This window comes from Furipterus horrens, unplaced genomic scaffold, assembly GCF_987537825.1.
Source record: "Furipterus horrens unplaced genomic scaffold, mFurHor1.1.pri manual_scaffold_2, whole genome shotgun sequence".
NCBI classification, from domain to species: domain Eukaryota; kingdom Metazoa; phylum Chordata; class Mammalia; order Chiroptera; family Furipteridae; genus Furipterus; species Furipterus horrens.
This window is the reverse complement of record NW_028327172.1, coordinates 119213356-119501713: the sequence shown is the minus strand read 5'-3', so window position 1 is coordinate 119501713 and position 288358 is coordinate 119213356. Positions and strand designations below refer to the sequence as shown.

Below are 288358 nucleotides of genomic sequence, written 5' to 3'. Positions count from 1 at the left end.
CTGCCAAACCTCACTCTCTGAGCATGTGTGGCCAGATCTCCTCTGACCTTTCATATCAGTCATGAATACCTTTCCTGGCATTTATCCTAATCTCCCATGAGTTCTAACCTGGCACTCAATAGTGATCTAAGAAAATGGTCTTGTTTCCCCTTTTAAATCTTCTTTGGTCATAAAATAAGGAGTTTCCTTAAATTGTAACCCTTTTCCACACAGAGCTGTATTATTTGGGAAGCACTATTTACTAGTTGAAGGATTTTAGAAAAAAAATATTAAAGCTCACCAAAATGTTTCGACTGATCCATGAACTTGGGATCTCTTATACCTATATGCCCCCTCTGAAGTAAGAATTGTAGCTGAAGCTGATATTTGACAATAGAGAAACTGAGGATTGGAGAGTACAGCTTCTCAGGAATGCAACACACAAGTACCCCTGTGTAGTTGAAAGTAACATTTCCTTTTCTCTTTCTTATATAGTATTTGATACATGGAAAGTTATATGCACATGTGTGTTTATGAATTTCAAGGATAACTTAAATGAGTACTCATGAACCCTTTACCCAGTTTATGAGCCTGCACATTCCCAGTATCACTGCAGTGATCTTGCGCCTCCCAGTCCCATAGTCTGCCTCTCCCCAAGGTAACCACTGTCCTGAATTAGCATTTCCTTGCTTTTTACAAATTAAGGTTTTAGCAAATATCTGTGAATCTTAATTAACATATTGTTTAGTTTTGCTTGTCTCTGCAGAAATGTTTTCTTAAGCTTTATTTATTTATTTATTTTTGTCTAGTGTCCAAGAACACAGTATCTGTAAATGAAATAGTTATAAACTCTTTCTTTTCTCCATTTAACTCCATTTGAAGTAATTATGTCTGGGATAGAATTAGTCATTGGACTGAAGCAGAACTGGAGAGTAGAAGAGATAGACCTGGTTAAGGAGTCTAAGGGTCTGTACGAGGTCTGTCTGGAAAAAGTCCAGTCATTGTTAATATAATGAGAACGGTTTGCATGATATCAATGTGAACTGGCAGCCAAGGAAAGTGGGCTGGAATGAGCACACATGAACAATGACAACTTCACTGTGCTAGTCAGTGAGGGTGGTAGATGCTGTTGAGTGAGCATGTGTACTGTGTGGCCATCGCATTCGCAATGACTGAGTGAGTAGAGCAATGAATCTGCATCAGATTTTGCATTAAGCTTGAACATTGCTCCATAGAAACTATCTGGATGACTCAGAAGGCTGCAGCTACGGGAAACTGGTGATTGGCAGCTTCATCACGACAGTGAACCCACTCACGCATCACATCTCATGCAGAGTTTTTGGTGAAACATCAAATCACCCAGGTGGCTCAGCTCCCTTGCAGCCCAGATTTGGCACCTTTGACTTCTGGCTTTTCCCAAAATTTAAGTCACCTTGGAAAGGGAAGAGATTTCAGATTGTCGATGGGAGTCAGGAAAATACGATGGGGCAGCTAATGGTGATTGGGAGAACTGTGTGAGGTCCCAAGGTGCCTACTCTGAAGGGGACTGAGGCGTCATTGTCTTGTGTACAATGTTTCTTCAATAAATGCCTCTCTTTTTCATATTACATGGCTGGATACTTTCTAGCTAGACCTCCTAAGCAGATATAAAGAGAGGAAGTTCAGAAGCTTATAGAGAAAATGAGACACAGTGTTATTCACATGGTTGGATGACACAGTTTCTTGATATACAGTAAGTGTGGCAGATATCAATTATAAATAACTAGCTCAGGCCCCGCATAACATGTTTATCTCATTTCCCACTTGGTAGGTAGCACTGACAGTGTAATTATTGACAGCATTTGTGACATTCATGGCAGTGTTAGGTAATGATGGAACATGGGACTCTGGAGCCACGTTTCCTGGGTTTGAATCAGTGCTTCACCACTTAAATAGTCATTTGACTTAGGGCCTTGGAGTCTTAGCAAGAGGAGTGATAATAATACCTGCTCCACAGGGTCCCAGGCAGTACCTGTCAGTTGTTGCTGCTGCAGTGATCATATGGTATAAAAGTGTAAGTTTCCGTGGTGAGAGGTACTGTAGTGTAGCTGAAAGAATGCAGACCTTGATGTTAGGCTGAGATGGTTTCATTCCTGGATGTACTTCTGCTTAGTTGTGGGACCTCAGGAACGTCACTGCACCTTTCGGAGCTTTAGTTTCTTCCTCTATAAAATGGCATTTATTACACATGCTTGTTATGAAAATAAGAGTGAGTGCTTATCTTGGAGGCTGATATATAGTAAACAGTCAACAAGTGATACTTATTTTGTTTTGGGTTCATGGGTTTGCTTAATAACTCAGTGACTTACATGGATCCTTAGCCATCAGTTTTAATGCTGAGCCACTGTTTGCTTTAAATAGGACTCAGAATTTTAATATGAACAAAGGGGGTCTGGAACCAAATTAAGCTGGTTGCTTATCATTTGGGATAGTTATTATATATCTAATCTAAGTCTCTGCAAGTTTATTTTAGGGACAATAAGGTATTTTCCCTTAGTAAGAGAACTTTTTTTTGAAGACTTCAGTTTTTGGAGCAATTTTAGGTTCACAGCAAAACTGAATAGAAAATAAAGACAGTTTCCTTATACTCCCATACATGCACAGTCTCCCCATTATCAACGTCTCCCACAAGAGTCAGTACGTTTATCACTGTCAGTGAACCTACAGTGACACACATCATTATGACCCCAAATCTGCAGCTTACAGTAGCATTCACTCTTGGTGTGGTACATTCTGTGGGTTTTGACAGTTGTATAATGATATGAACCCACCACTATAGTATTATTCAGAGTAATTTCACTGTCCCCTGTGCTCTGCCTACTCATCTCTCTCTCTCCCCTTTAATCCCTGGCAGCCACTGACCCTTTTACTATCTTCATAATTTTGCCTTTTCCAAAACGTCATGTAGTTGGTATCAAACAGTATGTAGCCTTTTCAGATCAGCTCCTTTTAAGTAAGAAAAAAAAGTTTAACATCTCAATTCTGTTTGTCCAGAAAAAATATACCTGAGAAGATGGCCCTCTTGAACTCAGCAAGCAACTTCCTTCCAGGATCTGGGAGACAGGAAGGGGACTTGTGCCCTGAAAGCCAGGTCATCAGCAGCCCCAGTGCTTAGCAGGTGGACGTGTTGCAACTGCCTTAGCCTTTATACTTTCCTTCTCTTGATATTTTTAACTGTATTGGACACAGTCCACAGTGTAGAGTTATAAATAGGGCTGGGTGGAGACACATGGGAAGGCTAATAATTATGTGCCTCTTCAAGCCTGTGTCTTTAAGTATTTACTCCATGTTTATTTATTGGAGGGGCTCAGTCCTGTGTGGGGAAGAGCAGAAAAGAAAGCAAGTTGGCGGGCTCAGAACACCTTTTTTAGCAGAACAAAACCAGACCTTAAAAGTCAGTTGGGTGATTACTGGTTGTTATTAAATCTCCTCAACCACTTTCTGCCCTATTAGCTTAGAAAAATATATTTTCCAGTCAGCACTCTGTGGCATGTACCTTTCTTTCCATCTTGATACACACTCAGTGATATAGAGTCTCTTACAGGTTTATGCTCTGAGCAAGTGCCCAGCTGGCCTTTGGAAACCTAACTTGGTCGCTTGGCCCTTACCTCTGTGGAACTTAGACAAAGTCGGCTTTTCCTTCTCCATCTGGAGTTGCAGTCACTGAGGAAATCCCCCTGGGTCTGTCCCAGTCTCAGGGGGAGAAGCCCTCTGGGTTGGTACCTTTCCCTCCTGTAGCTGTGGGCATGTTCACAGAAGATAAACCAAAAAGCTCTGCTTACCACTTTCTGTTCTACCTCCTGCCTGGGAGCCCTCATCTGGGAGGTAAAGGTGGAAAAAGAGTAGGAGAAAACCTAAGGATGATGAAATAGGGGACGTGGGGCTGCACACTCAGGTGGAATAGCTTCGTGAACATCCAGCAAGCTAGTCACCTGGGGTAGAGGTTGGCAGCCATTTTCTGTAATGGGCTAGAGACTATTTTAGGCTTCGTGGGTCATGTGGTCTCTGTCATGTCATGAAAGCTGCCATGTATAATTTCTAAAGGGATGGGCACAACTGTTCTGCATTAAATTGTATTGATTGACACATGTCTGTTCTTAGTTTGCTGGCCACACAAAAACAGGTAGTGAGCTGCATTTGGTAATGAGTGTAAGTTCTATGACCTGGTCTGGGACAATACAGTACAGACAACCTGAGGTTTATGTTTCATGGTATCTGTGCTTCCTGTGTATTCTGTAGATATCCTTTTAGTGCTCACTTAGTAAAGCTGAATAAAAAATAACTGGAAATGCCAAATAAATCCAGAGACTGGTAGTTTTGCTGACCCGTGGGCAGTAGAGGAGAAGCATTTCCTCCAGAGGCCAGCTGAGATAGTAGCAGCAATAAGCAGTGAGAACCGTGGGGCAATGAGGGAGTGATGGCTACACGTCAGAAGTTCTGTCTTTCAGTCAAAGCTAATGCCTTGGAGGCGAGTTTGGTTTTAACAAGGGAAGCCAATCTTAATTTCCACACATGTTCTTTGACAATGAAACTATATTATTTACATTTCAGAGCTCTTTCATTTCAGATATTTTGTTGGACTTTAAAAGAAAACAACAACATATTGTAGTATTTTTTGTATGCAAATGCCATGTCACCTTTGTTTGAAAGGTAATGGTCTCTTAAACGGATGGAGCTTTAGCCTTGGGAATGAGATGTGCTGGCATGTGAAATGCATGTCCTCCTAAGGCAAGAGTTCATAAATTTTTAGGTGATAAGTAGCTATCATTAATAATTTACTTAATGTTTATTTTATTTATATTTGCATATTTAATTACCATAATTTCTATCAACAGGACCCTTACTACAGATTTAATGACCTTGACTACAGATGGATCTCCTTGGATAACTGGACTTATAGCAAGCAATTTCAAATCCCCTTTGACATTAGGTATGTGTGTGTGTATATCTATCCTTATTTATTTTTATTATTTTTTTTCTGTCTCTGCAATAATCTTTGCATATCAGAGAGTTTTTCAACTAAAGCCTTATATTATAAAAGTGAATATATGGCCCTGCCCAGGTAGCACAGTTGGTTAAAGCATTGTCCGAATGTGCCACGGTTGCAGGTTCGATCCCTGGTCAGGGCACATATAAGAATCAACCAATGAATGCATAAATAAGTGGAACAACAAATCAATATTTCTCTGTTTCTCTCTCTTCCTCTCGCTCTCTAAAATCAATAAGTAAAAAAAAAATTTTTTTAAATAAAAGTGAATGCATGATTCAGGTTTTGATTTGTATATGAGGATGGTGCCACTGATCATCAGTCATGAAATTATGTCTTAGTCATTTTCCTGTGATTATAATGGAGTCATCTAGACGTGGTCAGTTCTCTTATCTACATGTCCTTCTCCCTGCTCACAGCAATCAATGGAGCATATAGAGTTATGATATTGTCAAGTAGGATCAAAGATATGTCATTTTTTCAGTGTAATATTAACCAGCCATTGAGACTATGGCATTGGTCTTATTTTATGTCGTGAGGCCCTGAGAAAATCATGTTATAATTTTCAGTAATGTTCCATAAAGCAGAATGTAATCCATTATTATTGCTAAAGAAAAAAATTCTTCTGGCCCTTTTATAGGTCTTCTTTGGTTAATTATTTACTAGCCTTTTAAAAGAGAAATAAAGCCACAATATGGTGCTCAATATCACAATGTTACTGCGGTCCAGGCTCTTCCTTTCCCTGTTAAGGGTCTTCTTTCATCTTGAACTCAACATATCAAAATTAAACCAAGTGACTTTCCTACTTAAAGTTACTTTATATTCCAACAGCCTCATTGTTTCTCTTAACATAACACCATTTTCCCAATATTCTCTGCCTCAGATATTTTTGTCTCATCATATCTTTTCATTGCCCTGTATTCAGTCTGTTTCTGAGTCCTGTTAAGCTTTGCCTAGCATTTTTCTTGATTCAGCCCTTTCTTTCTCATTTCCAAGTTTTCACTTTCCCCTCCACCTTTATTAGTGAAGGCCAGGAATTAGGCCAAAACTGCCCAACTAATTTCTTGCTTGGTCTTTTTGTTTTCTGGTCCACTCATCTTTCCAAAATATTGATTTTACTATGACATTCTTGTTCAGTAATGACAGTCTCTTCCTTTTAATTGGCAAATCAAATTTAATCTCCCTGCTTGTTTGAAAATACTGCTTAATGTTTCCCATCCCTGTACCACTTCCTGCATCCCCTGCTGCCCTGCTGACTTGCCTAGCTTTTTCCCCTTAGTTCCCAGCAGGACTTCTGCACCTGGATCAAGCCTGTTACCTTAATGTTAGTGATGCTCTTAGCACTTCCACCTTTGGGTTTTGTGAAAACATTTTGTGTCTATTATTTAACTTGGTTTTCGTAAGACCTTTGTGAAGTTGTAGAAAAAGAGTCAATGAATTTGAAAATTATAAGTTGTGATCATGTATTTTATGATAATGGAAATATTATGAAGAAAGATAAGGGTCACTCAATATAAAAATATATTAAACTTCTGGAAATTTCATTAGAAACTGATCTTTAATGATATATATTTTTTGTGAAATATATTTATGCCTTTATTTTTAAAGTATATTTTATTGACTATGCTGTTACATTTTCCCGATATTTCCCTTTGCCCCCCTCCACCTAGTACCCCTCTTCCCTCCAGCAATCCCCCAACCCTTAGTTCATGTCCATGGGTCATGCATGTAAGTTCTTTGGCTTCTCCCTTTCCTATACTATTTATTTTATTTTATTTTTAAGTATATTTTATTGATTATGTTGTAACAGTAGTTTCAATTGTTTTCCCTTTTGCTCCTCTCTGCCCAGTACCTGCCTTTCCTCCAGCAATCCCACCCCACTTAGTTCATGTCCATGGGTCATACATATACGTTCTTTGGCTTCACCCTTTCCTATATTATTCTTAACTTCCCCGTCTAGTTTGTATTTACCAACTTAATCCCCGCACGATTTTCCCACTTTTCCCCCTTTCCCCCTCCCAGCTGATAACCCTCCAAATGATCCCCATACCTATGATTCTGTTCCTATTCTGGTTTGCTTAATTGGATTTTATTCTTAATTTTTGGATTAAGTTATCAGTTTGTTGTCATTTTAATGTTCATAAATTTTTTTTTTTTTTCTTAAGTAACTCCCTTTGACATTTCATATAATAATAGCTTGGTGATGATGAGCTCCTTTAGCTTTACCTTTCTGGGAAGCACTTCATCTGCCCTTCTATTCCAAATGATAGCTTTGCTGGATAGAGTAATCTTGGTTGTAGGTCCTTACTTTTCATCACTTTGAATACTTCTTGCCAGTCCCTTCTTGCCTTCAGAGTTTCTTTTGAGAAATCAGCTGACAGTCTTAGAGGCACCCCTTTGTAGGTAACTCTCTGCTTTTCTCTTGCTGCTTTTAAGATTCTCTCTTTATCTTGAACCTTTGGCATTTTAATTATGATGTGTCTTGGTGTGGTCCTCCTTGGGTCTAGCTTGTTTGGGACTCTCTGTGCTTCCTGGACTTGTTTGCCTATTTCCTTCACCAAGTTTGGTAAGTTTTCCTTCATTATTTTCTTACATAAGTTTTCAATTTCTTGCTCTTCTTCTTCTCCTTCTGGCACCCCCATGATTTGGATGTTGGCACGTTTAAAGTTGTCCCAGAGGTTCCTAAGCCTCTCTTCATTTTTTTCAGTTCTTGTTTCCTCATTCTCTACTGGTTGACTGTTGTTTTCCTCTTTATGTTTCAAATCATTTATTTGAACCCTAGTTTCCTTCCCTTCACTATTAGTTTTGTATGTGTTTTCCTTCATTTCATTTAGCATAACCTTCGCTTCTTCCCTTATGTGTTTGCTGTACTTAAGCATATCTATCAAGCCTGTGAGCATCTTTATCACCAGTGTTTTGAACTCTGCATCTGTTAAGTTGGCTATCTTCTCATTTGTTAGGTTGGCTGTCTCCTTGTCATTTAGTTCTCCCACTGGAACCTTGATCTGTTCCTTCTTTTGGCCCATACTTCTCTGTCTCCTCATCTTGACAGGCTCCTGTGTTTCTTTGCCTTTGTGTCTTAGGTAGAACTGTCTCTCCTGTTACATTTAAGGGGTGGAGCCTTAGGGTTTTCTTGTCAGTAGAGGGTGATCTTTTCACCACGTTGTGGGGGAAGGGTCTGAGAGGGAACAATGTCACTTGCTCAGAACTCCCACCTTTTCCAGGCATTTCCCCCACTCTGTATGGGACTGGTGTCCCTCTAGTTGTTGCCCTGGCTGTTGTTCCCAGAGTGGGTGGGTGGATCTGTAGATGTTCTGGGACTGTGGCGGCCCTTTAAACAAGCGGACTCTGCTGAGAGACCAGCAGTTTCTTCCTCCACACCAACCCCGACTGGTTTGCACAGTCAGAAGCAATGAGGCTTCATTTTCCCCGGCGCTGTGACCATGAGCTGCATGGTCTGGTCTGGTGCTGGGAACGCTCCCCAGGTGTCCTTCCCAACTTTTTAAAATGTGTGACTGGAACTCCTCGTTGTTTCTAGTTTTGAGGTAGTTGTATTCCTTCCTAGTGGTAGAGGGAAATGCAGCGTGTCTGTCTAGGTCTCCATCTTGCTCAGAAGTGCCTCTTTTTATTATTTTTAAAAAGATTCTATTTGTTTACTTTTAGAGAGAGGAGAAGGGAAGGAGAAAGAGAAGGAAAGAAACTACAGTGTGTGGTTGCCTCTTGTGTGCCCCCAGCTAGGGACATGGCCTGCAACCCAGGCATGTGCTGTGACTGGGGATTGAACTGGCGACCCTTTGGTTCGAAAGCCGGTACTCAATCCACTGAGCCAAACCAGCCAGGGCCCTGTACTAATCTTAACATCCTCCTGTCTATTTTGTTCCTACCAATTATTCTTCTTAATCCCTGTACCATTTCCCCATTTTTCCCCATTCCCCCTCCCAGTTGTGAATCCTCTAAATCAGTGGTTCTCAACCTGTGGGTCGCGACCCCTTTTGGGGTCGAACAACCCTTTCACAGGGGTCGCCTAAGACCATCGGAAAACACATATATAATTACATATTATTTTTGTGATTAATCACTATGCTTTAATTATGTTCAATTTGTAACAATGAAAATACATCTTGCATATCAGATATTTACATTACGATTCATAACAGTAGCAAAATTACAGTTCTGAATTAGCAACGAAAATAATTTTATGGTTGGGGGTCACTACAACATGGAACTGTATTAAAGGGTTGCAGCATTAGGAAGGTTGAGAACCACTGCTCTAAATGATCTCCATACCTATGATTCTGTTCTTGTTCTGATTGTTTGCTTAGTTTGGTTTTATTTTATTTTACTTCTTTTATTTTTATTTTTTTTTAGATTCAGTTGTTGATAGTTGTGAGTTTATTGTCATTTTAATGTTCATAGTTTTGATTTTATGTTCCTTTAACATTTCTTGTGGTAATGACTTGGTGATGGTGAACTCCTTTAGCTTTACCTTGTCTGGGAAGCACTTTATCTGCCCTTCCATTTTAAATGATAGCTTTGCTGGATAGAGTAATTTGGTTGTAGGTCCTTACTTTTCATCCCTTTGAATACTTCTTGCCAGTCCCGTCTTGCCTGCATAGTTTCTTTTGAGAAACCAGCTGATAGTCTTATGGGAATCCCTTTGTGGGTAACTCTGCTTTTCTCTTGCTGCTTTTAAGATTCTCTCTTAATCTTTAACCTTCGGCATTTTAACTATATTCTATCTCTGTGTGGTCCTCTTTGGGTCTAGCTTCTTTGGGACCCTCTTTGCTTCCTGGACTTGTATGTTTATTTCCTTTACCAAATTTGGGAAGTATTCTTCCATTGTTTTTTCAAGTAAGTTTTCAATTTCTTGCTCTTCCTCTTCTCCTTCAGGTACCCCTATGATTCGGATGTTGGCATGTTTAAAGTTGTCCCAGAGGTTTGTTCCTCAGCCTTTCATTGTTTTTTGAATTCTCATTTTTTCTTTCTATTCTGGTTTACTGTTTATTTCTTCTTATGTCCCAAATTATTCTTATTCTTATTTTAAATTTCTTTCTTTATTTTTTGACAAAAATTTAATTTTTTTGTTTTTTCGATTACAGTTGTCCCATTTTCCCCCATTGCTCCCCCCACCCAGCCCACCACTTCTCTCTCAATCATACCCCCCCATGACATGACATGAGTCATTTCTACATGTTCTTTAACTAAACCCTTCCCTTACTTATCTCCCTTCTCTCCGTCCCCCCACCCCCCTAATAATTGTTATTCTGTTTCTTGTTCTATTTAGTTCATTTGTTTGTGTTGTTCCTTAGTCTTCTGTATTAGGTGTTATCATATGGTATCATTGCCTGGCTTATTTCACTAAGCATAATTCTCTCTAGTTCCATCCATGCTGTCGCAAATGGTAGAAGTTCCTTCTTTCTTTCTGCTGCATAGTATTCCATTGTGTAAATGTACCACAGTTTTTTAATCCATTCATCTACAGATGGGCACTTAGGCTGTTTCCAGCACTTAGCTATTGTAAACAGTGCTGCTATGAACATAGGGGTGCATAAGTTCTTTTGAATTAGGGTTTTAGGATTTTTTGGGTATAATCCTAGCAGTGGAATCGCTGGTTCAAAAGGCAGTTCCATTTTTAGTTCTTTGAGGTAATTCCATACTGTTTTCCATAGTGGCTGCACCAGTCTGCATTCCCACCAACAGTGTAGTAGGGTTCCCGTTTCTCCACATCCTCTCCAGCACTTGTTGTTTGTTGATTTGTTGATGATGGCCATTCTGACTGGTGTAAAGTGGTATCTCATTGTGGTTTTAATTTGCATTTCTTTGATGGTTAGTGATGTTGAGCATTCTTTCATGTGTCTATGGACCCTCTGTGTATCCTCCTCGGAGAAGTGTTTGTTCAGGTCTTTTGCCCATTTTTTAATTGGGCTGTCTGTCTTCTTGGTGTTGAGATGTGCAAGTTCTTTATATATTTTGGAGATCAAAGCCTTGACTGAGATATCATTGGCAAATATGTTTTCCCATATGGTTGGTTTCCTTTTCATCTTGCTAATGTTTTCTTTTGCTGAGCAGAAACTGTTTAGTTTGTTGTAGTCCCATTTGTTTATTTTTCCCTTTATTTCTCTTATCTTAGGAGATGTATTGGTGAAAATATTGCTACGTGGGATATCTGAAATTTTCCTGCTTATGTTTTCCTCTAGGACTTTTATGGTGTCACAGCTTACATTTAAGTCCTTGATCCATCTTGAGTTTGTTCTGGTGTGTGATGTAAGTTGGTGGTCTAGTTTCATTTTTTTGCACGTCCCTGTCCAGTGCTCTCAGCACCATTTGTTAAAGAGGCTCTTCTCACTCCATTTTATGCTTCTTCCCCCTTTGTCAAATATTAGTTGAACACATAGTCCTGGGTTTATTTCTGGACTCTGTTCTGTTCCATTGATCTATATGTCTGTTCTTATGCCAGTACCAGACTGTTTTGATCACAGTGGCTTTGTAATATAGTTTGATGTCTGGTATTGTGATTCCTCCTGCTGTGTTCTTCTGTCTCAAGATTGCTTTGGCTATTGGGGGTCTTTTTTGGTTCCATATGAATTTTTGAAGTATTTGTTCAAGATCTGTGAAATATGTCATTGGTATTTTAATAGGGATTGCATTGAATCTATAAATTGCTTTGGGTAGTATGGCCATTTTAATGATGTTGATTCTTCCCATCCAAGAACATGGTATTTGCTTCCATGTATTTGTATCTTCCTTAATTTCTTTCTTCAATGTTACATAGTTTTCAGAGTACAGGATTTTATCTCTTTGGTTAAGTTTATTCCCAGTTACTTTATTTTTCTTGTTGCTATAGTAAATGGAATTTTTTTTTTAAGTTTCTATCTCTGATATTTTATTATTGGTGTACAGAAATGCCTTAGATTTCTATATATTTATTTTGTACCCTGCTATTTTGCCAAATTCCCTTATTATATCGAGTAGTTTTTTAGTGGAGTCTGCGGCGTTTTCTATGTATATTATCATGTCATCTGCAAATAATGATACTTTTACCTCCTGTTTCCCTATTTGGATGCCTTTTATTTCTTTGTCTTGTCTGATTGCTGTGGCTAGATCTTCCAACACTATGTTGAATAGGAGTGGAGGTAGTGGACATTTTTGTCTTGTTCCTGATCTCAGGGGGAATGCTTTCAGTTTTTGTCCATTGAGTATGATGTTGGTTTCAGGTTTCTTGTATATAGCCTTGATTATGTTAGGGTATGCTCCCTCTATTCCCATTTTGCTGAGTGTTTTCATCATAAATGGGTGTTGAATTTTATCAAATGCTTTTTCTGCATCTATTGATATGATCATGTGATTTTTGTCTTTCATTTTGTTTAGGTGGTGTATTATATTTATTGATTTGCGAATATTAAACCATCCTTGCATCCCTGGGATGAATCCCACTTGATCGTGGTGTATGATCTTTTTAATGTGTTGCTGGATCCTGTTTGCCAATATTTTATTGAGGATTTTAGCATCTATGTTCATCAGTGATATTGGCCTGTAGTTTTCTTTCTTTGTTGTGTCTTGAACTGGTTTTGGAATTAAGGTAATACTGGCTTCATAGAACGAGTTTGGGATTTTTCCCTCTTCTTGGATTTTTTGGAATAGTTTTAGAAGGGTAGGTGTTAGTTCTTCCCTATATGTTTTGTAAAATTCACCCACGAAGCCATCTGGTCCAGGGCTTTTGTGTGCCAGGAGATTTTTAATTACTGTTTCAATTTCCTTCTTTGTTATTGGTCTGTTGAGACTTTTTACTTCTTCTTGATTCAGTTTTGGAAGATTATATGTTTCTAGAAATTTGTCCATTTCATCTAGGTTTTCAAATTTCTTGCCATACAGTTGTTTGTATTAATTTCTTACAATCCTTTGTATTTCTGTGATATCTGCCATGATTTCTCCTCTTTCATTTTTGATTTTGTTTATTTGGGTCTTCTCTCTTTTTTTCTTGATGAGCCTGGCTAAAGGCTTATCGATTTTGTTTATTTTTTCAAAGAACCAGCTCCTAGTTTCGTTGATCTTTTGAATTGTTTGTTTAGTCTCTATCTCATTTAATTCTGCTTTGATCTTGATGATTTCCTTCCTTCTACTCGCCCTGGGCTTTGTTTGTTGTTGTTGTTCTAGTTCTTGTAGCTGTAGGGTTGGATTTTTTATTTGAGATTCTTCTGTCCTTTTCAGGTAGGCCTGTATTGCTATGAACTTCCCTCTCAGGACTGCTTTTGCTGTGTCCCATAGGTTTTGGGCTGTTGTGTGTTCAGTATCAGTTTCCAGAGATTTCTTGATTTCTTATTTGATGTCTTTGTTAACCCATTCATTATTTAATAGCATGTTATTCATTCTCCATGAGTTTGGGTGTCTTTGATTTTTTTTTCTTTGAGGTTGATTTCTAATTTCAAGGCATTGTGGCCTGAAAATATGCTTGATATAATTTCAGTTTTCTTGAATTTGTTGAGGCTTGTTTTGTGTTCTATCATGTGTTCTATCTTTGAAAATGTCCCATGTGCATTTGAAAAGAATGTATATTTTGCTTCTTTGGGGTGAAAAGTTCTATATATATCAGTTAAGTCCATTTGATTTAGTGTGTTGTTCAATGCCTGTATATCCTTGGTGTTTCTTTGCTTCGAAGATCTGTCTATTGTTGATAATGGAGTGTTAAAATCCCCTACTATGAGTGTGTTGCTGTTAATATCCTTCTTGTGGTCTTCTAGTATTTTCATTATATAATTGGGTGCTCCTATGTTTGGTGCGTATGTTTACCAGAGTTATATCTTCTTGATGGATTGTTCCCTTAAGTATTATGAAATGTCCTTCTTTGTCTCTTTTTATGGCCCTTGCTTTGAAATCTGTTTTGTCTGATATGAGTATTCCTACCCCAGCTTTTTTTCATATCCGTTTGCTTGAAATACTCTTTTCCATCCGTTCACTTTCAGTCTGTGTAAATCTTTTGTTTTGAGGTGTGTCTCTTGTCGACAGTATATATGTGGGTCATGTTTTTGTATCCATTCTGCTACCATATGTCTTTTAATTGGAGCATTTAATCCATTTACATTTAATGTTATTATTGACAGGTATTTATTCATTTCCCTTTGTACCTGTGTTCCTCTCCCTCTCTTCTTTTTTTCTTCTTTTTTTTTAAAGCATTCCTTTTAGCATCTTTTGCAATGCTGGTTTGATGGAGATGCATTCTTTTAGTCTTCTTTTGTCTGAGAAACTCCTTATTTCACCTTCTATTTTGAATGAGAGCCTTGCTTGGTAGAGTGTTCTTGGTTGTAGGCCTTTGTTTTTAATTGCTTGAAATATTTTTGACCATCTTCTTCTGGCTTGTAGTGTTTCTGTTGAGAAATCGGTTGATAGCCTTATCGGAGGTCCCTTGTATGTTATTTGCTGTTTTTCTCTTGCTACTTTTAGGATTCTCATTTTGTCTTTGAATGTTTCCATTTTAATTATGATGTGCCTTGGAGTGGGCCTTTGGAGGTTCCTTTTTATTGGAACTCTCTCTCCTTCCTGGACTTGCATGACTTTTCCTCTCATCAGGTTAGGAAAATTTTCTGTCATTACTCTTCCTATCAGGTTTTCTACCCCTTGCTCTTCTTCTCCTTCTTGTATCCCTATGATTCAAATATTGTTTTGTCTCATGTTGTCTTACAATTCTCTTAAACCCTCTTCATACCTTTTCAGTCTTTTTTCATTTTGTTGTATTGTCTGAGAATTTTTTTCTACATTGTCCTCTAAGTCACTGATCCAATCCTCTGCTTCTTTTAGCCTGCTTTTGATTGATTCTACTGTGTTCTTCAGGTCAGAAATTGTATTCTTCATTTCTTCCTGGTTCTTATTAATAGTTTCTATGTCCTTTTTTATGCTGGTGTAGTTCTCCGTAAGTTCCCTTTAGTTTTCTTGGAGCTGTTGGTAATTACCTTGGAGTTTGTCATAGTTATCTTTGAGGTGTCAAGTACATTGAGCTTCTTCATCAACATTATTTTGAATTCCATGTCTGATAGTTGGCTTATGTATATTCCATCTACCTCTCTTTCTGGGGATTCCTCTTTTCATTTCATTAGGAGGTTGTTTCTGTGTCTTCCCATGTTGTATTCTTGTTTGTTTTTGTTTATTAGATTTGTCTGTTTTGATTTCCCACCTTTGTGGTATGAGATTCTTTATAGGAGACCTGGGCATTTCAGTGGTGCAGTCTCTTTTGATCTCCTGAGCCTGACGTTCTTGGGATACCCTTTATGTCGTTTGTTTATGCTGTCTGGTTATATTTCAGTTACTCTTTGGTGGGACCTTCCCTCTGGCTCGTTGATTGAGAGTCACTCTGCCCACCTTGTGTTGAGTTCTTTTGTGGAGATGCTGTTAAAACATAAACACACAGCCCAGGCAAGAAACCCACACCCTCAAAAATATCCCTCACCCTCTATCCCTCTATCGGCAGCAAATGAGCCAGTATTAATATAAATGTAGTGAGGTTAAGACTATTATACTATAGGAGAAATAGATAAGAGTTGTTTTTAATGAAAAAAAAGATTATTTTTGAGCAGGGGGTGATAGAATAATAATAGTAGGAAGTAGGATCAAGGCTATGCAAAACAGTAAGTAATATTTACATTGTATGTTAAAAAAGAAAAAAGGGAGGGAAGAACGCAGAATAAAGTGAAAAAGTGGAAGTGTATAGTATTAGGTTTATATAGCAGTAATATGCTATATATTTAGTGTGAAAGGGAGGCTAAACAGAATAGACAAACAAACAAAAATTGAAGAAGGATGGGAGAGAGAGAAGGTATGAAACAAATTAAAGAGATAGTTTAAAAAAATAGGATAAAATAAAAAAATAAAACTTAAATTTAAAAAAATAATAAAATAAAAAAATATAAAAAACATTAAAAAACAATAACGATATATAAAATATATATATATAAAAGAAAGAAAGTTTTTACTCAGTTCAGCCTTTGTGTGCAGTCTTCTTTTTCTGGATCCACAGCTGGTCAAAATTCCATGAATTTCAAATTTTTTCTGGCTCGCTGGCTGTGAGGAGATCTGGCTGGTTTCTGTGGCTACTTGTTCTCTCACTTGTAGGCCTGCTGTAACTTTCTGCTGTGAGCCCCGCTGAATTGGGTCTCTCCCAACTTGTTCTACTGCACCCTCCAGCAGTCCTCAGGCAAGCAGCAGTTTCCAGGAAGATCCTGGCTCTGCAGCTGCCCCTCTGGGGTGTGGTGCAGCAGCGGCTCTGGGCTCAGTGGGCACAGCAACTGGGCTGAGGGGGCCCAGAGACTCCCCTTGAGGGCATGGGCGAGCCGTTTGCCCTTTTCCACTCCGCTCTCACTCTCCCTTCCCTGCTCGCTCTGTCCAAAATTCGCACTCACTCACTCATCTCTGTGTTTGTACTTTAAGCCTTTCCTCAATAGGAGCAAGCAGACAACACTGCTACCTACTCCGCCGCAATCTTCCCATTCTGTTCCAAATTATTGATTTGAATCCTGGCTTCCTTCCCATGTATATTTTTCTTTATTGCACTTTGTGTAACATTTATTACTTCCTTTATCTTTTGGCTGTAGTCTATGATTTCTCTGAGCACTCTTATCAGCAGTGTTTTGAACTCTGCATCTGATAAGTTGACTATCTCTGTTTCATTTAGTTCTTTTTCTGGGGTTTTATTCTGTTCTTTCATTTGGGCCATATTTTTTATGCCTTCTCAATTTGGCACCCCCCCCTCCCCGTGTTTATTTCTGTGTATTAGGTAGAGATGTTTTTACTCCCTGTCTTAGTAGCATGGCCTGTGTAGCAAGGGCACCTTTAAGTTGTGTGGGGCAGAGCCTTAGGTAATTGCCAGGGCAGGGCCATCTGCTTCATCGCTTTATGGTTCTCTTTGTGGGGGGCTTGGGGAGGAGACAGTCCTGCTGCCTAGCTTATGGTGATTTGCCTAATATGTGCCCCGTTTCCAGTTACTTTACCCACTTCCTGTATGGGATTGGTGCCCTTCCATTTGGTTCTTTGGGGTTTGTGTAAGTTCTAAGACCATGTGAACACTTTGTGAAAATCTGGCAGTTCCTTCCACTGCCCCAATCACCACTGGTTTTTATAGCCAGAGGTAATGGGGGTTTATCTTCCCAGTGCTGGACCCTGGGCTGTGCAGTCTGGCCTGAGGCTGGGATTGCTCCCTAGCTCCCAGGGTACCCCTCCTGATTTTTATCCACCAGATGTGAATGAGGGACCATTCATCCCACCGCTCCTGCGTGTCTGAGCCACACCGCCTCTCTGCCCCATCTTTGCAACTCCGCCCCTCCTTCCCATCTGGATGAATGTGCCTTTTTAAAATTCTTGGTTGTAAGACTTCCATATAGCTCGATTTTCTGACAGTTCTGGTTGTTATTTGTTTTTGAGATCTGATTGTAATTCTATGGTTGCACGATGAGGCAAATCATGCCTACTTACACCTCCATCTTGACCAGAAGTCCAATATTTAGTCCTTTAGTTCTTAACTAATACAAAAGACAGCTAAATTAATGCTTTATACTTCTTGTTTTAATTTTTTTTTTTTTTTTTAGCAAATGGCAAAAAATAAAATTGGTTTTTGAGGGCGTTGATACAGTTGCAAAAATCCTGCTCAATAATGTTCTTGTTGGGAAAACAAACAACATGTTCAAAAGATATGTAAGTACATAATATCAGATTTAAAAAATCCAATTATATGTGTTTGTGTTGTTATTGTGAGTAGATAAAGCTAAGTGCATATTTGCCCGTGCAAGCTGGTCCAAGCTCTTTGAAGTGCTACATAAGTTACTTTATTTCTCTGTTGTCACATTTGTAGGTTGATAAAAATACTATGTATCCTATGGAGTTATTTTGAGAATTTAGTAAACTAATTGTGTAAAATGACTGGCACATTTATTGACACATGGGAAGTACTCAACAAATGCTGTTCCTTTCTCTGTTATTTGGTGATCCAGAGTTTCATGGGAAATGACAACTGGCATACCATTTTAAAAGAAAATGTTCCTTCCTTTCTAGAATAATTACATTGTGGGATCATATTCTGATGTCTCTTCCTTTTCAAGGGTAGATTTTCCAAAACCAAAATAATTTATCACTACATGCTATTTATACCAAAGAGTCATGAAGTGTCTAGGAAATCCTTGGCAGTTCATGGCCATATGTAAATAGCCAGAGCAGACATTACAGAGCTAAATATATTTTCTGCTTGCTCTGTTTACTAGGAGCATCATCTGTCACTACAAACAAGAGGAGAAACCTAGAAATCTAGGTTGGGTAGGAGACTGTACTCAGTTATAATTAAAAGTCGGCAACTTAGTTACACTATTTCAGAAAAGTGTTTTCTCCTGCAAAAAGGCTCAACCTAAACGTTTCAACTATTTTATGCATCTCTTCTTCCATCTCGTATATGCCTATATCTAAACTTTTACGCACAAGGCCATGTCAACATTTGTTCTTTCCTTTCATTCAGAGCTTTGATATTACCCATGTGGTTAAAGCCCTAAACTCCATTGAGCTGCGTTTCCAGTCACCAGTGTTGTATGCAGCCCAGCAGAGCAGAGCCCACACTCGCTACCAGGTGCCCCCAAACTGCCCCCCAAGTGTGCAGAAGGGAGAATGCCATGTCAACTTTATTCGAAAGGTAAATGTCTCATAAATGGATCGGGCTTTAACCTTGAGGGTGGGATGTGCTGGTGTATGAAATGCTTGTTTGAAGACTCCAGTGGAAGTTGGACATCTCTTTCTTGCCCCCTTAATAGGATTTGAAGACATTTAAAAATAAGAGCCAAAAGATTATATGAACTTTTTTTTTTTTTTTTTTAAGTATATTTTATTGATTATATTGTTACAATAGTTCCAATGATTATATGAACTTTTGTGGAGAATTTTTGTCTTTCTAGATTTTTTTCCTTGAAGCATGCTTTAGAACTTACGTAACATCAGGAAAAGGAGACAAAGGGGTGACTAGTAATGTAACTTTACAAATAATTTTTCAATATTGAGGTTTATCAAACTTTACTCCAGGCTGTAGGGTTCATATTTACTAGTGATACTTGTTACTAGGAAGCCTTCTGTAAATAATATGTCTGTTGACATGTTCTTATATTTTACTGGTAGGTTCTAGTAAATTCTAAGATAAGATAACAAAAGCCACAGAGGGATATTTTTCTTTGAGTCTAATATAGTCTAGATGATTTGGATTTATTCTAATTCATGGTTGAATTAGTTTTCTATGTGATATTTAGTTTTTTATTTTTATTTAAAATTATTTTAATTGTGGTAAAATACACATAACACAAAATTTACCATCTTAACCATTTTAAGTGTACAGTTCAGTATTACTAAGCATACTTACATTGCTGTGAAACCAATCTCCAGAACATTTTTCATGCAGCAAAACTGAAACTCTCTACTTATTAAAAGATATGTCCTCATTTACCCTTTCTCCCAGCCGCTGACTACTACCAGTCTTTGTGTTTCTATGAGTTTGACTTCTCTAGATACGTCACATAAGTGGACTCACACAATATTTGTCTTTTTGTGACTGCCTTATTACACTTACTATAATGTTCTCAAGGTTCATCCATGTTGTAGTATGTGTCAGAATTTTCTTCCTTTTCAAAGCTTAATAATATTCCATTGTTTGTATATCGCAGTTCACTTATTGCGGCCTCATTGTATTGTGGGATTTAAAAAAAAATTATATTAAATTATTTATCGTGGATTTTTTGCTATATCGCAGGATTTTGTGGTACTGTGTATTTGTTAAAGTTACGTAGGTTTAAGAGTGTAGAATAAATGTAAGGTTCCTACTTTGCAGGGGCGTCTAGAACGTAATACCTGCGATAAGTGAGGGAATACTGTATACCATGTTTTCTTTATTCATTCATCTGTTAATGGACATTTGAATTGCTTCCACCTTTGGCTATTTTGAGTAATGTTGTTATGTATGGATATACAAATATCTCTTTGAGATCCTGCTTTCAATTATTTTAAAATATATCTCAGAAGTGGAATTACTGCATTACATAATTCTATTTTAAATGTTTTGAGAAATTAGTATTTAATTTTAACAACAAATGTAATCATTGGTTTCATTGTGAAGATACTAAGTGTACTTTTTCAGCACTCATTGACCAGAACACAGTTGATAAGTTCTGATTATTTAAGTTAAGCAGCTCTCTCTTTTTAAAAAAAGTATATTTTATTGATTATGTTGTTACAGTAGTTCCAATATTTTACCCCTTTGCTCCCCTCTGCCCAGTACTCCCCTTCCCTCCAGCAATCCCCCCTGCCCCCTTAGTTCATGTCCATGGGTCATGTATATAAGTTCTTTGGCTTCACCCTTTCCTATATTCTTAACTTCCCCCTATTTCATACCTATCAATTATGCTTTTTAGTCCCTGCACCATATCCCCATTTCTCCCCCTCCCCCCTCCCAGCTGATAACCCTCCAAATGAACCCCATACCTATGATTTTGTTTCTATTCTGGTTTGTTTAGTTGGATTTTATTTTTATTTTTTAGATTCAGTTGATAGTTGTGAGTTTGTTGTCATTTTAATGTTCATAATTTTGATCTTCTTTTTCTTAAGTAAGTCCCTTTGACATTTCATATAATAATGGCTTGGTGATGATGAACTCCTTTAGCTTCACCTTGTCTGGGAAGCACTTCATCTGCCCTTCCATTCCAAATGATAGCTTTGCTGGATAGAGTAATCTTGGTTGTAGGTTGCCTTTCATTACATTGAATACTGCTTGCCAGTTCTTTCTTGCCTGAAAAGTGTCCTCTGAGAAATCAGCTGATAGTCCTATAAGCATCCCCCTGTAGGCAACTGTCCTCCACTATCTTGGTGCCCCCTGTAGACAACTGTCCTCCACTATCTTGCTGCCCCCAGGACTCTGTCTTTATCTTTCACCTTTGGCATTTCAATCATGATGTGTCCTGGTGTGGTCCCCTCTGGGTCCAGCTTGCCTGGGACCCTCTGTACTTCCTGGACCTGTATGTCCATCTCCTTCCCAAAATTTGGGAAGTTTTCTTCATATTTTTTCAATTCTTGCTTCCTCATTTTGCACTGGTTGACTGTTTTTTTTTCTTCCTTATGTTCCAAATCATTGATTTGATCCCCCGTTTCCTTCCCTTCACCATCAGTTTTGTGTGGATTTTCCTTTGTTTCACTTAGCATAGCCTTCACTTCTCTTATGCGTTCGCTGTGCTCAAGCATATCTGTCAAGTCTGTGAGCATCTTTATCACCAGTGTTTTGAATTCTGAGTCTGTTAGGTTGTCTATCTCCTCATCCGTTAGGTTGGCTATCTCCTTGTCGCTTAGTTCTCCCACTGGAACCTTGATCCATTCCCCCTTTAGGGCCATACTTCTCTGGCTCCTCATTCTGACAGGCTCCTGTGTTTGTTTGCCTTTGCGTCCCAGGTAGAGCTGTCGCTCCTGTTACATTGTAAGGGGTGGAGCCTTAGGGATTCGTCAGTACAGGGCGACCTGTTTCACCATGTTGTGGTGCTGTATGTAGGGGAGGGGTCCGAGAGGGAGCAATGCTGCCTGCCCAGCACTTGCCCCTTTTCCAGGCACCTCTCCCACTTCCGTACCAGACTGGTGCCCCTCTAGCTGCTGCCCTGGCTGTTGTTCCCAGAGTGGGTGGGTCTGAGAACGTTCTAGGACCATGGGGGCCCTTTAAACAAGTGGACTCTGCTGAGAGACCGGCAGTTTCTGCCTCCACCCCAAGCCCCACTGGTCTGCACAGTCAGTGGCAATGAGGCTTGATTTTCCCCTGTTCTGTGAGGTCCGGTGAGAAGCTGGGAATGCCCCCCAGGTGTCCCTCCTGACTTTTTAAAACATGTGACTGCGCTTTCTGCCAGCCTGCCGCTGCTGCTGTCGCCTCCACCATGCTGTGTCCTCTCCACCCTAGCTCCGCCCCTCCTACCTGTCTGGATGAGTATTTCTTCTTTATATCTTAGTTTGCTGGATTTCCGTGCAATTTGATTTTCTGGAACTTCTGGTTGTTTCTAGTTTTGAGGTAGTTGTATTCCTTCTTAGTTGTGGAGGGAGACGCAGCATGCCTGTCTACGCCTCCATCTTGCAAGCAGCTCTCTTTAGGCTGGGTAGACTCACCATTAAATCATGTTTCCTTAAAGTAAGTACTAAGGTCAAAATTATACTTTCGCCTGTTTGACTTAGTGTACCCAGATTTGTGTCAGTGGGTGGGTAACCATGTGTTCACGTGGCTGTAACTGAACAGTATGTGCCTAAGCAGTCAGGAGTTTCATGGAATATTTGCGTACTTACACTTCTGTTCAAACTTCAATTTTTGTTTTTTGCCTTTGGCTTCAAATGGCACAGTGGTTTTAATACTAGAGGTTGCACTTTCCCCCTTTCTTCCATCTTTAACCTATTGTTACAGAATGTGGGTCTCCAAAAGTCCCCAGAGCCTGCCGGTTGGGAGATGGGAAAAGGAAACAGCTTTTAAGATGCCTTCACGTTGCCTGTGGCTAGTGTCTTTGTTACACAAATGGCTTTGATATTTCCAAGGCCCCAGCCAGATGGGAGGGGTTTTTGGACCATGGAATGGTATGGAAAGAGCATACAGAACGTGCGCAAGGCTCTATGGATGGTCAGAACTGGTTAACACACCCACCGTGTCAGAGGACGCAGTTAGGGGTTTAAAAATAGGTGGCAGACATTTTATCGAATTTCTCCATGCAGTTTTGAGAAGGGAGAATACCATGTGGCTTTGAAAGGGCAAAGGAAAAACAATGCGTGATCCACTGCAACATGGCACATGTTTTCCTGGACTGTTATATGGAGGCTGATGACATCGTACCCCAGATCCTGGAGGAGACAGCTGACAGATAAGGGATGGGGAACTTCTGGGCATGTTTTTGGCTTCTAGCCTTTTGGGGAGCAAGGGAAGTGCTGGGTCCTGTGGGAGAACAGGGCTCTGAGCTGAAGTGCTCACTGTCCTCCCCAGGTTGGAATATTGCAAATATAGACCTATGTTCCTCAACACTAGTTGTTGGGTTTTACACCAAGGCGCCACGTGAACGAACCCCCTTTCACTCTGTAACACATTCAGAATGAGGATTTCTGGATCCTAATGTGAAAATTGACTTTTCAGGTCGTCTGTACGGGTATGTATATGTTATACATATATCCATGTAGTAGCTTCCCTATACCTCCTCGTCACTTCGTGGCATTTAAAACACACTTTTAGTTTATTTAGATAAACAAACTCCTTTGTCACTAGTATCAGGAATCAGACCCAGGTTTCTTCCCTTGCAGTTAAGTGGAAGGCTATACCTGGGGTTTGTTTCTGACTAGATTGACCTGATCCAGTGGGAAGAGGCCTGAATTGGAGACCGAATCAGGAATTTCGGATCTGAATTCTGGCTTTACAAACTCAGAGGGATCTTAGGCAAAGCCTATCATTTGTGTATGGAGCTAATCTCTTCCCTTCCTTCCTTATTGTTAATATGAAGATACAGTGAAATATTAATGTAAATGCACTTTCCATAATTAAGTGCTAGACAGCTATTTTAAATGTAGGGTGGTGATAGTATTTATTTTGGAGACTTAGTTCTATAATTACAGATCTCTAAGTGTACAATTGCCAAAATACCTCAGCTTAGCTTCTGTGAACTTAGTGGGATGGAAGTGTAGAGTGGATATAATGAGGAAATGTTACTCTCCATTTATTCTTTGACCCCTCTTCTTTCTCCACCTCTTACCACTGCTTCTTTCTCTATCTAGCTTGAATGGTGGAACCCATCACCTCCCCTGCCGTCTCTGGAATATTCCACACCATGCTTCTTGCTTTCCATTGACATCCCTGGCTATTCCTCCTCAGTCTCTTTATCCAGACCAACCTCCTCTTAAAAGCCTTACTGTTCAGTCCTCTCTCTGTTCTAGACACTTAACTGTCACAGTTTCTGTCAGGAAGGTGTGGCTTAGCTGGGTGTCTCTGGCTCAAGGTCATTCATGAAGTTACAGTGGAGCTGTGGACCAGGACTGCAGTCATCTCCAGGCTGACTAGGCCTGAAGTGTTTGTGTCTAAGTTCCCTCATGTGGTGATTGGCAGGCCTCAGGCTAGCTTTCATGCCCACTGCTATGGACCTCTCTCTACAGAACTGCCTCACAACATGGCAGCTGGCTTCCCCCTTGGCCAAGAGAGTAGGAGAGAGCTCCCCAAGCAGAAGGTGCAGTGTTTTATAACCTAATTTTGGACGTTATCACCTCTGCTGTATTCTGCTAGTTAGAAGTGATTTGCTAGGCCTAATCCATACTTAAGGGGAGGGAATTCCACAGGGGCATGAATACTAGGAGGGGATCATTGTAGGCCATTTTATTTTTATTTATTATTATTATTTTTTAATCCTCATTCGAGGATATATTTATTGAATTTAGAGAGAGACAAAGCGAGGGGAGAGAGATGTGAGCAAGAAATATCCTGTAGGCACCCCGACCAGGGATGGAACCAGCAACCTAGGTCTAAGCCCTGACCAGGAATCGAATTTGCAACCTTTTGGTGTATGAGACAATGCTCCAACTAACTGAGCCACCCTGACAGGGCATTGTGAGCCATTTTAGATCCTGAGTATAGGACACACACGCATACACATACAGTATTATGGACTTAATTCTGTGCTCCTTCCCTTCTAATTTGTATGTTGAAGTCCTAACCCCTTCGGCTCAAAATGTAATCCTATCTGGAAATAAGGTCTTTAAAGAGATGACTAAATTAAATAGACTCTTAGGGTGGGTTCCAATCCAATAAAAACGATGTCCTTACAAGAAGAGGAAATTTGGACAGCAGAGAGAGACGCTAGGGATGTGTGCATGTGCACAGAAAAAAAGATTATGTGAGGGCCCAGCGAGAAGGCACCGGCTGCAAGCCTCGGGGAGAGGCTTCAGAGGAAACCATCCCTCCCAACACCAACATGTTGGAGTTCCCAGCATCTAGAACTGTGAGAAACTAAATTTCTGTTTAAGCCACCGAATCTGTGGTATTTTGTTATGGCAGCCCTAGCAAGCTGATATATACTTTTACAATATTTTAAAAGGAAAGGTTTTTTAAAAATAATGTTTACATTTCATGGTAACCAGTATCTATGTTCTTTTTTTCCCTTGAAATTTCAGGAGCAGTGTTCCTTTAGTTGGGACTGGGGGCCTTCCTTTCCTACCCAGGGCATCTGGAAAGATGTCAGAATTGAAGCCTATAATATTTGTCAGCTGAACTACCTCACGTTTTCCCCTGTATATGGTAAGCTAAGACATGTGATTTCTTTTTTTACTTTTTTGAGCCTCTTCTGTGTTGCAAGAATTGGGTTTATAATTTGAATATATAGATTTACTTTCCAGGGCCTTATTTAAAAAAATTTTGTGACACATTAAACTAAAAAAAGTGAAAAATGTACAAACTGTGATTTGTAATAAAAATTTGCAATGTAAAGCAGATAAGTAGACAGGTAGATCACTTTTAACATATTTTGAAAAGAATGAAAGTGCGAGTAGCTCTAGTTTTCCTGAGCTAAGTGTTCTTTCTCTTCTCTTCTTTTCTTTCTTTTTCCTTTCCTTTCCTTTCTTTTCTTTTCCTTCCTTCCTTTCAGATTTTACTTTTCTAAAATTCTCTTTTTGCATTCTGCACACTGACACAGAAGTAAAAGAACAAGACTGAAACTTAAACATGAAAGAATTCTCCACAGTTTCACAATTTTATACATTTACTTACATGTCAGTGAAAAATCACCATTACAAAATACAACAAATTATATTTAAAAAATATATTCAAGTATGAAAAGTACTGTACTCTTGATGTCTTCACCTCCTTCTCTTTTGTGTACTTATGTATAACACATTGTTTTCTTGGATAAATGCATCCCCATACTCATGTGTATTCTTCAGCTGTCCATTTACATATTTTTCTGTCTGCTCCAAGGCTATATTCATGTAGCCATCCAGGCAAACCAGGATAATCCACTCCAGAATTTAATTTTACCACAACTGGTCACTAGGGGTTTGCTTCTGCAGACTCATTTTAACAATCCTGATCAGAAATTTGGGAGGTGGGACAGCTGAGTTCTAATCTCAGCTCAGCTACTTAATTAGCTATGTGAGTCAGATAACTCATTTCACCTCTCATGGCCTCAGGTTCCCCCTTTTGAGGCTGGGACCCAGAGATCCTTCTCCAGGCACCCCACAAGCCAGCCTCTGCAGATGGCGGGATGGGATAAGACTGAAACTCAAGTGTTCTTTCCTAAAAGAATTGGGCCTGCTGGTTTGTATTCCTTTTCGCTGCCTGTGTGGTCGCTTTTGCTGCCCTGAGATCTTGATTTGGTCAAAGATCAAAGATCTTGATTTGGCTGACTTTCTGTCACCTCACATTTTCTCCGCGGAAGGCCAGGACACACCAGCATTTTTAAGAGTTAAAAATAAACTGGGAGGCAAATAAGGCATAAAGAAAGTTTTGTAAGGTAAAGTATACTTGTTTTTCATTTGAAGGAACTATTCACAAGAAAGGAGCATTGAATGAAAGCTCAGAAATATCACAGGTGTCAGTGAATCAGTTAAAAGTTCATCAAATATTTGTTGAGTTCTTGGCCCAGCACTGTGTTTGTTTGGCGTAGGAGGGAAATATGTTTCTCATTCCTGCATGTTGATGGGGCAGGGAGGGGAGATATAAGGGAATACCAAACCAAACATATTGTGTAATGGCCTTCTGAGAGGGGACCCCAGTAGTTCAGAAAATCGATGATAGTGAGGATTTGAGAAGTTAAGAATATCAGGGTGAATGAGAGTGGATCTTCTTTTCTTTTTTAATTGAATTTACTGGGGTGGCATTGGTTAATAAAATTATATAAGTTTCAAGTGTACAATTCTATAATACATCATCTGTATATTGTATGGTGTGTTCACTACCCCAAATCAAGACTCCTTCCATCACCATTTACTTCCTCCTGTATCCTCTTCTACCTCCTCCACCTGTTGAAGGTGGATCTTCAGTATTGGCTCATGATGCGCAGTCCAGTTTCATGCAGATCTAACTCGGTGAAATCAGTAAGCAAGAATGTGATATGTCCGTACAAGAGTTCTGCTATCTTTAGGGCACTGACGACGCTAGACAGCTATTTAATCAAACCAAATCTGTTTTTGAAGACGGAAGACAAAAACAAATCAGAGATAGTTGATAGCTGAGATCATTTGGTGCTGCTGGTATTTTTAAATGTTAAAAAGGCATTAAGAGATCTAATTTAATTTGTATCTAAAAATATGGCTGTTTTAGCTCTCTAGTTTAGTGCTTCTCAAACTATTTCTTAGAGGTATAACTTGAACTGAGTTGTGCTACTAAAATCAAATAATGGCTGTGGTTCATTCTCCCCTATCCACACACCTAGTTTTTCTCAGGTGTATATATAGTGAAGTCTAGTTTCAGAAGGAGTCTCATTTTTCAAAAAGTTATTTATTTAATAGTTTTGAAGCTTAATCAGTATTTTAGGTGGTTAGCAAAAAATACTGAGTTTCTGAGGCCTGAAAAAATTTGAATAACACTGCTCTAGTTTATTTAAAAATTTTGACTTTGAGGCTAAACATTTCTTCTTGAATGTGAGTCATTAGAATTCAGTTTATTAGTCACTAACGTGTGTGAATGAATGGTATCTGAATTAAATCAATTAATTTAAATGATGCTTAAAATTTAATTATATTCTGTGTAATCAGTTCTTCATGTGGTCTACATTTTAAATGTTTTATGACTGCACTTTATTTTGTGCTTAACATAGAGAAAAATATGTTTCCTGTTCAAAAGATGTGCCCTATGCAGAGTAAGCAGTAATCCTTATATTTCTGATTATTTTTATAGATTTCACTTTGTTTATTTGATGTAACAAAGAAAATTGAAGCATGAATTTATGAAAGCATTAGAAGGGGAACTTCCTTTAGGAGTGTTTTCAGAATTTTTCTCATCATTGAAATCAATAGGAATTTTTATTTTATTTTATTTTATTTCATTTTATTATTGTTTATGCTGTTACAGTTGTCCTAATTTTTCCCCCTTCATCCACCTCTGCCCAGCCTATCCCCCAGCAAAAGAAATTTTTAAAAGTTGAAAAATAATAAAGAGAATAAGCTAATATATTCTAGATAGTTTTATGTATTTATTTGGTATATACTACAAAGTTGGCATTGTGAGTTACTAAAAAGTTTATAATATATAAAATTTTTATTTAAAACAATATATTAATTTTTAGTATTTAGTGCACACAGTGACTGAATATTAATATTATAGATAATTTGTATTTTATTCTTCTGCTCAGCTGTGTTTTCTAAATTTTGACATTGAGCCTATAGTGGTGTTTCTATAGTATGGGAAAAAAGTAGCTAAAACAAACTAATCTATTGTGTAATTTCAGCCAACTCATTATGAAGGGCTAAACTAATTTGACTGTGTGACACTTTCTACTTTCTCCTGTTGAGACTATAAAAGGATAACATTTTTTGCTTTTCCAAATGTTCAATTTATTTCTTAATTTAAAATTAGTAAATTTATCCCTGAAGATCAAATGACAATAATTTCCCAATATAATTGTGTATAGTATGACAGAAAAAAGGCTGATAGACTTTTAAAAAATTAGCTTGAAATTCTTGTGAATAAATTTACTTTATACACACGCACACACACACAGAAAGTAAATCATATATATATAAATATATTTTTCTGTATTCTCAGTCCTTATAGTAGTTGTTACTAAACTTTAGCACCTTTCAATATCCTATGGTCATTTGATTTTGTCCTAACCTCAGCTTCCTAAATGATTTTTATATCTTCTTAATATTCAAAATAATGAAAACACATTTGTATTTGACAAAAATACTGAGGTCAAAGGAAAACAAGAATTTTTCCCATTATCTCTTAGGCTCTTGTCATTTTTCTAGGTATTAAAGCACACCAGTGCATTGATGTGACTTTCTTTGAAACCTCATTAGAAAATATTTGAATGATTCATCCTTAGCCATGAAATATTCTAAGCAGGTTTTAAATAGCAATAGCTGTTTTAGGATACCCATATTTTCAGTATTTTAAACAGTGAAGGATTGACCCCAGTATTGAAAGGGGAAGCTCAGATGCTTGTTACCAGGTGTGGAAACCCAGCAACATTCCACTGTTCTTTGCCTTTGGGGTGGGGAAGGAAGACTAACCCTGTCTGCTGGGGAAGGGGGAGTAAAGTCTGGGCTGGACTTGGGTTTCCAAGGTGTGGTGGGAAGGGATCTGGGGAGAAGACTACTGGTGTGTGGGGCGTGATACCCCACTTCCAGAAATTTGGACTTTTACAAGCAAATAATCTAGCCAAAAACACAGGCCCTGTGTGGTAGCGGTGGTGGTGGTGGTGGAGTTAGGGTGTGTGTGGGTGGCTGGGGATTCATTTATTACTTTCTCTATGCTAGGTCTTTCGTATTTGTAATCTGATGTGAAGTGTTCACATTAGGCCGTAAGATTAATCATGGAGGGATGATTGTCTAGTTTCTTGAGCTTTTCACAAGTTTACATAAACATATTAAGTCTAAATATATAGTATGTTCTGATGAAATCCTTCATTGTTTAATCTTCTGTTACCTCAGTTATAGAAAACATAGTGTAGAGATGTTTATCAGCGTGTGAATTCTTCTTGAGCTCAGGTGAGCTGTGGATCTGAGCTGTTCTGGAGCATCTCACAGATGCTGCCTCCCCCGACCCTCTTCAAATTAACGTGCTCCCCGCTTCTCCCCCCGACCAGAGCACCTCCTCCTCCATTCTCCAAGACTTAGCCTTGAGCTGGAGGCTGAGTCTGGCTCTCAGCTGCGCCCTGGCCTATCCAATAGAAGTCTCTATGGAAGGTCAGTGCTGACCTTTGCTTACAGCTTAATACAATAGAACGAAAGATTTGTCAATCTTGCTTAATGCCTTGTTTGATGTATTTATTTTCTTTGTGGCATTCATTTTGAATCACTTTCATTTATCATTGAATTATTTATTCATGAAAATGACAGTATTCACCTTTGAAAATATCTTTATGGGTAGCTAGCTACATTGCTTGAATAATCTCTTCTCTGATTAGCTCCCTTGTTGCATAAATAGTTTTTTCCCCTCTGGAATTTACCAATTTATCCTTGTTTTTTGGGGGGGACTGGCGGGGGGAAGGGGAGGCGGTTTGCATCTGTATTGCCTGGATTTTTTCTCTGAGGGTTTTGTCCTGCTGAGTAGGCAAGGAGATCTTTACTGCTCAGTGAAGGGGAAACAGCTGTTGGAATTAACAGTGAACCTGCTTCTCTGGCTAATGCAAGCTGTTAGTTTTCTGAAAAGCAGCTGCTGAAATCTGTGCTATGATTCCAGCAGGAGCACAGGAAAACCTCCTACGTTTCAGTTTCAGCATTTTGTGGCTCGGTCGTTTCAGCTTGTTGTCATTACTGTTTCTTCCAATGTGCGGGACTACCTTTTCACTGTAGCTTTTCATCCCCTGTTAAAGATGCAAGAAGAGCGCAGGCAAGAGGAAGAACTGTGAGCAGCTCAGCAGGGTGAAGCTAATCAAGGCAGCTGTCTCTGAATAGCTACCCCCCCCCCCCCCCAAGATAGATGAAGCATCTTTTTTATCTTGCATAAGCAGTCTACCAATGTTTGCAGATCTGTCCCAGGCTGACCTTAATGTTCTTCCATTTCTTTGCCAATTCTTAACCCTCCAAATGTTATCTGGATTCTTAATTGTGACCTTGGAGTATATTTTATTTCTCTAAGTAGATTTAACACCTTTGCTTTTTTGAGTTGGGGTGTAACTTATAGTGCTTGTCAAGGTTTACAGGCAGTAATTATTCAAGAAATATATTTTGAGTGTTTGACAGAAATTCTCACATAACTGTTGCCATGACCTCAGCAGGTAGTTTAGGTTACAAAGATGGTGTTTTGACAAATGGAGGAACTGTGGCACCATATAATTATGCATTAGTGGAGGTGAGGGCCTAAGTGTGGAAGAACCTACTTTTTCTTAAAGCTAGGCATATGACTAAAAGAAGACATTGATACATGAGGCTTCATTGCAATCAGTTCTGCAATTGCTGTTAGTAATGGACACCCTTGAATGAATGTAAATCAGCCAACTTCTTATTTTCTATTTTCATATCTTCTTACACATTTTTTTCCTCTTAGACAACAGAACAGAGCTGTTTTTTCCTTCCCAACCACATCTTGACAAAGAAGTAGTCTGTATAGGAATATAAAAGGAGCTGCTGTGTTTTAGAGGATTCTAAAGGTTAGTTTATTGGCCACATATACACAAATTGGAGCTGTCTTGAAGACTGCATGGAGAAGCAGCACACAGTAATCTGGGCTGTGGAGTTGCTTATTCTTTCTACAAATTCCCATTCAAGTCAGACTCTTGGTGGTTTCTTTGTTTGTTCTTGTTTTTATTTTGAAAGAAACCTCACTGAATCAGCTTTGGAAAAACCTGAAAATGAGTCAGTGGCAGAACCACATCATCTATCATCCGCTGGTTGCCACCTGGTTGGTTGAGGTTACATGGAACAAATGTCGATTGTCAGGGAGTAGGACAGCAGCTAGGACATCATTGAGTTGTCAGGCCAGGGAAGAGCTCAAGCTGTATAGAGAGCAGGTCAGCCTGGCCTGTCTACCCTGTTTTGTTAAAGAGTTCCTGTCCTGTTTGGGCCCAGTGTTGATTAGTCAGGGTGAGGAGAGATGTAAAACTTGGTGTAGTTGGGAGCGAGTCATGGGAGGGAATTTTGAGTCATTTAAGAGTCTTTCTTCTTTCCTCCACCCCTTCTCAGTACTCTGTGGATTTTTGAGATGATCTTGCATTCCACTTCAGGAGAGCTGGGTGGGGTGGTGAGAGGTAATTTTTAGGAGAGAGAGGATAGGAAACTGTATTCAAGAAATGGGTCTTAATTTATGAGGGAACTCTTCTTAACTAGGAAATAGGGTTATATATTTTAAAATTAGCAAGTGAAAAGAAGTGAACAGATAATACCAGGAAAATTATTGATTATTGAAGACTCTAAATGTGCTTTGTGAACTTAAACTACTGAAGACTTAATTTCTCCATGGCTTCTGGAAGAAAGGGCTGAACTATCTGGAAGAAGAGGAGAGGGCAAAATATGTTGGTATAGTGACTCAAGTGATGACACCATAGGCTTGTGAATCTTTGTATTGAGTTTTTAATTCCACAGCCTTAATTTTTCCATTTAGTGGCACCGAAGGGAGCCAACAGGATGAGCTCCAGAGGAGTGCCAATTTACTTTAGAACTTCCCATCTTCTAAAAGTAACAGAGACTGGGGAATTTTGCCAGCTCTTTGGGAATTGCACTGTTTGACCAGAGACCTGTATAGGCAGTGAATTCGCCCCTGCTGAAGAAGTGATAGGCAGCAGCAAAGGAACTGGCTTGAACTCGGTGGTTACAGGTTGGTAGGAGATGCCTAGAGGACAGAACTTACATGTTTAGGTGGAAATTAAAGAAAAGTGGATTTCAAATCAGTGTAAAGAATGACTTGACAATAGTTAAGGCTAGCAAAAAAAGGAAGCCTGTTTTGTGAGGGCAGAGGTTTTTGTCATAGATATTAAAGAAAGATTAGGATGATCTCTTGGAAATAGTCTAGCAGAGGGGTCAGCAAACTTTTTCTGTAAAGGGTCAGGTAATAAATATTTTAGGCTCTTAAGGTCACATGGCCTTTACTGCAATTACTCAACTATGCTGTTGGTGTGTGAATACCACCAAAGACAACATGTAAACAAACGAGCATGGCTGTTGTCTTAGCTTGCTTGGGTGGCCATAACAAAGGACCATGGACTGGGGGATTTCAGCAACAGAAATTGAATTGAAGTTGGGAAGTCCAAGATGAAGGTGCTAGCTGATTCAGTTTGTGGTACGCGCTGTCATCCTGGCTTGCAGATGGCTGCCTTTCTGCAAGTGGGTGGGGTGCAGGTGGGGAAAGAAAGAAAGATCTCTTCCACTTCATTAAAGCCATAGTTCTATCAGATTTGGGTGTGACCTTTATGACCATATTAAACTTAATTACCAGCTAAAAAACCCTGTCTCCAGATACAATCACATTGCAGAGTTAGGGCTTTAACATATAATTTTTTGGAGGGTAGAGGCACATGATTCAGTGTTTCAGTAACATTTTATTTATGAAACAAGAGGTGGGTCAGATTTGGCCCAAGGACCATAGTTTACCAGCCTGGAAACCAAACACTCATCGTAAAGTAGAGTATGTGATCTAGCAGCATGTTTCTAGTTCAAAGCTTTTATGAATCTGTGCTGTTGTGGTTAAAGACTTAGGCAAAAGACATATTTGATACCTAGCATAGCTTGATATCATGAAAACAAAGTGTCCCCTGTATAATAAGACCCCCTCCTCACTATAAATGTCCTGAGCACCACTGAGACATGGTTTAGGGGACATTATTTGGGTCAGAATGGCATAAAGCTGAGGCTAACTGTACAGTCTCTTATTTCAGACTGTCTTGGTTCACATCCAAGCTCTTAGGCAAGTTACTTTTTTTCTGCCTCAGTTTTCTCATCTATATGATAATGATAATAATAATAGGATTTACCTTATAGCAATGTTGTGATGTTTCAGTGAGTTAATACGTGTTGAGAGCATTAAACAATGCCTAGCTCATAGTAAATTCTTTGCAGCTGTGATCTATTACTTTTTCTTAAGAGCATTCAGAGGAAATATGATAGGCATCTAAAGATTATGCAGCTGTCAAATATTTAGGGATATTTTAGAAAATAAACAACATGTATTGGATTGGAGTACGTGCTACTGTTTAAAAAACAATAAAAATGTCATAAAAGGAAAACTGAGAGACTTAGTATATACTTAGTAGGAAAAAAGCATCTTTAACTAAAAGTGTGGCTATCTTGATATATTTTTCTGTGTCTTAGAAAAACATGGGGACTATGGGTAGGTAACCTGAAAAATTGGCTGGATCAAAGCAAACCTAATTCAGGACTCATTGACTTGTGTTCCTAAGAATGAATCAATTAATAAATAGAAATAGTTCTTAAGTTCAGGATTAGGTTTTCTTCAGTGCGCACAAATCCATCTACACTTTTGGCCGATGAAAGAGGCAAGTGATGGGAGGTGGCATGATCTTCCTTAGAACAGGTCTGGTGTGGAAGGAATGCCAATTATAAAGTCGTTGGTCATTGATCAACACACAAATTTGTGTTGATGAAATTGGAAAGTTTTCATTCCCCTCCTTATTTGGAGAGAAGGTTCCCTAAGCTATTTCTCAGCCAATAGCCTTCTCTCATCTCTTCTTCAGAGGGAAAAACAGAAGCCACTTAGTAGGCACTCCCTCAATTTCTTGCCAGGAATCATACAAACTGAAGTGCATCATCACTGCCTTTTGTGGCAGTCAAGAATGTGAACCGTCGTTGGCAGCTGTGACACCTTGCCCATCCAGGCTTTTTGGGCACTTTATCTCTGATTTCTCCTGTGTAACCTAAAAAAACATGGGTCTGCTTTTCTGCCTTGCTCTTGCCCAAGGCTTGCTTTGGCATAGTGTCTTGTTTAAAAACTGAAACTCAAGCACAAATCCAAACCTGGAGATATTAAATGGATGATAGAAGAAGGGATTATATTGTACATACATAATTTAAAATGCTACTTCAAAACCCTCTTGAAACTTTCTACCCCACCCCCAAACTCCACTCCCAGATTCCCACTGTTAAGGCAGCAGTCTCACCTTTCTTTTCCCCCCATAATCTTCCTCTTCAGCGTTGCTCCCTCTTTCTTTTGTTCTCCTCCTCTCCATTCCTAGATTTTCCAAGTGACACTTTCCTTCCCTTTTTACACAGGTAGAGATTTCATTTCTCTCTGCTTCTTCCATCTGTATCCTGGTATATCACTGTGATAGGTCCCTAGTGATTTTTTTAAATACCAATTTGATGCTGTTATCTTCTCTGATGAAATACCTGCTATGGCTCCCCATTGATCTAGCGTGAAGTCGCCACACTCCTCACATGATCCAGCATGAGCTGGACCTTGCATACTTCCTCAGTCATGCTGGTCTCCCTCACCAGTTTCATCAATGCCTAAGTCCCTATTAGGTATGGCATTGCTCATTCTTACTCATGGCTCTTCGTACTTGCTTTTGCTGTGCCCAGAGTACTTGTTTTCCTCTGAACTTAGCTATAGCAGCCTTCTGGGCTCAGCTAGATACTTCTTTTTCATAAAGGCCTTCCCTTACCCTCTGTAATTAGGTGTCAGAGACTTACTTAGTTTGTGAGGGTAGGGCCAAGTTCATCCCGGTCAACCATTTCATTCCCATACTTAGCAAAGTACACAGCACATGGAAGTTTCTTAGTAAATATTTCTTGGATAGACAATCTATATTAAAATATAATTCTATTATTTTATGTTTGACTAATTCAAATACATCTGAGTTTATACCTTATTATATGGCTTAAAATCCTCAGTATTTTTTACTTTATAGAAAGGAACAAGCATTTATCAATCTTGAAAAATTTGTTATCTTTTCACTTGCAGTTTTCTATTTGTGCCCTATTTATAAAGTTTTTATGGCTTATGATTGTAATACTTTTTAGAGTAGAGTATGTGTAAAGTATATAATTTTAATTATTCTTCTCCAGGATAAAGGCATAAACTGAAGATGAAAAGAAATTTCCGCTGAACTTTTTACTATGGCAGCTTTTGTGAAGGACTTACTAGAGGCTTCTTTGGTCTTTTCTTTGGTGACTCCTAAGGAGTTCAGTGAAAATGTTGATATATTTTTAATATATATATTTTTCTTTTCTTTTTCTCTTTATGCCTTAGATAACCATGCCCAGCAGTGGAATCTTGAAATAGAGTCTTCTTTTGATGTTGTCAACTCAAAGCCAGTCTCTGGTCAAGTGATTGTAGAAATCCCTAACTTGCAAACACTGTGGACATATAGCATTGAACTTCAGCCTGGGGAAAGGATTCTTAAGTTCTTTGTGAAAATTAACAAGGTGAGTGATGGTACTTCCTGAGAAGTAAAAGCAATATGAGATGAAAAGCACTACTGATCAAAAGAAATGGTTAGAATGAACAGTCTGAGTTTGAAAGAAAATGCACTTTTTTCATTTTCTCCTTCACTTTTAGCTTCTCACATCTTTGTGTCTGTATGTGCAAATTAAGGAATGATTTTCCCAGGTCTTAAGATTTAGAAAATGGAATGTATATGTTAAATTTGGCATCATTTTCTCTCAAGAACCAGATGTATTATATTTTAATTTTCTGCAGTATTTGTAGTATTCTAAATCCAAAATACATCCTAAGCATTATATTTAAATACAGTGATTATTTTTGGTACTTGTAAATTAGTTTGAATATTGGTGCTTATTCTACATGCAGAATTCTAATTCCATGATCTTTCATGGGTAGAAGCAGGCTAGATTTTACCTTTTTTCTTTTTAAAATTTCTCTTTCCTTATTAAAATTGATCTAATTGATAATTGTGAATGGAAAAGGATGGAGCAAATCAACATTCAGTAACTGCTTATAGTATAAAAGCTCTAATCTCTTTACATTTATATTAATACAGGCTCGTTGGCTGACGATAGCGTGATAGAGAGTGGGGGATACTTTTTGAGGGTGTGGGTCTCCTGCCTGGGCTGTGTGTTTATGTTTTTAACAGCATATCCACAAAAGAACTCAAGACAAAGTGGATAGAGTGACTCTCAACCAACAAGCCAGAAGGAAGATCCTAACAAAGAACATCTGAAATATAACCAAACAGCATAAACAAACGACATAAAGGGTAGCTCAAGAACATCAGGCTCAGGATATCAAAGAGACTGCACCACTGAACCCCCAGATCTCCGATAAAGAATCTCACACCACAAAGGAGGGAAGTCAAAGCAGACCACCCCCCCAAAAAAACAAATAAATAAATAAATAAAAACAAACAAAAAGAATCCAACATGGTAAGACGCAAAAATAACCCCTCAATGAAGAGAAAAGAGGAATCCTCAGAAAGAGAGATAGATGAAATAGACATAGCCCAAATGTCAGACATGGAATTCAGAACAATGGTGGTAAAGAAGCTCAATATACTCGACATCCTTAAAATCAACTCTGACAACCTCCAAGGAAGTTACCAGCAGCTCCAAGAAAATTACAGGGAACTTGCAGAGAACTACACCAGCATAAAAAAAGACATAGAAACTGTTAACAAGAACCAGGAAGAACTTAAGAATGCAATCTCTGAACTGAAAAACACAGTAGAATCAGTCAAAAGCAGACTAAACGAAGCAGAGGATCGGATTAGTGAGTTAGAAGATAATGTAGAGAAAAACTCCCAGACAATACAGCAAAATGAAAAACGATTGAAAAAATATGAACAAGATGTAAGGGAATTACAGGATAGCATTAGGAAAAATAATTTAAGGATCATCGGAATACGAGAAGAAGAAGAAAAGGAACATGGAATTGAAAAACTGATAGGAGAAATAGTGACAGAAAATTTTCCGAACCTGATGAGAGAAAAAGTTATACAAGTTCAGGAAGCACAGAGAGTTCCAATGAAGAGGACCCTCCCAAAACCCACTCCAAGGCACATCATAATTAAAATGGCAACATTTCAAGGCAAAGAGAGAATCCTAAAAGCAGCAAGAGAAAAAGAGCAAATAACATACAAGGGACCTCCGATAAGGCTATCAACTGATTTCTCAACAGAAACATTACAAGCCAGAAGAAGATGGTCAAAAATATTTCAAGCAATGGAAACAAAGGCCTACAACCAAGAATACTCTACCCAGCAAGGCTCTTGTTCAAAATAGAAGGTGAAATAAGGAGTTTCTCAGACAAAGGAAGACTGAAAGAATACATCTCCACCAAACCAGCATTGCAAGAGATGCTAAAGGGAGTGTTCTAAGCAAAAAGAAGAAAAGAACAAGAGAGGAGAGGAACAGAGGTACAAAGGGCAATGAATAAGTACACGTCAATAATAACCTTAAATGTAAATGGATTAAATGCTCCAATTAAAAGACATAGGGTAACGGAATGGATAAGAAAACAGGACCCACATATTTGCTGTCTACAAGAAACACACCTGAAAACAAAAGATTTACACAGACTGAAAGTAAAGGGATATAAAAAAATATTCCAAGCAAACGGACCGGAAAAAAAAGCCGACGTAGCAGTCCTCATATCAGACAAAACGGATTTCAAAGCAAGGACAATAAAAAGAGACAAAGAAGGACATTTCATAATACTTAAAGGAACAATCCATCAAGAAGATATGACTTTGATAAACATATATGCACCCAACATAGGAGCACCCAAATACATAAAGCAAATACTAGAAGACCACAAAAAGGATATCAACAACAGCACACTCATAGTAGGGGACTTCAACACTCCATTATCAACAATAGACAGATCATCAAAGCAAAGAAACACCAAGGATATACAGGCATTGAACAACACACTAAACCACATGGATCTAACTGATATATATAGAACTTTCCACCCCAAAGAAGCAAAATATACATTCTTTTCAAATGCACATGGGACATTTTCAAAGATAGACCACATGATAGAACACAAAACAAGCCTCAACAAATTCAAGAAAATTGAAATCATATCAAGCATCTTTTCAGATCACAATGCCTTGAAACTAGAAATCAACCTCAGAGGAAAAAATCAAAGACACCCAAACTCATGGAGATTGAATAACATGCTATTAAATAATGAATGGGTTAACAATGACATCAAAGAAGAAATCAAGAAATTTCTAGAAACTAATGATAATGAGCACACAACAGCCCCAAACCTGTGGGACACAGCAAAAGCAGTCCTGAGAGGGAAGTTTATAGAAATACAGGCATATCTGAAAAGGATAGAAGAATCTCAAATAAAAAAACTAACCATAAAGCTACAAGAACTAGAACAACAACAACAAACAAAGCCTAGGGCAAGAAGAAGGAACGAAATCATCAAGATCAGAGCAGAACTAAGTGACATAGAGACTAAGCAAACAATCCAAAAGATCAACAAAACTAGGAGCTGGTTCTTCGAAAAAATAAACAAAATCGACAAGCCTCTAGCCAGTCTAATCAAGAAAAAAAGAGGGAAGACCCAAATAAACAAAATCAGAAATGAAAGAGGAGAAATCACGACTGATACCACAGAAATACAAATGATAGTTAGAAATTACTACAGACAACTGTATGACAAGAAATTTGACAATCTAGAAGAAATGGACAAATTTCTAGAAACATACAACCTTCCAAAACTGAATCAAGAAGAAGTGGAAAGTCTCAATAGACCAATAACAAAGAAGGAAATTGAAACAGTAATCCAAAATCTCCCTGAACACAAAAGCCCTGGACTGGATGGCTTCACAGGCGAATTCTACAAAACATTCAGGGAAGAACTAACTTCTATCCTCCTCAAACTGTTCCAAAAAATCCAAGAAGAGGGGAAAATCCCAAACTCTTTCTATGAAGCCAGTATTATCCTAATCCCCAAACCAGGGCAAGACACAACAAAGAAAGAAAACTACAGGCCAATATCACTGATGAACATAGATGCTAAAATCCTCAATAAAATATTGGCAAACAGGATCCAGCAAAACATCAAAAAGATCATACATCATGATCAAGTGGGCTTCATTCCAGGGATGCAAGGATGGTTTAATATTTGCAAATCAATAAATATAATACATCACCTAAACAAAATGAAAGACAAAAATCACATGATCATATCAATAGATGCAGAAAAAGCATTTGATTAAGTACAACACCCATTTATGTTGAAAACACTCAGCAAAATGGGAATAGAGGGAGCATACCTTAACATAATTAAGGCTATATATGAGAAGCCTGAGGCCAACATCATACTCAATGGACAAAAACTGAAAGCATTCCCCCTGAACTCAGGAACTAGACAAGGTTGTCCACTCTCTCCACTCCTTTTCAACATAGTATTGGAAGTCCTAGCCACAGCAATCAGACAAGAAAAAGAAATAAAAGGCATCCAAATTGGGAAAGAGGAAGTAAAACTTTCATTATATGCTGATGACATGATAGTATACCTAGAAAATCCTATAAACTCCACTAAAAGACTACTCGATATAATAAGTGAATTTGGCAAAATCGCAGGGTACAAAATAAATATACAGAAATCTAAGGCATTTCTGTACACCAACAATAAAATAGCAGAGACAGAAACAAAAAAGAAAATACCATTTACTATAGCAACACGAAAAATAAAGTACCTAGGAGTAAACTTAACCAAAGAGATAAAAGACCTGTACTCTGAAAATTACATAACATTGAAGAAAGAAATTAAGGAAGATACAAATAAATGGAAGCAAATACCATGTTCTTGGATGGGAAGAATCAACATCATCAAAATGGCCATACTACCCAAAGCAATTTACAGATTCAATGCAATCCCTATTAAAATACCAATGACATATTTCACAGACCTAGAACAAATACTCCATAAATTCATATGGAACCAAAAAAGACCCCGAATAGCAAAAGCAATCTTGAGACAGAAGAACACAGCAGGAGGAATCACAACACCAGATATCAAACAATACTACAAAGCCACTGTAATCAAAACAGTCTGGTACTGGCATAAGAACAGACATATAGATCAGTGGAACAGAATAGAGAGTCCAGAAATAAATTCAGGACTATACGGTCAACTAATATTTGATAAAGGAGGAAGGAACATAAAATGGAGTGAGAAGAGTGTCTTTAACAAATGGTGCTGGGAGAACTGGATAGGGACCCGCAAAAAAATGAAACTAGACCACCAACTTACACCACACATGAGAATAAACTCAAGAGGGATCAAAGACTTAAATGTAAGCCGTGACACCATAAAAGTCCTAGAGGAAAACATAGGCAAGAAAATATCAGATATCTCACGTAACAATTTCTTCACGGATACATCTCCTAAAGCAAGAGAAATAAAAGAAAAAATAAATAAATGGGAGTACATCAAACTAAAGAGTTTCTGCTCAGCAAAAGAAAACATCAGCAAGATGAAAAGGAAACCAACCATGTGGGAAAACATATTTGCCAATGACATCACAGACAGGGGACTGATTTCCAAAATATATAAAGAGCTGATACGACTCAACATCAAGAAAACAAACAACCCAGTTAAAAAATGGGCAAAGGACCTGAACAAACACTTCTCCGAAGAGGACATACAGAAGGTCCATAAACACATGAAAAAATGCTCAACATCATTAGCCATCAGGGAGATGCAAATAAAAACTACAATGAGATACCATTTTACACCAGTCAGAATGGCCATCATCAACAAATCAATAAACAACAAGTGCTGGCGAGGATGTGGAGAAACGGGAACCCTACTGCACTGTTGGTGGGAATGTAGACTGGTGCAGCCACTATGGAGAACAGTATGGAATTACCTCAAAAGATTAAAAATGGAACTGCCTTTTGAACCAGCGACTCCACTACTAGGATTATACCCGAAGAATCTTGAAACACCAATTCAAAAGAACTTATGCACCCCTATGTTCATTGCAGCACTGTTGACAATAGCTAAGTGCTGGAAACAACCTAAGTGCCCATCTATAGATGAGTGGATCAAAAAACTGTGGTACATTTACACAATTGAATACTATGCAGCAGAGAGAAAGAAGGAACTCCTGCCATTTGCGACAACATGGATGGAACTGGAGAGAATTATGCTTAGTGAAATAAGCCAGGCAAAGAAAGGAAAATACCATATGATATCACCTAATACAGGAAACTAAAGAACAACACAAACAAAGGAACTAAATAGAACAAAGAGTAGAATAGCAATCAATAGGGGGGAGGGGGGAGGCAGAGAAGGGGGATAAGTAAGGGAAGGGTTTAGTCAAAGAACCCGTATAAATGACTCATGGACATGGACAACGGGGAGGGATATGATTGCGGGAGAGGGGGTGTGTTGGGTGGGGAAGAGAAATTGGGGGAAAAGGGGACAACTGTAATTGAAAAACCAAAAAAAAAAAAAAAAAAGAAAAAGAAAAAGAAAATTCAGTAACTGTTCAGATAAAGTAATAACTTAAAACAATTTCTAGTTCTGGGCTTAAAAGAAGAGTTAACTTCAAAGTCCAATTCTAAATGTTAAGACTGTAGAATAAATATAAGCTTGAGTGATAGAAATAGGAAGAGTTGTTTTTCTGAACATTCATGTGATTTTGTTTTTTTCCCCTTTTGATATATTAATCCATGCTAAACTCCTAGCATGTTGAATTTTAAATATTATTTATGGATTGGTATAATTTGGCATACTATAGGGAGAGAGATTTATATTGTTTTAAAACCTAGAATTTCTCTGAGAATTTAATATAGTGCTCTGAATCAGTATATTATTTTGCTGAAAATATGCCACAGTTCACTTAGAATAACTTTTATTATTTCTTAAAAGAATATTACTGTAGAAACTTGGTGGCCTCATGGACATGGAAACCAGACCGGGTATAGCATGACTATTCTTTTTAAACTGGATAAAGGCTTAAACATTCAAAAATCAATGAAGGTAAGCAAATACTTTAAAATATTTTATGAAAAAGGTTTATTTTTTGTTAAAATAACAATACAGATCTTTGCGTAAAAAAAAGAAACCAACAAAATTCCTGTAACCCCACCACTCAGAGATAATCACTAATAATAGTTATGGGCTGTTACTAAATGTGTATGTGTGTATACAGTAAGACCTCACTAACATTGTTGATAGGTTATGTGACTTAAGTGAAACAATGTATAATGAATTCAGTTTTATAAGAGGCTAATTGATAAAAACAAGAGTTACCGGTAAGTTCCTATGGCAGCTCATCAAGTATTACAGTGAAATGGTGTTGAACAAAATGTTATTTGAGGTCTTGCTATATTTACATTTTTATTTATTTTTCTTTCTTATTTTTTCTTTTATGTTATTTTTTTCCATCACAGTTTATCCCCTCATACCTTCTTCTACCTCCACCACCCCACTATATTTATATTTTTAAATGGATAAGACTTTACATATTATTTTTGTTTTTAATATAATTTAAAATTGTAAATTTATATAATTTAATTAAAAAAAAATTAAAACCTTTTTCAACTACAGTTGACATACAATATTGCATTAGTTTCAGGTATACAACATAGTGAATAGAAATTTATATAATTTATAAAGTGATCACCTCGATAGTCTAGAATTATTTTTATTTATAAATATTTTTCTGCTGTTTTAAAATTCTACTTTACATCAAAGTAATACATATGTATAATTTTATTTTATTTTTTATTGATTATGTTATTATAGTTGTCCCAATTTTCCCCCTTTGCCCCCCTCCCCCAGCAACCTCCACTCCCTCAGGTAATTCCTCCTCGTTTGTTCATGTCCATGGGTCAAGCATATAAGTTATTTGACTTCTCCATTTCCTATAATTGCTCTTAACATCCCCCTGCCTATTCCGTAACTACCAATTTGTACTTCTTAATCCCTTCACCTTTTCCCCCATTACCCCTGGACTCCCTTTCCCACTGGCCACTATCACAATGTTCTCAATATCTATGATTCTGTTTCTGTTCTGCTTGTTTGCTCAGTTTGTTTTTTAAATTCAATTGTTAATAGTTATGTATTTATTGCCATTTCGATGTTCATAGCTTTGATCTTGTTTTTCCTAAATAAGTCCCTTTAACATTTCATATAATAATGGCTTAGTGAAAATGAACTCTTTTAGTTTTTTTTACCTTGTCTGGATAGCTCTTTATCTGCCCTTTGATTCTAAATGATAGCTTTGCTGGATAGAGCAATCTAGGTTATAATCCCTGCTTTTCATCACTTTGCATACTTCTTTTCTTTTTTTAAAAGATTTTATTTATTTATTTTTAGAGAGCGGGGAAGGGAGGGAGAAAGAGAGGGAGAGAAACATCAATGTGTGGCTGCCTCTTGCATGCCCTCAACTGGGGACCTGGCCCGCAACCCAGGAATGTGCCCTGACTGGGAATTGCACCAGCGACCCTTTGGTTCTCAGGCTGGCACTCAATTCACTGAGCCACACCAGCCAGGGTGGAATACTTCTTGCTAATCCCTTCTAGCCTGCAAAGTTTCTTTTGAGAAATCAGCTGACAGTCTCCTGGGAATTCCTCTGTAGGTAACAAACTGCTTTTCTCTTGCTCCTTTTAAGATTCTCTCTTTATCTTTAACCTTTGGCATTTTAATTATGATGTGTCTTGCTGTGATTGTTTTTATATACATCTTGTTTGGGACTCTGCGCTTCCTGGACTTGTATGTCTATTTCCTTCACCAAATTAGGGAAGTTTTCTTTCATTATATTTTCAAATAGGTTTCCAATTTCTTGTTCTTTATCTTCTCCATTTGGCACCCTATAATGTGAATGTTGGAAAATTGGAAGTTGTCTCAGAGGCTCCTTACACTATCCGCAATTTTTTGGATTATTTTTTCTTCTTGTTGTACTAATTGGATGTTGTTTTATTCCTTATGTTCCAAATCATTGATTTGATTCTTGGCTTCATCTACTCCATTGTTGATTCCCTGTAAATTGTTTTTTATTTCAATTAGTATATTTTTCATTTCTGCCTTGGTCTTTTTTATGCTGTTGAAGTACCCAGCTGAGTTCCTTGAGCATCCTTATAACCAGTGTTTTGAACTCTGCATCTGATAGATTGCTTATCTCCATTTTGTTTAGTTATTTTTCTGGAGTTCTGTTCTTTCATTTGGGCCATGTCTCTTTGTCTCCTCATTTTGTGTTTGTTTGTATGTATTAGGTTGAACTGCTTTGATTTATGTCTTGGTAGTGTGGCCTAATGTAGTAGGTGTCCTTCAAGGTCCAGTGGCACACCCTCCCCTATCTCACACAATGTGTATTCAAGGTGAGGCCTTTATGTGGGCTAAGTACTCTTTCCTCTTGTAGATGAGTCTTTATTGCTGGCAGCAGGTCAGTGGAAGATATTTACCTAATCCAGACAGCTGGTAGGACTGGTTGTGAATCCTGGCCAGCAACCACTTCCCTCTGTGGCTTGCGGAGGTGTTTGGGTTGTGCTCTAATGAAATATGTTTAAATATAGCCATAGTCATTAGGTAATCTCTCCATTGTTTATTATTAGTGTTATTATTCTTTTAATTTTTGTTATTTCTTGAAACTCTCCTAGGGCCATCTTTTCATTTCCCTGATCTTGTTTGGTTACTCTCTATACCTTCTATTAATACTTAACTGTTGTCTTGGAACTTTTAAAAATTATCGTTATAAGAATTGCCTTCATCAGTTTTCTAGGAATTTTAGGCATGTCCTTCATCTTTCTCCTAGTTTAAACATGGAACCCTGCTTTATGGACCCATGTTTCTCTTTTTCTTTCTTGACTTTACACTTTTGGTGAACACTTTTTTCAATCGATTTCTGAGGATGGGTATGTAGCAAATGACATTTTGAAAACTTGTAAATATGCAAATATATAAAGTTTTTCTTCACAGTTACTCTGTAGTTGGCTATGTTTAGAAGTCTAGGCTGGAATTTATTTCCTTCAGAATTTTGAAGTCATCACTTCATTATCTTTTAGTTTGTAGTATTTTTGTTTTGAAATATGCTTACATACTGACTTCTGCTTTCTTGTATAGAACTGTTTTTGTTTGCGTCTGGAAACCTTTAGGATTTCTTTATCTCTGATAATCTAAAATTTGAAACTTGGGTAATGAGTAGATTTTTGTTGTTTTGCTCATCATCTTGTGAACTCTTCTGATGTAGAAACTCAATCTGGAAATTTGTTGTATTTTTTAAAGTAATTTTTCATTATCTTTTTTTTTTTCTTGTACAACTATTAACCAGTCTGGGTCATCTGGACTGAACAATATTCTTAGATTTTCTTTTCTATTGTGCATCTTATTTTTTTGTTTTATTCTCTGAGAGATTTATTTGATTGTATATTCAGTTTTTAAAATTAAGTATTTTATTTTTATCCCTTAAAATTTTTCTAAAAAGTTTTTATTTTATTTAAAAAATTGTATCCTGTTTGTATTTTATGATTATAATATCTTCTGTTTTTCTTAGAATGTTATTAATAAAAATATTTTCTTCTCTGCATTGTTTTTGTTTTCCACATTCCTTTATTACTTTTATTTGTTTTGGTCTCTGTTTCTCCCATTAGAGACTTTCCTTGAATGTCCATTTATTCTTGGTGTGCATTCATGCTGAAGATTAAGGCACAGACATGCAGATGAGAAGCCCCATATGAGCTTCAGAGTCGGTATTCAGTTGAAAACCAACTTCGTCATGGGGTGATGCCCACATGTCAGTTGCTATAGATGTTGTGTGTGTGGTGTGCATGTGTGTATTTGTTTGGCTTTGCCAGTGAGGACATTGCCTCTTGCCTGGGGAGTGTAAGACTGGTCATTACCATTCAGGGAGTCTAGTGGAAGCAGGGGATTAAAGTTCTTAGCATTGAGCATAGTTTCCTCAGTTCCCTCTCTCATTGTGGGCTTTGTATCCTCAGCCTTTCTGATTGGGAAGGGCAAAATGATAGCCAAGCTTCAGAATCCCTTCTTCTAAACAATGTACTTGAGTTCTGCTTTTAGAATAATACATCTTGTAGGTCATTGTACGTAAAATTGCCTCTCCATGTCACTTTAAAAATCGTAAAATTGAGCCAGAATTGGAATGGAGCTATCTAGAGAGGACAGTGGGGGAAAGTAGCCCCTGTCCTCCAAAGTAATGCTGTCCAAGTACCTGCAGAGAACGACCAGTCTTCCCTCCTCTCCACCATCCACCAGGACTGATGTTTTTAAAAAAACAGTAAAAGTGTTTCCCCCTGAAGGCACAACCAGCTGTTTTGCCTCTAAATCCACAAATAAGCTATATGGTAACAGCTAGAGGATATTGAAAATTTTGACTTTAGTCTAAAGAAATAACCGGCTTCTGCCTGGTTTGGGATACAGCATTAAAGATTGGGAAGAACAACATTTTGGTATTTATTAGCTGTAGGTTACTTCTTTAGTCCTTCACACACCATTTCCTTATGTGTAAAATTAGACTGTAAAGATGTGGTAACTTGGGTCTGACTTATAATTGTATATAATAAGTAGTAGTGATATTCATCTCCTTCATAGATTTCCTTCTTCCTTGAACATCAAACTTTGGTGTGTGTATAGTTGGCTGGGGTTGTACTCCGGTGTTCCCTCTCACATTTCATATTGCCTCTGTTGTGCGTCAGACATACCCTTCAGGGATTCATTTTCTATTTTTCCTTTTTAAATCATGTTCTATATTTTCTGGGACATTGTGAGTATGTGTGTGTCCATATCATATATAGGGAGAATATTCCGGAGCTGCCTAAAGAGCCTACACATTTACTCTTAGTCTAAACCTTTTGGCTCTCTCACATGATGAATTGTGTGTAACCTTCATAAAAGTGTAAAAAATAATGAGTCATTCCAACTTACTACAGAGAAAGAAGGGGAACTTCTATGCTTGTTTGTGGGAAATGGTTTTTTTTCATTCAGGTTATTTGGGTGCATCCTATTCAAATGCCATTATTTGACCAGCAACAGGAGTGAAGAAAGACATATTGCCCCATGCCTTGTGTTAATGCATGTTTGTGAAATGTGCCCCTTGGCTGTGGTTGCTGTAGAGTTTGTTATTTTTGAGGCTCACTTGTTCCCTAAATACTTAGGGAGATCTAATGTGTTTTAGCTCCTGTGCTAGGCTTTGGTGATAGAGCAGTGCATAAGACACTACTTCTAGTTCTCTCTGAGATCACAAAAAAGCTAATAATTTGGTTGGGAAATTAAATATTAAACAAGCAGTTGCAATAAAGTGTGACAAGCACTTTATTCTAGAGAAATATAGAGTACTGTGGAAACACAGAGCAGAGGCATTCTTGGAAGATTCCCAGAGAAGGTGATGTCTGTGTCCTGAGGGATATGTAGAATTTGACCAAGCAATGTAGCAAAGTCAGAGGGACAAGAATATGTCAAGGCCCAGAGACTCAAAGAAGTATTGAAGTATTGTGCGTTTGTGAAGGTGAAAGAAATGGCAATGACCAGTTTGAGTTTGAACAAGGAATGATGTTGTAAAGGTAGGCTAGGGCAGGATCATGCAGGGCCTTGTAAGCCACATGAAGGAACTAGGCTGTCCTGAGGACAATGGGAATTCTTTGAAGGGTTATAGGGAGTGAGCAATGATTATATTTGTTTTACAAAGTTGTGTAGTTAAGATTGGAGAAATGACAATAGTGGGAGGCCAGTTAGAAGCTGATGGTGGTAATTCAGACACAAGATGATAATTGCTTGGTCTATAGAATTGCTAAGGACAGATACTGGAGGATTAGAAGGTAATACCATCAGGCTTGGTGCTGTGGGGATGGAAGAGGAGAATGAGTTAAGAATGGTTCTTAAATGGTTTGAGCCACTGAACAGTTGGCAATCCTGTTCTTTCAGTTCAAGTACTCAGAAAGAAGAGCAGGTTAGAGGAGTGTGATAGGGTGGAAATTATTTCCGTGTTAGATGTGTTTTATGTGGAGTGACTGAGAGATCCCCAAGGAATAATATTTGATGGCATTTCATTATATAGGTTTGGAGCTCAGGAATTACATATAGGTTGAAGCTATAGATGTGTTAAGTCAACAGAATATAGATAATTTCAGACATGGGAAGGGATGAGCTAGCTCTGGGAATCATAATAATTAATCATGGGAGGAGAAAATAAGCACATAAAGGAATCTAAGAAGGAATGGCCAACGAGAAAGAAAACCAGCTTGAGTAGAGGTTGCAGAAGCCAGAAGAAGAGAGTATTTTAAAATAGGGAATGTTCAAAGAGTGTAAAATGGTGCAGGAAGCTCAAGTTAGAAAAGGAGTGAGAAAGATCTGTTAGATTTGGCAACAGGGAGTTGACTGGAGACCTTGACCAGAATGGAGATCAGCACAGGCAACTCCTGAAGAATGTTTGATGAGAACCACACCTGAACCAGGTGGTGATGATGGCTGGTTGGCGTCAGGAGATCTGCTACGATATAGGGGACTGTGCAAGTATATTAAAGTACTGAGAGCCAGTTTTTTCTTAAATGGAGAAAGGTGGTATACAGATAAGATAGGGAGAATGCTAGAATGGATTGGAATTTGATCTAATAGAGTGAACTCATGATTTTTAATATATGTAGATAGATATAGAAATAAATATAGATGTAAATGTATAGCCCTTTCCAGGCCTTTCCACAGGGCCTGGAACAGTGGCACTCAGTAGCAATGCTCAGAGATAGTGTTCAAATCTTGGTTTTTAAAGACCACTCTCTACTAAGAGGAATTCTTTGTACTATCATTTGCATATTTTCTTTGGGGAAATGACTGATTTGGCGGCTGAGCCTAGAGTATCTTGGTGCCTAGAAAGTTAAGAAGGTTCTCAAGAATGATGGACCAGGTCAAAAGGACACAGGAGTCAGTTTAATGTGCTTCCAATGGCCAAATATGAGAGAATTTCAGCACTAAAATAAACAGTGGTAGTAAAGGATTATAACCCATTTAACATAATAACCCTTGGGTGCACACTGATAACAAATAAATCCATAAGTAAATGAGAAAAAGGAAAGTTACTCCTTAAAGTGGAATGCCAATTAATAAATGTAGAAGAAACAATATAACTAGAATAAAAATTATTTGATAACTACCATAGTTACAAGTAATTCAGGCAAGAAATACGAATGGATGCTATAAAGTGGCATAAAATATGGGACATTTATATAGATTAAGACATCTCTCAACAAAATAGTTATTAATTATAATGGAGAAAAAATACAGGGGAGAAACCCAGCAGACACCATCCTGATTAAGTGATTAAGCTTATCACCACCAACAAGACAAAATGACATGGTGTCCACCTGTCAAGCTGCGACAGAAAGAATCCAGCATCCCATCTGTGCTGGTCCTGCCAAAACAGATAACCTGGATCTAATCACGAGGAAGCATCAGACAATCCCAAACTGAGCTCCATTAGTGAAAATCTTCAAATCTAATTCAATCTGCTGTGATCTTTAAAAATGTTAAGGAAAAACTGAGGAATGTTCTACAGCGAAAGAGACTAGAGAGATGTAACAGCTGGGTGCAGTGCCTATTTTTTTTTTTTTTTTTGGCCATAAACAATGTCATTGAGCAACTGACAAAACTTGGATGTGATCTCTGCATGAAAGGCATTCGGGAATTCTTTGTACTATAATTGCATATTTTCTATAAGTTTGCAATTATTTCAACACAAAATAGGACAGCGTTAAGAAATGAAAAGCAATGCAACAAAATCCTGACGGGAAAGGGACAGTAGACAGGGAAAGACTGAACACAGCTCAAAATAGATTGTAGAGAGGGCAAGGTCCCTGATAAGGCAGGGGAGGATGGGTTCCCTATGAGATGATGAGCTCTGTTTTTGTTGTCACAGGGACAAAAGGACAGAGCTGGTGCATGGTGGTGATTCTGAAGATCTCTAGGACCACTTAAGGTATATTTTCTTTCTGTGGGAATTGGCAAACTTCTTTCAATGGAGTTGAGGCGGAAAAAGCGAACCTGAGAAAGTTTAGGGAGTTCTGGTCAGATCACTTTTTTCTTTCCTGGGAATGAGGATGTAATGTTGCCTGCTGAGAGTAATGGGGTGTAGGGCAAGTTTAGACATTTGAGGAAAACGAAGCCTTGACATGGCCACTGGGAAACAAGTGCTAGCAAGGACTCAGGCAACAGGATAGGCCTGGGAGGCAGCTCTGAGGGCCCAGTCGAGATGGAAAACTGTTTCTTTATGTGAAGTCAGCATGAGAGAACTATTGATTTGTGATTGTGATATGATTGGCTAGTTTGATGGTGTTTTGCAAGATGTCATAGGGATGTGGCTCATTTTGAAATTGTTTTCTGGGCTTTCTGCCTACCCTGCTTGTATACATCCTAAGTAAATCCCTTGGATGATAAAGGCTTGAGTTTAACACTACCTAGTATCCTTCTCTATTATAGTTTTTGAAATGATCTTTTTATTTCTGAAATGTTATGGGAGCAATAATTGTATATCATGTAAAAATTTTAAGGTACTATTTTATTTAGCCTGTTTAGTCAGCTTTGCATTCTGCTCCTTAGAAGGTTCAGAGGAGAGCCATGGCCATGAATAAAGGAAGTGAAGACAAAGGAATAAGATAACTTAGCTTCAAGGAGAGCTGAGGGCATGTTTGCTAATCCTTTAAGTTGTTATTTATGACATTTTTTCATTCATCCGTAGTAGGATGGGCGTGGAGGAGGAAGTGAGCTGAAAGTGGAGCATATGAGACTGAGGTTACTCCTGGGAGAGGCTGTGAGGTGAGAGAGTCAAGGTTGTTTATACCAGTGTGGGTAACAGGTGTCTCACAATTCATGTGCAGTGGAATTTTTAATAGATTTTATATCCATCTGATTGGGGTGGTAGAAGTTGGACTGAATGATCTCTTGCCTCCCCAGAAGACACCAGAATGATGTAAAATTCTAAACTTGTTTGCAAGTTTCAGGAATTAGTGTTTGCTTTGATATTTAGATAAAAAGTATAGATTAATGCCTAATTTGGTGAGAGAGAGAATATCTAATTCACCCTTTCAGGGAATTCATTTTCTTACCAGTCCTCAATTTCTTCGTGTTCCAAGATGATTTCAGATATGCCAGTGTTTCAGCAAGCAAGAAATTTGCTGCTTGCCATCATTATCTGTGTCTTGGCAGGAGACTTTTAGTTTTATTTCTTTCCAGCCTTTATTTGGTGGGAATGTGTCAGACTGGGATTTCTTTTTATTCTTTATTTATTGTGAAGTATAACACATAGAAAAGTACACAGAGCATAGCAGACACGCTTAACGAATGATCACAAAATGAGCACTCATGTAACTGTCATCCTGATCAAGAAAGAGAGCATTGCTACAATAGAACCTCAGTAGCCCCCGCTCCTCGTGAGGCTCCCCAGTCACTATTCATTTCTCCTAGGAATGTTTTTGACTGTTTTTAAACTTTACATGCATGAAACCGTGTAGTATATATTCTTTTGTGGCTAATTTGGCTCAACATTAAATTTGTGACACTTAAATATGTCATTATGTATAACTCTACTATGTTTATTTACATTGCTGTTTAATATTTCCTTGTATTACACACACTGCTGTTGCAATTTGGGTAGTTTCCAGTCTTTGCTATTCAGAATAATGTTGCTATGAGAATTATTGGTGTGACTTTTGGAGTACATACAATATTTATGCTGGAAGTGGAATTGGTGGCTCACAGGGTGTGCATAGGTTCAGCTTTTAGAGAGGATGCTAAACTGCCTTCCAGAGTGGCTCTATTTCCCCTTCACTCCACACGCTCACAGTGTTGTGTCAGAGGGAACTTGATTTTCTCATCAGTGGTCCCTCCTTATCTCACCTCTACGGCTCTTGTATCCTGATGGTTTCCTTGTTATCCTGGGCTTGCTTTATGCAAAAATATCCCTATTTTTAAAATATCTCATTGAAATCCATTTTGCTTTAGTTTTATATCTTTCTTGTCTCTCTCTCTCATTGAAATTTTAATGTTTTGTTTTCTGAGGATGTCCCAAGACAGTAGCATAGTTGCCTTAAACAAAAGGCCTTGGGGAAGTTATAGATTTGGGATGTAGTCCATGTAGCAGAGATGTACTGGATCAGAAAAAGGATGTGGGCACTGTGGGGAGGGGCAGTTGCTGATTACGCTTCCTTGTGAACATGGAAGAATGGCTTGATGACTGAATTTTTGTTTTGTTGTTGAAAGCAGTGACTGTGGAACAAATAGTTTAAGTAGGAGGGGAGGTACTTGAGAAATCAACAGGCACTTAAAAATGTAATTAAAAAATAAAAGATAAGTATTGGGATATAAATTCTCTCACACAAAAGTTATTTCAAGAGGGACCTTAGAGTATGAGTCTGGGAAAGTCAGCATTATCAGTTTGGGAAACAACTTGATTTTTAAACAAAAGAAAAAGTCTTGTGTGTAAGTGGTAGTAGCAAAAGTTGCTCTGTGTAAATGGAATTGTTTAATAACATGTAATTTAGCTTCCATGTGTTGGTATGCTTTTTAGTTTTCTTCTTGTAATTGATTTTTAGTTTCACACCATTGTGGTCAGAAGATACCTGTTGTGATTTCAGTCTTCTTAAATTTATTTAGACTTGTTTTGTGGTCTAACATGTGGTCTATACTGGAAAATGTGTGCATTTTAAAAGAATGTATATTTTGCTGCTTTGGGGGAGGGGGGAAAATGCTCTCTAAATATCTCTAAATACCCATCTGATCTTTTGCTTTATCTTAGTGTGTCATTTAAGACTGTTTTTTGTTGTTGTTGTTGTTGTTGATTTTCTGTCTGAAAGATCTATTCATTGATGTCAATAGGGTGTTAAAGTCTTCTACTCTGAGTGCATTTACTGTCAATCTCCCTATGGACATTAAGATTTGCTATATATATATATATATATATATATATACATATATATATATATATATATATTTAGGTGCTTCTATGTTGGGTGCATAAAGGTTCACAAGAGTTATATCCTTTTGTTACATTGATCCCTTTATCATTATGTAATGTAGCTCTTTACTCTAAGGGAGTAAACCCCGACAGAAAATCCGGAGCCGGAGTCCCTAAGGCGGTTTGACGTTGTAGTCAACACCGGCAACTCCTGCGGCGCACCTGAAGCCAAGCTGTATTGACTCCGTCTTTCCCTTGGACCCTTCAGCTGCGAAGAGAGGGTGGGTCTGCTGCATGGGCAACAGCAGACCCTCCATATCACCCTGCCCAGGCTCTGTAGCTTCAGCTTCACTGGAGAGGACACTCCAGCGTCATCGCAAGATGTCGATTCAACACGAGAGGAGACAGATACCATGTCACTCCCGAGTCGAACTGCACAGCCATTCTCGGCAGTGCAGATAGACTCTTAAGAAGCTACACCATCGTCTCTCGAGACGGACGGCTGCCGACGACGACGAATGTAGCTCTTTGTCTCTTATTATATAGCCTTTGCTTTAGAGCCTGTTTTGTCTAATATTAGTGTTGCTACCCCAGAACTTATTTTTTCCATTTGCATGAAATATCTTTTTTCATCCCTTTAGGAAATATCTAGTCTGTGTATGTCTTTCAATTTGAAGTGGGTCTCTTGTAGACAGAATATACATATGGGTCTTATTTTCTTATCCATTCAGCAATCCTATGTCTTTAGATGGGAGTATTTAATATTTTTTACATTTGAAGTGATTATTGATAGGTATGTATTTATTGCCATTTTGCTATACATATTTATGTACCTCCTTTTTTCTTTTTTTCTTAAAGAATTTTCTTCAACATTTCTTGTAATACTGGTTTGGTGGTGACAAAACTCTTCCAGCTTTTTCTTGTCTGGGAAGCTCTTTATCTTTCCTTCAATTTTATTTTATTTTATTTATTTATTTTTAACCAATGCAGGTTAATGCACATTTTATTTCAGCCATATTATTAGTTTTAAAATACTCTGTTCTGCTGCTAAAATTTTAAATGGTAGCCTTGTTGGGTATAGTAATCTTGGTTGTAGGTCCTTGCTCCCTCTTACTTTGAATATTTCATGCCAATACCTCTAGCCTGAAATGTTTCTGTTGAGAAATCAGCTGACAGCTTATGGGATCTCCCTTGTAGGTAACTCTCTGCATTTCTCTTGCTGCTTTTAAGATTTTCTTTATCTCTAACCTTTGGCTTTTCAATGATGATATGTGTTTGTGTGGGCCTCTTTGGGTTTATCTTGTTTGGGACTCTCTGGGCTTCCTGAACTTTTGTGTCTTTTTACCCCCACCAGGTTAGGGTAGTTTTCAGTCATCATTTCTTCAGATAGGTTTTTAATCCCTTGTGCTCTCTCTTCTCCTTCTGGTACCCCAATGATATAGATATTGTTATGCTTGATGTTGTCTTAGATGTCCCTTAAGCTATTCTCTCTCTCTTTTTTTTTTTTTTTTGATTTTTTTTTTTCCTTTTTGCTGTTCTGATTGTGTATTTTCCACTACCTTATCTTCCAAATTGCTGATTCAGTCCTCTGTTTGGTCTAATCTGTTTATTCCTTCCAGTGTATTCTTCATTTCAGGCATTATATTCTTCATTTCTGTCTGGTTCCTTTTTATGGTTACTATGTCCCTTTTTATGCTTGCTATTTAGGTTCTCACTGAGTTCATCCATTCTTCTTAGTTTGTTGAGCATTCTCATAACCATTGTTTTGAACTCTGAATATGGTAGATTGCTTGTCTGCATTTTATTTAGTTCTCTCTCTGGGGCTTTCTTCTGTTCTTTCATTTGGGGGTTGTTTTTTTGTCTCTTTATTCTGGCTGACTCTATGTATTTGTTTCTGTATATTAGGTAGATCTGCTATGTCTTCCACTTGGTATGGTGGCCTTATGGAGTAGGTGTCCTGTGGGGTCAGTGGCACAGTCTCCATGATCACCTGTGGTTGGTCCTCCAGCATGTTCCTGGCGTGCATTATTGTGAGCCCTCCTGTTGTAGTTGTGTCTTGATTGCTGTTGGCTTATTGTGGGTGGCTTGATCTACAGGCTGGATGATTGTGAGGATTGATCTTGACTGCAGTGTGTGAGCTGCTTTTTGGGTGTTGACCCCACAAAGCAGAATTTGCCCCAGCAGTTTCTCATGTCTGCCAAGATCTCGCTTTGGCTGTGTTGCTTGTGGAGTTAACTGGGTTGTGCTCTGATGTGGTGTGAAGCCCACCACTGGGTATGTTGCTTTTGGAGCTTCATGGGAAAACTCTGGTGCACGTCAATGTCAGATGGCGTCTTTGACTAACCCTGGGCTACCTATTAGGAGCTACAGAGTGATCCGTAGTTGATGGCTGCCCCTGTTGGGCCTTGTTACATGTGGGAGGGCCAGGCTGTGTCATAAGGCCGGCTTCCACCAATACTGAGCCTTATACAGGACAGCAAAAGCCTGAAAGGATCCCTGAGGTCTGCCTCTGCCTGCCAGCTGCCTGTTAGGCTCATTCAGTGAAAGAGACTGCGGTACATGAGTTGCATGAGGTAGTTTCACAGTGAGTTGCCAGGACGGAGAGTGGTGTTCACCAGGTTGATACAGATTCAAACTTGGTGCTAGTGCTTGGTCTGAGGCCAGTCAGCAGAAGTCTCAGTGTACATCTAGGCCAGCCACCACCTGCCTGGGTCAGTGGACATTTGTGGTGGGGCAGGGTCTCAGGGAGTCAATAGGGTGAGGCCAGTAGAGTTCATGAGCCTAAAAGAGATTAAGATTTGGCTGTGTGGAGGGAGGGCTTTGCATAGGAATGGTGGTGGTGGTTGGGTACACAGTGAAAAAATGGCTCTTGTTCCAGTGCCACCCGACTCTGTCTCTCCCAGTTTCTGACACCCTCTGAGTCTTCCCAGACCTCCTTGAGAGCCTTCCCTGTGGCTGTGGGGCCAGCCCTTCTCATGTTTCCGCCCTTCCTGCCAGTCTTGATGTGGTTTCTTCCATAAATCTTCGGTTGTAAGGCATCTGCTTAGCTACTCTTCAGTTGGTTATTCATGTTGATTGTTCTATAATTTGGTTGTAATTTCAAAGTGTAACTTCTACCTACTTTGCTTCCTTCTTGGATCTCCCTGGAATTCTTTTTAATAGCACTCCAGATGTTTCCTACAGAGATCAAATATGTGAGTTATTTAGAGATGTTCATGTAGAAGGTGGTAGTTATTCTCATAGTTTTGAAAGGACTGCTGGCAAACTCATAGGCGATATCCTGAAACAAACGGATCATTGCTTCGTAAATCTCTGTTGTGGTCAGTGCTACCAGAGCTGCATATAAGGCCTATTCACAGAGGAGTGCGTACAAAAATCAGAGATTAATCCCAAGTGTTACTTTTGCCTCCTGAAAATCATTCTTTGAAACTTGTGGAATTTGGTATTTTGGAAACATTTGTTCATCTGTGACGTTTTCTAGACTTTTGGAAAAATGTTATTCATTCTTTTTAATCTTATCTCATTATTTGAAAAACGTGCACAAGATGGAATGTTCATTATAAAGCTAGGGCAGAATAAAGCTAAATTTCAAAAAGGTAATCTCAACTTTGAAATATGTGTGATCCAAAGAAAATGTGGACACGTGAATCAGCTCAGGTTTTGTCCTCTATGTTAGTGCAGATTTTTTCCTTGTGTAGAATTTTAGATGAGGTAATTTGATACAAACATATTTGCAGATAGCCAGAACCTGCCCTGAAAATGTACTGTACAGTGAAATACCAAGCTTTAAAGCTCTGAAGATAAGTGGACAGAAATTTTTATGAAGTCTATTTACTGTGCAACAACAAAATGTAAGGAAATGGACATTTATGTAGGAAAAAAGAACCAAATTTTGAAGCAGAGTGACAAGAGAAACAACAAAAAATGCTGCTCTCACATTGCCCAGAGAAATTAAAATAGCAATGTTCAGTACCCTAGTCATGTTCATGAAGAACTGGATGCTTGTTCTAATGCAGTGGCTCAAATGATGTCTTGTTCACTATCATTCAGCCATTTTTTTTCCCCTGATTTTTCAGAAGAAATGATTGAGTCGTGGAAAATTTTCAACCCTAGAGGCATTGTAAGCAGTTTGAATGGATCTCAAAGAAACAAAGGCATGGCTACTATTGCATTTTGGGGAATTGAATGTGAAATGGGATTTTTATGAATCTCTGCCAAACTTATCTTTGTGTCTAATACTAGTATATTAGTATATTTTTGGCTTCATTTTAAAGAACATTTCTAAATTAAAATTGATAAAAAGGTGTTTTCCATTGACTGTGCAAGGATAAATTGACAAAGCTGACTATCTTCTTTATAGAACATATACATGTAAAGATCAGTTTTGACAAAGTTTTTGACTTTTTTACATATACATGTAAAGATCAGTTTTGACAAAGTTTTTGACTTTTTTAGAAGTTAGGGCTCAAAATAGCAAATATTATTATTCATTACTATAATAAACTAATATGTAGGTATGTGTTTTTCTTTTTTCAAAAATACCCTAAATACAGGTATTAGTTACTTTTTTTGGATAGTCTAATATTTATTTTATTTTTTCTTAAAAATGACATGATTATTCATATAAAGTTAAACATAAGAAAGCTTTTGGTGTCTGCATCTTTTTTCTGGTCATTATTATTATTCATATAATTTATTACTACTGAAATTATCATACTTTTGTCATATAGAAGAGGACGTGTTAAAAAGTGGTTCTGCATAGTGTCAGACACACTAAATATGTATCTGGCTACAGAGCTATTGGGTAATGTGCTGATGTAAACACTAATCTGTTCAACTCTCTGCTGTCTGCGAACTTCTAGGACACAATCGTGAGCCTCTCTCACATCATCCTGTATAGACCTGTTTGAGGAGAGCTCTTTGGGGAGACTTCTGCCTGTTCGAGCCCTTTCAGAGAAGGCAGAAATGTGGTGTTTGGTTGTCTCTAAAAATGCATGATAGTAGATGTGAAATGATTTTAGAAGGGGTGTTTTTCAAATCCATGAAAATTATTTGAGAAGTATTTCAGGTTACATTTGGCAGTGTTTAGAAGTAGGTGGGTTTTTTTTTTTAAAGAAAAAAAATTACTCTTCTGAAAATCCAGTGATTTTGTGACAGCTTTTTAAGTATTTGATTACAAACAACTTAGAAATAATATTCAGTTTGTAAATTCATGATCCACTACATCATCATCTGTTTGGTCTGCCAGGAGAAAAAAAAATTTGAGATGTACACTATTTACTTATCAGTCACACACCTCTTAAGCCCTTCAGTTAAGGAACTCCTAATCCTAACTCTTGCCTAAAAAATCCATCCAGCTGTCCTGTTCTTTTTAAGTTAATCTTTCTATTTTAAAAATGAAATCATGAAGCTAATTAAAAAACTCATCTAGTGAATTCTTAATAGAATCTTCAATTTAGAAAATTTTGGAAATGAAAATATTTAAAATTCAAACTACTTAACTTACATATTTAGGTTCTTTTTAAAAACATTTTCTTTTTTTTTTTTAGAGAGAGAGAGGGGAAGGGAGGGAGAAACAGAGGGAGAGGAACATTGCAACCCAGGCATGTGCCCTGACTGGGAATCGAACTGGGAACACTTCATTTCAAAGGCCAACGCTCAATCCCCTGAGCCAGAGGAGCCAGGGCCATATTCAGATTCTTAGATACATTTTTATTCCCTTTCAGACAGTAATTTACTTTGTTGGGCTGTTTAAAATATTTTTGCTCTTGCAAGAAGACAATATATTCAGTCTGGATGTAAATATGTGTTACTCGAGGGTCTTTTAAAAAATCCTCTTTGAGAGCTCATTATTTCCTCTGCAGTAAAATACCTGTGGCAGAGGAAGGCTTTTATGTTACCTATCAAGACTGCCCAGGGACATGAAGAATTACTGACACTAATCATAGACCAATAAGCCTTTAACCTGTCAAAGAATGCCCTGAGGGAAAGGTGGCTGTTAATTACTGCCTTTCCTCTGAGGCACTGTCAGGTGGTTACGGTTACTTTATCTGGGTTATAAAATTGTTATTGCAGGAGTTGAGAGACAGAACTAGCTGTCTCTTCATGAGAATTTTTGCACAGAAAAAAAAGAATGATGGAAGATGTGTTTTATTGTTAATACTATGCATAGCATTAATCAAGGAATTAATGAGTTCTATTTTCTAGATCAGTGATTCTCAAAATTTTTTGAACTAAGAACCACTTTACGTTTGTAAAAATTATTGAGAATCCCAAAGTGCATTTGTTGGTATGGATAAATATTAAAATGGAGAATTAAGTATTCACTCATTTCAAATCACAGTAATAACCCCATGACATATTACTATGAGTTATTTTATGTAAATAAATATATCTACAAAACAAAAATTTAGTGAGAATAATGACATTGTTTTAACATGTTTTTAAACCTCTTTAATATCTTGCTGAATAGAAGACATTTGGATTCTCATCTGCTTCTGCATTCAGTTTGCAGTATGTTGTTTTCATTGCAACATACAAAGAAAATCTGATTTGACACAGATAAGTAGTTGAAAAAGAGAGGAGTATTTTAGTAGCCTTTGCAAACTGCTTTCACTAGAAACTTAACAACTTGCTTGCACTAGAAACTTAACAAGTGGTAGTTTTCAAAGGTTAGTTGCAATGTGAAATCTGAAGCCATTTCAGTGAACTCTTCTTACTCTGTTACATTAAATTCTATTTGTATATCTCGCACGCTTAGGATCTTTTATCCATGTGTCATATTGTAACATAATGCATTGATTATCTGAAAAATATTGGTGTCCTGACAGTTTCAATTGTTGAAACATTTCATAATATAATATCACATTCAGATGATTCTCTGATACATCAATTTTGGGTTTTTTTTCCAGTATTTTTATATGTAGACAGTGTGGCTGTAGGTTGAAAATGTTAGGCTTATAATCCCAATTTAAGACAACAGTTTATCTTTAAATTAGGAAAAAATATATTATAAATTTTCTTTTAGAATAAGATAAAACCTATTAAACTCTATAATGAGTTTTAATTAATATTAAAATTTGTTTTTATTTGAAAACTTAATAGTATTGTGAAATGAGTTAAAAAGTGCCTAGTCCTTTTGTGTCTCTATGTAGGTTGCAAGGAAAACTTTGGGATTCAAAATAAGAACTTATTGAACAATGATGAAGTTACAGAGATTATAGCAGGAATAACCAGAGACACAGTAGAAGCTAGTCAGAGCTTAGACACACTAGTCAGAACACAATAGAAGTCCTGAGCTGATCTCTGAACACAAACCTCTTCATATCCTAAACCTCTGCTGTGGAACTAGAACACACTCAATTATATAAAGCACACATTCTATTAGTTGTCAGAGAGAGGATGTTGTCGCACATCATGTAGCTTCTGGAAAATTCCACTGTACACTCAAAAGAGGGAGAGTAAAAAGGCAGAGTTGTAGCTTTACTATAAAAATAGTAAAATAGTTTGGAACTCAAGGACCCCCTGAAAGATGGCCCCCTGGCCACAGTTACAGAATTGCTGGTTCTAGATGTTTGACTCCATCTTTAAGGTGTTTTAAAAGTTATCTCTGAAAATCATTGTACATTTTTACATTTTGCAACCCTAAAACAGGTGTGGTAATTACGTGTCAAGATCCTCCTCAAGTAGACCTTATTCTGTGTCTTCTCATAAAATTAACTCTGTTAGTTTTGTCATGTCATATTAATAAGGGCAAGGGTAAGGAAATAGAAGAATGTTCTCTTCAAACTATTCCAAAAAATTTAAAAGGAGGGGAGACTTTCGAGATTTTTTTTTACGTGGCCAACATTATCCTAATTCCAAAACCAGATAAAGTCACTAGAAAGAAAGAAAATTATATATAGTACAATATCCCCGATCAACATTGGTGCTAAAACTTTCAACAAAATAATAGCAAATCAGACCCAGCAATACATTAAAAAGATCATACACCATGATCAAGTGGGATTTATTCCAGGGATGCAAGGTTGGTTGCAAGGTTGGTACCACATTTCCAAAGAACATATATGTGAATCCCATGGGCACAGACAACAACGTGGTGAAGGGTGGGGTGGGGGTTTGGTGGAGGGGAGAGAAGGGGGGCTGGGGGACATCTGTAAGCGTGTTAGCAATAAAAAAATATAAATACATCTAGGAGAAGCATTCAGTTTTCAGTTAACTGGGTAGTGTTAAAGAATGAAACATATCTGAAAAAATGAGAAAACTTATTTAGATTTGTAGAAGACTAACTTATAAGAGACATCTATGCAACCATAGCTTTTGAAAGAAAAATAAGTAATTGTGTTAAATGTTTTTTTTTAGCAAAGAGATAGAATTTTGTGTTCGCCCGCAGATTAAAAAAAACATTTTCTCTCTTACATCATCTGTGAGTGTGGCCTCCTCTCTTCTTTAAACTCTTGAGCAACTTTGAATTTAATCTGTTCAACATAAATAGTTCAGCTGATAAAAAAAAAGAAAATGGAAGAATGGTGGGCACTTTTGTTACATGTAATAAGTTGATTGATTGATTTTTTAATTAGAGAAGAAATGCATAATCTTGGCTAAAGGCTAGCTAGCCTTTATTGATATAGAATCATGTTCCTCAATCCTTGGTCCGGTTTATGGCTGGAAATAATGAAGATTTGGGTAAGAATGTCAGTCGGCGGTATTGGGGGTCTTGCTGCTTGTGCTTAACTGTGGGAAACCAGGCTAGACTTTCACAGGGATGAAGGTCTTAGCTTTCTCTTATGTAGTAATGATATTGGAGTGTGTGTTCCTAATCCCATCTTCTAATTGGAACACTGTTTACATCTCCAGTAGTGTACCAGAACACTGTCAAACATTGAGTTTAATGTGATTATTAGTTGGAATTAAATTGCCTATTAAACAAAATGATTTTATAGTAATGTGCTACTAAGATTGGAAAGTTGTTAAATTATGAAATAGCTTGTGCTATATTTCTTTGATTCTAGAGTGTGCATTTTGGCATACAGTAGTCCCTCTCTATATCGTGGTTCACTTATCGCGGCCTCACTGTATTGTGGGATTTTAAAAAATATTATATTTAATTATTTATCGTGGATTTTTCGCTATATCGCTGGATTTTGCTGTACTGTATGCATATGTTGTTAAAACTACATAGGTTTAAGAGTGTAGAATATGTTTAAGAACATATGTAGTGTTTATAAAAGTGTGGAAAAGGTTAATAAAGGAGTGGGAAAGGTTAATAAGGGACAGGGAATGGTTTATAAGTGTGTGGGAAGGGTTTATAAAGCCTTAAAATATATATAAATACTAAAATAAATGTAAGGATCCTACTTCATGGATTTTCACCTATCGCAGGGACTTCTAGGATGTAATACCCACAATAAGTGAGGGAATACTGTATTTTAACAACACTGAAATGAGAATGTGTTTTTTGGTAAAGATGTATCAGTTTAACTGGTGGCATTCCACCTCACCCCAGTTTTGTGAAATAGTATCAGTTTTTGTTTTAATTTTGAAATGTTATCTTCAAACATACTTCTTTTATTATAATTACAAATACTTATTTAATGAGGAAGACTACAATATATTTCAGTTTTTTATCGCTTCTATGTTTTTTTAAAGAGAAAGAACAAATTCTGGCAATTATATATATATATATATATATATATTTTTTTTTTTTTTTCTGAAAGTGCACTTCCACACTAAGTACTTCATAGCAAATAGGAAATTAATGTTAAATTATGCTCATGTAAATTGTTCAAAAGTTTGTTTTACTTTTTTTTTAAAAGTCTCTTTGGCTTATGTTTTCAATTTTATTTTCTGTATTTAATTCTGTTCATAATAGGTTTATTTTAGGACTGTGGAACTGATACAAGAGCCTATAGAAGGATCTCCTGGTCTGAGTTTCTATTTCAAAATAAATGGAATTCCCATATTTTTGAAAGGATCAAACTGGATCCCAGCAGATTCATTCCAGGATCGAGTAACCTCTGACTTGTAAGTTATCATGTTTCTTCTCTTGTTTTTCTTTTATTAACAGTCACACAAGGCTCAAGAGTTACTCATTCTTACTTTTGTGAGTTGTGGTGGAAGGAACTGAGGGATAATATAGAATTCCAGGATGATGGAAACTTTAGAATAGAAAGGACTTTTAGATCATATGTTTCATTCTCATGAGGTATAGATAGTCTTATAGCTAAACTATTTGAGACTGCTGAATCTACCCAACTTTTATTTATTTTAAATCTTTAAAACCACTCAATTATTTTTTTAAATTTATATTTTATTGATTTTGCGGTTACAGTTGTCCCAATTTTTCTCCCTTTGCTCCCTTCGACCTGGCATTCCCCACTCCCTAGGCAATCCCCACACCGTTGTTCCCCGTGGGTCACAAGCATAGGTTCTTAGGCTACTCCATTTCCTATACTGTACTTTACACCCCCATGGCTATTCTGTAACTACCTATTTGTACTTCTTTAACCCCTCACCTCTTCACCCATTCTCCCTCATCCCCCTCCCATCTGGCAACCATTAAAATGTTCTCCATATCCATGATTCTGTCACTGTTGTTCTTTGCTTAGTTTGTTTTTTAGATTCACTTGTTGATAGATATGTATTTTTGCCATTTTCTTGTTCATACTTTTTATCTTTTTCTTAAATATGTGCCTTTAACATTTCATATAAAAATGGTTTGGTGATGATGAACTCCTTTGGTTTTTTCTTGTCTGGGGAGCTCTTTATCTGCCCATTGAATCTAAATGATACCTTTGCTGGGTAGAGCAATATTGGCTGTAGGTCCCTACTTTTTATGACTTGGAATATTTCTTGCCAATCCCTTCTAGCCTGCAAAATTTCTTTTGAGAAATCAGCTGACAGGCTTATGGGAATTTTCCTGTAAGTAACTAACTTCTTTTGCTGCTTTTAAGATTCTCTTTATCTTTAATCTTTGGCATTTTAATTATGATGTATCTCGGAGTGGGCCTTTTTGTACCCATCTTGTTTGGAACTCTGTGCTTCCTGGACTTGATGTCTATTTTCTCCACCAAATTAGGGAAGTTCTGTTTTGTTACTTTTTCAAATATTTCCAATTTCTTGCTCTTTCTCTTCTCCTTTTGGCACCCCTATTATGTGAATGTTAGATCTCTTGATGTTTTTCCAGAGGCTGCTTACACTATCCTCTTATTTTTGGATTCTTTTTTTATCTTGTTCTAATTGGTTGTTTTTTGCTATCTTATGTTCCAAATCATTGATCTGATTCTCAGCTTCATTCACTCTACTGTTGTTTCCCTGTACATTGTTCTTTATTTCAACTAGTGTATCCTTCATTTCTGACTGGAACTTTTTTTAATGCTATTGAGGTCCTCACTAAGTTCCCTGAGCATCATTATAACCAGTGTTTTGAACTCTGCATCTGATAGATTTTTTTTTTTTTTTTAAATCTCCATTTTGTTTAGTTCTTTTTCTGGAGTTTTCTGTTCTTTCATTTGGGTCATGTTTCTTTGTCTCTTCATTTTGACAGCCTCCTTCTGTTTGTTTCCATGTATTAGGTAGAGCTGCTATGTCTCCATGTCTTGGTAGTGTGGCCTAATGTAGTAGGTGACCTATAGGGTCCAGTGGCCTAGCCTCCCCTATCACCCAAGCTGGGTACTCAAGGGGTTCTCTTCATGTGGGCTGAGTACACCCTCCTCTTGTAGTTGAGCTTTGGTTGCTGTTGGCAGGTCAATGGGAGGAATTTACCCAGGCCAGTCAGCTAGAAAGATTGGCTGTGACCACTGACTACCAACCTCCAATTTCTGTGGAGGATCAGCTGTGAAGGAGCAAGGTGGTTGTGCTCTGACATGGTCTATAGTTGTCCACTGGGTATACAGGCTCTGCAGTTTACTGGGTGCCGCAGGCCAAGATCAGTCCCCACCTATGTTTTGCCTGGGGCCACCCTGCCTGAGCTATAAAGCAATCTGAGATGGCTGCTACTTTTGCTGGACTTGGAGATTCCCAGGTGAAGCCAAACTATGAATCTAGGCTGGCTGCTGGTAGTACCAGGCCTGGGGCTCACCGAGGCCAGCTTTTGCTTGTTGGATAGGACTTAGAAAGTTGTGAAGCATGAGCCAAGACCAGTCATTCATATGGAAAAGTCACTGTTAACAGCTTGGGTGGGCTCATAAGTTGGGTGGGATGGAGTCTCTGGGGATCTCCAAGGTGGAACAAACAGTGTTAGGTTGATGGAGTCTCAAATATGGTACCAACCTGCTGGCTCTGGGCTCTGTGGGGGGAGGCTTTAGAAAAAGGACAATGGCCTCTGCCCACCTTTTTGTCTGGGAGAAAGCTGTCTTCCCTCTCTCACCTTTATGCCAGACACTTCAGTTGCTCCCTGTATGCCACTGGTGCCTTTCAAGTTGCTACCCCAGTACTGAAGCTCAAAGGGAGTGAGTCTATCCATGTGTGGGTTCTTTAAGAGGAAGTGCTTAGGACTCCAGAAGTTTCTTCCCCCTCACTCAGTTCCCACTGGTTTTTGTAGCCAGAAGTTATGAGGACTAATCTTCCTGGCAGTGAAAGCCTGTGCTGGGGGGCCTGGTGTGGGGCTGGGACTCCTCACTCCTGAAATATCCCTCCTGAATTTTTATTCACCACATGTAGATGTGGAACCAGACCCTTCTCATCTGCACCCTCTTACCAGTCTGGATGGATGTGGTGTCTTTAATTTTGTAGTTGTCAGACTTCCATTCAATTCAATTTATGATGGTTTGAATGATGGTTTTTCTGTGTTTTAGTTGTAATTTTGATGTGGTTGTATAAGGAGGTGATCCGTGTTTACCTATGCCACCATCTTAACTGGAAGAAACTATCCAAATTTTAGAAGACTATTATATATTTTCTCTGGAGGAATAAGACAATGTCTAATGCACATTTCGAATAGTTAATCCCTGAAAAAAAGAAGAGAAATCCCTGTTCTTAAAAGAGCACCTTAAATATTTTTGTTCATGTTTTTAAAAAATGAAAACCCATATTTACCTCTTTATGTCAAGGTATTTACATATTCTTTTACTTTTACCTTAATAAAAAGAACCAAATTTTAAAAAAAATTCTAGATCTAAAAAAATTTTTAAATATTTTTGAAGCTTTAAGAATAGAATATAAGAAAAAAATATTTTTTGATTAGATTTGTCAACTACTATCTTTGTGATAGTGAAGAAAAAGCTTGTGAAGTGAAAATAAACACATGTAACTGGTTTACAAATGTATAAATGTGCATTGTATTATATTATTTGAAGGTTAAAATGTTCACGCGATTGGTAACTAAACTCTAATTTTGCCTGAGCTTGCAGTAATTTCCTTTTACCTCAGAATATGTATATTGTTTTGAATTTCATATTAAAATGAAATTATTCTCTAGACATAGGCACAGATTATTAGCTGTCTTTCTCCTGGCTGGATTTGGTGGCAGCTGTTCAGCACAGCTGGGTCAATTAGTAAACCTGCCCTGGGGCCCCTTTGCTGACAGCATGATACTCTGGGTCCCTGGCTAGCCTCTTATTGGTCTTTTTTGTTCCTTTCTGGACACTGCTCTGGAGGTGGAGGGCACATGCTTTCAAAGTGGCTGTAAATTTCTGGGCTTTCTTGAGGATAATGTGAATAGGAGTTGGAAAAACATAAAAGAAGCTTCCTAGAGAAAGAACTACTGGACTAGAGGAATTGTAAAGAAAGAGATAAGAGTAACTAGCTGGCACTAATATTCAGACTTTGATTTTTGGCTTATAGTTCGAAATGGTTATATAACATTTGCACATACTTTCCAAGGTTTACAACTATATTTTTCTACAAGAATAACTTTAAGACAAAAGTTCACTTTTAAAAATAGCATAATAACATTGCTGAAAATTTAGAAAGCAGAGTAAATATCACTCATAATTTTTCTAGGTTTATTTATTTTATGTGGGTATAGTTAATGTATATATAATTTTGTCTCACTTTCTTCACGTAGCATTCTATTGAAACCATCATAATTTTGAAATGTGTTTTTCTAACAGATTTTAAATGTGTTTATCAACCATAATGTGTTTTTAAACCTTTTTTTAATATCCCCCAAATTTAAAAATAGTATTTGGTTTTAAAACTTCTCTTTAGGTTAGCAGTCCTTTTGCAGTCTGCAGTGGATGCTAACATGAACACTCTTCGGGTGTGGGGAGGAGGTATTTATGAACGTGATGAATTCTATGAACTCTGTGATGAACTAGGAATAATGGTAAGTAGTTGACAGCATTTTATTCTTTAATGTGTTACTATATCTGTGTTCTCAGGGGGGTGATATTGCTTATTCCCTCTTTTCTCAGAGTCAGGAATGATGTTCCATTTTTTTGCAAAAGAATAAATAGCATCTTAAGAACCCAGAGCTATAGTTGATAGAGAATATCATAATTATTTAATTATTTTTAAGTGATAGTCATTCTGTATAGTAGTTATATCTAAGTATATATCTATCTACATTTTCTTTGTAATATGAGAGTATGCATAAAGAAGATATTTAAAAATTTTAACTTTAGGGAGAGAACAAATAATAAAATTAAATAAAAGCGTGCTTAATGTTGTTGTTAAGCCCTTCCAACATGTTTTGCATTAGTAAGGGTTAAGCAAAGGAAGTACATTTTCAGTTTTAGTATTATAGTTAGAAAATATGAAGCTCTCCATAGAAGAGTAGTATTATAATAATATTGGTAATGCTGATGTGACAAGTTTCTATAATATTCATTGAGTGTCAGGCATTGTTTGAACTGTTCTGCCTCTACTATTTTATTTCATCTTCATGCCCATTCTATGGGGGTAGTTATTGTTTGTCTATATCACAATTTTACAGATCAGGAAACTGACTTGTGCCAAGGTTAAATAACCCACCTACACTCATTCAGTGGGGCTGTGGTGGAATCAAAGTTCCATCTCAGGCTGACTGATTTGGGGCCATGTTCTTCACCACTGCCTGAGTGACAGCCTTCCTAGGAATGAGCTAATGTGCTGTCAGTACTAAAAAAACCATGTAGTAATTTTTTTGGCCATGAAAACTGAATTCCTTTATAAACAACATATCTTTCTTAACAGTCTGGTCCATCTCTCAATACCAAATTCCCAGTGAAAATGAGAATAAATTCGGAGTGAGGAGGGGCTGGGAGGGGAAACTTCTTTTTAAATTTTACATCCCCCCGCAACACACTCACTGTTTCCTTATTTGAATTCTCCTTTCCTCTCTTTCTTTCCGGCCTACCTAATGTTTTCTCTTCCCAGGTTTCTGTGCAGGTCTGGGAAGTCAGGGGTCTGTGAGTGCCCTGCCCAGCATCTGGCACATAATAGTGCTCAAACGCTCATACTCCTCAGGCAAACTTGGTTTTCTCAGTTGTGTGCAAGATAATCCCCACAGTTTAGAGTGAAGAATTTCCTTCTTTGTGATAGAATCTGTGGACGTGCTTTATTGCCTTTTATTTGATTTGCTAGGTCTGGCAAGATTTTATGTTTGCCTGTGCCCTTTATCCAACTGATCAGGATTTCGTGGGTTCAGTGAGGACAGAAGTTGCTTATCAGGTATGTTATTACCGCTCCAAGAAGAAGGAAAATGCTTATGTTTTAGTTTTGCTTTTTGTTAAATCTCTCCATGTTTCTTTTCATTGTTCTCTTTACTAAATTTGTGAAAAATCAGTCAGGTAATTGACTTTCTAGGTGATTCCATTCAGTCTTATGGCTTCACCGCCTTGGGACTCTCAGATTTATCAACTGCCCTGACTTCTCTGCTGAATTTCTGATTCTTATATTGAGCTGCCAACCTGCTGCCTCCACTTGGAGCTTTAATAGGCATCCCAATGTAACATGTCCAAACCAAACTTATATCACCTTCTCCAAACTTGCTTTTCCTGCAGCTTTTAATAATTGGCAATGCCAGTCTGAATTTCTCAGGTCAAACATTTAAAGTGATTATTGACTCTTGATTTCTTTTGCATACCACATATACATACTTATATTTATGTTTACAGATCTGTAAACGCAAGGAAGTGATTATATTGTAGCTCCATCCACTGAAAAGGCCTAGAAACAATGGACCTAGTAATGTTGAATATCCTTACATTGAAATAATATTTCCCAGTAAAAGAAGGACTTTTTAGAGAAATGGCCAACTTCAGGTCTGGAACAGGAAATATACTAATAGATTATCCTGGAATATTTTGATACACAGATAGCAAGGAAGCTATAATAGATATGCCAAAAGAACTTTGACGAGACTCTGACCAACCAAAAGTGGGATAATTTGAGGTTCAATGAAGATAAGAAAGTCAGTGGATTGAAATCCATCGAGTGTGTTGAAAGACACGAGTTTATAATTACAGTGGAAGTATATTTGCATGAAAAATCAAAAGAAATGCAAGGATTACCGTAACACTCAACATAGTGGTTTCTTTGAAAGGAGAAATGGACTGTGACTGGGAAGAGGGGGTCCCTGAGGGATTCTAGTGTGGTTGGTAAAGTTTTCTTTCTTAGTCTAGGTGGTGTTACAGACTGATTGCCTTTTTATAATTTACTGTGCCATAATTTGTTTTTTTCAACTGTGCTTAATTTTTTCAAAAATTGTTTAAAAAGTACAAGTGGAATTATCCCTTGGTCAAAGTCCTCCAGATAAAGTTAAAGATCCCCAGCAGGCCCCCTCCCGTCTCTGCCTGCCTCCCCACCGCGTTGAGCACCATCTCCCCGTGCTGTCGGCCCCAGGACACTGTCCCCATCACCTTCCCTGTGGACTACCTCACTCACTCTCTTCTGGCCCCTCTTACCCTGAGCATGGCTTTCTCTGGGGGAAGCCTTTCTAAATCTGCAAATCAAAATGCAGTCCTTTGCTCTTTGTGACACACATCACACTTTGCATTGCTTGTGAAGGTTTTGTCACCCCTGCAAGGTTGTGATCTCCCTGAGCCTGGGGCTTGTTCCCTTCTCTAGCTCCACTCCCTGGTTGGATTATTCATCAGGTAGATGGATGGGTGAATGAATAACTTTTAGAGTATTAATTATAGTTATATAGGTTGCAAACATTTCAGTTTTATCTTTAATTTTCTTCATGCAAATAATTAAAATATGATATCTTTGTGCCTTCAGTTCTTTTATGTATTATTAAAGAGGAGAGCTTTTTATGCAGAGTTTGTTAACATTTTAAAGTAAAGCTTACCATAAAATTCTAGGTTAATTTGAAGGGTGCCACAGAGTCACTGAAGGTTTTGCCTCTTCAGGATCCGTGTTTGTGTTTTCATCACTACTACAAACATGCCAGCCCTCACTTACCTGGGTATATATAGAGGCAAATAAAGGAGATACTGTTTATAAGGCTGCTTTGGAAAATCACAGGATGTTCATTTTAAAAAGAGTTAAATAGATCTCTTTAATACACCCTTAATGCATCTCTATATCATGAATGAGTTCCCTAGCTTCTTGAATGGAGACCACAGTGGAAACATCAGCTGGGACCTATCACTGTAATCATCCATTACAGTGAAAGAGAAGCTGTAAATACCAATAAGGATGAATTGCTCAAACAAGTTCCAAACGGGCTTTCCTTGACCATTGACTCGCTGTTGTTAACTGCCCTCTTCTCTTGGTGTGTCAGAACTGGGTCCTTTCACCGTTATATAGGGCCGGCCCACAGTGAGCCCAGGTCGTGCCAACTTCAATTCTTGAGACTGGCAAGGTTTTAGATAGATTCATTAACTTAGCCTTAGTTGATTTCTTATTACATGACATCGATACTTATTTCAGGTGACATCCTCTTGATGCCCTAATCTTTTTTTTTTCTTTAGACTATTGCATATATTTGCCTTTAACTTCTGGAGTATCTCTGGTACTTACTTGCTTTGTTAAAACCCTCTCTAGTCCTATGGGTTTTTGATATGGTGGAGACTGGGTGGAGACCCCGATACCTCTTTCAGCTGAAATGTTTATTCTGCCTCATTTGTTTCTTCACACAAAGCTCCAAGTCGCTCTTAAGACAACTAACCCCGGTAATGTAATGTGATATCTCCTGTGTTCTGTATTTCTTAGAACCTTGTTGTGACAAGTCAGATAATGATGAGGTTGATTTATTTTTCTTGTTTAATAAAAGGGATAATATTTTCTTCAGCTTTTATATGGCAGAGAAGAGAAGCCTATCATATTAGTATTTATAAAATCTAGATAAGAAGAATCTCAGAGATTTCTTAAAATATATTCCCACAGATAAAGTTACTAGCCATTTTCTAATGGGTTTTCTGGCACATAAAAATTTAAGTGCAGAAATTCAGTGGCTATATTTTTATCAATATTATAATTGTGAGATTTTTTTATATTGAGCATTTGAAAATTATTTTATGTTCTCTTAAATTTTAGATCAGGAGACTGAAATCTCATCCCTCCATCATCATATGGAGTGGGAATAATGAAAATGAAGCAGCGCTGATGATGAATTGGTATAGCATAGACTTCACACACCTGCATATCTATGTCAAAGATTATGTGGAGCTGTATGTGAAAAACATTCGAGAGGTTGTCTTGGCAGTAAGTAATGGTTTTTAATGCAGTAGAATTTGAGAACCTGTTGTAAAAATGGATCAATTTGAATATTGGTAAAGTATATTTTTATTTGCTTTATTTTAGGTCAACTTCCAACAATATCATTTTAATGTAGAATAATTCATTGTAATGCTGCAGCTTGTGAAAGGATTCATGGGTTTTGCACTTCTTTAAGAATTAACATGTCTGTGGAACTCACTACACATACATCAGTGTTGTGCTTACAGTTGCAGGTTGTCCCAGACACTTCGGAGCACATGCACGGATTCCCAAAGGTTGCGATTCTGTATATTAGATGATGTAATGATATGCCACTTCTTTTCTTTTTTTCTTTTTAAAGATTTTTATTGTTTTTTTTTCCATTATCATTTAGCCCCCTGGTACCCCCCCACAATCACCACACTGTTGTCTGTGCCCATGCATCCTTTTTCCTTTTTGCTTGATCCCTCCACCCCCTAACCTCCCCCCTCCTTAGCTGTCACCCTGCTCTCTATCTGTGAGTCTGTCTCTATTTTGCTCGTTAGATCAGTTTGTTCATTAGATTCCACATATGAGTGAATCGTATGGTATTTGTCTTTCTCTGACTGGCTTATTTCACTTAGCATAATGTTCTGCAAGTCCATCCATGCTGTTGCAAAAGGCAAACTTTTCTTCTTTTTTACAGCCAGTTATTATTCCACTCTGTAAATGTCCCGTAGTTCTTTTATCCACTCATCTATGGATGGATACTTGGGCTGCTTCCATATTTTGGCGATTGTAAATAAAACTGCAATGAACATAGTGGTGCTTATGTTTTTTCAAATTAGTGTTTTGGGTTTCTTCAGATATATTCCAGAAGTGAGATTGCTGGGTCAAAAGGCAGGTTCATTTTTAATTTTTTGAGGTGTCTCCATACCGCTTTCCACAGTGGCTGCACCAATCTCCATTCCCACCAACAGTGCACTAGGGTTCCCTTTTCTCCACGTCCTCCTCAGCAGTTGTTGTTGGTTGATTATCGATGATGCCCATTCTGACAGGTGTGAGGTGATATCTCATTATGATTTTAATTTACATTTCTATGATGATTAGTGATGCTGAGCATCTTTCATATGTCTGTTGGCCATCTGTATGTCCTCTTTGGAGAAGCATCTATTTAGGTCCTTTGTCCATTTTTTAGTTGGATTGTTTGTTGTTTTGGTGTTGAGTTTTGTAAGTTCTTTATAAATTCTGGATATTAACTCTTTATCAGCTGTATTTGTGAATATGTTCACCCATTCTGAGGATTGTCTTTTTAGTTTGTTGATGGTTTCCTTTGCTGTGCAAAATTTTTTAGTTTGATGTAGTCCCATTTGTTTATTTTATCTTTTGTTTCCTTTGTTTGGGGAGATATATCCAACAAAATATTGCCACAGGCAATGTCTGAGATTTTACTACCTATGTTTTCTTCTAGGATTCTTATGGTTTTGGGTCTAATATTAAATCTTTAATCCATTTTGAATTTATTACTTGTGTGTAGTGTAAGAAAGTGGTCTTTCCCCCTTTATCAGTTTGTTCCTTATGTCCATGTCACTGGTTCTGTTTTGCTCATTTGTTTGTTTTTGTTCATTAGTTTCTGCTTATAGGTGAGATCATATGGTATTTGTCTTTCATTGCCTGGCTTATTTCATTTAGCCTAATACTCTCCAGTTCCATCCATGCTGTCATGAAGGGTAGGAATTCCTTCTTTCCTTCTGCTGCATAGTATTCCATTGCGTAAATGTACCACAGTTTTTTGATCCACTCATTCACTGATGGGCACTTAGGGTGTTTCCAGCACTTGGCTATTATAAACAGTGCTGCTATGAACACAGGGGTGCATAGGTTCTTTTGAATTGGTGTTTCAAGATTCTTAGGGTATAATTTCAGCAGTGGGATCGTTGGGTCAAAAGGCAGTTTCATTTTTAGTTTTTTTGAGAAAATCCCATACCGTTTTCCACAGTGGCTGCACCAGTCTGCATTCTCACCAACAGTGCACAAGGGTTCCCTTTTCTCCGCATCATCGCCAGCACTTGTTGTCTGTTGATTTATTAATGATGGCCATTCTGACCTGTGTGAGGTGATATCTCATTGTGGTTTTAATTTGCATCTCTCTGATGGCTAGTGATGTTGAGCATCCTTTCATATGTCTGTGGGCCTCTGCATGTCCTTCTTGGAGAAGTGTCTGTTCAGGTCGTTTGCCTACTTTTTACTTGGATTGTTTGTCTTCCTGGTGTTGAGACATATAAATTCTCATATATTTTGTAGACCAAACCATTGTCCAAGGTATCATTGGCAAATGTGTTTTCCTATGTGGTTGGTTCCCTTTTTATTTTGCTGGTGTTCTCTTTAGCTGTGCAGAAGCTTTTTAATTTGTTGTAGTCCCATTTGTTAATTCTTTTGTTTATTTTCCTTGCTCTAGGAGATATATTGGTGAAAATATTGCTGCATGGGATATCTGCAATTTTACTGCCTATGTTTTTTTCCTCTAAGACTTCCATGGTGTTGCAACTTATATTTAGTCTTTGATCCATTTTGAGTTTATTCTGGTGTGTGGTGTAATTTGGTGGTCTAGTTTCACTTTTTTGCATGTCCCTGTTTTGTTCTCTCAACACCATTTATTGAAGAGGCTCTTTTTGCTCCAGTTTGTGCGAGCAGGGGGTGGGTGGGACAAGGGAGAGCAATGGGGGAAATATTTGGACAAATGTAAACATGAACAACAATAAAAATAAAATAAAAAAATTAACAATACTTGATATAAAAATGTAATCTAGTTTCATTTTTCTGCACATATCCATCCAATTTTAAAAGTATATTAAGATAATGAATTTTGTGAATTAATTTTCCAATGATAATCTGGTCCTAGTAAAAGTTTTATATAGTTAATACGCTTTTTTCCCTTTACTCTATGCCAGATTTGATTTTCTCATATTTTAATGAATAAAAAAGGGAAGGGATTAAGATGTGCAAATTGCAAGTTGTAAGAACAGTCATGGGGATGTAAAGTACAACATAGGGAATATAGTCAATAATATTATAATAACTATGTATTGTATCAGACGGGTAGTAAACTTATTGGGATGATCACTTTGTAAGTTATATAAATATCTAATCACAATGTGGTATACCTGCAACTAATAAAATATTGTAAGTCAACTGCAATTGAAACATAAAATATTTACTTAAAAAATAAAATGCTGTAAGTAAATGCTAAAGTAGAATTTGCTATGTATAATATATGAATGTGTTGGTTTGTGATACAAGGGGCAAGTGGAGAGGAAAGAACTGGTTCCCAGCTCCACTGAGGGTGGTTCTCTTTGCACCACTCCTTGTTTAATAGGCATAGTGTACTCGTGTTTACTAGGATACATGCATACATATTAAATTTTAATACAAACGGGCCTTTTTTGCAGGGAGGGGAAGTAGCATTTTTGTTTGTTTTTGAAGTAATGCCTTCAAAAGTTCAACTTTCTAAAAACAATGTTTGACATGTGATTTAGTAATCTGATTGTATTTACAATTTTTATCTGTATTTAGATGTTTTATTTATTTGGCTATGTCTTGAAGCAGTTGGAAACAGGATATATTTACAAGAATGCTATGTGATTCTGGTAACCAAATATGCCCAATTAATGACACTATTCTATTTCTATGAAGAAACTTCAGTGAGAATACCTGAAAAACATAGGTTTCAATTTTTAGCTTATCAGATGTGCTAAGTCATGTATCATGAAGAATTTTTCTATTCAAAACCTGTGGTGGGTTAAGCTTTAATTAATATTCATAGAACATTTATTTTATAGTTTTTTTAATTGACAGTATTATTATGTTTTTCATAGCTGATTGATTTAAGAAATGGATTTTCATTTCATAGCTTAATTATTCAGTGGTTATGACTCCAAGTCCTTGCTAGCCACTACATGTCTATGTAATCTTGGACAAGTTACTGAATCTCTACTTTCCTATCTATACAATTGGGTTAATAATAGGGACTCAAGCTTAAGAGTTGTTATGTGTATTAACTAAGATAATGAATGGAAGGTACATTACACAGATTCTGGCACAGAATAGACTTTTAATTGATGCTAATCATCATTATCATCCTCTCTTGGTTTTACTAAATAAGATATATCTTCAGATAGTTACAAACTTAAATCTCTAATATTAACACTGCATTCTTGAACTTAAAAAAATAGCTTCTATGTGGCACTGCATGTCCATCTTTGAAATGGAAATATGATGCCTTTCTCATAAGAGATTTAGATATTTTAAAATGGTTATCTGAGCAATAAAGGATGTTTGCCAGTCTCCTTGAGGATGGACAGGATTAAGTGCTATAAATCATAAACAGACCTATCCACACACTTAATTGTATTGATTAGTTTCGTCTTGTGCATCATACTTTTAAAAAATAGTCATTCTCTTTATCTTATAGCATCTCTTGATCTGAACAAGCATTTAAGGTCATGACCTAGAAAAAGGTCATCTGTGAGATAGACTAAAAATCAGGCCTCAAGAGGAAATGATACAAAAATGGAAAGAAATCATAGTTCATCATCAGGGGTGGATATTTTTAGGGAAAGACTCTTAGTAATTTTACTCACTGGTTCATCTTACCAAATTGTTCAAGATTCTGGAGGCATGGACAGAAATTACTCAAGCTTGATTGATTAAGGCCAATTGGTAAGCCTTCTGCAATTTTACTTCAAAGCCATTAAAAAGGAATATTGTTTAAAATTTAAGAGTGTCCACAATTTTGCCATGCTTTTCAATGTTTAAAATTCAACCAACATCTGCTAAGTACCTATATCCAGGAGCAAAGCTTCATTCCCAATGCTGTGGGGAAACTGTGTTCCTCATCGGTGTGTAGTCTGCTCTTAGTGGAAACATGGGAATAATTACAGGGCAGAGTGAAAGAACTGCTAGAAAGATGGACTTCCAGATGGTGGGAACTATGTGGAAGAACCATTATTTTTAAATGGAAGGATGTAGGAAGGCTTTTAAGTAAAAGGTGACATTCAAACCAACCTTTAAAGGTGGAGTAGAATCTGGGCAAAGGATTATTCAGTAGGTGTTTTAGGTCATAAAAACAATGTGAATAAGGGTAAAAATTTGTGAAAATATGTGGGAAGCAGCACACTGTTCCCAGTGTTTGAAGCAAGGGCTCCTGATTTGGTATTGGAAAGTCAAATATGGAAAAGGCAGCTTGGAAACAAATCTTAAAAAGACTTTGAATGTTATGAAGTTGGGCTTTATTCAGTAGACAGTAGGAAGCTAGTGGGCATTTTGGGGGAGGGGAGGAACTTTATCTGACCCATTCTGGAAGGTATCTTTACTAGCAAAGAATTAAGGAGGTAAGAGATTCTAGATGAGGAAACCAGTTATAAAAACCAGGAATTCCCAGTTATTGAGAATAATGGATGCCAGATATTGATATGTTAATTATGCTTATCATATTAATATTATGGTAATAATATAAGTGCTTTATAGAATTTATTTAATTTTTGCAACTACCCTGGAATGTAAGTAATATATTTATTTTAGAGATGAAGACATTGGAGGATTTCAAAGATTAATTTCTCAAGGTCATATTGGTTATAGGTAGTGGAGTCCAGTGGAGTGGTACTGGAAATGAGGTGATGGAAAAAATATTTGAATGCAGAGTGACTGAATGTGGGTGGTAAAAGAGAGAGGGGGAGAAATTGAAGATGACTCTTACTTGGGTACCTTAATGAAGGTAGGAAGCACAGTCTAAGTTTGTGAATAATAAATAGGGAATTCTGCTTTGAAAGGTTAAATTTGAGATGTTGGCAGGACCAGCCAGGTGAACATGTGGAGCTCGTTATTGGGAGTAAAGTGTAGAGGTGAAGTAGTCTGGGAGAGATCTGAATATTTGGTGAGAGGGGATGCCTTGGGAGAGGGCACAGACAAGGAGAGCCTGGAGAGAGAGCACTGTCCACATGAGAAGAAGAGGGGAGCTGGGGGAAGAAGAATCAGAAAGGTCTAGGGGAACCAGAATGGGAAAGAGTAGTGAATAAGCCCCTGGGGTGGAGAGAACTTAAGAAATAATGGGTAGAAAAAGGAAGGCCCTGGTGGGGTGCTCAGTTGGTTAGAGCCTCATCCCTATACACCAAGGTCGTGGCTTTGATCCCTTGTCAGGGCACATACAAGAATCAACCAATGAATGCACAGATAAGTGGAACAACACATTGATGCTTCCCTCTGTCTCTCTGTCTCTGTCTCTCTTTTCCTCTCCCTTCTCTCTCTCTAAAATCAATCAATTAAAAAATAATGGGTGTAAATAAGTCATTGACTGCACACCAGAGTGGGAAGAGTGTGGGATTTTTGCTTTATTTGGTAAGCAGAAGTCCATGGGCAATTTTTGAAAAACCAGACAAAACCAAAACGGATTTCAGTCAAGTTGACTGATCAGGAACTTAATGTTAGGGGCTGAAGAATGAGTGGGTGGAAGCAATCCGCTGGACTGCAGGGGACAAAGGGGGTTCTTTATTAGGAGGAGAGGAGTCCTTAGGCTGAGGGAATAAAGCCATAGAGAGAGATTATATTTTTTAAGGGTAAATGATAATTTATTGGCTATATTTCCAGAGTAAAATAAAGAGGTGACCAGAAGACAGACAGAGAGGCTGGCAAAGAAGAGAAGTAGGAGTTGCTTTTTTTTTTTTTTTCCCTATGACAGAGAAACAAGGATTAAAAAAAAAAAAAAGAATGATGAGAATACCCCCAAAAGTAAATCCTAATGGAGAAAAGTTGAGAAAACTATTTTCTGATAATCTATTTCTCAGGGAGGCCTTATTGGCCTTCTATAATATTGTTTTATTTTTCCAAAGAGCCCTGTACTTTTCCTCCAAAACATTCATCACACTTACCACACTTGTTCAGCATCTGGTTTCACCACTAGATTGCAATCTACTCTTGTAAGAGGTCACTCAGATGTCTGTCCTGTTCCCTGCCCAGCCTCCAGTACATAGAAAAAACTGCATGCTTGGTGCATAGGAGAGCTTCCGAGAGATTTGATGCATTAATATCGGACAGCATCACAGATTTCTCTCTCTGGTTTTGCAGTGCTGCAAAATGCTTGACATGCAATAAACACTTTACACGTACTTGCTGAATGAATGACTCTACTCACTGAAATAGGAAGTGAGTTAATCAGTTGAGATGATAATAGCTAAAACATTTTAAGTTCTTCCTGTGTGCTAGGCACTACATTAAGTACTTATGTTGTAGCTGCTATAGCAAATACACCCCAGAGTTGCAGTGTAATAAAAGTTCCTTACTCGCTAACTATAAAGTGGCTGCTTCTGATGGGACAGGCAGCTGTCCTCCTGTCAGAGACATAGATGCCTGAATTCTTCCATTTTCACCATCTCCTAGGCCCTGCTGTGGGGGAAGGGATGAGAATAAGGTACCTGGCTCCACAGAGGCTAGGATGCCACTTCCTAGGGACAATTCTACATTATGGTAATGGGAACGTGAACTTTGGTGGACACTTATCCACCCCTTCCACACATGAACTCCTTACCTTTTACAATAGCCCTATGAAGGAGGTACAGATAAGACTGCCGAGGCTTATACCTGTCCAAAAACAATAAGGCTTTGATTTGGGATTTAAACTTAGGTCTATCAGACTCAATACCCTCTATTCTTTTTGAAAATAATTTTATTTATTGATGAAAGAGGCAGGGGAGAGAGAGACAGAGACAGAGAGAAAGAAAGAAAGAGAAAAAATGTATTCTTTGGTTGTTTCTTGTATGTGCCCTGACTTGGGATTGAATCCGCAGCCTTGGTGTATTGGGACAATGCTCTAACCAACTGAGCTACTTGGCCAGGACATAATAACCTCTATTTTTAATCACTAGATCAGTGTTTCTCAAGTGGAGGTGAATTTTGTCCTCAAGGGATAAAGGGACATTTGGCTAAGTCTGTTATTATTATTTTCTTTTTGGGGAGGAAGTGGAAGTACCATTGACGTCTAGTGGGTAGAGGCCAGGAATGCTGCTAAACATTCTAGAATGCATAGGACACTCCCAACTCCCAACATACATACACAAAGCAAAAAATTACTAGGTCCAAAATTCCAAGGTTGAGATATTCTGAACTAGGCATTACCCATCATGGTAGAAGGTAAGGTGGAGGGAAGACACGATTGAAAAAGATTAGGGACAGTCGCTGTGAGGAATAAGCTAGATGTTAATTGTGAAAGGATACAAAGGATTGGCAAATAGCAGAAAGGTGCTGGTGGTTGTTTAATGTGGAAGAAGGTAAATGGTTCTATTATTTTTCTATTGACTACCTGGCATTTCTGGGTCTTGATAGTAGTTTTGAAGAAGTTGTCTGTTCTTTACTGGCTGGAAATATTATCCTTTAAACCATTTTGTTTCTGAGCTCAGGGAGACAAGACTCGTCCTTTTCTCACATCCAGTCCTACAAATGGGGCCAAATCCGTTGCAGAAGGCTGGCTCTCTGCCAACCCATATGACAAGCATTTTGGTGATGTACATTTTTATGACTATACCAGTGACTGCTGGAATTGGACCATTTTCCCAAGAGCTCGGTTTGCATCTGAATATGGGTATCAGTCCTGGCCTTCCTTCAGCACATTAGAAAAGGTAAGCCATCTTTGATTTCCCAGTGATTCGGAATGGTGGGCTATGGGCAGATTCGCGATTTCCTCAATAGTGGTTCAGAAAGCCAAATAAAATCTACTTCTTATTTTAAATTATTTTTTGAAAGAAGATAATAAACATTTTTCTTTAACTTTTGGGGAGCTAAACTCTTATAGTCATCATTTTGGGGATTATAACTTTTCCATGTGACTTAATTATGTTCCTTCAGGAACATTTACAAATGAAATGGGAGCCAACGGCTGCTTAAACCTGATTTATTATTATACATGAAAATAACTCATTTGCCACTTTCTGTGTATCCTACAATTTTTTAAAAACCATGTACAGATTTTAGAACAGGATAGTTTAATACAGCAAGAGAAATGAATGTCATAAGTCTTTGTCTAATGTTATCACGTCATATCATTAATTTCATTTCTTTCTGCTTCTGTTCCTCCTCTTCTTCCTCCTCCTTTTTCTTCATATGGGTGTATTTCATTTTCAGTATGTCATTTCACTTCTCTGTTCCTGATGATTCAGTTTCATAGATGGATTCAGTTTCATAGATGGATTCAGTTTTAGAGTTGTATGTTCTTTTTAAAACAAGTGTAGTGAGATATAATTCACTGACCATATAAGGCACCCATTTAATGTGTTCAGTTTAGTGGTTTTGAATATGTACCCAGGGTGTACAGCAATCACATGACCTAATTTTAGAACATTTTCATTACCCTTGTAGAAACTCTTTATCCATTAATATTCCCCACTTTTTCTGTCCCTTCCACCCCAGCTCTAGACACTATTAATCTGCTTTGCATATCTATGTATTTCATATAATTGTAATAATAAAATATATGATTATATTTGAGACTGGCTACTTTCACTCAGCATACATTTTTAAAGGTTCATCTATGTTGTATCATTTATTAATATGTCACTCTTTTTTATTGCTGAATAATATTCCATTGTACGGCTATACCACATCTTGTTTGTCCGTTTGTTGTATATTTGTGTTATTCCTACTTTTTGGCTTTTATGAATAATGCTGCTATGAACATTTGTATACCTGTTTTTGTGTGAACATCTATTAAGTTTATACCTAGGAGTGGAATTGCTGGGTCATAGGGTAACTCTATGTTTATCATTCTAAGGAACTACCAGACTGTTTTCCATAGTGGTTGCACCATTTTACATTACCACCAACAATGTATGAGGCTTTCAATTTTTCCCCATTCTTGCTAATACTTGTTATGTCTCATTTCCTCTTTTTTTTTGCATTTCCCTGGACATTTATATTTACAATAAATCTGCATTTCTTTGGCTGATCATGTTGATCATATGTTCATGTGCTTGGTGTTCATTTATATATCTTCCTTGGGGAAATGTATATTCAAATCTTTTGCTCATTTTCAATTAGATTATTTGTCTTTTTATTATTGAATGGTAAGATATATATATTCTGGATATGTTTTTGGCAGATATATAATTTGTGAATATTTTCTCCTGATTTGGGACCTTTCTTTCTACTACTTAGGATATCATTGAAAACACATTTTTAATTTGATGAAGTCCTACTTATCCATCTTCTCTCTTTTTTTTATATGTTTTATTGATCATGCTGTTACAGTTGTCCCAATTTACTTTCCCTTTGTTCCCCTCCACCCAGTGACCGCCCTCCCTCCAGATGCACCCGCCCTCTTTGTCCATGCCCATTGGTTGTGCATATAGTTCTTCTCAACATCCTCCTGTCTACTCCACTCCCTCCTACTATGCTTCTTAATTCCTGTACCATCGCCCTCCCTTTCCCCCCTTCACCCTCCCTGCTGACCTCCCCCCAAAATGTTCCCCATACCTATAATTCTTTTCCCACGCTTGTTGCCTACTTAGTTTGCCTTTGTTTTGATTCTCTAGCTTCTGTTGTTGGTTGTTGTGATACAGTTTTTACTTTAATGTTCATAGTTTCGATCCTCTTTCCCCTAAACAAGTCCCTTTAACATTTCATATAACAGTGGTTTGCATCTGATAAACTCCTTCAGTTTTACTTTGTCCTGGAAGCACTTCCTCTGCCCTTCTATTCTGAATGACAGCTTTGCTGGATAGAGTAATCGTGGTTGTAGATTTTTGATTTTCATTACTTTGAATATTTCATGCCAGTTCCTTCTTGCCTACAGAGTTTCTTTTGAGAAATCAGCTGAGAGTCTTATTGGGACCACTTTGTATGCAATTCTCTTCTTTTCTTTTGCTGCTTTTAAGAGTCTCTCTTGGTCCTTAATTTTTGACATTTTGATTCTAATGTGTCTTGGTGTGGTTCTCCTTGGGTCTAGTTTTTTTGGAACCCTCTGTGCTTCCTGGACCTATAAGTCTATTTCCTTCCCCAAGTTAGGGAAGTTCTACTTCATTATTTTTTCACATAATTTTTCAATTTCTAGTTCTTCACTTTCTGGCAACCCTATGATTCAGATGTTGGCCTGCTTATAGCTGTCCCATAGGTTTCTAAGCCTCTTCTCATTTTTCTCACTTTTCGTCTCTTCTTCCTGCACTGGTTGACTGTTTGTTTGTTCCTTCTCTGTGTTCCAATTTGTTGATTTGATCCCTGGTTTTCTTGCCCTCACCACTAGTTTTGTATGTGTTTTTGTTCATTTCAGCAGGACTAGCCTTCATTTCTTCCCTGTCTTGTTTAAGATTTGCTGTCAGGTCTGTAAGCATTCTTGTAATCAAATCTCTGAACTGAGCCTCAGAAAGATTTTCTATCTGCTGATCTGTTAGATCAGATATTTGTTGTCTGGTCAGCTGTGTGACTGGGATCTCTATCATGATCTGTGCCATCCTGACAGTTTTGTGTTTACCTTTGCTTCCTGGGCGGGGCTGTCACACCTCCTACGCTATAGGGGGCAGAGCCCCATGCACTCATCACTACTGGGTGACCCTTCTCACCATGCTGTGGTATTTTGTGTGGGGGTGGGGGTCCAGTATGGATTCTTGCCGTTCATTCTCCGCTGAGAGACTGGGAGCTTCTTCCTCCATTCCCACCCCCTCCAGCTTTCACAGTCCGAGGCAAAGGGGGTCTGTCTTCCCCAGTGTTGGATTCACAAGCCGACTGGTCTGGTCTGCAGCCGGGGTGCTCTCCAAGTATTTCTCGCCTCTTTTTAAATACAGGAGTCTGTGCTTACTGCCGTCGCACCACCATTGCCGCAGTTGCCACTGCCAGCCCAGCTTGACCTCTCCACCACGGTTTCTCTGCGCCTAACCGTCTGGACCAGCACTACTTCTTTATAACTTCATATGTTGGACTTCGATGTAGCTTTATTTTCTGGAATTTCTGGTTATTTATGGTTTTGCGGTAGATGTATTCCTTCTTAGTTGTGGAGGGAGATGGAGTGTGTCAGTCTAGGACTCCATCTTGGCCAGAAGTCTATCCATCTTCTCTTTTATCTCTTGTCCTTTTTGTGTTGTATCTAAGAAGCTATGCCTAATCTGGATCACAAAGGTTTACATCAGTTTTGTCTTCTAGTTTTAGTTTTAAAATTTAGGTCTATGATCTATTTTGAGTTAATAATTCTGTATGGTGTGAGGTAGGTGTCCAGGCTTATCTTTTTGCATGTGAATAGCCAGTTGACCTAACAACATTTATTGAAGACATTATTAGTTCCCTCACTGAATTCTCTTGACCCCTTTTTCTGAAAATATTTATTTTTGGAGTCTCAATTTTGTTTCATTGATTTGTATGTCTGTTTTATGCCAGTATGCACTGTCATGATTACTGGAGCTTTGCAGTAAGTTTTGAAAGCAGGAAGTATGAGTTCACCAATCTTGTTCTTCTTTCAAGATTGTTTTGACTGTTCTGGGTGTTTTTGCATTTCCATATGAATTTTAGGATCACTTTGCCAGTTTCTGCAGAAAAGCCAGCTGGGGTTTTGATAGGGATTGTATTAAATCTGTAGATCAGTTTGCAAAGTATTACCATCTTAACAATATTGTGTTCTGATTCATGAACATGTGATATCTTCTTTAATAGTATAGTTTTTATTGTACCAGTCTTATACTTCTTTAGTTAAATTTATTCCTATTTTATTCTTTTTTAAAAATAATTTATTTGTTTTTTTTGTTTATTTAGTTCTTTTTAGAGAGAGGGAAAAGGAGAAAGAGAGGGAGAGAGAAACATCACTGTGTGGTTGCCTCTCACTCGTGCCCCCAACTGGGGACATGACGTGCAACCTAGTCATGTGCCCTGACTGGGAATCAAACCAGTGACACTTGGTTCACAGGCCAACGCTCAATCCACTGAGCCACAGCAGCCAGGGCCAATATTTTATTCTTTTTGGTGCTACTGTAAATAAAATTGTTTTCTTCATTTTCAAATTGTTCATTACTAGTGTTATAAGATAGAATTGATTTTTTTTGTATATTAAATTTATGTCTTGTAACCTTGTAGAACTCATTTATTAGCTCTAATAGTTTTTATTTTTTCTAAATTTTTAGGGATTTATTTATAAAAGAGCATGCCATCTGTAGGTAGAGGTAGTTGTATTTCTTTCTTTCCAATTCAGATGCCGTTTATTTACTTTTCTTGCCTAATTTCTCTGGCTAGGACCGCTGGTACAACGTAGAACAGAAATGGTAAAATCAAACATCCTTGTCCCCTTTCTATATTTAATGGTGAAAGATTTTAGTCTTTTACTATTTAGTATGATGAACCGTAGGTTTTTCATAGATACCCTTTATCGAGTTGAGACAGTTCCCTTATATTCCTAGTTTGTTGACTGTTTATATCGTGAAATGGTATTGGACTTTGTCTAATGCATTTTGTTCATTTATTGAAATGATCATGTAATTATTGGCTCCCCTTCCCCATCACTTGTGTAAAATAACCACAAAGTTTTAAAACTATTTCATAATCTTCCTCAATTTCACCATCTGAACACAAATGTACTTGCTTCTACGTCAAACTTGTATTGCACTTTTAGCTTTAATAGTAATGTTATAAGCTTAGTTTGTTGTCCTGCCCCTGTTTTTTATTAATCTCATATTGGGGGGCTAATCTTTTGGGAATACTATTATTTAAAAATGAAGGAGGATGGAATTCAATATCCTGACTCAGGTAAGAACAAGTGTTGAGAATGGAAATGGAGGCATGAAAGAAGCAAAAATATTTACCAAACAGATGCTGTGTACCAGGTGCCCATTGTTTTATTCAACAGTAATCCACCCTCTTTCTACTTTGACGGAGGCCCAGGAGGAAACCAAGGCACTGGAGATTGAGAGTTCTATCTATAGTCCTAGAGAGTAAATAATGTATCTGGATTCAAACTTATCACACTCCAAAGCTAATGACTCTTTTTCACTACATTTCAGAAAGGTTTTAGAAATTGCTAAACCTTTTCCATAAATGTATCAGCATTTTCTATTCACTTCCTGAAAATAACAGAATTGCCTTGTTCTTATAATATGTCTGATGATGTTCAAAGGTACTCAACACTGTATCTTAAAATAGGGAAAAATGAAGAGAAGTTCTGTTCATTATGAACCCTTTATTTAGTCATTGCCTATTTTCAAGTGACATTGCTTAGTTGAGGATTTGAAAAAGTAATACAAAAATAAAGGAAGCCAAAAGAATAACTTTGCATTAAAAAATTGGCTTTTTTATTTAGAGCTTTTCTGGTGTAGTCAACAAAAATATTAAAATGTCTCTAGTGTGGGACACATTACTTCTTTGTAAAATAATCATATTTTCAATAGACAGTTATAATTTTGCACAGTGATTAGAAGCTTGGACTTTGGAATAGACAGTTCTGGATTTGAATCCTAAACTACTCCACACTAGCTATATTGCCTTGGAAAAATTAATCAATTTGAGTTTCAGTGTCCTTATTGGTAAACTGGGGTTAATAGTAGCAAATAATCTCTTAGAACTGTGTGTGTGCATGCTCATGTGATCATGTGTAAAGATTGTTAATATATTGACACATTAGTGAGAGCCCATAAAATGTAAGCTATTGTTACTATTCATCAAGGTTATTCTGCCATATGATTTGTTCTATTTTGTTTTTCTTTGTTCAGATGCATCTAGGTTTAAAGAGGGAGAGGCTAGAACTAGACTGCACAAACAGCTTTGAATTTTGGGCAAACTATTTAACCTTTCTGTGCTAGGTTTCTCATCTGTAAAATAGGATGATAATACTGCCTACTCATGGCTGATATGAGGATTTATTGGGTTAGTATTCTTAAAGCAATTAGAACCTCACCTCGGATTTTATAATTCCTTCCGGTAATAGTGTTATAGCTGAAATTTACAACACTGCCAAACCACAGCTATAAGGAGGTAGAAAGTTTCCCACATAACACATTAGGTTCACTGATTATGGGGTACATTAAAATCATTACTAATGAAGGAGAGAGCTGAGGGTACAGAGGTGTGTTTTAGACTTAAAAAGGAAGAAATGCACTGGCTGGCGTGGCTCAGTGGATTGAGTGGATTGAGTACTAGCCTGTGAACTGAAGGGTTGCTGGTTCAATTCCTGGTTGGGGCACATACCTAGATTGCAGCTGGGTCTCTGGTCAGTGGTGTGAGAAAGGCAACAGACCAATGTATCTCTCACATATGGATGTTTCTTTCCTTCTCTTTCTCCCTCCCTTCTGCTCTTTCTAAAAAGAAATAAAATCTTTTTAAAAATCTGCCATCAAATGTTTAAAAAAATAAAAAGGAAGAAACATTTTTAAAAAGAAAGATTGATTGACTTCTGGCCAAGATGGAGGCCTAGGCAGACACCCTGCATCTCCCTCCAAAACTAAGAAGGAATAAAACTACCTCAAAACTAGGTACAACCAGAAGTTCTAGAAAATAGAGCTCTATGGAAGTCCAAACAAACAAAAAAATAAAAAAGAAATACTCATCCAGACAGGTAGGAGGGGCGGAGAGGAAGGGATGACTGCAGCAGTGGTTGCAGCAGCAGGCTGGCAGAAAGTGCAGTCACACGTTTTAAAAAGTTAGGAGGGATACCTCGGGAGCGCTCCTAGCACTAACCAGACAGTGCAGCTCATGGTCCCATCACCAGGGAAAATAAAGCCTCATTGCTTCTGACTGTGCAAACCACTGGGAGTTGGGGCAGAGGAAGAAACTGCTGGTCTCTCAGTAGAATCTGCTTGTATAAAGGGCCCCCATGGTCCTAGAATGTCTGCGGACCCACCCACTCTAGGAACAACGGCCAGGGCAACAGCTAGAGAGACACCAGTCCCATACAGAAATGGAAGAAGTACCTGGTAAAGGGGCGAGTGCTGGTCAAGCGGCATTGTTCCCTCTCAAACCCCTCCTTCACATACAGTGCCACAACATGGTGAAACAGGTCTCCCTGCACTGACAAATACCTAAGGCTCCACCCCTTAGAATGTAACAGGTGCAACAACTCTACCTAAGACACAGAGGCAAACAAACACAGGAGACTGTCATGATGAGGAGGCAGAGAAGTATGGCCCAAAAGAGGGAATGGATTAAGGTTCCAGTGGGAGAACAAAGTGACGAGGAGATAGCCAACCTAACAGACACAGCATTCAAAACTCTGGTGATAAAGATGCTCACAGGCTTGACAGATATGCTTAAGTATGGCAAATGCATAAGGTAAGAAGTGAAGGCTATGTTAAATGAAACGAAGGAAAACCCACACAAAACCAATGGTGAAGGGAAGGAAACCGAGATTCAAGTCAATGATTTGGAACATAAGGAAGAAAAAAACAGTCAACCAGTACAGAATGAGGAAACAAGAATTGAAAAAAATGAGGAAAGACTTAGGAACTCTGGGAGAACTTTAAAAGTTCCAATATCTGAATCAGGGGTGCCAGAAGGAGAAGAGGAAGAGCAAGAAATTGAAAGCTTATGTGAAAAAGTAATGAAGGAAAACTTCTGAAATGTTGTGAAGGAAATAGACATACAAGTCCAGGAAGCACAGAGAATGCCAAACAAGTTGGTCCCAACGAGGACCACACCAAGACACATCATAATTAAAATGCCAAAGGTGAAAGATGTGGGAGACAGGCAGGTGTGGTTTGAAAATCTTTGACGACTGCTGTGTGGAGCCCACCCAAAAACGGGAACTTGGGTCTTAACCATCAGGTTTCTTATCTTTCATGCTTGCTCTGAATCCCACCCTCTGGGGGATTTTAAAGATAGAATAGAATAGAAATACAAAGTGGCTTTTAAGGAAAAGGGAACCTGCTCTGTTTTTCTCCATATAGCCTCAAATCCTTGTCAGTAAAATGTGAAGAACAGAACGATTAAGTAAGAGGAAATGTTTTTGACCTTGTGTAAAATACCTGGATGTTTCAACCCTGTATTAATCTGCATTTCCCTTTCATTCCCTACCATTTGGGGAAGGGCTGCATATTTTCCTTATGCATTTCCATGTGTGGAAAGTAGATAGAAACCCTGGCTAATAAAGAAACCAGGGTGATTTTCCTCAGAGCAAAACCCCTCCCTTCCTTCCTCAGATGGTGAGTGTCTGAGTAGTTTCTTCATCCATCCCAAGGGACCTAGAGTCTCTTACAGAAAGATAAAGAGAGAATCTTAAAAGCAGCAAGAGAAAAACAGAAAGTTACCTACAAAAGGGTGCCTATAAGACTGTCAGCTGATTTCTCAAAAGAAATTTTGCAGGCAAGAAAGGACTGGCAAGAAGTATTCAATGTGATGAAAGCAAGGACCTACAACCAAGATTACTTTATCCAGCAAAGCTATTATTTAGAATGGAAGGGCAGATAAAGTGCTTCCCAGTCAAGGTGAAGCTAAAGGAGTTCATCATCAGCAAGCCGTTATTATATGAAATGTTAAAGGGATTTTTTAAGAAAAAGAAGATCAAAACTATGAATATTAAAATGACAACAAAATCTAAAAAATAAAGACATAATCCAACTAAGCAAACCAGAATAGGAACAGAATCATAGGTATGGGGATCATTTGGAGGGTTATCAGCTGGGAGGGGGAAGGGGAAGAAATGGGGAAATGGTGCAGGGATTAAGAAGCATAATTGGTTGGTACAAAGTAAACAGGGGGAAGTTAAGAATAATATAGGAAAGGGTGAAGTCAGAAAACTTATATGCATGACCCATGGGCATGAACTAAGCGGGGGTGGGATTGCTGGAATGAAGGAGGGTATTAGGTGGAGGGGAGCAAAGGCAAAAAAAGTTGGGACTACTGTAACAACATAAGCAATAAAATATACTTGAAAAACAAAATAAAACAACAAAAAAAGATTATTGGTAAAGAAATGTACATTTCAGATGTGTACAGATGACTGATACTAATACCTGTATTTTAAATAAGTAATAGGAGTAATTTGTATTTTCTAAACTTTCTAGTGGTAACAGTTTTGAAAAATATATATAATTTTGAAAAACTGCACATTAAATATGGCTAATGTACATCACTTACGTTAAATATAAATAAATGCCCAAAGAATAATTTTTTCCTTTTAAGGTGATTGTTCTGTGCAGTGCTGGGAATTATAAGTCACATTTGATGAACAGGGATTTAAACTTTTTAATTTTTAGGGTTTTCTGGGGAAGGGAGCGGAATATGTTTTTTCAAAGTCTGTGTGTCACTTAGATTAAAAGTGATATTTTCAGATGTAGCCACCAGTTATATCCTTATCAAATGCTAATAGTACATTACATCATGGACCTAGAAACCAGAATTATTGCTTTTTTTTTTTTTTCTGTAAAAGGACACTACTAATGTGTTTTGGTTATTTTTTGTTTTTGCTTTTTTACTTTGACCTGATGATAACTTATTAAAGGAATAAGAGAGAGATCGTGTAAGTTATGCCTGGCTTAAAAAAAGATTTATTTGAGGGAAGAGGAGAATCACTTTTTGGTTTGTATCTTCAACTATATCAAAATTAAACATTTCAAATATATTTAGTAATTGCTGAGAAACAAATGAGCAAGTGCTAAAGCATTTACAATTTTAATAGTGGTATTTTATTTCTGTTAAAGAATTGACAGTTTTAACAGAATGTTGATTTCCGTCCAGAATGTTATTCAGTTTTGAAAATTTATTTACTTAAATAGATAAAGTGACATTTAAAAACACACATAACTAATGTTTTAAAAAGAAATAATATTTGCTAAGACAAGACTTTTAATGGCAATACCAAAATGTAATTTTCTAGGTTTGAATAAGGGAGGGTATAGGTGCAAATCCTGGTTTTGTGATTCAACTTTGCACAAGGCTCGTCTTTCACCCATGACACATATGATGGCAGAAACATCTGTGAAGTTATTCCAATGTGTAAAGTACTTTTAAAGTTTGTGAGAAATGTGTAGAAAAGTAGTTTTACCTCCTAATTTTCCAATTTGTACCTTTTATTCTTTACTCAAAGGTTTCATCTAAAGAGGACTGGTCTTATGAAAGCAGATTTTTGCTTCACCGGCAACATCATGAAAATGGTAACAATGAAATGCTTCTTCAGGCTGGACTTCATTTCAAACTCCCTCAAAGCACAGATCCATTGCGCGCGTTCAAAGATACCATTTACCTTACTCAGGTGAGGCATTTTCATTCTGGAGTTCAAAAGGTTCCTGAAGTTAACATAAGAGATTGTGTAAGTTTTATAAACCTTAGGTGGTGAAAATTATTTTTTATTGTACCAGTTAAGGAATTTATCTTCTTCAAAACAGATGTATGTTGACATGTAAGACCTGCTATAGTTAATTTTTGGCATTTGTTTCTCTTACGAGAACAGCTCAGAAAGTTCTACAAAAAATTATGCATTAAAGTGTTCCCCAGCTCAAGATTAATATAATGTTCCAGTAATTAAGACAATAGCAATTCCTAAGGATAAAGTGGAACAGTAGAACAGAGTAAAGGAACAGAGCCATGTATAATGTAGTCACCTGACTTGTGGACATGATGCCACTGCAATACTGTGGGGAGGGAACGGTCTTATCAATGAGCAGTGTTGTATCAAGTGGCTATCTTTATGGGAAAATAAGTGGACTGTGACTCTGTATGCAAAAATTAATTTGATCAGTGATTCAAGATTCATCTGTGAAAGATAGTACAATAAAGCTTCTAGTAGAAAACAAGAGGATACTTCATTACCTTGGCATAGGGAAAGATTTCTTAACAGGACATAAAAAACTCTATGAAAGAAAATAATGATAAATTGGACTTCATTAATATTATGGACTTTTGTATATCAATGACACCATTAAGAGAGAGAAAAGGCAAGCCATAGATTGGGGAACAATATCTGTACTACATATATCTCATAAAAGATTTATATGCAGACTTCTGCCCAAGATGGAGGCGTAGGCAGACATGCTACGTCTCCCTCCACAACTAAGAAGGAATATAACAACCTCAAAACTAGAAACAACCAGAAGTTTCAGAAAATCAAACTGCATGGAAATCCAGCAAACAAAGATATAAAGAAGAAATACTCTTCCGAGCCAGGGCAGAGAGGACACGGTGTGGTGGTGGCAGCAGTGGCAATAGCGGCAGGCTGGCGGAAAGCACACACATTTTAAAAAGTCAGGAGGGACACCTGGGGAGTGTTCTGAGCTCCTCACCAGACTACGCAGCTCACAGTCCCAGCACCAGAGAAAATCAAGCCTCATTGCTTTTGACTGTGCAAACCAGTGGGGGTTGGGGCAGAGACAGAAACTGCTGGTCTCTCAGCAGAGTCTGCTTGTTTAAAGCGCCCCCACGGTCCTACAATGTCTGCAGACCCATCCACTGTGGGAATGACAGCCAGGAAAACAGCTAGAGAGGCACCAATTTCATACAGAAGTGGGAGAGGTGCCTGGAAAAGGGGTGAGTGCTGGGCAAGCAGCATTGTTCCTTCTCAGACCCCTTCCCCACATCCAGCACCACAATGTGGTGAAACAGGTCACCCATTACTGACAAATACCTAAGGCTCCGCCCCTTGGAACGTAACAGGAGTGACAACTCTACCTAAGACACAGAGGCAAACACACACAGGAGAATTCCGGCCAAGATGGAGGCCTAGACTGACATGCTTCGTCTCCCTCCACAACTAAGAAGGAATACAACCACTGCAAAACCAGAAATAACTAGAAGTTCCAGAAAATAAATGGAAGTCCAATCTATGAAGTAATAAAGAAGTGGTGCTCGTCGGAAGGGGTAGGAGGGACAAAGCCTAGGTGGAGAGGTCAAGCTGTGCTGTCGGCGGCAGCAGCGGCAACAGTGGCAGGACAGCGGTAGGCACAGACACCTGTATTTAAATGGAGGCGAGAAGTGCATGGCAGCACACCCGGCTGCAGAAGAGACCAGTCAGCTTGTGATTACAAAGCTGGGGAAAGCAGACCTCCATTGCCTTGGACTGTGAGGCCCAGAGAGGGTGGGGATAGAGGAGGAGGTTGCCGGTCTCTCAGCAGAGAGTGAACGGCAGGAATCCATACTGGACCCTACCCCCACAGAAAACACCATAGCGTGGTGAGAAGGGTTGCCCGGTTGTGACAAGTGCGTGGAGTTCCTCCGCCACCTATAATGTAGGAGGTGTGACAGCCCTGCCCAGGAAACAAAGGTAAACCAAAACTGTCAGGGTGGAACAGATCATGATGTAGATCCCGGTGATGCAGCTGACCAAACAACAAATACCTAATCTAACGGACCAGCAGATAGGTAATCTTTCTGAGGCTCAGTTCAGAGCTTTGGTTATAAAAATGTTTACAGACCTAACAGCAGATCTTAAACAAGATGGGGAAGGAATGAAGGCTAGTCCTGCTGAAATGAACAAAAACACATATGAAACTAGTGGTGAGGGCAAGAAAACCAGGGATCAAATTAACAAATCAGAACATAGGGAAGGAACAAACAGTCAACCAGTGCAGAAAGGAAACGAGAAGTGAGGAAAATGAGGAGAGGCTCAGAAACTTATCGGACAGGTATAAGGGGGCCAACATCCGAATCATAGGGTTGCCAGAAGGTAAAGAAGAAGAACTAGAAATTGAAAAATTATGTGAAAAAATAATGAAGTAGAACTTCCCTAACTTGGGGAAGGAAATAGACTTACAGGTCCAGGAAGCACAGAGAGTTCCAAAAAAACTTGACCCAGGGAGAACCACACCAAGACACATTAGAATCAAAATGTCAAAAATTAAGGACCAAGAGAGACTCTTAAAAGCAGCAAAAGAAAAGAAGAGAATTGCATACAAAGGGGTCCCAATAAGACTCTCAGCTGATTTCTCGAAAGAAACTCTGTAGGCAAGAAGGAACTGGCATGAAATATTCAAAGTAATGAAAATCAAAAATCTACAACCACGATTACTCTATCCAGCAAAGCTGTCATTCAGAATAGAAGGGCAGAGGAAGTGCTTCCAGGACAAAGTAAAACTGAAGGAGTTTATCAGATGCAAACCACTGTTATATGAAATGTTAAAGGGACTTGTTTAGGGGAAAGAGGATCGAAACTATGAACATTAAAATGAAAACTGTATCACAACAACCAACAACAGAAGCTAGAGAATCAAAACAAAGGCAAACTAAGTAGGCAACAAGCGTGGGAAAAGAATTATAGGTATGGGGAACATTTTGGGGGGAGGTCAGCAGGGAGGGTGAAGGGGGGAAAGGGAGGGCGATGGTACAGGAATTAAGAAGCACAGTAGGAGGGAGTGGAGTAGACAGGAGGATGTTGAGAAGAACTATATGCACAACCAATGGGCATGGACAAAGAGGGCGGGTGCATCTGGAGGGAGGGCGGTCACTGGGTGGAGGGGAACAAAGGGAAAGTAAATTGGGACAACTGTAACAGCATGATCAATAAAACATATTAAAAGAGATTTATATGCAGAATAAATAACTTCTATAAAGCAATAAGAAAAAGATAGCTAACCTATTAAAAAACGGACAAAGACCTTGTTAAAGAACTTCTATAAAGCAATAAGAAAAAGACATAACCTATTAAAATATGGACAAAGATCTTGAACAGGCAGTTCACCAGAAACGATATCCAAATAGTCAGTAAGTATATGAAAATGTGCTCAACTTTATTCTTAACTAAGGAAATGCAAATCAAAACGATGCCAGGATACCTCTACACACAATGTAATTTCAGCACAATGGCTAAAATTAAAAAAGATTGACATCACCAACTGTTGGTGAGGAGGTAGGACAGCTGAAACTTTAGATATTGTTAGTAGTCGTGGAAATTTGTTTAAGCATTTGGCAAAATTTTATAACAATTTCTACCCAAGCTACATATTTGCTTACTTTTTGAATCAGCATTTCTACTTCTAGCTATTTACCCAAGAAAACTGAGTGCATATATACGTCAACAGACATCTAAAATAATATTCAAAGCAGCTTTATTCATAATAGCCCCAAATTGAAACAACCAAAATATTCTTTAACATAAGAGTTTACAAACGAATTGTGGCATGTTTGTACAATAAATACTCCACAGCCATAAAAACAATGAACTACTGATATTAGCATCAACTCGGATGAATCTCACAGACATTATGGTGAGCAAAAGAAACACTGAAGTTTCGATATGAACCAAATGAATCAAGATGATAGGAAGTGAATTAGTGCTATCCATTCCTGTGGAGGGGGATGGTGAACTACAAATGGGAAGGGCTACAAGGAAACTTTATGGAAGACTAAAAAAGTTTTGTATCTTGATCTGTGTGTTGGTTGCATGGGTGTATATGTATGTTAAAAGCCACTGGGTCATACACTTTAGATCTGTGCATGTTACATTTTGCACCTTTACTGAACTATTTTTAAAACACCTTTATTGAGATATCATTGACACACCATAAGATTCACTTATTCTAAGTGTACAATTAAATGATTTTTACTGTATTTATCAGGTCTTACAATTGTCACCATAATCTAATTTTAGGACACTTCTTACATCCAAAACGATTGCTCATGCCCATTTGCACTCACTCTCTCCTTCCTCACCTTCAGACCCAGGCAAACATTAATCTGCTTTCTGTCTCTATAGATATTGCGTTTCTCAATATTTCATATAAGTGAAGTCATATAATATGTGATCTTTTGCATTTGTTTTGTTTTTGTTTTTAAATGAGCATAATGTTTTTGAAGTCCTTCCATGATGTAGCTTATAGCTATACTTCATTCTTCTTTCTTGCTGAATGGTATTATCTTGTATGAGACACACCATTTTTTATTATCTACTCATCAATTGAGGGACGTTTGAATTATTATTAATTTTTGACTTATGATAATACTGCTATGAATACTTACATATAAATCTTTGTGCATTTATTTTAATTTCTCTAGGGTAGAAATATATAAGTGAAATCGCTGAGATACGTGGAAAATTTATGTTTAATTTACAAAAAACTATCAAACTGAGTTTTGGATAATTTCATTTGAATGTTTCCGTTTTACTTTTTTTATTTGCCTATTTTATTTTATGAAACTGTGAACTATATAAGACTATAGTAAAGCCATTGCTTAACTGTCTTTTTCTTTTTTGCATACTTGTTTCAAGTTCTGAGAGAGACAGTAAGAGCCTAATCCCAGTTATATGAGTTGATCTGAAATAGATCACAAGTTTTTGTCAAATATGATTACATTTAAATTTTTGCATATTAGTACCTAAAAATGTACCAATTTTTAACCCGACTCATGCTTACCATCATCAGTTTTCTACATTGAAAATGCAAAATCCAAGATGGAAGCTGAAGCAGAAATCTGTAAGCCAAAGAAATAACTCTTTGTTAGAAGGCAAGAAAAAAAAAGGGGTTAAGAGATTTTCAAAGTTTCAATCATAATCTTATCAGTTAGGAAAGTTTTGCCTATGTGTTAAGTAATGTATGAAATTACCCCATAAAACACAAGTTTAAAGATAATGTTGACATCTGTCCCTTTTAAAGTGTTACATTTCATTTTTATTAGTTTTTTATAACCAATATTTTATAAATATTTTATAAGTGTCTCAGTTTTGATATGTGAATCAGGATGCTCTTTATTAGTGTGTGTATGTGTGTATGCATGTGTGTGTGCATGCATGTGGTGTGAACCTTTTCAGCTGTTATTTTCATGCTGGCGTTCCTCCTCCCAGCTGTTCATTTTATGACTGTTACTTTCTTCTATTTTCTCAAAACCCTATTCATAGTACTGACAAGAATAATTCTTTCTGAACCTTTTAGCTTTTGGAATAGTTAGGAAGTAGGTGGACAAGTAGACTTATATGTTTCCGGTTTTTGTGGAGATGGTTTTGTTTGGTAATTTAGCACTAATGCGCTGTGAGGCACTAATGCGCTGGTTCTGCCTTGGGACTTCTGATACACTAGATGGGATCTGAGATGAAAGAAATCAGAATTAGGATTATTTTGTTTTTCAGTGTTGGATTTTCTTGACTGAAAGAGAAACAGGAGATGGTATCGTAAAAAGTTTTGTTTCCTCCTTGCTCCTTTGCGTTTAGAATAATCGTTTTTAATTTATGTAAAACCTTTGTTTGGTCCATTTTCTCTGCTCCCATTCCTACCCCTGTTCTTTTTCTCATAGTTTGTCATACTGTTTTGGAGAACATGGTACTTGCCTAAGTGCCACTTGTCAAGACATTCTACTAAGCATGCTTTTTTGCAACTTCCAGAAAAATCTTGGCTGAGAAAGCTGTGCAGTACATTTCTTCAGACTGAGATCCTTCCCTATCTTCTCTTTATCTTATAACTGCAAAGATATCCCTGGAGGCTCTTACCTCTTTAATTCTTCTAATATTCCAAAATAATCTTGCCTCGACTTTTCATTCATCTACCATATCCTGTTATATTGTGACCCACGTAGCCGACATACCCAGACACACCCTCTTAAGCTCTGTCACACATGCCTCACTGACTGGCCACACTGACACATGTAAACTAACTGTTAAGTGACTTAGTCTGCCAGAATGGCCTCTTACGAGGCACTTAGAGAGGAAGCCGGGCTAGTGACAGTCTTGGCTAGCCCCATAGCTTACAGCCCCTCTTCTGCTCTCATTTATTCTTCCTCTTTAGAGGTCCATTTTATGTCCCCATGTTGCAAGTAACTTGATCACAAGAAATAAGAAGAAAAGGCAGGCTGTGCTGCAGAGGGCCCAGGTATTGATGACAGCAGCAACCCTGGAATAGCTTTTTGTTTGATAAACAGCACTGTGATGTGATGGAAGATCAAGGTCATGCTGAGCTTTTAGGAGGGAATAGGGTGAGTAAAGGAGGGGAATGAAGGTGAGATTACTAACATAGACTATTACATACTAGTATATTGTATTTATATGCATCATGTAATTTAATAGGCAGACAATCAGCATTCTTTGGATGTCTACTAAATGCCTGGCCCAGGGCCATGAGGTGCTTTTTATACCTGCTCATGAATTCTAATAACATTTCCAGACATCTGTGTTACTGTTTCCATTTTATATGTGAAGAAACAGAGGCCCAGAAAGGCTAAGGGTTTTGCCCAAGTTATCAGGGCAATAAATGGAGCAGGTTTCTACTTTTTGAACTATAGTATTAAATGCCATCAAAATTGTGATAGGGAAATTCCATAACTACTGAGATATTTAGTTGAAGGATAATATCTATTTTCATCACTTAAGTAAAGCAGACATCAGAAATTTGGCACATTGAAAAGGGCCTCATTGGAATAATAAAGAAAATCAACAAAATCAAAAGTTAGTTCTTTGAAAAGATTAGCAAAATTGAAAAACCAGTAGCTAGACTGGCCAAGAAAAAAAGAGAGAGGGAGAAGGCTCAGATTATTAAATCAGGAAAGAAAAAGGAAACATTACTATTGACCTTACAGAGATAAAAAGGCAATAAAGGAATACTATATATAATTGTATGACAATAAGTCACATAACCTAGAGGAAATAGACAAATTTCTAGAATGACACAAACTATGCAAACTGACTCAAGAAGAAATAGAATATCTGAGTAAACCTAAAACAAGTGAAGAGATTGAGTCAGTACTAAAATAAAAAACTTCCCTTTACAAAGATGGCTTTACTAGTGAATTCTAAAAAACATAAAAATTAACATCAATCCCTCACAAACTCTTCCAAAAAATAGAAGAGCAGAAATCACTTTCTAATTTATTTTTTAAAGCTGTTATTATCCTGATACCAAAAATCAGACAAAGACATATCGAGGAAAACAAACTATAGGTCATAGCACATATGAATATAGACAGAAAAAATCTTCAGCAAAATACTAGCAATCCAAAACTAGCAGCATATAAAAAAATTATATACCGTAGTCAACTGGGATTTATCCCAGGAACATAACATTGGCTCAACATATGAAAGTCAAACACCATGTTAATAGAATAAAGGAAAAATAACCTAAATAGATGAGGAAAAAGCATTAAACAAAATTCAATGCACTTTTATAATAAAAAAACATTCAACAAACTAGAAATAAAGGGAGCTTCCTCAACCTGAAGAAGAGTGTCTTCTAAGAGTACCATTAAATATGATAGCTAATATGATATTTAATGGTGAAGACAGAAAGCTTCCTCCATAAGATAAAGAACAAGACAGGGATGCCTGCTCTTGCCACTTCTATTCAAAATTGTACTTGAGATTCTAGCCAGGACAACTGGGCAAGAAAATGAAATAAAAGGAATCCATATTGGAAAAGAAGAAGTAAAACTATCTCTTTGCAGATGACATGACTTTATATATAGAAAACCATTAAAAAAAATCAGCCTAAAAACCTATCAGAGCTAATAAATTGATTCAGCAACTTTGTGGGATATAAGATCAATATGCAAATATCAATTATATTTTAAACAATGACCAATTTGAAAATGAAATTTAATAGACAATACCATTTATAATAGTATTCAAAAGAATAAAAATACTGTGGAATATATTTAACCAAAGTGATGCAAGAAATACATACTGAAAACTACAAAACATTGTTGAAGGAAATTAAAGAAATGGAAAGACATCGTGTGCTCATAGATTGGAAGACCTAATATTGTTAAGATGGCAGGACTCCACAAATTGAGTCACAAATTCAACACAGTCCCTATCAAATTTTTTACTACCATTTTGGAGAAATAGGCAAAGTGATCCTGAAATTCATATGAAAATGCAAGCATGCAGAATCGTCAAAACAATCTTGAAAAAGAATTAATTTGTTCTTCCACTTCCTGCTTTCAAAACTTATACAAAGCTACTGTAATCAAGATAGTGTGGTACTGACATAAGGCCAAACACATTGATTGAATAGAATTGAGAGTCCATAAATATAAACACATCTTTGCTGAGTTGGTTTTCTACAAGGGCATCAAGACAATAAAGTAAGAATAGTGTTTTGGTGCTTGAACAACTGGATATCTACATGTAGAAGAATGAATTTGGACCCTTACCTCACCCCATATTCAAAAATTCTCATAAAAATGATCAGAGATCTACATGTAAGAGCTAAAACTATCAAACTCATAGAAAAAAAATTGATGTAAATCTTTGTGAATTTTGGTTAGAAATGGTTTCTTAGATATGACACTTCAAGAACAACCAAGTAAAGAAAAAAACAGATAAAATGGACTTCATCAAAATTAAAAAGTTCTGTTTATCAAAGGACACTATCACAAAAGTGAAAAGATAATCCAAAGAATGGGGGAACATTTTTTCAAGTATTTAAAAAGGCTATAATGTCCAAAATATATTTAAAAACTCTTGCAACTCAATAATAAAAAAAACAACTCAATTCAAAATAGGTAAAAGATTTGAATAGATATTTCTCCAAAGAAAATTACCAGTAAGAGCCCTGGCTACTGTGGCTCAGTGGATTGAGTGTTGGCCTGCAAGCTAAGTGTCTCTGGTTTGATTCCCAGTCAGGGCACATCACTAGGTTGCACGTTGGGTCCCCAGTTGGGGGCATGAGTGAGAGGCGACCACACAGTGATGTTTCTCTCCTCTTTCTCCTTTCCCCTCTCTCTAAAAATAAAATAAGCAAACAAATAAGTGATTTAAAAAAAAAAGAAAATGACCAATAAGTATATGAAAAATGCTCAATGTCAGTAACTAAGGAAATGCAAATCAAAACCACAGTGAGATACCTAGATAGTGGTATCCAGAATCTGTAATTAAAAAGAAGAAAAAAATATATAAATGTGTGTGTGTGTACATACGTACAAATAGATTTATTATAGGAATTGGCTCAAATGGTTATGGATGCTGAGAAGTCATACAGTCTGGTATCTGTAATACAGAAAACCAGGAAAGCCAGTGGTATCATTCAGTGTGAACCTGAAGGCCTGAGAACTGTGGGGCCACTGTGTAAGTCCTGGGTCTGAAGGCTTGAGAACCAGGAGCTCCAATGTCCAAGAGCTGGAGAAGATGGACATTCCAATTCAAGAAGAGAGAGAGCATTTGCCTTTCCTGTACCTTTTTGTTCTATTTAGGCCCTCAACTGATTGGATGATGCTCACCCACACTGGTGAGGATGGATTTTCTTTACCAGTCTACCAAATCACCAGGGACATCCTCAAAGACACACCCAGAAATAAAATTTTACTAACTATTTGGACATTCTTTAATTCAATCAAGTTGACACATAAAGTTAAACATCACAGTAAGGGTGTGGAGAAATTGGACCACTCATTTTGCTGGTGGGAGTATAAAATAGTACAACTGCTGTAGAAGAGTTTTTCAAAGAGTTAAGTATAGACTTATCACAGGACCCAGAAATTCTGTTCTTAGAAATATATTCAAGAAAATGGAAAACATGTGTTGACAAAAAAAAGAAAACAAAAACCTGTGCACAAATATTCACAGTAGCATTTTGCATAATAGCCAAAAAGTTTAAACAGTCCAAAGATACATTAGCTGATGAGTGGATAAACAAAAGTGGTATATCCATACAATGACATATTCTTCAGCAGTAAAAAGGAATAAAATACTGATACATGCTGTACCATGGATGAACCTTGAGAACATTATGCTAAGTGAAGGAGGCCAGTCACAAAAGGCCACATATTGCATCATTGCACTTCTATGAAATAGGCAAATCCATAGAAAAAAAGTAGATGAGTGGTTGCCAGAAGCAGAGAAGAAGCGAGGAGGAGTGACTGTTAACCAGTACAGTGATTCTTTTGGGGGTGTTGAAAATATGCTAGAATTAGGTGGTGTACAACCTGTAACTGTACTAAGGCCAAGACATGGAAATAACCAAAGTGTCCTTCGATAGATGATTGGATAAAGAAAATGTAGTACCTGTATATAAGGGAATACTATTCAGCCATAAGAAAAGATGAAATACTGCCATTTGCAACATGGATAGATCTTGAGAATATTATGCTAAGTGAAATAAGTCAGAAAAAAAACTATAATTTCACTCATATGGGATATAAAACTGAAAGCAGCAAATGAGCGAACAAGGCAAACAAAGAGAAACTCATAGACACAGACACCAGTAAGGTGGTTACCAGAGGGAAAGGAAGATGGAGGGTAGTAAAGGGTAAAGAGGGTCAAATATATGGTGATGGAAGGAGATTTGACTTTGGGTGGTGGGCACACAATGCAATATACAGATGATGTGTCATAGAACCATACACTTGAAACCTACGAAGCCTTTCCAGAAGGTATGCAGCTCTGTAATATGAAAAATAGACATTTATTGAAGAAGATACAAGATACAAGAAACGTTGTACATAGGACAATGATGCCTCAGTCCCCTTCAAAGTAGTCGCCTTGGGACCTCACACACTTCTCCCAATCACCATCAGCTGCTCCATCGTATTTTTCTGAATCTCATCGACAGTCTAAAATCTCTTCCCTTTCAAAGGTGATTTTAGTTTTGGGAAAAGTCAGAAGTCACAGGGCACCAGATCTGGGTTGTAGGGGGGCTGAGTACCTGGGTGATTTGATGTTTTGCCTGAAAACCCTGCACATGGTGTGATGTCTGAGCGGTCATGTTGTTGTGATGAAGCTGCCAATCCCCAGTTGCCCATAGCTGTGGCCTGAATCATTTGAGTAGTGACCTCAGAGGAATGTTCAAGCTTAACGCAAAATCTCATGCAGTTTCCTTGTTCTACTCATTCAGTCATTTTGAATGCAACAGCCACACGGTACACATGCTCACTCAATAGTGTCTACCACCCCCACTGACTAGTACAGTGAAGTCATCATTGTTCATGCATGTGCATTCCAGCCCACTCTCCTTGGCTGCCAGGTTACATTGATGTCATGCACACCATTCTCATTATATTAAAAATGGCTGGACTTTTTCTGGACAGACCTTGTACATAATTTTATTAACTAATGTCACCTCAATACATTTAATAAGAAGAAACAATGAATTGTAAACTCAAATGGTTATTTGTATGGTGTGAATTATATCTCAGTTTAGAAAATGGCTTTATTGGAAGATTCTTATTATCAGGATAACTTTAAGTAAATAAAGGATATAAATCACATCTGTCAGGAAAACTTAGCCACATGGCTACTCCTAGTTCCAAGGGTAGCAGGTGTGATTCTGGAACATGTAGTCCAGTTGCAACGATCACTCAGGAGGAAGGGGAGAATGGGTTTTTGTAGACAACTAGAAATATCCATCACAGTGCAGAGCTGGAATTAGAGCCTTAGGTCTTGGTGTCCTGGTCCAATTTCTTTTTGCCATACCATCTGTTTCTCTAAGGAAACTGATTTCATAAGTGTAATCAGGCAAGCTGCTGAATATAGACGTATTTTTGAAACTAAAATTTGTCTGCTAACAGTGGGACTGAGTAGCCTTGGGAATGTCTAAGCAATCTTTTTAATATGTAAAGATTGCCCTCTTTAGGAAAGTGTGCGTTAGTGAATAAATACAGGTACAGTTTTTAAAGGGAAAGAGGCAGTTCCAGAGAGAATCCAGAGATGTGGGATTGTATAACTTCCTTTTGAGAATAATAAGTGGGCAGTGGCCTTCTGCATTTTTATGAACAAACACGTCATTCATTAGTCCTGACAGGCACCCACTGGGGCATAGCACCATCTGTGTGTCAAGTGTACCACACCATGTAGAGCCCAGAGTACTCAAGATTCTTGGCTTCCCCTGTCACACTAAGTTAAGGTGTGATAGGCTACTGGTTAGAGCTTGCCTACTATTCTTTTCCTTTCATTGCTACCCAGGGTTAGGAGTTCTGCTTACATTACAAAAACCTTTAAATTAAAAAATGTAAAGGATTATTTGATTATGATATAACTATTGTATGTAACCATTTAAAGCACAGAAGTATATAAAGTGTGCCAGTGCTTGGAAAAGTGCACTTATGAAAATTGAGAGTAGAATACAAAATTATAAATGTAAATGAGTTACAACACCTGTTAGCAAAATTGGAAAAGAATTCAGAGTGATGTAAAGAATTTGGAGTGATGTAAATAATTTGATGCTCATTAGATATTTTTTTCCTGAAAAAAAGCTTAAATTCATCATGAAGAAAAAAGAAAAGTCAGGTCACCTCTATGAAGAACATCTGTGAAATATCTGGTTGTCCTTTGGATTTGATCTAACTAAGCATGAGTTTGACTATTTCAATAATTGTAGCTGTATCCTGAAAGTGTTTATTTTTACCTGAAAGAGATTACTTGATTTCCTCTTCTCTTCTATGCTGATATATTGTTCCTACCTCAGAGTTCTGTGTGTTTTAGATTTTTCTTATTCACCCTACTTTATAAATATGAATCCAAGGAAAGTGATTCCAGTCTCAAACTTCTTGAGTGCGATTCCTTCTTTTATGCCATTCCTGAGTAGGGGCTAAGGCAAGTCCTTGGGAGTAATGTCAGAATGTTGCAGGTTCTTTAGCTTCTGCAGTGTATCAGGAATGGCCCAGAGTGCATCCTGGGGTTTCCAGAATGTGGCCTCCACCCAGAGTGCAGTGTCCATCTGATGTTTCTGCTTGGCCTGTTCTGGGCCAGCAGCTCCTGAAATGTCTGGGGGTGACCGGAATCCCTGTCCCCCTGTTGTTATTCATTAGTGTGATGAGGATATCCTCGGTCTTTCTCTTCTCACACAGCCCATAAAGCAATGGCTGATTTTGCAGGAATCTCAGGATGACAGCAGAGATTTCTTGTCTTGCTGGGCCTCACGTGTATGGGCAATGGGGGCAGGGACTTGATTTTGTGTCCACAGTCCAGTTTTAGCTTGGTGGGTGGGGGCATTCTTTGGAGGCTGAGGGTGATTTAAATGAGTTAAGATTTATCAGCTCTTTGAAGCAAACAAGAAGGTTACTTTCTATGCTTAATAGAGGTTAAACTCTCTAGTGGGCATGGACTGATGAGGGTTGTTGCTGCCTTCGTATCACTTTCTACTGAGAGTTTACTTCTTGGCGGCTTCATCATCGCTGAGCTTTCTAGAAGTTGTTCCCCAACACTGGTTTTGCACAATAACTCAACATATCTGTGAATGCTTACTCAAGGGACTTAATTTCTCTGTGCCCAGCAATTCAGGCCTAGAAGTAGAGCAGTCTCTTTCCTCAGTTCAGACAAGACTGGTATTTTCACAAGGAACTTGACTAGAGATCCTGTTATAGAATCCCTGGGCTCTCCAATTGAAACAGAGCCCATAGGCTGTTTAGTTAGGGGCCCGATTTCCCACCGCCAGAATTATAACTCTCAATACCAGAGTTTAGTGAAAAGAAAAAGAATTGTTTATTTAATATATAGATTTAGATCATTTGCAGATTTCTGCCGTTAAGTCTTATGTTCTTTAAAACACCCACAAACACATATTTCTGCCTCCCCCTACCAAACCAGGCTAGTTTTAGAAAAGTCAGAGATACTGTTTCCCTACTTCCTAGACACAGTTCAGCTTTACAGGTAGCTGCCAATCATTCAATTCTGATTGGGGGAGGTCTTGTCTGTGTTATGGTGCCCGCCAGCTTTCAATCCAAAACCGCGTGGACTCTCAGCCTTTCCTTTCCAAAACCACAAAGGTATTCCCCCTTCTCCAAGCCACAAGTTGTTCTCTCCTATTCAAAGCCACATGGTCAGTCCCCTCCTTTCTAATCTGCATGGAGAACCTTCCTTTTCAAAACCGCATGGTCAGTCCCATTAAAATGTCTGCTGCTTATTTTTAAATCCCTGACTGTGTCCTGTGATGCAGTCAGCATGGTCCCCAGGGCCTTGGATGCATTAAACCATTTGCATAACAAAGACACTAGCCACCAGCCTCAGGCATGTGAAGGCATCCTGAAAGCTGCTTCCTTCTCCCCATCCCCCAGCTGCAAGCTCTCGGGGTTTTTGGACACCCCCCCTTTCTGTAACAACCTGATTCTAACTGAAAATTAGTTTGACTGACATAAATTCAAAGTTCTTATGCTTGTTTGTTTTTTTTCTATTGCATTTCTTTAGATTTAGACTGATGTATTTGGACACCTCTTCTTATAAAATATTTTATTTACTTATTTTTAGAGAGAAGGGAAGGGAGGGAGAGAGATTGAGGAACATCGATGTGTGAGAAACATCTATCAGTTGCATTTCTCACACCCCCAACAGGGGACTTGGCCCACAACCCAGGCATGTGCCCTGACCGGGAATTGAACCAGTGACCTTTCACTTTGTGGGCTGACACCCAAACCCACTGAGCCACACCAATCAGGGCCAGACTGCATCTTATGGTCATTTTGAGTTGGCCCCAATGCTGCTTTGTGTGTGAAATTCTTTCTTTTCTTTTTGTTGAATTTATTGGGGTGACATTGTTTAACAAAATTATACAAGTTTTAGGTACACAATTCCACAACACATCATCTGGGCACTGTATTGTGTGTTTACCACCCCAAGTCAAGCCTCCTTCCATCACTCCTTCCTTTGCCCTCCCCCATCTCCCCCAACTATCACTGCACTAGTGTCTGTGTCCATGAGCTTTTTCTGTTTCTTGCTCAGTCCCTCCATCTCTCTCACCCAGCCCCCTAACCCTACTCCCGACATTCTTTCTTTAGAGCGAATTTGCCTGTGGTCCTTGCTGTGGTCCCACTGGTCTGGTTCCTGAATGAGAAGAGCATTTCTTTATTTGCTCACAGCTAAGATCATCTCTTGCTTGGAAGATTTTATTAGCTGTCTAAATGGTCTCCCTAAGTCCGTTCTGGCCCCCTGCAATCTATTCACCTTTCAGTAGTCAGAATTGTCTTTCAGAAATACAAATCTGGTCACTTCACCCTTTAGCTTAAAAGCTTTCTGTGATTTCCAGTCACCTTTAGGGTGCACGGAAAAGCCTGGGTCTGGCCCCTGCATGTCAGCAGCGTCTCTCCCAGGGCTCCCAGGTCTGTGTCCCCGCCACCTTGGCCTTCCGGCAATGCTTCACCTGAGCATTCTCTCGCCACATGTCCTCTCTGGCTGCAAGGTCCTGCCCTCTTTTCCTCTCTCCTCTTCATTAAGGCCAATCCTCACCCGTCAGCTATACCCATGTACCCTAACATGCAAGCTCCTAACATTGCACGCCTCTCCTTCTTAGTGCTTACTGCTGTTTAAAGTTTACATTTATTTGTGTGATTCTTGGATTAAGACCTGTCCTCTGCCCAAGCCAATAAGCTCCAGGAGGGTGGCTGGGAGAAGGGCTAACTGTTGCTGGCTTGTAACACGTACTGTAGGTGCTTATTAAATATTTGTTGGATGACTATGACTTCACCTTGCTTTACCTTACTGGGATTTTATGGCTCTGCCTCATGTAAGTTGTAACTTCATCTATGACCTCTTCACAGCCAGCCTTCATCGCTCTACCTTTATCTGAGCTTTTCCAGCTTCACAGGAAGGCATCTGGGCTCAGTCTCCTAGTGGCCATGTGTGCAGCCTTCTTTTTCTTCCTCTGTGAAAGTCCAGGCCGTCCTCTAAGGCCATCCTTTTCTCTGCCTGAGGAATCGTCGCAGCTCTTACTGTCTTCCCAGGTTCTCATTGGTGACCTTTGCTAATGAGCTTGCATTCATCAGCCTTTCCTCACTACAACCCCAAGCTCAAAGCATGAGATACCCACAGTGTCAGTAACAGCAGCAATACAAGAGACTGATTTTTCCATGATAATAACAGTCATTAAGGGTCCTGCATGAATGGCATGAAGTCTTTTATTGCCTTTTAAACAAGAACTTGTCTCATTGCTGCAATATACCATCTATTCTGCTATAATGAAGGAATCACATTCATGAGAAATTTTACATTCACAGAAGTCATTATATAAAAACAATTGCTTGACTAGAAAAAAAGGGGGCAGGATCAGACTCATAATAAAGTTATCTTTCCTACATAATTTTTTTTCTAATAAAGCTGTTTTTAAAAATACTTCTAAAAACATTAGTAAAGCCCATCACTGCATAAAACTTACCATTTCACTACATATAGCATTTGCTCTGGAATAAATCTTCGTTTTCCATCATTGCCTACACTGTCACGAGTAAAGAGCTTTTCTGTAGTCCCGTTCCCTTGATTACCCAATTGTTATAATAAACCAAATGCCAAGCCTCCCAAACAAACCAGCATTTACAGGTAACAGCTTCTCTCATGCCAAGGGGAGAGTATAATAGTGGTATATATAATGCTAATCAAATTCCATGATTTATCCAATTTGCTTAAAAAAACAAAAAAACACCTCAAGCCTATAACTTCCTCAGATCTGGATAGCATCCATCAAACAATAATACCTGTGTTTTCATGTTTTCCCCTGCATCAGGTGATGCAGGCCCAGTGTGTCAAAACAGAAACTGAATTCTACCGCCGCAGTCGCAGTGAGATAGTGGACGGGGAAGGGCACACCATGGGGGCACTGTATTGGCAGTTGAATGACATCTGGCAAGCTCCTTCCTGGGCCTCTCTAGGTGAGTGTTTCAACATTGTGTGTGTGAGAGAAAGCAATACCTGTGGGGAGAGGCACTGAGGCAACACCGAGGCTGAGGGGAGGCAGTTTTCCAGCAGCTGGGCTCCCAACCTCCACCTTCGCAGTCTCTCCAGGACCCTTAGAGGCAGCCTCGTTATGAGGTCTGTGCTGTGCGGTCACAGAAGCAGGCTAGGGAAGGGGACAGGTTCATGCGCGGAGATCTCAACCTCGTGCCTTATAATAATTGCTAAGATTTGAATTTATTTCAGAGGCCTTTTCAGGGCAAAAGGAGCATTTACTTAAACATCCCTTCTTTTGTTTAGGAGAATTCAACCATGTGGAAGGTTGGCCCTGCTAAGTGATAAAGTGTCCTTTTCCCTGGTTCCCCTTTAAGTCCATGAGGTCACCTTTATTTTGCCCCATTTATCTCTTAGGGGAAGGTAGTAGAGTCAGAAGTCCAAGTGGGGACTGTTCTCAAATGAACCAGTTCAATTAGCAGCAGGTGAGGTGACTTGGCATGGCACTTGTAGTTTGAATTTTTCTATTTTGGTACGTTAAAACTTAAGGAGTAATGATGATCTTTGGCCTTCACCCGAGGTGGTTTGAAGCAAATTTCAGTTAACAGAAGCAAAAGTTTTGGCTCAATAATGAGGCAAAGCCATAAAGCAAAAAGGCCATGTTGCTGGGTGAGGCTTTTAAATGTGCTGTGGATGCAAATCTAAAATCTGTTCACCACAGGCTTTGATTAGTGCCTGGTCCCCGCCTGACGGGAATTGGAGTTTTGATCAAGTTTCTCTGGTCAACCTATCTATCAACACCAACCAGATAAAAGGGTATAGAATGAGAATCACAGTTAGACCATGGGGGAATAGCTTTCTGAAACATCCAATACTGGACAAAGAGATATTGTTCAGAGACACTTGGAGACTGACCCTGAGTTTTCTGTCTGTGGATGAAGTTCTGGACCTGGGATGCAGAGTTTGGCTCATGAAATGGGAGAGCATAGTTTCTGTAAATTTTCCCTTAAATGTCTGAATGCAGATTATTTGAATGAATTCTTCAGAGAAGATGGGTGAACTCAAGTACTAAAGTCTGATGGCAAAGCAAAAATTTGTCTGTTTTCTAAACTCTAGTAGGACAATGCTTCCAAGGGGAGGGATGCCACTTCCTTGTACCTGTTAGAGAAAACAGGTGCCAGGGAGATTCTGTGACAAGTTACGCTGTATTGCTTCTGCTCTGGGCAGCCTTGGAGCCTCCGTTTAATTCTGCTTAGTTGGCTCAATAAATCTGGTGCTAATGTTCAGGTGGGGGTGGGGGAGGTGTGTGTTACCTCTTATCATCTGACAGGGGATACTTTATTTTTTACAATTGGATTCTTTTATGTTAAGACAGAGGGGAAAGGAGGGAGAAAGAGAGGGTGAGAAATATTGATGTGAGAGAGAAACATCGATCGGTTGCCTCTCGTGCACACCTAGACCTGGGACTGAACCTGCAACCGAGGCATGTGTTCTGGACCAGGAATTGAACTGGCAGCCTTTCACTCTGTGGGGTGATGCCCACCCAACTGAGCCGCACCGGTCTGGGTGACATGGTGATACTTTAAAGGGATCAGTAGCTACATAAAATCTATAGAGTCTTATATATTTATTTTTTTAATTAGTCTTGTTTGTAGTTATAATTTTGCAAATACAAGAGTGCACTGGGCAGTTTGCTTGGCTCATAAACTTGAATAGTTACAGAGCAAATGACAAAGCCGGAAATCACATAGCATTTTTGGCCGGTTATGCAGTGTTACGTTGATATCCAGACTTCGTCACTGGACTAGTAACTAGGGTGTGTATCCGTGAGACCTTCTGCTCAGTTGCTGCTCTCTTGAGTGTGTTTGTGTGTGGCCTTGATCACTGGAACCGCGCACTAGGAGTCTCTCCCCGGTAATGGATTTCACACCTGAAAGTCTGTAGGTTACCTCAGGTCTGAGCTACCTTCCATTTCTGAGAAATACTTGCCAAATATAACTCCCAGTTCATTTTATAGATCTAAGAGGAAAAGGCTCGCCACTGTCTCCCCTCATTTTTAAGGGGAATTACTAAGAGATGGGACTGAAATGCTAAGAGTTGAAACTTTGCAAAACCCAAAGAAATTAGTTCTGTCTGAACTTCACAACCACATTGCCCCATCTCAACAGCTTGCACTGTGAATTTTGGAATCTCTGTCTCTCTCTTGGAGGTTGTTTGGAGATGTAGTGCCTTGTGGGGAAGGATCTTCTCTCTGAAACAGAGGGATGTTGAGACATTTTTAAATTTGTGGTTATAGTGTACTAGGCTTGCCAACGGGGCACAGAATTCTACAGGTTCTTGACAACTTGTAATTGTGTCTGAGGAACTGTCATTAATTGTCATTGGTTGGGGTGTTCTCCCCCAGTCTGGACTTGTAGTCATATTGGTGATGGTGGTGGTTTTGTTTCAAAGGATTTGTGCCTGTAGGAAAAGGAGACTTTGAGTTCTAAATCATTCTTGAAAATTAATAGTTGTAACAGGTGTTCACTGCCAGTGCTCCTGACTTCCTTCTTCATGTGAACATAGTAAAGAGCAGTGTGGTGCAGTGAGCTCACGGAAGCAGAAGTGCATGTGAGAAAGTGATAGCTAGGAGTACGTCTGGGCCCAAAATACTGCCCGTGGCTTGTTTGACTTAACTGCTTGAGCCTCCATTTCCTCACTTGAAAAGCGAGATGTTAATGTGCGCCTCGCCCAAACCAGAGGCTAACACGAGGTCACATCCCAGCTGCTCAGAGCGCTCCACAAACGTGGGTTCCCAACACTGCTGTGTCTCCCTTCCATGCTCAGTCCCTAGAATCATGACAAGCCACACCCAGCTGGACTGTGTGAACAAGGACTCGGATGGTTTGACCCTGCCTGTCTCCTAACTTCCCTATTTTTAGAGTATGGGGGAAAGTGGAAAATGCTCCATTACTTCGCTCGCCATTTCTTTGCCTCACTGTTGCCCGTGGCTTTTGAGGATAAAGGCGTGTTTTTCATCTATGGAGTATCTGACCTTCACTCGGGCTGCAACGTGACCCTCACTGTAAGTTACTTGGATTTTCTCTCTGTGACAGAGAATTTCAGATTTTTAAAAATTATTTGGTTCTATTTCTTTTGGGAAAAGAGAAATTAATTTGTATAAAAATATTTCTAGTGCCTGTAACAGAAAGTGGGATGTCCTTGTAGTCAAAATACCTGTATTCGGGGTAAAACTGCCATTTATTCTGTGACCTTAATTAAGCCTTCATGTCTTGGTGATTCAATTTCCTTATCTGTAAAATGATACTGGCCTATCTTCGTAAAGGCTTTCTATGGGCAGTGAATAAAAGAATTAAATGAAAGTGAATTATAAACTGTAAAGTACCACTTAAAAGAATGGCTATTTATAATCATGGAAAGCAGGAAATAGCCTAAACTTGATTAAAAAGAAACTGTTTTAAGATGGCATGTTAGAGTGGAAATCAGTAAAATTATTCAGAATACATACATGGAAAAATAAAAGTTGGATCAAAAACAATGCTAGGTAAAAAGAGAGGGTGGAAACTCAGGTCTTGGGTGGCTACAGTTTGGAGGACAGTGAGCATAGATCATGTTTATGGAATAATCACAATGCCTCGGGGACTGTGCCCTTCATAGATTCTTTTATTTAATCTCACAACAGCCTGTGAAGTTGGTACTGTTACTCTTCTCGTGTTACAAAGGAAGAAACGGAGACTTTGAGAACCTGAGTAACTTGCTTGTTACACAACTAGTACTTGGTGGAGCTGAAGTTAAACCCCGGGTTTCATAGTCTCTTACAGTCCTGCTATTCTGACTTTAATCAATTACTATTACTATTTGTCTAAAAAAATAGTAGCCCAAGAATGTCTGTTTTTGTTCTGTCTGGTTTCTCCGCAGGTGAGAGTCCACGCGTGGAGTTCGCTGAAGCCTCTGTGCTCTCATGGGACTCAGCCTTTCGTGATGAAAGCGGGGGAGGCCGTTCTCCTCTATGAGGAGCAGGTTTCCAAACTGCTGCGGAGATGTGGGAAATGTACACGCCAAAGCTGTGTGGTTTCCTTCTACCTGTCAGCCCACAGCCAGCTCTCAAGCCCCACCAACTATCACTTCCTGTCCTCGCTGAAGGAGGCCGTGGGGCTCCGCAAGGCACACATCACTGTAAGCACCTGCCGGCCGGGGTCACTGTGGCCCTGTGGAGCTGCTCTGCTTCTGGGCACGCACACTGCATCTTGCTTTTTGCAAAATTTTCCCTTGGAACTGAGTTTACCCCAGGTCTGAGGAATATGGGCTCCTTCCCACTGGAAGCAAAGGCCAAATGATTTTTATTTATAGTTAAGTATTTGTTAACATTGTTGGTTCCTGCTACTCTTGCTGCCCCATCACCCTCCCTCATGGGGCTCGTGCAGTGGAGGGAGAAGCATCAGGATCATCAGTACTGACCCCCTGCTGCTGGGCTCTGGACTCTGTCCTAGAGACTGAGTGTATCAACCCTGAAGTATTATTTTTGACCTAAGAAATAGTCACACCTGTAGAGAATTTTCATGAGTTTCTTTGAGTCAAACTGATGGCATGTGCCGGGGAGCAAGATCTCAAATGCTCTGGAGAATAACAGTTTTGCAGCTTCTTTTATCCGTTTGAAATTAAGGAGGGAATGTAGGAAGATCCCTTGGAGGTGGGAGGAAGCAACCCAGGGATCAGATTATAGGATGCTTAACAAGATTATGTACTGTCTTGAGGGTTAACCCTCTTCCAGTGCTAGTAGTAATGGTGTTTGAGAGGTATGTTAACCTAGATGCACAGCAACATTGGACAGACCTTACTTAAGGCAAGGATAAACCTTTTAATAAAGAAGTTATATGCCTCGGGCTTGGCTACCCACCATGACCTGCCCAGTTAAGAATTTATAATCAGATCACCTTGTGAGGTTACTTTTCATAGAACCCCCCATTTTTTCTTTTTTTAATATATTTTATTGACTACACTATTACAAGTGCCCAATTTTCCCCCTTTGTCCCCCTCCGTCTGGTAACCCCATTCCCTCCAGCAATCCCCCCCATTTTAGTTTATGTCCGTGGGCCATGCATGTAAGTTCTTTGGCTTCTCCTTTTTCTCTACTGTTCTTAACTTCCCCCTGTCTACTATGTTCCTACCAATTATGCTTCTTAATCCTTGTATCTTTTTTCCCTTTTCTCCACCTTCTCCCTCCCAGCTGATAACCCTCCAAATGATCTTCATATCTATGATTCTGTTCCTATTCTAATTGTTTGCTTTTTGTTTTTTTAATTCAGTTGTTGATAGTTGTGAATTTGTTGCCATTTTAATGTTCATAGTTTTGATCTTTTTTCTTAAATAAGTCCCTTTAACATTTCATATAATAATGGCTTGGTGATGATGAAGAGATCCTTTAGCTTTTACCTTGTCTGGGAAGCACTTTATCTGCCCTTCCATTCTAAATGATAGCTTTGCTGGATAGAGTAATCTTAGTTGTAGGTCATTACTTTTCATCACTTTGAATACTTCTTGCCAGTCCCTACTTACCTGCAAACTTTCTTTTGAGAAATCAGTTGACAGTCTTACGGAAATTCTCCTGAAGGTAACTAATTGCTTTCTCTTGCTACTTTTAAGTTTCTCTCTTTATCTTTAATGTTTGCATTTTTATTATGATGTGTCTTGGTGTGGGCCTGTTTGAGTCCAACTTGTTTGGGACTCTCTGTGCTTCCTGGACTTGTATGTCTATTTCCTTCACCAAATTAGGGAAGTTTCCTTTCATTATTTTTTCAGATAAGTTTTCAATTTTTTTGCTCTTTCTCTTCTCCCTATGATTTGGATGTTTGCATATTTGGAGATGTCCTAGAGGCACCTTATACTATCCTCGTTTTTTGTTGTTGTTGTTGTTGTTTGTTTGTTTGTTTTGTTTTGTTTTGAATTCTTTTTTCTTCTTGTTGTTCTGGTTGAATGCTATTTCTTCCTTGAGTTTCAAATCATTGATTTGAATCCAAGCTTCATTCACTCCACTATTGTTTCCCTGTAGATTTTTCTTTATTTCCCATAGTGTAACCTTTATTTCTTTCTGGGTCTCTTTTATTTTGTTGCCGCACTCAATGAGTTCTTTGAGCATCCTGATCACCAGTGTTTTGAACTCTGCATCTGATAGAATGGCTATCTCCATTTCATTTAGTTCTTTGGGGGGGGGTTGTTCTGTTCTTTCATTTGGGCCATATTTCTTTGCCTCCTCAATTTGGCAGCCTCCCTTTGTTTGTTTCTATATATTAGGTAGAACTGCTTTGACTTCCTATCTCAGTAGCATGGCCCATTATAGAAAAGGTACCTGTAAATTGTGTGGGAAGGAGCCTTAGGTAATCGCCAGGGTGGGGAAACCAACTTCATTGCTTTGTGGTTCTGTTGCAGGGGGTGGGGATTTCAGAGAGGGGACTGTGCTGCTGCCTGGCTTCTGGAGGTTTGTCTGGTACTTGCCCTTTGCAACTGGTACCCTTCCAGCTGTTGCCCTAGTGCTGAATCCCAGCGGGGTTGCATCTGCATATATTTTAAGTCTGTGTAAGCGCTTTAAGCGGAGTCTCCTAAAAATATGAGAGTTTCTTCCACTGTTCCAACCCTCACTGGTTTTTAAAGCCAGAAGTTATGGGGATTTATCATCTTGGTACTGGAACCCTGAGCTGTGAGTCTGGCTTGGGGCTGGGATCACTCGCTCCCAAGGTATCCTTCCTAATTTTTATGCACCACACATGAATGTGGGACCACCTTTTCCACAGCCGCCACCTCTCCGCACCACACCATGTCTCTGCCCCTCTCCACCCATCTCCACATCTCCGCTCCTTCTACCTGTCTGGATGAATGTGGCTTCTTTAAATCTTCGGTTGTTGGACTTCCATATAGCTCAATTTTCTGATGGTTCTGAGCGTTATTTGTTTTGAGGTCTAGTTGTAATTCTTTCTGTGTTTGCACAAGGAGGTGTGTTTACCTATGCTTCCATCTTTATTGGAAGTCTGTTATTATTTCTTTAAAATAATTCAAAACCATACCTGTATCTCAAAACAAAAATAGATAATCAATTTATTATAAAAGAATGTAACTCAGGAACAGCCAGATGGAAGAGATGCACAGGGGAAGATGTGAGGACAGGGTGTAGAGCTTCTGTGTGCACTGTACCACTCTCCCAGAACTTCCACGTGTTAATCAACCCCAAAGCAGACCCCCTCTTTTAAATCCACATTATCATCTCTGTTTACAAGTGAGCAAGTGAGTCTAGAGAACTGAGTAACACTCAAGTAACATGTCCAAGGAAGAATCAGAGCCCAGTCGAAGCACTTTACTTTTGAAATTTTAAGTGGAGTCTATTAATCTTTTAAATTCTTACCCTACTCTCTTTAATTTATTGCTACAAAGTAGCTTAACTACCAAATTTCTTTGTGATTGCCAAGAAAAAATGGGATGATCAAGATGTGTTATAAAAATTATACAGCTGGAGAATTTGGAATCTGTTCAGTTGATTGAACACCTTTTCTTCCTTTTCCTCCTACACATAGTGATTGAAAAATATTTTTCTAGAAAGGTTCATTCTCTAGTTTTGGTGAATTTTTAAATTTGTTTTACCCTTTATGTCATTGAGAAGGTTCAAGTGAGAGGATTTTTACATTTACTTTAGAAGTAATCATATAAAAACTCAATACTTGATTTGAAAACATATCTTCTTTTCCAGTTAATAATGAAATTAAATTATCTGTTACAACTGATATAGAACAGATAGGAAGGAAATGACATTATATTTATAGTATAGTTTCCAGAAGGAAAAAAAAGCTATGTAGCAGACTAGATTTAATATTTTGAAACCATTTTTTCCCTCTTTTCTTTGCTCATCCTTCATTACCTTGGGATAATTTGGGATGAGAGAAAAGTAGGACTTCTTTATTTTCCCTACCTCATTTGTATTTCAGTGAGACTTACCCTTCCTAAAAGAATATGATAACAACAACAACAACAATAATAGCAATAAAACATTTATTACAGGTTTAACATAGGCCAGGCACTTAGGCATCCTGTCCCAAGGTGGATGCCAGAAATTAGTTTTCCCTGCCTCCCCGAAGCCAGGGTACAAGCTTGAGCCCTGGGCTCTGCAGTCAGATGCCCAGAAATGAGATTTCCAACTGGAAGAAGGCAACAAGAACAAGCAGGTACCAGAGTCTCTTTGGCCTTGGCCCCGGTGCAGCAGGGGCCAGGGCCTCCTTGGCCTCCTTGTGGGCTTCCCAGGGTCAGCCATGTGAACTGTGTGACACAACTGCTTGATGGTCTTAACCAGAACAGCTGGGTGACTGATGTGGGAATTTGACATCCAGCTTCAAGCCTGAATCTCTTACCCTCTGAGAGCTACGTAATTTTCTTTTCTGCTTCAACCAAAGTAGGTTTGCTTCCTTGTTTTATAGCACAGAACTGAATTGTGATCAAACAAGTGAGGCTAAAATTATACAAAGTAAATATTTTCTTTCGACATTCTTTATGCCACACATAACTTGTAACATCAGACCTATTCTGTGGCATGTATCTGTGCTGAGGATTTGTGTTTCGTGAGAAACGCAGAGCTTTGAAAACCAATCCATATTCTCTTAAGAGAGTCTTGTAAACCCCCACTCTCGATGGCTGAGCTTCGCCTCACTCCGTGCATGTGCTGATCTGGTAATTCATGGTAAGATTTAAACTGCGCTTTCCTTTGCTGGTACTGTGTGGGGTTCAGACTTCTGAAAAGTGCTCATGATGTGACTTTCCGGTACTATGTAATAAAAAAGAGAAAGCTCCAATGCTTTGTAAGTGCCTGGCAGGCTGCGGTATAGATTTCTGGATCTTTTCAGAGGACTAGGAAGTGAGCCCCATGGTTGTGCTCTGCAGCTGGCTCCAACTGTGTCCCCAGAAAGTCATCCACCGTCCCAGCAGTTATGCAAAAATGTCCCTCTCTTGATACTCTGAGAAAAACTATAGAAGTTAGAAAGCTTTGAGCTTCGTGTGAAATATTCTCTTTAATAATAGGAGACTACATACTTCTGCACTTGGTTTGAGATTACAGTTTGGTAATTTCCCACAGCCTTAAACAATTTCCATGTATTTTTTTTGTATATGACAGTGCATGGAATATATGACTTTAGCAGTTGCAGCACCGAAGTTGTAGGAAACACACTTTGTTAGGCCCATGTACACGTTCTGATAGGCATTGAATATGGGACAGAAAGCTCTTTCATCACCCTTCACTTCATGATCTTTTTCTTTCAGGCCATCATCTCTCAGCAAGAGGACACATTTGTTTTTGATTTGGAAACCTCGGCTGTCGCCCCCTTTGTTTGGTTGGATGTAGGGAGTGTCCCAGGGAGATTCAGTGACAATGGCTTCCTTATGACTGAGAAGACGCGGACTATATTATTTTACCCTTGGAGGCCCACTAGCAAGAGTGAATTGGAGCGATCTTTTCATGTGACCTCCTTGACTGATATTTACTGAGGGAATCCAGGTTAAACTTTAAGTGGACACCAGAAGAAAGCATTTTTAAGATACCGCCTGGCAACCGGAGCTGCAGGCAACCAGAGAGGAGCTGAAGAAGCTGGAGGCGGGTGTGCCTGCATCACACACCCGATTTATCCCTCCATGCGGAGCGGGTATGGCTTCGCTCTGCGATGGCTGTTTCCTGGGGCGTTCGCCAGCGCGCCTCTGCTGGGTGTTTTGTGGTCTGTGCCAGGATGGTGTTTTTTAGGGCTTCCCCTCACAGCCTGACCACTACACGAACCAGTTATAACCCAACTGCTTCCCCCTACCCAGAAAAGGAGGTCCACACGGTTACGCCGCTCGGGGAACCCCAGGAACGTGACCACAGGGCTTCAGATTGGTTCAACCCCATTAGCTTTTCAATTCAAAGGAATTGGATTCAGACTTTTGACCCTGGCAGCAAAGTGGCATTCTTTTTAGCTTGGCTTTAAATCATTTTACCTATATTGATTAATTATAAGAGACTGTGAAATTACTATGAACGATCATGTTCATAAAATTACACCGATAATAAGACAAATGGGGCAAAATGTTAATAAGTACCAATTTGAGTAAAGGTGTGTAGGAATTTTTTGTACTGTATTTGCAGCTTTCTGTACATTTGAAATCATATCAGAAATTAAAATTTACATAAATTGCATCGACAAGTCGACATTTCATCTGTGGCTTATTTGGTCATTCCATAAACATTCAGTTATACCCAATACTGTGCTGGGCATTAATTTCCATTAGCTCTGGTCAAGTTTTTATTCTAGTTAAGAAACTGGGAACATTTGAAGACTCTGACCAAGAGGTATGAGGGGTTTTCTATGGGGAGAATTATGGAGTTGGTTACAGAAAGGAACAGCAATGAGAGTCTGGCTTCAAAATTAGGTCATAGTTTTGGTTTTAAAACTGAGAAGTTTGAGGCATGTTTCAGTAACTAAAAAGAAAAGAAATGCAGATAAGCGAGGCCTTTTATTCAGTATCTAAGAGTTTCTTCATTTTATGTGTTGAATTTATACACACACACACACATACACATACCTTATAATATACTTAGAGATGTAACTCAGAAGATCCTTAGTTGATAAATTTAATATCATTTTCTTGTCACTTTTGAAAATCCTGTTTTATCAAACTGTTGCTGGGGGACAGGAGGATACTTTTCTCCAAAAATTAGAGAATATTCTATGCCAGGCACCCTGTGAGGCTTTGAAGATGTTTGGCCAGAATTTACATCACAATTCTGCCCTTTATAGCTCTGTGACCTTGATCAAGTTATTTAACTTCTATGTTTAGTTTTTTCATGGTAAAACGGAAATAATTAATACTCACTTTGTAAGTTTGTTTTGAAGAATAAGTTAAACATTTAGCTGAAGGGCTTGGCTCAGTGCTGGCTCTTAGAGAGGGCTCTGTAAATGGAAGCACCCCCTGGAGTGTGACCTTGTCCTAGGTCTGAACCCGCAAACTTCTGGTGTATGGGACTACGTTCCAAACAACTGAGCCACCCAGCCAGGGTGAGAAGAATGAATTTTTAAAGGAAGAATAAATTAATGAATGGGCATAAGTATATGCTGGCAACAGTTTGTAAAAGGGAGAAAGATGTGCTGTATATACATTACTGTAGGGGAATAGTAACATCCAGAATGTTCTTCCACAGTTCTTATGTGGCTCTGTGGTTAGCCATAGCTACCATTTTAATAGGTTTATTTTGTTGCATTTACTGGAATGAAGTCTGATGTACTTAATCTTGGCTTTGGGTTTCTGAGAAGACATTTCTGTTAGCAGTTATGTTAACATAGGAAAGAATGGGATCAGGTCCTTCTGCAGCACTGGTTGCAAAGCACTTTCCGGAGTGAGAGAAGAGAGGTCAGTTTTCAGGATTACATCTTATTTTAGACCCAAGAGAACAATAAAAATGGTAATTTTCTCATTCACATTCACTGTAACTCTTATTTTTTTCTCTTATGTGACTTTTTATTATGAGAGGTTTTCAAAGCATGGGAAGTCACTTGGAAAATAAGCAGGAAGGTTTTGTCCTCTGTTGTAATGAAAGGGAACTAGAGTGCAGAGAAATAAGGGTTTGTTTCCCAAGCATTCCTAAAGACAGAAGGAATATTCTCTTGGGCTTCCTCTGGCTCTCAGATATGAAACTTATTCCTCAACTTGGTGAGATTTAGAGAGAAAAAAGGTAGGCATTGTTTGCGTGGGAAGTTCAAAGCATTTAAAAATATTCCTAGAGTTTACTTTCACTGTGAATGCAATCTTATCAATTCAGTAAAATGAGAAGGGTTATGCAGAAAAGGTATTTAGTATTATTTCCAAGCCAGTGGGGGATTATTGTTTTCTAATTGACTTTTCAGAGGATATGAACCAGCATGATGCTGTACAAAACCGTAAAGTCACAGACAAAACCAGTGTCCAGACACATTTATATTTTGACTATAAAGGCTGTTTAACTTAAGAATGTATTCATTCCTTTACCAAGCAGAGAGGGCCACTCTGAGCAGGCATTGTTGCGTCACTGGGGATATTGCAATGGAAAAAAGTCTCTCTTCTCATGGACTGTTCGTTGTGTGGGAAGACAGACAATAAGCGAGTAAACAAGTAAGGCCATTTTATCGGGTGACAAATACTGTAAGTTTAATGTGACAGATCAAGCCATCTGTTTCAACACTTTGGGACATTTTTTTGCAAGTTTAGGATAAAAAGTAATTTTTTTTTCACGTGAGGAGTTGTGAAAGACCTTTGCTGTAATGAATGTATAAGGAAGGAAAAGCACAAGACCGACTAGGGAGCTAGGCAGGGCTCTGAGCTGGGTGTGGGCGAATTTGCAGAGACATCTAGGAGCCCTGGCATAGGGGCCAAACGGTGGATGATGGCTTTGCAGAGACGAGGGCGTGGCGTGGTTCTGTCAGGTGTTGTAACTACCTCTTCCTATCTCTGTAGACAGGGGTTACTGAATCCTGCCGTGAAAGAAGTGTTTGCAGCAGTAACACAGCTTAACCCCTTAGGGCAGGTCTCAGCCTTTACACAGGATTCATTGAGCTCCAGCTTCTTTCATAACATGCTCTGCAGTGAGCAAGTGAGAAGGGTGACAGTGACACCAAGTGACTGAGAACGCCTGGGAAATAGGTTGCAGGGCATGTGAGAGGCAATCGGGCACATCGCTGTTCTTCTCCTTTCTCCCTCCTTTCCTCCCCCTCTCTCTAAAAATAAATAAAGGCTTCAAAAAAAATGTTGAATTATTGCTTACATTTAAAAAATGGAAGATTCCATGTAAAATCTAGACCCATCTATCTCTGATATTCTTGTAATTTTATTTAAACAGAGCCAGTATTTGTTTAATCCACGCATAGTCAGGTATTCTAATTTTATAATTAGAAACACTTAAATGGATAAAGCCATGGGCTTGGAGAGCAGACAGAGCTGGCCTTTGAGAGGGCAGTGTGGTGCCCAGGTTTTCTGTCAGCCCAGGGACGCCTTGGTCATCTGCGTCACTGCGCTTGGATGTCTCAGTGGTGTCTCCAGTGAAGAAGGCTCTGGAGGCCTGACCTGCCCAGCTGGGTGAAGGGAGGCTACTGGTCTTTTATGTGGGAACCCAGCCAAAGTTGGATGATAGGGATGCTTCTCTATCCACATTTTTGGTGCTTGAACTAAAAGATATTTAGTCAACCTTGCAAATACAATGAACTAGATTTTGTCAAAGATCCAAATCGTGTGTGTGTGTGTGTGTGTGTGTGTGTGTCTGTATGTACACATGGAAGCCACATGGAGTGTAGTGGCCATAGGCTCATGCTCTGATATTGAACCTCCAATATGCAACTTTGGCAGCAACACCTATAGAACTTGGACAAACCACTTAACCTCTAAGCCTCGGTTTCCTTATCTTTAAGATGGGGCTAATAGTAACTATCTCATAGGGTTGTTAGGATTAAATGAGGTAAAGGATGCACAATGCCTAGGATGGGTAAATTGGTAGCAAATGCTGGCTTATGATTATTATTCCTGAAAGCATAAGGTTGGCAGTGGCTGGAATGAGCAGGCCTAGGAGTCTTACATTTTCCTTGCCAACCTGAGTTGAAGAAGAAAAATTCAGGCAGACAGCTGAAGCTTCTAATTCCCTTTTTTGTAAGCCTCTTTCCAATTTTATTGAAGGAAAAATGTTGAGTGGCAAGAGGCATGCCAGCAGTTGAGTGACTGTGCAGAGTTGTGCTTCTTCCAGCAGAGGCCTCTTGTGCACAGGAAATGAGGCCAGTGGCTGGGCTGCCCTGAGCCAGGGCACTGGTTGCAGGAGGCTTCCCCACTCAGAAGTCAGGCAGGGAAGTAAAGGGAAGAGCTTGCAGGGCCTCCACGCCCACTCCACACCCTCTCCAGGCTTCAGAGAGCTGGGTGCTAGTGTGCTGTGATGCAAGAGTCTTTCTTTTTTTAAAATTATAGTTTATTGATTATGCTATTACAGTTGTCCTGATTTTTTTCCTTTGCCCCCTCCACCCAGAATCCCCCTGCTCACTCAGGCAATCCCCACACCATTGTTCATATCCATGGGTCACCTGTGTAAGTTCTTTGGCTACTCCATTTCCTGAACTGTACTTTACATCCACATGGCTATTCTGTAACTGCCTATTTTTACTTCCTAATCTCCTCACCTCTTCACCCATTCCACGCCCCCCCCCATTTGACAACCATCAAAATGCTCTCCATATCCATGATTCTGTCTCTGTTCTTATTTGCTTAGTTTGTTTTTTAGATTCAATTGTTGATAGATATGTATTTTTGCCATTTTATTGTTCATAGGTTTGTTTTTCTTAAATATGTCCCTTTAACATTTTATATATAATGGTTGGGTGATGATGAACTCCTTTAGTTTTTTTCTTGTCTGGGAAGCTCGTTATCTGTCCATTGATTCTAAATGATATCTTTACTGGGTAGGGCAATCTTAGTTGTAGATCCCTGCTTTTCATGACTTTGAAAATTTCTTGCCAATCCCTTCTAGCCTGCAAAGTTTCTTTTCAGAAATCAACTGATAGTCTTATGGGAACTCCCCTGTAGGTTACTGACTCCTTTTCTTTTGCTGTTTTTAAGATTCTTTATCTTTAACCTTTGGCATTTTAATTATGATATGTCTTGGCGTGGGCTTCTTTGCATCGATCTTGTTTGGCACTTTGTGCTTCCTGGACTTGCACATTTATTTCCTTCACCAAATTAGGGAAGTTTTCTTTCATTATTTTTTTCAGATAGATTTCCAATTTCTTGCACTTTCTCTTCTCCTTCTGGCACCCCTATGATACAAATGTTGGGCCTTTTGAAGTTATCCTAGAGGCTGCTTATACTATCCTCATTTTTTTGGATTCTTTTTTATTTTTGTTGTTCTGATTGGTTGTATTTTCTTCCTTACGTTCCAAATCATTGATTTGGTTCTTGGCTTCATCCACTCTACTGTTGTTTCCCTGTAAATTGTTCTTTAATTCAATTAGTGTATCCTTCATTTCTGACTGGATCTTTTTTATGCTGATGAGGTCCTCACAAAGTTCCTTGTGAACTCTGCATCTTATAGATGGCTTAACTCCATTTTGTTTAGCTCTTTTTCTAGAGTTTTGATCTGTTCTTTTATTTGGGCCATGTTTTTTTTGTCTCTTTGTTTTGGCAGCCTCCCTGTGTTTGTTTTTATGTATTAGGTAGAGCTGCTTTGACTCCCTGTCTTGGTAGTGTGGCCTAATGCAGTAGGTGTTCTGTAGGGTCCAATGGTATAGCTGGGTACTCGAGGTTTGCCCTTCATGTGGGCTGCACTCCTCTTGTAGTTGAGCCTTGGTTGCTTTTGGCAGATCAATGGGTGGGATTAATTCAGGCCAGTCAGCTGCAAGGATTGACTGTGACCACTGACCACCAACCTCCACCCTTTGTGGAGGATCAACTGTGTAGGGGCAGGATGGTGGTGTTCTGATGTGGTCTGTAGCTGTTCACTGGGTGCACTGGCCATGAGGTTTTCCAGGTGGTGCAGGCCAAGGTCAGCCCCCACTTGTGTTTTGTCCAGGGCCACCCTGCCTGAGCTATAAAGCAATCTGAGATGGTTGCTACTTCTGCTGGGCTTGGAGATTCCCAAGTGAAGCCAAATTGTGAATCTAAGCTGGCTGCTGCTAGTGCTGGGCCTGGGACCACTTAGTAAGGGGTAAGGGGGTTGAGGGCTTACTGAAGCCAGCTGTTGCTTGTTTGAGAGGACTTAGAAAGTTGGGAAGCATGAATCAAGACCAGCCATTCATATGGAAAAGCAGCTTGGGTCGGTTCATAAGTAAGTTGGGTGGGGTGGAGTCTCTGTGGGTCTCCAGGGTGCGGCAAACAGTGTTAGCCATGTTGATGGAGTCTCAGATATGGCACCAGCTTGCTGGCTCTGTGGCTCTGTGGCTCTGTGGGGGGAGGGCTCAGAAAAGCTCACCTTGATGCTAGACACTTTAGTCTCTCCCAGCATGTCATTGGTTCCCCTCAAGCTGCCACCCCAATTCTGGAGCTCAGAGGGAGTGAGTCTGAGTAGGTGAGTCCATGTGTGGGTTCTTTAAGGGGAACTGCTTGGGGCTCCAGCAGTTTCTTTTACTGACTCAGTTCCCACTGCTTTTCTGCAGCTAGAAGTTATGGGAACTTATCTTCCTGGCACTGGATCCCTGGGCTCAGGAGCTGATGTAGACCTGGGACTCCTCCCTCCTGAGATATACCTCCTGAATTTTTATTCACCACATGTAGGTATAGGACCAGCCCATTCTGTATCTGTGCCCTTCCTACAAGTATGGATGGATGTGGTTTCTTTACTTCCGTAGTTGTTAGACTTCCATTCGACTCGATTTCTGACAGTTCCGAGTGATGGTTGTTCTATATTTTAGTTGTAATTTTGATGTGGTTGTGTGAAGAGGCAAGCCATGTATGCCTATGCTGCCATCCTGACTGGAAGTTTCAATAAATTGCAAGAGTCTTTCTTGAAAGAAAGGGAAGAGTAGAGGCTAAAAATAAGGGGGATGGGAGGAAGAAAGACAGAGAAGGAGAGAAAGAGAAAGGGAAAGAGAGAACAAGAAAGAGGGAATGAGGAGAGGGGGAGAGAGAGAGAGAGAGACAGAGAGACAGAAAGAGACAGAGACAGAGAGACAGAGACAGAGAGAGACAGTACATGTGTTCTGGAGTTCCAGTTCCTCTTAGGCTCCAGTGAGGCTGCTCACGAAGGTCAGACCTGCACAGCAACATTTTCTGCTCTCTGGCTTCATTTACTTCATTTCCTTCCAGTGTTGCTACCTTGGCTAAAGGGTGGCATCTGAATGACTTTTACTCCTATTTAATTATAATGGATCTGCGAAAACTTAGCAGAAAGCCTCCAGAATAAATTATTGATGGGGGAGAGGTCAGATGTGTCTTCTATGGGTTGGCCATGTGGGTGTGTGGGTGACTCACTTCCCACACATATTGTCCCAAAAGTTTAAATGTGGAGTCTCTGCCTTTCACAGCAACATGGTCCCCAGTCCATATGCTGTGGGCATATGTTGATCATCATTCATGATGTGTGTTTCGTGCAGTAGGAAGGCAGTCTGGCCAAATGGTGGCTGTGACCTTCCCAGATCACCTCTGGGAAGGAGTAGACAGCTTTGGCATCAGGCTGAGTGATCACTTGTTCACAAGGACATAAGTACGTCCATCCCCTCCTGGGGGGAGGTAGAGTAACCCTGGTGTCGTGGTCCAGGACAGTGACAGGACAGGGGCAAGGATTGCATATAAAGGAGACTAGAGCACTTCTTTGGAGCTGTCTTGCCCACTTAGGGGATGCTGCCTTGGAGCTGTGGTAGAGGGGTGTTCCCATATGGTCGTTTCTGGTCCTGTGGCCTTGAGCCAGGCTGGCTTCCGCTCTGAGGGGGACTCTGCGCTGACACTCAGGGGAGCACGTGGAAGCCCTGGCTTGATTGCTGGGCAGAATGGGGCAGATTATGGTGAAAAAGCTGCTGAGGGCCCCAAAGCAGGAGGAGGAGAGTGTGGCCAGAAGGAGAAGGCTGAGAAGAGGAAAACCAGCAGGATGCTCTTGGCTGTCTCCTGGAATTTGCAGGGACTGGTGCCCAGTGCCATGTGCACCCCCACCGGGATGCCGGCTTCCTGCTGCTGTGCCAGCCTTTCCTCTCCTGGGTGCGTCTGTGGCTGACCCCTCTGAGGCAGCTGTGGGCTGCAGAACAAGATCCTTGAGCTCAGGGTGAGCACTGATGGCTGAGTCCTGCCCTCATTCTTCATACTACACCAGGGACCTCAGGCCATCAGCATATTTGTCATTTGGTGGAAAATGGCAGGAGTTAAAACCCTTCCCTGCTTACCTTGGAGATTGTTATGAGAATATTGAAAACATTTTGTAAATAAAAGCATTATTAATGTTTAAAGGTTTTGTTTTGTCAAAAGTTTTTTTTAATTAAAAATTGCAAAAGTAAACATTTCAAAAGCAAAAGGGAATGTTTACGTTTGAATAAAGTGATAAAAAGATGTTCTGCAAAAGAAAATAAATCCATGGCAAGAAGTTTCTCATTTAAAAAATAAGTTGTGAATGCTTGCCTAAGGAAAGGGAAAGGGAACTGCAAAAACAATTTTGAAATGAAAAAAAATCTCTCTTTTTGCCAGAGAATAGACTGAGCAACCTAGTTGTCTGGTACCCAATATCACCTCATAACCACCCCTGGTTTGACACACTTGCATCCATTGTGTGCCTCCAGGTTCCACCTCATCATCTTCAGCAGCAATTCTGCTTCCTGGGTCCCCGGAAGGAGTCTTGGGAGAAGGGCTTTCTCAAATTTGGTTTTATCTGCTAATCTCCTGGTCTGGAGAAAATATTATTTCCCCAAGAACCAACTTCTGCCCCTTTCCTATTCACCTAAAAATTGGGAATCAATTCCTACCAGTTATCCATAGATCATAGAAAAATGAACTGGCTTGCTCCTTTCCTATGGGCAGGATCCCGAGGGCCATGACCCCTTGCACACCCTTAACCTCTACATTAACAAGCTCAAGGTCTCTTGGAGGCTTTAGGGCAGGAGTCCTCCCGGAATCAGTGCAAAAGCAACAAGTCTTTGCGGTAACTCCCCCATCTTACCTGGTCAATACTCTTGGTTATTCCCCGAGGATTTCCTTAAGAGAAACTGTGACTTTGTCCTTACGTGGAACATTTATTCTTAATCCTAGGAAATGATTTTGCATTGGTGATGGCTGTTTACCATGACTACAGATGACTCTCAGAGTGCGTGAATATTTGCGTACAAGTTGGAACTAGAAAGAACCTTCAGGTTTGGCCTCCATCATTCCAGTAAGGAATTTTGATCTGTGCCACAGACTGAAACTTGTTAACCAAAATCAACCCCCTCCTAATGGAACAAAAATAGATTACCCCTATAGTCTCCCTGCTCTTAGTGTGGCCTGCGGCTATAGTTTTCTCCTACACGTAGTCCTCTATGCTCTTTCGTCCTTTCAGCTGATCCAGGCCATCGCCCTCTGCAAGACCTTGAGAGATAAAGATGGAAGAATGACTCAGCTTGGATCCCTTCATGACGAAGTGGAAGAGAGGCACCCTATCCGTCCTGTCCCCTGCTGCAACTGTGGTTCATTAAAACATGTTACTGGAGTTGGTAGATCCTGCGGTTAAATGCTTTAAGTGTGCCCAGTTTCCTCATCTGTGAAAGACAACATTTTTACTTCAAAGGGTTTTTGAACAAGTAATATAAAATAATGAATGATGACTATTCATTGCAGTGCCTGGCCTGTAACGGATGCTCAAGAAATCTTTGTTCTTTGAGGGTTGTTGTGATATTTCAATGAAGTAATCATTTTGAAAAAAGATATCAACATGGAAAAGCTGGTAGATGGAAGTGAGAAGCCCCTATATCCCTCTCATTCTAAGACGCCTGAACAATTTGTGGAGCTAGTCACTTGTCCAGGGCAATGGAAGCAGGGGGTTGCAGACGGAATCCACAATAATGCAGAATGACATTCATCTAATTTCAAGTGCCTCCCCAGTATCTCTCCCAACCCCAAAGCCAGCTGATGAATCTGGAAAACCAGTGGACAGGAACTTGTATTCTCTGGGACTGGTGTTTAAATAAAGCAGCAGGACTAAAAGAAGGGCTGTCTGGGGAGTTGCTTTCATACTGTGTTTTAAAAAAAGATGGCTACTGTAATGATTTATTTAGGTGATCTTTAAGATACTGTCCAGCTCCAAGTTCTGTGATCCTTAAGAAAATACACAAAATTTTAGTTTCATCTTCTCTTGACTCCTGTGCTTGTTACTTGGGGAAGCACAAATTAGAAAGAAGAGAAAAGAAGCACAAAATAAGGAGAACGTGATGAAACCAGTGGCCTCTGGTCCATGAAAAATTCACATAAGCATCTTATTCTGTTATTAATGGGGGAAAAGTCACGTTAATATTTAACCAACATATCCTTTTAGTAATACTCTTGGTCCATTTTGCCTTTTCGTTGGGGTGTAAGTCCATCATCTTTGTACAGATTTGTATGGATTTTTTTTTTTCTTTTAAATAGAACATCTTTTCTTCAAAGGACTTCAGACATCATTCAAGAATAAGCTGTGGAATCAGATCTGGATTTGAATCTTGAGGTGAGTTTGTTACCATTTTGACGCTTTCTCATTGTAAAATTGGGGTTAAATATGTTCCTGATAAGGATGTCTTGAGAATATTAGAAATCATTAATGCAAAGGGGGTGGCATGTAATAAATGCTCAAATCTGAGCAGCGGAAGGGAGGGAAGGAGCCAGGAGGATCACTGCAGGGGACTCAGGTGGGTAAGTGAGCAGCAGCAGGGCTTCCTTCTGCCAGAAGAGAAAGACCACTGACCCAGAGCAAGTCTAGGTTATGCCTGCAGAGTACAGAAACATTAGAAGGAGACGGAGGTTCTGAGGAAGCTATTTTTAAATGGCTTCCTGCTGAGAGACAAACGTTCAGGGAAGGATTGGTTCAGGCCCATTGTAGCTTTTCACCTGAGCTCCTGTGTCCCTTCTGGCATTGACCCTGTCTGCTGGTACAAAATGAAAGATGCCTGCCTCAGAGGCACAGCTGGCATTGTAGCCTTTTCTTGAGAGCACCGTACAGAGGCTCTGGTCAGCACTGAGATTTAGGAGGAAAAAGAGGAAGCTTCTGGAACTGAAGAGAAATGGGACTTTCTATTACAAAGGGAGAATGCTGTTTTTAGTCTCAGCATGAGTTGCTCAGTTGTTCCTCCTGCTGCAGGCTTCTCACAAAGTGACCTTCTGGTATGGGAACTCTCAGGTTAGAGACCTGGAGAATGGCAACAGTCCACTCTTCACACCCAGGGCTTGAAACATCTCCCCTGACCTCATTCACTCCTGCTCTGCCCTTGGGTGGGGCTCAGCAGTGCAGCCTGACCACTGGGCAGTGTCAGCTAGGGTAGCTAGAAGGCTAGTCAGGGGTGACTCAGTGGCTGGTGGCTGGAATCATCTCTGTCTTCGCTCCCTCTTGCATCTGCTGGTTGATGTTGGCACTGGCTCTGACTTCAGTGAAGGCTGTTGGCTGAACACCTACCTGCATATGGCTTCTCTACGTGGCCACCTGGCTCCCTCAGAGCATGGTAACCTTGTTTCAAGAGGGAGGGACTCAGGCTGGGCAGAAGTTGTATTGCATTTTCTGACCTAAGCTTGGAAGTCACTTAGCACCAATTCTATTCTTGTCACAGGTCCTCCTAGATTCACAGGGAAGGAAGGGAGGACCCCTCCTCTCAGTGGGAGGAGTATCAGCATTGTACTGGAAGACAGGAGGCCTTATTGTGGCCATGTGAAAAATACCTACGTGATACAGAGAGGAACTGGTGGAGGAGTTGGGGCAGGAACTTGTTGGAGAATTAAAGAAAGACCTTTTTTTTTCCTTTTTGTTTACGTCAAAGATACAACTTTCAAAAACTGGAATAATGGACTGGGTTGTGTGGAGAAATGGCAATGGAACATAAAATAGAAGTAGAATTTTTAAAAAATTCATTTATTTGGGACACACTACAAAATGAAGAACCCAAACTATTTTATATCACTAAATAGTCTTACTTAGATAGACCTTCTCTATTGCAAGGTTAATTTGTCCAGGATTTCTAGCATTTCTAGTATTTTTATGGTCTAATATTTGATAGAGTTAAAATTTATTTATTTTAAAGTCTATTTTATTGATTATGTTGTTACAGTAGTTCCAATTTTTTCCCCCTTTGCTCCCCTCTGCCCAGTACCCTCTTCCCTCCAGCAATCCCACCCCCCTTAGTTCATGTCTATGGGTCATGCACATAAGTTCTTTGGCTTCATCCTTTCCTATATTATTCTTAACTTCCCCCTATTTTGTACCAACCAATTATGCTTCTTAATCCCTGCACCATTTCCCCATTTCTCCCCCTTCCCCCTCACAGCTAATAACCCTCCAAATGATCCCCATACCTATGATTCTGTTCCTATTCTGGTTTGCTTAGTTGGATTTTGTTTTTATTTTTTAGATTCAGTTGTTAATAGTTGTGAGTTTGTTGTCATTTTAATGTTCATAGTTTTGATTTTTTTTTTTGTAAAGGTTATTCACATAATCTTATTTATTTATTTATTTATTTATTTATTTATTTATTTTTAGAGAGAGGGGAAAGGAGAAAGAGAGGGAGAGAAACATCACTGTGTGGTTGTCTCTCACGCGCCCCCAACTGGGGACCTGATGTGCAACCTAGTTAAGTGCCCTGACTGCGAAGATCTTCTTTTTCTTAAGTCCCTTTGACATTTCATATAATAATGGCTTGGTGATCATGAACTCCTTTAGCTTTACCTTGTCTGGGAAGCACTTCATCTGCTCTTCCTTTCCAAATGACAGCCTTGCTGGATAGAGTAATCCTGGTTGCAGGTTGCCTTTCATCACACTGAGTACTGCTTGCCAGTCCCTTCCTGCCTGCAAAGTGTCCTCTGAGAAATCAGCTGATAGTCCTATAGGTGCCCCCCTGTAGGCAACTCTCTGCCTCTCTCTTGCTGCCACCAGGACTGTCTCTTTATCTTTCACCTTTGGCATCTCAATCATGATGTGTCCTGGTATGGTCCCGTCTGGGTCCAGCTCGCCCGGGACCCTCTGTACTTCCTGGACCTGTATGTCCATCTCCTTCGCAAAATTTGGGAAGTTTTCCTCATATTTTTTCAATTCTTGCTTCCTCATTCTGCACCGGTTGACTTTTTTCTTCCTTATGTTCCAAATCATTGATTTGAACCCTGGTTTCCTTCCCTTCACCATTGGTTTTGTGTGGATTTTCCTTCGTTTCACTTAGCATAGCCTTCACGTCTTCTCTTATGCATTCGCCGTACTCAAGCATATCTGTCAAGCCTGTGAGCATCTTTATTACCAGTGTTTTGAATTCTGCATCTGTTAGGTTGTCTACCTCCTCATCTGTTAGGTTGGCTATCTCCTCATCACTTAGTTCTCCCACTGGAACTTTGATCCATTCCCCCTTTTGGGGCATTCTTCTCTGTCTCCTCATTCTGACAGGCTCCTGTGTTTGTTTGCCTTTGCATCCCAGGTAGAGCTGTCGCACCTGTTATGTTGTAAGGGGCAGAGCCTTAGGGATTCATCAGTACAGGGTGACCTATTTCACCACGTTGTGGTGCTGTATGTAGGGGAGGGGTCTGAGAGGGAGCAATGCTGCTTGCCCAGCTTGCACCCCTTTTCCAGGCACCTCTCCCACTTCTGCACTGGACTGGTGCCCCTCTAGCTGCTTCCCTGGCCGCTGTTCCCAGAGTGGGTGAGTCTGAGGACATTTTAGGACTGTGGGGGCCCTTTAAACAAGCGGACTCTGCTGATACTGGTAGTATCTGCCTCCGCCCCAACCCCCACTGGTCTGCACAGTCAGAAGCGATGAGGCCTGGTTTTCCCTGGTGCTGGGACAGTGAGCTGCGAGGTCTGGTGAGGAGCTGGGAACACACCCCAGGTGTGCTTCCCGACTTTTTAAAACGTGTGACTGCTGGCCTGCCACCATCACACTGCGTCCTCTCCGTCCCGGCTCTGCCCCTCCTACCTGTATGGATGAGTATTTCTTCTTTATATCTGTGTTTGCTGGACTTCCATGTAGTTTGATTTTCTGGTACTTCTGGTTGTCTCTAGTTTTGAGGTAGTTGTATTCCTTAGTTGTGGAGGGAGATGCAGCATGTCTGTCTATGCCTCCATCTTGAAAGGAAGTATGAAATTTATTTTGATGAAAGGAGGGCCATAGGAGTCCAGATTGATTTTTTTCTGAGTTGGAACATCTACTTACTGATTAATCATCTTTTCCTTAATGATTTGAAAATTTACTTAATCTTATACTAAATTCTATTATTAGAATCTATTATTATTATTATTATTATTATTATTATTATTATTATTATTATTATCATCTTCACCTGAGAACATGCTTATTGATTTTTACAGAGAGGGGAAGGGAGGGAGAGGAGGAGAGAACATCAATGTGAGAGGGAAACCTCGATCAGTTGCCTCTCATATGTGTTCTGACCAGGGACCAAACCCACAACCTAGGCATGTGCCCTGACCAGGAATTGAACCTGTCACCTTTGTTTTATGGGATGACACTCTAACCAACTGAGCCATACTAGCCAGGGTGTAGACTCAATTATTTTAATCTGCCTTCTTATCCTACCAAGAGAATTCTCCAACCCATGAGCTCCGGAACTCAACAGACCTGGGTGTAAACCCGGAAGCAGCTTAGCCATTGCCTACTTGAACTCTTAAAGCCTCAATTTGCTTTTCTGCAAATTGGAGATAATTCTCCACACTTCACTGGGCTGTTATTTTCAAGCATAAATGACTTCAGCATCTGTGCAGGTTGGGTTCTCTGGGAAGCTGGCTCTGAGATGGAGATCCACATGCAGGGTGTTTATCTGGGAGTGCTCTGGGGTCTACACCTGAGGTAAGGAGGGCGAAAATGCATAGCAGTCAGAGGGAAGCAAGAGCTGTGATGCAGACTCAAACACTACCTCAGCCAACCTTGAGGGAGCTCCGGAGGTCAGCTGTCCTGGGTTGGACACGCTTTCATACACCATGTCCATCAGTGTTACATACAGGGGACCACCATGGAATGGGCGTGACCTGGGTGAGGTAGCTCTCTGCAGCTGAGGCCATCTGCCAGGCATGCTCCGGCGGCTGGGCTGAGAAGTCCTTCATGAAAGAGGGATCCTGGTAGCACATCACAGTGTCCATCTCAGCACCTGGTTCACTATTCATTTCTCCTCTTCCTTACTTCCAACTCTTTGAGTGAAGAGCAGTTCAGCAGAGCTTCATGCTGGAAGGTTGCTTGTCCAAGACCCTCTGGTATGCTGAAACTCCAATACCTGATGCATCACAAAGGCACTGAGAACACACTGAGGGTTGAGGAGGAAGAGTTTGCAGGCCATGGAGGAAGGTGAGGCGGCACAGCCTAAGTGAAATAAGCCCAGCAAGGGTTTAATGAGCCCAAAGCTTTCATCTCAGGTTAAAGCACTTTTCTTTTGATAATTTTTTTTGCTCCTGCATCAAAAAAATTGACTCCACAGAGGAATGTGAATGTAATAATGAGGCTGTGAAAGACCGTGATTACAAGGAAAGTATTTGTATAGATCCAACAAGACAAGGCCATCAATTTGCTTTTCCTTTTATTATAAAAGTAAAATAAAAAATAGCATTTATAAATTCAACATTTTTTCTTTTAAAGTATTTGATCTAAAAACATATTTACAATAGCAAAATGCAGAAAAAGGGGAAAATACTATTTTCAGCACTGATTGTAACCATGTTTAAATATTGGCACATACATATTCTTTTTTCAAATCACAGAGATAACCACATTAGAAAAAGCAGTAAGCCTTTTTTAATTACACACCAAGAAACTCTCATTTTAAAATACCTCATTTAAAATAGTCTTAATAAAATATTAAGAATTTCCTTAATTCTTAATCTGAATGCATGACAGTGCTGTGGACAGCCAGAAAGAACACCAAGTGGGGACGGAGCAGAGGGACAGCAGCAATGACAACAGAAAGCAGCTGGGAAAGCTCAGCAAGGCACCTCACCTCCGACAAGGCACCAGGCGCCGAAGGCGGTGACTGCTAGATACTATATCTGCAAGTGAGCCGAACTGAGATTCAGTTAAGAACCAAGAAAGGAGGCCGAGTTTAAAAGGCCTTGAGTAAATCCCCAATGGTCCAGGCCAGCCAGTTTTCTTCTGAGCACCTTTGGATGCACTCTACCTTCCTTCTTTGGGCCGATGCAGTAGCATTTCAGAACTGTGGTTGACAGGGCATTGGCAACTGCCAGAGGGCTATATTTTGCCTTCAATAGGTCCTTCCTGCCCATAATCGTGGGGCATTTTGTTAAGAGTTAGCAATGAGCTGCTGCCGGTCAGAGACTCTGTAAAGCTGAGTTTGTGGAAAGAAGTCTCCACGCCGCTGTCACAGATGCTGTCACCTCGGAGTTCGTCTAAGGGGAGAGAACATGTGTTTACTGTGGTCAGCTGGAAGCAAGGCAGAGCCTTGGCTCCTGTACACCTTTAATTCCTCCGGGCGCCAAGTCTGGCTCTAAAAGGCACGTGGGCTACTCTTGCCCATTAGCTTCTACAAGTCACCACATTCCACCTGCCCTACACCACCCACCTGTTCACTACTGTTCACAGTGGGGGGGAGGGGCGGAAAGCACCCAGAGTAATATAAAAACTGTGAAGATACCAAAACTAGCCAAATGTTTTCACATCTCTTTTCCTACAACCTAGCCTCATGATTAGCAGAATCCTTTCTGAATTCTCTTGACCCAATGAGTACCTTTCTTTCTTAGAAATCAGCTGTATTTTTCCAACCACTGCATTACCTATTTTATAGCTGAGACAGGGGAAATTTCTGAGCCTTAGGCAAAATAAACTGTTGACAGAAGTAGGAACTAAAGATGTCTTTCTGGGCCTCATATGCTATTAAGCACTATGCATTGCCTCAAAAAACATTTGGTAGCAAAAAAATAAGGTGATTTTGATGAAAATGAGTCTATACTGGACAATTAGGTCAATATCTCTTTGTTGAAAAGTCTCTTTAGGGATCTGAATGAACAATGTGAATTATTTCCTATAGACGGAGTGATCAAGAGAGCAGAAGTCTAAAATACCTGAATCAAAAAGTTACCTTCTTATATATTAAATTCCAATATTAAAATTCAGACTTGAATGACAATGACATGGCTATTGTCTTGTTTTTTATTGATTTATTCAATCAACCAATCTTTATTGGGTTTCTATTATGTACTGGGAACTGTGAGGTATTTTAAAAAATAACTACAAGTCAAGGGCTTAATGCTCTTTAACATAAGATAAGTACCCATGTCTTTGGGTGGAGGGAACATAAGGTCATAAGACAGGATATGTGCTTTGTTCTCCTGGTGGATACATTGTTTCCTTCTCACATGGGAAGGACATCTGTCCTGACTCCCTAGGAAGGGCCCCTGACAAGGAGACCTGGTGCTGAAACTGAATGGCAGGAAGGAGTCAGGCAGGTGAGGATCTTGCAGGGCAGGAGAGGAGCAGGTTCAGAGGCCCTAAGACTGGACTGGACTAGTGAGTGTGGAGGCAGAGGAGAGCGGAGCCACAGGGCAGGGGGAGGCAGAGGAGAGCGGAGCCACAGGGCAGGGGGAGGCAGAGGAAAGTCATGTTTAAAGCAAGAACGGATAAGAAAGGGATGCTGCCTGTATTGCCTCATGTTCAAAGCCTCCAGCAGGGCTCAGTACACAGGATGCGCTTAGGAAAGATTTGCTGAATGGATGGATGAATGGGAGGGTATACAACAGAAGTACCGTACTCTCACTAATTTTTAAAACTGCCTGTTGTGTGGAGAATGAACTGAAGGGAAACCAGGAGACGGACCGGCAGCCGCTGCAGGAATGGAGACGGACCAGCAGTGGCAGTGGCTTGCACCAGGGTGGTGTTGCAGGGAGGAGGAACCCTGATGGCTGGCTGCACACTGATTAGGACCAGGAAGCATCCATGGGCCAGTCTTAGGTTTTTGTCTTAACCTCCTGGAGCGTGGCAACGCTTCGGACTGACGTGGCCAATATGCAGGTTGTGTGGGGAGCGATAGGCCTGTGTAAGTAAGGGCAGGTAAGGAGGGCCTGGGACTGGGCTCCCAGGGCTGTGGCCTGAAAAGGGGCTTGTGGGTCAGGCCGTGAGGCGAGGTGCTCTGCCAAAGCCAAGGGGGTGCCCGCCTGAAACAGAGGAAATGGCCCCCGTGACGTGAGAAGAGGAGCAGCATGGTGAGCTGGTGGCCAACCGGGCATTCTGGTGAGGGCAGATCTGCCGGAGGCGGGATGGGCCCGGGCTGCAGAGCCAAGGAGAGAAGGCAGGGGAACAGCACACACAATTCTCCCGAGTGGCTGCGTGTGTAGGAGAGCAGAGGAACTGGGCTGTGGGTAAGCAAAAACGGGATAAAAGGCGTGCTTTTTGCTTCTGTTTGATTTATCTTGAAAAGATGAGGGAAACCATAGCATGTCTGCTAAGTGATCTAGCGGGAGGGAGGAACCGTGAGTGCAGGGGAAGGGATGCTGGGGGTCGGAAGGAAAGCGCCTGAAATGGTTGTTTAGAGGGAGAATAAAGGGGAATACAGGATTGCTGGGCTGGGAGGACAGTCCATCATGTTATGTATTTCAGGCGGCTGACAGACGGCCCCAATAATGGTGGGACACACGGTCAGAGTCGTGAACCCCGGGCGGAGCTGAGGAGCTGAGGAGGGAAAACCACAGCGTCCATCCACAGTCTGGGTGCCAGGGCTGGTTCGAGTGCATTTTCGCTTTTAAATTTAAGAGATGAGAGAAATAATACTTACCTGAACCACCCACATCATGTTTTTAGTGTCTGCCGTGCATCTAAGTAACTCACGTGTAACGGACTGCTCCCGGGGACGGCCCCTCACCTGAGCAGGGGGGTCCCGACGGCGGAAGGCAGAGCCTGTGAGCCCCCCAGCAGGGAGGACACCGACACCTGGGACGGCATGTTCAGGAGGCGGTGGCGGGGAGCACATGCCATCGTGAACACACTGGCCTGGGGAGCAGGAAACATTCTCAACTGTTTTTTTTTCATTACCTATTTGCTGTCTTGTGGAGGCGGGTGAGAGAAGCAGCGGCTGGACCTGAGGCGCGGTGTTCGCTGGGCCGGGGACCGCGGTGCCTGAGGTGCAGAAGGCCGCCTGGATCACTTCTATAGCTTCCGTGTAGCCCATCTGTCTCAGGGCCTCCAGCAGCTCCCGTATCGTCCCTCCAGAGACCTGCACGGAAGAAATGAAGAAAGAGTGTATTCTTGCGTGAAAACCTGTGCAAGGAGCGACCAGCAGCTGCAAACACGCCAGCCGCACGTTCCCTCTGGCAAGTTGCCTCCTCCACTGCGAGAGCCAGCGGGTCCTGGGAAGGTCAGAGCAAAGAGCGTCTAAGAAAATACTGTCTTTGAGTCAAGTTTCCTGTTTTAGCTCAAAGAACACTCAGGAAACGACAGAGGAGTGGTTTATAGTAAGCACAGATTGAGAGAGAGAGAGAGAAAGAGACAGAGGTGCTGAGGCAGTGAAGCTACCAGGAGCTAACTTTCTGCATTATCCCTGTTTCAGCTGAAGCTCTGAAGCCAGTGAGAAACAAGAGCTGTCAAGAAAGTTTTCAAAAGAAAATAATTTCACCCCATGTTTTTTTTATCTTTTAGTAAATCACCAGGCAACGGCTCCATGAGTAGTCACCTCACAGAAAATTGATTCCATGTCCTGACACATGATCAAGGCATGATCTTGGGGACAGGAAGCAATGCATGTTGATCATAGTTTATTGTGTGTGTTCAGAGAGAGCAAAGGTCTGCGACCATCCTGACCCTCTAAGTAGCATTTTTGCAGAAAATCTCAAGATATTTGAAAATAGGGAACATCTCTAGGTAACTGAAAACAGCCTTCTAGGAAGGAGGGCTTCAATCTTGGCCCCAGCACCCTTCAGAGATGTGGGTAATGATGCATTTTCTCCTTCAGAATGGAGGCGGGGGGTAGGGGGCTGTGCCCAGCAGTAATGCAACAGTCAAATAACAGAGCAAAGTCAAATAAACGTAGTTAGCAATGTCAGGTGATGTCTTACCTCGTAATTGTCCATGAGAGTTTTAGATGGAGCGGGACTCAGCCGGAAGGCGTTATTGAGTATCCCCAGACCTAATTTTTGTGCCAGAGTAGCCCAGTTTTTGTCTGGATCAGGAAATTCTAGCAACTTGTAGAGCTGCAACTTTGCATCTTCAGTCAGCTGTTTCATGTCTCCTGAAGGAAATGAAGAAGAAACGCGACTGTCCTAGCTGAACACAGACGCGCAGGGGGAGTGATGGCTGCCGAGCTCCTTCCCTCGAGAGTCAGCAGAAGCCCAGCTGAGCGCCTGGCAGCACGTGCTTTAGTAGATTACAACTGCGTGTTCCCCTTTCACACCTCAGGATCTCCTGACGCTGAAGTAACCTTTGTGCTTCCTACAGAACACCCTGGATGGTGCCGGCTCTCCCCTACCCCCTTCAAATGACAGTGTGGTGGTAACACTGGTTAAAAGAACTCACCTTGTGCCAGTAAATCATCAGATGTAAACTCTGGCTCATATGGTTTCCCATTTAATATGTCAAACACCTGTTGGGAGAAAAAGGTGGGGAACAATTTCACATTAAAGGGACTACGAGGGAAATCTGTTTTTTTTTTTTTTTTAGAATTAAAAACTCAAAATGCCCTTCTAGGAGGTTCTAGTACCCTGAGGATGGCAGAGTGGAGAGAGGAGTCAGTACCACAGCCCAGGCATGCGCAGGCCCTTTGGGGTTTTGAGGTCTGGAGGCTGTGTTCCATGGGACATGGGAGCTGTCTGAGAAGGGTTGGTGGACTCAAGCCAACCTCATAGCGAGCAAGAGCCAGGCCCTTCAGAGGGACAAAGGCAGTCCAAGCTGCCAAGTCAGCCATGTCTTAGTTAACTCTGATCTGATTAGGTGTACACTTCTACACTCAGAACTCTGCTGACCTAGATCTTCCAAGAATAAGCTTTTCAAGATAAACACAACTCTTGACAAGTGGGCTTTCTTAAAAAATGAAAGGCATGTGCTTTGGGGAATAAAGACCCAGGAAGACCATCTGTTCTTATGAAGCCTTAGCTCCCCCAGGAGCTGCCATCAGGCTGGAGCTACACTCACCTGCCAGCTGGTGGCCATGTCCAGAGGTGTGGTTCCAGGCACGACTCCTTCATCGTCTCCATCCTTTTCCCAGCAATCATCCAGATCATAGAGAGGCTCAAAGTTCTCCACCAGAGGATCTGCTCCTGCGAAGTCAAATTACACAGCATTAGGTAAACCCATATCTTGTCAACTTCCAAGTACCTGCAGGGGTCAGATTATATTAATATATAAAACATTTCTTAGAAACATATAAAACATATTTCTGCCGTGGCTGGTGTGGCTCAGTGGACTGAGTGCCGGCCTGAGAACCAAAAGGTCACAGGTTAGATTCCCAGTCAGGGCACATGCCTGGGTTACACCAGGTCCCCAGATGGGGGCGTGTGAGAGGCACCCGCACATTGATGTTTCTCTCCCTCTCTTTCTCCCTCCCTTCCCCTCGCTCTAAAAATAAATAAAATCTTTAAAAATATTAAAGAGGAAACATATTTCTACTAAATATCCAGAGATCATCTTTTAAATTCTCATTTATTTTGCCTGTAAAGGTGTCTGATGATACCCTTTATAGCCAAGGACACTTTCAAAACCAAACGCTTGGAATGCTCTGACTCTCGCATCAAATGCTGTAGGCTAGTGTTAAAATTGAATGGTACATCTTTAATCTGGGGACTAACAACAGCATTTTACAGAACCTGGGGTGCACCCTCAGGATGAAGGTCCTAATGTTCAAATTTACGCACATTTCTCAACTTCCTCTCCTGTTTGCTTGAAAGACCAAAGCCACTTGCTGTCTAGTGGCTACATGTGCTGTTTTAGTCCTGGAGCAGCACTGCCAGTGCCCTGCTCACTGAACGAAAACGCCGAGCAAACACCTGCTAGGCAGTGCAGCTACCGACGAATTTAGGACTGATCTTGGAAAATCTAGTCTGTTCCTCAGCCTGCAGCAAGAAGTGCCAACAGTAACCCAAAGGTTAGAGCTAGAGCTGCTTCTCAAAGGCTTCAGAGAGGGGGTATTTAGCCTGATGCCTAATGAACAGCAGTAGGTCCAGCATACCCTTTTGGAAGGAAGATCTTGTTTTTATCTTGCTGGGAGAACTTAGGATCTGTACTAACTTTAGTAACAGGGAGTGCCCAATGAGAGTCAAAGGGGGCTCTTTGTGAGATTTGTTATTTTACTGTGGCAGTCCCAGCCTGATTTCTGAGGCAGGAAGTGTTATCTGACAGCTAAAACTGGGGAGAAACTCGGGTGAATAATTTATAGGACTGAAGACTGGGGGAGCTGAGCTACGTGGGTTCCTTAAACGACCTTCTTCATGACGTTGATCACAGGACTAGCTTTTTCATCCGAGGTTCTTTATCTACTAAAGAATCTGCTACTTGCTAATCCTTTCATGGGATACTGAGAATTCAAGAGAAAGCATTTTTGAAAGGGTTACAGCTTCTTGTCTGAAGGCATTTCTTAATTATAATCACTGACTTACCAAACTAGAATGTCTTATTCAAGAGAAAGTTTAGACAAAGGAGAAAAGAAAAGGCTGCTGTTTATTTGGGATATGATTTTACTTGTCAGAAAAATGTGGTGCCCCAGAAGAGAAGTTCCTACATTTTTCTAGACTCAACTTCTTAAAAAAGTTATTTAACCTGTTGTTTTTTGTTTTTTTTGTTTTTAAATTTATAAAGCATTTACAGCCCTGGCTGGCGTGGCTTAGTGGATTGAGTGGCCGGCCTACCAACCGAAGGGTCGCCGGTTCGATTCTGTCAGGGCACATGCCTGGGATGTGGGCTAAGTCCCCAGTTGGGGGCGCATGAGGGCAACCACACATTGATGTTTCTCTCCCTTCCCCTCTCTCTAAAAAGAAATTTAAAAATATATTTTTTAAAAGCATTTACTTTCTAGAAAAATTTAATAACCTCTAAAATAAATAAGATATATCAGGGCAGGTCTGAGATACCAATTTCATTAAACAGTTTCTGAGATTCTAAATAGTCAAGGCAATGGAGATTCAAGAATGAGCAGGAATAATTTTTCTCCACTTCATAGGAGTAGAGAAGTAGACGGAATAGCACCTGCAAATCCTTGAGCAAAATGGGGGGGAGAGGCACAGTAAGGAGAAAAAAGTTTGTAAGTTCAGACTGGCAAGGTGTGATTCATAGCTCTGTCACTCACTGGGACCCTGGGACTGGGATGCAAAAGTTTCTCTAGTCTGTTTCCTTAGCTGTAAAATGGAAATAATTATAATAATGGGCTTTATCTCAAGGGGTTACTGTGGATTAAGTAAGATTAAATGAGACAGTGTGTGTGTGAAATGCCCAGCACATAGCCTGTTGCAGAGTTAGGCCAATAAACGCTAGCAATTTTTAGTGCCTCACACATGACAGTACTCAATATGTGCTCCATTTGTTCTTCCTATTACTTCAATTTCTAAGAGACCTTTCTTGCAAAGGAGTCTTTAAATTATTTCTTATACCAATACATTTTCTTCTGAGGACTTCTGACATGACGAGACTGGTACGGCTCAGAATTCTATCAAGGAGTTAAATTCAACTTTTGTCACAGGAGTCAACCTAAACAACCAAAACCCAAAGCAAACAGGTGCATTAGAGAGTAAAAACGAACATGGCTCAGGGTGAAGCCCAGGATTACTACTAGTCCAAACAGTGTTTCACGACAGTTCAAGCATGATTTGCCACAGAACTTTTTCACTGGAGCATTTCAGCAGCACCTCTGTGGCTCAAAGAAGGCTACAGGCCGCGTGACTGAAGCGGGGTTTGTGTGCCTGGTAATGTTTTTCACAGCTGCCGTCGGGCCGCCTTACCTGCTGCTTTGAGGAGTGCTGCCATCCGGGTGGAGCCTCTCCCGGCCGCTACGTGCAGGGCTGTCGTTCCATCGTAGGTGGTACTGTCTACGTCGGCCTCACCCTGCGACGGGCCCACACAGAAAAGGGTTAGTTGAAGGTTCTCTCGCCCCTTTGTCCCCACGCCCCAGTCTTCATGGCCCCTTGTGTTATATTACTAGAGTGGTTACTATGTGGGGCAGGCTCAGGCTCTGCCATTGAAACAATCCCCAGTTAGAGCTCCCGGGTGGGGGTGACAGGAGCATCTGAAGCTGCAGCTCTGAAGCCTTGCGTACACATGAAATAGACTGAGCTGAATGCAGGAAGAAAGGCAATTACCAACACCTTTTTTTTCAAAAGATTTCCCTAAATCTCCCTTGGAATTTAAGGCAAAGGCAAGCAAGTACATCCTTTACCTCCAGAAGCAGACAGCCAGCCAGGGAGATGTTGTCATGCTCCACAGCCAGGTGCAGCGCCGTGCGACCCGACTTCTGCTCCTGCGCATTGATGTCTGCCCCAGCGGCCACCAGCAGCAGCAGGCACGGCATGCTGTTGCTCATCACGGCTATGTGAATGGCGTTCAGACCTGTGGCCCAAGCACAAGGACAGTCACAGAGTGCGGAGGCTGCTCACAAGATTGCTCTCAGTGGAGCCAAAGGAAATGACAAAACTGGACCACAGAAAAGGAAGGCTGCTGGGTTTCAGCACATCTAGTGCTGGGAGAGTCTCTATCCCAGATAGTCTTCACAGGCGCTGCAAGGCAGCAGTTCTGCATGTAAATTCACAGTCTCCTTTTATGTTCTCAGGAGACACTGAAAGCAAATAAACATTCTCTGAAACGACACTTTCTACACTTCAAGCCCAGCATTTGTCAGGCCTCTGCTTTTTCCTCCTACTAACTTAACTTTCCAAGTCTCTTGAAAGGAATCAGCTACAGTGAACAACAGAAATTCCCACAAGAGATGATGAACTGCAGGTGACTAAGAAAAGCACTTTGGGTGCAAATCAAACGATAACACATTTATCAAATACCTACTAACTGTTTGGAAAGCAGACAGAGAAGGTCAAACCACGACGTGTGATTTTTCTCTTACCTTCCCCGTTGTGGTGGTCAATAAGTAGTGCTGCCTTTTTGTGCTTGAGCAAAATACTTAGAATTTTATCATGTCCTTCTTTGGCAGCCAGGTGTAAAACAGAGTTACCCAAGCGGTCCAGAAGGCTCGGGTCGGCCCCAGCCCTCAGCAAGTCCTCCACCACAGCTTCCTGCTTGGTGATCACTGCCAAGTGCAAGGGCGTCTGGAAGTTGAAGGGACAGGAGAAAACACCATCAGCACCAAACACTTAGGACCCACAGGCTTGGCAGCTGTCATGGCAGTAGAGGGGGGTCATACTGTGGGCCATTTTTCATTCCCAGATTAACTAACTCCTCATCTTTGTAAAGGAATTACTCTCTGTTCCATATCATATGCTAATGAAATAATATATACTGTACAAACTTTTAGCCACTCAATAATTATGATATTTTTCTATTTATAATTTTTTTCCCTTTTTACAACTATTAATAGCTTTCTTGTTTCTCATTTTGGCCCACTGATTCTGGTCTATTAACTCACCTATTAGTAATTTTAGTTTTCTTGAAATTCTAGTAGGATTCTATCTTCAGCTTATAATACCATATGTTAACAAATAAAATCAAGGCTATGGTTTTACTGAAGAAGTTTAAATGAACCACTCAACAGAAACCAATTAACAACGGTGCTATCATTCTATGCTGACATCTAAAACAAATTTGTTAAATTAAAAAATATCATTCCATGGTCTGGCTCCATGAGACCAATCAATAGAATTCTCTAGCCCCAATTTTATAAAAGGTGGCAAAGGATTCTACATTTTGTAAGTGAAACCACAGCACCACCTCACTAAGAGGGCTCAGATGGACAAACAAGCTGACTTGCTGACACTTAATAGGTAAGCAAAGAGTCCATTTGCTTCCCCTGCCCATAAAGTAGCACCTCAGTGAGTGCTAATGCGATGTGCTGAAAACTGTGTGTTTTCAAAATGAGTAAGACAAACAGTCACAAAAGTTTCTTTCAAAGAACTGAGGTCACTGACAGAACAGCAATACATTTTTTATACAAATCAGTCTATTTCACAGGAGGCTGTGAAATCCAGCCTGTCTAGGGACAGTTTGCTTAAACTTTCCCTCTCAGTAAGCAGTTATTGTAGCAGCGACAGCTGACAACATCCTGGCTGGTGCAGCGTGACCACAGCACATGAGAACTTGGATGAAGGATGCTTAGCTGTGTATGTCTCAGTTACAGTGACTATTTAATATGGCAGACACAAGAGAGAATTTTTTTTTTCCAAATTCCTATTTTCTCCTTTATTTTATTTTATTTTTGTCTTTTAGGACTATCTCCCAGCTTGAAAAGGAATGGTATCCTAAAAACTTTAGACATGCAGGCTCTTGGCTAAAAGCCTTCCTCTCGAAAAATAAACAAATAAGTAGATAAATAAAAGCTTTTTTTTTTATTAATCAGAAATGCTATTTGGGGAGATGGGAAAAGAAAATACAATGATAAAAGAAGATCTGAAATGATAAGATATTATAACATCCAGAGATTAGGAGTCATCTACAGTTTTAAAGTAATTCTTTTTCATATCATACACATTCTCTATCATAAGAGAGGATTACTGTTTTATAAGTTTTTTAAAAAGTTTTCTTCCATGGTCCCACCAAAGGTTTCTATGATATTTCAGGCTGTGGATCTTAACCCCCAGGATCATATCTCACACAATTACAAAGCATGGGGAACCAGGAAACCTTATGCTATGCCTGTGTGCATGGGGAATGTGCAAACATTCTTCAGAGCCATGATCCAGCAGCTCAACTCCTGCATACATCTCTGAGCGATACAAATCCACAAGGGGGCCTGGATGAGGCTCTTTGTCACAGTATTATATACGGAGGTGGGAAACAAGAAGCTGTCTACTGCTGAGAAACAGGCACATTATAGGTGGGAGATGTACATTATGGGACTCTCCTCAGGAACAAAAACAATGAAGTAGCTCTACATCCAAGTGTATGGGTACATCCCATAAACAGAGAAGGGAGAAATGTAGTGACATGCAGCACAAATCCACTTGTGCATTCTAAAAATATATGCATGAAGAATTATACAAACACACGCAAATGAGTACATGTAAAACTGGTGAAACATTAATGAGATCATATCATTGTCAATTTCCTGGTTTTGATACTGAACTTTAGTTATGCAAGATGGTACCATTGGGGAAACTGGATGAAGGGTACATGGGACCTTCTGGTACATTTTTTGCAACCACCTATGAACCTATAATTACATCAAAGTACAAATGCAAGGAAAAAGTTACAATGTAGAGCAGGACCAGTATGTATAACAGAGTGTGGATTGTGTGTAAGAATATACTAAAATACCTATTTAAGGGATTAAGATTTACAAATTGCCAGTTATAAAAATAGTCACAGGGATGTAAATAAAGTAGAGCACAGGGAATATGGTCAATAATGTTATAATAATTTGTATGGTGTCAGATGGGTGCTAGATTTTTCAGGGGATCATTTTGTAAATTCTATAAATGTCTAGTCACTATGTTGTACACCTGAAATAGTGTATGTCACTAAAATAGTGTATACACAACAGTGTGTGTCAACTATAAAAAATAAAAAAATAAGGTTCATATGTTGATGTAGCTGACATGTGGGAAAATACTTACAAACACAATAGTTACATTTGGGAGTGGGGCTGGGAGACTCGTATGCTGCCAGGAAGGGCAACTTGGACTCTCCAAGGAATGTACATCCTTCTGTGCCATTTTAAAAACTATATATATATATTACATTTGTAATAATTGAAAACATTAAAAATGAGAGCAAAAACCCCACTAATGTTTTATAGGAATATATACAAATAAAATAACCCATATCAAACGCACTGGAGTGGTTGTTTATGTTGGAGTGAGGGAAAGGGGAGAGGAAAATAGGGCTTAAAGGGAATAGATTTCAAAAATATTTTCAGAAAAATCTTTGCTCTATGGACTTGGATTATTTTGAGTGCATCTTTAGAGGGTGGGTGAGGAGAGAGGTTTGATCATGACAGATGGCCACAGAAACGTTCTAAGATTAGAGAAAGGTATTTTGGGAGAATGTTTAAGACGATTGCCAAATAACCCAAATTACTTAGAGAACTGTTTAATTTCTCATCAAGAATAGTTAACTGAGAACCTTCAGAGCAGATAAATGAAGAATCCAAGTCTTAGTGGTTTCTAGCTCTCAAATCGCAGTTGCCATTGGGTGTGTGTAGTCTGAGACCTAGAAAGCATACCAGGAGATCCAAGACCCTTGCCCACTGACAAGAGCACTGGTAAGGGAGGGAAAAAAACAGGCCTGTATTCTCCTGAGAGTCTCTGAGTCAGAAGGCTCAGAAGTGTCAAAGGTGGCAGTTTCAGGGTTTCTGTCTCTAGTGCACTGGAGTCTCAATATATGTAACCAAACGATGCAGCAAGGAGTTTGGCACATAATAAATCACAACTACCAACCCTGCTGTGTCCTTGGCAGGTCCTACTTGTAACAGAAAAACAAGTGATTCCTGGAATCTGACCTGCAGGCAGTGAAGTTAAGCAGTCATTGAAAGGAGGACAGAGAAGTGACAATGTCCAATTCCTCATTTGACTTGTATACTTGTGATGATGTAAAGGAACAGTCACTCTAAAGGCCCGAGAGAATCAAGCTTAATGGGCCAAATGACTTTCTAAATATCAACCATCTTCAAAATGGTATGAAAGATATTTGAAGAAGATATCCTTTAATTGTAGTATATCTAAAATTAGACCTCTCCCTAATTATTTTATATTATGAGTCAGGAGGAATCCCTAACTTCATTTGTCCTTTGATATTAAGCACAACAGCCAGAGAGGAAGCCTTACTTCCAGTGGGAAACTGTTGTTTTGCCTTATCAGGGAACATTTATTCACAGATAAAAATCTACTGATAGCTACATGTAAACATTTTAGTACTTTTGCTTTGAGGAAATAAAAATGATTCATGTCACCTGCTTTAAAAATTGAGAACTGGAACAGGCTCTTTATCATGTAAATGACTGTATGTGATCATTGTCTATATTTTTAGAATGAGAGAGATGCTTGAATCAGGCATCTGAGCACACCATCTAGGCACACCATCTGGCCAAAGACTGGCTAGTCCCCATGGATCGAGTGAAGGGAAGGAGAAAAGAGGTAGGCAGGCTGAGCAGGGGTGATACCAGCAGACTGGTACAGAAGACTGGTGGGGCCAGGAGGGCGCCCTGGAGAGAGCAGGGAGAGAGGCGAGAGCCACCCTGGAAAGCTGAACCCTCCTCACCTCGTGCTAGTGCAGGCCTGTAGGTCCCTTAGCCAGAGGCTGGCCCAGGTCTCTGAGCTCCCAGCACCTGCCATCCAGGCTGTGGTTCTGCCAAGGTAGTTTCAATCTTCTTTCCTCACCTGATATCTCTGCCCAGGCCCATCAGGCAGCCTCACTGGGGCTCCACCTAACCCCTCTCTGCAACTCTAAAGATCTCTGCAATGGAGTTCATCAAGTTGCTTCTGAGCCCACCTAATTTTTATTTAAATGTGATTTGGACAAAGCTCTTTGGTGTTTCCCATTTTCTTCACTCTGAGCTGTCTTTCTGTTTCTGAAAGACAATTCTTCCTCAAGTAGCCTTTTCATCTTTTTGTATTTTGATTTCATCAGCACCTTTTGTTTGATATACATTTAATCTAAATGTTGTCAAAATGTGTTTCAGCTGACTTCAAAATTCTGGTAAATTATTGGTTTTACAAACTTAATCTTTTTCAATTTTACTTTTCTTGACAGATGTGATGTATTTATGCTAGGTTTTCCCTCTAAAATGGATCGAGTCTTTGACAGCTTCTCAAGGTTAAAGTTTGCCTTCCTCCAGTAGGATGCTGAATTTCACTGTGGGGTGATTGCTGTTACACCAACAGATCAAAGCATCCTAATTCATTAAAGAACAGTCCCAAGCGATGGGCTTTTAGGCTATCACCTGCAAAGATGTTTTGTTTTATGTTTTGCTACTGCTGCTAACACTATTAGAAATAACACACACACACACACACACAATAACACACACACACACACACACACACACCACTTGCAGACTATAGATTTTTCAGTTGTATCTTTGATATTTGTGCTTACCTGGTAGAGGTCATTTCTCATGTTGATAATGTCATCCAAAACCAAACCAGACGTGACTTCTAGCAGATCCCTCACAAGCTGAGCATGAAGGTGGATGATTGCTAAGTGTAAGACACTGGAACAAAAATACAGTGGCAATAATCAACTAAGGTGTTAATGAAAAAAACAAAAGATTCCCAAGATATGATTAGACTCATAGACCACATCTGACTCTCATATCTAGTTTTCTTTGGCCCCCAAATGTTTTTAATCTATAAAATGTCTGAATCTGAGGTGAAGATGCTCTTCTGCCTACCCAAGCCTCCTACACTCATTTATGGTGCCTGCCTGGTTGCTGGGGGCATTCAGATTTCACCCCTAGAAGTGGAGGGGCCCCTGGGTTTTGAGGGAGAGCGAGCTGAGTTCAAATCCCAACTCTGCTTCTGTGCTATGGTTTTGGGGCATTTTCTCCTCTAACATTCCCCGACTTGCCCTGATACATAGATAGATGATGGATGTAAAATGCCTGAATTTGGATCTGGTCAGAGAAGTATAGCTACCTCACCTAGACTTGCTACCATTTCTGCAAAACACAGTGTAGTGGCTTAAAAAAAAAAAAAGATTTTATTTATTTATTTTTAGAGAGGTGAAGGGAGGGAGAAAAAAAGGAAAAGAAGCATCAATGTTCGAGAGAAATATAGATTGGTCCCATGTCTGTCTTTCTGTCTATCTCTCTCAGGTGCCATGACCGGGGACCAAACCCAGAAACCAGACATGTGCCGTGACTGGGAATTGAACCAGTGACCTCTCCCTTCCCTAAATGATGCCCAACCAATTGAGCCACACAGGTTAGTGCTGTGGTGGTTTCTTAAGACCTCTGAGATCCTAGGAAGGGAAAATGGAGTCAGACATTCAACTGGTGGGAGAAGACTCTTAAGGCAAAGTTCTAAAGGAATAGCGTGGTCCTGGCTGGTATGGCTCAGTGGGTTGAGTACTGGCCTGTGAACCAAAAGGTTGCCGATTTGATTCCTGGTCAGGGCAACTGATCAGTGGATCTCTTGCACACGTCAATGTTTCTCTCCCTCTCCTTCTCTCTTCCTTTCCCTCTAAAAGTAAATAAGTAAAATCTTAAAAAACAAACAAACAAAAAAGGAACACCGTGAATGTATTTCTCCCTTGGAAATATTTCTTCTCCCTGAAATGGTTTTGCTCCTTTCCTCTCTGTCTGGACAGTGAGTCTCCATCCTTCATATTTCAGTTTAAACATTACGGTCTCAGAGAAGACTTCCCCAGCTTCCTAGGCAGAGCAAATTGTCTCCCCTCAAGTTTACTGCTTGGTTGTACAATTGCAATTTTCTATACATCTTGCTCTCTCTCTGTCCTCTGATCTTTGTGGAGGCTGGTTCTCTGGGTCAGCTTCACAGGCCTGGCACACAGTTTAGGCACTAAAACAAGGATGAAAGAGGAACCTACGGGCTTATACTAATGAGGTTGAAAATCTTGGCATTTGCCAAGCATCACTCCATTTTTTAATTGTTAAGAAAACTTACTATTAAAATTAACTTAATAACAACAATAAAAGTGGCCACTGTTTGTTTAGAGCATCTATTTACCAGACTATGCTAGCACTTGACATACATTAATCTCATTTGTTGTAACAACAATCCAATGAGATAGGTGATATTATCCTCATTTTTCAGATGATGAAACAAACTTGCAGGTATAATAGAACTCAACCTGGTTCCACCCAAGATGGAGGCGTAGACAGACACGCTGCATCTCCCTCCACAACTAAGAAGGAATACAACTACCTCAAAACTAGAAACAATGAGAAGTTCCAGAAAATCGAAGTGCCTGGAAGTCCAGCAAACTTAGATATAAAGAAGAAATATGGAGGGGAGGTGCCGGGGCAGAGGAGGCACGGTGTGGTGGTGGTGGCAGTGGCAACAGCAGCAGGCTGGTGGAAAGCACCGTTAAATGTTTTAAAAAGTCAGGAGGGACATCTGGGGATTGGTCCTAGCTCCTCACCAGACCGCACAGTTCACTGTCCCAGCACCAGGGAAAATCAAGCCTCATTGCTTTTGACTCTGCAAACCAGTAGGGCTTGGGACGGAGGTAGAAACTGCCAGTCTCTCAGCAGAGTCTGCTTGTTTAAAGGGCCCCCACGGTCCTAGAATATCCACAGACCCACCCACTCTGGGAACGACAGCCAGCGCAGCAGCTAGAGAGGCGCCAGTCTGGTTCGAAAGTGGGAGAAGTGCCTGGAAAGGGGGCAAGTGCTGGGCAAGTGGCATTGTTCCTTCTCAGACCCCTCCCCCACATACAGCGCCACAACGTGGTGAAACAGGTTGCCCTGTACTGACGAATACCTAAGGCTCTGCCCCTTACTACTTAACAGGAGCAACAGCTCTACCTGGGACACGGAAGCAAACAAACACAGGAGACTTCAGGCTAAGATGGAGGCCTAGACTGACATGCTCCGTCTCCCTCCACAACTAAGAAGGAATACAACTACCGCAAAACCAGAAATAACCAGAAGTTCCAGAAAATAAATGGAAGTCCAATGCATGAAGTTATAAAGAAGTGGTGTTTGTCCAGACAAGTAGGAGGGGCAAAGCCGGGGAGGAGAGTTCAAGCTGTGCTGTCTGCAGCAGCAGCAGCGACAGAGGCAGAACAGCGGTAAGCACAGGGGAGAGGAGAGAAGCACCTGGGGAACACCCCCGGCTGCAGACCAGACCCGTCAGCTTGCAATTCCAAAGCTGGGGAAGGTAGACCTCCATTGCCTTGGACTGTGAGGTTCAGAGGGGGTGGGGACAGAGGAAGAGGCTCCTGGTCTCTAAGTGGAGAGTGAACAGCAGGAATCCATCTTGGACCCCCACCCCTGCAGAAAATGCCACAATGTGATGAGACGGGTCGCCTGGTTGTGACGAGTGCATGGGGCTCCACCCCCTATAATGTAGGAGGTGTGATAGCCCTGCCCAGGAAGCAAAGGTAAATACAAAATGGTCAGGATGGGACAGATCATGATAGAGACCCCAGTGACGCAGCTGACCAGACAGCAAATATCTAATCTAATGGCTCAGCAGATAGGAAATCTTTCTGAGGCTCAGTTCAGACCTTTGGTTATAAAAATGTTTACAGACCTAACAGCGCATCTTAAACAAGATGGGGAAGGAATGAAGGCTAGTCCCACTGAAATAAACAAAAACACATATGAAACTAGTGGTGAGGGCAAGAAAACCAGGGATCAAATAAACAAATCAGAACACAGGGAAGGAACAAACAGTCATCCAGTGCAGAAAGGAAACGAGAAGTGAGGAAAATGAGGAGAGGCTCAGAAACTTATTGGACAGTGATAAGCGGGCCAACATCTGAATCACAGGGTTGCCAGAAGGTGAAGAAGAAGAACTAGAAATGGAAAAATTACGTGAAACATAATGAAGCAGAACTTCCCTAACTTGGGGAAGAAAATAGACTTACAGGTCCAGGAAGCACAGAGAGTTCCAAAAAAACTGAAACCAGGGAGAACCACACCAAGGCACATTATAATCAAAATGTCAAAAATTAAGGATAAAGACAGAATCTTAAAAGCAGCAAGAGAGAAGACGAGAATTACATACTCCGAGCTGATTTCTCAAAAGAAACTCTGCAGGCAAGAAGGGACTGGCAAGACATACTCAAAGTAATGAAAATCAAAAACCTACAACCATGATTACTCTATCCAGCAAAGCTGTCATTCAGAATAGAAGGGCAGAGAAAGTGCTTCTGGAACAAAGGAAAACTGAAGGAGTTTATCAGATCCAAACCACTGTTATATGAAATGTTAAAGGGACTTGTTTAGGAGAAGGAGGATCAAAACTATGAACATTAAAATGAAAACTGTATCACAACAACCAACAACAGAAGCTAGGGAACCAAAACAAAGGCAAACTAAGTAGGCAACAAGAGTGGGAAACAAATTATACGTATGTGGAAAATTTTGGGGGGAGGTCAGTAGGGAGGGTGAAGCGGGGAAAGGGAGGGAGATGGTCCAGGAATTAAAAAGCATAGTAGGAGGGAGTGGAGTAGACAGGAAGATGTTGATAAGGACTATATGCACAACCAATGGGCATGGACTAAGGTGGGAGACAACTGGTGGGATGGGGGTCAATGGGTGGAGGGGAACAAAGGGAAAAGAAATTGGGACAACTGTAATAGCATAAACAATAAAGCATATTTAAAAAAACAAACAAACAAACAAACAAAAAACTCAACCTGGACCACAGAGATAGAATGTGGAGAAGTTGGGATTTAGGCCCAGGTCTGTTCTGCTCCAAAGTCATGTCTTCTTAATCCTGCTTTGGGGGAGCATGTGCACTACTCTGAAGAGTTGCAGGTGAACACCTAAGGGGATGAACATGCTGAAGTACAGACAGCGGTGCAGAGCATCCCTAAAGCTCCACGCCATGATGGCAGCGCATCTAGGATTGGAGGCACCTGCTGGATCTGCTCTCATTTCAAGATAATAGGTGTCATGTTATCCAGTCCTTTTTCTTAGCAATCCCAACTATAACTTCCCGGGGGGCGGGGGGAGTGGGGCTCTCAAAAACTCAACTGTGACTTCATTACTTGAGAGATATTTTTAAATAAATGATTTCAGAGTTTCACTATTGTCTCTTGAAATTAGAGTCTGGAAGAAGACTTCTGAAAAAGGCCTGAAGTCTGACGCAGGTGTGATGCACATATACCAAGAAAAAGGCCGCACTTCAGAAACAGCCTAAAAATTTCCATGTGCAGCTCAGCAGTTTATAGCAGAAGTTCATTTTCCCTCCCCCATAAATCCTCACACCCTCATGGGAATTTCCCCAATACCAGAAGTTTTTATTATTTTTTTCTTTATTCTATTTTCTGTGATGACTAATAGCCACAGGATTCAGATTATTAGCTGCATATGACAAGCTCAATGACAACAACAGGCCTGAGCTGTGAAGGCCGAAAGGCCTCTCTTGTCTACATTCTTTTCAGGTCCCTCTTTGGTCTCCCCAGACCTCAGATCTCTGGCCTCTAGCTGTGGCGAGCCCTTGAGAGCCTGACTGCACAGGTATGTCAGGGGGCCTTGGAGGGGACCCTAAGTATTGACGTCCTGCTTGGGCAGGGAAGGCCACTTCCTGGGCCCTTCTGTATACGTCCAGGGTCCTTATCCATGTCTCTGCCTCCTCCCCACCCCCCGCCCCGCCAGTGCATCCACTTGAATGCGTGCGCCTTGTATCCCTTTCCACAATCCTCCCTTCAAACCCCAGCAGTCCCTTTCTAACTTGTACGTGCGTGGTTTTCTTAGGCTCATCAGTTCAGCAGGTCCCTGGGAGTGTCACTTAAAATGCTGTTGTCCTGCCTTGGTTAACTGCTTTCTCTTGTGGTTATGTGCTACTGAGTGCTAATAGGATAATTTATAACCCCATTAAAAAACATTCTGCTGTTCATGACATTTCACAAAGAAGTCTGTACCGGTTCCTCTCATACTATATAACAAGGCCAGTGGTTATACCACATCCTTGGTTACGCTGCAAGGAATGAGAACAAAGGTCTCTGTTTGAAAACCTGAGGCTGGCACTTTCCTCAAGAATCTGGTTCAGTTTTCAAACAGAGGTTTAAAACACAGCACTCAAGAGCTCTTTCACAGAAAGGGATTTCTCATTGTCAACACTATTTTAGGAAGGTTTTAGGTAAGGCATTTGAGTTGAATCTGAGGGCCGCTGCCTCTTGTTAATTTAACAGGCTGCTCAGATTATTTTAGAAGTCTCAATGAAAGGACAAAGAGAAGTGTTTTAGAAAGAAGCCAGGTGGCTTTGTAAATAGAAGCTCAGTCACAGTGGGAATGGGAAGCAGGCGTTGGGAATGGGAGGCTCCCATACCGTGTGGGGTAGAGCAGTCATGAGTCTGAGCCAGTCACATGCTGGTGACCATCAACAGAGGCAGCAGAGAAGGCACCAGGAACTGGGAAACAATGACATTTGCCTCTCAATCATTTTGTTGTTGTACTGCCTTTTTATTTATTTATTTTTTTAAAGACAGTACTACAGCACCCAGTTTTCCCCGATAGCCTCCCATTTAAGTACTAACTAGGCCTCAGACCCTGCTTAAGCTTCTGATATCGGACGAGATCAGGAGTGTCCAGAGTGGCATGGCCTTAGACTGGGGTGTCTTTATTGGGCTTTCTCTCGAGTAAGCTTTCATTACAAAGAGAGAGTGGAATAAGTGCGTTAGGGATTTGGCAGACTAAATTTTATTTTATATTATTCCAATAATTAAAGCAAATGTTATTATTCTAAATATTTGCTTACTAAATATTATTCCAAATTTTATTTCCATAAATAAAGCAAGGCTTTTCCAAAAGTTCTATTCCCCACACACATCTTAGCTGTCTTGCCTAGAATGCTGTACCCTTGGATGAGTATCCCAGGTATTCTAGAGTCCAAGAGGTGAGAGTTACAGGACAGAAAAAGCAAATTACATAACTCAGCCTTACTGACACATTATTTTCCTTACGAGGGTTTTCTGGTATAATGTATGATCAATTCTTCTTTCCTCTAGCCAGTATGCATACAATGATTATCTCTTTTCCTGACCCTAAAACAACCCTTGTGTACAGAAGACCTGACTTACCTGTCCCCATTCTCATCCTGCACAGCAGTGAGGTGGCGCTGGACAGCCAGCAGCATCTTCACATCTCCCGTCACCGCATAGTCAAACAGGGCATTGGCGTGACGCTTGGCAAGCTGCATAGCCTTCTCTAGAAAGAGGTTATCTGCAAGGCAATGATCATGATCACAGATGAGTTTCCTATACTTGCTCTACAGGTATGGCACGATTGAGGTCAAGACCATCAGCATCAGTGTTCTGATACCTTGACACACATCATTTTAGCTAAAATGCTCCTTTCAGCTTCTGAATTGTGTTCACTAGCAGAAGCACAACTGGACATTGGCTGACTGACAAATATAAAGGCTGGTCCAAAAAAAATCTATCTACAGTTTGTTAGGGAGAAAGAAGTTCAGAAATGTCTGTTATTTTTAAGAGGAACAATCCCAATAATGTTGATTAGATTTTGCTGTAATTATAAATAAATGCTCAGTCTCTTGGTGAAATAATCCTTTGTTGGAAGTCTTGAGCAGCTTTCTCCTTAGGCAAGTGTCAAAAAACAGTCTCTGTCACAGACAGATATTCCACGAGCCATTGATGTTTTTGTAAAGTTTGCTACCTGCAGGTCAGAGATGCAAATTGGGGCCTGTGGGCCAAAGCTCGTGCATGGCGTTTTTATATGGACACTTAGGTAAGTGGGGTTTGTTGATTTTTAAAGGCATATAAAAATGTATGTGATAGAGACCAGATGTGGCCACCAAGTCTAAATATTTACTATCTTTTCCTTTACAGAAAGTCTTCTGAGTACAAGCTAGGATGACCTAGAGGCCTGGCATAGACTAATGAGCACTGGTTCAAAATACACAGAACACACTGCCCCTCCTAATCCTAATTCTTCAAAAAAGGGCATCAAGATAAAAGGAAAAGTTCTTATTTTGAGGCAAAGCACCACTTTAGCAGGACAGTCAAGCTACAGTCTAGAGAGGGGAGACTTAAAGTTACAGAAGCTGTTTTCTATTATCCGTGGTAGAAATAAATTAGATTCTATCTCACAGTACTCTAAAACTGCATGATTATGACTGGTGAGTGATATGTCAGTTGATGCAATTTATTCAGAGATAACGCTGGGAGAATGGAAATTCAAGTGTGAATAAAATGACCTAGCACGTGCTTTTCAAAAGGCATAGAGGATGCTGGAGAGCACATTGAACTACATGTTGATAGGTCATCTTTAGATTAACAACAAAAACAAACCTGTTTTCTGAAATAAATTCTGCACCTGGCAGATGTAATCACCTGTGCGTTCACTTACCCTGAAACCTAGAGATCTCGTCCTTTACTCCCACTGGACGTGCCACAGTAACTTCCTCATCCCCACTGCCGGCCGTATCTTGTTCTGAGGTTTCTGTCCCCTTCCCAGAGAGGCTGACAGCCTCTCTGTCATCACTCTCGTCACAACCTTCAGGGTCATTTTTAGATGAGGTGTCCATGGTTCCTAAGATAAAAGCAAAAATGTTAGCTTTTTCTCAATAAAAACTATTTATTAGGTTAGAATTCACTGTTTCAACTTAGCTGTGGAGCTATTTTAAACCCTCATTTCTAAAAACCATTAAAAAAGATTGAGGTGTAACTGACATAACATTATATTAATTCCAGTTAACAATATAGTGATTTGATATTTGTATATATTGAGAAATGATCATAATAAATCTAGATAACATCCATCAGCATACACAGTTACAAAAACTTTTTCTTGTGGTAAGAACTTTTAAGATGCTAAAAACCATTTTTTTACACTTCAAAAAACCTGCATCTCTCCTGTTTATTTGTAAGGAACAAAATGAAATAAAGCTCTTTTGTGAATTACAGGAAAGTGGAATTTTTCAAGTGCATGAAAGCAGAGTATTTATTTCTTTCTTAATGTTAATTAACCAAGTTGTAAAGACATCATCTCAATGCACGTTCTCTAGTGTGGGAGCTATCGACTGCATCATTTCCGATCAGGGCTGGCTATGTTATCTGACAGGTACGATGAGAGAGCACCTACATTTTATGGGCAAATCCTGGTTCTGTCACTAACAGGTATGTCCTTCAGTGAGTGAATGAATATTTCTGAACCTCGGTGTTCTCTGACTGTTAAGTGGAGATGCTACTATTTTTCTTGCAGAGCAATCTTGAAGACTACTTAAGACATGATAAAGCAGCTGACATAAAACAAGCATTCAATAGAAGGGAAGATGTCATTGTGTCACTTCTTCAATGGGTACACTAGAACGGACATGGAATATACACTATGAATACCTGGTGTGACAACTACTAATTAGAGGAAGCACTCGATGGGAAAAAAAAACATCCCTATAAAATTCAAAATGTTTTCAAAAGTATAGTGTTTGAGAAAAAAAGAGAATAGCTAAGTTTGGTGACATTTTTATATTTGCATAGTCAAGTCTCTATATACCTCTTTTAATGTTCTTTTCTCCTTCCTGTTCATGCCATTTACAAAGTAAATATATAAGTATAAACATAGCATCAGGAGTAGAATTTTCCCCAGGAAATAATAATTTTTTGGAAAGAACATCTTCTTAGCTTATTTGTATTCATCATTTTTTCAAGATAATAACATTGTTGTGATAAATAATGATAAACAACCTTTTTGGCAGTACTTAGGTTTTTCCTTCCTTAGAATTAAAAGAAGAAAGTATTACTTACCATGCTTCATCCCAGCATTAGATTTAGTGGTTCCAGGGTGGAAGGTAATTCCACCATATGTTGGGAATCCATAGTGGGAGAAGCCATACCCTGAAATGGCAAGTAAAACGAGGAACCCTCAGGTGGTTTTCTTTACAAAGACTCATCAGCCTTGGTGTCCTCCATTCAGGGGAGCACAGACTTGGTGTGGAAGGCGTTCGCCTGACAGTGTTTCTGTTGAGAGTTAGTAAGCCGCATCATGGGTGTGGGTCACGGATAATCAGAATCCCACTCCGGCAAATTTACACCAGGGCAAGTCAGGCAGTGCCTGGGCTTCGGCAGCACGGGCCGTCTGTGCTGGAGAAAGCCTTCCTACCCGTGGAGGGCAGAGGCTGCTGATGAACGATACCACCCGAAGTCAGACTTGCCAACACAGAAAACAGCAAATAACCTCTGGAGGGAAAAACTGCCAAACAAAATATGGAAAAACGTACTGACTCCTCAACAGAAACATGGCCATCACTGTTTATTCTCATGCATTTTTGGTAGAAGCTTAAACTTGTCAAACTCCAGGAAAGCAGCTGGTATTAGATGTTATACTCTCTGACATAGTAATGTTACTTTAAAGAACCTAATAAAAAAAAACTGGAATAAAAGAAAAGCAGTGTGGATGGAAGGGTTCAGTGTAACACTACAGAGAAAAAGGAAACAACAGTCAAGCAAGTTACATCATGGCAACCCACTAGGGAAAAGCAGCATAATGATTCTCTACACACAGTCATGGTGTGATGATCATAAACAGCAAATACAAGTAAATGGTTTAAAATACCATTTACACATATAAGGATATATGTGCACAATAAGGATATACACAGCTGTACTTGAGAAAATGCACAAATATATAGTATAATGTATGAACAGGAAAAATGAGAAGAAGTTAGCCTTGGATAGCAGGATTTTATATATTTTCATATTTTCTATAATTTTCAATTATTTCCAAAAAATATCGAAACAACTATGCCAAAAACAGAGGGAATGTATCAAAATGTTAACAGAGGTATTATTTGGATATCTGGCCTTGGGCAATTTTTGGTATTATCTACATGTTGCAAAATGAAATGGCATGTCTTGGAAAGAATTATATTTGTTGGGAAATTGTAATTTAATATATCACACTCAATAGTAGCCATTTCACTCACAGATAAGCTGGGAAATCTGGAAAAGGAAAACCTCCCCTCTCCAATGTGGAAGAACTTGAGAAAGAGTAGACCGCTTCGTACCTGGACCGGTGCTTCCAGCACCCCCTCCTCCACCGCCACTGCCATACATGCCTCCGCCTCCAGTCCCTGCACCACCGCCGCCGCCAAAGCTATCCGAGAAATTGGGCATGAGCTTCTGCCGCTTCCTCTGCACTTCCTCTTTATCTGTCGTTAAAGGAAGAGAAACCAGAGGAGAAAAGGTTGATTCAGTTCCACTACTAGCCACAGAAAGAATATTGATTCTAACGGTATTTTTAAATATCTTGAAAGAAAATAGAAAGCACCCAAGGAGGAAGATATGTCAAGTTTCAAGAAGCATTATATTTATTCCAGTGACATGAAGACTGAGAGCCAGCCTCAGAGAGACCACAGAACAGTACACACCCAAATTCTCCCCGCAACAGTCTCTTAAGTCTCCAAAGTCAAACTAGACTGTCCATCAAAGATTAAGGTCCTGAATAAGAAAAACATTATTGAGCATTCCCACTTGGTCATCCAGAACAGCTATCATTAACCAGCTAACGTTAATTAAGTATCTCCCATGAGCTAGGTGCTGGGGATACTGAGAAGTATGAAACGTCTTTCCTGTCAAGAACCCTCCGGTGTAATTTTAAGGGTGTAGGGAAAGACTTAGAGAGATAGAACTATAATATTATATATGTTAAACACATGGTACAAACCAGCTCCAAGAGTTCAAAGAAGGACTTCTAGGAAGTCCTAGTGGGCTGGAAAATTCAGAGAAAGCCTCTTAGAATGAACTTTGCATCAGGAGAGGGCAACGGGAGGATGTTTTGGGAAGGCGATACAGGAGGAGGGGAATGAAGGGAAGAATGGGCATTGTGCACTTATGAGAACAGCAGTGGATCAGTTTAGCTGAAGTGAAAGTTTAGGATGAGGAATTCCTCAACAGTTCTGATGGGACCACAATGTGGAACAGCTGGAGGATGAACTGAAGGGATTTAACTTATAGACAGGAGGGCCACCCAATGTTTCTGAACTGTGGATGATGTGTGGTGCAGGTATTTTAGGAAGATTCATCTGTCACTGGTACATCGGACAAAGGAAAGAGTCAAATGGAGAAGGGGAGATGATGCAGACTTAAGGTGATGGAAACTAGTCCTTAGTGGTCACAATGATAGTAAAAATGGATGACCCACAGAAGTAGAATGAAGAGGGATCTGTATCTCTTGGGTGACCGATGAGATATGGAAGACTAAGGTCTATGACCACTACTTGACTAAAATTCAGTGATGCTGAGAGTTTTGATTGTCCAGAATAAATGTTCCTTAGACTCTTCCCTATGCCACATGTGGCTGTTCTGCTTTTCTTTTGTTTTTCACTATCGATGCTTCCTCTTCTTCTTTTTGATTTACTTATTGTTTTTCTATTACAGTTGTCCCACTCATCCCCCCACCCACAGTCCATCCCCACCCTGTTGTCCATGTCCATGGGTCATTTATACATGTTCCTTGACTAGACCCTTCTCCTTCTTACCCTCCTTCTCTGCCCCACCTTGTTACTGTTAGTCTGCTCCTTGTTTACATGGCTCTGCTTCAATTTTGCTAGTTTGTTTGTGTTGTTCATTAGTTTCCGGTATTAGGTGAGATCATATGGTATCTTTTTTATTGCCTGGCTTATTTTGCTAAGCATAATTCTCTCTAGTTCCATCCACGTTGTCGCAAATTGTAGGCGTCCCTTCTTTCTTTCTGCTGCATAGTATTCCATTGTGTAAATAAATGTACCACAGTTTTTCGATCCACTCATCTACAGATTGGCACTTAGGCTGTTTCTAGCACTTGGCTATTGTAAACAATGCTGCTATGAACACTGGGGTGCATAGGGTTTTTTTGAATTCATGTTTCAAGATTCTTTGGGTATAATCCTAGCAATGGAATTGCTGGTTCAAAAGGCAGTTCCATTTTTAGTTTTTTGAGAAAATTCCATATTGTTTTCCATAGTGGCTGCACCAGTCTGCATTCCCACCAACAGTGCACTAGGGTTCCCTTTTCTCCTCATCCTCGCCAGCACTTGTTGTTTGTTGATTTGTTGATGATGGCCATTATGACTGGTGTGAGGTGGTATCTCATTGTGGTTTTTATTGCATCTCTCTGATGGCTAGTGATGTTGAGCATTCTTTCATATGCCCATGGACCCTCTGTATGTCCTTCTTGGAGAAGTGTTTGTTCAGGTCCTTTGCCCATTTTTAAATTGGGCTGTCTATCTTCTTGGTGTTGAGACGTATAAATTCTTATATATTTTGGAGATCAACCCCTTTTCTGAAGTATCATTGGCAAATATGTTTTCCCATATGCTTGGTTCCCTTTTCATTTGCTAATGTTTTCTCTTGCTGAGCAGAAACTTATCAATGCTTCTAACCAGCCCCATTGACCCCTAAGTTCTGGAACTGCCTCTGTGGTCTAATGTTCTGTTCTTGTTTCTTCTTTCTGTTTCCCTTTCTCTTCTCTGATTTTCCTACTATTTATTTTTTTCCTTTCTTCTCTCTTTTGGACTGAAGGAATGAAAAAAGATTTTTGTTTAAATTGAATAAAGAGTCAATGCAGTGTCCTTTTTTTTTCAACCAGCAGCCCACTACTTAACAACTGTCCTAGTTCTGATTTTTCAATGTCACTGTGGCCATTGTTTATGTTCAGAAATATCTTCACTTATTTCTAATCCTGTGGTTGTTCCCTTCATCTCAGGGCTAGAAAGAAAGCTGTTGTTTACTGATTATCTTGTGATCATCTGAGTGCAGTTGAAAGTTGAACCAGGGAAAGTAGGGTAGCAAAGTGCACACAGAAAATCATCGTTTAAAAACTAATCAGTCTTTTCCGGTTAGAACCATGGAGGCTGCGGAGGAGAAGAAGAAGAAGAAGGTTCCTGCTTTGCCAGAGACCCTTAAGAAAAAGCGAAGGAATTTCGCAGAGCTGAAGATCAAGCGCCTGAGAAAGAAATTTGCGCAAAAGATGCTTCGAAAGGCAAGGAGGAAGCTTATCTATGAAAAAGCTAAGCACTATCACAAGGAGTACAGGCAGATGTACAGAACTGAGATTCGAATGGCTAGGATGGCAAGAAAAGCTGGCAACTTCTATGTACCTGCGGAACCCAAACTGGCATTTGTCATCAGAATCAGAGGTATTAATGGTGTGAGCCCAAAGGTTCGAAAGGTGCTGCAGCTTCTTCGCCTTCGCCAGATCTTCAATGGCACCTTTGTTAAGCTCAACAAGGCTTCAATTAACATGTTGAGGATTGTGGAACCATACATTGCATGGGGGTACCCAAACCTGAAGTCAGTAAATGAATTGATCTACAAGCGTGGTTATGGCAAAATCAACAAAAAACGAATTGCTCTGACAGATAACGCATTGATTGCTCGATCTCTTGGTAAATATGGGATCATCTGCATGGAGGATCTGATTCATGAGATCTATACTGTTGGAAAACGTTTCAAAGAAGCAAACAACTTCCTGTGGCCTTTCAAATTATCTTCTCCACGAGGTGGAATGAAGAAAAAGACCACCCATTTTGTAGAAGGTGGAGATGCTGGTAACAGGGAAGACCAGATCAACAGGCTTATTAGAAGAATGAACTAAGGTGTCTACCATGGTTATTTTTGTAATCTGGTCAGTTAATAAACAGTAACTGCTTTAAAATTGAAAAAAAAACCAAAAAAAAAAACCTAATCATGTCTAGATTTGTTAGGAAGAAAGAAGCCAAGGTAGGAGAACTTTAAAGAAACTATGTTTCCATCGAAAGAGGTGATCTCAAAGTGGAAAAACTAACAATTTCCTTATCAAAGGTTTTTAGACAGATATATAAATGTTTTTTTACCAGTAGTATGACAACTAATGGTCATACTTATTTACTCATCCTATAAACTGTTGTGCTCACAGAGAACATTAGTTCACTAGGAATATGAGACACAAGAGGAAAATAGACAATTGACTCATCTTAAGGAATAAATGTTATCTATTGACATGCTTTCTAGCAGAGATCATTTTGTATTTGCTTTGTACTTCTTTTGATTCATAAAACATATTCACTGGTTAAGTTCACTCTAAAATCAAAATTTTTAAGAGCCAATTAAAAAAATATTAACTATCCTACAGCTGTTATGACATCAATGACAAGAAATTGATACAGAAAATTCCATGTGACAAGCTTTTTAATTAAGAAATCCTGCAGTCTAAATTTCCATGGAACTGAAGATTACATGAAGATTTTCACACTGGGTTCATTTATCCTTGTGGTCTGCCTTTGATAGTGGCACCATGGGATATACAATGAAACATCGACCAATTCTAGAAGGGACCTAAGTCTAGAAGGCCACTCACTGTAAGTTCTCCTTTTACAGTAGAGGAATGGAAGCTAAGATGATTAAAGGACTTGTCTGAGGTCAGGGCAGCATGAAGATCAGATCCAAAGTCCAGTGAGCATTACATTATATTAAGCTGCCATTCTTTGGGAAACATTCCACAATATCTTCACTTCCTTTAATAACCAATGATTTAAGATAACAGCTTTGTTTACAAAACTTTTAGCCTCCACCACCTTTTGCTGTGCATGTGCCTTAAAAGTACCTCGTTCTCACTTTTTAGGTTCTAGTTTGCCAGTAAAGATGCCTGCATTTATCCTGACTGTATCTTTCATAATTTAAAGATTATATCATTTCTTCCTAATCTCTGTCTTTTCAGAATAAAAAGTCATATGGTGTTTCTTTGCTTTTGCATAGCGGTTCCTCAACTATTTTCTTACCTTGCCAGTCATCCCTGTCTTGAGTATTTTAACTGTCTCCCCTGGACCCAGCCCCCTCGATGAAGTTTTTATGAAGTACAATGCCCATCAATGACCATAGAGGATGTAGAGCGCAGGGCTGGATAGTTCTGAACAATGAGAAGAATATATTATATTTCTTTATCTAACGTCCTGCTTGACAGCACTCAGCAAATTAGGAGCCTTTTGGATGAGGTTGGCAACTTGATCGGTAAATCAGTAAGTCAGCTCTCAGATATTTAATGAACATCTACTATCCTAGATGCTGGGGATGCAGTAACAAACATGAAAGACTAAATCTGGAGGTAGGAAGACAACAAGAGACACATAAATTAGTAGAGGAAGTAATTTTACAGACTGATAAAAATAATGAAAAATATAAAATTAGGCAATGAGATAGGGAATGACTGCAGGGGTTGGAGGTAGTGAAAGGTGTGAGCAATGACTTCTGAGAAATGTACATGATTCCTTGGGTTGTATAGTTTGGATCATTTTCATCTACTTACTCTTATGTTAAATGGCCTGCTATTTTTCTTTCTTTTTTAAAAAAGATTTTATTTATTTATTTTTAGAGAGAGGGAGGGAGAAAGAGAGGGAGAGAAACCTCAATGTGAGAGACATCAACCAGTTGTCTCTTATATGTGCCACAGCCTGGAACCAAAGCCACAACCCAGGTATGTGCTCTGACCAGGAATTGAATCGGTGACCCTTCGCATTGTGGGACGATAACCAACCAACTGAGCCACGCCAGCCAGGGCTGGTTTTCCTTTTTTAATGTGATTTTTTTTTGTATTAGAAAAATTGACATTATTTTGCAAACATTTCAGGAGAAGAAATCTTTTTTTTTTTTTTTTTTAAATCACAAACTCCAAATATCTTGTCTACTTTTAAAGAAGGATGTTTAATCCAAAGCAGTGATTTTCAAGTTGTATTCAGACTGAAGCCTTCAAAAGACCCCAGGCAACTCCTGGGTGGAGAAGTGAAGAAAGGTGAGAGAGCTTTTGGGAAAGGCTAAGTGGGCAGAGCTCTCTACCTCTATTTTAATCAGAGCTTGTCAGGTTTACATACTGGGATTTTGCATGAAATTTCATGTAGAGGAAAAAAAAAGGCTACTCTGCTCACAACGTTTTCAAACCAGCAGTCACGGAATGCACTATACATCTGACTCATCAGTGGAGAGGTCACAACCTCAGAAAAGAAACAAGAACTCATGAAGCATTTAATGCTCTTACCACAACCTGAATTCTAAAAAAGAAAGTCCTCTTTAAAATCACCCATCACATGTTGCTATCACAGAATCCTACACACATGTGGACGGTTGCTAAGGCACCTCTGTGATCTGCTACTCAGCCAGTTCCTGGGTGCCCTGTGACAACCATCGATTGAACTCTCTAGTCTCACCTCCCTCTAGTCCAGCGGTTTCTAATTTTGTTTGTGCCATGGCCCATTTTGCAGTCTGTGAAGCCTTTGGGTCCCCTCTTAGAATCGCAGTTTTCAATATGTAAACTACAAAATAGGTTTACTAAAAAGCTAATTATATTAAAGTACATTTCTATCCATAGACTCCTCAGAGGTCAGCAGACACCAGAAAAGAAACACCTGTTGAGCTCATTCTGAGAGCATTCTCGATGCTGAATTTCCTACCCTGCCCTCCCAAGTTCCACTCCTTCTTTTCGATTGGCCTATTTGGAATTTGCTACAAGAATCTAAAGTGCAAAACCTATTTGAAACTGAGCTCCCTCTTTACCCACCCAAACATACCTTTGTTCCTGATTTCATCAATTCAACCACATCACAGACTTCCTAGGCAGGGATGCCTAGAACCATCCATGATTTCTGAACGACTTCCTTTCATTTTACCTCAACCAGCACCTGGCCTCTTGACACTGCCAATGAACTGCCTTTTGAATCCACCTTCTCCTTTAATTCTTTGCACTAATACCTTTAATAATCTCACCATTTCTCACCTGGATTCTTGCATTACTCTTTTGACTCATTGTCTGCTGCCCAGATGGTCTCTTCAGTGTTTATATAAAGAAGTTAGAGACATCATTCCAAATTCAAACAGGCCTGGCCAATCCCCTCACCAGAATCAATGCAAAATTCTTTAGCTGCCAATCCTAGCAATTTCAGAAGTTGGCTCTGGCCTTCCCATCCTGCCTTGGCCTCCGGAGTCCATCTCAGTGATCGTTAACACTCACTTTTCTTTGAACAAACACAAATTGTTTTAGATCCTCAAGTTTCTGAATCCTAGGAAACCTGTTCCCTTTTTCCTTTCACACCCAACTACTGAACTACATCCCCAATGTTAAGGACCTGGAAGAAGGCTTCTTCTAGGTGGCCTTGGACGCAAGGGCTCTTTCCTCAGCACTCTCACGTGTGTTTGTGGACACTTCACTTTTGGAACTTACAAAAAAAATTAAGTTGCAGTATAACTATTTAAGGAGACTATGATCTCTCCTTCTTGGTGTGCCTTTTGTGAGGAGAAACATGGTGATTTATTCATTTTTATAGTTCTGCACTGCATGGGGCTGGGTCTTCTGTTCACCTGCTTGAGCCCACTGGTGGAGTGGCTGACTCTCCTACCCAGCAAGCCTCACCTTTTCATCTCAACTGCTTGAACCCTGTATTACTCAATAAATGATAGCTTCAAGTTCTCAAATGTGTAAATGGGGAAAATAACATTATTTTAAAAAACTGTACTTAATTCCATGACCCCCAAATCGTGTATTAATTTCTCTCTTCTCTAAAATGTAGCATGGACCCAGGGGCCGGTTACTAGGAAGCTGTTCAAAGGAGGTGACTAACTGATGTTTTCCAATATGCATGTCCTCTTATTGAAACAAGAGCAAGAGTATAAACAACCGAGTTACCTTTGATCTCAGGGTAATAGAGAAAAGGTTTTGGTTCACTAGTTTCTAAATCAGATTTCCTCCGAAGCTGGACAAACACGGAAGCTGGTTTGGTAATGTTGACATCTTTGTATTTTGGTGTTTTGAAGACAATGGCAAACTGCAAGATACAAATATTCAAATATTAGGGTGGGACTACTGTTTTTTCCAGTAATGCTGCTCATTAAACATAATCTTTATGCTCAATGTTTAGAAACTGTACAAAAAATACAGCACCCTAGAGAAAGTTACAAACACAATTCTATACCCACAGATTTTAATTAAATTGCCACTGTGAAACTGAAGCAAGATTATTGCTCATGTATTGCATATTTTTATTATTTCATTTGTCTAATAATTCAAATGTCTTCATTTGTAAATAATTATGTGAAAAATACATCGCATACACCTTCTCCTCTTTCAATCCAGCCTTAAAAGCCTCCAAGATTACTTGCAGCAACATCAGGAAGACTGGCTGTGGGATGAGAGAAACAAGGAGGGTGGTACTATCAGCCTGTGGACCTGTTGATGAGGGGAAGAAACTAGACCCTGCAAGGGAGGTATCATCACAGGGTCAGTGTATGTTATTATCTTTTTTTTCTTTTTAATCATTGATTTTTAAAGGGAGTGGAAGGAGAGAAATATCGATGTGGGAGAAACATTGATTGGTTGCCCCTCATATGCTCTCTGATTGGGGACTGCACCCACAGCTCAGGCATATGCCCTGACCGGGAATCAAACTCAAGACCTTTTGGCTTGTGGGACGATGTCCAACCAACTGAGCCACACTGGCCAGGCCAGGGCCAGTGTATTTTGAGGTGAGAATGGCTAAGGCTCTAGGCATACACAGGGCATTCTGTAACACCTCTGGTGGTGCTAGAATAGTTAGGCATTTTAACATTTTTTTTTTAGTCTGATATGTTGACCATGTAATCTATTCATAGGTATCAAGATTTTGTAAAATATAAAGAGGCATGTAATGGCATACACTGAAATTTCTTCTTGCCATTCCTGTCCTCCATCCAGGCAATTCCAATTGCTTCCTTTCTCCCCACCCCCAGAGGTAAACACAGAGAATTTATTAATTATTTTTGTATTCTTCCAGAGTTTCTTTATGAATGTGCAAACATGAACATATACTTTTTAATGTGTACTTTGTTTTATATCTATATTTAAAATACTTTAATGTATCTTTGAGATCTTTTCATATTAGTTCATAGAGTACTCATTCTTTTCAATACCTGCATAAATATTTCCTCACACGGATACAATTTAATTTATTTAATTGGCCACTTATTGATAGATATTTGGATCATTTCCAATTTTTTTTTTTATGTAAAAATAGTATTCCTCAGTCACTCAGAGTAATCATTATGATGGGGATTTAGCATGTTCATCCCTTAGTCATATACTCATTTGTCACTGGGAGATCTTGGTTCATGAAGATGATACCAACTTCAACTAGAAGACTCTTCCCGTCAACACTTTCCATTAGAATATCCTTGTAACAGGTGTCACCATAATTATTCCAGTAGAACACTGTTACGAACGGACTGTGTTGCCCCAACATTTGTACGTTGAAGCCCCAACTCTTAATGTGGATATATTTGGATATAAGGCTTTTATGGATATAATTAAGGTTAAATGAGGTCAGAAGGGCAGGGCCCTGACTGGATAGGGTTAGAGTCTTTATAAGAAGAGACACCCAGGGAGCTTGCTCTCCACTATGGAGGACGCAGCAAGAAGACAGCTGTCTAGAGCCGGGAAGACAACTCTCACCAGAAACCGATCCTGTCAAACATTGATCTGGAACTTCCAGCCTTCTGAACTGTGAGAAAATAAATTTCTATTGTTTAATCCACCCAGTCTATGGCGCTTTGTTATAGAAGCTTACTCATAATTCTGTGGTACCTTTTTTATCAGACCTGTAAGAGTCTTAAAAAAATAGTACTCTTTTTATGAAAGGTAAATAAATATTTATAAATTTTTCTTTTCAACAAGGCAGAAAATGTAAAATCATCATCATCATCATCTACTTACTTGTCTATGAACGTCTGTGGGGGAAAAATCTCCAAATCCTTCCCAGATTCCACCATTTTCCTCCTCTTCATAAAATCGAATCTGGATGTCATCTGCAAACAGTCATAGTCAGGTGTCTAATTCACATATGTAATAATATTTATAAATATGCTGAAAAAAAGTTAGCTCAAGATTGTACTTACTACACACTTAAAATTTGAAAGTAATTAATATAAAATTGACTTTTGAATAATTTAAAATTTTCACAAATCATTGATTTTTTAATTAGCTACCACAGTAATGGGCTCAAGTTTCATTTACAATGACAAATTTACCTATTCAATTTGAGTTTTCTCTTAATCAATCTTTGACCTTCCCACTTCTCCATCTCCAAACCAATTCACTCATGAGAAAGACGAAAGATAGTGAGGAATATCAGGATCCTAAAATGTGGTTCAACTCAATATAGATTTACATAATAATATTTAACTCACATAAAGTTTACTATATGGTAGACACAATTCTAAGTGATTTATATGTACACATTAACTCATTTAATCCTCACAATAACTTTGTAATAGAGGTGTGCTATTAATATCTTCATTTTGCAGAAGAGAAACTGGAGTCCAGAGAGGTTGAGTAACTTATCCAAGGGTGAACAGTAGCAAATGGAGAAGCCAAATTTTGAAAACAAGCAGTATAGTTTCCGTCTTAAGCATTCTACTCTTAAACATTCTACTATGCTGCCTCACTCTATATAGACTGCTTTATTAATCCTTATTGGAAAACTATTAAAAATATAATATTAGTCAAGTCTGTTCAGATTAAATTAGGATGCCTAAATTTCACACTTTAGTCGTGAATTCTACTTTTGCAGAAATATGACAATGTAAATCAGGTTGGCAACTCCCTGGCGTGCCCAGGAATCTGGAAATGTGTATTACTTGGATGGAACAGGTTAAAAGAAGGCTGAGGAGATCCAAGATGGCGGAGGAGTAAGTGGAAGCTACACTAACCTCCTCCCAGGACCAGTCTGGATTTACAACTTAATTTTGGAGAAATCATCTGGCATAGCCAACCGAACACTAGCTGGAAAGAAGTCTTATAACCACGGAGAGACAGAAAAGACCGCTACATCACAACTTGACCGAACACAACAAGGATGCCAGCCTGTTAAACCGAGCACGCTGTTGTCCGGAGACAGCCAACTGACCTGAAGTCTGCACGATCCTTCCCCATGTGGGAAGGCCACCCTCCCCTCCACACCCCAACTGTTATTAGGGTTTTCTGGACCCAAGGGTAGGTAGGACGACGACCATGTCCAGCTTGAAGCAGCTAGAGGAGCTTGAGACCTTCGCCCATTGTCCTTTACAAGATTACAAAGGGTCTTAATATCTGAGAGGGAGGGATAGTTATTTTTTATGAACCATGGGTATGGACTTGGGGGGGGATTGCAGGGGGAGGGAGATGCTGGGTGGAGGGGAGTAAAGGGGAGAAAATTGGAACTATTGTAACAATATAATCAATAAAGAAAAGCTGGAAAAATAATAAAATAAAGTAGTGCAGCTAAAAAAAAAAAAAAAGGAAAAAAAGAAGGCTGATACCAGGATAAGCAGAGGAGGTGTACTTTTTTTATGGTAAAGATAATAGCTTTTCCTTAAAAATCTGATCCTACTTTTTTCTGACTTTTTACCTCAGAGTACTTATCTTCAAGTGAGAATTTTCTTTTTTTAAAGCCACAATTCTTTTATTTAGGAGCTATATTTCCAATTACTTTGAAAATGTGCATCCACTTTGTAGTGAGCATATCTTTATTACACTATACTTTCAATCATTTATTTTAAAAATGAGTGAAGTTTGAGAAAACAACACAATCTTCTTCAGCCTTTGTCATTTATCAATCTTGTACTATATCTACTGAGATGAATGCCAAGAACCCTTTTTGAAAGTCAAAATTATGAGAGAAATATGCTCTGAGAATTTCCCGATAATCCTTATTCTCTTTCTTTTTCTTAGCTGACATGACAATGTCATGTGAAAGTAATTGGAGAAGCTCTTTCAGTGTTGCAACAAAGCACTGTAAGATAAACAAAATAATTTTATACTATGTAAAACTTTAGAGGAACAGGTGAGCCTTCCAGCAAATTAAGCCTGAAACATCACTGGAGGCAAAAATGACAAAACTGAAGCTGTCCTACTTTGGGCACATCACAAGAAGGCAGAATTTTTTGGAAAAGACAAAATTGCTGGGACAAATAGAAGGCAGCCAGACAAGAGGAAGACCAACTATGAGATGGATTGACTCCATAAAGAAGCCACAGGCAGGGGTTTCCAGGACCTGAGCAGGACTGTTGAAGACAGGACACTGTGGACATCACTCATTCACAGGGTAGCGGGAGTCAGAGCAGATTAAACAGCAATGACATCTAACACACACAAAACGTTACTTATTCTCTCTCTCTGTGTAGTATGGACTATTACTCATTTATTTTAATTTAACTAAGTTCAGATACCAAACTTCAAAGTATGAAACACTGAAATGCCACCGATTACCACCATTTCGGAATTTCTCTTCACTTCTGTTGAGAATTTTAAAATTAATTTGTTGTGTTAAAAAAACAACATAGCTCACTTTAATCAGGAAGACCTGAAAGGTATAAAATTTAAAGGAATGTTACTGCATCCACTTCCCAAATGTAACTCATAGACACCCTCAAAATATTTCACACCTTGAGATCAGAGCTTATATTTACCTTTTTGAACCTTGTCACACAGAAGATAAATCTCTTCTCCTCCAGTTACGCATCCAGCTGTCCGGTCCATTCGTACAATTTTCAAGTTGGACGCATTAGGTGCTTCTGTCCACAGGAGAAAAACGAGAAACATCCTGGTTTATTCTCAGCTTCACAAGCCAATCTCTTTTGAGGGACCCTGTCCTTAGCACACAGTAACCAAAAGAAAGTTTAAATAGAGGCTTTCACTCATTTTGTTTCATCAAGGATACAAATAAAACAAAAATGCCTTCTGAAGTCTTCAGAGCACATATTGGGCATGGGTCATTCGTTACCACCAAAATAGATGAGGCAGATAGTAGCAATCTTTGTTTCTCCCATTAATACAGTAAGAGATTAATACAAACAGAAAGGGCTCTTCTGATGTTCTGGGAAGTACCAAACCAACGTGTTGGTGCAATTTCAATTAGGTCAAGACTTAAGCCCAAGCTTATTTCCATGATAGTGACAGACAATTTACAAGAGTCCTAGACATTTAGGAGCAGTGCAATTTTCTTAAACTACTTATTAATTTTTATCCTACAAAAAATAAAAAATGCAGATATTATATTTCTTTTGCCCAAACTAAATTAGAATTCTGTGTGGTTAGGGGCAAAAGTTTTGTGTGGTAATAGTATAAAGCTTCCTTTTTCCTACCAACAGCTGCATTTTAAGGTGATCTTTGGTGTATGAATCTACATCATTTTATAACTCTTTCACTTCCTTTGAAACTTGTTTAAATTAGAGAAATCAGTTAGTTGTACTTAGAGCCTGGAGTTTTCTGCTTAGACCAAATCCTATAAAGTGTCAATAAGCCTATGCAGTGCACTTGCAGACTTTCTGAAAATATCTGTGTAATAAACCTCACACATATCAAAAATTTTACCATACAAATTTTCATGGTAAATTTGAAGACCACTATAAAACTCTTTAAAGTCTAGGAACTAGACTGAAATAGAACTTTGAAGCCACATACTATCTATGCTATCATTCAATTCAGCTGAAGTTTCTATCTTGATAAAGCTATAACATGTGAGAACGAAGGTGGGTGATAATAGTTGTCTTTTAGTAACTTCTGTTTAGACTCTCAATGGAAACATTGAGATACTTTTCTCATCTAAGAGCACCAACAAGATATCCTCATAGCAAGGCATTTGTAAGAAATAAGAGATTTGGCTTTATATGTAAAAGACCAAAATGCACACCTGAGGAGAGAGAACTCCATGAACTGAGCACCTCATAACATTTCACTTTTAATCTAAACATCAACTTTTTATATTAGACATTAGTATTCCCATTTTGTAGATGATAAAGACGAGGCTCCAAGTGATTAAGTTACTTGCCCCGGAACTCAGTGTTAGTAAGGTTGCAAGTCTGTTCTTGACATTGCACGGAGCTGCCTCCCACTGAAAGTCAAGCACTCACTGCTGTCATAGATGGCATCTGACACCACGGGTTCCAGGCGTCTTGTGAAGCTACCGGTGCTGTCTGGAAGGAAAGCTGTGAACATGAGCCGCACCACGCTGAGGTCCATCTCCTTCGTCTGCTGGAGCGCTGCCTGGCGGATGATTTCCTTCTCCCGATCTAGGACCACACAGCACCGGGTAAGAGCGAAGAGTGAACATTTTAGACAGGATGCTTTGATAAAGCCCAAATGACAGAAACTTGAAATAAAAATTGTATTTTTGAAATTCTTCATGTTGCTAATAAAGTTTTTAAATTTTATCTTGTTTATGTCATCCAAAATTAAGGCCATCAAAAGAAGACCTGGATCTGAATTACAGTAAAAACTGTTCTGCACGTATCAAACTGCCCCTCTCCTTTCCCACCTTTCCCGGAACTCTCCCTTTTCTCCCTACAGTAAGAGTTGAAGAATGGAATGGAACAGATTGCAATAAGCCAGCTATATACATCAGCTGTATTGTGAAATGTGAAAATTAAGGTTTCCAAAAGTTCTTTGAACACAGAGACCATGTTCATCCCACAGTGCCCAGCACCCTCCTTGGCACGTAGAAGGCACCCCAAAAGTACTTTTAAAGGAACTGAATGACTCAGCTGCACTTGGCTCCTTCCTTCCCTCCTGATGGAGCTTTCATGCTGATGGATGTAACTATAATTACCTTATATCATAAAAGGTGATAATTCAGGAGATAAGTACTGTCAAGAGCTACAGATGAAGTGATAGGAAATTTCAAAGGAGGGGAGAACCCAGAGGCTTTGGAGGAGGAGAAACATTTGCTCTAAATCTTGAAGGGATGGAGGAACTTGTGCTTATGAAGAGGGTGAGTAAGGGCATCCCAGAAAGAGGAAAGAGCAAGTACAGAAAGAATGCTCCAATGCAAGGATGTGAGAAACCACGTTGCTTCCACGGAGCAGTTCAGTTTGACATGAAAGGACACGGTGGGAAACAGGGCTGGAAATGTAGACGGGGGTCAGCTTCCTGAATTTGGATTTTGTAGGCAATGGGGAGACACTGAGTGGAGCTGAGATGTAGGCTTCAGTAAGACCCTTCTGGCCACTGAATTAGAAGTGGGGAGGGACAGAGCCAGAGCCGCAGACGTGGAGCAAGGACTGGAGCACCAGAGGGGGCACAGCACGGCCAGCCACTGGGCTGGAGAGGCAGCACAAGGCAAAGGGAGGGTCAGAGACGATGAGAGGGTTGCAGGTCTGGATAGCGGAAGATGGAACGCGTTCAGGGAAAAAGTGATGATGGCTCTGGATGGCCTGAATGCAGGCTGATGACAGAGTGACCAGACTGAAGAGCATACAAAAGAAGAAACGGGGCAGGTGGTGAGACAAGGTTTGGGGTTAAAAGAAAAAAATGCAAGTAAAGGCAGAAGAACCATAAAATCATGGCATTTTTATGACAAAGATAATAGTTTATAATAGGCCTGAAGAGCCCAAAGAAAGACAGATTCTTTATACGCAGGTGAGCTGGGAGAGATACAACAGAGGGGTTGTTTCTGAACTAAGCCTTAAATTATGAATTGGTCTGACAGGCTGGCAAGGGAAGGGGGAGGTGTTCTAAGCAGAGACACACACAGATAAAGGTGTGGAGACGTGTGTGGTGCTCAGAGGGCAGCGGTGGGCAGAGGTGGGTGAGGGTGGGGCTGAAGATGAGGCTAGAAAGGTGGCTCGGGAAGACCGTGAGGGATTTGCATGCAGGCCATGGAGGTAGAAATTTTATTGTAGAGGTGGCAGCATGCCATCAACAGTCTCTGAGCAGGAAAAGAGTGGGAGCAACTTGGGGTACAGATGAGGAGAAAGAGAAACTGGGGTGAACAGATGAGCACATAGTCTACACACAAGAAAATGAGAGCTGAGCTTGCAACAAAGCAAGGATAGGGGAGGGACACCCACCTGTGAGCTGTCGGTCTCCAGCACCTTCTGCTTGCAAATAGGCAAGATCAGGATGCACCAGAAGTCCGGGATTATAGCCCCTTATACATGCCTCTGTCATTCGTGCTTCCAGTGTTTCAAATACTTTTTTCTTTGTCACATGAAGTATACCCAGGTTTGCAAAGCTGGAGAAAACACAGTAACAGCCTCAAACAACAACCAAAAGTTAGGCAGTCAATGACTAGATTGCATGGTTTCATTTGAGCAAAGAGAATGAAAAAGAATGCACAGGTACCTGGGCCCACACTATAATCAAACACAATACTACTTCTGCAGCAAAACATATAAAGTAGACTCACCAAATGGAAAAATAAAGATTATGACCAGATGCACACTAGGGAAGATTGGGTTTTGCCACCAAATGAGTCTGTGGTAAACTTAGCAAAATCCTTTGATTTTCAGAGCTTATTAGACTTTCAAATTGTGATGAAAGGAGTGGGTAGATATGTTGATATAACTTAATAGAAAATTTTATATGGACTCATTTAAAAGTATTTTCTAGGAGAGTTGTATAAAAATATTTAACTTCCAACACAGTACTAACTTCTTTTCTCAGAAAAAGAGGAATATTATATTTTGAAGGATTTTTTTTCTTTTGGCTTATCCTTGGGTTTCTAGATGGGATTTAGAGTCTAGATCCTATTTGGAGTCCCCCTTCCCAGAATTATATTTCCTCCTGGGTTATATATAAGGTTGAAATTATTTATTATTACTAGAATGTTATCTATTCTACATGAACTTATGTCTGAAGGTGTATCTATAATCAGGAATAGAAAGCCTTTTATCTCATGAAGACTACATACCTATAGAACAAAATAAGTTAATAGCTAAATAAAGCAATTTAAGAGATTTTTAAAGAAAATATATAAAATTTTCCAACCATTTATGTTTTTAAATAAAGTACATGAAACAAAAAGGTATATTCAATAAATGTAATACGACAAACAAACAAACAAAATATTTTACCAAGGAGACTCATTCATTCAACAAATGTTTTATTCAGCTCCTTACTAGTACCAGGTAGTGTCCCACTGCTCCTGTCAGCAGTAAAGGAATACCTGATTCCACAGAATGTACTAGCTAGTGCAACCACAGAGAGGAAACAAAACAAATTTTACAGTATAATTTAGAAGATAGTATGTGTTACCAAGAAAAATAAGGTAGGAATGGGGAATAGAAGAGGCGGTAGAAGGAATGACACTTTAAAATAGGGAGAGGCCAGAAAGGGCCTAATTGAAAAGATAACAACTGAGCAAAGACTCGAAAGAAATGAGGGGAAAGACATGGATATGTGGAAGAAGAGTATTCATGGTAGAAGGAACAGTGAATGCAAACACCATGATGTAGGGTCATGTCTGGCGTTTTCTAAAGATGACAATGGCAAGGAGGCCAAGGTGGCTGGAAAAAAATGAAGAAGAGGTAAAGGAATTTAAAGAGGTAAGTGGTAGCACAGATTTTTTTAAGCCTTGAAAGCTTTTGTAAGGACTTTTATTTTACTCTGGCTTTCACCGAGAAAGAAAAAAAGGATTAGTAAAGATAGAAATATTATGACAACTGGATTGAATGAAGTAAAGAATATAACCAGGTGAGAAGACCAGATAAACCATGGGAAGAAAATATAAGAGGGAAGGCAGATGAGATGAGCCTGCACACAGACAGAGTGAGACATGTCCAGAAAATGACAGGAAAAAAATGGGATAGCTGAGACATACACAGAGAAGAAAATATACTAAGAGAATTTAAGCTCCTTGAGAGCAAAGATCCCAGAGCCTAGAACACTGGGTGTCTAATAAATGTCTGCAGAATCAATTACCTTATGAATTAATACAGCACAGAAAAATATGCAGACATGACATACTAATGTGCATGAAGGCATAGGCAATTTTTCAGAAACTACATCTCCATCTTTTGGTCTTTTAGGCCTTACTCCTATATAGAACATCCACAACTAAGGGAAAATGAGGTACCCTTTTAGATAATGGCAATGACAAATGTCTTTGTAGCACTTTACAGTTTATCATGTATAAAGTACTTTTCATGTATATTATTAAATTTAATTCCTGTAAAAAAGGAACATCCTTATTATTCATTATGTGAATAGTGAATTTACTCTGGTAAGAATTGAAATAATATAGAAGTCAGACTTCTGCTCCAAGTAATGATGCAGTATCAGAGCCCAGATTAAATCTTTCACCTTAAATGACAAAAATCACATGTAAAAAAAATCAGTTTCAGACATTGGACAAGAGGCAGCATGAGACAGTGACCCTTAAGAAAAGGGGAACAAATATGATGAATCCTACAATTATGTTGGCTTAACGCTTAAGAGTTTCTAGGCTACAGCTCAGGAAGGGAGACCCCAAACAGGACTTGACGATCTCCCTGAGTTGAGGAGACAGAGTTAAAAATGGGAGGAGGCCAAGGAGGCTAGCTAAATTCACAGGCAAAGAACCAGAGAGGAAAGAACCATGGAGAGACACTCAGAGATGGACAGGGGCTCCACCTTGAGTCTCCAGCTGAGTATCATCAGAGCATGTATGTGAGGAAATGGCCCAAGGCTGGGAAAAGAACCACCAGGAAGGAGCAGGCAAAACAGTTCTTGGAGGACAGGGCTGGAATAGTTCAAGAAATCTTGTAATACACGAATCACCAGGATGAATATTCAGGAACGCCCTACTAATTATATCCTAGACTAACCCTAGACTAAAAACTGCTCTGGTTTCCCTAACGAAGTTTAAAAGTAAGTCTAGACAGGGTCAGAGTGTTCTCAAATTTACCTTCATTCCAATGCTCAAAAATATTTAAAAGCATATAAAAAAATCCAACATGCAATATCCAAAATTCAAAATGTCTGCCATCCAATAAAAAATTACCAGGCATGCAAAGAAGTAGAAAAATGTAACTCATAATAAGGATAAAAATCGATTCATAGAAACACATACAGAAATGAGACAGAGTACAGAATTTGTAGGCAAGTACCCTAGAATAGCTATTGTAGGTATGGTCTATAGAGTCAATGGTCACAGAAATAGAAAGTATTAGTATGTCATGTAGGAACATAGAAGACATTGAAAACAAAAAACAAGCCTGTAGAGATGAAAGCTACAATGTCAGAGAAGAAAAACACAATAGATAAGATTAAGAACACATTAGACACGACAGACAAAAAGATTAGCAAACCAGAGGGCACAGTAATAGAACTGTCTGAAATGAAACAGGAAAAAAAAAAAAAGAAAAACAATTCAAAAAGAACTGATCATCAACGAGCTGTGGTACAATTTCATGTCCAAATATACATGTGACTGCTGTTCCAGAAGAAGAGGAAAAAGAGGAATGGAAAAAAACATTTTTAAAAATAATGGCTGAAAAGTTTTAGAATTTAACCAGTGATCTAAGAATTTTAATGAACCCTTAAGCACAGGACACATAAAGAAAACTACAGTAAAGCCCATTATAATAACATTGCTTAAAACTGGTGATACAGAGAAAACATGAAAAGCTGATAGAGTAAGACAAGACACACTATGTGAATAGGGACAAAAATAAGAATGACAGAGATTTCTTGTTGGAAACAAGGCAAGCCAGAAGACCCCAGCAGCATATACTGAAGGGCGTGAAAGAAAAACACTGTCAACTTATAATTCTATACTCTTCAAAGATATCTTTGAAAAACAAAGATTAAATAAAGGGTTTAAAGACATAAAACAACTGAAAGAATTTATCAACAGTGAACCAGTAGTCAAAAAAATAAATAAATAAAAATCAAAGGAAGGGCTTCAGACAAAAGAAAATGAAAAAGTTTGACTAGGAAACAGAATGAAGAGCACTGCAAATAGTAAATATGTGGGTAAATATAATATATTTTTCATTACTTAAAACTACTGATATACACATCAACCTGGAGGAAGCTCAGATGCAGTATTCCAAGTGAAAGAAGCCAGATTAAAAACGCTAACATGTTGTATGATTCCATTTGTATGTCATTCTGGAAAGGCAAAGCTATAGGGTTAGGAATCAGATCAGGGGTTGCCAGGGCCTGTAGTGGGGGGAGGGTTCAACTCCAAAGGGGAAACCAGAGACTTTGCGGGGTGGCGATTATGAGTATTGTCAGATTTCATAGAACTGTTCACTTTAAAGGGTGGCTATTATAGAACTTAAATTATACTTTAATAAAAGCTGACAAAAAAGGTTGTCACAGCTAATAATATGACTGAGACTAAAATCCTGTTTCCTACTCAAAATGCCATGTTCTTCCACACCAGTGGTTTTCAAAGTGAGGTCTCTAGACCAGCAGCATCAGCATTATCTCCGAATTTATGACGATGTAAATTCTTGGGCCCTTCCCCAAACAACTGAATCATAATCTGAGGGTACGGCTCAACTCTCTGTGTTCTAACAGCTCCTCTGGGAGATTCCTAATAACCCTAAAGATTGAAAACCACTGCTCTACACTATGTGAGCCCAATGAGATCAGCATCTCTGGGAGTAGGGCCCAGCATCAGAATATTTTAAAGTGACTTAATTAGCTGCCAGATTTGAGCTCCTCTGCACCGGGCCATCATCATCATCTGGGAACTGTGGCTGCCCTTTGTGTAGGTTCGAACCTCAGTGTCACTGGGTTGGGATTTTAAAGTTGCCCCTGCACTTGGCCTTGAACAGTGACTTGATGGCACAAGATTTAAAAGCAGCCTCCAACTCACACCCTAATTTGAAAGTTGGATAGATACTTACAATCTCAGTCTATCTTCCAAACACTCCATTTGTGTATATTAAGGTTGACCCATAAGAAATTGCCAATAATTAATTGTTTATGGACCCTCAAAAACAGCAATTTAATACAATTTGCACTAACTCCTTGAGGGAGGCCATGTTCCTCTTTTGTATTTTTTAAATTATATATCTACTTCTGGTGCTTACTAATTGGTATATGCCATAAATATTAGTTTAAAAAAAAAAAAGACTTGCATCTCTTAAATCAGGGTCCTCAGGAAGCACACAGAGGGTATGGTGATTGTGGGTGAGCATGGTGTCTTAAAGCAAATGCAAATAACAGGTCCCACTGCCTGGAAATGTCAGAGAGCTAAAATGTTGAAACAAATTGTTGATATTCAGGGTCAAAAATATAATACCAAACTAAGGTTTTTTTTAATGAGGATCAGTACTAAAGGCTAACTAAGTGGATAAAAAATATAAAGACAAAATTAAAACTAACTAAAAACATTTTTAAAGGGCAAATCCCCCAAGTTAATGCAATCAAACCTACCATCATGAATATTTTAATATAGATAAAATATCTTTGGTAATAAAAACTAATTTTACTGAGAAACCCAAAGAAAGATAATTCTTTTGTTTGTAATAATTAAAAAATTATTTATCTTCTCAGTTTCATTTTTATATAACTTCTTTTCCCCCCAAAGATATTTATTTGTTTTTAGAGAGGAGGGAAGGGAGGGAGAAAGAGAGGAAGAGAAACATCAGTGTGTGGTTGCCTCTTGTGTGCCCCCAACAGGGGACCTGGCCTGCAGCCCAGGCATGTGCCTTAAGTGGGAATCTTTGGTTTGAAGGCCAGTGCTCAATCCACTGAAGCACACCAGTCAGGTCTCATTTTTATATAACCTTTTTGATGTGTTGGAGCAGTGCCCTCCTTGTAAATCTCTACTATTCTTAGCCTAAACTATATTATTGAAAACAGGTTATCTTGGTTTCATTTCTAGTATTGACAAGTTTAAGGAATAATGCTGGCTATCTTCCTAAATTTCTCTGTGTGCTCTTCTTACCTACAAGTTTGAACTAAATAAATAATCGATGACATACCATAAATACGTATGTGGCAAGTCTGCTCATGCTATTTCATAATATTAGCTTATGTTAGTTCAGTCTAGAATTATGGGGATGTAAAAGAGATAGAGATAAATTCTGTAGCTCAATACATATTTTAGAAAGGACGAAATTAAAGTCCTCAAGAAGTCATGCATATTGTCCGCAATCCTACTGTTTAGAGTGATAGAAATGGAAATAGAATTATGGTTTCCAGACACTAGCATGATATTTTCCCTACTAAAATGCAACAGGTTCTGACATTGGAGACTTAAAAACCAGAGAGAGAGAGAGAGAGAGAAAATAGAATAGATAAATCATGAAGAAAATACTGCATTTTAGAAAACAATGTAAGCAAAAGTTTCTCAGTTAAAAATCAAATTACAAAGGGAGTACTAGTGTTTCATAGAACATTCTGAACAACAAAGTCTATTAAGTCTATTGTAACTTTCAAGTGGCATCTTCTTGATTAAATTTCTCAGTGAAATTGTATAGGGTTAGTAAATCCCATAGCACTATGATCAGACATCGTGATGATCAAATTAAAGGGCTTAGATGATCAAAATGTTTGTTGAATGAATGAATGAGTTCTCTCAGCTACTGAACCCCACACTCCAGCACTGAAAAAGAGTAAAGAATTTCCTCACTTTCCTTGGAAACAGTGAGTTTACTTCGACTCTTGCTGTAGGTCTCAAAATAAATAACCATTAGTTCTTTCTAGAATCCTGAAAGATTACTAAGCCAAAACACAGAAACACCAAATTACAGACAACAGACTGAAAGTTTTATAATAACAAATATTATCAGTAGGGGACTTCAACTATAATTTCCTCTGAAGGAGATGATTATCACAGATTAAACAGGACCAAAGAGAATAAACACTTCAAACTGACAGCAGCCTATTGGAGTAAATCTGCAGAAACCCTAAGTGATCAATTAGTCTGAAAGTCTGACAATCACCCTGAGTTTCAAAGCTCTCACAGGTCAGTCAGGAACTGGGAGGGAATTCCAAAACAGACCGTGCACCAACTGTGACATACAACAGGAAGCAGGCCAATCTTTCAACAGGATGTTGAAACAAGTTTATATAAAGCACAGTTGAATTTTTCAAATCAATTTAAGCTTCTTCCTCCAATCTAGTCTTTTTTTCTAAACATCAAAAGAATCAGATTTTAGTGACTTAAAAGAAAGCTCTCTCTCTAGGTTTTTCACACTTGAATATTTTCACAGTCAAACAAAGAAACGCCTAGGAACATGAAAGCTCAGCCTCCCCAATAACAACCAACTTGAAACTTGATCGGAATTCAAAGCCTGAAATGCTACCATCAGCTTAATTACAGCTGATTTAAGCAATTCCTTTCTGAGTGAATAGTCTAGATGAACTGGGATTTTATCATAAACTATTTAAACCAGTATTAGGAAACCCTGAAAGATATTTTTAAAAGTAACTTAAATCAATAAAAATTCTTACTTCTTTTGGACTGAATTTATTTTTATAATATTTCTTTAATTTGAGATTGATTGATCTGTCTGACCAATCCTTAAATGAATATATCACTTTGTATTTACATTTAAAGTCAAATTAATGCCAAAGCAAATTGGATTTCTTGGCTTCTTATCTGTGCACACTTCTAAGCAGCACAGAACTGAAACAATATTTATCCATTCACTTCATGCTCAAAATGCTCACACTATAAATAGAGTCAACACTTCATTAAAGGAATCCTCAAGAGTATATTCATAAAGTGTTGATCTCTGCTATAGTTATGTTTTTCTAATTGGCTCTTGCTTTATTTCCCGAAGACAAATATTGCTAAGTGTTACAAATGCGTCAAAGGTCAAATGACCATGTAATTTATCATCTAAATCGGGCCACTTTTGAGAGTGAAGGGGGGTGCTATGAGTAATTAGGCCAGGACCACAGGTGCAAACTGGGCTGACTCAAGGAAATCAGGCCTGTGGGTACCTTGTGCCTCAGAATCCAAGTAAGGACACACATTTTCATTTTCAGGTCTTCTGAGTGTCTCAGAAATGCCCCTAATGAAAACGGCCTTTGCAGTCCAAGTCCTCAGGTGCATGTTCTACCTGCTGCTACCTTCCCCAGCAGCATGTCCCCTCACTTACCCGACCACCATGTCCTTGGGCCCAGCGGTTACAGTACAGATCCCATCCTCGCAATGCTTCCCCACCAGGCTGTGTGCATGCAGGTGGATGCTTTTTCCATTTGTGACCAACTGAACAATAACCTTGGCAGGTCCCACATAGTTGCAGATCTGTGTAAGAAGCACATTTCAAAAGTTAGTATGTTAGACTATATTGCAATGTAGAAAAATGCTTAGGACAAGTCAGTAAGTATAAAAAATATGATACAAAATTAAGCATACCTATACATATATGACCACAGCTGTGTTTTTAAAAACACATGATGAACAATTGATGGGATGGAAGTAAATCAGAATGCTAATGGTTGTTTTTGTGCACGTGGAGGACCTACTCCAGGTTGGAACATCCTAAAGAGGATGTTGTGAAGTGGTGGAGTATCCTCTTCCTATTAACCAAGAACGCATTTTCACCTGCACCCTCATCATAATTTTTGGTCATAGCAGCCGAATTAAATACCTGTCAGAAGGGAACTGGGATTGAAGGATAGTGGAAATCAAAGGAAGGAGAGAGGTGAGCAGGAGCAGAGCATCCTATGTATGTGCCACGAGACTGGGCAGGAGGGAGTATTGCCAGGGACCTGGTAGTGCAGGTCGACAAAGGAAACCCAAGCTCACAGCCTGGGCCTGCGGTGTTTGTTAGGATACTTCAGCCTAGCACTCTCTGCTGTGACCCCTGATAACTGAGTTACATATGCCCAGGTCAGAGTCCATTTCTTCAGTTCAAATATGTGTACTTCCAAGGTGTAAATTCTTAGATCTGACACCTATTTAGCTCTTATTTTATAAAATCAGGTTTTCCATTTAAGGTAACTTATCTTTTTTATTGTTATATTGTTAAAATGATAATAAAAGCAATAAAAAGGAAATAGCATGGGGATTATTACATTTAAAAAAAATTTTATTTGTTTTTTAGAGAGAGGGGAAGGGAGTGAAAAGAGAGAGAGAGAAACATCAATGTGAGATAGGAACATCAATTGGTTGCCTCTTGCATGCCCTGACCTGGGGCCGAACCTGCAACCTGACTGGGAGCCAGTGACCTTCTGCTTCATGCGATGATGTCCAACCAACTGAACCACACCGGTCAGGGTGATAATTACATTTTAAATGAAAAGGTTTGGCACTCTTTCTCCTCTAGTTGGTCCTCAGACCCCTGGAGCAGACCACAGATTTCTTACTCGAGAAAGCCAAACACGAAAATCATATTAGCAGAAAAGACTAATGGCTTTATTGTTACCTTCCTGAATCCAGAAGTCAGAATCCTGTCATAACTTCAGCCAAACTGTAGGACATGCACTATATCTCCTCAAATGGTGACCAGCCCTCCTAGTTTGCCTAGAACTGACAGGGTTCCTGGTACATAGAACTTTTAGGATTAAGAGTTGGTCACCCTGCCTCCTAAGCTCACATTGTCTCTTTTTGAGGAAGTGCATGGCTTAAACCCAATCTTCCAACTATACCATCACTAGAAATATTTTAATCTGCACAAACATTCTTTAGGTCAGAAGGGAAAGGAAGTATTGGGTTGGGCAAAAGTTTGTTGGGGTCTTTTCCATAAGATGGCTCAGTAGCCTTTAACTTCATTTGAAACAATTTTGTTAGGTTGTATTGTGACAGTCATAACAGCGTGCATTTAGAAAACTTATCAAAATTGGTGAATTTTTGTGTAGCCATTTTAATATTGAATATGGAAGAAAATAAGCAACATTTTCAGCATATGATGCTTTATTATTTCAAGAAAGGTAAAAACACAACTGAAATGCAAAAAAAGATATGTGCAGTGTATGGAGAAGGTGCTGTGACTGATCAAATGTGTCAAAAGTGGTGTGAGAAATTTCATGCTGGAGATTTCTTGCTGGACGATGCTATACATTCAAATAAACCAGTTGAAGATGGAAGTGATCAAATCAAGACATTAATAGGGAACAATCAGTGTTATACCACACAGGAGATAACAGACATACTCAAAATATCCAAATCAATAAAGTTACTAGTGAAAATGAAAAGTGTATCTTTTCTTTTATGGAAAAACTAAATGGAATTTTTGCCAACCCAATTAATACGAATCCCATCTAGCAAACTCGAGGAAGAATCTATACTTGCCAATATAATTTCTTGTAAACAGACAGAATCCCTTTCAACCAGTCTACTTCTATAACATAATCAAATAGATTCAGATTCCACTGATGCAGGGTTTTGTTAGGATTTTTTCAGTATGGATTTTTACCCAATCCAATCTCTCATTATAAGAGTTGAGGAGAAGCTGGTAAGAGCTGAGATTATTCCCCAGAAGGTTTCAGGGAGAGCAGATCACCTCCCCCTACCCCGCCCCCAGCAAAAGACAAACTCCTCTCTAATCAACAGTGTTGCTCCCCTGGAAACCTCAGGGCTTCTCTGCCTGAACCCTGACTCAGAGCTGATGCAAGAGTTTGCTTCCGAAACTAACAGCCCTTCCCAGGCAGCAGGGCCACCAGTGGGAGTGGTTTCCAATCCTTGCAGAGCAAGCTAATCACAAAGAACATTTAGGAGTTAATAAGGTTTTGACCACCTCAAAGCAGAAATAAATAATTTTATAAACACACATAGCACTTTAAAAAAACCTCTGGGCATAAAACTAATTATGAATTTAGTGCTTTCCCTCGATAACAGGCAGAAAGTCTTTGCCCTTCAGGGCAGGAGAGGGCATGAAAGGTTCTGGGTTTGCTCCAAAGTTGGCTGTTGTCCCTATATTCTCCCTGGATCACTGACGCCAGTTTTGTGCCTTTGGTGCAGACATCTGAAATCAGTCTCTTTTGTGATGACATACTCTACAGGGACACCTTCAGGAGTCAATGAACAGTGAAAGCAGAGATGCACAATGTAAGGCATGAGGAGATGCTTCACTTGGGTGAAATAGGGTAGGCTTTCCACTTAAGCAGGACACCAGAAGCAATCTAGTGATAAAAGCCCAGTCAGTTTGGATACCTGGGCCCTTCGGTGTCACCACTATGAAGGAATCAGTCACTGAAGGAAAGAGGTGGGAAGTGTCCTCAAAAAGTACTCACATCTTTTTCTTGCTATTTACTTCATGATCAATGCCTGACAAGAATGAGGAACTGAGTAGTCTCTGAGGTAAAGGTATCTGAAAAATTTGTCAGTGACTAATGTGGTATCTGAGCCATTTGAAAGAGCTCAAGTCGCCACTGCATCATCTGGTTTTTACACAGACCACAGGGTGAGGACAGGGAGGCCCCTGGGTTTTGTGGACTTTCCAAAATACTGACTGAGAGAAGAAAGCTGAAGTGTGAAACAAAAAATAAATATGACATTATTTTCAAATTATATGGCAAATGAGGACAATGAGATTCTAGTGTGTGTGTGTATGTGTGTGTGTACTTTATAAAATGCCACAACAGCTGAGAACTATTTGCAGTTGATTCAGAAATTCATTTGTTCTTTGGAGAATTTGGTTATTTTTATTCAGCCTCTCTCTTACTTCTTTGAGTAGTGGTTCCCTTGAAAATTAAGTTTATAGAAAGCAACTGTGACTTACAGAGAGAGGTTGGATTATTTTTGAAAGTGTCTGAACATATCAGGCTCTTAATTAAACATTAATGGCTGAAACACAAGTTTTCAGTTGTAGCCAAGGAGACAAAGATGACAACTTGAGTAATCAGCTATCAAGTGGACAGTTAAGAGCGAGTACTTGATAGGAAGAAGAGCAGCTGTGTAGTCTTGGACAGTGTTCAATTCCTCAGCTGTAAAATGGAGATAATAATAGTACCTCACAGGTTTGTTGTGAGGATGAAATACACTAATGCATGTGAAGTCTTTAGAACACTATCCAGTAAGTAACAGTAGTACACAAGTGTTAATTACTACCTTATTTATTACTATAAGGTACTCTTCTACCTAGAGATCTTTAACTAACACAATTGCCCTGAGATGATTTTTTTAAAAATCCTGTCTAAAGGCAGGTGGCTAGTATAAATGACTAATTAAAGCCACTTTTATTCCTAGAGTAAGTCTATTCTCTAGAATGCCATATTTTATTAGGCTTTATTAATTTTCTAGTAATAATTATGTTATTTAGTAACAGCTATCATTTTGGGGGGTGCTCAGGATTTTGTGGCTTCCTTGATGAAATTAAGACTTTCTTCCAGGAGCTTTATGACTCACAGGCTAGATCTGCTTTTTTGAGTAAGAAATAGAAATCAAGGTCTCATATAATACCAAACTTAGTCATATCACCTCCTTTTATTTAAAACAACTCTGTTATGCTCTGGCAAAGTACACGCTGATTCTTTAAAAGTGATTAAGAGAAGTAGTCGAGAATTTTCTGGGAATTAGAATTTGAAATGTCCATTTTACTTGCTGAGTAAATGTGAACAAATCACTTTGGCAGAATGTAAAGTCAACATGAATGTAAGACATGACCCATGAAGTAGTTCTTTCCTGCTTAGTTTTTCTTGTGAAGTGATGATAATGATGATAATTAAAGAGGAGGAGGGAAAAAAATCCACAGTTTTCAGACAGGAACTTTATTTGTGTACCTTACTTTGCCCTATATTGCTAAAGAGCAGAGCAATGTGGTTAATTTCAAGAGCTCAGAAGCCAGGCTGTGGGGCTCGAATCCCTCTGTTGCCACTTACTGGGTGAGTCAACAGGGAAAGATGGTTAACATCTCTGAATATCAGTTTCTCCATCGTCAGAATGAAAGTAATCACACACTTTATTTCACAGAATTGTTTTTAAGGATTCAGTGAGTTGATACATTACTTAGAACCTAATGGGATTAGCAATTCAAATATCAACTCTCCTACCCTGGTTATTACCTCACTGATAACCAAAATGTATCCATTTTGTCAATGAGGATTTATTAAGTCCCTCTATGTTTCACGCCCTGCAGTAAGTCAGGGAATGAAGGGATACACAGTGAGTACTAAAGTGATTCAAATACTGTTCTGTTCTTATGAGAATTAAAGAGTGGGACTGATACTAATCAAAGAATCTCACCAATAAATGCAAACGCGTACCAGTGAAGCACTGACAAAGGACATAGGCTGTAGGGATCTGACTGGGTCAGGAAGGATGAGAAAGCATCCTAAGGGAGTAATGAGGGCTGAGCTCTGGAAGAAGAACAGGAGTAGAACAAGGGAAAGGGTGAGTAGGAGACGAATGGGCTGGAAACAGTATTCTGGACAGGCCTAACAGCATGGTGAGTCCTACTTGTTATCTCCTTAGTCACACTCACCACCATGTCTCAGGGTTTCTTTTAAGTGGTTCCTACCACCTGGGGGTGTCCCTGCCTTCTCTTCTTTACCTAGAACCACCTATTCCTCAAGGGTAAGATCTAATTCTGATTCTTCCATGACACTCTCCTCACCACTTTAGACCACAAAACTACACTGCTATCCCTTGTTCGGGGAATGCCACGGGAGTCGGGAAGGAAAACTACAGGCAACTTACTGCAATGAAAAATGGTAAAACCAATTGGCAACTGTAGGTTATTTATTGTCTTATCTCTCTTGTTTGTTAAATTCCCAGCATACAGACATTTATATGTACTAACTTACTATTTTTATGGAAGGGACGGGAAGGAAACATGTTAACTCAGCCAATCTTCACATCAGCCCCGCGGGGTTGGTTGTGATACCCCACAGCCAAGGGAACTGAGGCACATTAAGATGAAATAAACTGCCATCATTTCTATAACTGGATTGAACTTGGGTCTGTCCACTTACAAAGCCCATTCACAGTTTGCATTACACAGGGTGCCACGTGGCTTGATCACTGCTTCTTTTGTATGTCAGTCTGCCCAGTGTTCTGTAGCTCTCCTTTGCCTACCACAGTGCTGGCACATGACAGTTATTCCTGAAAAACCTGTTTGCTTGGTTTTTGTCAGTGTGTGTTGTGAGAAGGAGGTCTCAGACGGAGAGAGAGTTGTGACGAGGCAGAAGTGCACTCTTGCAAGGAAGCCTCCTTCATAAAAACATCATGCCACAGACATTACTAAACTATGCATTGATTCTTCTTTGTTAGATTGAAAGTCGGAATATAAAATGAAGAAGAAGAGGGAGAGGATGGGGAAAAGGAGAGTGAGGGGGGAGAGAGAGGAAAAAGGAGAAGAAAGGAAAATAGAACATTGTTCTCATAATATATCTTCTCTCAGTGAGGAAAATGTCAGATTTTATTGGTCCTTATTATTTGTTGAGCACCCAGTAAGTACAGAATAACCTTTATTAATTAAACAAGATAGTACGGAACCATGTCTAACACAGTTTCTGGCACAGAGTAGGAAGATGCTCGGTAAAGTTAGGTTTTTTGGTAAGATTAGGTGTTTTCTTTTTCTTTTTCTTTTTCTTTTTCTTTTTTTTTTTTAAGGCAGGGGACTTCAGGTTGATCCAATCTGGGGTCAAAGACCAGCTCTTTCTTCTTCCAGCCCAGTGGCCTTACACAAGTGAGATAACTGCTCCGAGCCTCATGTCCCACATCGTCACGCGACCTGAGAGGTCTGTTGTGTGCATTGCACAGTGCCTGGCACACGGCAGGTACCATGGCAGCACCAGCCGCGCTCCTTCTCTTTTATTTACAAATAGCCTGGGCCATCCCTGGGCCTCCCAATGACCCAGTAAGGTAGACCACGTTCGCACTATCACCCCATTTTAAAGATAATAAAACAGACATTCAGACAAATTAACAAGTGACATAACACAAAGTCAGACAGACAGGACACGGAGGACGACCTTGGGAGTCACCCGGAGTCTTCTGAATGTAAGTGTGGCGATCTTAGTACGGTGGGACGGCATGAAAATGTCCTCTGTGGCCCACTTGCTGTGGACAATAGGGTTTTTTTTACAGAAAGTGCTCCTGGATCTGTGTTAATATGCTCACATTCTTTCACCTTCTTCAATGTCCTACCTGTCTGACCAACAGCACATATGGTGCAGATGTTAGGCTGGGATTAGAAGGGCATTGCCCCATTTAATACAAGTAAACAGGCCAAGAGGGTCTCATCAACTACACAGAGAAGACAAATAAAATCTCTGTATACATATAACTCTACTATAAAAGTGAGTTTTCTATCATACTTTAACCTGAAAAAGTTTTTTCTTTTTGTTGCTGCTCTGTTTTAATTTTGAGTTTCATTACATCAAATATGGCTTCTTATAAATCACCCTTCTTTCAGCAAATCAAGTACTGTAGTGCACTATTGCTACCTCCAAGAATTTCTGGAAACTTGTACCTCAACAGGTGTCATTACCTCATTAACAAATTATAACTAAATTCTTACCCTTTGCATAGCCCAATTATCCATGGTTGCAAAAGAATATGGGAGGTGCAGACAACAATTTGTAATTTATAGATGACTGTGTTACAAATGTTCATTTATAAAGCCACTTGTATTGGGAACTTGAGTTTACTCTTAACAGAAAATGAAGTTTAACGTAGTGGTATTCTGGTACGATTTCTTCCCTATATCTTTTACCCTCCTTACTACACTATGTACATTCTCAAATTCTTTTTCTGAACAAAGCATAAACTATGTAATATGTAGTCAGACCTCCAAAAGACATCCAGAATCTGACCACTTCTCAACCCTCCACTGCCACTCACTGGTTTCAAGCCTCCAGAATCTGTCTCCTGAGTTTTTGCTCCTGAGTTTCTCATGCTACTATGTAAGTTTACCTAACTTGGGTAAGGCCCACTTCCCCACAGCCCTGAGTGATTCTGTTCAAGTCAGGTCATGCCAGTTTTGTCACTCAGCTCAAAGTACTCCAAAAGCGAAAGCTGTTGAAGTTGAATAATTAGTTCCACAAGGGGACTCATATTATTCTGTGTATATATGATTAACATTTTCCATATAAGAAGTTAAAAAATAAAAAACAACCCAAAGCCTCCAATGCCTTTCCATCTTAAAAGCCAAAGTCTTTACTACAGCATATGAGACCCTGGGCGATCTAACCCTCCTCTTTTTCTTTGATTTTGTTTCTTATTAATCCTAGGCAGCCACATCAACCACCTTGCTGTTCTTGACCTCACCAGCTTAGCTTCCACCTGGGAGCTCCTGTGTTTGCTATGTCTTCTGCTAGACCCCTCTCTCTGTATGTTCTCTTACCTTCCGTCAGGCTTGGCAGGAATGCCCTTCTTTCAGGGAGGTTTCCACAGATCACCCACCCCTTTGCAAATAGTAACCATGCCCACACTCCAATCTCTGCACTCTCTCCTCCTCTTCCCTGCTTTCTTACTCTCCCTGTGTTCACGACTATTTAAAATGCTACACATTTTACTAGTTTTCATTGTTTCCTATCTTCCACATGAGAATAGAAGCTCTATAAATATGGGGATACTGATTTCTTTCCTGTTATAACCCCAGTGCTTACAATATTTGTCATATTGTGGGCATTCATTAATTAATTCTTTAGTGAATGCATGATTAAATAAGTCGTGATTAAAATGTTACCTATGGAAGGCAATATATGACAATATAAAGAGTTGTATTAGGTAGGGGAGAAAAAATAAGGTAACTGTATTCTTTCTTTTATTATTTTGTCTTTTCAAAAAAAATGGCTAGATCCTAGTGTAACCTCTCAGAAGGCTAGTTACAATAGGATGTGATTATTACAGACCAGAGCAGGACATCAGCCTATGGGGGCAGAGGGTGCCTGTGAGAGGGATCTAACCGCTGAGGGGTGGGTAGGAATTCCAGGGGCTGTGAGACAGTGAAGGGAAGGTGACTCTTGAATCATCACCCTTGGAAAAACAAGGTAGCACCCCTCCTTTCAAAGTCCAAGACACCCCTTGTTTTTCCCTCTTCCCACCCTAATTGCTGTTGCCCATAAGGCATTCTCCCACTATTAAGTCTTAGTACCTCAAACATTTTCTTTATTTCTTGCCTTATTATCGCCCTCGGAGACCCAGGATTCACATTTCTGATTCACCCCAATTTCACATCCTCTTACTCCTCAAATGTGAGGCACTTTCTATGACGTTCACCCTGGTGACTGACAGAAGAAACCACCCACAGGACCTTATCACGGTGACGCAGTGCGGGGCCACACCTCCGAGATCTCAAACCGCTGAGCTCCCTTTCAATGAAGAGCGCAGGCTCAGAGTCCGACAGACCTGCTCTGAATCCTGGCTCCTGCAATTGTTGCTAGTTGTTGCTAGCTGTGCACCCCTGGGCTAGTTAGCTTTTTTGACTTGTTTTCCCACCTGTATAATATGAATGCAAACACATAATCTTCGACTTTTCATGGAGATAATTTAAAGTGTCTCAAGTTAAATGACTGTGATTTTTATCTCTTCATGCCTAAAGCAGATATCTGCAGTTGAGATTTCCTCTGACTTCAATGAGAAGATGGAAACCATGGCATGTGTGTCTCTTCAATCTCTCTTCTCCTTACCATTACTCAGGCTCGAAATATTCCTACTATTTCACATATCCTCTCCTAATGCAGAGAAATGGAGATTTGTCTCCTTTTCCAGGCCTAACCTCTCTGGTTTTGCCCTTAATGTCATCCTTATTCCATACCTCCTTGAATTACCCTCCTCTGCTCCTCTCCAGGGGACCCTTCCCTTTAGGCCACAAAACATGTACACTCTTCTCTCTTACTCCACGGAACCCTTTCCTGATAATGGTGATGACAACTGTAATAGTTAGCATTTACTGAAACCTATGGGCCAGGCATGACACCAAGATCTACAGAACCAGTCTTTCATTCTACTGTCTCTATAATTCAATGAAAAAGGTTCTTAAAGGGTACTTACACCTGCTTGAGTCCCTTTCTCTTTTTCCTGACCACATATGCAAGAAAAGCTCTAATCCCCAAGGCTGAAACTCCTACTTAATCTGTAGCCCTTTGCAAATGAAAAATGCTTAAAGGTCGTGATTGACTCCATGTTTCCAAACCCACTAGCCATTTCTAGTTCTTCATCTTACTTAACTTCTCTGAAACCACGGATGCGTTACCATTCCCTCTGTGAAACTCTCTCCTCACACTTCATTGGACGCTTCCGTGAAGGCACTCTTTCCCTTCCCCAAAGAGAAGTCTTGCCAGATATCTGTCCTTGGTTCATTTCTAATCTTCACCATGATCGCTCTCTTGACACTTTTATCTAGTCTCTCAGATTTAATTACTACTCCATTCAGATGCTTGTAACTGAAATCTCATGTGCTTAATCTCCTGTCTATAACATCTTTCCAATTCACCTTGCCCAAGACTGAACAAACTGTCTTCCTTCTGAAACTTACTCTACCCAATTAAATGGAGCACCACCTTCTAAGCTATTGCACCAAAATCCTCCTTTCATCTTGGAGTCCTCTGTTGTCTTCTCTGTGTGATCAGTTGCCAAATTCTGGCCAAGTGGCACCCCTGCACCCTGACCTGTGTCGCTTTCCTCTATTCTCATTGCCTTAGTTTATCTATCTCAGCCCTAACTCTGAGTTTAACTCAGGAAGAATCACTGCAATTCTTTACACTGGTGTTTCTGTGCCTTTGCCTTTTGCTAATATCCCTTAGCATATTACTACCAGATTTATATTTCTGAAGCATAATGCTGATTAGAGCATATTATTTATATATTAAAACTTAGATGATCTATCCATTTCCTACAAAATCCAGTCTAAATTTGCAAGCCTTGTACGATTTGGCCCCATTGCACCTGTCTAGCCTCACTCCCACTTTCCCTTTCTTACACTGCTCATCCCGCAGGGTCAGTCACCATTTCCATTCATCTTCACAGACTTCTATTTTTGAGCCATTGCTGCTGATTTTTCTGCTTGTGCTGCGTTCTCTACTTAGGTCTGTCCTTTCAAATTTCTACCTTTCTCTTGAGATTCAGCCCAAAATGCAATTTCTGCCTCAAAGTCTTTTATGAGTACCCCAACTAGCAGGCTTGTGTAAGTTTATCTTTACTTAAGAGACATTTGATCATTCATTCTTTCCCACAAAAACTGTTTGGTCCAGAAAATACTACATGGCAGCTATAGGTGCTGGTTATCTAGTGGTGAATAAAACAAACAATATTACCACATTTCAGATATTTAAGGACATTTTTAGTTCTTCTATTAAACGAATTGATCCTTGAGGACAAAGGCGCTATTCTTGTTTATATTTCTCCAGCTCCCAGCACAGAACCAGTGCCTATATTTAGCCAATACTTATTTAAAGAACTAATGCCTGAATAAATCCAGGCTACTCTGAGGAAGAAGGGAACAGCAAAGTGCTGAAAAGCTCTGGGCCACTTTCGAAAGGATGCTAACTGCAGGGCCCAGCACATTATCCTGTCTTAAGCTCTATTGAAGGGTTACTGTCATGTGACAGGGTGTGCCTCACTAATATAGCTATAAGGTACTACCTGGGGAGTTTCTGAAAAGTCCTGGCAAAGGTGAGTACATGAAGCCAACTGACCTGTGAATTTTACTAACTCCTTGGCCTAAAATTGCAGTTGGGAACACCTAACCCTGGCACTATTTTTACTTATAAAAGGTTATTATTATTTTTTGAAGCACCTGTACTCCCTCAGGCTTTTCTAATGAAAAAACTAACTTTCATTTATAGACAGGCTGGTGGCAGAGATGCTAAAACATCTTTAACTTTTATAAATTCAATTCTCAGGTAGAACTTAACCCTGACATACAATTTGCCATTGTGCTCAGGTTTGGCCAAGGTGATAAGATATATGGGAAACAACCATCAAAGGTTGGTTCCAGAGGTACAAGACAGTAGCAGAGTAGGTGGATGTTACATTCATCTTTTCCCTGGACTAAACTAGAATTACAATGAAATTATTAGAGCAATCAACCTGAGTAACTAACTGAAGACTAGCTGAAGAGGAAACTTATAACCAAGAATTGATAGAAGCCACATCAAGAGTGACAGAAAGGATGGAAATGCTAAAAGGACTGGCCCTGTTCCCATGAGCAGTGGCTGAGATTCTGGAGGGATATCTTGCTGCAAGGGTTTCCCCTAAAGGGAGTGGGGTCTTAACCCCAAACCAGGCTCCCTAGCTCAGAGCACCAGAGCTGGAAGAAGTGCCAACATAACATCTGGCTGTGAAACTCAGCAGGGATTCTATCCTTTAGGGAGAAACAAGAGTCTGCTAGAGACACAGACAGTCTTAAAGGACCAACACACAAAATCTTGTTTGTAGCCACTCACCCTGGACTCTGGTGGAGGGAGGACAAAGCAGACTAGAGTTGTATTAGGAATGATTGAATTTTGTGGCTATGGAGAGAGAGAGATGAAGGGACAGCCCCATGCTGGGTCACTCTCCCAGACTGCAGATGCCATTTTTCTTGGGTGCAGCACTCCCCTCCATATGGCATCAGTCTGAGGAAAAGCAATAGCCCCAACCTCTGCATTCCCTGTAGCCCTACCCTGCAGAGATTGCACCCTGCTGTGGAGAGAGCTGCCTGGCCCATAGTGTAGAGGTCTGGGCAGACTCAGGGGGTGACAGTAACTGAGTTGTGTGGCTTTGGTGTGGGGACCATTACCCCCACTTTCCTATGAATCTGACTGGCACTTCCCCCTTATGGGAGATCCGCTAGCCCCCACTCTGGGCTCCCGGCAGCCCCACCCTCCTGACTTCTGGTGGCTCTGCCCTGGTGAAGTCTGGGCAGAATCTAGGACAGACTGAGTTGTGTGGCTCAGGGTGGGGGCACTGTCCCCATCTCTCCCCAAATCTGACTGACACTTCCTCCTCATGGGAGATCCACTAGTCACATCCTTTTGATTCCTGGAGTCCTGGCACCTGCGGAGATTGGATTCCTGGCAGAAACTGGGCTAGACTAAGCTGTACGACTTTAGGATGGCGGCCATGTTTCCCTTATACACCTGGATAGTGCAGAGCCCTCCCTTTATACAGCCAAACCTCGGTCAGTTTGGGCTTAATAAATTCTGCTGGCCTCACCCTGATGGTTCCCTGAAACCCTGCCCCACCACCAAGGTGTGTGAGCATCCAGCAGGTGGCAGCTAGACTTGGTATATGCAGGGATATTTGCTGAGAGGTCTCAGATCCAGCACTGACACCAAGTTTGAACCTGTACTGTCTGGTGAACACCACTTGCCCCTACCTGATGACTAACTAAGAACTTACCCCATACAACCTGAGTACCACCAAAGGCATTATGAGTGCCTGAGCCTAACAGGCTGCCAACAGGCAGGGCCAGGCAGAGGCAGATCTCAGAATGCCTTGGAATTTTTGCTGACCCGCCTCTGAAACCAGTGTTGGTAAAAGCTGTTGCTGGTGTGCAACTTGGTTCTTGCTATGCTCACCCAGGCCTAGTAGAGGCAGCCACAAACTCTGGATCAATTTGTAGCTCCAAGCAGGCGGCCCAGGACCAGTCACAGGCAGCATCTAACATTGGGCTGCCCACAGACCTTCCCAAAAGGCCACAGAACCAAAACACCTAGGGGCCAGCTTCAGACAACTCAGAGCAGGAGTCAATTAGCTTCACAAAAGACATATCAAAAGGGAGCTCTTGGGAAGCACAAGGCCCTGCTGAGGCAAATTCACTTCTGTGGTCAGCAACTGAACAGCAGCTCATACCCTGAGGTATGGGTCGATCTTGACAGTCAGCCAATGTAAAGGTCAACCTCACACACAAACAGGCCAGTGGAAATCAAGACTCAATTACAAAAGGGGCTGGCACATAACCCATATAAGGGATTTTCCTGGAGCACTCAGACCAGGTGCTAAAGGAGACTATGCCACTGGGTCCCACAGGACACCTACTACTTAAGGCTACCCTACCAATACTGAACGTCATAAAGACCTACCTAATATAGCAGTTTTCAACTGGTGTGCCATAAGAGGCACACTGGTGTGCTGCAAGAATTTTCAAAGCATTCAATATCTAACTATTTAGTCAGGGGCACTAACCTCTTTTCCTTTAGATTGTCAAACAGAAAATAACAACAGCCAACAGAACATTAGATGTCTGGTGTGTATAAATCAGAATTATACCTATTTTTTGCCAGATTGGCAAAATGAAAGAATAAGAGAAATTTCCTGAATAAAGGCTAAATGAAATGGAGGTAAGCAATTTACTAGAAATCGAGTTAAAAAATGGTTATAAGGATGCTCAAGGAACTGAGTGAGAACTTCAACAAAGAGAAACCAATCATAAAAAAGGAAATAGAAATCACAATAAAGTACCTGTCAGAAATGAATAATACAATATCTGAAATGAAGAATATACTATAAGAAAGAAATAGTAGGCTGATTGGAGAGGATCAAATCAGCAGTTTGAAAGACAAAGTAGCAGAAAACACTCAATCACAGAAGCAAAATGAAAAGCAAAATTTTTTAATGAAGATAATTTAAGGGACTTTTGGGATTACATCAAGATTAACAACATCATATCATAGAATTAAGTACCAGAAGAAGAGAGAGAGCAAGGGATTGAGAACCTATTTGAATATATAATGACCGAAAACTTCCCTAATCTGGTGAAGACAAAAGTCACACAACTCAAGGAGGTGTACAGAGTCCCAAATTAACCCAAAGAGGCCCACACCAAGACACATCGTAATTAAAATGGCAAAGGTTAAAGACAAAGAGAAAATGTTAAAGCAGCAAGAAAAAGACAGTTAAGTACAAGAGAGCTCCCATAAAGCTGTCAGTTGATATCTTAACAGAAACATTTCAGGGCCAGAAGGGATTGGCACAAAATACATAAAATGATGAATAAAAAGGACCTGCAACCAAGATTACATTACTCAGAATGACTATCATTTAAAACTGAAGGAGAAATGAAGAGCTTCCCAGAGAAGAAAAAGCTAAAGGAGTTTGTTAGCACCAAATCAATATTACAAGAAATGAGAAAGAGCATCTTGAAGCAAAAGAAGAGGAGAGAAGGAGGAGGAAGAGGATAAGGAGAGGGAGAAATAGAAGAAGAAGGAGGAGATAAAGAAGGAGGAATAGGAATAGAAGAAGGAGGAGGAGAAGAAGGAGGAGGAGAAGGAGGGAAAAAGAAGAACAAGAACAAGAAGGAGAAAAAGAGGAGGAAGAAGAATAAAGAGGAACATAGTTAAAAGAATAAAATAGCAGTAAATACATATCTACCACTAATCACTTTAAATGTAAATGGCTTAAATGCCCCAATCAAAAGACATAGGGTAGCTGAATGGATAAGAAAACAAAGTCCATATAAATGCTGACTAGAAGAGACCCACTTCAGAATGAAAGATACACATAGGTTAAAGGTTGAAAGGATGGAAAGAGATGTTTCATGCAAATGCAAAGGGACATAAAGCTGGTGTAGCAATACTTACATAAGACAAACAGACTTTAAAACGAAGGTTATAAGAGACAAAGAAGGACATTACATAATGATAAAAGGAGCAATCCAAGAAGATATAACCCTTGTGAACATTTGTGTACCCAACACAGGAGCACGTAAATATATAAAGCAAATCTTTTTTTAAAAAATAATTAATTTATTTATTTTTAGAGAGAGGGGAAAGGAGAAAGAGAGGGAAAGAAACATCACTGTGTGGTTGCCTCCCACTCACGCCCCCAACTGGGGACCTGACGTGCAACCTGGTCATGTGCCCTGACTGGGAATCGAACCAGCGACAATTTGTTCGCAGGCCGACGCTCAATCCACTGAGCCACAGCAGCCAGGATAAAAAAAAGCAAATCTTGATGGACATAAAGGGAGAGATCAATAGTAGTACAGTCATAGTAGGGGATTTTCACACCCCACTGACATCAATGGATAGATTTTCCAGACCAAAATAAGGAAACAGTGGCCTTAAATGACACATTACACTACATGGATTTAATTGATATTTTCAGAACATTTTACCCCAATGCAACAAAATATACATTCTTTTCAAGTGCACATTGAGCATTTTCTAGGATAAACCACATTAGGCCACAAAACAAATTTGAATAAATTTAAGAAGACAAATCATATCAAGCATCTTCTCTGACCACAATGGTATGACACTAGAAATCAATTATGAGAACATAATTGAAAAACAGAGAAAGATATGGAGGCTAAATAACATGCTCCTAAATAATGAATGGATTAACAATGAGATCAAGGGAGAAATAAAAAGATACCTTGAAACAAAAGAAAATAGTACAACCCCAAATCTATGGGACACAGGGAACGCAGTACTAAGAGAGAAATTCATATCATTATAGGCCTACCTCAAGAAAGAAGAAATATCTTAAATAAGCAATCTAACTTTACATTAAAGAAACCAGTAAAAGAACAACAAACAGAGCCCAAAGTGAGAGGAAAAGAAATAATAAAGACCAGAGAAAAAATAAAGAAAACAGGATCCAAAAATACAATACAAAAGACCAATGAAGCCAAGAGTTGGTTGTTTACAAAGATAAGTAAGACTGACAAACCTTTAACCAGACCCATCAAGAGAAAAAGAGGATTTAAATAAATAGAATCAGAAATGAAATACAAAGGATTGTAAGAAAATATTATGAACAACTAACTATATGCCAACAAATTTGACAATCTGGACAAAACGGATAAATTCCTAGAAAACTACAATTTTCTAAAATGGAATCAGAAAACCTGAATAGACCAATTACAACTAATAAAATTGAAATAGTAAAAAAAACCCAACCAACCAACCAAATAAACAAACAAAACTACCAACAAACAGATGTCCTGGACTGTATGGCTTCACGGATAAATTTTACCAAACATTTAAAGAAGGAATAACACCTATCCTTGTTAAATTATTCCAAAAAATTCAAGAGCAATGAGGACTCTCAAGCTCATTTTATGAGGCCAGCATTATTCTAACTTCAAAACCAATAAAGACACCACACAGAAAGAAAATTACAGGCCAATATCCCTGATGAACATAGATGCTAAATCATTAACAAAATATTAACAAACTGAATCCAGTAATACATTAAAAAGATAATACACCAAGAGCAAGAGGGATTTATTCCAGGGATGCAAGTTTGGTACAATATCTGCAAATCAACAAATGTGATACACCATACAAACAAAATGAAAGAATCAAATCACATGATCCTATCGACAGATGCAGAAAAATCATTCAATAAAATCCAGCACCATTTATGATAAAAACTCTCAGCAAAGTGGTAATAAAAGGAACATACCTCAATGTAATAAAGGCCACAGATAACAAAGTCACAGTCAACGTCATACTCAAAGGATAATAACTAGAAGTGTTTCCATTAAGACTAGGAACAAGACAGGGATGTCTGCTTTCAGCACTCATTCAACATAGTACAAAAAGTCCTAGCCACAGCAATCAAACAGGAAGAAAAAAATAAAAGGCATACAAATTAGAAATAAATAAATAAAACTGTCACTACTTTGGGTGGCATGATACTGTATGCGGTCTGTCCAGAAGGTATCCAGCCATGTAACATGAAAAACAGAGACATTTGTTGAAGATACAACCTACAGGAAACATTATATGTAGGACAATGATGCCTCAGTCCCCTTCAGAGTGGGCACCTTGGGGCCTCACACAGTTTTCCCAATTTTCATCAGCTGCCCCGTTGTATTTTCCTGAATATCATCAACAATCCGAAATCCCTTCCCTTTCAAAGGTGACTTTAGTTTTGGGAAAAGCCAGAAGCTGCAGGGCACCAAATCTGGGCTTTAGGTGGGCTTAGTACCTGGGTGATTTGATGTTTCACAAAAAAACAAAACAAAACAAAAATACCCTGCATGAGACATGATGCATGAGTGGGCATGTTGTGATGAAGTTGCCATTCACCAGTTGCCCATGGCTGCAGCCTTCTGAATTATCCAAATAGTTTCTGAGAAGGAATGTTCAAGCTTAAGGCAAAACTTGATGAAGATTTACTGCTATACTAGCTCAGTCATTTTGAATGTGACGGCCACACAGTACACATGCTCAGTCAACAGCGCCTCTGCTCCCACTGACTAGTACAGTAGAATGCACCCATGTGCATTCCAGTTCACTCTCCTTGGCTGCCAGGTTACATTGATGTCCTGCAAACTGTTCTTGTTATATTAACAATGGCTGGACTTTTTCCGGACAGGCCATGTTTATCAAGAATTCTTTAAAGAATGCACCAAAAAACTAAGAACTGAGAAATAAATTCAATAAAGTAGCAGGATACAAAATAAATATCTAGAAAGCAGTTGCATTTTATATACCAATAATGAACCACCAGAAAGGGAAATTAAGAAAAGAATCCCATTTACAATTGCATGAAAAAAAATTCCTGGGAATAAATTTAACCAAGGATGTAAAAGACTTGTACTTGAAAAACTGTAAGACATTGAGGACATTGAAGAAGACAGAAATAAGTGGAAGCATATACTGCGTTCATGAATAGGAAGAATTAACAGCATTAAAATGTTCATACCACCCACAGCAATCTATAGATTCAATGCAATTCCTATCAAGATACCAATGGTGTATTTCACAAAACTAGAACAAATGTTCCAAAAATGTATATGGAACCACACAGACCCTGAAATGCCACAGAACAGCAATATTGAGAAAGAAGAACAAACACATGGAGGAATCATGCTATCTTACATTAAACTATACTACAAGGTCATAATAATCCAAAGAACATGGTCTGGCATAAAAACAGACATATAGATTAATGGTACAGAATAGAGAGTCCACAAATAAACCCAGGCCTTTATGGTCAATTAATATTTGACAATGGTGGCATGAACATATGAGGGGGAACCCCCCCAAAACTGGAATTCATTTATAAAAAATTGTGTATTTATCCTTACATGTTTAAACTTCAGTCACCTTCAAAATACTCTCCATTTGATGGAATACAGCTATTGAGAAATTTTTTCCACTGCTTAAAACAGTTTTTGAATTCATTGATTTTGATGCCTTTTAGTACTTTTGTTCAGAGAAGGAAAACTCTGATTCCAAAAAACCTCCGCTGCCTTGCGGCATACCTCTTCAGGGGAAAGGCTAAGGGAGTAAACCCCGACAGAAAATCCAGAGCCGGAGTCCCTAAGGCGGTTTGACGTTGTAGTCAACACCGGCAACTCCTGCGGCGCACCTGAAGCCAAGCTGTATTGACTCCGTCTTTCCCTTGGACCCTTCAGCTGCGAAGAGAGGGGGGGTCTGCTGCATGGGCAACAGCAGACCCTCCATATCACCCTGCCCAGGCTCTGTAGCTTCAGCTTCACTGGAGAGGACACTCCAGCGTCATCGCAAGATGTCGATTCAACACGGGAGGAGACAGATACCGTGTCACTCCCGAGTCGGACTGCACAATCATTCTCGGCGGTGCAGATAGACACTTAAGAAGCTACACCATCGTCTCTCGAGACGGACGGCTGCCGACGACGAGTACTTTTGTCATTTTTTGTTTCACTTCTTTACCATCAGCAAAATGTTTCCCTTTGAGGATTTTTTTTTTTCATCCGGGGAAATACAAAATGTTTCTTAGGGCAAGACTGGGTGAATAGGAAGGGTGGGGTATGGGGGTCAGGCCATTTTTGGTCAAAAACTGCTAAACACTCAGCGCAGTGTGGGCAGGTGCACTTGTAAGCACCCATCATTCAATGTGCAAATGTATTGAAAGTCTTCAAAACAATTCACTGAAATGGAACGCAGCCTCTCACAATAACTCCAGCTAGAACACTGATACAGACAGGCTCCTAGAATACTCATCTAGTAGGGAAAGTCTGTACTACAATGAGCTCACCTTCCAGAAGATAATTCCTAGTTTTTGGGGTCCCCCCTTGCAATGGCGTAAAGATGTAAAGATAGTCTATTCAATAAATGGTATTTGGAAAATGAGACAGATATGTGCAAAAATAAAATAAAATTAAAACTAGACCACCTTCTCACACCATACATCATACAGAATAAACTCAAAATAGATTAAAAACTTAAATGTTAGACTCAAAATCATGAAAATCCTAGAAGAAAACATAGGCAATAAAATCCTGGACATTTCTTGTAGCAATATTTTTTCTGATATATCGCTTCAGGCAAGGGGAAAAAATAAACAAATGGGAGCCAATCAAACTAAAACGTTTTTGCACAGCAAAGGAAATCATCAACAAAATGAAAGGACTACCCAGTGAATGGGAGAATATACTGTATTTGCTAATAATACATCTGATAAAGGGTTAATATCCAAAATTTATAAAGAACTTATAAAACTGAACACCAAGAAAATAATCCAATTAGAAAATGGGGAAAGGACCTAAATAGACACTTCTCCAAAGAGGACATGAAGATGGCCAATAAACATATGAAAAGATGCTCAACATCACTAATCATCAGAGAAATACAAATTAAAACCACAATGAGATATCATCTCACAGCTGTCAGAATGGCTACCATCAATAAATTAAGAAACACCAAATGTTGGTGAAAATGTGGAGAAAAGGGAACCCTCATGCACTGGTGCAGCCATTGTGGAAAGCAGAATGGAGATACCTCAAAAAATTAAAAATGGAGCTGCCTTACGACCCAGCAATTCCACTTCAAAGAATTTATCTGAAGAAACTCGAAACACTAATTTATAGCATTATTTGCAATAGCCAAGATCTGGAATAGCTCAAGTGCCCATCAGCAAATGAGTGGAAAAAAAAAACTGGGGTACATTTACACAATGAAATACTACTCAGCCATAAAAAAGAAGGAAACCTTACCTTTTGTGAGAGCGTGGATGGACCTGCGAAGTATTATGCTAAGTGAAATAAAACAGTCAGAGAAAGACTAATACAATATGATTTCTCTTACATGTGAAATCTAATGAACAAAATAAACTTACAAACATAATAGAGACAGGCTCATAGATACAGAGAATAGACTGACAGATGTCAGAGGGGAGGGGGCTTGCAGGGCTGGGTGAAAAAAGTAAAGGGATTAAGCAAAGAAAAAATAAACCCTCAAAGACACAGACAACAGTATGGTGATCACCAGAGGAAAGAGGGGATGGAGGAAAATAGAAGAGGGTAAAGGGGGATAAATGTGATGGAAGGAGACTTGACTTGGGGTGGTGAACACAATACAATATACAGACAATGTATTAGAGAATTGTACACCTGAAACCTATGTAATTTTATTAACCAATGCCACCCCAATAAGTTCAATACATTTTTTTTAAAGGCTAGTTTCAGATAAAACAGAAGTGATCCTGGGAGAAGGAGAGGAGCTGCCTTGGCTTCAGGTGCTGTGTAATCTGGACAGTTGATCTTACTCACCATCCCTGCTGGTCTCTGCCCCCGCAGCTGCCCAGGAGGGCTTTCCCCAGCAGCACTCCAGGGCACAGCCCAACCTCCCACTGGAAACCAGTCCTAACTTCAATTGTCAGTCTACATTTTTAAGTCACTGAAAAATATCCCAGGAATGTGATACTAGGAAGCTTTACCAATCCAAAATTGTAGTTTATTTTCAAGTATGATTCCAAGTTTGGAGAAAACACCACAGTTTATAGAGTTTGAATTAGCCATGCTGAATATAAATACCTCAAAGTTCCTAAATTTGTGGGAAAATGTTCTCCTGAAATCTAAAACTTTTCAGTTAAAGACATTTGGGTTGGTTTTTACAAATTTAATCTTTAGTGCTCCAGTAACTGGCGGAAGTCCTAGTTAGTTACCAGTTACTGCTATGATGTTGTGTTAGTCACTTAACCTGTCTGGGCCTCTCAACTCTTCATTTGCAAAGTCACTAGACAGTGTCTATCTAACATGCCTTCCAGCTCTAACATTCTGATTCCTAGTCATCAGTCTAGGACACACAGGACAACACCCAAAGACCACATTTTAACACTGAAAACACAAGTTTAAAATCACAGAATTCCTGAGTTGGAAGGAACCTAATAGGTAAACTTAATTTTTAAATTGTCAACATTTCACATTTCATCACATTTAAATACTGGGAAAACATACAATGAACACTCAAATTACCTGGTGTTATGGGGCCTCTGATAGCATGAAAAATCAAAATTTAAAAACAAAGAAAAACCTTTATGTTAGGTAAATATTTCAACTTTATTTTAATTTTTAATTTTTTTAATTGTCACCTGAGGACATTTTCTCACTGCTTTCAGAGAGAGGGAAAGGAAGAGAGAGAAAGATCAGTGTGAAAGAGAAACACTGACTGGTTGCCTCTTGCATGCACCGGGACTGGGGATCATACACACCCAGACTGGGGATCGTAGGCACCCGAACTGGGAATTGAACCCGCAACCTAGGTACGTGCCCTGACCAGGAATCAAACCCGTACTCTTTTGGTAACGGGAGGATGCTCCAACTGAGACACACCAGCCAGGGCAAAAGATTTCAACTTCTGTCATTATAAACGATATTGAGTACCCAAGTGTGGGGGGAGAAAAAGACAAAGGAAAAAACACGAATGAGACATTTTAATTTACAAAGTTAAAAAAAATCCTTAAAAACTACATAAAAATAATTAGAGAGATCAGATCACATGTAAGGTATGACTGAAGTTTGTACAAAATAAAAAAATCAGGTTTCTGATTAAGAAGATGCTTTTTAACATTCTTGTAAAATAGTTTTAAAATTTCTCAACATATTATTTTGACCCCAACTTAATTTGAGATAGTTAAGGATATCTTCTGAATCTGTGATACTTAATTTTCCTTGAGATTAAGTATCACTGATATGTTAGAAATATATTCCATATTCATAGGTTGGAAGAATTAACACTGCTGAAATGTCCATACTACCTAAAGCAATCCACAGATTCAATACAATCCCCATCAAAATCTCAATGGCATCTTCCACAGAAACAGAACCACAACAAAAAATTCTCAAATTTGTATGATACCATAAAAGATCTCAAATAGTCAAAGCAACCCTGGAAAAAAGAACAAAGCTGGGTGTTTCACACTTCCTGGTTTCAAACTACATTGCAAAACTACAAAATTCAAAACAGTATAGTATTGGCAGAAAACCAGACACAGAGCCTAATGGAACAGAATTGAGAGCCCAGAAATAAATGCCCATATATGGGCAACTAATTTTCAATGAAGGAGCCAAAAAAAAAAAAAAAAAAAAAAAAAACACACAATTAACCCTTTGAGTGCCAACATTGCTGTGAGTGACGCTGACAAATTTTCCCAAAAGTGCCAGTGTTGCTCCCAGAAACTCTTTTTGATAGCTATAAATGTAAATAAACAATGGAATAATTCGTATTTTATGTTTTGTTCTCTTTTTTTGTACCTCAGGTTATAATATTGATATAACTTTTTCTCATGCTGATCCAAATTTTGAATTTTTTCACTTGTTCAAATATTGACATATTAATTCTGTTACAATTTTTACTTACATTTTAAACGGTCCTTTTAATTTCATTTATCTTTGCAATAGCAGAAACTAATAAGTGTACATGATATGATGCTTTATGTGTATTTGGATGGAAGAAGAACACTAAAGTATTGGAAGAAGGTTGTGTTCAATGTATTATCAAGAATGCTGCTGAATGCATACATTCTTCATAAGGAAAACTTTTTAGGTGGGAACAAACCAATGTCTCGATTGAACTGCAACACTTCCATAATAGAAGAGCTTGCCAGAGAATGACATGAGGTTAGAGACACTGTTAACAAATCCAGCAATGAAGAAAATCCACCAGGTCCCTCTCACGTATATGGCATAAAGATGCTTCCAGAAAGAAAGCTAAGATTTTGTAAGGAATGCTCAAAACCGGAAAGAAAAATCAGGTCGAGAACAGTATGTGAGAGATGTGACCAAGGGCTACACCCAAGATGCGTCAATAGCCACAAATGTTAATATATAAACATTTTACTATTATTGTATAGCTTTTGCATTTCATTTTTGTTTATAAACTGTTTTTCCTGTTGACATCTATTGATATATGTCTCTAGTGTGAATGCTGTTTGTGTTCATTTGTTTTTGTACATTATGAAGTATTTTTTCAAAAAGTTATGCAATATTTGGCATACTTCTTGCTTGTTATCCATGTTGCTATGTGTTTTTTCAAATTATAATTGTAGGTTTTATATTATGCCATATATTATACTTCAAAAGCCATACTGAAGGAAAGAATTTATTTTTTCTAAAATAATTGTTATAATGAAATAATTTTAATGCAATAAATTTTTTGCTAAATTGCATCAAGGAACACTGCTTACAAAAGAAGAGTATATTTACTATATGTTGTGAATTTTTCATCAAATTATTATGAATAATAATGTTTTTATAGACATTTTTCATAAACTCTGCATTTCTCAGCAAAATAGCCTGGCATTTCTCACACAAATTTTAGCAATTACACATGGCACTCAAATGGTTAAGAAAGCCTCTTCAATAAATTTTGGGAAAACTGGAAAGCCACATGCAAAAGAATGCAACTAGAATGCTATCTAACACTATATACAAAGATTATCTCAAAAATGGATCAAAGACTTGAATATAAGACTTGTAACAACAAAATACATAGAAGAAAACATAACCACTAAACTTATGGATCTTGGTCTCAGAGGGATTTTTGTGAACTTGACCCTAAAGGAGAGGGAAGTAAAAGCAAAAATAAATGAATGGGACTACATCAAACTACATATCTTCTGCACAGCAGAAGAAACCATCAACAAACAAAAAGACAACAAACTGAATGGGAGAAAATATTTGCAAATGCTTGCTCTGATGAGGGTCTAATATCCAAAATATATAAAGAACTCATACAACTCAAAGGCAACAAAACAAACAATCTGATTGAAAAAAAAAAATGGGCAGACAACCTGAATATATACTTTTCTAAGGAAGACATACTAATGGCCAAAGAGTATAAAAAGATGCTCAAATTTACTAGCTAAAAGGGAAATGTAGATCAAAACCACAATGAAATACCATGTCACCCCTGTTAGAATGACTATTATCAGTTAGACAAAAAAAAAAAAAATAACAAATGATGGAAAGGATGTGGAGAAAAGGGAACGCTTGCCCACTGCTGGTGGCAATGCAAATCAGTGCAGCCACTGTGAAACAGTATGGAGTTTTTATTTATATTTTTTAAATTAAGAATATAGCTGCCATAGACCCAATAATCCTTCTTCTGGGAATCTACATGAAAAATTTGAAAACACTTACAAAGATGTATGTACCCCCTATGTTCAATGCAGCATTATTTAAAATAGCCAAGAAATGGAAACAACCTAAGTGTCCTTCAACAGATGACTGGATAAAAAAGAAGTGGTACATATATATGATGGACTATTTACCCAGCCATCAAAAAGATAAGATATTGCCATTTGCAACAATATGGGTGGATCTTGAGAGTATTATGCTAAGTTATATAAGTTAGATGGAAAAGGATAAAAACTGTAATTTTACTCACATGTGGGATATAAAACAACAAGCAACAAATGCACAAACAGAACAAAGGAAATCAAGATATAGACTACAGAATGGTGGTTATCAGAGGGGAAGGAGGGTGCGGTGAGTATGAAGAGGGTAAAGTCAGTCAAATACATGGTGATGGAAGGAGATGAGGCTTTGGGTGGTCAGCACACAATAGAGTATACAGATGTATTGCGAATTTATACACCTGAAATTTATGTAATGTTATTAACCAATATTACCTCAATAAAATTTAATAAAAATTTTTAAGCCTTCAAAAAAATATTACTGAGTTCTTTCTTCTTAACAGTACACAATCACCCTCATTATATAGTTTTCTTGCTTAGAAAAATATTCTATCACTTTCACTGAAATCCACTAGAGATATAATTAAATAATTTGACTCTCAATGATTCAAAGTATTCAGAGACATCATTTTTAGTAGTATTTAATTTGTACTACTGTAAATACAGCTGCCTGTACAAGAATCTGCACCACTTTGGGAAGAAAACAATTAACTGTTCCTTTCTTCAGAAGGAAAGTACATAAGAGAAAGAATTTCAACTATTCTGTGATTTCCTGTGGAAAACCCCAACTAAATTAAGAGAATTACAAGTGAGTTGAACTGGGAAACTTTCTTTGTCTGATTTCTTATTGGCATCTGTGGGTTAATTTACATCCCTGACACTGATAGGGCAAAAGAGAAAACCAATCTAAGTGTCAGACTGAGGTTAACCAATACATTGTACCATCTACATACTATGTTGTAAGCAAAAGGGGGAAGGGGGAAACACCAAAATTTCTAACAAGTTCTAGGATAGCATCAGCCAGTAATTTGGAAGACTGGTAGCACTTTAAAACTGTCCCCAAACTTTCAATGTGATAACTTTATGTTGTTTGGCATATGTAAGAAGACTAAAACCCAAAGTATATGAAATAAATCATAAACTTTGATGTTAGGATGAAATGTTCTTCAAGCTGTTAATTTCTATTATTTTTAGGGACTTGCCAGAAAACTCTAACTGCCCTATAACCAAATCATGATTTTCCATTATGTAGAAAATCTTTTTAAAAACATAAACAAAAAGAATTTACATATTGCAAAGGATCTTAACACAAGTTAGCTTCCCTTCCCTGTAGTCTTTCAGTTTATTTTTGAACCAGTCCAGTGACAATAAACTTCATCGTGAGGTTATACATTCCACCCTGAGGCAGCTGACAACTGAAACTTCTATGGGGGCTCCCACTCACTGCTCCTTATTTCAGCCTTTTGTGAAATATAGGATGCATCTCATCCTTCTTTCCCATGACAGCCATTCAGATATTTGAAAACAACCAAATTCTTCAGGCTATACATATTCTCAGGCTTAATGACTACTCCCTTTTTTGAGAAAGGTCTGAGTTCTGTCACCATTTTGCTCTGACACACTCAAGTTGGCTTCTATTTCTTTACAAATGTGGTGCCCAGCAGTGTATACAGTATTCCTGATGTGGCCTTTCAACACACGATGGGAGTAAAACCACTGCCTCCGTGGTCTTATATACCATACTTATATTAATGCAGCCCAATGTGCTATTACTTGTTTAGAAGTCACATCACATGGTTGGCTCATGTTGAGTTTATTATTAACTAAGACTTCTAGATCTCTTGGTATGCTTATCTCTCCCATCCTGTACTTGTGGTAATTTGTTTTCGGAAGCATTCATCTCCTTTAAATATCACTGCTTAAGAATTTAGCCCTTTGCCCCAGCTTTTCAAAATTAATTTGAACTCAAATTATGTGTTATTACTTCATGTCACTGCAAATTTGATAAGGCTTCCATTGAAGGCATTGATAAAATATACTAAAGTGGCAGGGGAAATAACCCTGGGGCTGGGAATATCCCTCAGTTGACATCAACAGCATGAGAAATACTGTTAATTCCTGAAGTCCCAACAATAGATTTCCAGCATTTCACTATTTCACCATTCTAGAAGCCCAGTCAAAATAAATAGTGAGGGACGTTTGGTGTGATTTGTTCTTGAGATGGATACTCACCTCTCCAGTCTCTTGTTTGGAAATACACCCATCAAATGCCATATTTTGCCAAAAATAGAGGATGTTGGGACTATGTCGTTCATCTCTCTCTCTCTCCCTGTCCCTCTCTGTCTCTCTCTGTCTCTCCTCCCTTCACACACACACACACACACACACACACACACACACACACACACTGCAGAGCATCTTCTGATGAAGCATTCCATAGCAAATCCTGGGTAAGAACTGTATCATCATTGTATGTATCTGTTCCCTGGCTGTTCCATGTAACCCTGGGGGCAGAGATGATCATATTCAGGTGTGTGGCCACAGAGCTTAGCACGGTGCTTGGTGTGTGGTGTGCACCAGATAAATATGTGCTATGTGAATGTGAGAAAGGAAGTAAGACCAAGAAGGCTCTGAAATCTACAAATGGAATGTTCTAGTTTTAGATGATTCAGGTTTCTAAACTAACGATCCAGAACACAACTTAGATCAAGGCTTTGACTGACCCATGTTGTGTCTATATTCCTATTTTAAAAATTAACAAAACAACTTGACTTAATAATGACTTTTAAAGGGTTGAGTTAATGTCATGCAAATGGAAGATTATAAGATTGATAACCAGCGATATTCAAAAAATAAAATAAAATCAATAAGTTTGGGAAATCCCTAAAGCTGAATATAAACAAAAAAATTGACTATATAACCCAATGGTACTGAAACTACATAGAAGGAAAAATATTTAATGCAAGAAACTTTTGAACACATTACTGAAACTGAACACCCTCTCTTGAATATATTTGAAGGTCAAAGGAACTGCAAAAATTTATTTGAAATGTATTTAGTAAGTTTGTAGCTAGTAGTGATATTGGTATAGCAATTCTGAAGCTATTCTGTATGTACCACAGTGCTGAGTAAAATGAGTAAGTATACTAACATCATGGGCACCTAGGGTTTTCATTATTGGAGAAATATGATATAAATATAGACCGGAGAAGGAAAGGAAGAAGCCTGTGGTGTTGGACTACAATTGGGGGTATGAATTCAAGATGAAATTTCTCTGATAAAAGGAATCAGGGCTTCCTGGAGAGACAGATGATTCCAGGACTGGGGCTGGGAAAGCATGGGGTGTGCCTAGAATATTTCAAAAGTAAAAAAGTGTTCAACATCAAGTGGGGACATGTCTAAAGAAAACAGGAGCTAGCACAATAGACTCCTATTGGCCAAGGCTGGCACAATTTAAGCATTAAAATAAATAATGACAGAATAGTTTATAATACAGTGAATAATGAAATAATCCATGAATACCTACTGTTACTAAAAAGTTTTTAAAGGAATGTGAAGAAGAAGAGAAAGCTTCTTTTTTAACATTAAGAATTCCAACAAACAAAAAGTGCAAGGAATGACAGAAACAGAAATCCACAAATGTATAATCATCAATTACTAATAAAATTGATTCAGGAAAGAATCATCCCTGGATCATCCCATTGGGCAAAAGATGCTGAAGATGGCGGCCTGTACGAGGGTGGCAGCAGTAGAGGTGGTGATAAGGATTAGATTCTGGTTGTTTTGAAGGCACAGCCAATACGATCACCTGAGGATCAGCTGTAGGGTGTGAGGGCAAGAGTGGGATTCAGGATAACTTCAAGGTTTTTGGACTGAGCAACTGGAAGGATGGAGCTGCCATTTTCTGGGAGGGGAAAGCCATTAGGAGGAGCAGATTGGTGGGGAAGATTTGGAATTCACTTTTGGCCGTGTTAAGTCTATCAGACAACCAAATGATGAAGCGAATCAAGCAGCTAAGGTTGGAGCTTTGATTTCAGAGGAGTCTAGGCTGGAGAAAAGAATCTGAAGTGATCAGCATGGTATACATGCTACTTAAAGCCCTCAGAGGGAGAAAATGTAGAAAGAGAAACTGTCCTCGGTCAAATTTTAGCGAAACACATTTTAACTAAACAAGTTAACCTTCTACTTAAGTTTAAATTTCTATTTTTAATTAGTGACCCGCAATTACATGCCCAAAGAATGAAAAAGAATTCAGTCTAACTCAGCAAATATTTGTTGTACATCTACCAGCAGAAGAACACATCATGAAGAATAAGACATGGTGTCTGCCCTCAAGAAATGAAGTCTACAGATGAGGAGACAGGAATGTTAAATGAGTAACAGTGAGACAATATGAAGAACAGTAATATAAATGTGCAAGAATATCATAAACCCATTAAAGAGTTCAGAAGAAATGAAAAACATTTATAAAAAGAAAATTCAGAGCTATTAAAAGGCAACTTGATGAAATACCTTTTAAAAATATGAAGACCTCAGTATAAGTGAGAAATTGGGATCAGGTAGAATTATCAAGGTAGGATTTTTCAGCTTCTCTTTGAAAGAGGAAAGGAAAATAGATGGATTCAGAGGCTGTAAAAAATGATATGTACAAAAGAAGTAATGAGAAGCTGCATATAAGCAACAAAATGCCATGCACTCCTTACAAAGAATTAGATAGCCAAACCTGATACTCATAGAGCACTTACCACTGCTCTTTACAAACACTAATTCATTTTAATCTTCCCAACAACCCTACGAAGTAGGTACTGTTTTTATCTTCCTTTTAAAGAGGCACAGAGAGGTTAACCAACTTTGTTCAAGGTTATACAGCTAATAAGGGGCAGAGATGTATTTACCCAAGGTTGTGTGCTCTAGAATCCATTAGTAATCATTTCGCTGTATCACTTCCCTAGAGATCTTTATGCCAAGAAGCAGAGAATTTTATAGATTAATAGAATATGTGAGTATATAAATGGATATGGTTTATAGTTTGATTTATATGTATTTGGATGTATAATTTCATATGTGCTTCTCCATAAAAACATACACATGTAGGCTTGTACATGCATGCAGTATTTTTGGAAGCCCACTTAAGAAATTCCTAACAGTGCCTTTTCAGGGCAGAAGAGCAATCTTGAATAGAAAGGAAACTTACTTTTCATTATACATGTCTTTGTATTACTTGAGTGCTTATTCAATGGATCTGATACTTTTAATTAAAGAAAGAACTAGTTCTTAAAAAAAAATAAAACAATGGGAGTGTCACATAGACTAGACAATCTCTAATCTGGTCTGAAGAGGGAGTACACGGGGTCATACAATTTCAGTAATGAAGGGGGTTTATAAATCTTAGTTTGTTCAGTGGTAAAAAATTGATTGGTGTTTGTTATTTTGATGTTTTGAATTCTACCAGTACTCATGTTTTTCTGTCTGGGTACCCCCCATTCACCTACTCCCCCATTCACTCCACATGTTTGTGGTAAGCTAATCCCACCGCCATAGCAGGGGTGTAGTCTGGAAATGGGTGTTAACACAAACACCCTCCCGCATTCCCTGGCCCCAGTGCGCTCTCCAGGGGCGGGCCAGGAAACAATGCCGACCAATGAGGGCCTAGAAACCTCCAACCTGGAATGTCTGACATCTTTGCTTTAGCTTCCAGGAAGGCAGGCTCTCTGCTGCAGGCCTTGGTCCCTGACAGCGGGAGCCTGGAGCTCCGGGGGCCACCTTCTGGAGCTGAAGATAGGAGCCTACACAACAGAAATCAGAGCTGAGAGACAGAGATAAGCCAAATGGTAGCGTGTCAGCTCTGAAGCCAGTGGAGTTTAAAGCTAGCTAGCTCTTCCTTTGGACTTTTCAGCTTTTTAAACAAATACATTTCCATTATTGCCTAGTTTTAGTTGGTTTTTCTCTTACTTGTCATGGAAAGATTCCAAATGTATAGTGAAACTGAGGCAGAAGAAGCTCATGTCAACTCAGAAAAGTTTCCTAAAGTTATACCCATGGGCATGGGGGGATTGCTGGGGGAGGGGGGGTGCTGCGTGGAGGGGAGCAAAGGAGAAAAAATTGGAACTATTGTAACAATATAATCAATAAAATATACTTAAAAAAAAACAAAACAATGCAAATGAAAAAATAAAAGATTTAAGTTATAGTGAACTAAGTCATTGTTACCAGGGTATAGGCCACCTGACATCTAGTCAGGAGAGGTAGGGGAGGAGATGGAAAGGAAGGCTGGTGGGGTGGAATGAATACATGGAAGCGTAGTTGGAGGAGCTCTGAAGGCTGATTGAAGACTCTTGCTCTTTCCAATAACAACCTAACATTGTCATGTCATCTATCTCTTCTTTAGCTACACCATGGTGCTAGTGCCTGTTTTAGGAAGATGATTCTAGCACCTACTATAGATATTATTATATGTATTACCTGGATATTATTTCAGGTACTAGGGACACAGCAGTAAACAAACAAACAAAAATCCCTGCCTTCATGGAGCTAACAATCATTTCATAGGCATTTTCATGATTTTTTATTACAAACATAAACATGTGCAGAATGAACATTTACTGCTACAGACATGCCAGGGACTGTGCTAGGTGCTTTTATGTCAGCCTCCTTCACTTAATTATAACACTATATCTGCAAGGTTGGTATTTTTATTTTCATCCTATAAGTGAGGAAAACAAAGTTGGAAGAGATTAAGCAACTTGTTGAAGATCACACCACAATCTTACGGAAGATCTAGCTTGCTTTCAAGTACAGTATTTTGCTCACTAAACCATGGCTCAATAGTGTATGACATGTCTCCACTTTAGCAACTTAATAGGTTTACTCAGATCCTGCAAAGTTGCTGGTGTTACATAACACATGAATAAAGAACCCTATATGAAGCAATTTATTATCTTCTCTTGATCTGACTATTGCTCACTGGGTTAATACCTAGGATGTGATCTCATAACTATTTTCTCTATGAAATCTTGCAGCAGTATGCTGGAGTTTGACCTGCTCACAAGACTTGATCATTAAATTTTCAGAAATTTTGCAAGCCAGTTGTCTTTATGTTGATAACATGAAATTGACAATGGTGGGAATATTTACACCAAGGAAACAGACACATGCTACAACTCAGGACTTTATTTTGTTTTCTAGAGAACCAATTATTAAACATTTCCTAGCACACCACTGTATTTAAGGCCCATCATCTACTCAATGGGGAAATGGCACAGAAATTACTTTCTTTAAGAAGTAATTAAAAAATACTGGCAAACCTTTCCAACTTGAAAGATTTTTCTACTGCTCTCTCTCTATAATAATGATATATAAGGGAATACCATGGATACATGCAAAAGTCTTTCCCAGTGCATTATAGGGCTAAAACAGTCATTATCTCACGCTTTCGGGACCACTAGTCTTTAAGCCGAATGCTATAATATACATGTAATGGGCTGACTAGTGTCCCCCCAAATTCATGTGCACTCAGAACATGAGAATGTGACCTTAGCTGGAAACAGGGTCTTTGAAGATATGATTAAGATACGGTCAAGTGGATTACGGTGGGACTGAAATACAATGGCTGGGGTCTTCATAAGAGAAAGGAGAGGGAGATTCAGACAGGGAGACAGAGAAGTTGCCATGGGAAGGCAGGCAGAAATTGGAGTGATGCAGCTACAAGCCAATCAATGTCAAGGACTGCTGGCACCACCAGAAGCTAGGAAGAGGTAAGGAAGGATTCTTCCCTAGAGCCATTAGAGGAGCATGGTTTTGGACTTCTGGCCTCCAGGACTATGAGAGAAGAAATTTCTGTTGCTTCACACAGCCCAGTTTGTAGTTATTTGTTATGGCAGCCTTAGGAAACGAATACAATACTCGTGTACATTGGTATATGCACAGCACCTAAGAGAAAACAGTTAAGGTGCCTAACAAGAATTTACTAAATTCCTTTCTGGCCTCCTATTACACATAAGATTTTCATAAGAAACCATATATTACATCTAAAAGTAAGCTTCTGGCCTAGAATCTGTATTCAATCTCTTACCTTAACAACCCCAGAGAGTAGGAAGGACATGGTATAAACAGAGTGGAAGCAAAACTTATTAGTGAGGTTTGTTGAGAATAAACAAGTGGACTGGTGAAGCTTCTGTGTAGATCCATGGCTCCATGCACCGGTCAGCAAAGTTGCCATTCAATACTCAAAATAATGTAGGTCGGTATGTTAAAATAGAAGCAACTATCATTTTTAAATGCTTACTAGGTGCCATGCATTGAACAACTCAATTTATACATGTAAGACTAAAGTAGATAGTATTTATCTTAACTTTATATATGAAGAAACTGAGGCTTGGTCAGGTTAAATAACATTGCTAATAAGTGGCAAAACTAGGAATCAACATCACGCTCAGCCTTGCACTAACCAACTTCAGAGCTAATGCTTTAAAACCTTAAAGTGTGGTCCACAAGCCACCTGAACCTCACTCCAGACCTAAAACCCCCAAGTGCAGGTCCAGAGACCTGCATCTTTATTATCGCCTTCTAGCACTGCACTCGGGCCCCTGTTCCTTGTTCTCTTGTGCCCTCGGTCTCATCCTTTCTTTCAAGTTTTCTGTCTCTGTGCTACGTTCCACAAAATTACTTCAGATTTATTTTTCCTTTTGGTAATTCTTTCTTCCACTGTCTCTAATCTTGATTTTAACTCTTTCAATGACTTAAATCAGCAATTACAATTTCAATTTGGAATCTTGCTTTTTCTTAGCAAGAGCCTCATAATTATTTTTTAAAACAGTGGCAGAATATTCTATTCCCTGTTTATACTATGATGTACCTAGTCATTCATCTGTTGTTGTATTTTGTCATTACACAACACAAGTCCTTATAAATTATCATATAATCCCAGATTAGCTGGTGATACCAAGTCTCCCCTCCTTTCTACTTTACACCTGAAGTGAGGGGGGAGGCTTTGCTGAGCTTTATTCTGAGCAACCTGAAGTATTTCAACTTGCTGAAAATGGATAAAAATGCAAAAATGTAAATATAAGATTAAAAAGTACAAAAATAAAAAATGTAAAAGTCATATATACACCAGTTTTTCAATTAGCTACCATCAAAAGGCTAAAGTAACATGTACTCTACAACACCGGTTTTAAACTATGTTTGAATCCTTCCCTTTAAAAGTTATAAAAAGTTATACTTACGTCCTCAGAAGTACATATATACATATATAAAATTCTGCATATAAATTCAGAAGTCCAAAATCTCTCTGAAACCACCAAAGAGGTCCAGTTACAAAGCCCTTCTCTTCATTAGCACAGGGCTCTGTACACAGGGGTGTGGTTATTTTGCCTTATTAATATATGCAAATAGTGAACACCTTAGGAGTGTCGATGGAAATTTTAATAAGTGCTATGAACTAGGTTCTATATGCTTTCCTAATTGATTGTTGGTGATATTCCCTGTTGCTTTAGGTAACTGAATCAGATTAAATTATTTAAAATTGATATTACAGCTCGATTTTTAAAATGGCGAGCCTCTCAAATCAGACAAGTCTACACAAAGGAAAGGTAGGTTATGCAAGGATATGTGATATCCTTAAATGCCACAGCAGATCAGTGAGTCTTTATTTGACCTTGACAGAAACTTAGTATTTAAGATTTTTAAGAATTAACTGGGGGAAGGGCAACAAAAAAGCTGCTCATCCCATGCCTCCTGTTCAACGTAAAACACTTAGGAAAGAAAACATGTGTGAGAACCAGCTTTCAGAAGACATTTGATTAAAAATAGTTACATCAGCTGTGTTTCAAGTTGTAGTCCATTGCATTTGATATTTATAACTAAAGAGAAAATAAGAATACCACAGGCAAGCTGTTTGTATTTTAGAATCAAGGTCACTGACGCTGATTTCTTGTTTGGCATGATGTGAGCCACGCGAGGGGATGTCACCTCAGCTGAGAATGGCTGCTTTCTGGCCACTCTGGACGAGAATCAGGGAGGGTTTCTGAAGCCCCACGGGGCTGATCCTTTTGGCACCTTTCCACCTCTGTGAAGAGGAAGGCAGTTTGATTAATAAAAATCTCATGCATAACTTTTGGGAAAAAGAGGGAAATGAGCCTTCCCTGGCACTCCTTGCTGAGTCAGAAACAGGCAGGGACAAGCATGGCCTCAAGGAAAGGATTGTGCTTCTCTGCCAGCCTCTGCCATTAGGAGCTCCCCGATCAATCCAGAACCGAGGAAACTTTAAGGGAAACTATACAGGACAGCTGAATAGACCATTAAATGTTAAACAACAGGAAGCCTTTCTTTTTCTTCTTTCCTTAGAGCAAGACATAAGGGCTGGACTGCATATTCACTCTAGCTAGATTTTTTTCTATTACTATTTTTCTGTAAGAGAATAAACTCCACATTGTGAATGAATAAGTTTTATCTGGATGATGAAGAGGAATCAATAGGATCAAAGTGAACATGAATCTCCAATGGAGACCAGTTTTAACTCTTATTTGCCCTGAAAAAAGACAAAACCTGTAAAAACATTTCAGAGAATAAAAGTTCAGAAGAGTGGCTTATGTATGAAAAAGGAAAACGTGATGAATGGATGGGGCTCTGGCTGCAACTAGGTTTTATTGCATATGTATTAAACTGAGATGGTGATACTTTGTGTCTGTTACATCAGTTTTTAAAATGTTCTATATGCTTGAAATCTTCCATATTTAACGTCATTATAAAAGAGAATGTGAAGACTTACACAGCAAGACTCTAGTAAGCTAACTGGGGTTCTCTGACATGAAAGAAACATGCAGAGCACCAGATGGTCCCATTGCCTGAGTTCTAGAAATAATCTGGACATACTAAGAAAGCATCTAAACCCAGCCTGTGCTGAGCTTATCTGAAATAGGGTTCTAAACATGGGGCAAGATTTCCGCAGAAAAAGAAAGATTATAGTAGTATCCTAGAGTTGGTTTTAAAATAATTTAATTCGAGGTGTATTCTGACAATCAGCAAGAGAGTAAGCCAAACAGGTTAAATATCTATGTGGTCTGTAAACTACAGTTAGGGGTGTGCACCCCCAAACCACAGCTGTTTGGGCTGGCCCTCACCCTTTGCTGCTCCCTGCATATGACTGAGTGGCACGCTGAACCACCTGCCTTTCAGGGCCTCTCAAGGGAGTGCTGTGCTCTCACAGAGGATGATGGGAAAAGAAGGAGGGAGGCTGCAGGGGACAGAAGAGTAAGAGGCTGCATGGGGTGAGGAAAAGGCAGAGCCTATAACATTTTATTGTTAAGCCTGAACAAACATGCTTTATTAAATATTTAGCATATGTAAATCTTGGAAACAGCATTTTTTTTCCAGGAAATGTAAATGTCCTCCCTTTGAAGTTCCTGCAGAATGGAATTTGGGGTAAGTGGGGACACTCTCTATCAACCCTCCCTCCACCAGAAGGGTGGATGAGGACCACTCCATAGAAGCTCCCACTGCTCACACACCACCGCTCTGCAGGTTCACAGCCTTGACACAACCCATCGCCACTTTCACTTTCTCTTCTGTAACAATTCATGCCAAGAGTGAACAGAACTCCTATGTTCACTTTTAGATATGCAGTTATCACAGAATATGGGATATTTAAGATATGTTTTTTCTTCTCTTTTTTATCTTTCTCCTTCATATCAAAGTACACTAGCTCAGAGATCCTAGGAGAAATTACACAGTCAACAGGATTGCTACCTTGAAAATAAGTTATCTCCCACTAATTAGGAAAAGTATATTTGCAAAATAATATACTTAGGCAATCCCCTACAACCTATGTGCCACAGCTTTATACTAGAAAAGTATGAAAAGAACAATGGTTAAGTTTGATTTGACACAATCTAGATCAGTGGTTCTTAAGTAGGGTGATTTTGCTCCCCAGGGGACATTTGGTAATGTCTGGAGACATTTTTGGTTGTGACAGCTGTAGGGACATTATTGGCATCTAGTGGCTAGAAGCCAGGGATGCTGCGGAATATCCTACAATACACTGGAAAGCCCCTTACAACAGTTTTCTAGTCCAAAATGTCAACAGTGCTGAGTTTGAGAAACCTGGTTTAGGTGTGTCTGTCCCACTGCTTCTCTCACAGTCTCACATGGAACTGGTGCCTAGTTACCTACTACAGAAGTGCCATTGTAAAGATCCTCCTGGTAAGAGAGATCCACTGAGAGCAAGTCTTTTTTCTGTCTAAAGGGATTTAAAATCTTGTAAACCGAAAGGACACCTCCAGCTGTCCATCATGAAAAGACTATTGAAAGTGATAGTGGGAGAAGAGCTCTGAAAAAAAGTGTCTCATGGTTGTCTCTTTCTCTTCCTCCTCCCCATCTTTCTGATCAAGAGCTTCTAAGATAAATAAAATTACTTCCTTTAACTGTTAAGAGCAGCAGAGTCATTTAAATTCTCAGTCAGCCATGACAGGCTGGGAGAGCAATGCCAGTTTGTAACAGATTCTCTAAATTGTTCTTCCTTCTCTTACACCTGGATTAAATGCTTACTACATATATGTTGAATTAGTGAATAAAAATAAATGGGTGAAATAATAAAGCTGTAGCTGAAGTTTAATAATGACCAATGAACATATTTGTATTTTGACTCTTTTTATTATTAGTTGTTTATATATCTGTATTTCCCACTAAGTATTACACTTCTTGATACAAAAACTATAATTTGACAAGAACGTCTAATGTCCATGAGGTTGTTTCATTTCTAATTGTTTTGTAAATGTAAGGCAGCATCCACTACATGAGAAGGACGTACGAAGACTGAGCATAAATGGATGCATAAAGTGCTTTATTAGATAATAAATTTACAATGAAGTCAATGTCATGTACTTGTTAGTATCAGGTATTGTTACTCAACCACAAAAGACCAGAAGAATAGTTCATGAAAATACTGTACTTTATAGTTTTGTACAGAGCCAGTCCAGAAAAAACTCCCAGTTTTTTTAGTGTTAACTTTTCAGTAATTATAATCACTGTTAATGCTGATAACATGTATCTTTCAATTATCCTTATCACAAGCACACACACATGAATACACACAATATTTACACATATGGCACATGGACATATGTTAAAAAGATAAGGGCTGGATCCGACTCCCTAATATCTGAGTACCCTTTGCTACCTGAGCCTGTCTTTCCCTTGTTTCCAGAGTTATAATTCTCTGCCCCTTATTGTACCATTGTCCCCCCATGTCCTGTCCCTAGGTCCCTGCCCACAGCACCCCAGATGCACACATTCCCTGTGAAAGTTCAATGAGCAATAGTCAGCTGTAGGATAAAGAGTCACCATTCCTGTGAGAAAGGCAAGTTAATTCTTCTCTCTGAGCCTCAGTTTTCTCACTTTTAACTTCCCATGGTTGATATGAGGATTAGAAGAGGTAATATATGCGAAGCACTTGGCAAATCTTTGGTGTTTAATAAATGCTAATTCCCTTGTTTAATTGCTGCTCCTCTTTCCTCATCTACATTCTAAAGGACGGGAACCATAAAACTGTCATCCCCTGTGGGCTAACCACATCATATTTACCCTGCTTACTGACCTGGAATAAGAAAAACACCTTTCATTCCACAGGAGAGCTAGGAGACTTAAAATGCAAATATGATTGGTAGGACCCAGACTCTGTAATGTGGGTGGGTTTCACTCAAAAAGTAAGGAATAACATGACAGGATTTTATCTTTTGTTTTAGAATAGGGGTAAGAAATTAGAAAGGCTTAGGCTAGAAGTGCAAAATGAGGAAAGGGAGGAAACAAAATGCAAGCCTGGCAAAACCAAAGACAAATTTCCTTGCCATCATGATTTTATCGAGGCTCTGCACTGTTGTCCTTCTATTCACATAAACAAACCAACAAAAAGCCTGAGGCCAAAAGTATATATCACATTCTAAGGGGCACACATACCTTACTAGGAATTAAGTTGATAACCTTTTGCTGAAGCCTTGAGTTTCTGAACAAATACAAATTTTTATAAACAATGAAATTGCAAATGTTGACTGGCTTAGCTGCAAAACTATTATCAATCAGTCTATGAAACAGGACACCATTATGAAAATAAAAAAATCACATTATCTTAGAGAAAGATATTCTTCTTAAATTAACAAACAGAAAAAGAACCTGAAGATGTATAAAGGGCTCAACCACACACACCACAGTCATTACATTCTGAAGACCACCCTGTGTGGATCTACATTTGCTCAAGCAGAGGCCCTGTGGGATGTGTGTGTGTGTTTGTGCACAAACACATACATATATGTATACATACATATATACACATATTTCTCATTTAATCTCTAAGAGACTACGAAGTACGTGTCATCAATATTTCTGCATTTTACGCATTAGGGCACTGAGGTTTAGAAGTGTTGGAAAAGTTAGTTGAGCAATGCAGATAGTTACAATCTGGATCTGAATTCATGATCTGAAATACCATGCTATGTAATCCATACACTCAGTCATCTATTTCATTTTTCACTAAGTCTCTAAAGAGCTGAAATAAAGCACTTCTTTCACAGACTTATTAATGTGTCAAAAGTATACAATTTAAAAAACCCTTCAAAGTGATCAAGAAATAGTAACAGTTGGTTGACTAATGTTGAAATAATTTCTACTAAATGGAAATAATAATAAAGTTTTAAAATCTGTCACTTCTATTGCTAATAGACAAATTTCTCTTTAAGAAGTATAATAATCGTGGGAATATTTCAGCTTAAGAGCAAAGGCAAATTGTATTCCTGTAAAGCAGTTCCTCACTTTCGTGCCTAGAAAATAAAAATTTCCAAAATTCACCTAGAAAGAAAGCATGAACTTACTTTGACCTGAGGGTAGGACTTCTTGTTCTTTTCACTAGATGCACCAGGGAGTCCCCCGTGGGACGGGCCTTCACAGACGTAACGGAAACGAAATCCTCTCTGCAAAGTGAGCACAGAGCCAACAAGTTTGAGAAATACTTATTCAAAAGTATAAGGACAAAGTTATATACACATTTTTAACTATTTTGTTTATTAAATGAGAGAGAAAAAACAGAAATATGTGAAAGAAGATTGTGTAAAAGGGAACTTTTCCTATAATCTTACTATGAACCTTGAGGTTAATTGGCATTCGTGTACGGAGCTGTGGCTTAAAAGCCAGATTCCTAACCCTGTGGAAACCCTCCTGCTTCGCACATGTGGGGAGTGAGTTGCTGAAGAATTAGTTTAAGCTTTGGATTCAACGTGCCACAGCTTGTTTGAAACAGAGCTTCTTCATCTCAAATTGCTGCCACCAAGCTCTGAACTTGGCCATCTTACTCCAAGTTATGCTTCTTTGACTCTCACTTAAAGGGATTCCTTGATCTACTCTGATTACAGTTGGTTCGGGAGAGAATACAGAAACGCCTTGTCAAATATAGCACATCAGTGTTGTAGAACACATCTTATGCTGGCCTCATACATTTAGCCAGCTTCTTTCAATAATTCAGAAGATTAAAAGTTTTGATTTTATGAGTATTGATATTATCAAGCTCAAGCTCTTTATATTAACTGACCTGAATGGGTCCAAAACCAGGCCCTTTAAATAGTTAACTCAAGAAATTTATAATTGTTATAAATAAATGAAGAGGTAGCCAGAAGTCCTTACTATGTGAACTACTATGAGCTGGGAAACACCTAAGTCCTATGTTTTTTTAATCTATACAAATGAGATTAGAGTAGACCATCTTTAAGGTCTATCATAGTTCCAACACTTAATGATTTACAAAGTTAACAATTATAATTTGTATACATATATGTATACAAAGAATAAAACAAGGATAATTATGAGAATGGAACTCATAATCGTATTAAAGGAACTTTCAATGTATTTCCTGAAAGACTCAACTTTATAATGATGTAAATCGATTTGTGGCAGACAGAGTTAGTAGTTTATAGTTATACAGTCACTAATTGGATGGTTTTTTTCCTTCCAAATTCGCCCTTTGGCAAAAAGAATATGCTACTATATAATATTTTAAGTACTAATCTCACCTTTCATTTATTTTTATTGTGGGACTGACCTCATCTAAACAGTGCTAGATCACTAGGCCATGTGAAGCTCCACTCGCCCACTGCAAGCTGGTGGGGGCTTCTGCCCTGCATGCTCAGAGCAACTACGATGCTGAAAAGCACAAAGGTTTTAATGGCTTTGAGCTCATCGACCAATGTAAAAATTTTGCCCCCCTCCTTAGACTGCACTACATTTCATTATTCCTCATGTAGGGTCTTGGGAAAGAGTCTCTGAGTGGTCCAGAGGCCTTGAACAAATTTAAATCTCTGGCATCTGGACCTGTCTGTCACTGTACTCTCTGAGATGATCCTGATTTTTGCAAAGAGGATCAGCACAACAGCATTTTCATGGGATGAGTATGGCCTGAAGGAAACGCTCTAGTGAAGGAAAGCTCAAGTCACACATCGGTTTGGAGTGTATGATCGATCAACTCATCAAAGTGGGTTGATCAAAGTATTTCCCTAAATACTAGGGAAAGCTTTTGAGGTGAGCTTAGTCATTTAGGTGCAATTCTTCTATTTTTGCCTCTCAAAAAATTCAAACTAAAAAAAAAGTGATAAATTCTGCCTTTTGTAGATAAGGTCTGTTGGCTTGTTTTAAAATTTTAATGAAATTCCTAAAAGCATGAAAAAGCATCAACACCTGCAACAGTTAGCCTCTAGAATAAAGGTAGAAATTTACTTGAATGCTACTCAATTTAAATACAGCTTCAGTTTTTAAATAGTATTAGATAATTACCACTGAATAATATGCAATGGACCTGGATAAAGATTATAGTCTATGCTATGACTACTATCAGTCAGAGCAGGGGAGGATTGTGGCAGAGCTCTTATTTTTCTAACTTTTATTTTTTTTAATGCAATAAAGTAATTATCTTGAATCAGAAAACTCCTTTAGGATAGTTGGGAAATACATGCATGTATACCTTTTATATCTTATTGGGAAGCGTATCAAACAGAATGAGTAAAGCAACATGTCCTAATGACTTGCTTAAGTTAAAAAAATGGCTATTTTCACAGTTGCATAAGAGTATCTGAAGTTTTAAAGGGATTTTAACCTGAGGGTGGAAATTTATTACTGGTTTTCTTTTTAAGGAAGATAGGATATCTTGAAATGCATAATCTGGATGCATTTCTGATTTTAAATTTTTGAGATTAAAGGTTTGCAAATCCACAGCCATTCATCTCAGTAACTCCATTTGCTTAATATGAGTCATCGACCTCAAAGGCAAGGCTACATCCACCAGGTCAGAAAGTTTGACTTAAATACAACCTTCTTACTTTCACTGGAGTCAGACATCAAAAATAACATCAGCTTGGTAAATAAAAACATTGTTTTACTCAGATGAGCTTTTACACCTCCGCATATTATAAATTAAGTTTTGAATTTTGGGAATATATAACCCTTCAGGTTATAATAGATGTCAATTTTTCCTTATAACTATTAGAACCATAATAATAAATTGCACTTAAAATTCTCATTGTAGTGTTACAGTTATGAAAATGGATATCTGAAAACATGTTTTGGTATGCAGACAAATATTTTTTAGTTGATTTCTTAGTTTCAGAAATTACCCAGGTCTTCCAATAGAAAAATTTCTGGGAGGCCAGACCACTGCATAAAATTTTAGGGATAAAGTTCCACTGGGAGGGTCTGACAGAATTGGTGACCTCCTGTGAGAAGTCACTTAGATACAACCTTCTTACTATGGAACTGGACATAAGCAAAGCAAAGCCATGTTGGCAGCCTCTTGAGTCGGGGTGGGTCACGTACAAGCAACTAAAAAATGCCGCCAAAGTCTCAACCTTTATCTAAGTTCAGCCCTATAAGGAGTCTATTTGGTCATAGCTAAGATATTTATATCCTTTAAATGTTGACCAAAATCCTAATATATATATAATGCCATGATTATAGTAACCACAATAAGTGCTTTAAGTTCTGATCTAGTTAGCATCCGTTAAATGTTACAAAATGTAAAAGTGCCACAATCACTCACCCAAGCTACGAAAAATATTTAGGGAAGGTTTTGGGTAATACAACTGCAGGACAGCAGGTGTACACACCCTCAGGCTCACACAGATTTGGTAAGCACATCCATTCAGAGACTTCTAACTTTGTCTTCAATCTGTAGAGGACTATATACCATGACATCTATCCCCTAATATTTGAAATTTATAGGCATATTAATTAAAGAGTCTCTTTCATAGCGCTAGTCCCATCCAATTTCCAATAAATATTATCCACAGATTTGGAGAAGGGTGAGGAGGCCACCTTAATTCCCAGGGATCCTCTATGGAATCCAGTGGTAAGAGGAAGAGCCTGAGAAAATAAAACGCTCCTCTCCTGACTCCAAAGAGGCTGAGTCTAAAGCTAACACCAGCAGGAAGAGAATTCAATTGTCCATTCTAATACTATCTCCCACTGGTGGTTTTAGTATTTTAGGGCACATGTTCCAGAGACAGAACAGAAAAGGCTAGAGCCACCAAAAGTCGGAGGAAGGCTAATAAGTACTGCGTGTGCACGGACACGAAGGGTGGATGTTAACTCCGTGTATGTGAGCTGCATGTATGTGTGTTTCGGTATGACGGAAAGAACCTATCTTTTCTAGGAGTGGCTGGTAAACAAAGTTCATAGAGCTAGTAAGACACCAAAGATCTATAATTAACTGAAGTTTTACAGAACTATGTATGGAGGCTCAAGACAGTCTGAAAAATGACTAAGAGAAATGTAAAATGGATGAATGAAATTGTTACATAATTTGGCATATTGTTGACTAGATAAACTACTCCTTTCACAAAATTCAGTTACTATTTTTTGGTCCTTAAGGTATTAATATTAGACTTATGGATGTAACATTTAAAGAGGAAGTGTCCCACCCTTTAATCTTCTTACCTGTTTAGGTTGCTCTAATATTTGAAGGTATGGGCCATCTGCTACAAACAAAAACAACAAAAAGAAATAAAAAAATGTGAGGCTTCTTAAATCTGGTATAAAATATTAAGCAAATAAAAAACTGAAATTATGTTTTTAAATAGAGGTTTTAATTAAATTGTTTTTAGCTAAAATTCCACAAGGATATAATTTATTCTCCTCATCTGAATATTAAATTTATCCTCATTTTAACAGTTTTACACCTTTAGAAAACCATAATAAAAAAACATTTCCTCAATGGTGATGGTACATTGTACAACCCAACAAAAGGCCTATTGTTTGGTAAGGATTAAGATGTTAATAGCCTTCACAATCTTGTGTACTAACAAAGCATCTTAAAAATGACACAAATATCAATTAAAAGCAGCAACAACTTCCTGGACTCTATGACATTTTCTTTTGCCACACATCATTAGATACTGACTTCTTTTCTTCAGAGGGAATGTGCTTCCTGTGAAAGTTTGGAGACTGAGCTGGCACCTACATGTGTAAAATACACAGATAATGGTCTCAGGCTGTCTGCTCTTCCTTACACTACATTTTTGGTTCCTTTCCCTTACTAGAATTCACACATACTGCCTTCATTCCCTAACTGCTAGCTTGTTCCCCTACCCTCCCAAATTTAATTTGGTCTATCAGATATGGTGGACTTCTCTAATTAATCTACAGCTTTTGATGTTTGTATACAACTTTTAAATACTGTGCTTTGATGTAAACTCTGCTCTAAATAAGCACAAGCATTTTGCAAAATCCTGAAAATAATTTAATTGAAGATAGGTGCATGCCAATTATTGTAAAAACATAAAGAAAACTAAAAGCTTAATCCAAATACTGATTATATCTGACTTTGGAAATTCAAAGGAAAATCAGAACCTCTGACAATATAAATATAAATTTGTTCAATATGAGAAAGTCCCTAAGCTCCCCAGGGAGTCTTATGTCAATAGTGTAATAACCCATAGCTCTGCAATAAAGGCATATGGTGTTTCTCACTTGTTTACATGTAAATTTAAAAGTTTGGTACTAAAAAAAGAAAACTAAGAGAATGCTTGTGTCCATTTCATTCTCCATTGTCTCTTAGCTAGGAGTTCAAGGCCTATTTTAGATCAATAAATTTATGAAGAATTAAATACCTTCAGGTTGAAATAAAAAATAAACTACTATTTAAGAGAGAAACTATTTTTATCTCATAAGTTTTATGATGAATCAGAATAAGGCTACAGAACTGTGGGAAACAAATGTATAATTGTTTCCTGTTAGTATTCAAGAATTTTACAAGAAAATCAGTTGAAAAATGACTGAATTTGAAGTGAAACATACAAACTAAGGGACATACATAAAGTGACTGCCCAATGTAGCATAATTTAGGTAAATTATCTCTATTATCTGTATAAAATTTATCCCTGGACATTTTAAACTACTTTTAGAAAAGAAATTGCAATTTTAAGATTCTAAAGCATGGCTAGAATTTAATTTTTTATAAGAAGATAAAACCAGCTAGAAATAGAATTATTTTCATACTACTAATATATAACTTGTATGTCAATGTAACAAATACAGTCATAAGAACATTCCCTCTAGAGTATATTTTTAGGAGAAGACTCTAAGAAAGCAGCATTTGGAAGCCATGGAAAATATAGGGAAGTTTGAGCATATTTACATTAAACTTCAAGTCTCTCACTTACTATTATTATTACTTAATTAATTCTTGGGTTGGCCAAAGAGTGAGGTTTCTTTTTCCTGTAAGATGGCTCTAGTAGCACTTAGTTGTCTTTAACTTCATTTGAAACAATTTTGTTAGATTTATTGTGATAGCTGTCATATTAGTGTGCATTAAAAAACAACTTATTGAAATTGGTGAATTTTTGTGCAGCCATTTTAATATTGAAAATGGAAGAAAATATGCACTATTTCTGGCATATTATACTTTATTATTTTAAGAAAGGTAAAAACACAACTGAAATGCAAAAAAAGATTTGTGCTGTGTATAAAAGATTTGTGCAGTGTATGGAGAAGGTGCTGTGACTGATCCAACGTGTCAAAGTGGTTTGCGAAGTTCGTGCCGGAGATTTCTTCTCTCTGGGGGATGCTCCACAGTTGGAGAGACCAGCTGAAGTTGATAACAATCAAATTGACACATTAATTGAGAACAATCAATGTTCTACCATACTCAAAATATCCAAATCAATAAAGTTATTGGTGAAAATGAAAATGTGTCTTTTATTTTACAGAAACAACTAACCAAACTTCTTGGCCAACCCAATATATTTAATTTTTTAATTACATTTGACATTAAATATTACTTTATATTAGTTTCAGGGGTAGCTCACTCACTATTGACCCTAGCACTTGAAGTTTTTCCATTACTTTTGCGGGATAATTAAATTTCCTTTCAAAAGATGAAATTTCAAGATTTGAGAGTTTTTTTAGTGAAATGGGGCCATTTTTCTCTTTCAGAGAACATACTCAAAAGTTAAATCAACTAGAAAATTAATTTCATATGCATGCATTTATTTTAATGACAATTTTCTTTTGGTCACATGTCTATCCCATAAAGTAACAACCCACTATATAGAGAAATTTAAAATACAGCACAATGTTATAGACTTAAGAGCTGTACTATATCCCATAGCTTTGAACAAATAGTAGAACTACGTATAGTTTTATATTTCAAGAAATACACAAGATAAAAGAGTCCTTGTGAAAATTACAATATGGTTTCCATAACCTTTCTAACCCTTTAAAACATGAATAAGACAGCATACATCCTGGATTAAAAAAATTTGACTACGCTACTGCAACAGAGAGGGAAAAAATAACAATAAAAACAATGATGTAATAACTGGAAAATAAGGCTTTTTTGGTATAATTTTAAGTTTTTCTAATATTATGACAAAATAATTTCTACAATGTGAAGCTCTGACCACAGAATATTTACTAAAATGGTTCTTTTGGTAATCTTATTTCTAGTCCTAGAAACTTGATGAAATGAAAACATTATGAACGCATTTGCCTCAGGACACTGTTTGGCATCTACAAGGCACTGAATGGAACCAAGTTCTTATGTTTTCAATAAAGGATTAATACTAAGAAAAATATTTTGAGCCCCCAAATTAAAAGTTCACAGGAAACACAGAAGCTACCAAGACATTTACTTGTCCTCTACAGGAAGCTGACCTAGAGCTCAAACTGGGCAACAGTTCACAGGATCTCAGATACAGCAGCCTACAAAATATGTTCTATGCAGTAAAGAGAGAAAGACCTCATGAGGCAATGCAACTTATTTTCCTCCCATGAGCTTCTAGAAATAATAGGGATAAAAATGTAGAAAAACATTCTGATCCAAAAAATGAAAAGTAAGTACCTGAAAAACAATAATAATTTTAAATGAGAATGATACAAATTGGATTGAGTCTGCCAATGAGGCTAAGCAAGTTCATGGCAAATCAAACAGCTTCAGTGACTACAAAACTCCCTGTTTTATATACAACTTCCTTCATTTACTTACACTGCTTTTGAATAGCCTGTTGAGTCCTGCTAGTGATGTGAGGAGCACATAAGAAAAAGGATTCATGGACAACAGTGTCGTGATTGCAGGGGGGAGGGGGTTGGGTGGAGGTGAAAGAGGGTTTAAGGGGGATAAATGGTAACGGAAGAAATACATTATAAAATGAACTTGAAAAAATTAAAAAAATAAAAAAATAAATAGAAGAGCCATCACATAGAGCTTATATGTAAATCAATAAATTTTAAAAAAAGAGGCTAAATGTGTTGATCTTTAAAATCACTCACATGAGATTAAACAATTTATGGATGGGGATAATTAATACAGCCATGTTGGAAGGAAGAATGATTATCATGCATTTTATCCAACTGGTCAGAATGTAAAGCTAGAATCTTTTTAAAAAGATGATTTTTCAACTGAGCTGATTTTTATGATTTTTGTATACTTGTTTCCCCAATGCCTGGCAAACACAATAGGCACTCAAATAGTGTTTCTGGAATAGACCTGAGGAGTTGAGACTGTCTGAGTCTGGGACAAAGCAAAGTGGAGTTAAAAATAACCCAGAGAGGGGTAAGGTTGGTTAAAAGGGAAAACCGCTATTGAGTGAAGAAATTCTTTCTAAGTTGTCCCAGCATATATTAGTAACAATTGTAAGTCATACAATGAGTAATGGGGATGAAACATTTTTGTGCAAATACATTTCAAGAAAATATATTAAAAGATTGTTTTTTAGAACATAATCACCATTTCCTTTATAGGTACATCACTGACTTTCTAAAAGGGACACCAGCAAATCCTGAATTAAAAAAAATAACAGTAGAACAACAGGATAGTAGGAGTGAGGAGTTTTCTTACCCGTTGGCAGTGGCATCTCTGGTTGATATATTTCTGGATTAAATATTGTATGATTTAAAGAATCCAAGTGAAACATCTGTAACAAAGAAAAGTATAATTTTTAATCATCATTTTTCTAACACTGTATTAAAAATATGAAGCCAGGAGACCTAGAACTTAATTACAGGAACAAAAACTAAAGCCAAATTCAAAAATCTGAAAGTATTCCAAATCAGGATTTTAAAAATAACTTTCATGAGACCTAGCTAAATTCTCACGTGTATGGGACTTTACATAGGATTGGACTGTGTTTATGTGACAAAGGGATTTGAGAAGAAAGACCTAGCTATGAAGTGCACAATGGCTGCTTGCTGAACTTGTTTGTCTTCAAGGCCCAGTCTATGTTTATCACACAGTAGCTACTTAATAAATATTTGTTGAATGAATGACAAAGCTAGTACTCTCTCAGAAATATAAGCATAAGAATATAATCCTAGAAATTTACATTTCTTTTATGATGGTGATAAATAAACCCCTACTCTAGACATTCAACTTCAAGGCCTGAAAGAATTAAGACAGCAGCCCTGGAACAATATACAGAAAAACAAACAAAATTACTTACAGTCCAAGAAGTAGAACAGTGAACACTGAGCTCCCTCACTTTTTTTTTAACTTTCATTTACCTAGCACAATGCAAAAATACCTGTAATTTAGGGGGTGTGGTAGGCTGAATAATGCTTCCCGCAAAGTCATCCACATCCTAATCCCCGGAATTTGTGAATACTGTCTCATAAAGCAAAAGGGAGTCTGCACATATTATTAAAATAAGAATCCAGAGATGGGAGATTCTCCTGGATTATTCAGATGGGCTTGATAAGAGGGATGCATGATATCACGGTGAATAATAGGAGATGTGACGACAGAGATAGAAGCAAGAGGTCGGAGTGATGAAAGGGGTAACGGTCACAAGCCAAGGAATACAGGCAGCCTCTAGAAGCCCCAAAAGACCAGGAAATAAAAGCTTCAGAAGGAAAGCAGCCCTGCCAACACCTTGATTTTAGACTTCTGACCTCCAGATTACAAGAGAATAACTTTATGTTTTAAGCTACTAAATTTGAGGTAATTTGTTACAGCATCAAGAGAAATATATTTTCTTCTGGGCATGAAATATATTTTGATGGAATTATATCCTATCTTCATATGTTATTAATAATTACTTACTCAAAGAAAAAGGTTTTCTTTCCATTTAGTTTACATAAGACTTTAAATTCAAATTTTTGTTTGAAATGTTTGTGGACAATATAGAAACCAACCATATTTCACTTTTTATGATATGCTATTTGGTAAATGTTCTGGATCTGGCACTTGAAAAAATAACCAGTATTACAATTTACTTTTTTTCCTTATTACTAGGTTCTTGAACTTAGATGCCTAGTTAAATAAAGAGTAAGAAACAGTGTTTAAAGAATATTTCACATTCAGTTGTGAGGGCAGATTTTCAACTGAGGAATAATAAATGTGCTCTACTTCACTGCTTAAGAGTAAAGTCCATCTATGCTTTTGTTTGCTGAAAAGGAAATATAGGATTGAAAAAACATGTTATTGTAAAAACGGGCCCCACCTTACAGAGTATTCACAGAGCAGAAAGTTTCAGAGCAGAAAAGATGACCAAGCAGAAAAAAATCTTCCCTATGGTCCTGCAGGTGGTAAAAATGATTAGTTAGGGGACAAAAACACCAATCTCAGGAGAGAGGCACACACTTCACTTCAGACAAAGAAGAGAGCTGCTGTGTTGTGCACAGCTTGCTTTGTGTATTAGGTCAAAGGTGGAGAGCAGATTCCAGAATACACTACAACACTGAGGCTATCTCACTGAAGACAAGTAAACTTCTGGAAATATATACCATTAAGCTTGAGACAAGGGGAAAAAACCCAAAATTTCAAGGACCTTTCTCCTAAAAATATGGAAATATCAGAACATGCCCCACCCCTGTTGCCGATGATCACAAAATGCCCATATAAGAAAAACTTTTGAAATGAATGTGTTTAGCAGATTTTACTCTTGTGTGGCATAAAGGACTATCTTTTGTTGATAAGATTTCCTGTATATAAATAGGAAAGCATGATCTAAAACCAAGAAGAATCAACTCTAATGCTGATTAGACTTTGCCTTTAATTGTTAGAGACAGCACATTAAAAACGAAAGGTAAAACACATATATATATATGAATATAAATATATAATATATATAAAAAAATAAAATATATATAGATAAAAGCAAACTATTAATAATCAACAAATATTTGTTAACTATTTAATATTTCTATAGGTTTCAAAGTTTCCCAAGTAAAAAACTAGGAGAAAAAGAGAAAAAGGATACTGGTATCTCTTCATAACTGCAAATATAATGGACAGTTTTATGCTCCCAAAGCACATTCACTGCCCATTAAGTCTTTTCAATACCAATCAATGTGGGGTTAGCAATCCTTTTTTGCAAAGGAGAAGAATGAGAATCTAGGGGTGCTAAGTAATTTCTCAGGTTTTAAGAGCTCATTAGTAGCACCCAGTACTTACACAAAGACCTTCAAATTCTAAGTCCAAAAGATCTTTTCACTATACCAATCTGCTTTCTCATTAGATGTGTTTTAAATAAATACCTTGTGTTCCTCCCAAAAAAGAAAGGTTGAAGTCCTAACTCTCATATCTGTGAATGTGACTTTATTTAGAAACATGATCTTTCCAGATGTAATCAAGTGAAGATGTATTCATATTGAAGGGTGGGCCCCTAAATCCAATAACTGGTGCCTTTGTAAAAGAAAAGGGAGGGAAATCTGGATACAGAGAAATGAGAGATACACGTGGAAGAAGGCCATGCGCTGGGGTGATAAAACTACAAGCTAAGGAATGCCAAGAGTGCTGGCAACCACCAGAAGCTAGAGGAATGTCATGGGACAGATTCTCCTTCAGAACTTCTGAAAGTAACCAACCCTGCCATCATCTCAACTTTGGACTTGTAGCCTCCAGAATTGTGAGAGAATATATTTCTGTTGTTTTAAGCCAACCAGTTTGTGGTCATTGGTTACAGCAGCCTGAGGACATTAATACAGTAGTTATCATTTGGCCTATAGTACATATGATTTTTATGCAGTGATGTGTGTGATAGCAGGTTTTAAGTTACTCATTTTATAAGACATGTCCTCTCTGATCTTACATGGACAGATAGGGAAACTGCAAAAACAATTAAAAAAAAGTTTTACCAATTTTGAGTTTGCCTGGCAATTACGACTGTTACCTCTGTATATTTTAAAATATGAATACATTTACAAAAAATTATCAATGAGATGATATTATAATACCTACTTGTTCATGCCCTCCCAAATATGGATCCTCTTCTGCCATTTTGGAGCTGTATATCAAAACAAAACAAAAGCAATTTGTAAGACTGAAATGAACCTTAAATATTCCATCATGCACTTCTGGCCAAGATGGTGGCATAGGTAAACATGGCTCGCTTGCTCCCATAACCACATCAAAATTACAACTAAAATATAGAACAACCATCAATCAGAACCATCAAAAATTGAGTTGAATGGAAGTCTAACAACTATGGAATTAAAGAAACCACATCTATCCAGATTGGTACAAGGAGCAGAGATTCAGGGCAGGCTGGCCCCACATCCATGTGTGGTGGATAAAAATTTGGGAGGGATATCATGGGAGCAAGGAGTCCCAGCCCTACAGCAGGCCCTCCTCCCAGGGTTCCAGTGCCAGGAAGATAAGTCCCCATAACTTCTGGCTGCAAAAACCATCAGGAACTGAGTTGGAGGAAGAAACTTCTGGAGTCCTAAGCAGTCTCTCTTAAAGAACCCATACACGGACTTACTCAGATTTACTCCCTCTGGGCTCCAGCACTGGGGCAGCAGCTGGAAAGGCACCCGTGGCATACAGGGAGGAACTGAAATAGCTGGCATCAAGACAAGAGCTGGGGGACAGTTTTCCCAGACAGAAAGGTGGGCAGAGGCCATTGTCCCTTTTCTGAACCATCCTCCCACAGAGCCACAGTGCTGGCAGGCAGGTGCCATATTGAGACTCCATCACCTGGCTAACACTGTTTGCCCTACCCTCATGATCCTCTGAGTCTCTGTCCCAACCAATTTATGGGCCCACCCAATCCGTTAACAGAAACTTTTCCATATGAATGGCTGGTCTTGACTCATGCTTCCCAACTTCCTAAATTTTCATAAACAAGCAACATCTGGCCTCAGAGAGTCTGTAGTTCTCACACCTCTTTCTAAGTGCCCCCAGGACTGGCATTAGCAGCAGCAAGCCTAGATTCACAGCTTGGCTTTGCCTGGGAACCTCTAAGCCTAGCCCAAGTAGCAGCCATCTCAGATTGTTTTATAGCTCAGGTAGGGTGGCCCTGGGAAAAACATAGGTGGGGGCTGACCTTGGCCTGCACCACCCAGGAAACCCAAAGGCCTATACACTCAATGTTAGAGCCCAACCAAATGCACAGTTCATCCTTCATGGAGGATAGAGGTTGGCGGTCAGTGGTCACAGCCAGTCCTTGCAGCTGACTGACCTGGGTAAATCCCTCCCATTGACCTGCCAATCAAGGCTCAACTACAAGAGGAGGGTGTACTCAGTCCACACAAAGGTTGCACCTTGAGTACCCAGCTTGGGTGATAGGGGAGGTTGTGCCACTGGACCCTACAGGACACCTACTACATTAGGCCACATCACCAAGATAGGATGTCATAACAACTCTACCTAATACATAGAAACAAACACAGGGAGGCTGCCAAAACGAAGAGACAAAGAAACATGGCCCAATGAAAGAACAGATCAAAACTCCAGAAAAAGAGCTAAACAAAATGGAGTTAAGCAATCTATCACATGCAGAGTTCAAAACTGGTTATAAGGATGCTCAAGGAACTTAGTGAGGACCTCATCAGCATAAAAAAAGATTCAGTCAGAAATGAAGGATACACTATTTGAAGTAAAGAACAGTAGAGTAGATGAAGCCAGGAATCAAATCAATGATTTGGACCATGGAAGCAAAAACAACCAATCAGAACAAGAAGAAAAAGGATCCAAAAAAACATGAACAGTATAAGCAGCCTCTGGGACAACTTCAAGAGGTCCAACATTCACATCATAGGGGTGCCAGAAGGAGAAGAGAAAGAGCAAGAAATTGGAAATCTATTTAAAAAACAATGAAGGAAAACTTCCCTAATTCGGTGAAGGAAGTAGACATGCAAACCCAGGAAGCACAGAGAGTCCTAAACGAGATGGGTGCAAAGAGCCCCACTCTAAGACACGTCATAATTAAAATGCAAAGGTTAAAGATAAAGAGAAAAATTTAAAAGCAGTGAGAGAAAAGAAGTTAGTTACCTACAGGGGAGTTACCATAAGACTGTCAGCTAATTTCTCAAAAGAAACTCTGCAAGCTAGAAAGGATTGGCAAGAAGTAGTCAGTCATGAAAAGCAGGGATCTACAGCCAAGATTGTTCTACCCAGCAAAGTTATCATTTAGAATCAAAGGGCAGATAAAGAGCTTCCCAGACAAGAAAAAAATAAAGGAGTTCATCATCACCAAAGCATTATTGTATAAAATGTTAAAGAGACTCTTTTAAGAAAAAGAAGATAGAAAATATGAACAATAAAATGGCAATAAATATATATCTATCAACAATTGAATATAGAAAACAAACTGAGCAAACAAGAACAGAGACAGAATCATGGATACAGAGTGTTTTGATGGTTGCCAGTTGGAAGAGGTTGTAGGGGAATGGGTGAAGAGGTGAGGGGATTAAGAAGTACCATAGGTAATCACAGAATAGCCATGGGGATGTAAAGTACAATACCAGGAAATGGAGTAGCCGAAGAACTTATACGCATGATCCATGGGCACGAACGATGGTGTGGGATTGCCTGAGGGAGTGGGGGATGCTGGTAGAGGGGCGCCAAGGGGGAAAGTTGGGGCAACTGTAATAGCACAATCAATAAAATATAATTTTTAAAAAAGAGAAAAAAATCCTTCATGCAGGAGTGAACTGAATTATTCCAGTAAGAATATAACCCATTTTTTTAAAAGACCTAGTGCAATTCTTCTTTGGAATCTAAATCTAACAGCAGATAGATTGTATAACAAAGGAATTGCCATTTATGTATAATCAGGCTCATAATAGCATCCTGGAGTTTGGTACAACCAATCTTCATCTTCAGTATAAAAATTATGCATATTTGGATTCTTAGTGGCCATTTCTTTTTGTCACCATGTGGACTTCAAAGATTTGTAGACTTTGCTCTTTGTGAGGATCATTTTCCAACCCTTCATGAATTGTGTGATGGTGTTAGAACCGTCTCCAAGCTTTCTGTATGCCGCACAGATTGAGAAGATAAGACAGGGCCATTCTGCTGTTAAAAGGGTTTGCTCAGGGCATCAGGGCACCAGAGTAAGTTGGCTACCGTGTGCTGAGCTCTGTCCTTTAGTGCGTCCACTGCAGCAGGCCATTACCTGCCACTGTCAAAATGTAGTACCCCTTACCTGTGGTTTTACTTTCCTCAGTCTCAGTTACCCGCAGTAGGAAAATTCCCCAAAGGAACAATTTATAAGTTTTAAATTGTGTGCCTTTCTGAGTAGCATGATGAAATCCCCTGCCATCCTACTCCATCCCACCCAGGATGTGAATCGTCACCTGTCCACCTCTCCATGCTGTGCATGCCACCACCTGTCTGTTGGTCACTTAGTAGCCATCTGGCAGATCGACTGTCACAGTATCTCAGTGCCTGTGTTCAAGTAATCCTTGTTTTACTTAATAATGGCCCAAGAGTGCAAGTAGTGATGCTGGCAATTTGAATATGTCAAAGAGAAGTCATAAAGTGCTTCCTTTAAGCAAAAGGGTGGGTACAGTGCAATAGCACATTTTGAAAGATAAAGAGTGACCACATTCACATAATTGTTTTTACAACATATTATTATAATCATCCTATTACATAATTAGTTCTTGTTAATCTCTTACAAGGTATAATTTATAAATTAAACTTTATCATTTGTATGTACCTATAGGGAAAAAACATAATACATACAGGGTTTGGAATTATCCTTGGTTTTAGGCATTTATTGGGGGTCTTATGAATGATAGGGGAGTACTGTATAGAAATATTGTAATATTAAAACAGTAATAAAAACACAAAAATAAGAGCCCTTATTATGAAGGCTATAGTCTTAGATTTAATGAACTGCAGCCAGACACGAATACATTGCAAGCCCTAGCAATCTTACACTGCCCAGAGGCCCTGAGGAAAATGAGGAAGCACATTGTCAGATAAAAATAGTATCTAAAATCACATATCATTTCGGATTTATATACTTAAGAAATATCCTCATCAGTATTTTAAATATAGGTTGATATTATCTAAATTTATTATGATCAAATTTCAGATCCATTACATGAAAAATTAAAAGATAAAAAAAGAAGGTTGAAAGCAATTATTAATTCCTCAGGCAAAGTTTGTTGTTTTTGTTTTCCCCATGAAATCTATAAAGCACTCAAGGGCACTTGGAACTGGGACTGAAAATGTTAGCTACCCACCAAAGTTTGCTTTCTCTTTTCCCACAGAAATATAGTTGTAGCTGGAATAGTGACTGCTTACTAGAGTATACCCCACAGTGCCTTTGAGTTAGGGATGGCCATTTGATGAAATGCTCACCAATGGGATGTCAGAACTATTGTGTGTCACCTCCAGGTCTGGGCTTAAGGCCCTTGACATCCTTCCATGGTTTTGCTTTTTCTCTTTCTTGTTGGATAAAACCTAGACATGGAGAAGAAGAGACACTGCGTAGATGATGATGAATGGCAGGGAGCTAATAGTGGTGTTGATTTGAGAAAGAAACTTCTTTGTTCTTTAACCCAGTGCATTGTTGGATCTCTTTGCTAAAACAGTTCAGCCCTCACCCTAATGAGTACATCGCTCAACACTTCAATAAGGACAAAAACCACCCAAAGAGGACCCTAATATTCAATAAAGCCTCTAGATGTCCAGTAGAGCCCTGTGTTACTGGTGAGGAGTGAGAAAGCCTCATGAGGATTCCTCATGGGATACAGGAGGGGGCCAACTCCAACAAAAGGGGGAGAGGGCAGCTCTCAGTCCTACAGAACAAGAAGTCCATGCAGATTTGCAAAAAAGTATTTGTCTAAACAAGAAATTAATGATTGAATATTTATAAAGAGCTGTAATCAATTAAGACAAGCATTTAAAAAGGGAAAAATCTGACCTGATACAATAAAGAGAAATTAAGTCATTTGAAATTTTAGAGTTTTCCCATTGCCAAGTATGTGACTGTATATACAACTAAACTCACTGTGGTCTATCTCTTCAACTGCAAAATGAGAGAGCTTGATGGCATGGACTTTTAAAAAGAACTCAGAATGTTAGTTAGCTAATAAATGCTTATTAAAAAAACAAATCACTAAATCATAACTCTTTCTGTAAACTTAGAGGTTTATATATACTCAGGTATAGATCTATTTTAAAGAATTATCAGCCTAATTTTCGGTTATATGGAGAATACAAGTAAAACAGTATTACAATACAGTCGTAATACCAGTTACAACATTTTATGTGAAAAATCCTTACTCCTACAATAGCACAGGACCTCAATTTCTTCCCTCAAAATAATAAAAATAAAACCATCATTTCTTTTGTCATTAGGCTTTCTATTAATCTGGGCTGATCACCTGAATCCTTTCAATCACTCTTAGCCCACACCTTTCAAAAGCAGAGATGAGGCTGTTGACCTGTTAAACCTTCAGACATGTTTGGTACCTCTATTACATTCAATATATTCATATTTTTAAACTTGTGGATGGTTTCCTGACCTTTGAATGCTTGGATTTATTTTATATTATTTTTTGATGTCCTCCTCTTTTTAAAAAACTTTTTGCTCAATACGTTACCCCACCCACCAAAAGCTGTCAGTCTGCTCTCTATCTGAGTCTGTCTCTACTTCGGTTATTAGTTCAGTGTGTTCATTAGATTCCACATATGAGGGAAATCATACGGTATTTGTCTTTCTCTGACTGGCTTATTTCACTTAGCATGATGTTCTCCAGGTCCATCCATGCTGTCACAAAGGGTAAAATTTCTTTCTATTTTATGGTCAAGTAGTATTTCATTGTGTAAGTGTACCACAGCGTTTTTATCCACTCATCTACTGTTGAGCACTTGGGCTGCTTCCAAATCTTGACTATTATATATAACACTGCAACGGATTTCATGTGAAGCAGCCGTCACCCTAATTTAAAAAACTCAGCTAAATTTACTTTATTAGAACTGATGCAGGGTTATTATCATGATCACTACTATAGTTAAAACCTTAATGAATCTTAATTGTAGGCACTGGACACACCACCCAGTTAAACACAGTCCCCCACCCAACAACCTCTCCAGGCACAAATGGGTGCCAAAAGATTTATAGTTTTAAAAGCCCAACAACAGCCCCAAAGATACTTGGGTGATGGTTAAACCTAAACTTTTACACACTTTGTAAGATAGTTCAAGTTCACTGTGAAGAGCTGAGGTAACAGTAACCCTAGAGTGATGTCAATGTTAATTCATAACTTTAAAATGTCAAAAGAAACCAAGAATTATTTGGAAAGGATGAATCACTGAGTAATATTTGCATTAATTGTACAAGCAGGCTTAATTTCAAAATTCTGAAATACCAGCAAGCCTTTGGAACTGAAGGATTAGGAAAGACCAGGGAAAGCCCCTTCTGCCCCCCTGCTCCCCCAGCCATCTCTCATTTTCCCTTTACACACTTCTGTGCTTTTGAGGAAGGACCCTGAAACAGAAAGGGAGATACTGGGTTGACTGCTGAGAAGATGTGCCTGAACTCTGCCTCTCTGTCCACAATGGTGAGGTTTTCAGAAAAATTTTCACACCATGGAACGAAAAACAGAATATGTAGCTAGCTAGCAGTAAATAATAAAATCTTGTCCAGTGAATTGCTTATATTTCTCACATGAGGAGCATAATGTCATAACTGGCTAAGTTATGAGTATGAGATGAGTTCTACATGAAATGCCTAATGAATTATTTTCTGCACGTATGACAATCCCATCACTGACATCAAAGGCCAGCATAAGTAGTTCTTGGCAGCAAGACCAAGACCACAGGTTTGGACACCATTAAGGATGAAGCTGGGGGCACTGCCCTCCTTGTAACTGGGGACATTTCATAGAATTAGATATATTCATACTTTTTGACCAGGGCCCACTATAGGAAATCATATTCTTTTTAGTCTATCAGATTTAATATTTTTTAAAAAACCAAACTTTTCAAACCCATTAAAATGATTTCAAAACCCACTAAGGGGTCAAAATCTGAAGTTTGAAAACAGAATCAGAGGTGCCATACAAAGGGTGCAGTGGGGAATCAGAGAGATCAAGTTCTCTATTTGCCAGATTAAATTCAGCTGCAACACACACCACTTAGGTGTAATTTTAATACCTCATGTTGGAGAGCAAGAAGGATGATATTTCAAGAAAAAGTGACTTTTCACCATTTCTCTGTTGGATAATAAATTAAAAAGAGAAAAATATCCTGGAGACTCTTTCCATACAGGACTTTTCTTTGTGGGAACGTGCTAGAAGGTATACGAGAGGTGTACTATATATAACATGAGACGCTCAAATGAGAGTATCTTTTGACTCTGCAATTCTACTTTCAAGAATTATATGAGCAAGTGAAAAAAAAGTAAGTACAAGGATATTTACTGAAGCAAAAAGATAATAATATAAATATCCTTCGATAGCATATTACTTATAATTATGCTACATTCATAGTTATATATTATGTAATTATTAAAAATAGCAATTCAGATCTACTTATAATAACATGGAGACTTTTACTCCCTAAGTTATACAATTCTATGTTTTAATTTTCTAACTCAATTAGGTAATTGGAAATATAATTTTAATTGAAAAAAATGAGAAAATCAAACCCTATCCAAAATATAAAGTTTAATTCTGAAATTTTTAACAATTATAACATACAGTGAATAAAACATGAAGCATGAAATGAGTTGAACATTTCTAAACATCACCAAAATCCTCTTCATAATAAATATAATAGAAAAAGTATAGCTTTAAAGGTGCTGTTTATTTACATCTTCCTGATGATATATTGGTTTAGTGGCGAAGAAAGAAAAGTTGATGGGTGGTTTTAGTTTCCTTTCTCAAAATAGCTGATTTTTGAAATTTTTTGAAAAAGAAAAATTTGCATTCCATCATATTTAGATTTGTATTAACTCATTTTCCATGTTTTTCCACTCTTCCTTCTGTTGTCAGCTTTCTATTGTTTTATATGGGTGCAATGTGACAAACTAAACTTACAATAGCTACCTAGTAAGTACAAATATACTATGTCTGGAGCTGGTATAAGATAAGGTCTCTGTTCACAATGGAATGTCAATCTAATACAGATGGCAGATGTATATATACAGTATTCAACCACTAATTCATGCAAAGCTTATTGGCACAGTTAAGGATACAGAGCAAATGATAGTCATTTCATTAGTTGGGGTAATAAGCAACATGTTTATGATAAATTGGAAAAAGCAACTGAGACAGTAAAAGTTTTTGGCATTCTGAGAAGTATCAAATATTTTTATTTCTTTTTCATTCTATATTTATGGGTGTACTGCCACATTCCCTCTTTATCCCTCTCTTTATTACTGCTGAATAAAATGTTTGCATTTTGCGCCTGGGGAAATTCGGCAATGTCCAGAGACACTTCTAGCTGTCACAGCCTGGTGAGAGTTCCCACTGGCATCTAGAGTGTCGTCGTCGGCAGCCGTCCGTCTCGAGAGACGATGGTGTAGCTTCTTAAGAGTCTATCTGCACCGCCGAGAATGGCTGTGCAGTCCGACTCGGGAGTGACACGGTATCTGTCTCCTCCCGTGTTGAATCGACATCTTGCGATGACGCTGGAGTGTCCTCTCCAGTGGAGCTGAAGCTACAGAGCCTGGGCAGGGTGATATGGAGGGTCTGCTGTTGCCCATGCAGCAGACCCCCCCTCTCTTCGCAGCTGAAGGGTCCAAGGGAAAGACGGAGTCAATACAGCTTGGCTTCAGGTGCGCCGCAGGAGTTGCCGGTGTTGACTACGTCAAACCGCCTTAGGGACTCCGGCTCCAGATTTTCTGTCGGGGTTTACTCCCTTAGCCTTTCCCCTGAAGAGGTATGCCGCAAGGCAGCGGAGGTTTTTTGGAGTCAGAGTTTTCCTTCTCTGATGTGCCCTGACTGGAAGATCGAACCAGCAACACTTAGCTTGCAGGCCAATGCTCAATCCACTGAGCCAAACCAGCCAATACTGCTAAATATGCTATAATGCACATGATAGCCCCTCACAATAAAGAACTAACCAATCCCAATGTCAACGCCAAGGATGAGAAACCCTGATCAATGCCATCACTTTCATGTCAAGTGCTTGGGTTCACATGGAGAAAAAACTAAACTTGACTGCCTCCCATGAGTCAGGACTTACAGCTAGTGCTTCATATATTTCACTTGATTCTCACAATAATCCTGAGAAATATTGTCCCAGATGAGCAGACCGAGGTTTAGAGAGAGAAAGTCATTTGTTTAGGTTGATAGAGTAATGTTGGTGAATCTGATTCTATAGACTATGGTTTGTTCACTTGTCTAAAAGGCAGAAGTTTTTTTCCCCTTTATTTATTTTAATACAGTGCCGTGTTCCAGGTCCACTGAATGTTTAGGTCGGAGCTTGTCTACCCATGGCCTGAAAAGCAAAACAGGCCTGTGACAATGCACAAAACTCAACTGGGGTCTTCAGACAATCAAAGGTGAAGGTAAAAATACCAAACGATGGTAATTCAGTGGCAGCTGCTTTTTAAAAATTTTGTTTTAAATACTTTCTTTAGTCAACTTCGGAGGATGGAAGGAGAATAAAGAGATTCTCTCTGAAACGTGTCCACAGAAAACACCATATTCAACGGGGTGGGGAGTGACAGTGGGAGCGGGGTGTGGGGAGCAGGAGCGAGCAACGGGGGAAAATTGGGACAACTATAACAGAACAAACATAAAAAAAGAAAGAAAACATCACATTCACGAATGGTATAATAAAAGTATGTATATATTTATAACTAAGATATATTCAAATGCTCCTTGAATATCTTCCTCCCTTCATTAAACTTAACCATTTATTTAAAAAAATACTTGCGCTTATTATGTGTTACAAAGACACCAAAGTATACTGAGTGATACAGTCCCTGTACTCACGGAGCTTATAGTTGTGGTAGATTGAAAGCAACGGACAAAATTCTTTGAAACTCCACCCAACAAAAGGAAAAATCTGTTTCCTCATCCTTTGAACTGAATAAGCCAATAGAGTAAAAATGACACTACAACTTGGTAGGCCTATAACTTTCTCTGACCAATGGAATGAGATAAGTGTGAGTTTTAAATGTAGGTTTCAAGAGAGCCTGAGACAACATTCTTGCTTTTGTATAACACTGCTGCCATGTGAACAAACCTGGACTCGCCCACTGGAGGATGAGACCATGTGGAGCAGAGTGGGGAAGTCCTAGTTGAGGCTCCCCTAGGCCAAACAACACTAGCCGAGCAGTCAAAAGTTTTCAGAGCTGAGCCAGCCCAGATCAGATGACCTAGACAGCTCTGAATAGGGAGAAATAACAAATGTTTGTGTTTTAACTAGCTTTGTAGAGATTTTTATATGCAGCTGAAGCTAACTAATGCAACAGTTTAGTAAGACAAATAGGCAAAAACAATGCAACATAGTAAGTGTTGTAGGAAATGGAGGGTATGTGGGGCATGGGTTAGTTATCTTGGTAATTCACTAATTACATTTTCTTTATTACGGTCCTATTTGGTTAGGATAATAAACAATATGTTTATAATAAAATGGGAAGAGAAGTTGAGACAGTAAAAGTTGGAGTGTCGCCGTGGCTGATGTGGCTCAGTGGACTGAGTGCCGGCCTGTGAACCAAAGGGTCACTGGTTTGATTTCTAGTCAGGGAACATGCCTGGGTTGCAGGCCAGGTACCCAGTAGGGGGCGCACGAGAGGCAACAACACACTGATGTTTCTCTCTCTCTCTCTCTCTCTCCCTTCCCCTCTCTAAAAATAAACAAAATCTTTAAAAAAAAGTTTCAGTGTCATTTTTACTCTATTGGTTTATTTAGTTCCCAACTGAACAAAAGGAACAAGTACATTAGTCAAAAGACATTGTGATATAAACAAATAAAATTAGTATTGTTAACCTTAAAAATGTAAATATTAATAAGCTGCTATTATATTTAAGCAGTGATGTCATTATAAAACAAGTAATAATATTTTCAATCCCTTCAATTCTCCAATATTGAAAACCAAATTCATCATTCCTGTGTCAACAGACCCCATTCTTGACTTCCCAATTTCTGCAGTATACCATTCTGTCAGGTATTCAGGGTCAAAAGTTCAGTCACCCTTTTCTTTTTTCCCCCTCTATTTATCTCATACATATCCAGTCAATCTATTTCTGTTCACTGGGTGTGTGTGTGTGAGTGTGTGTGTATTATTTCTTGTGTCTCCCTCTGTTTCATTTCCACTGTTTCATTATTTCACCTCCGAATGACAATAATAACCTCCGTACTGTTTTCCCTTATTGTGGTGTTACTTCTTCCTTAAACTTCTTTCACATTATTGCCAAATTACTTACAAGGATAGTTGAAAGCCCTCAACCACTTGCCATATTATATTATTACATTAAATTAAATTATAAGCATCACTCATTATTATATACTAACCAAACATTCCAAAACACCTTGCTCATTTCCATCTTCTGTATTTGCTCAAAATATGCCCTGCATCCTGAATTGCTATCTTTCCTACTTAAATACTACCCATTCCTCAAGCCTCTACTCAAATCTTACCTCTGCCAAGAAACCCCATATGTCCCCTATAACCTATATCTCAGTAGTCCACATAAGCACTGTCAGACTTAAGTGTATTGGTGATTTTACACTTGACAACATATTGTTCTATAGCAAGTTAACTTTATATTCACCATCTTCTTAAGTGGATATACATGCCTAAAAGTAGACATGAGTTTTTTATTTTTTGGTATTTCCAAATTAGTAAACATTAAGTACTTTTCAATTAATGCTGCATTAATGGCAAGAAACAGTGCAACTTCAGATTTGTCAAAATATGGACTTCTGGTTTTAGTCAGAACAGAATAACAATTATTGAACTTGCCTCCTTGCCATACTCAACTGCAAAACTATACAAAATACTTGAAGCAATACATTTAAGACAAAGGACAAAAGATAGCATAGGGTTGAACACCATAAGAGAATATGAACACTTGAGGTGAGCTCCAAAATCATTTTTGACAGTGGCCATGTTCCAAATCATGACACAAGGAAGTAGAGCCCCAAGGGAGAAGCAATCTCACTGGGCAGGGTGTCAGAAAGGAGGGGTTCACAAAGAGAAAGAGGCTTAATATTTGGTAACTGGCCAAATGTTACTCTATGCTAGTGTAGGACAAGACTCTGCAAAGCCTACTAGAAAACACATGTTTGGGATCTAAGACCTGAATAAGAATTCCACAAGTTCCTGGAACTTCTTAGAGACACTGAAGTTCTGATCATCCAAGGTGAAGAAACATCAATGAACAATCTGAGCATTCAGTTGTGGTCCCAGGAGGACCATGCAATGGGAGTAAGGGAGATGCCCTACAATAAGGGCCACTCTAAACCCATCTCAATAAAACCAGATAAATGTATTGCTTGTTATAAAAAACTCAATGCTCTTTAAAAGAAGAAAAAAAATCTATATTCTGTACAAGTGGTATCCACAATGTAAAACAAAAAATAGCAAAACATACAGAGAAGTAGGAAAATATGACTGAGAAGAAAAAAATGAAACAAATGACGGAATTAGCAACTATGACTTTAAAACTGCTAATGGTAGTATGTTTGAGAATGTAAAGGAAAAAGTAGACATAGTGAATGAACAGATAGGGAATCTCAGCAGAGAAATTGAAACTTAAAATAGAAAAATGTTCAATGAAAAATTCTAGATCAAAATTAAATTTCACTAGGTGGACTTATCAGCATGTTGAACATTGTGAAATAAAGGACAATGAACTTGAAGAATGGTCAATAAAATATATCCAAACTGAAGCACAAAGAAAAATGGCAGAAATAATTAAGACCCCTTCAGTGACCTCTGAGACAATATCAAGTGGTCTGTAATTTAGAGTCCTAGAAAAAGAGGAGCAAGAGAAAAAATATTGAATAAATAAGTCAGGAATTTAAAAAATTTAACAAATACCAAACCATAAATACAAGAATCTCAAAGATCCCTATGTTGAATAAAGACAAATAAACTGATGCTTGGTCACATTATAGCCAAGCTGTTAAAAACTAATGCTAAAGAAAAAAAATCCTAAAAGAATCCAGGGACAAGGGGAAATGAAGATAACAGTATGATAGCCTATTCTCATTAAACAATAATGGAAGTGCTAAAAGAAAAGGAAAAGATCAGTGTACAGTTCTATATTCAGAAAAAGTATCTGTCAAAAATAAATGTAAAATTGACATTTTTTTAAATAAATAAGAGCTGAGAGAATTTGTCTTTAGTAGGCCTGCTAAAACACATGTTAAACAAAGTTCTTCATGCTAAAGGGAAATGTTACCAGATAGAAACTTGGACCTACATGAATGAATGAAAACACCAAACATGATGAATATGTAGGTGACTATAAAATATTTTTTCTTGTTCATAAAATACAATCTATTTGGGGGTTAATAACATATGCATAAGTAAAATGTCTTATAAACAGCACATAGGAAGAGAAGAGGACAAATGGAAACATAGCGCATGTTGTCAATTTCTTACATTATACATGAAATGTTATAGTATTAATTCATGGTAGACTCAATGATACATATTGTAATACCTAAAGTAACCACTTTAAAAAATAGCCAGTGAAGGAGATAAAATGAAATTGAAAAATAAAATTGACTTATTCCAAAGATGGCAGGAAAAGAAGAAAAAACGAATAAAGAACAGATGACACATATAGCTAACAATTACCGAGATGGCAGGCTTAAACCGAAATATATTGATGATACATTAAATTGAAATGGACTGAACTCATTATAAAAAAGTGGAGATGGTCAAAGTGTATGAAAAGCAATATTCAAGTATATGCTTTTCATAATAATTACACTTTAATTTAAAATATCATATAGTTTAAAAGTATAAGAATGGAAAGTTATGCCAGTTATACCATGGAAATACTAAATATGAAAAAGCAAGTTATATTAAAATATCAGATACAGTAGCCTTCAAGAGAAGAACTATTACCAGGGACAAAGTAGAACATTTCATAATAATAAAACTGTCCATACATCAGGAAGAGAAAATAATCTTAATGTGTTTATAAGAACTTCAAAACATATGAAGCAGAACTAAGGGCAAAAAAAACCCAGAAATATCCACAATTTTAGTTAAGATTTTTAACACTTCTCTGTCAGTAATTGATAAAAATAAATCAACAGAACATCAGAAAATTTAGGAACACTAGAACCAATCAAATTAACTTAAGTGCATGTATAGAACACTCTTACCAATGACTGCAGAATACATATACTTTACTAGTGCACAGAAAACATTCTCCAAGATAGACCATTATGTTGGGTCATAAAACAAGTCTCAATAAATTTCAAAGAACTGAAATCATTCATAGATGTTATATAAGCACAACGAAATTGAATTAGAAACCAATAACAGAAAGCTATCTAGAAAATATCTCTTAGAATCAAGAAAACATAGCAAATATAACCTTATTCCTGTATGAAAAAATCATCTAAATTCTGACTGTATCATGTCTACTGTAAACATGGGGGTTAGGGATTTTCTTAGAGAAGTGATTAGAAGGAATTCCAATGCATTCCCCCCCACCAAAAAAAACCTTGGCCTATGGTTGTTTTCTTAATCATAGATGAGTGAAATTTTTAGAATCAAAAACATATTTTGGACTTTTTATAATCACGTAATTGTCATGTATATCGAATGGCAGATTTCATTTCAAGCAAAATTTCTTTTTGTCAGCACTACAGTAGGATAAAATCTATTGAGTATAAATTTGTATACCTAGAGAGATTCTTTAAATATTATACTAAATCAGATAAAATTTTACATTTTATAACTCAAGCCACTTGTGAGATATCGTTGCCCTCCATTTCTACATAAAAAACAAAGTCTGAGGTGTTTCATTCAGGTGGCATAGAAAGGATTTTGACTTAACAGACTTTGTTCTGAACCTTTTGCTTCCATGTTTCTAATTCTACAGATTTCTTCTCCCACAAAAACAGTGTGCACAGAGGATTAAGACAGTAAAAATACTCTCATATAATAGCATAACGTTGGATACATGTCATTATACATTTGTCCAAACCCACAGAACGCACACTGCCAAGAATGAACAATAATGTTAAAAGTATGGATGATATAAAAACATAGGTTCATCAATTCTAAGAGAGGAACCACTGAGATGGGGGATGTTGCCAATGGTGGAGGCTTTGCATGTGAGGGGCAGCAGATATATGAGAAACCTCTGTACTTTCCTCTCAGTTTTGCTGTGAACTTTAAATTGCTCTAAAAAAATAAAGTCTTAATTAAAAAAATAGAGCATGACCAAATTTTAATTTCATATCTGGCCTTTGTCTTGAGTATCATTTTAGAGTATCTGTATTTTCAGACTGAGGAGAAAGTAAACCTCAAGGATTACGAATCAGATTAATATTCTTTTGATAAAATATAGAAAAATTGATTAAACTCTTAAAATCTAAATATGATGACTTTAGTTTTGATTTTAATTTTTATTAATATTCAAATATTAGTAAAACTATATCCTTTATGTTTTAAAAGAAAAGGATTCTCACAGATGAAGAGCAGGATGACAGCTAAGGTTGGGGGAAGTGAGGGGATCGGGATTGAGCAAAAAGGAAAAAGGACTCATGGACATGGACGATGATGTGCTGATTGAGAGGGCAGGTGGTGTAAGGGGACTAAATGGTAATGGGACAAGAAATAATAAAAAAAGAGAGAGAAAAATAAAAGAAAAGGATTCATCATGTGAGCCAACAATACTTTGTTCTATGGATATGGTGATAATCAGCTTGGAGGGAGAAAAGGATTTCTTTAAATAAATAATCACAATGATAACCTTCCAATCACACACACACAAATAATAATTTGCAAGCATCAAAATCAGGCCTTATAGAGGGACCTTTCACTCCCTTGAATGTCGTTATGAAGGCTTATCCACACTGACCACTCATATAAACCCTTCAATATATGCAGATGTTAATGTATAAAGTAAGTAGGAAAGAAAGAGATAAACTATACTCTCTTCTGTGTCTGATAAGGTCTGATGTGAATACTTTTTTCTCCCCTATTTCTTTGTCAGTGACCTTGACTGCTTGGCAATAAACGAAATACTTACTCAAACTCGTAAGTGACAAATTAATGTAAAAAAGTGATTTGTTTGATATTTTTACTAATATATTTTGTTTAATGAGGAAAATCTGAAACAAACTGACTTTAGACATTTTAACCATAGCAGAGGTCTTATTTGTATGAAGTTTATTATTAGCTCCTTTGAGTAATTAATTAATTTATTCCATCAACTCTCAACTGTATGTAGATGAATATGAGTCATGGAATCCACATGCACGTAATCCAAATATCATTAATGAAACCTTTTAAAGGAGAGTGAATGGTAGTGGTCTTGACTAAGAAGGGCAGAAAGGGGATTTGTGGGGCATTGTTTTTAGAACACTACCTAGGTTAAGTGTATTCAATTTGAGATAAATCATTAAAACTGTACTGTTGTAATTTCTGCACTTCTTTATGGTGATTTTTCAATTTTAAAAAGGTTAATGTAAAAAGAAAAAAATTTAAACTGAAAACATTACATGATAATAAGCTCCATGAAATTATGAATTTCTGGCACATAGAAAGAACTCAATACATATTCAAGTAAGCTAATGGTTCAAAAAGAAATCCTACTATGCAGAGATAGAGAGCTTATATAAAAAAGCAAAGCTTCCCTTACTCCATCCCTCCTCAGCTCCACAATGCTACTTTTCAGAGTGATTTACATTTCAATACTTAACTTTCTCTTTTTGGTTTTCCTGGGGGTTCTTTTCATATCGCCAAACATTAGGTTGGCCAAAAAGCTCATTATATTTTTTCCATAAAATAAACACAGTTTTCATTTTCACCAATAACTTCACTGAGTTAGATATTTTGAATATTTCAGCTATCTCCTGCTATTGGCTTCTAGCTGGTAGAGGGCAGAGGTGCTGCTAAACATCTTCCAATGCACAAGACAGCCCCGCAGCAAAGAATTACTTGGCCAAAATGTCAATAGTACCAAGAAACTTTGCAAACCACTTTTGACAAGTTTGATCAGTCACAGCACCTTATCCATACACTACACAAACCTTTATTTTTATTGTGTTTCAGTTGCATTTTTACCTCTCTTGAAATAATAAAGCATAATACACTGAAAATGTTGCAAATCTTCTTCCATCTTCAATATTTAAATGGCTGCACAAAAATTCACCAATTTAGATAAGTTTCTTTTAATGCACACTGATATGACAGCTGTCACACTACAATCTAACAAAATTGTTTCAAATGAAATTAAAGAAAACCAAGCACAACTAGAGCCACTGTACAGAAAAAAATGTAAAGAACTTTTTTGCCAACCCAATACTATGCTTATATCTCTTTTCTTAACAATTTTTGAAATTGTGTTCTTGCAATGAGATGAGGATTCAGATCATAGCACTACCACTTTCCTTTCTTCCTCCTCCAAATATAGTAATAATTAGTGAGACCTTGAACCAATTTGTAATAAAAATATTGAATTTTATATTTAAATTCTGTATCAAGTTTGCCTTTAATTTCTTTGGAGAAATATGAATATGAGTTCATAGTAGATACTAATTAAGAATGAAAAGATGCAATCCCTGAAACATCTGGATGTCAGGAAGAAACTTGAGTGCGACCACGAGTGACAACGCAATCCAAACAAATGGGTAGTTCCTTATATTTATCACATTAATAATCAAGAATTCTATTTGTAACTTCTCACTGCATTTTCCTTAAGTTGACCTATGGCAAGAAAGTCTGAAATCTTCCAAATAACAAACACTATTATATCAAAGAAAGAAATAATTTTAGAGGAAGACGTTCAGTTAGTTTGACTCTCATTTTTTTACAGGAGAAAATGAGACCCAGGGAAGTTAATTAAATTGCCTGGAGCCACACCGCTTAATCAATTGCAGTCTTTCTTTTTTTTTGAATCTTCACCCAAGGGTATGTTCATTTATTTTAGAGAGTGAGAGAGAAACATGAATCAGTTGCCTCGCATACTTGCCCACAACCTACGTATGTGCCCTGACTGGGGATCAAACCCGCAACATATTTGGTGTATGCGACGGCACTTCAACCAACTGAGCAATCTGGCAAGCCAGGACCACAGTCTATTGATATTTTGCCTAGTTATGTACTTAGTCATTCAGCAAACGTACTGGGTGCTGTGCAAATAAAAAATAAGATAAAGTCCCTGCCTTGAAGATATTTTCTGTCTGGAATGCATAAGAAGTCAAGAGAACATGGACTGGCTGGAGGTGGGGGCAGCTCTAACTCTTTATGGGAAGGGCAGGGAGAATAAGATAGAGGGTAAGAGAAACGGTGATGGCTGAAACATGCCTGAAGATTGTGCAGTTAGCACAATGGCTAAGAAAGAACGGGCACTCCTCACACAGCGTGCACATAGGCAGAGGCTGTCAAAGAGAGAAAACATGGTGAATAAGGAACTGAGAATTGATGTGGATCATATGAAAAATAGGGGATGGGTGAAGAGCAAGGGAGGAAGGTGAGGTGTGCAGGAATCAGCTTGTGAAGGCAATGCAGCTTCATTTCAGAAATATAAAGATTGTGACATGATCAGACTTGCACTTTAGAAAGTTGACCCTTATGCTGGAATGAAGGATAGAATAGAAGCAGGAGATAATATATTAGGAGACAGTGCAAAAATGAAACTAGAAATTCAGTGAGGAAGAAATGGATTCTGGAGATGAGGAGCTGGCTGAGTTGACAGAACTTGGAGACTGACTGGAGGAGATAAGTGAGTGTGCGTGAGGAATAGATAGGTTCCTCGACTTCTGGCGCGGGAAGCCTGCTGAGTGACCACAGTGAGTTAACAACTGCATTCCCTAGTGTGCTGGGGTAGCAATTTGGTGTATGGGGATGGTGATAAATCAGATATTCACAAAAGATGGGGACATCTATATAAAGATACTTAAGTGCCTCAGCAATAAAATTTTTGTTTTCTGTGGCTTGCCTTGAATGACTAGACTCCTAGAGTTTAATAGATACTTATTTAATATAGCACAACTGCCCCACCCAAATCATCCATTTATTTCAACATAAGATTAAAATCTCTTTAAGCAACTTGGACTAATTCCTACTTGGCTATCCTAATGGACTTTCTAAGAGAAATAGGATACCTTCCTTGCTCATTATGACAAAGGACTTCAGGGTAAATGACTGGTAAGGTAATGTTTTAAAATAGTCAGGAAATATTGAACTGTTCTAAGGTGTGCTTGTTAAATTCAGTTAACTGTCTAAAATGGGAAATTGGGTAAACACATGGAGAGAAACCAGAAAGACATTATTTCAAGTGAATGCTACGATATGGCCTGAGAGCAAGGAAGTACATTTAATTGTCACATACCATGATTTTGATTTTAATTTCCCAGGTATTCTGAAGTTTACTTAATATCAATTGACTTCTAAAGTGTTTTCAGCCCTGGTTGGTATGGCTCAGTGGGTTGGAGCATTGTCTTATAACGAAAAGGTTGCAGGTTTGATCCCCAGTCAAGGCGCATACCTAGGTTGCGGGTTCCATCCCTAGTCTGAGCGCATAGGATCCCCAGTCTGGGTGCACATGGGTGACAACCAATCAATGCTTCTCTCTTGCATCGATGTTTCTCTCTCTCCCTTCCTTTCTCTCTAAAAGCAATGAAAAAAAAAAAAAAAGTCCTCAGGTGAGGATAAAATAAAAAATAAAGTGTTTTCAGAACACGGGAGAAATGACCATTATTTTCAGTTCATTAAAAATAGCACAATTAACAGTTAAATTCCTGCAAAAAAGTTCTATGCAAGGACAATCTCTCTCTCTCTACCACTTGCATTATAATCCTCTCATTCTTATCCATGATATAGAATTTACCCTTTTCTCTGGAATTCTGATTCACTTTCTACATTATGTTCCTTTTCACATTCAAGTCAATAATAAAGTTCAAGATTTAATTTTATAGGTGACTTTCCCCTTAAACTTTTATCTATGCTTTCATTATCCTTTGTTTTGACAAAATTTTTCCAGATTAGTAGGTTTGAAAACAGACACATAACACTTAACTTACACACCTTATCATATATTAGCATAATAAATGAGTTAAATGAGTATGGTATGGAACTAGCTATATTTTTGGCTCCTATTAATCCATCTCTGACAAAAAGCATTTTCCCATGCCTTCTTGGTTGAATTGAAATCAGCAGTGTGAGTACATTTCAAAAAAAATTTTTTTCTCTCCCCAGATATTTTATATTCAGTTTTAATTTCACATAAACCCATGGTTTTGTGTATTCCCTTAAGTACTTCTCTGAAATCCAATAGGACTATAATGCATGAAGTTTAATTTGTATTCTTTACCATCTTCATGTTTCTTCTTTTCTATTTTAAATTTTCTCCATATGAACAGCCAAATATGCTCCTTCCAACCTTTCACATCTTTATTTTAACTGCATAAGTCATAAAGTTGTTCGTATTACATAGACAACATTATAGCAGATGCTGTATATTGTGAGGGACTCTTTTCCTTTTACCTCACCACCACACTTAGTCCCATTTATAAGAGAAAGACACTGAAGTTTATACATCAAGACTTAATGATCAAACATCAATAAATGGTTAAACCCTAGAAAATAAACCTATACCTAAGTTAAGAACTGGCAGACAAAGAAGTTCTTCAAATACCAATAAAACATGAGTCAGGATTTCATGTTAAAACATTAAAAAACAAAACAAAACAAAAACAGTCATTCCCTCCATTCCTAAAATTCTTGCTTTGGAAGTCATATTTTCTAAGACAATTAAGCAATTTATTTTCACTATTTAAATTAACTGCAGGCTTGGGCACAGAACCAATAGATAAGTAGGTTGATTAGGAGTTTTAACTTTTATGCTTGATATATGTTAGAACTGATTTTTGGAGGTAATGAGGATAGGTATGCCTTGACACAGAAATGTAGCATAATATGTTTAGTCCAAATGACATGATAAATAATAAAAAGTTTTAAAAATAATTGTTATTTTGACAAACAAAATTCATTATAGCAAATTGTTTTTTAAATGTTAATTAAAAAGGTGTGCTTAATTTTATGCAGCTTTTGTATTTTTTAAGTTCAAGTTAGTAAAAGTAAATTTTGTCTGCAAATGCTAGAGAACTGCATATATCAAAAGGCTAACCTCTAGGAAAAATCCAATAGCTCTATTTTCCACTGTGAAATGTATGAACTGTGCATTAGTTTTTTACCAGTATGGTAAAGATTAGGACAATGCTATAACTTTATGTTTTTGTTTACCCTTGTCTTCATGCCCAGAAGCAGCAGACTGAGCTAAGTATGCAACAGAACACAGCAAAATTGATCAGTCCCCATGCTTCTCTCACAGGGAAGCCACAGAGTATTTGAACTATTTTATTATTTTAGCTAAAAAGCACGACTGCTATTCACTTTCAGAGTACTTTTCAACAATGACACCTTTACAGTGTATTGTTACATAAGCAAACATTTAGTTTCTTCCTCAATTTGTTGGTGACAACAAAATGATTATACATCTGTGCATTTTTAAACAATTTTTGAAATTAACTTTTTAAACTTGAATGTATGTTTGTAAGTGATTTGAAGAGATGCTAGGGTCAGAGCCAGGATTAGGTGGACAGCAAAGCTGAGTGGACTGATGTTAGCAGTTTTAATAAACTGGCCTGATTCTCCCTGGGGGCACAATGACACCGGGACCTGGACAGTTGGCACCATTCTATTTTCTAGTCTGGATGGTATATTTCATTACATACATTATGTCCACACAGAATAAATGTTTATAGCCAGAGTTTCAAGGACAATTTTCTGAAAATACTAGCACTGAGAAGTAATCAACAAAACCCTGTCATGATGAGGCCCAGGTTTTACAGTGTTGCAAAATCGTTAAAGTAATGACGGTGGAAAGTACAGTAAATCTTGCTAACTGCCTGCTTGTTCCTGAGGTTTTCAGCTACTAACTCCCTCCCCTAACTTTGTATAGGCGATAGTAATTCTAGATGTCATGATGTATTTGCTTTTACTTTTTGATTAATTTAGATAGGCTTTAACAATTTTTGGATTACAAAGCAATGCTTGTAACAGTTTTCTTTTTCTGAGATACTAATATTGAAATTACAGTTTCAATGGAGCTCAGGGAAATTCTAGCCTAGCCAAAAAGTTACATTCTTAAAAACTGTACAAGCACCTTTCACCATTTCAATTACTTTACTGCCTTATTTGATAAGTGCCTTAAAACTTTGAAACTAAAAGCCTTTTTTGTTTTTCTAGTTTATAAACTCTTCTTTCAGAATGAAATGCTTCCCATTTGAAAGGCACCAGGTACTTTTAAATAAATTACTGTTCTAGTAAACATGAAGTGTTCTTTATATAATATAATATACAGGAAGTAAGAACTAGTTATTGGCTTCTTTCTTTCCAGAAGGCAAGGCAAAATGGTATAATTCTTGTTCCTTGCAGAAAACAGCTGCCCTTTTCTAAACAAATAAAACTAAACAAAAATTATGTCATTCCTTCATTCAACAAATAGTTACTGACTGCTCAGTGTGCGCCAACAAGCACAATGTTAAGTGTCAGATTTTGTCACTATAGATTAGATATGACTTTTTAAAAACTGGAACTACAGGATTTTGATTCTCTCGTGAAGCTCTTTTTTCTCTCCTTTTTATTATTTTTTCATATTTTGGTTTTTAAAGAATAAGTCATATAGAATCTTTACAGTCTTCTTTAAAGTTCCATCAGTCAGAATTTTTTTTCACAGATTAAAGAAATTAAATCTATAGGTAGTTTAAATTTATTAATTACCTGTTGAAAGTACAAATCATAATAAAGCTGGTTATAAGATATTTGGCCTCATGGTGAAATATAAGTGAAAAATAATAAGCCAATTTGTAATGGGGAATTAAACCACCCATTTCATTATTGTAATTTCAAAACAGGCAACAAATTAAAGCAGATAAAACTTTTATTATTGATAATTAAATCTAATAATTACTACAGGAAATATGAGGAGAGATAATTGATTTCTTTTTAAAATTTAAAACAATGATATTTTATGATTAATACTCTAAATAAAACAAATATTTTCATTCAAAACGTACATTCCTGAGGATTCTATAATCTTTAAGAAATCACACCTTATATACTTTGTGTAAAACTGTTGGCTTTAAATTATTGATAGTGAAGCAATAAGATTTTGTTTCACAATTTATCTTCTAAACTATCAGCTGATGTACAAGGGTAGGTCTACCAACATCATTTGACAATATGAAAGTGAGCTCATTAATTTGCAGTCAGGAGCATCTCTGATACAACAAAAACCAAAGACATAAAGCAATTTCATCATCATAAAAACTACTTAAAAAAAATCTAAAATCATTAATGAACTATCACAAAGATAAAAGTCTTGGTTATGCATCCCTACTATTAACTCTACCAAATTACCTGGTTTCAATTATTAATCTTTTTTTTATTAGACACACACAATACACACACACACACACACACACACAGAGTCAAGGGGCCAAACTAATGTGCAGGATCACATCACAAATCCAAACATTCCTCTCTGAGGCTGACTACCCCAAGTTCTTCAAGCCCTCAAGGTCTCCTAAGGAGGGAAAGGGTCAAAGGAATATATAGGCTTCTGATGATATATCTGCTCACCTTTAAGAACGCTACAATGAGTTCAATATTTATAGTGCAAGAGTGCAAATGAGAATTAATTCCCAGAAAGCAGGGTAAACTGCCTCAATGTGGTTTACTGGTCACCCAGAAAGCAGTTGGCAATTAACTCTGATCATACATATAGAAACAGAAGGTTTAAGTGTCCTCCAGCACTAAAATTTTATTCCTCCCTTTTTTTCTCCTTCTCCTCTTGTAATATGTAACAACACTACTTTATATGTAATATAAATTTAAAAAATTAAGCAAATAAAACAACTTTCCTACTAAGTGAGGTAAATTAATGAGGAATTTTGTGTAGCCATTGATTTTTATATATTCATTCCTGCTAATGTGATTCATGATCAGTCTCAATATTTATTCTGCATTTCCAGAACCACTATCTAAGTAGTTGTCTCTATGATCAGAACAGGACATCTACTAATAAGTTCTGAATAAGGAAAAGATGACATTTTGATTGTCAAAAATCTATAAGAAACTCATATTTTTAAAAATATATTGTTTTAAAATGTCAACTACTGTTCTTTCTTCTCCCAAGTTCAAACTAATTAAAGGTTATAAACTAACCACTTCCCTCAGAAGCCAGAACTTTCACCCCTTCTGAAAAGGGGAATACCTCTCATTAATTAGGTAAAAAATTAAGTCTTCCTGATTGAATAAGAGTCTCAGATTCCTGTAGCCCCCAATTCCTTATCTAGACCTCCTATTTACCACAATGAGCAGGGTAGTATCATAACTTACTTTGTTCATTATCTGGAAATCCAAAAGAAGGAGTAAATATTAATTTCTCACACTAGCTTCAATCTGTTCCAAGGAACACGACGAGAATTACGATAAATATGGTCACTTAGTCTGAAGTTCTGCCTATTCCCAGTTAATTGAGCTTTTTTACTAACTGCAATTCAGTCATCACAGATGATCTTGTTTAAGAGGTAGAAGAAGGAAGTACAAAGATCAAAGCAGTGCTTACAAAGGGGAACAACTATTTTTGTATTTGTACTCCAGTATTTACTAACTGGGTTTGAAAAACAGGGGCATTTATTCAGCCCATGTGATTGCCAACTGTAGAACATAAAATAAAACTGAAATTTCAAAATAAAATAAACATTTTCAAGTTGCCACCAACCCCTAATTGGATTATATTTTCTTTAAGAAGTCTTTCAAACATGTTAGAAGTGGTTTGCTCTTCACAGCAAGCCGTATTTCAGTGCTAGCATAAATCTACACACAAGGAGTCTTCCTTTGTGTTCACATTTGTCCAGGAAGACATTTTATCTAAACAAGCTCCAGAGAAAATTGAGGAGCTGCAGGTATATCAGTATGGATGAATAATTTCAGCAGATTTCATGTTTCCATTTATCAGAGATGTTCTTCTCACCTTAGCAGTTTAATTATATAATGAATGTAAAAGACCATAAGAAACAAATCTTTTTATTTCCTAGGTTCCCAAGTTCATAAGCTCAAGAAACAGTTTGTTTTAAATCATTTATATAATTTCTTTACTGCATCAAAGAGCAAAATAATCCATCGCTAGAAAGCACAATATTAAAATCAGGAAAACAACATACATCAGCTAAGGATTGTATGTTAATCAAGTATCTCTTTTAAAATTTTAACAAACATTAATGCAATTTAAAGTACTCAAAAACATTCAGTTGACGTATTTTGCTAGAAAAATAAGCACTGATTATCTTGATCCCAAGTTTTAGTGTTTACCAAAGATCACCAGTTTGTAGAAGAACATTTGTATTTCAGAGCTATTAAGTGTTTTCGTAATACCAGTCATTTTCTCAGCTTATGGGCTTTATGACAAAATCTTTAAGTTAAATATAGTTATTTAATAAGCTCCAATGCTGAAAAACCCTACTTAACAAGTCCATGAAAACATCTTAAATCTCAAGAATGAGATACTGTATCATTAAGTTCCATTTAAGTTTCAGGATAGACCAATAAATCAGGGCAAACATCTCCATCGGTATTTATTTTTAAAGACCATAAGAAAACTTGGATTCAGGCTAGGCTTTATTCATATCATTAGTTTTGTTTTAGAGTTCATGCACAATACATGGGACCGTTGCTCAAGTGTTTTATGTAATCAGAGTGTCTAAAAAGTGCTCTAAGTAGGTAATTTCTTTTCCCTCTTAAATGCCAGGCCCTGTAGAATCAGTATCAAGCCCTCCTTACTTTGAAAACTAATGTACAGGTCCTATATAGTGGGTGAATATATTATGTCCTGGTTGGTGTGTGTGTGTGTGTACACGTGTGTTTGCGTGTGCATGAAGTGGGGGTTCTTTTTGAAGCAGGAGACCAAGGAACAAGGCTGTCCTATTCAATGTAAGGGAGCTGGGGAGGGTTCTCCCAGCCCAGAGGACTGCGGTGCACTTCTGCTTTCATTTCATGGAACGCCCTTAGGTGAAATCTGGTTCAGCACTGCACCAACCACCTTCCCCTCTCTCCTCCGAGCCCAAGAGCACCTCAAGCCATCCCCCGGCAGGCGGTGGGGGTGGGGATTAAAAAAAAAAAAAAAGTTTGCTAGAGTTCCCTCCTGGGTCCTGTGCCCGCCTGGCCGAGGGACAGGGCGAGAGAGGAAAGACAGCCGGGGCAGCCGCGGCCCTCGGGTCGACCGGACCCCGCCAGGTCCGGATGTGCCTTTCCCCGGGTCGCCAATGCCAAGTGCCTCGCAACTCCTGTCAACCTGCTCCTACGGCGTAGCTTAGCAGTTAGCGCAGGAACGAGGAAGTCCGAGCGGGGCTGAGGGGGTGCGGGTCGGGTCGGTGGCGGGACCCGGGCCGCAGGTCCTGGCGTGGCCCGCGGCTGCCCGAATTCGGCTTACCCTGGTGGCGAGTCTGCGCTCGGCCTCCCTGTGCCTGCGGCTCCCCCTCCGGGCCGGCGCGGGCCTGGGGGCCGGGGAAGGAGCAGGTCCGGGCGCGGGTCGGGTCGGGTCGGGCTGGTTCCGGGGGAGCGGGCGCGCGGTCTCGCCGGGCCGGGCCAGTCAGTGCCGCGCCATGTCGCAGCGCGGGCGGAGGGAAGCGCGGGGCGCGCGGGGGCCGGGCCGCGGCGGCGCCGCCTTCCCGGCCGCTGCGGCTCTGGCCTGGGCTGCGCGGGGCTCTCCGAGCGGGGCCGGCGGCGGGGCGCAGGCCGAGGGCGGCGGCGGTGGCGAGAGGCCCGACGGACGGGCAGGGCAGGGGAAGCTGTCAGCGCGTAGCCGGGCCGCTCCGGTGGCGAAACCTCCTCTTCCTGCCCCGGCTCGCGGGTGCACTTCTCTGTCTTTCTCTCTTGCTCACTCTCTCACTTCCTGGCTGGAAATTCCCACTGACGTCGAGAGAGAAGACAGACGGACACACGCGTGCACGCCGCGGGGGCGGGAGGTGGGGTCGCTGCCGGGGGTGGGGGAAGCCCGCACTTCTGGGGCGCCCTGCGCCGGGAGCCCCGCCGTCCAGCTGGGCTCCCGCCCCCTCGGGGCCGCCACGGGGCGGAGGACAAGGATCGCGTGGTCTGCGGCCTGGACGTCGCGGTGTCCTGCGGAGCTCCCTCTCCCGGGCCGCGCTCCCCCGAGACCAGGAGGCTGGAGCGTACGGAGACGCCCCGTGAAGACCCTGAGGGGCCAGATTGTCCCAGGAGACAGGCGGCATGGAGGCGGCAGCGTGCGATGTAGAGGCGACGGTTCAGAGACCCTAAAGGACGGGGCCCAACACCTGGAGGGGATGTTGGGTCGTCGAGGAGCCAAGCATCCATGTGTAAAAATAAATCTCATCTGTATGTTCCCTTTAAGTTGTCTCAGTTACACGCAAATCTCTTTACAGATTAAACTGGACTTTCTATATAATAACTGACCTCTGTCCAGTAAAGTCTGAACATCTACTGGGTTTGGGTGAAGTCTTAAGTCTCTTGGTTAATGACTGATTTTGACAATGCCTGTAGGGCATTGTCAGGCCTTCATGATAATTACTGTGGGTAGAATTATAGTGATGGTGGTAGCAATGGTTTTGGTCTACAGCTCAAAAAAATATTCTCTCTCTCTCCCTCTCCCTCTTTCTCTCTCTCTCTCTCTCTCTCTCTCTCTCTCTCTCTCTCGACCACTACTAGATGCTGCAGACAGGCCTCCTAGTGATCATTATTCACTATATTTCAGCTTCTTTACGTGCCAGGCACTGTACTAGACTAGGTTAGCTTCCAAAGAAGAAACCTTGAGCTGATGTTTTAGGGCGTATTATCTCACTTCTGAGTTCAGTGACAACTGCACACTTTAAAATGTCAGTCAGTGATCAAGCAATCACCAGGAAGGGAGGGTTGCTATGACATTGGATTGTCTCTACCAAGTTTGCCACATTCCTTTTGTGCCTCCTTTCCCTGCCTCCTCCCTCCCCAAGGTTGTAAGAATCTTGGTGGAGTGTTTGGCAGAGGAGTAGAGATGCATTTATTTCATCTGGGGTGAGTCTGCAGTGACCTTGGGAACAACCAACAACCTACCTTTAAGGGATTTGATTTAGCTTACAGGGACTATTTCAACAGCTGAAATTCAGAGGACTTATAAAGACTGAAGACAATGATTTTTAGAAATCCTCTTATTATGTATGGGACATTATTAGAAAATGTGCCAATACTATATTTTAGTAGATTAATATATAGTTTATATAAAATGATTTTTGCCCAATGACATGAGTATAAACAGTGCAAACTCCCATGAAACAGCAAAGTATTAGGGGAGTGGTTTTCTTTCCTTATGGTGTGGGTGTGGAGTGAGCACCCCTTTGCTGAAATAATGGGTAAACAGGGTTAGAGTGATAAAGGAGTAGAACCAGGGTGACTTATTTGGGGAACAACAATATGGGAGTGTTAATTAATGAAAAGAATTAAGTTAAATTTCAAATCCAAAATTATAGAATGGACTTAAATTTGAGGACAGGATGTTAGGCAGATATATTTAGTTTCCTAGGGGCGCCTAAAAATATCACCACAAACTGGGTGGCTTAAAAAAATGGGAATTTATTCTCTCACAGTTCTGGAGGGGCAGAAGTCAAAATCAAGGTATCGGCATAGCCATGCTCCCTCTGGAGGCTCTAAAAAGAGTCAATTCTTGCCTCTTCCCAGCTTTTGGGGGCTCTCAGCAATCCCTGGAGTTCCTTGGCTTTTAGCTGTGTAACTCCAGTTTCTGCCTCTGTCTTCACATGGCTTTCTTCTCTGTGTCTCTCCTGTCTGTGTCTGTGTATCCAAATCTCCCTCTTCTTCCTCCTATTAGGATAAAAGTCTTTGGAATTAGAGCCCACCCCAATGTAGTATGACTTCATTTTAACTTGATTACATCTGCAAAGACCCTATTTCCAAATAAGGTCATTTCCACACATATATAGGGTTAGGCCTTGAACATATCTTTCTGGGGGACACAATTCAACACACTACAGCAGACAAAACTAAAAGCCCCCCCATTTACTCTTTTTCGTTCATCAGTTAACCTTCCTATATCCTTGTTTTGTTTCCCAACTCTTGCTCTTCACCTGCTTCCCGGAATGTTTCTTATAAATGCACCCACCCTGATATGTTGGAGGGCATTTGCCATTATCAGGCTATAATGAAAAAACAAAACAAAACAAAAAAAAGTTAATGTGAAATTTCAGGTATCAAGATTACATAAAGTTGTATTAAGTTTATCACTAAATCTTTGAAATCACACAAATTTCCCTTTTCATGAAGCTGAGTATTAGACATGTCAGTGCCCTGAGAACTCTGAGGTTGGGATCTATATAGGGTATACATTGATACCAAGAAATTATTTAGTGTGTGAAGGGAATTTGTAAATACAAACTCGTACATCTGAGCCTTGTAAACTCTTAGACCAATCTTGGGGGTAGAACAGGATTGAATTGTAGTTCTGTAAAGGGCAAAACTTACTTTGAGTCATGAAGTCACCTCAACATGCTTAGAAACATCCAGGTCACAGCTCTTGGCTATGAGAGCTAAGATGAAAAGACTTCACTAGACTACAAATCAGATTTGAGTCAAGATCAGATTTAAGTTGAAATCCTGATTTTGCCTTAAATTATCTGTGTAACTTTCCCAAGTAATAATGTAACATGAATTTCAGTTTCTTTGCCTATACAATAAGCATAGCATTATAGTTAGCATTATAAGCTGTATAAAAGCTTTACATAAAGTTTTACATTTTACAAATTGTATTGCTATGATCTGAATGTTTGCATCCCTGCAAAATTCACATTTTGAATTCCTAACCCACTAAGGTGATGGTAGTAGGAGGTGGGGCTTTTGGAAGGTGATTAGATCATGAAGGCAGAGCCCTCATGATTGCAATTAGTGTCCTTATAAATGAGACTCGAGGTCCAGCTCCTCCTCCCTTCTACCATGTGAGGATACAATGAAAAGTCTGTAACCTGCAGGAGGGCTCTCACAAGACCTTGCTGGCACCCTGATCTCAGGCTTCTGGACTCCAGAACTGTGAGGAATAAACTTCTGTTGTGTATAAGCCACTGTCGTCGGCAGCCGTCCGTCTCGAGAGACGATGGTGTAGCTTCTTAAGAGTCTATCTGCACCGCCGAGAATGGCTGTGCAGTCCGACTCGGGAGTGACACGGTATCTGTCTCCTCCCGTGTTGAATCGACATCTTGCGATGACGCTGGAGTGTCCTCTCCAGTGGAGCTGAAGCTACAGAGCCTGGGCGGGGTGATATGGAGGGTCTGCTGTTGCCCATGCAGCAGACCCCCACTCTCTTCACAGCTGAAGGGTCCAAGGGAAAGACGGAGTCAATACAGCTTGGCTTCAGGTGCGCCGCAGGAGTTGCCGGTGTTGACTACAACGTCGAACCGCCTTAGGGACTCCGGCTCCGGATTTTCTGTCGGGGTTTACTCCCTTAGCCTTTCCCCTGAAGAGGTATGCCGCAAGGCAGCGGAGGTTTTTTGGAGTCAGAGTTTTCCTTCTCTGGTATAAGCCACCATGTGTGTGGTATTTTGTTATAGCGCCCAAGTTAGCAGATTAAGACCTGTGTATATGCATATAAACAACATATGTTGTAATATATATTGTTACATTATGACAATCCTATCTCACAAAGATCAAGAGACAAAGAAGAGCTAAAGAATTTAAAAGGTCTATACAGATGTAAACAGTTATTCTAAGAAAAAAGAAGACTTGAAATTCATTTCCTTAAGGGACATAAATGCTTGCACTGTTGACCACTGGGACACACACTCATTCTTATGACATCTCTCTTTGCTGATAGTGAAGTATTTCACTACAACCCCCCATTTGAGCGCTTGCCATGTTCTGCCTCCTGCTTGCAGTTAGCAGTTCTTATTGAGGGAGCAGTCAATTTAGCTTATATAAATTGTTAAAAAAGAAACAGAAGATGCAATCTCTATTTGTAAGATCAAAGCCAGAAAGAAGAACCCCGATATAATATACAGGGCAAAAGCGATTTGTCCAATGGATCGTATCAGCAATAGTATAACCAACAGGAGAAGGTAAAGAAATCATCTTCCTTTTAAGATTAAATAGATAATCCAGAATTTTATTCCTGTGGAAATGAAGACACACTGAAATGAGACATCACTGGTCTTATAAATACTAGCATCTTTTCTATCAGTTCAAATGAATATTTATGCACTACCATCATTGCCTTCAAAGAATTCACAAAACACAGTGCATGTAATTCTAGTACAGGGCAGAGTACAGTAAATGTCTTCGTGGAGGCTGAATAAAATGCTGGGCGTAGGTAGAGAAGGAGACCACAGTGCTTGCATCATGGCTCGTGATTAAGCCTTCAGCCTGTGGAATCAGGAGTTACCTACAGATCTGAAGCCAGTGCCTGACTGTGCCCTGCATAGAAATTAGTTCACGCTGTTCTGTTCTTTATAAGCCACCAAGTCTGCAGTATGTTGTATAGCAACCCTAAGTAGCTGTGTGACCCTTACAAGGTACAGAACTGTCTTAGCCTCCTTTCCCTTATCTGTAAGATAGGATGTTAATTATGCCCACCTCAGAGTGGTTTTGTAAGGGTCAAATGAGATAATGTGCATGAAGTACTGACCAAGGTGCCAGATGCTCAGGCAACTTGCATTTATGTTCGTTATTATTATTAATGCTGTTGTTTCTCTAAGGAAAAACTTGATGAAGGAGGTAGAATTTAGTGGCTATGATATAATGGCTAAATGATCAGAAGAAAGAAAAATGACACATGAAGGGTAATGAAACTTAAAGACATGATGCCTGGGTTTAAGATAGTTTGTAACAAAAAGAAGTAGTAAATGGAGTTGTATGTTGTAATTATTAGTGTAAAAAAAAATCTAGATTTTTTTCCCAGACACCCACCAGCCAACATTTTTTTGGTCTAATAGCACCTCTCTAAAACACATTCGTAACACTTAGAATATGTTCCACAAATAATAAAGAAGTTAAAAACAAACACCCAGTTGTTTAAATATAAACTAAGGGCCCGATGGAAAGAGGAGCAATACATATTGTTTCACCAAAGAATTGACCATGGAAACCTATTCCATACATGGGGAGACTCAGGAAGAAGGAGATGGAATGAGAGAGCCAGGATTTGAACCTACATTCAGGAGGCTAAGATGCAGGTGGTGGGAGAGAAGTTGAGGTTTGTGGAAGGTATGAAAGTCCTGGAATTTATCCTAAGAATCTGTGGGAATATGATGTATTCAGTTTTTGACACATGAAGTATGTTAGGCTCAGTGAGATGAAATGGCTGATGTTCAATTAGAAATTCAAGCGTGATGCTCAGAGAGATGCAAGGCTGGAGATCTAAATTGAGGGATAACTGCAAAGATGTGGGAGTTGTCATGAGAATGTTTGGTCACATTAGGGACCATAGAGATTCAGAAGAAAAGAGGACCAAGGATAGAAATTTTATGAATAATTTTATTTGGGGGTTTGATGTGTGTGTGTGTGTGTTGGGGTTGGGAGTAGAGATGCTTAAAGGCTCCTGAAGTGCCATCAATGGCAGACAGAAGGCTTGGAAAATCAGAGAAGAGTTTCAAGAGTTCAAGAGTGTTCGACCCTGTCAAATACCGCAGATGATTTCTAAAAGATGCAGATGAGAAGAGATGGTTGAATTTTGGAATTATGGAAGTCCAAGTATGGCTGCAGGACTGGTTGTGCAACTACAGGAAGAAGCCACTCCACACTCTGCTCACCCTGCTCTCTCTAGAAGAAATGAAAAACTTTGTTCATTCTCAAAACGGTACTGAGAGCAGTGGCTGTGCTCCTAGGTTACTTTTTTTTTTTTTTTTAATGTTATTTATTTATTTAGAGAGAAGAGAAGGGAGGGAGAAAGAGAGGGAGAGAATCATCAACATGTGAGAGATGTATCACTGGAATGGGCCCAGCACGCAACCTACGCACATGCCCCAGCTGGGAATCAAACTGGCGACCCCCAGTTCACAGGCCAGTGCTCAATCCACTGAGCCACACCAGCCAGGGGGACCTAGGTTACTTTTTTTGGAGGAGTTTCAACATAACGGTGAGAGCCAAGAACCAGATTACAGGGGGAAGACAAGTGAATGTACAATGGAAAGGTGAGGGCAATAATTGCAAAAGAATCTCAGGAAGAATTTAAGCGAGAAGGAAAGACAGAGAAGTTGGCGTGATTCTTCATTTAGTTGACTAACATTTATGGAGGGCCAGGTTTTAAGGAAGTCTGGAAGGGTGGTAAGATAGTTTAATGAGATAATTAAATTAGTAAGAAAAGAGGATTAAAAAAGGAGCAAGGTGCCAGAAGAAAAGAGAAGTGGGATGTGTGGATGTCACAATCTAGGTGAAGGAATAGGGGGTCAGGTCTGCTTGTGTGAGAAGTGAGGAGAAAGAAGGAAGAGAAGAGATGCTCTGAGAGAGAGATTAGGTTCTAATAATCAGCTAACACACACTAAACCCAAACTAAAAATAACTGTTAAAGAGAGTGTACTAGTTTGTTAGGGCTGCCATAACAAAATACCACAGGCTGCAGGGCTTCAACAATAGGAACGAATTTTCCTCATGATTCCGGAGGTTATGAGTCTGTGGACAAGGTATCAGCTGGGTTGATTCTGTCTGAGGCCTCTCTCCCTGGATAGCAGTCTTCTCCCTGCGTCTTCCCATGGGTCTCTCAATGTGTCTGTGTTCTAATCTACATTTCTTGTAAGGACACTGGTTATATTGGATTAGAGCCCGCTTTAATGACTTCATTTTAATGATCTTTTTAAAGACCCTGTTTCCAAATATAAGTCACATTCTGAACTGCTAGGGTTAGAACTTCAACTCATGGATTTTGGGATGACACAATTCAGCCCATAACAGGGATATCTTCTGCTGATTTACATGAAGACACAGAACAGGAGGACCAATTCCTCCCTTTTTGGCCAGGACTCCCCCGATTTTAGCACAGAAATCACTTTGTCCAGGAAACCAATCACAGGGTGATTGGTCAGGCTACATGAAGCCAACAAAATTGGTTTGACAGAAAACAGACTTGGCTAGTAGGCATCCATTAAGACAGCTGTTAATTACTTGTTTTTATGGAGGGGGCTTCTGTCTTCTGATTATATATACATACTAAAATATATATTAGAGTAAATATGCTTTACATGCATATAACTCCTGACAAGCTTTTATAGAAATCTGAAAAAACTCATTGTAATAATAACTACTTTAGCAGATCTCCCCATTCATTATATTAGCAGAAAAACTAAAAAAAAGAAAAAGTAAGAAAGAAAACATTTTCAGGACTTGTACAAATTCAAACAATGCTGCTTATCTGTTGACTATTTCACTGTCAGCAATTTTTTAAAGCTTCGGTTTTAGTATGGTTTAAAATTACTCTCATGTCATATAAAGAAATTGTGTCAACAGCTCTTATGTAGTCTTAACAGCTAAACTTTTCTGAGTGTGTGTGTCTCTGTACAGTTGCAGGCAGATGTCATTAGATCTGCTGAGTAAATGGTGGCTGAATATAAAAAAATGAAAGAATTTTGAAACATAATGTCATAAAATTTAAAAAGTAAAGATATAAAAAGAAAAGCAAAGTTGATAAATAAAAACTAGCTGAATTTACTCTGTGTATCAATATGAGCGTGGATAGAAAACAGATGGCATCCTTAACAGTCATTAACAAGACTTTAAGGAAGAAATTACTTAAAGGAATGGAGGTAGAGTTAAGGGACACTAATAAGGGATGGCAAAGTATCCCAAGGATGGCAAGAACAGGGAGCCTTTTCCACTCCCAGGCCTGAAGTGCCAAGGAGAGGGGATGATGCTTGGAACCAAGAAAGAGCTAATAGCTGCAGGAGAAGAGTTTTACAAAAGAGATGAACACTTCACTAGAGAAACTATCCATGGACAACTTACCATGTTGCAGGAAGAGAGCCAATAGGATATATTACCTAACCTTTTCCCATCATTCACATCTCCAGTGTTACCCAGTAAGAGGACCCATATGGAAGCCAGAGGCACAAAACAGAATTGAGGGAGGTGGGGAATGGCTTTGGAGGAGCAAATGCAGAGTATCCAGAAAATGATGCAAATCCAAAATAACTATAATCTAAAAAAAAGAATCTAACTGGTCAGTTTATGTGGTACATGTAGGCTCATTCTGTAGGTGATTCATTCTTACAGGGACAAAAAGAGGCTGTGGTGTACAGAATGGTGTAATGCCTGGAAACATTATGATACGATGGAAGTGCTGTAAGGAACACATTGCAGTCCATATTGGAGAGTGTGGCCTTAAATACTGAGCAATCCAGTTCATTTTAAAAGCCTATTAGATGGAAATTGTAAATAGGGAATAGAGTCTATGCCAAAGAAGATATGTAATATCTATTCCTCCCTAAATTTGATTCTTATATCAAAATGTATCAGCAGAAATCTCCTAAGTACCAGATTATATTAGTTCATGGAAGAATAATTTTTGATGATTTAGACCTAAATTATTTCCAAGGCGTTTCATTCACTTGATCAGGTCAAGTCATTTCTCACTTCAGAATCTTCCAATGGCTTCCTCGATCACTCAGCACAAGTATCAAAGTCCTTACAATGATTTGAGAGGTCCTTTATAGTCTGGCCATATTCTGACTCAGATTTCACTTCCTACCACTCTGCTGGTTACTTTCTCTGTTTTGGGGAAAGGTCTCCTTACTGCTCCTTGAACACACCAAGCGTAGTCCCCTACTCCTCCTGGAGCTTATACATGCTGTTTTCTATGTTTGGAACACCCTGAAAATATCCACATGGTTGACTCCCTCATTTTCTTCAAGTTTCTGCTCAAATGTCACTTTATAAAATAGCAACACCAGTCCTTCAACCTTTAGAATAGAGATGCAATTATATCTAAGTTAGTAACTGTCAATATGAGTCTTTTTTTTTATAGTGCAATCTTGCTATATTCAAGTAGCAAATCTTATACTTGAGAATTTTTTAGTGTCATTTGGTTATATATATCTATATTGTATCACTGTTCTTAATAAATTGTTTCATTGATTATGTAATTCTAGATTAGGGGTTGCTTTTCTTTACACATTAAATATTTCATTCTACTCTCTTTAGTTTTCATTGATGATTTTAAGAAGTCAGCTTGGATCACCCTAATTGATGCTTTTTGATTTCTTTTTTTAATCCTGATTTTCTTGTGATGAACCTAGATTTGGTACATTTTTATATTCCCTACTTGGAGTTTATTGTTTTTCTAACAGGGTTTCCTGTATCTCAGGATTTAGATTCTTTCAACAATTCTGGAAAAATTCTAGTTCATTATCTTTTCCAATATTGCTTCTCCTGTATTTTCTCTAACCTCTTCTTCTGGAATTTTGATTAGATATTACTAGTTATTATTACTACTACTAATATTATGATTATAATTATAAAAGTAACTAGTATGTCTCAACATCTTTTTATCTCTTTGGATTGCATTCTGGATAATTTCTTTAAATTTATCTTCCAGTTTACTAATTCTCTTTTCAGACTTATCATCCAGTTGACCAATTCTCTCTTTAACTACATCTCATTTGCTATTTAATACATAAACTGTGTTTTAAATAACAAATTGTTTACGTTTCTTGAAATGTAAAATTTTTGAAACTTGGGTTGAAATTGAGCACTCCAAAGAATATTTGTGTTTCTTTTGGCCTATACTCTGGGTACATTAACTTGGGAACACTTTAAATTAAATTTCCTACTTGAGAGTTTTTGACCTTCACATATAGCGTGGGGGGTTATGAATTGTCAGGAGAGAATTTCTCCTCTTTTTACACAGTAACACGATCTATACAGGCAATTTCTCAGCTGTTTTTTTTTTTTCTTTCAGCTTTGGAAATGCATGAATTTTTTACTTTCATGCAAACTTAACAGTGCATTAAATTTTAAAATATGTTATGTGGAATTTCAACCAATTATTTTCATTAGTTATTTCAATCAGGAAGTGCACACTGTGAGAAAAACATAAAGTTATTATATATTTTAAATGATGGGTCTTTCTTTAGTTATAGCATCTATCATATATTTAACTGTTAAGTTTCTTAAACTTGAATTGTATCTTCCTAAGTGATTTTATTACTTAAAAAAAAAGTTTCCACTGGACTCTTCCAACAATTCTGTTTCAATGAAACACCTGTTTGAAGTGTTTATCTTGGTTTTCCTTTCTTGACTTGCCGGTGCTGGAGGGCAAGTAGTTATTTTCCATTTCCCTCTCAGACCTCAGGCTCTGTATACACTGACCTATAATTACAGGTCAAGTAGTTAAGTTAAGTTCTTTTATGCAATAGCAAGTCTGTAAAGGGGAAAGTTTCTACCCTTGTGGGCTAATGCTGAACCAACTGGCAACCTGTAAAGATCAAGCTGAAGCTTTGGAAGGAAGTCTTCTCTCCAACCTGGACAGATCTTCCTGGGTGTGAAGTGAAGGCTCTTTCTTAGCCTCAGTGGCTAGGAGCAACTCATCCCAAGGGTGGGCACAACTCTTCTCCACATTATCTGTCACCAGCTGGATTAGGTCATCCCTCATAAAAAAACAAACACATAAACAAACGAGTGTAGCTATTTCCTAAAGGTATTCATAGGTTCCCTACAACTGGTCTCAATGGGAACCATGAAATTCAGATTTTCACTTTATGCATGCCCCAAAGGAGAATGATAATGTGTCATTTCTTTTGAAGATCCTGAAGCCTATGACCTCTAGTGCCCCATCCAGGTGCTCCTACCTGCCCCTATTTTTCTCATGTTTGGAGAAATAGTTGAGAGGGGGTTCGGAAGGCAACTGCAGTGCTCAGTGGGCCATCTTCTCACAATGCCCTTTGAATCACATGTCCATTTTTAATGACAAACAGAGTCTGTCTCATCTGAAAGACATGAACTAAGGCGTGCCAGCGAGGTAAGTTGCTAAGGGAAAACTGGAGTGCTGCTATTAAAAGAAGGAGAAAGAGATGATGGGAGGGTATAAACATCTCTTGTCTCCTATATTGTGACACTTTTAAACATTACAAACTATAGATATACATAGGCTATGCTTAAAAATATGTAATTTAATTAAATATCAGGAATAGAATTCTGTTCTGATTGCATATTATAAGTTGTTTACATAGTTTTTGAATTTTCTCACGCTGGCTTTCTGCCTGGTCAAAAAATGGCTTCCAGCTATACAATGGACAACATACTTTCTTTTTCATATTGAGGCCTTGAAAGAGAGGGTGGGGTGGGGAAGACATCTTCTATGGCTCTTTTTTAAGATCAAGAAGAACTTTCCAAGAAGCACTCAGCAAACTTTTCTTTGATTCTCATTGGTCAGAACTGGGTCATGCATACATTTCCTTCCTCCAAAAAATTTTTTATGGCTTCTGTAACCTCTCATTCTCACTCTGCCTATTCCTAAGAAACCACTGATATACTTTTTGTCACTATAGATCAGTTTGTATTTTCTAGAGTTTTATATAAATATATGAAGTCATTAAGTAGGCACTCCTTTTTAACTGGCTCCTTTCATTCCACATGAGATTCATCCATGTTGTATGTACCAGCAGTTCATCCCTGTTGGGTAGAATTCTGATGTATGGATAGACTACAGCTTATTTATTTATTACTTATTCATCTATTGATAGACATTTGGGTTGTTTCCAGTTTGCGGCTATGCAAATAAAGCTGCTGAAACATTTGTGTGTAACTGTTTGTAAATGTCCAGGAGTGAAATGGCTGGGGCATATGGTTAGCCCATGTATAACTTTTTAAGAAATGGTGAACTGTTCTCTCAAAGAGGTTGTATCATTTCATAGTCCCACCAGCAACTTATGAGAGTTCTAGTTCCACTATGTCTTTGCAATATTTGGTATGGACAGTCTTTTTAATTTTAACCATTCTAATTTTTATGTGTATCTCACTGTGATTTCTTTTGTGTTACCCTAACGTCTAATGGTGAGCTTCTTTTCATATGCTTATTTATCATTTGGTGAAATATATGTTCAAATATTTTGTCCAATTTTAGTAAGGTGTTTGAATTTTTATTATTAAATTTGAGAGATTGTTTTATATCCTGGATAAAAAGTCCTTTATCAGATATGTTATTTGCAAATATTTTCTTCTAGTCTGTGATACTTGTCTTTTACTTGCTTTTGAAGAGCATAAAGTTCTAATTTGATATAGTCTATGTTATCAATGAAAAATTTTACTTATTTATTTATTTATTTTCAGAGAGACAGGAAGAGAGGGAGAGAAACCTCCATGTATAAGAGATATGCATCAATTGGTTGCCTCCCACATGCCCCCAAGTTCAGGGGGTGGGAGAGACCTGGCCCACAACCCAGGCATGTGCCCCTACCAGAAATTGAACCCACGACCTTTCAGTTCACAGGCTGATGCTCAATCTACTGAGCCACACCAGCCAGGGCTATTAATTTTTTGTTGCATTGTTTTCAGTGTTTTATCTAAAAACTTTTGCCTAATTTAAACTTGCAAATTAAAATTTTTTAAAATTTATTTTAGAAAGAGGGAAAGGGAGGGAGAAGGAAAAGCAGAGAAACCTTGATATGTGAGAGAAACATCATTTGGTTACCTCTTGCACATGCCCTAATCCAGGCGTGTGCCCTGACCAGGAATTGAACCAGGGACTTTTCACCTTGTGGGATGATGCCCAACCAATTTTGCCAGACCAGTGAGGGCTCACAAAGATTTTACCGTATGATTTCTTCTAGAACTTTTGTAATCTGAAGCCTTAAATTTAGATCTATGATACATGTTGAATTAAGTTTTTTTCCCTTTTTTATTGAATTCATTGGTTAACAAATACAGGTTGTAGGTGCAAAATTCTAAAACACATCATCTGTACACTGTATTGTGTGCTCACCATCATAAGTCAAGTCTCTGTCTGTCACCATTTATTCCCACTACACCTTCCTCAACCTCCCCCCAGTGCATAACCAGTATTGTGAGTTTTTTCTCTTTTCTTTTCTTGTTTTTGCTCAATCCCTTCACCTTGCCCCCAGCCCTGCCCCCACCCCACAGATGTCAGCCTGCTCTTTCTCTGACTCTGTCTCCATTTTGCTTGTTAGTTCATTTTGTTCATTAGATTCCACATATGTTACTGTAGCAACAAGGGAAAAAAAGTACCTAGGAATAAACTTAACCAAGGAGGTAAAAGACCTGTACTCAGAAAACTACATAACCATGAAGAAAGAAATTAAGGAAGATACAAATAAATGGAAGCATATACCATGTTCATGGATGGGAAGAATCAACATCATTAAAATGTCCATACTACCCAAAGCAATTCATAGATTCAATGCAATCTCTATTAAAATACCAGCAACGTATTTCGCAGACCTAGAACAAGTACTTCAAACATTTATATGGAACCGAAAAAGAGCCCGAATAGCCACAGCAATCTTGAGAGAGAAGAACGCAATAGGAGGACTCACAATACCTGATTTCAAAGTATACTACTAGGCCACTGTAATCAAAACAGCCTGGTACTGGCATAAGAACAGACATATAGATCAATGGAACAGAATAAAGAGCCCAGAAATAAACCCAGGCCTCTATAGTCAACTAATATTTGACAAAGGGGGAAGGAACATAAAATGGAATAAGAAGGGCCTCTTCAACAAATGGTGTTGGGAGAACTGGACAGGGACATGCAAAAAAATGAAACTACACCACCAACTTATACCACATACCAGAATAAACTCAAGATGGATCAAAGACTTAAATGTAAGATGTGACAGCATAAAAATCCTAGAGGCAAACATAGGCAGGAAAATTTTAGATATCCCACGTAACAATATTTTCACTGATACATCTCCTAAGGCAAGGGAAATAAAGGAAAAAATAAACAAATTAGCCTATATCAAACTAAAGAGTTTCTGCTCAATAAAAGAAAACATCAGCAAGATGAAAAGGAAACCAACCATATGGGAAAGCATATTTTCCAATGATACATCAGACAAGGGTTTGATCTCCAAAATATATAAAGAACTTACACATCTCAACACCAAGAAGACAGACAGCCCAATTAAAAAATGGGCAAAAGACCTGAACAAACACTTCTCCAAGGAGGATATACAGAGGATCCAGAGGCATGAAAGAATGCTCAACATCACTAGCCATCAGAGAGATGCAAATAAAAACCACAATGAGATATCACTTTACACCAGTCAGAATGGCCATCATCAACAAATCAACAAACAACAAGTGCTGGAGAGGATGTGGAGAAATGGGAACCCTAGTGCACTGCTGGTGGGAATGCAGACTGGTGCAGCCACTGTGGAAAACAATATGGAATTTCCTCAAAAAACTAAAAATGGAACTGACTTTTGAACCAGCGATTCAACTACTAGGATTATACCCGAAGAATCCTGAAACCCTAATTCAAAAGAACTTATGCACCCCTATGTTCATAGCAGCGCTGTTTACAATAGCCAAGTGCTGGAAACAGCCTAAGTGCCCATCTGTAGATGAGTGGATTAAAAAACTGTGGTACATTTACACAATGGAATACTATGTAGCAGAAAGAAAGAAGGAACTCCTGCCATTTGCGACAACAAGGATGAAACTAGAGAGAACTATGCTTAGTGAAATAAGCCAGGCAATGAAAGAAAAATACCATATGCTATCACCCAATACAGGAGACTAATGAACAACACAAATAAATGAACAAAATTGGACAAGAAACAGAGTAACAGTTATCGGGGGGAGGGGGGAGGGAAGGAAGGGGCTAAGTAGGGGAAGGTTTAGCAAAGGAACTAATATAAATAACCCATGAAAATGGACAACGGGGTCAGGATGGACCGTGGGAGAAGGGGTGGGCTGGATGGGGGGTAACAACGAGGGAAAAAGTGGGACAACTGTAACAGAAAAACAATAAAAAAAAAAAAAGAACATGTATAAATGACACATGGATATGGACAACTGGGTGGGGACTGACTGTAAGAGAAGGGGTGGGCAGGGTGAGGGGAAGCAATAGGGAGAAAAGTGGGACAACTGTAACAGAAAAACAAACAAACAAAAAATTTTTAGTGAGGGATAAAAAAATAAAAGCAAAATAAGTTAATGAGTGAGCCAGCAACACTCCCCTCCCAAAAAGATTCCACATATGAGTGAAATCATATAGCAACTTGTATTTCTCTGACTGGTTTATTGGTGCAAGATATCAATCAAAGTCCTTTTGTTTTTGTTTTTGTTTGTTGGTTTGTTTTTTAAAAAGGAAATCCAGTTGTTCCATCATCATTTGTTGAAAATACCTTTTCTTCCCCTCCGTTGAATTGCCTTTATGATTTGTCAAAAATCAGTTGTCCTTATATGTATGGGTCTATATCTTGACTCTATTTTGTTCCATGGATCTTTTTTCTAATACCACATTTTTTTTTTTTTGGATTACTAAAGCTTTGTAAGACATCTTGAAGTCAGTTAGTGTTAGCTCTCTGACTTTCTTCTACTTTTTTCAAGTTGTCTTGGCTTTTCTAGATCCTGTGCATTTCCATATGAATTTTTGAAGCAGATTGTCAGTTTCTACAATTAGTATGCTAGGGTTTGGATTGCATTAAATCTATAGGTCAGTTTGGGGAATATTGCTATCTTAATAATAACGAGTTTTCTGTCCCATAAAAAAGGTATATGTCTGAATTTATATAGACAATCTAATTACTTTCTGCAATGTTTTGTAGTTTTCAGTGTTTAGGACTTTCACATTCTTCTTGTTAGATTTATCCCTAGGGTTTATATTTTTAATGATGTTTAATGTTTAATTTTTAATTACTAGTATGTAAAACTATAGTTGATTATTGTTTATTGACTTGGCAGTCTGTCACTTTGACAAAGTAAGCACATAAAAATATATTCAGTTTTATTAGCCCTTGTAAATGTGCAAAGTAAAACCACAATGAAATATCACAACACACTTATGAAAAGGGCTAAAGTCAAAGATAGTGACAACACCAAATACCTGTGAGGGTGTAAAGAAAATGTATTACTTTTTAGTTCTAGTAGATTTCATTGGAGTTTTCTACAGAGTTGATGTCTTCTGAGAATAAAAATAATTTTATTTCTTTTTATAGAATTTTGAATATCTTTTATTCACTTTTCTTTCCTGAATGTACTAACTAGAATCGCCAGTAAATGTTGACTAGAGGTAGTGAGAGCACACATCATTGTCTTTTTCCTGATTATAAGAAAAAGAGTTTAATCTTTCATTAGTAAGTATGGTGTTTACTGTAGATTAAGAATGTTCCCTTCCACCTTGGCTGGTGTGGCTCAGTTGGCTGGAGTGTTGTCTCATGACCAAAATGTTGTGGGTTCAATTCCTGGTCAGGACACATATCTAGGTTGTGGATTCAGTCTTCAGTCCGGGAGCGTACCCTGGTCTGAGTGTGTAAAGGAGGCAACCAATTAATGTTTTCTCTCACATCAATGTTTCTCTTCCTTCTGCTCTTCCTTACTCCAGCTCAGAAAGCAATGAAAAAATGTCCTAAGGTAAGGACTAAAAGAAAAAAAGAAAAAAAAAAAAAAAAAAAAAAACAGAATGTTTCCTTCTTTTCCCAATTTGCTGGAAACTTCTTTTATATATTATGAATGGGTGTTTGATGGGCTTTTTCTGCATCAATTGAGATGGTCATATGGTTTTCCATTTTAGTTTATTTGTATATTGAAATACATTAATTTTTTGAATGTTAAATGAATTTTGTATTCTTGGGATAAATTCCACTGGTTTTTACATAGCACACTTTTCATATATTATTAAATTCAGTTTCTAAAGTTTCATATAGAATTTTTGCATCTACATTCATTAGTTACATTGATCTGTAGTCTTCTTGTAATGTCTTTCTCTGGTTTTGGCTTCAGAATAATGTTAGCATTTTAGAATAAGTTGAAAATCTTTCACTCTTTCTTGATTTTTGTGTGTGTATTTGTGTAGAATTAATATTTTTTTCATAAGATTTTGCCAGTGAAGACTTTTGTGCCTGAAAATTTCTTTGTAAAAAGATTTTGAACTACAAATTCAATTTCTTTAATAAACATAGAACTCTTCAAGTTATCGAGTTCTCTTTTATAGTTGGTGTCTTGCAAAGAATTTATTATTTTATTTAATATTTTTTATTATCCTTTTTAATACTTATACTTTTTCTTTTGAGGTAATTGTAGATTCACATGTTCTTTTTGACCCAGTTTCTCCTAGTGGTACTATCTTGCAAAACAGTAGTGTAATATTATAGCCAGGATATTGACATTGCTACAGAACACTTCTACCACCAAAAGAATCCCTCATATTGCTCTTTAATAACCACATCCACTTTTCTCTTTCTCTCTCTTCTTAGCCCCTTGACAACTAACCTATTCTCCATTTCTATGGTTTTGTTACCTAAAGGATATTACATAAATGGAATACTACAGTGTGTAATCTTCTGGAATTTTTTTCACCTAGCCTAATATCCTGGAAATTCATACAGGTAGTTGTGTGTATCAATATTTCATTCCTTTATATTGTTGAGTAGTATTCCATCATATGGATATTTCAGTTTGTTTGCCCACTGAAAAGCATCAGGGTTATTTATACTTTTTGGTTGTTGCAAATAAAGCTTTTATAAAAATTCTTGTATAGGCATTTGTATGAACATAAATTTTCATTTCTCTGGGATAAATGCCCAGAAGTGTAATTACTAGGTCATATGGAATTTGCATGTTTAATTTTTTAAGAAACTGCTAAATTGTTTTTGATAGTGGCCATTGACATTGCAACCAGTGATACGTGGCTGATCCAGTTTCTTCACACCCTCAGCAGCATTTGTTGTTGTCACTATCTTTGACTTTAGGTCTTCTCAAAAATGTGTTGTGATATTTTATTGTGGTTTTAGTTTGTACATTTCAAGGGCTAATAAAGTGGAACATATTTTTATGTGCTTACTTGCTATTTGTTTATCCTCTTCAATAAAATTTCTGTTCTTTTTTGTCCATTTTCTGATTGGACCATTCATTTGTTTACTTTGAGTTTTGAGAGTTTTTTATATATTCTAGATAATCATCCTTTGTTGCTGTGTAGTGTAGTTTGCAAATATATTCTCCCAGGCAGTGACTTGATTTTTTTTATCCTTTTAACCAAGTCTTTCCTAAAGTAAAAGTTTAAATATTTTTTCTTTCCTTTCATAGCATGCATTTGGTGTCAAGTCTAAGATTTCTTTGCCTAGTCTGAGATCCCAAAGATTTTCTTCTGTGTTTTTTAAAAAGTTTGTTTACATTTAAGTCCATGAACCATTTTGAGTTAATTTTTAACTTAGGACAACTTTCATTTTATTATACTTCTGGATATCTAACTGTTCCAGCACCATTTATTGAAAAGACTATCTTTGCTCTATTAAATTACTTGTGCACCTTTGTCAAAAATCAGCTGGGCATATTTCAGTGAGTTCATTCCTGAATTCTCCATTCTGGTCCCATAATCTGTGTGTCTATCCCAGTGCCAATAACTCACAATCCCGATTAATATAGGTATAAAATATCTTGAAATTGTGTAGGCTGGCTTCTCCTACTTTATTCTTCTTTTTCAAAAAAATTTTTTTAACTATTCTAATTCCTTCCACTTCCTATATATATTTAGAATAATTTTGTCATTTTATTTTTGCTCTTCGAGTTCCTTTGTCTTTCCATTACATTTTAGGGTAACTTTGTCTATATCTACTAAAATTTTGTTGGTATTTTGATAGGAATTGCATTAAACTTGTGTATGAATTTGAAGAGAATTGACATATTTACTGTGTGGAGTATTCCAATCCATGAACATAGTATGTCTCTGTTTATTAACTTTTCTTTGATTTATTTCATCAGAATTTTGTAGTTTTAAGCATACACATTCTGTACATGCTTTATTGGATTAAAATGTATTTATTTTTTGTGATTACCAATAGTTTTATATTTTTAATTTTAGTATTCATGTGTTCATTGCTAGTGTATAAAGTAGAATTAATTTTTTAAAGTATATCTTGTATCCTGTGACCTTGCTGGACTCATTTACTAGTTCTAGAAGTTCTTTCAAAGGTTTCTTGGGATTTTCTGTGTAAACCATCTTGTCTGTAAATAGGCCTTTTGTTTTGTAGTGTGATTGCACCAGCTAGGACATATATCACTTTTCTGGGAAAAAAGAAATGTGGTGAGAGTGAAATCCTTGCCTTGCTCTTGATCTTAGGAGGGACCACCAGTAAGTATAATGGTAGTTGTAGGTTTTTAAATAGATGCTCTTTATAAAGTTGAGTAAATTTTTCTCTACTCCTATTTTTCTGGGAGATGTTTGTTTTGTTTGTTGTCATGAATAGATGCTGAATTTTACCAAATGGTTTTTGCTGCATCAATTGGTATGATCATGTCATCTTTCTTCTTTAATCATTTACATGATGAATTACATTGATTGATTTTTAAATGTCGAAGCAGGCTTGGATCCTGGGCTAAATCCCGCTTAGTAATGGTGTATAACTCTTTGTAGATATTTCTAAATTGCTAAATTTATTTGCTACAATTTTTACATCTATGTTCATGATATTCATCTATAGTTTCTTTTTTTGTATTGTCTTTACTTGGTTTGGGCATCAGGGAATTACTAGCTACATAAAATGAATTAAAAAGCATTCCTTTCTCTTCTATTATCTAAAAAATAAATTGTGCAGAATTGGTGTTAATTCTTCTTTCAGCTTTTTGTAAAATTCTCCCGAGAAATCCTCTGAACTTGGAGATTTCCTTTTTGAAAGTTTTAAAATTATGAATTCAATTTAATTAATAGTTATAGGGCTCTTCAAACTATCTTTTTCATACCGGGTGACAGTGGAAATTTACACTTTTCCAGGATTTGATCTATGTCACCTAAGTTTTAAAATTTATGTGTATAAAGTTGTCCCTTATTACCTTCAGGGTCTGTGGTAATATCCATATATTCTTACTAATATATCTGTTTGGTCATTTGGATTATAGTTTTGTCATGAGTGTAATTAGAGGCTTTAACCAATTAAGATCCCCTTTATTCCTACACTGCAAGCAACTGTGATTCTAAACAACATATGCTTACACCCATTTTAAGTGGAATATTTATTTCCAACCTCCCTCTTATAAAGCACTAGTGACATGTTTTTCGGTTAGAATTCAAACTCTTAAAACAATACTATAAAGATTGTTCAGAGTTTAGATTTTAAAATATGAATAACAATGAAGCAACAGAGTTAAAGAGCTGCTTTTAAAAAAATCAGTTATTTTACAGAATAATTTCTTTTATAATTATATACTACTGACCCAGTCATTCATTCCCAATAACTCTAAATCTGGCCTTGAACTGAAAGCATATGGTTAGTAACCTACACTCAGTCAAACAGTATTTTTTATCAACAAGCTTAAATCTTGCTGAAGGGAGTTGAATACAGGAAGTTGAATACTCATTTAATGACGTGATGCATTGAAAAAATACTATCTCTACCATCAGAACTAGCATCACAGACTTAGATCAAATATATGTTTATTCAGCTATCACTACTGGGTCAAAGACTGTGTTAATTTACCTGAATTAGTTATACTATCAATTGCTTTCTTATTTTCTCTCATGTATATTACCAGTGATATTTGTTGGCAATTTGTGCGGGCTTACTGTAAGAATGTTTGTTACATAACATTTACATGCAAGAAAAGTTCAGTTGTAGTGGTGGTGATTGTGTTTATATAACCACAGGATCCTTTGCTAGGTGATGCATCATCTGGTAACAGAGTCAGGAGCATGGAGTCAAAGCCATCTGATTACGAATCATTGTGTTACAACTTATTAGTGGAATAATTTATGCAAATTACTTAAATTTGTTGAATGTCAATATATTTTATGAGAAGTAAGATTAGTAGTAATTTTCTCTTAGTGCGATGAGAATTAGAAAAAGTTTATGTAAAGTGCTCATCCCAATGCCTCCCTGAAAATAAACATTCAACAAGGGGTAGTTATTATTATTGCTCTACAACAACAACAATAACAATAACAATAACATTAACAATAAAAAGAAATACAATAAATTAATTTTTTAGTATTACTTTAAATATTGAACGGCAGTCCTAAATTTAAATAATATCTGGACAGCAGGCACATTTTCAGAACTCTCTGAAATCTTACAAAGGTATTTATGAAGACACAGAAAAGAATGAACACTCATAGCAATGAAAACTAAGTCTGACAGCTGTTTCTTTTTAAAGTTATTCAGAGAATAATCACAACTGACAGTCATGGTCACAATTAATGGCCACTGTAGATGGTTTGTTTTGTTTCTTTTTAATTCTTTTTTCCCTTGGATGGGATAAGCTTACCACCTTAAAAGAGGTGGAGAAACCTAGTCTGTGTTACCCTCTCAAAAACCAAAAAAACTCTATACCAATGGACAACAAGTGGGGAGGACGGTCCCACTATAACCTAAATATTATTATTATTTTAAAATTATATTTTATTGATTATGCCATTACAGTTGTCCCCAAATTTTTCCCTTTGCCCCTCATCCACCCAGCACCTCTACTCCCTCAGGCGATCTCCCCACTATTTTTTATGTCCATGGGTCATGCATATAAGTTCTTTGGCTGCTTCCTTTTCTATACTGTATTTTACATCCCCATGGCTATTCTGTAATTACCTACTTGTGCTTATTAATCCCTTCACCTTTTCACCCACCCCTTCAGACCACCCTCCCCTCTGGCAGCCATCAGTATTCTCCGTACTTATGCTTCTGTTTCTGTTCTCCTTGTTCGCTTAGTTTTTTTTTTTTTTTTTAGGTTCACTTGTTGATATATATGTATCTATTGCCATTTTATTGTTCATAGCTTTGGTTTTCTTCTTTTTCTTAAGTCCTTTTAATATTTCATATAATAATCATTTGGTAATGATGACTCCTTTTAACTTCTTGTCTGTGAAGCTTTCTGTCTTTCCTTTGATTCTAAATGATAGCTTTGCTGGGCAGAGTAATCTTGGCTGTAGGTCCTTACTTTTCATCACTTTGAATATTTCTTGCCAATCCCATCTAGTCTGTAAAATTTCTTTTGAGAAATCAGCTGACAGTCTTATGGGAACTCTCCTGTAGGTAAGTAACTGTTTCTCTCTTGTTGCTCTTATGATTCTCTCTTTATCTTTAACCTTTGGCATTTTAATTAGTTTGGACCTCTTTGCATCCATCTTGTTTGGGACTCTGTGCTTTCTGAACCTGAATGTTTATTCCTTTCACTAAATTAGGAAAGTTTTCTTTCAACATTTAAAAAAAATAGATTTCCAATTTCTTGCTCTTTCTCTTTTACTTCCAGCATGCCTAATATGTGGATGTTGGTATACTTCAAGTTTTCCTAAAGGCTCCTTTCACTACCCACATTTTTTTGGATTCTGTTTTCTTTTTTTTTTTTTTTTGCTGTTCTGATTGGTTGCTTTTCTCCTTATGTTCCAAACCATTGACTTGATTCTTGGCTTCATTCACTCTACTTGTAATTCCCTGTAAATTATTCTTTATTTAAATTTGTGTACCATTAATTTTTGACTGGATCTTTTTTATGCCGTTGAGGTCCTCACTAAGTTCCTGGAGCATCCTTATAACCAGTGTTTTGAACTCTGCATCTGATAGATTGCCTATCTCCATTTTGTTCAGCTATTTTTCTGGAGTCTTGTACTGTTCTTTCATTTCTTTGCTTCATCATTTTGGCAGGCTCCCTGTGCTTATTTTTATGTATTAGGTAGAACTACTCTGATTCTATGTCCTGTTAGCATGTCCTAATGTAGTAAGTGTCCTGTAGGGCCCAGTGGCACAGCCTCCCCTATCACCCAGGTTGAGTACTTGAGGTATACCCTTTGTGTGGGCTGAGTACACCCTTCTCTTACAGTTGAGAATTGATTGCTGCTGGCAGGTCAATAAGAGGGATTTACCCAGGCCAGTCAACTGCGAGGACTGGCTATGACGACTGACCACCAACCTCCACCCTCCATGGGGGATCAGCTTGGCTGATGCCCACTCCACAGAGCAGGGCTTACTTCAGCAGAACTACGGTGCCCACTGAGTCTGCCACTTGAATGTGTTGCTTATGGAGGTATGAGGTCTGTCCAGAAGGTATCCAGCCATATAATATGAAAAAATAGAGATATTTATTGAAGAAGATACAAGAGATAAGAAACATTGTACATAGGACAGTGATGCTTCAGTACCCTTCAAAGTAAGCACCTTGGCACCTCACACAGTTTCCCCAATCACCATCAGCTGCTCCATTATATTTTCATGAATCTCTTTGATAGTCTGAGATCTCTTCCCTTTCAAAGGTTATTTTAGTTTTGGGAAAAGTCAGAAGTATCAGGGTGCCAAATCTGGGCTGTAGGGGGCTGAGTCATCTGGGTTGATTTGATGTTTTGCCAAAAAACTCTGTGTGAGATGTGATGTGTGAGCAGGTGCATTATTGTGATGAAGCTGTCAATCAGCAGTTGCTCATAGCTGTGGCCTTCTGAATCATCTCAATAGTTTCCACAGACGAATGCTCAAGCTTAACGCAAAATATGATGCAGATTCTTTGCTCTACTCACTTAGTCATTTTGAGTGCAACGGCCACACAGTACACATGCTCACTCAACAGCATTTACCACTCCCACTGACTAGTAGAGTGAAATCATCATTGTTCACACATTCTCATTCCAGTCCAATTTCCTTGGTTGCCAAGTTACATTGATGTCACACAAACCATTCTCATTATATTAACAACGATTGGATTTACCCGGATAGATCTTGTAGTTGGGTGGTGGTGCTTTGACATGGTTTGTACATTGGGTGACCAAGCACTGCAGTTTCCCAGGAGGTGAAGATCAAGTTTCTATCTGGGGACTTAGCATAATCTATAAAGTGATCTGCTAATGGCTGCTACTTGTGCCAGGCTTGGAGGTGCCCAAGTGTGGCCAGGCTGTGAAGTAAGGCTTGCTGAGGCCAGCTGCTGTTTGTTTAAGAGGATTTAGGAAGATCTGAAGCATGAGCCAAGACAAGCAATTCATATGGAAAAGCCATTGTTAACAACTTGGGTAGACCCATAAATTGGTATTTTTGAGGCATTCAGAGGATTGTTCCTACTCTGATCCCAGCCTCCTTCTTGTTCCATTTTGTTTTTATATATCCATTTTGAAACTGCAACCTTTATATAGCTACTTAGAAACAACAGGACAAGATATATGGACTTCTGGTGATTGTGTCAGGCAATGGGGAGTGAGAACAATATGGCTCATTACATACAGAGGAATGTAGTTCTGAGATAAAATGAATTAAGGCAGATGTTGGGAGAACTTTGGGCTGTCAGTTTTGTATATTCTGTGGTAGAAAGTGGTCAAAGAGATCGGCAGTCTGAGAAGACCTCAACTCAAGCCTTTGAGATAAGAAGAATAAACCAGTACATTTGCATATAAAGTTGCCTCTCAGAAATAGCACAGAGGGGAATTCTATTAACCTCCCCAAAGAGATTGAGATAGAATCATGGACAAGCAAGACTCTGACTGTTAGAATTTATATGAACAGAAAAAGAAAATCCTCCTTGTTCAATGGAATTAGAGACAAAAAATATAACATAAGCTTTCAAAAAGAAAAAAGAAAGAAAACAAGATGTCATTTTTTTCCCTGAATATTCAGAGAAATTGCATATTTTGAAAAAAAAATTTACTATTGGAACCAGGAGAATGTTTTGGGAAACTTTTTGGCATAGTCATTAAAATGTCAGGAAAGATAGTCTTTATGAAATTGCGATATAAAATAAAAGAGAATACAAATTAGCCTAAATAGATAGTAGTATAAATGTGCTTGAGAAATGTGCTAGAGATAAAATCAACTGTCTGAAATGAGGAAATTGTCAAGAAAATGAAAAATCCAATAGTATTAAAATCAACAATGCAGCGAGTAAGAGCAGATTTGATTAACAAAAAATTTAATCAATGATGCAGTGGAGTTACTTGAAAAGGGTTTTCCACAATACAAAGGAAGAATAAAAATATGGAAGAGAAGATGGTAGGTATAGAAGATAGAGAGCAATGATCCATATTAAAAATTATAAATTTTCAGAGTAGAAAATCAGAGGCAAAAGTTAAAGATTAAAAATGAAAAATGAACAACCAAATGGCCAACCAACAAATGCTTTTCTGACCAGATAAAAGGAACCCCAACATTGTTTTGATTTAAAATATCATGTTCCAAAGAAAATTAACAGAAAAAGAAGCATATCTCGATCAAAACTTCCATTTTAAAGATTGAGAAAAAGAATTGTAAAAATTTAAAATAATTATTTGGAAATAAATAATTATTTTGTTATCAATGAAAAAAATGTTAGCTGACTTGAACATTTTTTTCACAGTAGTAAATATTAGTTTACAATGAATTTTTTCTGTAGAATTTTTAAAAAGTTTTTGATTTATTTATTGCTTTTCTATTACAGTTGTCCCACCTTTTCCCCCATTGCTCCTCCCAACCCAGCCCACCCTTTCTCCCTCAGTCAATCCCCTCCTCATTGTACATGTCCATGGGTCATTTATACTAGTTCCTTTACTAAACCCTTTCCTTATTTACTCCCCCCTTCCCCACCCCTCCCCAGTAACTGTTAGTCTGTTCCTTGTTTACATGCCTTTGGTTCAATTTTGCTCCTTTGTTTGTGTTGTTCATTAGTTTCCTGTATTAGGTGATATCATATGGTTTTGTCTTTCATTGCCTGGCTTATTTGGCTAAGCATAATTCTCTCTAGTTCCATTCATGTTGTCGAAAATGGTAGGAGTTCCTTCTTTCTCTCTGCTGCATAGTACTCCTTTGTGTAAGGTACCACAGTTTTTGATCCACTCATCTACAGATGGGCACCTAGGTTGTTTTCAGCACTTGGCTAGTGTAAATAGCGCTGTTATGAACATAGGGGAGCATAAGTTCTTTTGAGTCAGGGTTTCAGGATTCTTCAGGTATGTTCCTAGCAATGGAATCGCTGGTTCAAAAGGCAGTTCCATTTTTAGTTTTTTGAGGAAATTTCATACTATTTTCCATAGCGGCTGCACCAGTCTGCATTCCCACCAACAGTGCACTAGGGTTCCCATTTCTCCACATCCTTGCCAGCACTTATCATTTGTTGATTTGTTGATGATGGCCATTCTGACTGGTGTGAGGTGGTATCTCATTGTGGTTTTTATTTGCATCTCTCTGACGGCTAGTGATGTTGAGCATTCTTTCATATGCCTATGGACACTCTGTATGTCCTCTTTGGAGAAATGTTTGTTCAGGTCCTTTGCCCATTTTTTAATTGGGCTGTCTGTCTTCTTGGTGTTGAGTTGTATAAGGTCTTTATATATTTTGGAGGTCAATCCCTTGTCTGAGATGTCATTGGCGAATATATTTTCCCATGTGGTTGGTTTCGTTTTCATCTTGCTGATGTTTTCTTTTGCTGAGCAGAAACTCTTTAGTTTCATGTAGTCCCATTTGTTTATTCTTTCCTTTATTTCCCTTGCCTTAGGAAATATATCTGTGAAAATATTGCTACGTGGACTATCTGAAATTTTCCTGCCTATGTTTTTCTCTAGGACTTTTATGGTGTCATGGCTTACATTTAAGCCTTTGATCCATCCTGAGTTTATTCTGGTGTGTGGTGTAAGTTGGTGGCTTTCTATAGAAT

General features: G+C 38.7%; 3 protein-coding genes and 1 pseudogene across 5 annotated transcripts in view; 2 read left to right on the top strand and 2 right to left on the bottom strand.

Moving 5' to 3' along the window:
• Positions 1-118665, top strand: part of MANBA (mannosidase beta) — a 121745-nt gene extending 3080 nt beyond the window's left edge. The window contains exons 2-17 of the mRNA XM_090266350.1: positions 4854-4948; positions 17575-17680; positions 18492-18662; positions 25166-25289; positions 35853-36028; positions 42465-42575; positions 63362-63513; positions 67639-67756; positions 68995-69081; positions 71896-72063; positions 80484-80702; positions 91064-91228; positions 108309-108453; positions 111391-111533; positions 112388-112645; positions 117764-118665. Of these exons, the coding sequence (XP_090122476.1) occupies positions 4854-4948; positions 17575-17680; positions 18492-18662; positions 25166-25289; positions 35853-36028; positions 42465-42575; positions 63362-63513; positions 67639-67756; positions 68995-69081; positions 71896-72063; positions 80484-80702; positions 91064-91228; positions 108309-108453; positions 111391-111533; positions 112388-112645; positions 117764-117988 (2463 nt within the window). The 3' untranslated portion in view covers positions 117989-118665. The remainder of the gene's footprint in view (positions 1-4853; positions 4949-17574; positions 17681-18491; positions 18663-25165; positions 25290-35852; positions 36029-42464; positions 42576-63361; positions 63514-67638; positions 67757-68994; positions 69082-71895; positions 72064-80483; positions 80703-91063; positions 91229-108308; positions 108454-111390; positions 111534-112387; positions 112646-117763) is intronic.
• LOC150019368 (U6 snRNA-associated Sm-like protein LSm6 pseudogene) lies at positions 25847-26062 on the bottom strand (annotated as a pseudogene).
• A 14987-nt stretch (positions 118666-133652) lies between the features above and the next one.
• Positions 133653-261156, bottom strand: NFKB1 (nuclear factor kappa B subunit 1). 3 transcript variants are annotated; one of them, XM_090266345.1, is made up of 24 exons: positions 261087-261156; positions 234433-234478; positions 231094-231169; positions 226695-226735; positions 222593-222691; positions 182602-182750; positions 174622-174785; positions 172687-172845; positions 171244-171348; positions 168512-168603; positions 166454-166592; positions 158832-158975; positions 157573-157662; positions 156176-156358; positions 154888-155029; positions 148267-148381; positions 143126-143327; positions 142448-142617; positions 142014-142116; positions 139219-139343; positions 138604-138670; positions 138147-138319; positions 137128-137308; positions 133653-134492 (listed from the first exon to the last, which is right to left on the bottom strand). In XM_090266345.1, exons 2-24 carry the CDS (start codon positions 234469-234471, stop codon positions 134335-134337), a joined length of 2916 nt encoding a protein of 971 aa, XP_090122471.1. In that variant the 5' UTR covers positions 234472-234478; positions 261087-261156; the 3' UTR covers positions 133653-134334. The 3 variants fall into 3 exon arrangements, with proteins under 3 accessions (XP_090122471.1, XP_090122473.1, XP_090122474.1); XM_090266347.1 differs by having other exon boundaries at positions 226695-226732; XM_090266348.1 differs by lacking the exon at positions 234433-234478.
• On the top strand, positions 161639-162460 carry LOC150019366 (large ribosomal subunit protein uL30). Its single transcript, XM_090266349.1, has one exon. The coding sequence runs from the start codon at positions 161651-161653 to the stop codon at positions 162398-162400; it is 750 nt and encodes a 249-aa protein (XP_090122475.1). The 5' UTR covers positions 161639-161650; the 3' UTR covers positions 162401-162460.
• Positions 261157-288358: the final 27202 nt, after the last annotated feature.

Coding starts and splice junctions, on each gene's coding strand:
- LOC150019366 (XM_090266349.1), top strand. CDS start 161,651: ATGGAGGCTGCGGAGGAGAAGAAGAAGAAGAAGGTTCCTGCTTTGCCA.
- NFKB1 (XM_090266345.1), bottom strand. CDS start 234,471: ATGGCAGAAGAGGATCCATATTTGGGAGGGCATGAACAA. Junction 142,618..143,125: donor TGACCACCACAACGGGGAAG/GTAAGAGAAAAA, acceptor CTTGGGCCACAG/GTCTGAACGCCATTCACATA. Junction 139,344..142,013: donor AGCACTCCTCAAAGCAGCAG/GTAAGGCGGCCC, acceptor TTGACTTCGCAG/GAGCAGATCCTCTGGTGGAG.